We start from the raw sequence: 276,948 nt of genomic DNA on the forward strand, positions 1-276,948 counted from the left end.
CTGAGGAGTGTGGGAGCAATCATCTGAAACTTTCAAGAAGCAAACGTTGTTGTCAACTTCAGTTTAAATAAAACCTTGGGGTTCTTAGGCAGGTCTGATGTGGGAACCTGAACTCCACATCTTTTTTTTTCACTCACATACTTATTTGTTATTTTCCACCCAATTCCATCTTCTTTGTGATTCTCCTGGTTCTCTATCACAGTCTTAGGAAGGTTGCCTCAGTTCCAAACAGCTGGACTCCACACTTATAACTGCCTGGTGAACTTGATGCTGCTGGCCTTCCTCGTGGGACACAGGCTTCTTAAGTTATGGTGCATGGGCTCTGGAGCTCACGGACTCAGTAGTTGTGATGCAAGGGTCTTAGCTGCGGCATGTGGGATCTTAGTTCCCCTGACCAGGGATCAAACCCGAGCTCCCTGCATTGGTAGCGTGGAGTCTTATCCCCTGGATCACCAGGGAAGTCCTACTAGACTTTTGTTAGAAGAAATATTTGTGAGTTACAGCTTGACAGTACCCCCTAGTTTCTGCTTGTCACCAGCTGGGAGGAAAAACGGTAACAGTTTCTCCTTAAGCGAAGTCACTCAGTTGTGTCCAACCCTTTGGGACCCCATGGACTGTAGCCTACCAGGCTCCTCTGTCCATGGGATTTTCCAGGCAATAGTACTAGAGTGGATTGCCATTTCCTTCTCCAGCGGATCTTCCCGACCCAGGGATCGAACCCAGGTCTCCTGCATTGTAGACAGACACTTTACCATCTGAGCCCCCAGGGAAGTCTTTGCGAGTCCATGGAATTCTCCAGGCCAGGAATACTGGAGTTGGGTAGCCATTCCCTTCTCCAGGGGATCTTCCCAACCCAGGGATTGAACCCAGGTCTCCCTCACTGAAGGTGGATTCTTTACCAGGTGAGCCACAAGAGAAGCCCAAGAATACTGGAGTGGGTAGCCTATCCCTTCTCCAGGGGAACTTCCCGATCCAGGAATCGAACCATGGGCTCCTGCATTGCAGGCGGATTCTTTACCAATTGAACTATCAGGGAAGCTGTCAGAGGTCCAATGATTCCAAGATGAACTGTACTTCTAGTAATTCTGAGAGGGAAGGAGGCAAGTCTGAGATACTCAACATTTATGGCATAGAAAAGGGCAGAATTACAAATGGAATCAGGCTGGGACTTCCCTGGTGGTCCAGTGGTTAAGATCTTGCACTTCCACTGCAGAGGGTGTGGGTTTGATCCTTGGTCAGGGAACTAAAATCCCACAAGCCTTGCAGGTGAATTTAAAAAAAAAACACAAAAACAAATGGAATCAGGTTTTATATTTTGTAACTATAGTGATAGCCACAGGCAGAGGAGTAAATAGAAAGATGTCTTTAGGCAGAAAAACAGGTTGGTCACGGCTCTTCCCAAGGTCTGGCCTCATCACCTCTCCTCTGGGGCCTCCTTGCAGCCAGGTCCTCTCACCTCAGCTCTCTGCACTTGCCGCTCCCACCGCCCAGAACAACCTTTGCATGCGCGTGTGCTTAGTCGCTCAGCCAGGCCCGACTCTGCGACCCCACGGACTGAAGCCCGCCAGGATCCTCTGTTCATGGGATTCTCCAGGCAAGAATACTGGAGTGGGTGGCCACTCCCTTCTCCAGGGGATCTTCCCGACCCAGGGATCAAACCCGGGTCTCCTGCATTGCGGGTGGATTCTTTTACCACCTGCGCCACCAGAGAAGCCCAGAACCACTTTTACTATTCTGTTATCTGTTTCATCCCTCTCACACTTCAGATCTCAGCCAGTCAGGTCTTCAGGCTCTAGGCCAGGAGCTCCAGGCGGGAGCTGGCCTCCCCATGTGCACTCTGGGAGCTCTCAGATCCTCAGTGGAGGCTTATGACTGTGACTGGTCAGCCCTGGCTTCCCCATGTCCAGCACAGGACTCACAGAGCGCAGGGGTGTTCTCTCAAGAACTGAATTGCACCCATCCACCTGCAAAAGTCATGCTGAAGCCCTAAGACTTGGTACCTCGGAATGTAAATATGTTTATAGATAAGCCTTAAAAGAGGCAGTTAAGGGGTTTCCCTGGTGGTCCAGTGGTTGAGAATCCGCCTGCCAATGCAGGGGACACAGGTTCAATCCCTGCTTTGGGAAGATCCCACACACCATGAGGCAACTAAGCCCCTGAAACACAACTACTGAGCCAGTGCTCCAGATCCCTCCAGCCACAACTGCTGAGGCCTGCACGTCCCAGAGCCCATGCTCTGCAACCAAGAGAATCCTGCACACTGAAACTAGAGTAGCTCTTCTGTGCAGCGGCAGACACAGCGCAGCCAAAAATAAACCAACAAATAAACTTTTGAAAAAAGAGACAGTTAAGGTAAACTGAAGTCCTATGAGTGGGCCCTAATCTCTTATGACTGGAGTCCTTATAAGTAGAGATTAGGACACACACAGAGGGAGGGGATGACAGGGAAGAAGATGGCCGTCTACAAGTCAAGGAGAGAGATCTCAGAAGAAATCAACCCTGCCGATACTTTCATCCTGGATTCTGCCTCCAGAACTGTGGGAAAATTAATTTCTGTTGGTTAAGTATCCCAGTGTGAGATACTTTCCTATGGCAGCCTTGGCTGACGGATAATACACACTCCATAAATAATATTCCCACAATGCCCTGGTTTTTCTTTTTTTGCCATCACAGCATTTACTAAAAAGTGAAGAGCTGGGACTTGGCTGGTGGTCCATTGGCTAAGACTCCACACTCCCAATGCAGGAGGTCTGGGTATGACCCCTGGTCAAGGAACTAGATCTCACACGTCACGATCACGAGTTCTCATGCTGGGACTTCCCTGGAGGTCTAGTGGTTAAGAATCTGCCTGCCAATGCAGGGGATGTGAGTTCGATGCCTGGTCATGGCTTGTGGGGTCTCAGCTCCCCAACCAGGGGGAGCTAAGATTCCACAGGCCATGGGGTAACTAACTAAGCTCATGTACCACAACTACAGAAGTCCAGGTACTGTCAGATCCCACACAGCCCTCCCAAAAGATCCCACACGCTGCAACACAGAACTGGCACAGCCAAATATTCTCTCTCCTTCTCCGCTAAGATCTCACTGTTCAGGAGTCCCCTGGTGGTCTAGCGGTTGGGACTCGGTGCCTGCACTGCTGTGGCCTGGGTTCAATTGCTGGTCAGGGAACTGAGATCCCACAGGCCATGCAGCAAAAAAAAAAAAAAAAAAAAACACCAAAAAGGTGAAATTAAAAAAGAGGGTGAAATAAAATCCTACTGTTCTAGTCAAGGTGTGTGTCTGGGGATCAAGAATTGGGGGAATGGGCAGATATGGAGTCTCTCCCTACCCCCAGGTATCAGTATTTAATCCTTTACCCCAGATATTCCATTCCCCTTGCAACAGATTGCTTCAGGGATAGACGTGTCCTGCTTTCAGCCAGGAAAAGAAAAGGTGGCTACTTGTAGATGAGGCCTTTGAAGGTTGGGATGTGATATTTTGAGCCATGGCAGCCATCCTGGGATCATGAGAGGCAAAACCCACCTAAACTGGCAAAATAGAAGATGGACTAAAAGACCAGTATCTTTGCAACTTCCCTGGTGGTCCACTGGTCAAAAATCTGCCTTCAAATGCAAGGCACGTGGGTTCAGTTCCTGGTCGGGGAACTAGGGTCCCATGTACTGCACTCTGGCCTGCACACTGCAGCTACTGAGCCCCTGGGCCACAGGAGAAGCCTATGGGCCCCAGTGAGAGATCCCACATGTCACAAGTAGGACCGGATGCAACAAAACATTTAAAAAAAAAACAGAAAAAACAAAGACAGTATTTAATGTTGAGCTCCTGACTTCCAAACTTCTCACGGAGTGAGACAAACTTGTCCTGGTGCTGGCATGGCTGTGAGGGAAACTAACGCTCACTTACATTGTTTGTGGGAGTGCTGCTGAGCACAAGCCTTCACAGAGGGAATCTGGATATATCTGGATGTATTCAAATTAGATAGTCTCTTTAACCCAGGAAACCTACCCCCGGAAATTTGTTCTTACAGACACAACAGTGAGAAAATGATGGCAAACCTGTCATTCCCTGCTGTACAAGTTTAACAGAAAGCTGGGCATAACTCAAGGTCTATTCAAGGTGTTAAATAAACAGGACAGTCACACCATAGAGGAATCTGCAGCTGTTATCAGAACAAGGAAGGCTTCTGGACACGTATTTGAATTATCCTAAGATATATGTGGTAAAAAGAGCTATGCCTGAACTTCCCTGGTCGTCCACTGGTTAAGAATTCAGCTGCCAATGTGGGGGACACAGGTCGATCCCTGGTGTGTGAAGATTCCACACGCCACAGGGCAACTGGGTCCGAGAGCAGCAACCACCAAAGTCTATGTGTCCTAGAGTCTGGGCTCCACAACAAAAGTCGCTGCAATGAGAAGCGCAAGCAACGCAACTGGAGAGCACCCTCTGATTGCCCTAACTAGAGAAAAGCACAGTAAGGAACACCCAGCCGCAGCTGAAACATAAATAAGACAATTTATTTTAAAAACAGCTATGCAGACTATCTAAGGTATACTTTGTTTTCATTTGTTTAAAAAATGGAACCTCAGTTACAATGTATCCGTATATATACCTGTAACATGCCAAGGTACCTCCAGAAGGGCCTAAGAGGCACCTGCTATAGTCCAGATGTTTGTATAGCCCCCAAAAGACTCAGGCTGAAATCCTAACCCCCAAAGATGGTCTTAGGTGTAAGGAGGACACCTTACACCTTGGGAGGGGACAAGGTCACATGGGTGGAGCTCTCTAATGGGTGGGATTAGTGCCCTCATAAAAGGGACCCTGCAGAGATTCCTCACCCCTTCACGTGAGAACCCAGGGAGACGGCAGTCTGTGATCTGGATGAGGGCCTTCCCCGAAGCCAACTGGGTTGGTACCCTGATCTTGGATTTCCGGCCTCTAGAACTGTTAAATGAAGTATCTATTGTTTATAAAGCACCCAGCCTGTGGTGTTTTGTTACAACAGGCCACAAAGGACTGAGACACCCCATTAAGTCGACCAGGGTGTTGGGGGGTAGTATGGAAGGGGAGCTTCTCAGTGTGGTATGTGGTGGGACCCTCAGTCACTTCAGTTGTGTCCAACTGCTTGTGACCTTATAGACTGTAGCCCACCAGGCTCTTCTGTCTACAGGATTCTCCAGGCAAGAACACTGGTGTGGGTTGCCATACCCTCTTCCAGGGGATCTTCCCGACCCAGGGATCGAATCTGTGTCTCTTATGTGGTCTTCATTGGCAGGCGGGTTCTTTACCACTAGTGCCACTGGGAAGCCCTTAGCTTCTCAGCGTACTGGTTCCTAATTCTGCATCAAACAAATCTACCAGGCATTTAAAAAATCTAATTAAATCAACCAATACCCATCCTGTTTAGGTTCCAGAAGTCAGTGACTGGGTCCAGACGCAGACAGAACATACTTCTATCCCAAAGTAGAATCCCCACACTTAGCTTTCCTTGAAGAATTTTAATCACGAACTGAGGGGGGACGGGTGATGGGGGACAGGTAAATGGGGTCCAGGCTGGCTCCTAGAGGACAGTGGCTGACTCCAGGCCCCGCTCCTGGAAGTACCGATGGGGAAGGCGGAGGCAGGTTTGGGGGCTTTCACTGAAGTAGGACTTGATCTTCCCAGGCCCCTCCTGATCCCCAGTCTCTGAGTCCTCCCTGTGGGAGAGAGGCGGTGACTCCAACTTCTGGGGGATTGGTCCTCCCAGGCAGGGCGGAGCCCTGGCTTCTCACCCTCGCTTCCAGACACCTACCACTTCACGTCTTCTGCCTCAGTCTCCAGGATGCTCTGGGCTGTGCGCCAGCTGAAGCGGACAAACTGGGGAAAGCCGAACACAGGGTCCACATGCTTCCTCAACCAGGCTTTCGTCTTGGGATCTGGGGGCAGGGTAGGGTGGACAGTGGGAGAGCCCTGCCGTGATGTCTCAGCTTCTCAGCTTGGCATCTGAGAGCCCACCACCTCATCTCAGACCTCTTCCTGAGTACCCGAGGGACTCATCACTGTCTGAGACATCTTCCTGTCTCCAGACCCTTGCACAGGCTGTTCTCACAGATCCTCTGCCTGAGAACAGGTGCTCAAGGTGAAGTTCAGGGAGACTGCCTCTGGGTCATCTCGCTTACCTCCCCAGGGACAACAGGCACTGAACCAGCATTTGTGGAACATTAGGTTAACACCCATTTTCCCCATGCAACCACCAACTTAGTGGGCACAGGGAGGTCCCTGCTTGCTTTGCTCATGGCTAAATCCCCAGGGCTTGGCTCTGCAAGGCACATACGAGGTGCCCAGTAAGCAATGAACACTGCCCAAACTGTGTTTGGCCTAGACTTGGTTTTCCTCCCTTTGGCCTCACCTAAGTCCAGTCCCAGACTTGCTAGGTTGTCCCACCCAACTGCCAAAGGGTTCCTGGTACCCAGGCACTGAATCATTGCCTCTGGCCTTGTGTGTCTTCAGCAGAGTTTACTGGGGATAGGGCACAGTCATTTCCACCTTACAACCAGGAGACTGAGCCTCCTAATGAAGAGAAACAATGAATTCAAGCTGGGATCACTGGACAGGAACTGGTACCCCTCACTCTGCCCCTTAGGTCCACCATAAGCCTCTGTGCTTCACTGGAGCTCCAGAGAGACAGCCGGGAGGGAGGGAGGGAGGGAGGGAGAAGGGAAGAGGGGCCTGCCAGCTGGAATACAGCGCTACCACACATAAGCAGGTGGCCCCCCTATCTGAGCCTCAGCCTCTTCTGCTGCAGAGTAGGCTGAGAGGAACAACTTAGAAAACCTCAGAAGCATGCCAAGCCCACCTTGTTAGTTTACTGTGGCTGCCATCTGCTCACCATTAGGGTAGCCTGAGCCATAATCAGTGTCCAGGTCCTGCAGTTTCTCCACAAACTTCCAGTTCTTCACGGCCTGGTCTCGGGCCACCTGTGGGCAAAACAGGCACTTGGGATCTCCAACAGGCACCGTGAAGCAGCCACGCCTGCCTCCTTGCCCAGGGGGATGCTGGGAGCTGGCCATGGCCAGTGCGGGCCTAACCTTGGCACAGATACTGGCAGCACTGACCACGGGGTAGAGGGCATCTGCCTTGGCCTTGACTGTCACCTCAATGCCAGGAAAACGCTGCTGCAGCCGTTCCTGGTATGTCTCTGGGAGCCCCACGGTGTCCACAAACACCTGCCGTGGTGAGAGAAATGTACTCAGTCAACAAACACCCAGAAAAAACAACTGTGCCGATGGCCCAGCTTCATGGTCCTGCATCTGCTGCTCCCACTGCCTGGAATATTCTTCTCTCAGCTCATGACCAGGCCCAGGCTGCATCCAGATCTCAGCTCAAACATCACCTCCCAAAGAGGCTTTCCCTGATCACACTATATCCATTCTACATTTACTGAGCACCTACTGCATGCCACGGGCTGCTCTAGGTGTTGGAGACACAGCAGTGAACACGCCAGAGTAGACACTCTGGTGAGGACCACAGACAGAGAAGATAAATAATAAAGGATGGGGGAGATTGAGAAGAGGTTATAATTTTCAACAGTTCAGGGGTATTTTAGGAAAAGTCACTCTGATGTGGTGACATTTTAATAAAGGCCTGAAGGAAATGAGGGAATGAGCCATGGGGAGATCAGAGAAAGAGTGTTCTAGGCAGAGGGAAGAGCCAGTGCAAAGGTCCTGAGGCCGGACCATGCCAAGTACTCTGGACAGCAGTAGAGACCACATGACTGGAACAGAAATGGGGTCAGAAAAGGAACAGGACAAGGGATCGCCATAGCTGTTATTATTCTCAAAACTACCTTTATTATGTGCTTACCAGCTGCCCATCCATCTCCCCTGACTTGGTCATGAACCCCTGAGGGTAGGGTCCTTGTCTGTCTGTTTTCAGCACTGTATAGGCAGCTCCATATTCTTTGTGTAGGCAAAGGTCCTTGTTTGTCTCCAAGGCATTGCACAGAGTCCTAGACCTGAGCCACCTCCTCAGCAAGGCCTCTTATTACACTCCCTATCTCAAGTGTACTTGCCCTTCTGATTCTCTCAAAACAGTCTGTTCTTTGCCTCAGAGCACTGGCTGCAATGCCAACTTCTATTTCTCTCTGGTGATTTAATCTCATTTCTCCGCTTGCTTGTGAGTTTTCCTAATTCCCACGGTGCTCAGAAAATTAAATGTCAAGATTTACATTCCAAAAATATAAATGACTGTCTGCTGGTAGGGGAGGGGGCTGGGGGAGAATGGAGGCAAACATGTGGGATTCGTTCTAGACACTGAACTGTTAGGATAGAGACAGAGATTAGATGGGGGTGAGGCTGGGGGCTCCACAATGGTCCTCAGTGGAGCACACATTTGGGGTGGAAGAAACAGTTGGGGGAACTTCCCTAGTAGTCCAGTGGTTAAGACTCCATGCTTCCAAAGCAGGGGTGGGTGTGGGTTCAATCCCTGGTGGGGGAATGAAGATCCCATATGCCATGCAGTGTGGCCAAAAAAAAAAAAGACAATACAATACAATAAAAACAGTAGGACATCAGCAGCAGTAACACACGTTTCTGATATTCTAGGTATGTTTGATGCAGAGTCACCCACTGCACTTCTACACTGCTATTTTATCCTGAGAGGATTAAATGGGGGCAATCCAACAGTTAGCTCACCTGGGCCACGTTCACACCCTGGTCCAACGCAAACTGCACTAGCCCTGTGGCTGTATCATGAGAGAGGGCGTTCAGGTTGTATTTGACCCTGTGGTGGAGGACAGAACCGAGTCAACTTCGTTCCAGCCACCCATCCTTTCCAACCCACTCTGGTTGCCCCTCCTTCCGGCCCCCTCCCCCACCCTCCGGGACCCCTCACCGCCCAAGCATGCTGGTAGAGATGAGGTTTGGAGACAGCACGTCCAGTGCCCAGCCCACAAAGTCCCCGTCCTCCTCCATTTTCGCAAAAAGCCTGTCCCGCTCGCTCTCCGACAGAGTCTTTGAGTCTGGGAGGAGGGTTGGGAGAGAAGGGGAGGGGCTGGATCCCGCAGTTCCTGCTTTTCCCCTCCAGCCTGCACCCACCAGTGCCCATGCCCAGGAACCCCCTCCCTAGACGCACCTCAGTGCTCACCTGCCACTTTTAAGGCCTCCAGATCCTCCAGGCGGGACAGAGGACAATAGCAGATAGCATAGACCATGGGGCCTGCGGAAGAGGGAGTCCAGTGAGCCCGTGAAAGCCGCCACCTCTAGTCCATCATCACCGCTTTTTTTTCGGTGCCATCACCAATGCCATCGCCATCACCGCTATCACCCCCCTTCCCGAGGCTGGTGCAACCCCAGCTCCGGTTCCACTGCAACTTGCATTCCCCTTATCATGCCCCTCCCCCACCCAGCCCTGGGGGGCGCACCCAGCACCGGGCCCCGGCCCGCTTCATCGACGCCCAGGACGCAGGGCTCTTTGAGGCACACAGGAGGCACAGGCGAACTCAGGCGACAGCGGCCCGTATTGTCTCTTTCCAGCTCGCTGAGATCCATGCCGCCTCGGCCGCCGCCACCAGCCGTAGTAAGGAAGTCTGCAAGGAAAGGTCTCCCCGGGCGTTTTCCGCGGGCTCCGCAACAGTGCCAGCTCTCGACCTATCGGCACACAGGACACGCCCCCAACACGCCAGCCGCCGTTGACGTTTGCGCAGCCTTCGCCGACGCCGCTGCCGTGCGGCTTCCTGGGAATTGTAGTTTCCGAGGCTGACAAGCGAGCTCCGCGCTTGGGGAACCGGGTGGGCGGTGTCGCTTTCCAAGCTCCGCCCCGGTGTCTCTGGAGCTCCTCCCGCTGCGGCTAGTGGGCAGACAAGGGGAAATAGAGGGGGAGACTTGAAGGACTCGACCTCATCAAAGCTTGTGCTGTACTTAGTCGCTCAGTCGTATCCGACTCTTTGCGACCTTTTGGACTGTAGGCTCTTCTGTCCATGGGATTCTCCAGGCAAGAATACTGGAGTGGGTTGCCACGCCCTCCTCCAGGGGATCTTCCCAACCCAGGGATCGAACCCAAGTCTCCCGCATTGCAGGAGGATTCTTTACCGTCTGAGCCACGTGGGAAGCCCCGTCAAAGCCCAGAAGGTCAAATACCACTAGACTCCGAGAATTCGGTGTCCGCATCACCGAGTTCCCGGCCTTCATCTGGTTTCAGGCCCTCCTGTGTTCGAGGTCCCTGGAGCGCCACACAGTCTAAGCCCCCTATAGTAGGAATTCTGGCTCCCACTGGACTCAAACCTTCGGACTTGGAACCCCCAACTCCCTCGTAGCTCACCGGAAGCGCCTCCCCCCTACCCCCGCCCGCTTCGTATCCTCTCTTTGGGCTAATCCTCCTCTACCCCTGAACAGAGATCCCAGACTTCTCCAGAATCCGGCTTAGAGTCTTCGTCCATCAAGCAGGCTCCCTCCCCCTGCCAAACTCAGGGTTCAAGCCCTCGCCCCCTTCTCTGCTCTTTTCCCTTTTTCTCACGTCTTAGCGAGGAGCACGCCTCCTAGATTTGTTCCAACGAATGCATCTCTTTCTATTTTCTGCTTTCATCAGGGCTCACGCCCTCAGCTTGTGGGTTTCTGTTCCTCCGTCTCCGTTTTCCCCTTCCCCACCCCCACCGTCTATCTTCCTTTCTCCTCGGATATCAGCGGGTCTCACATCTCCTAACTCAGCTCTCCTTTCCCACGCTCTGCTCAAGCCCCAGATTTAGTGTTCCTTTTCCCGATGCCCGCCTCGTGCCCGCGCTCCCACGTTCAGCCCTTCCTCTCTCTCCTCCCATCCTGGGGACTCAGGGCCCCGACAAGCCAGCCCGCCGAGGGTGCGTGTGGGGGGGCGGGGGAGGGGCGCCTCCTCCACGCCCGCTGCTCACCCGGGCTCAGAGCCTCCAGTCGCAGTCGTTCGGCTCGCAGGATGAACAGTCCCGTTGCCGGCAGGGTCGCACCTGCACCAGATTCTCGCGGTCCATGAACACCGGACCCGGCGACGTGCCCACCACCTCGCGGCTGCGCTCCTGCTTGCCCAGGTCGCAGAAACAGCGCCACTTTCCCCAAGGGCCAAGGACAGAGTCTTCCAATTCTAGGGATGGAGAGCCAGGTAGAGGGGGAACCTATATCCCCGCATTCTAAGGAGGGCGGAGGAGAAAGATACTAACAAATAACAGTTCCAGACTCCGGGAGATGGTGAAGAACAGGGAAGCCTGGCGAACTGCCGCCCATGGGTTCGCAAGGAGTCGGACACGACTGAGCGACTGAACAACAGCATATTCGCTCAGCTGTGTTTCTCTGCCACCTAGCCCGACACAGATGATCTCTAATCTTCCCATTAGTCCCAGGTGGGGAAACTGAGACCTAAGAAGAGCAACCCACCTTTCCAAGCTCACACATCTGGTGAGCGGCCCAGATGGGCTGCAAAATGACACGTCCCATCTGTGCCTGCCTGTCCAGTTGGGGGTGTGGTACAACACACTTGGTGGCCACCGTCTGAAGGTGACTCCTCTCTACAAGGCTGTGATCACAAGCCGGTCCAACAAGTCCAGTGTCACCTGACCAGCAGCATTACCAGGTGGCAAATTAAAGGACATAATTAGCATAATGAAGGTACTTAAAGCCCCTGGCTATGCATGGGAATACAAAAACAATTATCTTGACCACTTTTAAAGCAGCTGCATTTATCAGACGCCCTTTACAACTGTTCTTTTACAGACTCTTCCCTATGGCCCTAGCTGACAGGTCTTAGCTCAAGTCTGGGGCTCAGAAAGTCCTGACACCTCATGCCCTCATGAAGCCTCTGCCAGACAACACTGGCCTCTTTCCATTTCTCTTTCCATCTTGGCACTTGCTGTTCTGACTCACTGGCACGCTCCTCCCCTTACATTTTCGCATTTGGGGCTTTTTGCTTGTTATTCTGGCTGCACTGGTTACCTATCTTCAGCCAGGAGGCCTTCTCTGACTTTGGAAGTTTCCATGCGCCCTGCCTTCTCTATCTCTGCCTTTCTCAGCACTTATCCATGAATTTATGGACACGTCTGCATTGGTATTTATTGCCTGTCCACTCCCCTCTCCCTGTGTATACTGCTTAAAGACATTATCTTAACTTACATATGAGAAAACTAAGCCAAAGTAACCAGCCCAAGAGGTACCCCCAGGGCTCAGCAAGGCAGAAATTTGAAGTCCCTGGAGGAGGGTCTATCTGCAGCCAGATGGTGAGGTGGGGGCAAATGAGGCCCCTTTCTGCACTGTCATATCCGGGGCCTGCAGTTACCTTTCTCCTGATGCTGCAGCCGCAGCTGCTCCCAGGTGTCCCCTTCGCCCTGCTGGCCGAAGTACTGGTAGTCGGGGGAGACCTGGGAAGGGGTCACCAGCAGCAGGAGCATCAGAGACGGCAGTAGTAGTGCCGCCCGGCTCCGGGCCATGCCGGACTCCAACCGACCCCGGCGCGCTCCAAAGAGAAGGCCCCGCGCATCACCCCCCGCAGTCTGGTGTAGTGGTCTGGGCCGGAGACTGCGCGTCTCCCCCCGCCACTCGCGGGCGCGTGGTCGCGGCCGGCTCTGCTTCCCCTCCCCTGCGCTTCCTGCAGTGGACCCGACCGCTCCGTAAGTCCGCCCACCTCCCCGTGCCCTAGGCGTCTTGGTTCGGGCCGACTATAAAAGGCGCCGCTGGTCTGGGCTGGCTTGGCCCTGCGAAATCAAGTCCGTGCATCCGAGAGTCCGTGCGTCTCGCCCTTACCCACGCAGGTATGGACACCGAGAGTGCATCGCGCTGCGGGATGGGCCCCCTTGGAGCAGCTCAGGCCCAATCCAGACCTCAGCGCCGGCCGCCTTTGTTTTCCGCCCGCCGTAGCGGCTGCCTTTGTCCTTGCGGGAGTGGGAGTGGGGGTGGGGGGCGGGAAACCGAGGCCAGAACCTTGGAGTACCGGCCGCATCCCCATGCTTCCCGTCCCCAACTCGCGACATCTTCTGGGCGGGTGGGCTTGCGCGATCGCGCTACGGCCGACACGCTAGCTGGGGACCGGGCGGCCGCAGCCCGGCCGCCCTAGCTGTCCAGGTGGGCGGGTCTCCTAAAGTCTCCCGGCCGCGCCGACCTGGTCCCGGACAGGGTGCGGGGCAGGGCCGCAAGTGTCTCCGTCGCTCTGACTCGGTAACTCGGCCGGATATGCAGCGTGACCTTGGGAAGTGAAGACAAAGGGTCGTCCAGAGCACACTGACCCGGCGTGGGTGGGGCGGGGGGGGCCTCTCAGCTTTCAGTCATGGCCTGCGGCAAGGCGCACCTCGGAAAGCCCGCCCCGGAATTCCAGGCCACCGCGGTGGTGGATGGCGCCTTCAAGGAGGTGAAGCTTTCCGACTACAAAGGTGAGGGCCTAGATGGGGGCCGCGGTGGGGGCGGGGCACAAGCCTTAGAGGGCCCGAGCCCCAACTTCTCGTCTCTTCCCACCCCTTTCCCCAGGGAAGTACGTGGTCCTCTTTTTCTACCCGCTGGACTTTACCTTTGTGTGCCCCACGGAGATCGTAGCTTTCAGCGACCGTGCTGAGGAGTTCCACAAGCTGAACTGCGAGGTGCTGGGCGTCTCCGTCGACTCTCAGTTCACCCACCTGGCTTGGTAGGAATGGAGATCACCAGCAAGGAGGGAGGGTACAACTAAACCTACACCTCTCTAGGGCCCCAGCTGTGTGTTCTCCTGGTCAGTGGGCAACCTCTGCGTATGCCTTTCCCAGCAAGAAAATAATGGAGAGGGTGATTCCCAAGTCCTTCAGGATGATGGCAGTAATTAGCCTTTGGAAAGCAGTTTCTGTGGCATAGGGCGTTGATAAATGTTTTATCTCAGTTAAGGCAATGCAGCCTCCCTCCCAAGAACTATTTGAGCCAGATGGAAACTCCAGTTTAAGAGTTCGAAAGAGGACTTCAGGGCAGGTTCTCTGCCTCCCATTGCTGCTGCACACGTGAAGTTACTTTGCTAGAGTATTAACTTAGTCTTCCCAGTTGTGGGAAGCAGCCTCTGCAGCCACTTCAGGGTGGGGTGGGTGGGGCTCCCTGAGACTTGCTTTCAGGCTGCTTATCTCTCACCTCCAGCACCCCCTTCTCCAGCCCTCATCGCACCCAGGCCCTTATCACAGGGTAAGGACCCTGCTGCACCAGCCATCCTGAGGTCCCAACCTTCTCTCCCCCGCCCCCAGGATCAACACTCCCCGGAAGGAGGGAGGCTTGGGCCCACTGAACATCCCCCTGCTGGCTGATGTAACCAGAAAGTTGTCCAGTGATTATGGCGTGCTGAAGGAAGATGAGGGGGTCGCCTACAGGTACTGTGGGAACCTCGGGAAGCCCCCATCCTTAGGGTGAGGGGACCACTCTCACCCTGTGGCTAGCAGGGAGTCTGCTCCCTCCCTGGGTCCTGACAGTGGGCGCCGCGGCTCCTCACTGTGAACTCCGATATCTCAGGGGCCTCTTTGTCATCGACGGCAAGGGTGTCCTTCGCCAGGTCACCGTCAATGACTTGCCTGTGGGACGCTCCGTGGATGAGGCTCTGAGGCTGGTCCAGGCTTTCCAGTACACAGATGAGCATGGGGAAGGTGAGCAGACACACCCATTCACATGTGTCCACATGTGGGTTCATACGCAGCCCCTGGGTCATGCACACATATGTTCATGGTCTGCTGTATTGCTTGTGTGGAGTGGATGTGAGGGCCCCAGAGAAGATTCAGCTCAAGGTCTGCAAGAAATTTCTAGTCCGGTTGGGGAGATACTACCCCAATATAAGGGCAGACAACTGGGGAGGTAACAGAACTCCATAGAAGATATTTGAGAAGGCCTGTACCAAGGCAGGCAGGCTTGAATGTTAATTGGATCAGAGTTATCTTCTCCTGTGAAGGCCACTGGCCCTCGAAGTCCACTGGGACGGGGGCTAAGAGAGAAAGATATAATTAAAGGAGTCGGAAAGAAATTAAAATATCAGCCAGGGAATTTGCTGGCTGTCCAGTGGTTTCCAAACTTTTACTGCTAAGGGCCCAAGTTCAGTCCCTGATCAGGGAACTAAGATTCCATAAGGCACATGGCATGACCAAAAAATAAAATAGGGACTTCCCTGGCAGTCCAGTGGTTGAAACTTCCACTATAAAGGACACAGGTTCAAATCCCTGGTCGGAAAACTAAGATCCCACATGCCTTGAGGTACAGCCCCCGAAAAATGTCAGACAGTCCTGCAGCTGAGCATGGAGGGCTTCTTTCATCATGTGGCATGGTCTTAGGCCTGGAGCACTTGGCTCTAGGCCTTTTCTTCTGCAACTCATGCTCTTGCGCCTCTCTTTGTCCCCTCACTACCGTTCTCCCTTGAACATGCACTCAAGCCTCTCCTGTGCATCCCTGTTTTTCCACAGTCTGCCCTGCCGGCTGGACACCAGGCAGTGACACAATCAAGCCCAATGTGGACGACAGCAAGGAATATTTCTCCAAACACAACTAGGCTGGCAGATGGTGGCAAGCCTGGGCTCTTGGCCTGCCTCTGTGCCCCTACCTGTGTGTTCTGTACTGACCCAGGAAATGTCAGACCTGCTCCTTCAGACTCCACAGTCCATGACCACAGAGGGTTAGGCCAAGTCCTTCTCAAGCTCCCAGCTGCGAGCTGGTGAATGGTGACCCCCTCCTTGGAGCCCACATAACTGGGAACAGGCCTATAGGTGACTAATAAAGTATTAGGGACAGATCTAAGTCTTGTGTTTGTGTGGTTTGTCCTGGTGTGGTACCACCCGCGGCTGCTTTCTCCAGGCTGAGGCCTGGGAAACTGACATTCTGGTTACCAATCTCCGCCACAAGGTGGCAGTCTTGCCTCATGCTCACTGCTTTCTTTCTCTGTGGCCTGAAGGGAAGGTGGTTGGCACTGTTGCCCCTTGCAGGGAGCAAGTCACAGGCTGCCTTATCACCTGAAACCTGGCCAGGCAGGGCAGCGCCCACACCTTAACAGCAGCCAGCCTGGGTTAAAAAGCCGCTTAGGAGCTGTGGTCTTCCCTGGGTCTTTTCAATAGCAAAACGGGAATAAAGACGACCAATGGGAATGAAGACAATGCATGTTAAAAGAGATAAGTATGTGAAGATCAGGATTCTATTAATGGTTAATAGGACCAGGTTCCAGGGACTGGAAGAAGGTGGGGACCCAATCCTGAAAGTAGAACCAAGAGGGGGATGAGGTACATGCATAGTTCCTGCTGCAAGTTCTGTACCACCAGAGGTTGGAAAGTCTATGTCTTTCCCCTGAAATGGAAGGGTGAGGGTTAGACAAGAAGGCAGGTATTAGGAGCAACATAGTGTTCTAAGGTGCAAAGTTTGATGCTGTACTTTTTCAGGCAAGTGGTGTTGCCATTCTTAGCCCTCATTTCCTTCCACAGGACTGACATGCTCATTTAATCCATAGACTCATTATTAAATTAAGCTTCCCTTGTGGCTTAGTAAAGAATTTGCCTACAATGCAGGAGTTGCAGGTTCAATCCCTGAGTCAAGAGGATCCCCTGGAGGAGGAAATGGCAACCCACTCCAGTATTCTTGGCCTGGAAAATCCCATGGTCAGAGGAACCTGGCAGGCTACAGTCCATGGGGTCACTTAAGAGTCAGACACAGCTTAGTGACTAAACCACCACCACCATTAGTAGTACTCCCGCCTAATGCCCTCCAAAGTCACTCATCTCAGCCTTGGAGTTTTTATTCTATTGTTTTTAAATTTTTAAATTATTTTGACTGCACTAAGCCTTCATTGCTGAGTGTTGGCTTTCTCTAGTCACAGTGAGTGGGGGCTGCTCTAGCTGCAGGGCAGGGGCTTCTCTGAAGCAGGGGCCCTGGAGCGCTGGCTTCAGCAGTTGTGGCATACCACACTGGCTTAGTTGCTTCGCAGCATGTGGAATCTTCCCAAACCAGGAATCAAACTCAAGTCCCCTGCACCAGCAGGCGGATTCTTGGCCACTGGATCACGAGGGAAGTCCTTGGCCTTGGAATTTTATCTATACCCCTCCACAAGGCCCTACATGGCCTTCCCTGACCTCATCTCCACCTCGGTGTGTTCACTCCACTGAAGCATAGTGGCTTCTTGGTGTTCTTTAACAGGCTGATCTTGTTCTGGCCACAGAAACGTTGCATATACTATTCTCTCTGGCAGAACTCTGTTACTGAGGATTTTCTCAGGGGTCAGCTGAAAAATCGCCTCATTAAAGTTCCGTGTTCCCAATTCATTCTCCAAAGCAGCTCACCTCCCCTGCTCCATCACGACCATTGTGACCAGTTTTTTTTCTTTCTTTTTTTCTCTCTTCCTGGCACTAACCACCATCTCCAAATCATGTTTGCTTGTTTATAGTCTGTCTGCCCTGGTCTAGCTAGTGACTCCAGGACCGGGTCGTTCAGTATTTTATAAACAAATTAATGGAGCGTTTGTTCTACGGCACCTAGGTCCTGTGGCCTGGTTTCTCGGTCTGTGTTTTTCTCTGCTGTTCTGGGGGCTTCCAGCTCCGAAGCCTGCCAGATCCCCATCGGGGCTCGCCAGCCGCCCTCCCACCCGTCCTAGCTGCGGGGGAGGCAGCCCCGTGCGAGGGCGGCGGCGGCGCCCGGCGGCCCGAGCAGCCGCCCCGGCAGGACCAGACCTGGCAGTCGCCCCGCTCCCGGCCTGGCACCCGGGAGGGGAAACTGGCAGGCGGGCACCGCCCTTCCTGGCGGGGGTGGGGAGGGGATCGCGGTGGCAACGACGCTCAGGCAACTGCATCCCCCCGCCCGGGTCAGGTCAAATGCAGCGGGCGTGGGCTGGGCAGGACCCAGGGGCCAGCCCGATGGGGGAAACTCTGGGGTAGCTCTTGGGGCTCTGGAGCGCGGCCCGCCCACCGCGGACGCTCTGGACCCAGGCCTGGGGCTTTCCGGGCCTCGGTAGCCGCCAGCCTGGGAAAATCCCGGCCCCCTTCCCGGCGCCGCAGCCCTGCCCGGCAGAGCGGGGGAGGGGATTCCCGGAATCTGCCCGGAGACCGCCGTCGCGTCACTGGGCAGAATCAGCCCATGTTTGGACAGCGCTTCCGCAGCGTCAGCGGGGAAAGCCCCGGCGCGCGCGGCTGGGAGGTGCCGCGCCTGCGCGCTGAGCGTTTTGCCCAAGGCATCCTGTCCCCTGGCCCTGGGGGCGGGGGGGGGGGGAAGGGTGGCTGGACTGTGTACACACCCTGGACCTTCCAATCCGGGAGATCAGGAGACGCCAGAAGGGTTGGACACCCGGCTGAGGGTGCAAGATGCCTGAACAGAACTGGCGAGGTTGACACAGTTACAGGAGCAAGCCACAAACAGCCGTGGGGTGGGGGCTGCCCAGTACTCCCCTCCCTCCCCCCTGGCCGGCTTGAAAAAAAGACAACAGAAATTAATAAAGAACTTTTTTTTTTACTTAAATAGATTCAATAAAAAGTAAGGACAATAAACGAACTCACACATAAACACAGCTTAAAATAACTCCTTTAGAAACCGACTGCGTGTTTCTTCTCCACAGTACGGTGCAGAGGGGGGAGGGCAGGGGGCGGGGGTCCCCTCCCCAGTATCCCCGAGGGCTAGAGTACCGGGCGGCGGGGCCAGCTCCGCCGCAATCGCCCCCTCCTCCCCTCCCTGTTAAATACACAAATATATTATATTCAATATGAATTGAGTTCTGCAGGAAAAAAATAAAAAAAAATAGTGGAAGGGGGGCTTGTAAACGTTGAGGTGGAAGGACTGGGCGCAGAGCGGGCGGGCAGGAGTCCAGTGTGGTTAGTTGCGCCCTCAGGCCCCGGGGCCAGTGCCCACCGCCTGCCCCCTCGCCCCATGGGAGGCGTGCGCCCAGCCGTCCAGGTTGGGGAAATGTCCGTACGGGGGATAAGGGGGCGCTCAGAAGGCGTGTCCCTTGACCCCAAGCAGCAGTTGGCAGCCGTTGCTGACGTGGGTCATGACCTTCTGTTTGAGCTGGGCCACCTGCTCCCGGAGGAGGCCGGCAGTGTTGGACAGCCCCGCGTTCTCGGCCTTGAGCGTCTTCACCTTGTCCTCCAGGCGCGCGATGCGCTCCAGCTTCCGCTTCCGGCACTTGGTGGCCGCCAGCCGGTTTCGCAGCCGCTTGCGCTCTACTTTGATGCGCTCCTGGTCTTCCATGTTGATGGGGGACACCGGCGGCGTGGCATCGCGGCTGCGCGCCTCAGGCACGGTCTGCGGTTCCTCCTTGAAGGCGGAGGCGCCACGGCCCAGGCCCAGCTGCGCCGGGTGGCCGCCGGCGAAGGGCGGCGCGTGTGGGAGGTAGCTGATGGTGGCCGTCGGGTACGAGCTCCCTGTCCCGACGGCGGCCCCGGCTCCTCCGGAGGGCGCAGAGGCCGGAGAATAGCTGCTGAGGTTGGTGTAGACTGGAGGAGGCTCCGGGCCGGCGTAGACGCCCCCGGGCCCGGCTGGGGGGCCCCCGCTGGTGCCCAGGGACACGTTGGGGGGCGTCACGTGGTTCATCTTGTGCAGGTCGTCCAGCGCTTTTACAAAGCCGTCGGCGAAGCCTTCCTGCTCCTCAGTGACGCCGCCCCCTGCGCCCCCCGCACCTCCACCGCTGCCACCCCCGCGGGGGTAAAAGTACTGTCCCGGGGGCGTGGGCGTCGTCGTGATCACGCCGTTGCTGTTGGGGACGATCAGGCGCTCCAGCTCCGATGAGGCGAGCTTGAGTGACGCGCCTGTGTCCGAACCCTGGCTAGAAAAGTAGCTGCCTCCGCCGTTGCCCTCTGGGCCAGGACCCCGCGCACCAGGTGCTTTGAGATTTCGGTAGGGGTCGGCCAGGTTGAGCGCCAGGCTGGGTTTCAGGAGTTTGTAGTCGTGTAGAGAGAGGCCGCCCGGGGTCCGGCCGTATCCCGCTGTTCCGTATGATTCGTCGTGGTAGAAGGGCTGTTCCATTTTAGTGCACATCCGGGCGGCCCGGGCGGTCTGAGGGGGTCCCTACGGGGCCGCCCCGGGCCTCGCTGCAGCTAGCCGCGCGCAGTCCGCGGCTGTGCCTGTATCGGGTGTCTGGACGAACGTTCCTGAGGGCTGGCACTGGTCGGGAGAGGCCGGTCGGAGGCTGTGCGAGGAAGCTGTGCGGCTTCTCGAGCCCCTTTGCCCCTCTCTAGCGCGCTCGTTTTCTTGGTGTCGCTTCTCCCTTGCTCCCTGCTCCCTGCTGGCTCCGGTGCTGGCTTGGCCGTGCTCAAGGTCCCGGCCGCTCCGCCAGAGCCACAAGCCTTTATACCGCGGTTGTCAGCCACGGAAGTGCGCTCTGATTGGCTGTCACCGGAGCCAGGCCCCCGCACCCCCCTTCTGGAGCGTGGGGAAGGGGAGGAGGCGGCTCGCGTCATTGTCAGGAAGCGCGTGTCCTTGTAAACAGCGGCCACGGGCTGGGTGGCTCGGAGCGCCTGCAGGGGGAGGGGCCAGAGGACCCTAGGGTGCGTGAGGAAGGGGTTGCTGGGGCGATCCGAGGCACACCGGGAGAGGTTTCGGGGAGGGTGATGATTTCCCTGGAGTACGCGATAAGGGATACGAGAAATTGGTACTGAGCAAGTGTGTGCGTGTTGGGGGGAGGGGGTGGTCCCGGGATGCACGCGGAAAGGCCTGAGTGATCTGGAGTCTTTCAGAGGTGCTGGAGGGCTGAGAATACACTGAGAGACCCCGCAAAGGAGAGACAGCAAGGTAGATGGGGAAGCGGGGGAGGAGACATCTGACTCAGAAACTGAGTGGGGGTCCTGGGTACAGGATGGTTGAGGGACTGGAATTTTCCCGGGAGGAGCTGAACCCAGGTGAAATAAGGAGGAGAGATCAAAAGTGTACCCGGGAGAGTTTGGAGGGTCCACTATGCAAAAAATGAGTCGGGGTCCTGGAGCCCACCGGAGAGAGACAGAGTCCCCGACAAGCGGGAAGGGGAAGGCATTGAGAGAAACTAGAAACGCATAAAGTGAGTGAGGGTCCTGGGGTACACTGAGGCAAGGAAAATACGTGCGGTAGAAGATTGTCAGAGGTTGGGGGTCACTGGGGTCATCTGCGAAGCCTCAATGAAGGATAGAATTAGAAGGGTCGAGGCACCCTTTCAGAACTGAGATGATATTGAGAGGGTCCCCGGTTGAGACCTGAGAGAAGGAGGGGTCTTTGAGGATCCTGGGGACCTTCCATGATCGGCTCCCCTCTCGTGGGTGCCTGTATACTCCCCACCCCAAAGCCCTCCCCTAGTGACCCTGAGGTTGACCGGCACCGTGTCGGCTCCCAGTGCCTAGACCCAGCCCGACGGCTGGGGCGCGGTCGCCCAACCCCACTCCTTCCTTAGAAACAGGCTGGGGAAAGAGCGCCGCGGCAGGAAGTGTGGCAACAGCCCCGGGGGACGGAGCCCGGCCCTGCCTCCGTCACTCGAATCCTACGGGACTAGGCACCCCGCCCTGTGTCCGGCGGGGTTCAGCGCCTCGGAAGAGGAACCTGAGCAGGCGACCCCCGAGGAAGCCAGGGGCGCTGAATAAGCCCAGCTGCCGAGGTCTCCAGTCACCGATCCCCACCCCAGTAATGGTTCAGTCCTCGGAGCCCGCAGGCAATGGCGGAGGCTGGCGGTCCCGGACGATTCCACTAGCCCGAGGAAGGGGGACCCACTGGGGAGCGGGGCCTGGTTGCCATGGCAACAGGCGGGAGTCCGCTGGCCGGACTGGGGGCGGGGCGGCCCCCGGAGTCTCGCCCCGACGCCCATATAAGGGCACAGGAAGGGGTGGGTCTAGCGCTGTCCCGGGGCCGAGGGCCCCGGTATCTGCCAGGTCCCAGGGCACGCCCGGGCCCCTGGACGGCTAGTCCCGACCAGCCCCGGCCGCCGCCCCCGGGGCCCCCACGGCCGCCTGGCCCGGCCCCACCCAGCCGCTCTGAGGCCGCGTCCTGCCAGGCCCTGCCTGGCCCGACCCAGCCTGGCAGGTCCCCGCCTGCCCGCGGGCCTGGTTCGGACTTCGCCCCCAGCCCGACGGCGAAGAGGGGGTGGGCCAATGCCTCCAGGCGACCCCGGCGCCTGGGCGGGCTGACGCGGCTGCCTCTTACCTCGAGCTGGGTGCCCTTACTTTCTGCCAGGAGGTCTGGCACATACATCCGCAAGGGCTGCGGTGCCCTCTCCTTCATTCATGTGGGTGAGGGGCCCGACTCCTGTTTTAGTATGGGGACTCCTCACCATCCAGAATACCTAAAGGGGGATCCATTCCCTCACCCTAGGTGTCTCCCTCATCTGAGGGAACCCCTCCAGAGCCCCTTCCCCAGGAATAATTGAAGGTTTAGATGGCGAGGCTTCGATTTAGACTAAAAGTGGCACTTCCAAGCAGATAGGATACCAGCCACTAGAACCAAAGTCTCTCAGAAAGTGAAGCCTCTATCTTTGGGGAGCTAGATTGAAGTTTCTTTAGGGCAGAGAAAGGCTGGGGGAGAGGAGCTAGCCAGCCTTTACAGGTCAAGCACAGAGTTCACCAAGTGTGGAGGAGAGAAGTAAAAGGAAAGAAGGCAAAAGAGAAACTGAGCTCTGCGGGGGCTGGGGAAGTCCAGCAGAGCAATGGCGCGTTGGGGAGGAAGGTCCCATGAGAAGCTGGGGGTGTCCCTATCTTTGGAGGGTCCTTGTGACCCCTGGGTACCCCCTCCCCTCCTCCCTTGCTTGAACTGCTCCCCTCCCCCGCCCTAGGCTCAAGGGAGATTCCAGTGGCCGCTGAGTCTGGCAGGCACGCTGCCAGGTCTGTGTCTCCCGCCCATGCTAATAACTGCAGCTGACATCTGGCTGGGCCCTGCGGGGGTGCAGCGGGCAGCGTTGGGGGGCTGGGCAGGTCTGACCAGAGGGCAGCATCTCAGGAAGCCAACCTGCAGGTCCCACGGGCCAGGAGGCCACAGTGAGTCAGCCCTGACCAGTGCTGAGGCTGGCCATGCCAGGGGAGTCCTGGAGAGAGGTGAGACTGTCCCAATGAGGGTAGAGATGGAGGCCAAGGACCCAGCAAGGAAAAATGGATGTATGGGGGTGGGGGTTAGGGCAGGGAGAGCTGCAGGGTTGGAGTCATGCAGACAGACAGCACGACTCAGAGACACTTAAGACAAGCAGACAGAGAAATAATTACTATTTTAATAGCTAACACTTATATGGCTCTTCCCAGGAGAAGGAAATGGCAACCCACTCCAGTATTCTTGCCTGGAGAATTCCATGGACAGAGGAGCCTGGCCCAAAGAATCAGATACCACTGAGTGATTAACACACACACACATATAGCTCTTACCATAGGCCAGGCACTCTTCTAAGTGGTTTACATAGAATAACTCATTGCCTGCTTCCAAAAACCCAGTGAAATGTATGCTATTTGCTATTAGCCCCCTTTAAGAGACCAGGCACAGCAAGATAAGAACTTGCCTCGTGTCCCATAGCTCAAAGCCCTGGGGTTGACCTAAAACCTGAGCTGTCTGGCTCCAGAGTGTTAGCCAATTTTGTGTAGATAATCACAATCACAGAGGCATATATGCAGTACCAACTGCATGCTAAGCTCTGCAAGCCCTTTCATAAAGGGTCTCCTTTATGGGGGTTGGGGACAGGACAGAGGGGTGCTGGTGTGTTTGGGGGCAAGACCAGTATGCTCTCTGCACGAGTGTTTGAGCAGGGGGTGGGGATTGGGCCAGGAGGGAGGGCGGGGGCCCAGCTGAGCTGGTACAGCCGGTTCCAGGCCCCTGCCAGTCTCACCCTTGTGGCCTGGGCACCACCCCCTCATGCCGCCCCACTGGCGCCAAGGCCAGTCCCATGAGGAGGGTGTGAGGAAAGCCCCCTCCTCTATCTGTGCTGAGTGCCCAGACTAGCAGCTGGGTACTGCCCAGGCCATGGGCTTCAAACAAGCATCTAGCTAAGGAGACTGTGCCCAGGCTTTCCTCATGCCCAGGAGCCCGGGACCTGGGGGACTGGATAAGGAGGAAGTTTACCCACCCCCACCCATGGGTCTCTCTGGGGCTTTTGGCCTTGGCAGGAGGGACTTCTCCTTCTTATAAATAGCCTGGTGACCCCCCCTCCACCCTGGCCCCACTGGCCGGCAGGGCCCTCACCAGGAAACTGGGCTGGGGGCTGCCTGTGAGTCAGCTAGTGGGCAGGCCAGGGCGAGAACCCGCAAGTCATAGCACCCAGGCTCCCTTGTCCCTGCCCCTGGGTGTGGACAGGCAGCTGGCAGGAAGAGGCTGAGAATCACCGAGGCCCTCCCCCAGGAACCCCTAGCTTGCCAGCCACATCCCTCCCTCACCTCTGTGGTTTGGGGGTCCCTATCCCTCTCCTGGGGAGGAAGTGGCTCGGTTTTCTTGGAAGCAGGAAGGAGAGTCTGTCCTCAGGCTGACTAAGCTGGGCATGAGGGGAGTTTCCCACAAGACTGTTTCGGGTCCCGCCCCCCCGCCCCCCCGCACTGTTGGAGAGGTCTTGGGGGGCCTGAGCATGGCTGAGATCCCGGGTGCCCCATTTATAGCGGATGTGCTGAGAAAACAGGCCCACACCCCACCAGGGACCTAGGCTGCTGAGCTGGGCCTCCTAGGGGAAGTGACAAAGAACAGTCTGGGAGGGAGGTGGGGGGAGGTGTTTGGAGAGAGTAAGCGCCAGGATCTCTGGGTGGGGGCAGAGAAGGGCTGGCCAGCCCAGAACCCCAGAGTACCTCATCATGGTCCAGGGGCGCGCGTGTGTCTGGCTGTCTGTGGGTTTGTGTGTGGCTGGCCTGTCAGGGCGTGTGAGAGTGTGTGTGAAGCCTGTCTTCTCAAGGCATGTGTCTGTGTGCTGGCCCAACCCTGCAGGGGTGTGTAGGGCCTGTCTGCTTTGGACGGGGGGGAGTGTGTCTGTGTGTATGTGTACGGTCTATATGACATGTTGTATTGTGGCTGGCCTGTATACAAGAGTCTAGGGTGTACTGGAGTTGTTACTGCTCATCTATTCGTGTCTGGTCTGTACGTGTATGTGTGTCTGTGTGTGAGGTCCATGGCTTGCCTGTGTGAGGTCTGTGTGTGACGTCCGTGGCTGGTGTGTGTCTGTGACTCTCTGTGTTTGTGTCCATGTGGGCTCTGTGGCTGGTGTGTATGTGTGCATGTGTTAGCCAACAGGTTCTGTCAGGGTGTCCTTGGGCCAGCGTGTTAATGAATGACAGACTGAGGCCTGTCCATGCTTCTCTGGGTTGGGTGTGACTATCTGGCCAGACCATGTGTGTGAATATGTCAGTCTGTCCACTTTCATATGCCCAGTCTGTCAGAGGGTCTGACGTGAGTGTTATCAGTGAGGTAGAGTGTGTCTATAAGGCCGATTTCTGGTGTCTTCAGAGCTTGTCTGAGTATGTATGCAACTGTGTGTGTGCTGTGGGGCGGTGGCGGCTGGGGCTGTCTGTCATGGTCTGTATGTGTCCCTCCTGTCCTTCTCTCCATACGTTTATGATTGTCTCTTTCTCCTCTGAGTTATCTTTTTGAATCGATCTTGCTAGTGTGTATGCCTTTGTGGCCTTCTCCGGTGTGTCAGGATCTAACACTGTGTCTGAACATATCTTGTGCGCCTCTTGGGGCACTTGCACTGAAAGTGACCGTCCCTTATCTCTGAGCCTATCCACATGCCTGTGTTGCCCACTTGGGTCTGTGTGTCCGTCCTGCCTGTTTCTGGCCTGTCACATTGTCTCAGGGTGCCTGTGGACATGCGACTGTCTGCCAGGCTGTGCACTTCTCACCTGAACGTCAGTATCCTTGTGTTTGTGCCTGTCAGTGTGTCCGTCTTGCCTGTACGCTGAGTTCACTTATCTGTGTTACCTTTACGCTTCTGGCCTGTCGGTATCTTCACGTGTTTGGCAGCATTTCGGTCTTCCTCTTTGGCCTGCCCTGTCACCTTTGACAGCCGTCTTTACCCAGATTTGTGTCTGACCCTGTCAGTGTCCCCGTTTGGCAATCTGTCTGTGGCCAGGGTTACAGGAGTTTTGTGTGTGTAGACTGGCTTTCTCTCGGGGTGACTGTGTATGTGTATGCTCCTTGCCGCCCCTCCAAGTCTGGCTGCTCTGGGCCGTGTTTACTCTGCCCCCAGCCGACTGCTGTCCTGCCCGGGGAGGGGCTGACTCTCCCGTCTGTCCAGCCAGGAGTCCACAGGATGTTCCCGAGACGCTGTCTCCGCCGACATCCCCTCCCTTGGGCCACCCTCGGGTCAGGACCCAGGCGTCCACGACAGTGGGGGTGGGGCCACAGCTTATGTGGGGGGGGGCATGTCAGGGCCCCGGAATGAGGGTGGGGGGTGGGGTGGGGAGGCGACGGGCCCAACAGGTTCCGCCTCATTCCTGCCCCGCCTCTCACTTCCTGGGTGCCTGCCCCGGGCAGGGGGTGGACGGAAGGGATGAACCCTATGGCCTCAGAGCGCCTGGGTGGGGCATGGACTGCCCCACATGGACTCAGTTCTGCTGGGCACCCAGCACCCAGGCCTGGGAGACAGGAGGAGCCTGGGTCCTTTTTCGGACCAAGCTCCCTTCTCTGCTCCTGTGCCCAGCTCTGGAAACAAAGTGTCCCATCTATTATTCAGCTAATCTCACAATGCCACAATAAACTGCTCAAAATTATCCCCCATTTTCAGATGGGGAAACTTGAGAACCAGAGAGCAATGAGGGCAGAGGCAGGATTTGAACCCAACTCTGTACATGCCACCCAAGACCCCCCCAGTCAGCTCACCAACAGCCTTCCCTCCCCTCTCTAAAAATGGTACGTGTGGGGAGTATGAACCCAGGCCCCCACGAGGCCCGGCTCAAGGGGGCGCCTGGCTCGCTCTGAGTCAAAAGGGGCCCCTGGATGAAATGAATAAGAAAACGGCTTTAACCGTTTCATCGCCAACGGGCTCTGCCAAAACTTCCTGTGGGCTTGAGGGGGAGGGGCTGGGGACTTGGTTCCCGGAGGGTTTTGAGGGGGTAGATACTGCCAATTCAGGGGTGGGGGAAAACGCCTCTAGTGACCTTGATGAGAGATGGCTAAGGCAAAACACTAGACACCGACCCTCGCAGGAGGGAGAGCCCGCCCTTCGAGCTTCAGGTCCCCAGTACTGGGTTCTCAGCCCCCACTGCCTGGAAGGGGGTCTCAGAGTCCACAGCCCCCTCCCCAAGGGCTTGAGTCACGCAAGGGGAAAAGCCGCGAGAGGTGAGTCACGGGGTGGAGAAGGGGAGCGAGGTCTGCTGTGGCCAGGGGACCCTCAAGCTGACCTGAGTCACGCACGCCCCGGGCTCGCTGACCCCAGCCCCTCCCCCGGAGACTAGGAGCGGGAAGCCCATTATCGGTGGACTGTGGAATTAAAGGAAGAGCTGGGACGGGGGAGGAAGCACGCGCCCAGCCGCGCGGGAAGCTCCGGTTCCCATGGTAACTGGAGGGGGGGTCTGTCAGCTCGATGGCGGGGTTCCTCCCTTGTCAGGGACGGTCCCCGAGCACTGGGGAAGCCCCCGTGTGCTCTGTCGAGGGGCCACAAGTTTCAGGTCAGGCAGGAAGGGGTTAACGGCCCTGCGTCCCGCCCCACCACCCCTGCCATGGTTTCACCCGCGCCCAACAGTCCCGGGCAGGGTGGGGCTGCGCCCAGCGCTCCCCCACGCGCCCAACCCCCGCGGCTGCCCACGCACGCACGCACGCACACACGCACGCACGCACGCAGCTAGCCTATTTCCACCCTCTCCCCGCGCTCGCAGGCACGACCGCGTTGGGCTCCACGCAGGCAGCGACCGGCGTCGTGCCTCACGTCACGCACGACGCACGCGCCCCCGCAGCGCAGGGAGCAGGGCCCAGCGGGGCCCAGAGCAGCAGAGCTCGGGGGTTTTTGACACCCCCGGAGCCTGTCACTGCCTCTGCCTCTGCCTCCGCTAAGTACGCTGTCTTGTGTGACTTTGACACCTCCCCACAAGGTCACAAACTCTGGATCTACAGGGGCACACGGACACAAGATAAACCTGCCACACGTTGGCACAAACCTTCACTAATCCAGCCAGCCCCGCAGCGAATACGGGCAGGGTCACACTGTCACACACCGTTTGTGGTAGGGACACAGACAGGGCCATCTTCATACACAGGTGACATATACAGACACTGCTATAAAGCCACACCAACAACACAAAGTAAGACGCAAACAGATAAAGTCTTGGACCTCAGGAATCCAGTTGTCAAGCAGCCACTCCCCTCACATGGAGACTGTAGAGTCACAGACACATTGTGGGGACAGACTCGATGGTTATACTGTCCGCGTACATCACAGGGCCCAGAAAGTAAGACAAACCCACAAGGCTGCATACAGGGACACCAGATTGTCTTGGGGACATGGGCAAACCAAGGCCACCCATGACAGCCTCATGCTATCACAGGAAAACACATGACATAAAGTAGGACACGGTCACAGAAACAAAGGCATACTGAAGTACTGATTATCAGTCATTCACTACTTACACGAAGAGTGACAGGGATATAGACTCAAAGGGTTTCCCTGGTAGCTCAGTCGGTAAAGAATCTGCCTGCAGTGCAGAGACCCCAGTTCGATCGGATTCCTGGGTCAGGAAGATCCCCAACAGAAGGAAATGGCAACTCACTCCAGTATTCTTGCCTGGAAAATCCTATGGACAGAGGAACTTGGCGGACAGTCCATGGGGGTCCCAAGAGCCCCACATAACTTAGCCACTAAACCAGCACTAAGGTCCCATAAAGAAAAACACGTGCCCTAGTCCCTGACAGCACACCCCTCCTCCAAAAAAACCCCACCAAATCACACACACATAGCCTGTTGTGTAAATTCCCAGGGCCTCAAGACTCACCAAGACACAGGTCAAGGTATACACAGGCCTGTGCACACACAATCACAGACCCACCATTTCTTCATCTACATAGATATGAACACATTTCACATGGACTCAGAGATAAATACACAGACACCAGGAGGGGAGGGGGTCAGGATGGGAGTCCTGGCAGAATGTCAACGTCTGCAGTGTAGAAAACATGCCAGAGTCCCTCATGATATGGGGTGGGGCATGGTGTCCACCCTGAGGCTGTGATCACTTTCCGAGGGGAGCAGCACCATCTCCAAAAGTGTGAGCTTAAGGGTCCCCATCCCAGCTCTCATGATTGGGTCTCTGCCCAGATGTGAAGGCCAGAGGGGGCGGGCGGGGGTCCAGCTGTGGCCACAGGGAGGGGTTGACTCACCCGCTTCCCAGCAGTACAGCCCAGGCTGGGCCCAGCTGTTCCTGGAAACAGAGGGGAAAGGAGGGGGTGGGGTCCCCAAACAGGCTGGGGGCTGCTGGCCCAGACCAGCATCTCTGTTCTTAATGGAGGCCTTCAGATCATTCCCCAATCTTTGGGGCTCTCTCCATCAAAATGGAGGCTTGAATCTTTTCCCCAAATAAAAGATCCCTGCTTCAGAATGAAGGTTTGTAACCGGTCGCCTTGGAGGGCACACGGATGCCTTCAACAGCGGGGTTCCCTGTGTCCCATTATTAGGGATTGCTGCTCTTCACCACCGTAGGGAACTCCTTCTCCCCTCCAACATGAGATTCCTTGCCGCCCCAAATGGAGGGTTGTGACTCCTTCAAAGTGAGGGTACCCAGACCGTCCTTTAAATCTGGGGACTTTGAGGTCCCTGAATATCTATAACGCCTATAATATCACGGCAACGTTAAAACAATTCAAGTCCATGCTCCAGATATTTAGATCCCTCCTAAACATAAAGATCCCTGCGGGTCTGGCAAATATTGGGGACCCCACTCCCTAATATTTGTCGGTCCCAACACATCCCCCGACATTGGGTGACTACATCCTCTCACAAATATTCCCAGCCTTGTCACAGCCGTGGTTCCGGCTCACCTTCCATTTCTGCCGGGTGGCAGCCCGCCCGACTCCCTTCTCCCCCCCGTTTCTCCCTATTGGTAGCACCCTCTCCCTGACGGGTGCGGGATAGAGAATAAATGGCAGTTGTTCTCACGCCCGCCGGAAGAAGCCCAGTCCGGAAGCCCGCACTGCCGGCCCTTGTCCCCTTCCTCCCTACTCCTTCCCTCGGCTCTGCTCCCAGGGGATGGAGATTGAAAACGACTCGGGAAGGGGATGTGGGTGTGTAGACGAGCCTTCAAGGTCCCTGCGTGTGTGCGGTCGCGCGTATGAGTGGGCTGTAAGCTGGAGTCTGTGCTAGAGTGATTGTGTTCCTGCGATACTGCGGGAAGGCGGAATGCAGGGAGGGGGTGTTAAGAGGGAAGCTGTTATCATCCTCCCCAAACTGCTGGGGTCGGGCGGGGCGCGGGTAGGGGTCGCCAGAACCAGACTCTAGGCTGCAGGGAGCAGCTCTCCTCCTTTCAGACCTAGACCCACCCCCAAAGCAGAGCCCGCCCCTCCCTCTGGGTACAGCTAATAACCTCTAATTACCACTCATTACCTCTCCCGCCCCGCGGGGGAGGGACTGCAGGGGAACTCAGGCGTCAGAGGACGCCGGCCGGGGCTTTACCCGCCTCCCAGCCCCCTAAGCCGGATCCGCCCAGAACCTCTTTCCTCGCCTGCGCACCGGGAATTACGAGAGCCCTTGCTACCTAGAGTCGTGGAGATTCCAACCAACTATATATTTAAATATCTTAGCGCAGACCTGCATTCTGTAGGCACTCCATAAATAGTGACTGCGAGTTTATTGTTACGTAGTACAGTTAGCACTTTCCTTTTAAGCCTTCTTCACTGCCCAGGGGTCTCAGAGTAGCCTGTCGTTTCCCCTCTAGGCTGCGTTCCTGCGGTCCGGGCGCCCCCTGGTGGGCCGAGGCGACCAGGCCGGCCCGGTAATGGGTTCTGCGGCGCAGGGCTCAGAGAGGGGAAAGGGCTGGGAAAGCTGAGTGAAGGACGGATCCAGGGTAGGCAAATATGTCTGTTCACTACCCAGAACTAGCTATCCTGCCCTTGACTTAGGACCCGAATCCCCTTGTCTACCCTTGGTCAAGAGTATCAAATCCCCTCCACTGGGAAGAAACTTTAGTGTTCCCTAAGTCCATAGAATATGTTATGGCCTGCCCTTCTCCCGCGCAAAGGCTCCGATCATAATGTGGTTAGACAGCAGAATTTCTTTCAGCTGAAGGGAAGGGACGTGAATGCGCCTGTATAACAGGGTGGGGCAATTCCACCTCGGTTGAAGAAAGACGGCGAGGTCTCCACTACCTCAAAAAGAGCTCGGGGAGGAAAAGGGGCGAGGCCACCCTTGGGATGCGCAAGGTTGGCCCAGACTGACCCCTAGCGGCAGTACAGGCGCCCAAACGGCTTCCCGGATCCAACATGGCGGGTCTGAAGGCCTGAGCTGGAGCCTGGAGGAGATCACGTGTCTGGGGCGGGGCCTGCGCCTAGGGGGCGGGGCGGCGCTCTAGGCCGAGCGGGAGGTCGGGGCTGCTGGCGCTCGCTGTTGGCTGATCTGGACGCCGCTGCGGCGGCGGGGCTGCACGGCCGGGGTCGAATCCGATCGGGAGCCATGAGCATGGACAAGGCCGAACTATGCGGGTCTCTGCTCACCTGGGTAGGTCGGGGGCGGGGCCAGGGACAGGTGTACGCCAACTTGGCTCTGTCCACCCCCTCCGTCCTGGGGCTGGGAGGAGGGGGTCGTCGGCCTGCTAGGTAGTTGGACTCTGGCCTGAGCACCTGCCCCGTCACGTGGCAGTTTTGCTGGAAAGAACAGGTGAGGCCACGCCCCTTTGTGGCTGGGTCTTGTAGAGGGGAGGGCCCAGGTGAGCTGGCCTGGTCACGTGGTGCCTATGGGGACCAGGTGACTTGTGATTCTGCCCTCGCTTGGTTGCGCGGAGTTTGTTGGGCAGCGGTAGAGTGAGGCCACGCCCCCTCTGGTCGGTCCAGGTGAGCAGAGGCCACACCCCCACGGAGCTGGCTTGCTGGAGCAATTGGCCAGCAACTTCCGCCCAACCTTGTGAGGGTCCTGCTGACCGGAAAAATCTGCGAGAGGGGCGTGGTTCCTTGGTCCCCGCCCCTGATTCTGCTTGTTGTACTTTCCTCTCTTTCCTCAGCTGCAGACGTTCAATGTCCCGCCCCCCTGTAGCAGCCCCCAGGACCTGAGCAGTGGCCTGGCAGTAGCCTTTGTGCTGAACCAGATGTGAGTGAGGCTGAGAGGGAGGGTCCCAAAGGAGTCCTCCAGCAGCTCATCCCACCTTCTCACCCCCAGAGACCCTTCCTGGTTCAACGAAGCGTGGCTCCAGGGCATTTCAGAGGACCCAGGTCCCAACCGGAGGCTGAAGGTGACAGGTGGTCTCAGGAATGGGGGACAGACTGGTGAAGAGTTGATCAGGGACCGGCCAGTTAGACATATCCTGGGTGATGGACAGGAAGAGGGACAGATGTATGGGGACCAGCTAACTATGTATTTGTTCATTAGTTCTTGTATTAAGCAGGCCTGGGTGTGCAGCAAGGAGTAACACAGACAAAAAACTGCATACACAAGCATTAACATTGACTTCCAATAGCAGTTAGCTCTATGAAGCCAATGAAAGCTTGGTCGTGAGAGACAGCCAACTGAGAGTGGGTGGGTGGTTACTCTAGACGGGCTGATCTCCAATGTGAGATTCGGAGGAATGGGATTCCAGACCCCAGGAACAGCAAATGGAAAGGCTGTTGGGAATAAACTTGGTGTGATCGAGGAGTGGATGGCAGGGAGGTTAGAACAGAAAGCAGGGGTGTAGGAATGGTAGATGAGGTCATCAGGGACCTGGCAGGCTGGAGCAGCGAGGTAGATTCTATTTTAAGCTGTGTAAAGTCAAGAAAGGATTTTAGTAGAGGAAAGACACAAACCTGGCTGGGGCTTTGAAAAGCTCCCCCTGGCTGTTTGTAGAGGAATGGAGGGGAAGCAGCAAGACTGGAAGCTGTTGTAACCATTCACGTGAAAGATGATGATGGTTAGGGTCAAAGGGTGGTGGGGCAGGTGGTGAGAAGTGACTGGATCTCTGGGACATGTAAGTAATATGGGCAGGTGGAGAAGAAGAGCAGGCAGTCAGACAGGTCAGTGCTAGGAGGGCGGACATTCAGACAGAGAATGGGACCAAACAGGATGAGACGACCAAGGATTAGGAGGTGAGGCAGAGTAGAAGAGGATGAGCTAGACAGGTTCAGGGTGGGGTCTGCCTGGCCCCTTCTGGGGGGCTTTCAGACCCTGGACACAACTCCTTTCCCTCCCCAGGTCAGCAATCTGAAGGCGATTTTACAGAGCCTAGTGGAGTACTCCCAGGATGTGAGTAACTGTAAAGGGACTTAGTAGGTTAGGTTGGGAGGAGGTCGGGGGAAATCCTTGAGCCCCTGATACCTCTTCATCCCCCCATCCCCAGGTCCTGGGGCATCCCATTTTGGAGCAGCACCTTCCAGATGTGAGCCTCATTGGCGAGTTCTCAGACCCAGAAGAGCTTGGCAAGCTGCTTCAGCTGGTTCTGGGCTGTGCCATCAGTTGCGAGAAAAAGCAGGGTATGGGAGGTTAGAGGTGGTCCCTAATGGGAAGACCGGAGAAAACCCTCATTGCCCCTCCGACCCTCGCCTCAGTCTCCCCCACCTTGACCCTCAGAGCACATCCAGAGAATCATGACGCTAGAGGAATCCGTTCAGCATGTGGTGATGGAAGCCATCCAGGAGGTAGGTGGGGGTGCCCACTGCAGCAAGGAGCTTGAGGGGAGGGGGCATTTCTAGGGCAGAGGCAGCTGGGCACAGGCTCTGCCCTGGTGAGGCCTGGGCTCTGTGTGGAACTCAGTTGGCCAGATTTCTCCGTCTCATGTGTCTGCCAGCTCCTCCCAGCTCGAAGTCACAACCTACCATGCTAAAAGGGCCAGGCCTCGGGAATTCTCAGGTGGTCCCGTAGTTAGGAGTGAATGCCTCCACTGCCATGGCCTGGGTTCAGTTCCTTCTCTGGATCTAGGATCCTTCACTACTTTGCAGTGAAGCTGGGGGCTGGGGGGAGAAAGGACCAGGACTCCCTGTTTGTTGGACACATGGGGCAGCCTCTGGACTGGGGTTGTTCTGAAAGACGAGGATTCTTAGGCTGGATTGTAGAAACTTCGGAGGCTGCCCTCAGAGGCGCCAGCTCATCTCAGTGTTCTCCCACTGCCCTCTCCCCTTCCTCCAGCTCATGACCAAAGACACCTCTGACTCCCTGTCACCAGAGACATATGGGAACTTTGATAGCCAGGTAAGGGGTGGGGACCTTGTTAAAGTCCGCCCCTATTACTGATTTTCCAGGGCTGCCTAAGGAGGAGGGGCTTGACCTTAAGCCTCTAAACCACTCCCATCCCCCAGGATCCTAGTCTCTTGCCAGGTCCCCAGGGCTCACAAGTTGCCTTTCCTCCAGTCCCCTCAGGTCCCAGCTCTCTGTTAGACCCTGAGGGTTTGTCAGCTCCCTCCGCTCTGTCCCTGGAGATCCCAGTCTGCCTTTCCGCATCTTCCTCCCCGGATCCCTGAGTTTTTTGCTTCTCCCCGTCCCTCCACTCCTCTCATCAGTCCCGCAGGTACTACTTCCTGAGTGAGGAGGCTGATGAGGGGGAAGAGCTGCGGCAGCGCTGTTTGGATCTGGAGCGGCAGGTGGGGCCGAGATGGGGGTTCTCAGGTGCTCCCAGGGTAGGGTTGCCTGCACAGCCTCCCCTCCCAGCTCCAGCTTATCTGTATGCCCTGCCTGCCCGCAGCTGGTTCTCCTGTCAGAGGAGAAGCAGAGCCTGGCTCAGGAAAATTCACTTCTAAGGGAGCGGGTGGGCAGGCCCGAGGATGAGGGCGCCAGTGGCCTCACTGCCAAGAAGCTGCTGCTGCTGCAGACCCAGTTGGAGCAGCTGCAGGAAGAGAACTTCAGGTATGGCCAGGCGGGGTCAGGGGCCTGGGGCAGGTACAGTCGCTTCATGTGACGCTTCTGCCATTCCCCAGGCTGGAGAGCGGCAGGGAGGACGAGCGCATGCGCTGCATGGAGCTGGAGCGGGAGGTTGCAGAGCTGCAGCAGCGGAACCAAGCGCTGACCAGCCTGGCCCAGGAGGCGCAGGCTCTGAAGGATGAGATGGACGAGCTTCGGTGAGTGGCAGGTCCCCACTGCCAGACTGCCCCTCTGACGTCACTGCACCTCTGTAACCCCCAAATTCCTAGTGAGCCCTCACAATGCCCCATAGACTCTAAAGTACTGTCCTGAACACTGCAACACTGTCCTGGAACCCATCATGTCCTCTGGAGAACACCAAAGTCCCTGGATCCATGGTGGCCCCCCAGGACCCCACGATGCAATAACTTTGCCCTTGGTGACACCTCTGACCCCCCATCACATGACTGTCCCTTCTCATGATGCCACAGCATCCCTGAAACCACAAAGTGCATTGTGGGCCCTCATAGTACCCACCCCTGAACCTCAGTGTGCCTTCTGTAGCCTCAAAGAGCTCCCTTGTGATCCCTATGACACCTCTGTATATGTTAAAAGTTCCTAGTGAGCCCCTACCATATCTTCAAGAATCCCATATTGCTGTGCCTCAAAGATCCCCCATGACCCCTCCACGGCCCCTGCACCCACAATGCCCTTATTGACCCCACAGGCATCTCATGAGCCCAGAGTGTCCAAGGAGGCTCCTCAGACGCTCTGGGCCCCATCATTCCTTCTGTAACCCCAGTCATTTTGTGTCTCCCAGAAAACCCCTGATTTTGGTCTTGGGGTAATCATTGATGTTTGGGGCTTCCCAGGCGGCTCAGTGGTAAAGAATCTGCCTGCCAATGTAGGAGACACATGAGATGTGGGTTCCATCCCTAGGTCGGGAAGATCCCCTGGAGAAGGAAATGGCAACCCACTCCAGTATTCCTGCCTAGAAAAATTGCATGGACAGAGGAGCCATGGGGTCCCAAAGAGTCAGACACGACTGAGCCACCGAGCACAAACACAACCATTGATGTTTAGGTCTTTCTTTATGCTCCCTAATGATCCCCCAACATCACTAGGCCCCGCTGACCCCTGACCTTCGTGAACCAAATGCCCAAGGCTGACCTGACACCATCCCCTGCCCTGAGGGCCTCACATCCAAGCTGAACCCTTGCAGACCCAAGCAGACCCCCACCTCCTCTTCCCACTTGCCCCGGCCCCCAGGCAGTCCTCCGAGCGCGCCGGGCAGCTGGAAGCCACGCTGAACAGCTGCAGGCGCCGCCTGGGCGAGCTGCGGGAGCTTCGGCGGCAGGTGCGGCAGCTGGAGGAGTGCAACGCAGGCCACGCCGAGCGCACACGACAGCTGGAGGAAGAACTGCGCCGGGCCGGATCCCTGCGTGCCCAGCTAGAGGCGCAGCGGCGACAGGTGCGGGTGGGAGCCTGGACCCGGACTAGGGTGGGGGCTCCTCTCGGCTGGCTACTGACTTTGGCCTACCCTCAGCAAAGTGCTGAGCCCTTCCACCCAGAGCGCGCCCCCTCGTTTAGGTAGAGGCCACACCCTCTAGACAGGACAGCTCTGCTCTAGCTTTGCAAGCCCCGCCTTTTCACTTAAGCCCCTCCTCTTCCAAGTTATTTTTCTGCTGGTCCCTCTGGCCCCGCCCTTTCACCTTGTACTCAGTCCCTGTCCCTCCCTCCCACCCTGTAGTCCTCTCCCCTCGCCTCTGTTCAGGTTCAGGAACTGCAGGGCCAACGGCAAGAGGAGGCCATGAAGGCTGAGAAATGGCTATTTGAGTGCCACAATCTGGAGGAAAAGTATGAGTCGGTGACAAAGGAAAAGGAGGTGAGGCTGAGGTCCTACTGCCCAAGCCCCACACTGCCCATCAAGGCAAAGCCCATTTCCTAGGAGGCTGATCCTGCCTCGAGTGGCCTGTTGCACCCTGTCCCTCCAGCGCCTGTTGGCAGAGCGGGACTCCCTGCGGGAGGCCAATGAAGAGCTGCGCTGCGCCCAGATGCAGCCTCGGGGGCTGGCCCAGGCCGGTGAGTTGGAGGTTCATCCCAGGGCCTGGGAGAGCGCTGACGTGGAGCCTTACCTGGCCACCTGTGCTGTTAGGGCAAGCAGAAAAGGCAGTGCCCAGGGCTTGTCTAGTTTGGGGTCGTAGAGCGAGGCCATGCTGGAGGGAGTCTCAAGTGGAGAGAGGTGACGTGGGCCAATGGAAAGCAGCAAGAGCTGTCCTTCGGGGCTCTAAGGGGGTGAGCAAAGGCAAACTCAGGCCAAATATCATGGCTCCCTTTCAAGCTGAGTGTGGCGTTTGTGTCAAGTCAGGCATTGGCCAAACTTGAGTCCCCAAAGATGCTTCATCCAAGGATCCTGGGGATGGGGACAGGAACTGTGGCACCACCTGAAGACTTTTCTCACATTCTCCAGACCCCTCACTGGATCCCACCTCACCGGCTGTGGGAAACTTAGCAGCCGAGATCCTACCTGCAGAGCTCAGGTATCCAGGGGTCAGTCACTCAAAGCTCTGGTCCCACTGGAGCCTGCCAGTTCCCACCCTCAACCCCATCCCCAAAGCAGGTACTTAGCACTAGCCAGATCTGCTCAGCTTGGTTCCGAAGTCCTAGCCGAGCTTTTTTTTCCCCGACCCTATGGACTGTAGTCCACCAGGCTTCTCCATCTATGGAATTCTCCAGGCAAGAATACTGGAATTGGTTGCCATTCCCTTCTCCAGGGGAATCTTCCTGACCCAGGGATCCAACCCATTGCAAGCAGATTCTTTACCATCTGAGCCACCAGGGAAGTCCTTTATGCTCACCCACTTCTAATTCTGCTTTTACCTGGCCGGGACTCTAGCCCTGTTGGTGGCTCACCTCACCTCTTTGGGATCCACCCTCAGTGCACCATTTAGGTCCAACTCATTTGTCTCCACTGCCCAGGCAAAAATTCTTTGCCCAGCGCCGCCCACATCAGGTTCTGCCCCCAGGACACAGCCCTGTTCTCAGTGTATTCCCTGCTGGGACCAGTGTCCTGTATCCTGCCCACATGAACTCCCAGTCCAGCTTTCCTCTTTGCAGTGTTTTCCTTTTCCGGAGCCCCATCTCAGTGTTCTAACCCTCTTGTGTAGCCCTGCCCTTCCCCGAATCCACCCCTAGACTGTACTCATGGCTCCGCCCACTTCGTGCCACCCCACCAGCGCTCCACCCACCCACTCCTAGGCTCAGTCCCGGGTATTCTAACCCTACCCCAGGGTCTGACTGGGCCTTTTCCCTGGGCTCTGTCCCTCTCCCGCCCCGTCCGCCCAGTTTCCCTCCCGGAGCCCTGTAGGCCTGAGTGGTGACCCATCTCCAGCCCTGCTTACTCCTTCCCGGTCCGCAGGGAAACACTCCTGCGACTTCAATTGGAGAACAAGCGCCTGTGCCAGCAGGAGGCGGCCGACAGGGAACGGCAGGAGGAGCTGCAGCGCCACCTGGAGGAGGCCAACCGTGCGCGCCACGGCCTGGAGACGCAGCACCGGTGAGGACCCACCCTGCGGAGGGGGGCCTCCCCCTTAAGCTTGGAGGGGGAGTGAGGGAGGGCGCAGGCACTGAGCGGGGCCCCCACCTCCGCAGGCTGAACCAGCAGCAGCTGTCAGAGCTGAGGGCCCAGGTGGAGGACCTTCAGAAGGCCCTGCAGGAGCAGGGGGGCAAGACTGAGGACGTGAGTGCCCACCTCCTCCCTGCCTGGCCCTCTCCTGTGCCCACCACTAACCCTCCTCTCTCTCCCCTCTGCTGCCTGATGCCCCGTGAAGTCCATAGTAAGTACCTTGGGCTCAGAGTGCCACTCCTGACCCTCTCCCTCCAAGAAGGTTGGGATCTCTGGACACCTCATCCCCACACTCACCCAGCGCCTCTTCTCTCCTCCAGTCAATCCTGCTGAAGAGGAAGTTGGAGGAACATCTGTGAGTCCGGTGGGGGGAAAGATTGGGGCAAAGTTGTAGGGGATGGATCTGGTGTCCATGGGGAGTTGTTCTATGAGGCCAGGGGGTCAGCTGACACTCAGACTAAAGTGTCAGCTCACCTGGGGTCTTAGAGACCAAAGGAAGGTGTGTGGACTATTTTGGGGGAACAATTGGGAGTCACTCAGGGAATTTCAGCAAGGTTGTGTGACAAAGTCACACACCTTTTTTGCATTGCTAAAAAAAATAAGCCTTTTTTTTTTTTCATTTTTGAAAATACAGCTCAGCTTGTGGGACCTTAGTTCCCCAACCAAGGATAAAACCTGGGCCCACAGCTGTGAAAGCTCCAAGTCCTAACCACTGGACCGCTAGGGAATTCCCAAAAAATAAAGTTCTTTATTAAAAAGAACCTTCTTAAAGAAAGAAAGAAAGAAACTATTTTAGATAGCTATCACAATTATAATTTAAAAACCAAAAGGTAAACCAAGTTATACAGAAATAAAGGGTAAACATCTCAGGCTTCCCTCATTAACTCAGTTTCTGCCCCATTCCACCCCCATTTCTATTAGTTCATTATGGAAATTTTTCTAGAATTTTTAAAGCAAATTCAAATGAATATGAATATAGATTTTTACTCTTATTCCTCATTTACAGAAAAGGTAGTATAATATGTATACTTTGCTTTCCCTACTTAACCAGTTAACTGGGGAAATTTCTTTGTATGAATAGATAAAGGGAGACCTTATTATTCATTTCTTGATATAACAGTCTTTGTCAGCTGGGGTTCCATGGGGAAACTGGACCTTACAGAAAATGATTTTCATGACTATTCTCTCAGTTCTGCCAAGACTGGAATGTACCTAATGCCAACCTAGAGCACAGAAAGCTATTTCCTTATAGAGGATGAATACCTGGAGGCATTAGGGCTTAATTCTGTAGAATTCTGGTCTAGAAGGGCTGGCATATAGCATTTTTTTGGTAATATTGTAATTGATTTAGTTCATTCTTTCTAGGCATTTGCAATTTCAATCTGTGCAACAAAGTAAAATCTTACATATGTATCATTTTGCTTGTGTGCAAATATATCACACACACACAAAAAGGAATGGGTGGCTCCCAGGACATATGGGCTTGTAATTTTAGTAGATATAGCCAAAGGTTCACTAGTAGATGTTATAGCACGTTCCAAGTCCATGATACATGATATTAGTCTCACTTACAGGGATCTTTGGGGTTTTGCCCCAGGTGGCAGAATGCAAACTATTAGCTTGTATTTCCTTTCATTAGAAGAGATTTGCATTCTAGAGAGATCCCTGGCTGCTGGGTGGAGAATGGAACTGAGGAGTTGAGAGTAGAAGGCTGGCAAGGGATGGTGCCTGGACCAGCATGTGGGCTGTGGAATGGAGAGAAGTGGACAGATAGGGGAGGGAGGGCTGGTTCAGGGGCCGCCTGATAAGGGTCATGGAGGGTTGTGGCTCTGATGGCTGAAGAGATGGTGGTGCCGGGACATATAGCCCCCAGGCTTGGAGTCAGGCGGAGAGGTCTGCAGGAACACTTCTGGGAAGCAGAGAAACGGGCCGGGAACTGAGGCTGCCTCTGGTTCCCCACCTGCAGGCAGAAGCTGCATGAAGCAGACCTGGAGCTGCAGCGGAAGCGCGAGTACATTGAGGAACTGGAGCCCCCCGCCGACAGCAGCAGTGAGGGGGCGCGGCTCAGTGGCCTGGATGGGTGGGGGGAGCCCCCAAGCTCAGCACAGAGCTTAGGGCCCACCTTGTCCCCCCAGCAGCCCGGCGTATCGAGGAGCTTCAGCACAGCCTGCAAAAGAAGGACGGGGACTTACGGGCCATGGAAGAGCGCTACCGCCGCTATGTGGACAGGGCGCGTGCGGTGAGGATGCTGGGCACCCTTCTGGCCTCCTGCCCTGGCCACTGCTGCCCGCCTGGTGACTCTCTGCCTCCTGGCCCCATGCCTATCCTACTGCATCATGCCACGGACTTCTGCATCATGGCCGGTGAGGCCAAGGTCACCTTGACTGTGGCTTTCCCCAACCCTAGGTCATACAGACCCTGGAACCCAAGCAGCAGCCACCTGGGGGGGCTCCCCTAGATCTCCACGCCCTGAGGACACAGCTCCGGGAGCGGGACGTCGGAATTCGGCACCTGGAGGTGGGTGTCCTAACCCCTTCTCACTGCCCCCAGTATATCCAGTCCCTTGACTGTTCCCTCCTTAGCAGATGGACTTTGACAAGAGTCGAAGTCAGCGGGAGCAGGAAGAAAAGCTGCTCATCAGTGCCTGGTACAATATGGTGAGTGCACCATCACCTGCGTGAAGTACTGGAAGCTTGGGGGGTGCTGGTGTCCTGGAGGCTCATCTGACCCCGGTTACGCCTCTCCCTCCCTCCAGGGCATGGCTCTGCAGCAGCGAGCTGGGGAAGAGCGGGCCCCTGCCCATGCCCAGTCGTTCCTGGCACAGCAGCGGCTGGCCACCAACGCTCGCCGTGGACCCCTGGGACGCCTAGCAACCCTGAACATGCGCCCTGCTGACAAGCACTGATGGATCTCAGGATCCTGCCACCTGCCCAGCTTAATCCACCCTGGGCCCAGAATTATGCCTCACTTGGTTGCTTGAGAACCTTGAAGTCACAGTCTCTGCCCCTTTCTCTTCCAGCTGGGACAAGAGTGTAGGAGGCAGGTGGGAGGCAGGAATGGGCCTACCCTTTTAGCAATGTGATTCTTATTCTTGATTTTCTCTCTGGGGTTAGTGAGCTGCCAGGGGATAGAGTGATTTTATATTTGAGAAGAAAAATAATAAAGACTTTTAATCTGACCTGGCTGGACTCTGTGGCACTGAGGGCAGGGGGAGATGGTGGGCAAGGGGCTAAGATCATTGCTTTTAAGAAAAGCCTGGCTTATGTTCTTTGTTGTTGTTTTTGGCTGAGCTGGGTCTTCATTTTGGCACAGGCTTTCTTTAGTTGCAGCGAGTGGGAGCTATTTTTGTTGTGGAGCACAGGCTCTAGGGTGTGTGGGCTCAGTAGTTGTGGCCCAGGGGCTTAGTTGCTCTGCAGTATGAGATCTTAGTTCCTCAACTAGGGATCAAACCCAAGTCTCCTGAATTGCAAGGCAGATTCTTAACCACTGGACCACGAGGGAAGTCCACCTTAGCTTTTATTCTAAGTGAAGTGGGAAACAGAGATGGTTCTGAGCAAAGGAGGCATGTGACCTGATTCAAGCGTTCATAGGCTCCTTTTGGTCCTGTGGGAGGAACAGACTGTGGAGGTGTTAGGGTCAGAGCTGAGAGACCGAGTCACTATCCATGTGGGTGGTTGGATGATAGTCAGGGCTCTGGCCAGAGTGGGAATCCTAAAGGAATGGGAAATGGTTGGATTCTGGATACAACTGGAAGATTAAGTTGATGGGATTTGCTACTGGGTTGATAAGGAGAAGGGATGAAAGAGAAAGAAAGAAACTGGGGACTCCCCTGGCAGTCCAGTGGTTAACACTGTGCTTCCACTACTGGGGGCCTGGGTTTGATCCCTGGTTGGGGAACTAAGACACCACTTGTAGCTCTGTGTGGCCAAAACATATATATATATATATATATATATTTTTTTTTTTTTTTTTTTTTTTAAAGGGACTTCTCTAGTGGTCCAGTGGTTAAGAATCCACCTTGCAATTCATGAAACACAGGTTGGATTCCTGGTTAGGGTACTAAGATGCCACATGCTGTAGAGGAACTAAGCCTGCACCAAACCAAAAGATCCTGCATGACCCAAGGAAGATCTCGTGTGCCACAACTAAAATCCAATGCAGCCACATAAATAAAAAGTTTTTTTTAACAAATAAATTAATTAAAAAAAAAAGAAATTGAAGATGACTCCCAGGTTATGTCCTCAGGAAGAACAAAGCTGATAGAAGATGAACAAGTGGCAAGTCGACAGGGAACTGGTTTGGGGAGCATGTTATGTTCAAGGTGCCTATGAGATCCATACATAGAGATGTTGAGTAGACAGGTGGCTCTCTGCATCTAGAGTGTGGGAAGGGACCCTGACTGGACTTCCAAATTCAGGAGTCATCTACATACAATTGATGTAAGACCTAGAACATTGAAGAGGCAGAGGGGTCACTTGCAGAAGCAAGGCTGGCAGGAGAATTCCCTGGCGGTTCTGTGGTTAGGACTTCTCACTCCATTGCAACGGGTCCAGATTTAATCCTTGACTGGGGAACTAGGATCCCTGCAACTAAGCTGCAGGGCGTGGCCAAAAATAAATAAAAGGTTGGGGGGAGAAAGCATGGTCCTGGGACCTGTGAATCCTATACTGATAAACTGAATGGGGCCATTTCAGAGAGCAGAATTTGGAAGTAGACAGGACATCATCAAATAATCCTTAAAGCTTACCTAGCATAATGCCTGTCAGGAGTTGGGTTTTTAGAAAAAAGAAAAAAAAAAAAAACCTACAATTTTATTGAGCACCTATTATGTACCAAACATTTTTAAAGCCGCTTTCATTTCATCCACACAGCTCAGGAGATGGGCACTCACTTATATGTCCAGTCTAAAGAAAGAAGAAAGGCAGGTCGCAGAGATAAAAGCTTCTCACGCAGCGGCCAGCGGCGGGAAGTAGAGCTGGTAGAAAGGCCCAGCTGTTCAAAGAAGCTGGAAGGATATCCCGGCCTCAGTGCAGCCCTCGGCCCACAGGAGGCGCTCCAACGCTCTGTGCCAAACGTAAAGTTGGGGCGCAGGCAGGTAAGAAGGGGGCTGGCCGAGTCCACACGCGGCTTATGCAGACCCAAACTGCTGCAGGCAGGCTTGTTTCCCTGTCCTTGGGAATTCAGGGTCCAAAGGTCTTAGGCTAGACTCTCCTCCTCCTCGCCAATGGGGCTGGGCAGCCAGGGCGGAGCCGGCCCCCGGGTCCCAGGCAACGGCACTACGGTGAAGGGCTCAGCCGGCGCCCTGGGAGCGGGGACAGGGGCAGGCGACTCGGGGCCGGTGGGGGCCTCAGACTCCGGCTCCGGCTGGCCTAAGTCGAGCAGCGGGCCTTCGCAGCCACATTCCGGGACCGCGCCGTCGGGAGCGCCCGCGCACGCGCAGCTAGCAGCCATGGATTCCTCCGACACGCAGCTGTTCTTGCGGCGCAGCAAGGGCACGCGCCGGGCCAGCAGGCCACCTGTGCCCATGCTCGCGCCCACTGGCAGGAGGCGCTGCAGGAAGTCACCGTGTGGTTCGTTCGGCGGCGCGTCCAAGCCGTCCTGACGCTGGAACTGCATGTCCTCCTTGGCCAGCCTGCAGGAGAGACAGAGGGTCAGCGCTGCCGCCTCTCCTGTCTTCATCAACAGATATGAGACCGAGGCACGCTACTTTTCGTGCCTCCACCCAACTCATTGTTACACTTCCCCCAGAAGTCGTGGCTTAACCCCCAGAGCCTGGCCTTATCCTCTGGCTCTGGCTCTGAGCAAACTTAGGCCTTAAAAGGCTTAGTTGGGGCTCTGCCTCGTGTTGCTTCTGGTCTGCCCAATCCTCATAGACTGTAGCCTTTAGTGTCCCGGCCCCAGATCTTGACCCGGATCCCTGACACCTCATCCTAGTTCTATTGACTGTAGCTTTTAGCTCCGAATCTCCAGGGTGTAGCCTTTAGCCCCATTCTGGTCACCCACCGCCCCTTCAATTAGACACAGCCCGCAGTCAGAGGATGAGATGCGTCCAGAGGACGAGATGGTTGGATGGCATCACCAACTCAGTGAGTTTGAGCATGAGTGGGACATGAGTTTGAGCAAACTCCAGGAGATGGTGAAGGACAAGGAAGCCTGTTGTGCTGCAGTTCATGGGGTCCGTAAGAGTTGGACAATACTGAGCGACTGAACGACAACACAGTTATGAGTCCCCACCCAAGAGGCCCTGTCCACCCCCACTGGCTCACGTGATGTCGAAGGTAGAGCCCTGGAAGGAGGGTTGCTGCAGCAGGAAGGCAGTGGCCGCGGTGTAGGGAGCGCGAGCCTCAGCTGCGTCCCAGTACAGGTCCTTCTCCAGCATGGCCAGGTCATCATACATCTCGTCTACAGCCAGCATTGACACCTGCGGGCGAGGATATGCAGGGAAGAGTGAGGCATGGAAAAGCTCTGGCACCACAGGGTGGACCCCTCAGATGGGTAGGAAGGTGGCTATCAAAGAAGGATGGTTCAGGAGTGACGTGTGGAAGTCTTGGCAGGGCTGGGGCCAGGGTCCCTTTAGGAGCCTAGGGATGGTCTCAACTGAGAGAATCTCACCTGGAAGCATCGGTCGATCAAAAAGTTGGTCTCAAAATCATCGTCGTCCTCTCCGAAGGGGTTGATGAGCTGCTCAGCTACCTGGGTGGGGAGAGGGGAGGTAAGCAGGGCCCTGAGAACCCCTGCCCACTACGCTCCTGTAGTCCTGGCCTTGGGACCCCCACCCACCTTGAGCCAACCAGCATAGAAGAAGAACTGCAGCAGGGTGAAGATTGGCACGCACAGGTCCAGGTCATGGTCTTTGTAGCCCTGTGCTGGGTCCAGGAACTGGCGGCCGATGAGGCAAGCCAGGAAGTAGCTGTACACAGCAATCGTCACCACCTGGGTGAGGGACAGAACGGGGTTCCAGTCAGGTCTTGAAAGTCATGGAGAGACCAGAGCTAGGACCACTAGTCACTGTGACAGAGTCTCAGCTAGTCCTTAGTTTTTCCTTGAGACCAATGCTCCAGAGCCTCTGACACAGGATATAAAAAGGCAGAACCAGGTTACCTGGGTGTAGACAAGGGGCACGCTAATCCAGTCATAGTGGAAGAGCATCCCACACTTGCTCCGAAACACATTCAGCTCCTGGTGGGGCAAATATAGGTCATGAGGGGGCTGAAATGTGAGCTCACACATGGGGATTAACTAGGCGGGTTACCTGGAATGGAGGTGAGTGGTCACCTAGTGGGAGGCGGGCATGTGCTTCCAGGGACTAGAGAGTATTTAGTGGTGAGTGTGTACCTGGGGGCATTATTCACCTAGAAACCGCCCCATAGAGATACGTGTACACCTTGAGGCTCTAGATAAGGGTGTTTGGAATCCGCCCTGTGAAAGGCACGCGGCAAGTTACGATATGACACAACCTCAGGGTGGGTGGGGTACAATTTTTTTTTTTTTTTTAGTGAATGACCACCTGGATAACCCACCTCCAGCAGCAGCTTAAAGGCGCCGTTGTCGCGGATGCGGCCCTCGCGCCGAGCCTGCGCCGCCAGGTTGCAGAACCAGACGCAAGGCACCCAGTACTTGTTGTAGGATGAGTTTAGGTTCTCGAACTTCTTGCGCTCCTCGCGGGTCATAAAACCTGCGCGGGCGAGGTCGGGAGTTATCTGCCCCGCCCCTTCCCTGCCCCGCCGCCTGCATCCCGTTTTGGCCAGAGACTCACCTGCTTCCACCACGTGATCTATGGTGGGGAAGCGCTTGAAGACCGCGGTGCTGACCGAGCGCAGGATAAGCACCCCGGAGAGCCCTGCGTAGCGCATGAGCGTGCGTCGGTAGAGGCGGCCGCGCTCATCGCGTCCGTGCACTGTGCCGACCACGACGCACATGAGCGCGTCTGTCAGGGGCATGGATAGGTACTGGTTCCACCAACGGTGCACCACCAGCGTCACGTAGAAGCCTGCGGGAGAGCCGGGGATAGGGGAGAGGGGTTCAGTTGGGAAACTAGGGTCAGGGGGTTGGGAGCCCAGATCAAGGGAAGAGGAGCCGACCTGGGTCTTGCATCAGGACCACGGGGTAACTGGACACCCAGACCATGTGAGGCCACGTGGGCTGGGAACCTGGGGATCTAGCCCTGAGGTTAGAGGTTGGTGCAGGCTGAATCACCCTGGCTGCTTGGATGTCATCTGGGATGGGAGACTAGGATCTCTGTATAGAGGTGAAGGACTTCCCTGGTGGCTCAGACGGTAAAGTGTCTGCCTACAGTGCAGGAGACCCGGGTCCAATCCCTGGGTCGGGAAGATCTCCTGGAGAAGGAAATGGCAACCCACTCCAGTATTCCTGCCTGGAAAATCCCATGGACAGAGGAGCCTGGTAGGCTATAGTCCATGGGGTCGCAAAGAGTTGCACACGACTGAGCGACTTCACTCACTCATAGAAGTGAAGGAGGGCTTCCCAGGTGCCGCTAGTGGTAAAGAATCCGCCTGCCAATTGGATCCCTGGGTGGGGAAGATCTCCAGGAGTAGGAAATGGCTATCCATTTCAGTATTCTCGCCTGGAAAATCCCATGGACAGAGGAGCCTCGTGGGGTACCGTCCGAGGGATCGTAAGAGTCGGACACGACTGAGCACACACGTGGAGGTGAAGACATGGAGCCCACAGGTAAGCTGTCACCAAGGCCATAGGGAGCCCCTGAGCCAGGGGTGTGTGAAGGGGTTGGGCACATGACAGGGTCTAAATTAGGAAACCTAGGGCAAGCTGGTCACCCCATCCTTATGGGCCCAGAATGGTGGGAGGAAGGCTGATATTATGCGAAATCATTGAGGACCGGGAGCCGGGACTTGTCAGAGAGATGCCCCTCAGGATGGACTTGAAATGAGGGAGTCCTATGAGATCTTTGGAGGGGGTCCCTGGGATGGCTCGGATGATAAAGAATTTGCCTGCAGTGCAAGAGACCTGGGTTTGATCCCTGGGTCTGGAAGGTCCTTCAGAGAAGAGAATAGCAACCCACTCCAATATTCTTGCCTGGAGAATTCCATGGTCAGAGGAGCCTGGTGGGCTATAGTCCATGGGGTCTCAAAGTGTCAGACATGACTGAGTGGCCAACACACACTGGGGATCAGAACATGTGAGGGGAGGCATTGGTAAGCCCATGCAGACACAGATGGGAGTCCCTGAGGTGACCAGGGATAAGCTTGTAGATGACACGGAGCTCTCTCATGGGGGAACTTCAGGGGATACACTGATTAGGTGACCTCCAAGGTCCTGGGAATCGATGCCATACCTGGCGTAAAGGATGCAGAAATGGGGATGTGCGGGGATGGCTTTGAGGAAGGGTCTCAGAAAGCAGGAATGGCTATGGTTTTCTCGGGATGAAGAGAATGGGAAACTCCGGAGCGCGAACCCACCCAGCACGAAGGAGACCGGGATGAGACTGGCGTACCGGTCGCAGTAAAGGACGAGCTTTTCGAAGTAGCGTTTCTGCTCTTCGGTCAGCACGAAGCTGCGAGGGAGAGGGGCACCGGGTCACCGGCGAGACCCCTTCCGCAGCAGCCGGTCTCTCTTCCCGCACCCACTCCGGGGCCACCCTGGAGCCCCTCCCCAGACCTCCCTCAGGCACGGCACTCCCCATCCCCTCCCCACCCTACCCACCCCCGGGGCCGCCTCACCGATAGGCGGCACTCAGCGCCATGTAGAGTCCGAGGAAACAGAGCAGCTCGCGCCACAGAAGTTTATAGATGCTCCCGCGCCACAGCAGCAGCAGCTTCGAGAAGCCGCCGAAGCGCGCGTTCGCCACGCGCGCCGTGTACGTGACGGTCATCGCGGGGCCCGGGCCTGTCGAGCCAAAGGAGAGGGGGCGCTGGATCGGACCTAGGCTTGGGGGCCGAGGAGTGGGGGGCCGGGCCGGGGCCGGGCTGGAGGCTATGGGCGGGGGTGGAGAGGTGCGGGCCCGGCTCAACTCTGCGCGCTGTTCCGCGCCCGACCACCTTACCAGCTCTTGGGTTCCGGCTCTTGATTGGGTTCCCGTCTCCTCCCACCTGCTCTGCCCTACCCTAGCCCCCAGCCCTCCTCTCCAAGGCCCCCTCTTTCAAGTCACTCCCTTCCTTGGACTCCCGGTCCCAGCGTCTTGTATAGACCTTCCCTGGCCCTCTCCGTCTATCCCCCACCCTCAAGACCCTTAGGTTTTATCCCTCTCAGATCCCATACCCTTTACCTGGACGCCATCTACACTTTCCTCTGCTCCCAGAGTCCCGAACCCTTTAGTTTCTAAGTTCCCAGGGCTCCAACTGAGTTTCGTTCCCAATTCTCTTCCCTCAAGTTCCACTTCGACCTTTCCTCTCCTCCTCCCCTAACCCAGTCTGGGCCCATTCTCCGCCCTGCGCTTTCTTTTGAAGTCCTCCAAAGCCTGGCCCCCAAGCCTCCTGGCCCCCAGGCCCCTTCCCACAGTTCCCCTGGCCTCAGACTGGCTCCCTCTGCTGCACAGCAGCCCCAGTCTATCCCCCTCCCACTTAATCGCCCTGGCTCTGCTCCCTCCCCCTGGCCCTGGATCCACCTGGACATTTCCTGTGTCCATTCCTTGCTCACCTTCCACACCCTACCCTGAGGATTCAGATAGATTGTCCCTCGCAGACCAACTTGTCCTCAGGGTTCCCAGTTCCCCCAGGCCTGGGTCCTGCTCACCTGATGGCTGGTTCAGGGACACTTGGGACAAGGACAGGATGGGCTGGGCGGGTGGCTTCAGTGTTGGGTGGGGCTTAAGCCAGATTCTGTGAGGGAGGGGGCTGGGGAGTGGACTTGGGTGGCCCTTCCCTGGCCCTCCCCCCCCCGTCAGTTGCACAGTTACAGCCTAAGAACTTTGTTTGAAGTCTCCTCCGTTTGTTACCTGGGGCGGAGGGTGGAGAATTCACCCTGACCTCCCTAGCCCCTCCCTGTCCTGTCTCCCAGTCAGTCAGTAACTGGCAGGTCCCAGAAACTTTAGCCCTAGAGCTGGAGGAGGGGGCAGGAACCCTGTCTTTACCCGACCCAGTTGTACACACACTGCTCGGTGAGGCTGGGTCACTTGAAACTCACCTGTAAATTAACCATAAAGATGCACATGGAAACATACCATAGATCCAGACACAAATTCAACTTTCCTCAACACAGCCTCCCACAATCACCATGCCCCAGAAAGAAGTTACACAGTCACAGAGATTTCCAGAGTCACACAAGAGAAACTTAGCCGTACCCCACCCCCACTAACATGCAGATATAAAGCCAATGGACCCTAACCCAAATCCACCAGGTTCTCAGCTCCCAGGCACCCACACAGTGCTCCAAACAGCCACCCAGGAACACAGGGCAGAGACCCAAGCACTGAATTCCTTCATAACTGTACTAGGTAATAAAGACACACAAGGTCACACAACCAGCCAAGTGCAGACCACAGCCCAACCCCAGAACACCATCACAAAGGTGACCATCACACAGAGGGAGGTAGCCTACATTTATTCCTGATCTCCCCCATACAAAAACACACCTGTGACCACATGAGTTTGAGCATGCTCTGGGAGTTGGTGATGGACAGGGAAGTCTGGCATGTGGTAGTCCATGGGGTCTCAAAGAGTCGGACATGACCAAGGGACTGAACTGAACTGACCACACATCAGATGTAGGCGCACTAGCCCTCAACACAGCAGCCTACAGTTCTGGGATCAGATCTATGTCTGGTGGTCCCTTAGATTTGCCCATGTTGCAAAGACACATTTGTGCAACACTGACCCCTCCTAACAGTCCCACAGACCCAGAGGGTCACATCCAGGAGTCAAGCCATTATCCCTCATGAAATTCACCTGCATTTATTTGTACATCAATCCATAAGACACACCCTCCCCAACACCCCCTCACTTTGGGTGGTGACAGGCAGGCTCGTACACACACCCTGGGTTGCAGTCACTTTCGTCATTGTCATGAACACACAAGCTTAGGGACACAAAACTTTGTCCCCACACTTGGCACAGATACAGGACACATGTTCTCCCTTCAGAGGCACACCTACACAGGGGGCACTCTAGCCTGGCACAGACAGCCCTCCATCCTCAACTTTGAATGCATAGTCCAGTGTGGGAGGGGCAGAGGCTCAGGGCTCCAGCTCCAAGAGGGGCATCCTGGAGTGCCCCTGACTCTCCAGTCCACCCTAGCTACAGAAGTGCATATAGCTCCACTCAACCCCACCCTGAGGTCTGGCCAGCCAGAACGCTGTGTTCCTAACCCAGCAGGTGTCTGCCCCACCCGGGGTAATTAGGAACCAGCCCGGACTGTCTGTCCTCGGACCCATGCCTCCGCTGTCCAGCTGCTGGACAGCTCATAAAAGAGGGTGAGGGGTGATGCTGCTAGCTAAGGCAACTGGGGAGGGGACAGGCTTCAGGTTGATGGGCTCCATACTCAACCTGGCTTCCCTTGTAGCTCAGCTGGTAAAGAATCCACCTGCAATGCAGGAGACCTGGGTTCAATCTCTGGGTTGGGAAGACCCCCTGAAGAAGAGAAAGGCTACCCACTCCAGGATTCTGGCCTAGAGAATTCCACGGACTATACAGTCCGTGGGATCGCAGTTGGACATGACTGAGTGAATTTCACTTCATTTCATACCTGACCTGAGGCCCCTATTTCCTTGGCTGTATCCTTACACACAGCTACCAGCACAGCCTCCCCCCCCCCCCCACTCCCCCACCCCCGTGCTCATCTCCAGTCCTCCAGCTCTCAGTATCCCCACACACTTTTGACTGCTGGACCCCTGCTGGGGCGGAGGCAGGTTGCCCAGGCTAGTTCACATGCTTACTAATTGTAACAGCGAATATTAACAAACACTCCTTGGCAGGTACATGCCTGGGGCTGTTGTAAAGGCGTTACCTATTTCATCTCTTTGTGTCTTTACACGCAGGAAATGTGAACTTGGTGACTTTGTTATTCCCGCTAAACTGAGGCCCAGATGACAGACAGCCCTTTCATGACACACCTGGGATTTGAATCCCGAGCAGTTTGGTTAGGTTATAAGCACTTCCCTGACATGGACCTGCCTATACTGGGTGGTGTACAACCCGACGGAGTTGCGGGGGGGACACGTCTAGGCTCGTGGCTGGGTTCCCCTTACACATGCACACCCTGGCACACCTAGATCCTGGATGTGCACTGTCTAAACACTACTTCCTGACTCATGTGTGTCCCCAAGCACCCCCTTTTTGCCCCCACCCACATTTAGCTCCAGCTTGGAACTTGCAAATGCCTAAGATCACGCCAGTCCTGGGTCTCTCAAGCAGGGTATGACAATGACTGTCCAGGGAGTGGCAGAGGGAAGCGTGAAGGGGAGAAGGCGGACTGTTAGGTGTCTTTCAGGCTGGTGTGCTGACCCTTCCAAGGTCAGGTGAATTTGTGCCAGGGCCCTATGAATGGCCCCCTTCTGTTTCCATTTTAGGAATAGGGGACTGGTGCTCAAACTGCAGGAAACATGCTAGAGGCCACTGAGACTGCTCTGGGGGCACGATGGGACTTCAGGCCCCTCTAGCCTGAGTTTTTTGTCATCTTGTCCCCTGAACTGCCCCCCTGCTGCAGTCCTCTGCTGGGACAGGCTGATGGCACGCCATTCCATAGAATAGGAATTGGTTGTGGGGGGGAGGTGGGTGGAGACTGTTAATCCCCAGTCTGGCAAGCCCAGCCTCTGCCCAGGGCGCCCACTAATTCCCAAACCAAACAGCAGGCAGTGCTGGGCCCGCTGCCGGCCTAATCCGCTCCCCGCCAGCCTGGGGCTGGCCAAGGGGCCTCTTAGTTCCCACGCTCTGAGCCCTGAAGGACGTGGGCAGATGCAACTTCTTCTATTCCAGGCTTCACAGACCAGAAAGACACCCTGACCCACAAAGACCAAGAAAACAGCACCCCTTTACCAAAGAACCCTCCTTCCAAAATTGCCACAATAAACATGCATCTCTATTAGATCTCTGTTGTGACAGTGCCTCTCTGGATGTGACATCTTTGTGCAGTGTACCATCTGTACAACCATACATGAAGGTACTAAGCCCCAACCCCTACCTCATATCAATATCCACAGAAGTTTAAGATCATTTTATTGAGGGAGGAGAGGTGGGGAGAGGTGGGGGTGCAGCTATAGCTCCCCCAGCCCCACCAGGGGGAAAAGACCCCCTCCCCGCCTCCCATCCCCCAAGTGGTTCCCCTGCATTAGAGGGGGAACTTTGTGCAAACTCTGCCCCGGTGGGTGGCGGGTGGGTGTGAAATGGCAGCTGGGGCTGGTGGAGGTGCTACTGCGCACTGGGGGGCTTGTAGGGCTCCAGGAGGAGAGAGGAGAAGGTGTTGACCTTGTCTGCTCCCCGAACCTCATGGGGCAGCAGCGGCAGCTTCACAATGTGGAAGTCTTCGTATAGGTCCTCCATCTGTGGCGGGGGCAGAAGGCAGCAGTCAGGGGGCCCCAGGGCAGGGACAGGATGTGGTCGGTGTAAAGGGTCAGGCTGGGGGTGGTCTCAGGGTCAGGGAGAGAATATGAGCAAGGACTTTACAGGGTCATGGGTGGGAGTGGCGCCAGTGAGGTCAGAGATCCCGGGCCTGGACCTCCCACTCCCCAGGATCAGAGATACCCAGGCCAGCTAGTCTACAAAGGCCAGAATCAGGTCTGAAGCAGGAGGTGAAGGGCAGGGGATTAGGCAGATGAACAGAGAGTGAGATGGAGCAAAAGTTCAGAGAACACAGTAAAAGAGCAGCTGGGCTGGCTGGGCTAGGCCAGACCGCAGCTTCTGGGGGTCAAAGTGTGAGACTTGGCGGGAGGGTGGGTGTGCGCACCTGATCCAGGTACTTGGCTTGGATCTTGTGGCGGGCCTCACACATCTTACAGGGCTTCTCGGGATCAGGGAAGACGAGCTGGTTGACGATGATATTGTGCGTGTCAATCTTGCACTTGGCCAGCTCCTGGATCAGCCGTTCGGTTTCATACAGGGACAGGAACTCCGCGATACACACACAGATGAAGGTTGTCTGCTCCTGTGGGAGGCAAGAGAAGACAGGGAGGGGCAGGTCTCAGCCCTGTCCCCTGGTTCCCGGAGCCTCTCACTGCCCACCTGGACCTGAACTCACAGGGTCCTTGAACTGCTCGCTGACAGAGCGGATGACAGGCAGCGTTTCTTCCAGCTTGGAGGCCAGCTGGTCTGCGTTCATGTCGCCGAGGCCCAGCATGTTGCACATCTATGGGGATGGGAGAGGGCTCACTGTTTACCTGGTGCCCATTACACTCCCTGGGTCCAGCTCACTAGACACTTGGTTGGGGAGGGCAGGGCGGGTTGGGGGAGATGGGAGGAAACAAATCCCAACACCTCCCAGTGGTTTAAGATGTGGGCCCTTGAGCAGATCATACGGGTCCATCCCCAGCTCTGCCCACTTTTGTGGGACCATGGCCAGGTTAGTGCCTCGGTTTCTCCATGTGTAGAGCTGCTGTCCTATACAACACACTGTCACACACTCAGAAGGGTGCTTGGCACACAGGAAATGCTCCACAAATTCTACTACCTGAGGGGGGTTTCCCTGATGGCTCAGTGGTTAAGAATCCACCTGCCAAAGTGGGAGACATGGGTTCGATCCCTGATCCCGGAAGATCCCACATGCTGAGGAGCAACTAAGCCCGGGTGCTGCAACTACCAAAGCCCCAGCACCTAGAGACTGTGCTCTGAAACAAGAGAAGCCACTGCAGCGAGAAGCCCAGGCACTGCAACTAGAGCGTAACCTCCACTTGCTGTAATTAGAGAAAAGCCTTCGCAGAAACGGAGACCCAAAGGAACCACCCATAGAAAAAAAAAAGTTACTACCTGAGAGTCAAGTCCCCACCAGGGGACCACCCATAACCAGGGAGGTGGGAGTGGTGTGCAGAAGCGTGGGGTCATTAGGGTTGTCATGTCGTGCTAATAACAACCCGTGGTGGGGGTACCCGCACGCTCTCCATTTGACAGACACGGCCCAGAGAGGGAACTGACTTGAGGTCACAGAGCAGTATCACACCAGAGCGCAGTGCATTTGAACCTGGGCCACCTGGCTCTGGATACAGTAAGTCCCCTACATAGAAACCTTCCAGTTGTGAACTTTTGAAGATACAAACATACATCTGGTTTCAGCCAGAAGCCAGAACTTGCGCTATTAACGTCAGGCGCGACTGAAACTGCAGCTTGCCCTCTGTCTCCTATTGCTGACGATCCTTCAGCTCTACCACCTCTAACCTCCTCTCCCTCCTCCAGTCAGTAACTCTTCTTGCCTGATCTGTATGCCAACTGTTGTACTGCACTAGTGTACTTTTTAAGGTACTGTCCTGTGAGTTTAAAAATGTTTTATTTTTTGTTATTTGTGCAAGAAGTATTATAAACCCAGTACAGTATGGTATGGGATTCCCTGGGGGCTCAGTGGCAAAGAACCCGCCTGCTGATGCAGGAGACTCAGGTTCGACCCCTGGGTTGGGAAGATCCCCTGGTGAAGGAAACGACAACCAACTCCCGAATTCTTGCCTGGGAAATCCCATGGACAGAGGAGCCTGGTGGGCTACAGTTCATGGGGTCACAAAAAAGTCAGAAGCGACTGAGCCGCTAAACAACAACAGTACAGCGCAGAACTACAAAGACAATCACGTTCTTCGGGCACCCAGGATAACTCTGCTGAACTTACGGACAAACTGGACTTACAAACTTTATCTCAGAATGGGACTCATTCATATGTAATGGACTTACTGTATGTGGTTTCAAGCTCTGTCTGGGGCACGCAAGAGGTGGAGGCAGGGACACCGAGGTGGAGGAGGGCGAACAGTGAAGACCCAAGCCCCCCACTGGGAAGCGCTGACTGAGAGGGCACGTGGTAAAGGCCTTTGTTACGGTGTGACTGGGAGCCCTGTTCTGACTCAGGGGATTCCTGGCTGCCCAGGGGCCCTGCCTGCCTGTGAGATGAAGGGGCTGATCTGGTTCTTGATCTGCATGAGGCGGCCAAGCCCCCGCTCGACGATGGTGGGGAAGTTGAGCAGCCTCAGCGTGTGGCCTGTGGGCGCCGTGTCGAACACCACCACGGAGAAGTTCATGCCCTTCACCAGCCTGCAGGGAGAAGAGGGTCAGGCCCGCTTTGCCCTTTCTTCTGCCCCCAGCCCCAGGCAGCACCCAGTACCCCTGGCCGTGCCTGACCTCATCACCTCTGCGTAGCTCATGGCCTCATCGATGCCTGGGAATGCGCTCATAGCTTCTTGCATCATCTTTTTGCCCATGCTCAGCATGTTGTCCTCTTCAAAGAACTCGTCCGGCAGTTCCGCCACGCCCAGGCTGGGGTCAATCTCCTTCGGGCCGAGGGGGTCAAGATTCAGGCTGCTGTGGCTGGGGCCTTGGCACCGAGGCACAGAACCTGAGGGAGCCTGGGGGGCGCCTGAGCACAGCCCATCATTGGATCACAGCTGAGGAGACCCCCGAGGTGCCACGGCCCCTCCCTTAGGCGCTTCGGGTATTCAGCGACCGCAGATTGTCAAACAAGCAGATGGAAGATCTTCGACTGTCCTCAAGCCAGAGCCCACTGCAAGGCCTTTTCTTTTTATCTGGCCACATCATGCAGTGTGTGGGATCTGAGTTCCCTGAATAGGGATCGAACCCGTGCCGCCTGCAGTGGAAGCATGGAGTCTTAACCACTGGACTGCTGGAGAAGTCCCTGCAGGGACTTTTCACTGGCTGTTCCCCTACCCAGCCCAGGACCTCTTCCAGATCAGTCCTGTAACATGAGTCTTCCTTGAATGCCCGAGCTAACAGTGCAGCCCTAGACCCGCAGCCCTCTTTTCCTTTCTCCTTAACATCTGGCCTCCTGAAGATCCCCTGGAGAAGGAAACAGCAATCCACTCCAGTATTCTTGCCTGGGAAATCCCATGGAGAGAGGAGCCTGGCGTGCTACAGTCCACGGGGCCATAAAGGAGTCGGACACAACTTAGCAACTAAGCACACACGCACATGGTGTCTACTTATCATGTCTATCACCTGTCTCCACACCACAGTGCCAGCCCCATGAGGGTAGGGGTTTTGATTGTTTTGTTCACTGTGGTGTCCCCAATACCTGGGAAGTGTGTGGCACAGAGTAGGTCCTCAACTTGGATGTAGGATCCATGAAAGGATAACCAAGCCTGGGGTCCCTGGCCTGTCCTGCACTCAATGCCTATCTTCTGCCTGCGTTACCTCTTTTTTTTCTTCTTTTTCTTTTTTATAATAATTTTATTTATTTTTGGCAATGCTGAGTTTTTCTTTGCTGCAAGGACTTTTCTCTAATTGTGGTGTGCAGGCTTCTCATCGTGGTGGCTTCTCTTTTTGTGGAGCACAAGCTCTAGGGCTCTGGGGCTTCAGTAGTTGTAGCACCCAGGCTCTAGAGCACAGGTTCAATGGCTGCGGCACATGGGCTTAGTTGCTCTTCGGCACATGGGATCTTCCTGCATCAGGGGGGATTGAACCCGTGTCTCCAGCATTGCAGGTGGATTCTTTACCCCTGAGCCGCCAGGGAAGCCCCTACCTCTTCTTTTTGACTTCATGGTTTCTGTGGTGAATCCCTCAACTCCCTGGACTCAGAGATCACTTCCCTATGGGGAGCTCGTCCGCATATCACCCCCCACAGTCACACCCTTGATGGGTTATTCCTAGCCACTGGCCCACTCTTTGACCCTAGCTCTCTCAACTCCTGTTATTCTAGATCTCTCTGGGCCACCTCATCCTCACCCCTCTGCCCCCTTGTTCACTGTCGGTGTTCCTCTTGGCTGGCACCCTTATCCAGCCCAGTCTCCAGAGAATGCCTCTGCATACACACCCTCTTTTCCCTCTACAGTTGGCAAAAGCCCCATTCTCATTATTTGCAGCTCGCTGGCATGGCTGCACCAAGGTAAACATCCAAGGAACACGCCTGACAAACAGCTTCACCTTGCTCCCCACTGCTGATTGCAAATCTCCAATGGGCATTTGACAAGCCAGACAGTCCACCAGTGGGAGTATTAATGCCACATCTCCTTCCTCCTCAAACACCTTCTTTCCCAAGTGGCCCACAGTCTCTGCTGGGGCTTGTGCCTCAGTGAGAAAGTGAAGCCACTGGCCACCAACACCCTCATTTCACCCTAGAAAATGCCCCAGTCCTTCCTTCCAAGTCCCTGGTCCTGGCACCACAGCCCAAGTCCTGGGTCTGTGCACTGGAGCAAGCAGTTGCCCACCTGAGTCCCTTCCTCGGCTGGCATCCTTATTCCCTCCTGTAGCATCACTTGTCCCTTCCAGTTGAAGCTTTTTTTTTTTTTTTTTTTTTGGCCACACTGATCAGCTTCTGGGACCTTAGTTCCCAAATCAGGGGTTGAACCTGATCCTCAGTAAAGAGAGACCCCAGAGTTCTAACCACTGGACTGCCAGAGAATTCTCTGAAGCATTCGCATCAGCAAACACAGGTGCTCTTAAAATCTCCTTTCTCAGAAAAGCCTTCCTTAACTCTCATTCCCATTCCCCTCCAGAGATGGCCACGCTCATTTCTCTGCTCCCATCATGGTGATCCCTGTCTCCACTGTGGTTCACCCACTCCAGGCAGGCTTTTGCGCCCATTCCCAGGGTGATCTGCTTAAAACGGATGTGCCTGCCAGAGCCAACAATCTTTCTGCCCAAGTCCCTTTGTCCTCCTCGAGTTTAGGAGCCCATACTATCCTGCTTCCCTCCCACCTCACCTGGGGCTCCTCCTTGGCCTCTTTCACTGATTCTTCCTCTTCCCCTGCTGGACCCTAAATGTTGATATGCCCCTAGAGTTGTTTCTGAGCCTCTCTATTCTCTCACTCTTTCCTCCATTCACACAGCTTTAAATAAATATCACTCTTGGGACAATGACTCTCAATGCCAACCTCTTCCTCTAGGCTCATATAACTAAGCCACTGCTCTGATGTCTCCATTTGGATGACCAATGGGCACCTTGGTCTCACTAAGCCAAATAAAATTCCCCATTTTTGCCTTCTACACCTGCTCCTCTCCCAGTCTTCTCCATCTCAGTTGCCCAGGGAGTCAACTAAGAGATGTACTGAATTCATTTCTTTTCCTCATGCATTATAACCAAGCAGTCAAATTGCTTTAATTCCAAAATACATCCCAGGGATTTCCCTGGTGGTCCAGTGGTTAAGAATCTGCCTTCCAATGCAGGGGATGCAGACGCAATCCCCGGTCAGGGAACTAAGATCCCAGTGCCATGGGGCAACTAACCCCACATACTGCGACAGAAGCCCCTGTGTACGACAATGAAGACCCATCGAAGCCAAACTAATGAAAATAAATCCCAAATTTTACCACTTTCACCTCCCTCCCCACCAAGTTTTGGCTGCCACCATTTCTAGCCTGGGCACTGTCCCAGCTCTCTTTGCTTCCATTCTTGACTTTATAGTCCAATCTCTCCATGAAAGCTACAGGGAACTTTTTGAAAAATGATGTGTCCCATGACACTATTCTGCTTAAAACAAACAGGTTCCCATTAAACTTGGAATCAGGGACTTTCCTAGTGGTCCAGTGCCTAAGACTCCACCCTCCCAATGCAGGGGACCTGTATTCAACACCTGGTTGGGAAACTAGATCCCACATGCTGCAACTAAAGATTCTGTGTACTGCAACTAAGACCCAGCACTAAGGTGCAGAGCAACCAAATACATAATAAAAATAAATACAAAAATATATATAAATTTGGAAACAAAGCTTTACTCCCAGTGGCCTGCTAGGTCCTATTATTGATGTCTCCCTCCCCTCCCCTTGCTCACTCCAGCTACTCTGGTTTCCTTTCTGATCCACAAACGTCTCTCACCCAGTCCCCTATGGGTATGCTGAAGAGGAGAAAGTGGAAAGACAAGAGGCTGGAGAACCTGCAGGACCTGGTAGCTAATGGTGGGTGTTCACAGGAAAGGCCTGAAGGTGCCTTTGACAGAGTTGGGGGGTGGGGCGTGGGGTAGGCCTGAGCCCTATTGCACTCACCATGGCAAAGAGGTTGTCATAGCCTTTGACCTTGGTAGGCACCTTGGAGAACTTCTGGTCAAATGCATCGGAGATGTTGTGGGCTGGGTCGGTGGAGATGATTAGAACACTCTCCCGCCCCTTGGACAGCTGGACTGCTAGGCTGCAGCTGGGCAAAAGAAAGGTCAAAAGGTTGGGGGGGGGGTGAAGAGTCAGGCTCTGCTCCCTAGGTCTGCAAGGGGGAGATGAAGGGTCGCAGGAGCAGGGGACCTGGATCAGTAAGGGCCTTGAGAGAAGAGTATGGAGGACTGTGGGATCAGGCCTCAATCTCTGCAGTGGGACCCTCTCAGATCTCACCTACTGAACCTTCCACCTGGCTAAAGTGGTAAGATTCGGCTAAGTTTGTCAGTCTGGTGTGATGCCTGCTTCTTCGCTGGCACAGAGTGGCATCACGATCCGGCTGTCCAGTCAGCACAGCCTGACCCTGTGTCCGCTCCCTCAACGCTAAGCTAAGGGGTCCTTTGCACCTCTTGCTAAACTCGGTGGTTCGGTCCATTTGTCCAGGGTGATCTGCCCGGGGGATCCCTCCTCCTCCTCCCAGCTGACTGGGATAGCCTGATCATGTGCTCTCCCTCCCGCCTTCCACCCCCACGTGGGCAGAGAACGACAAGGTCCACCAGATTAGGATAGTTCGCTCAGGTGCCCCTCCCCTTCTCTGGGCACACTCTGGTACAGTCTACCTGATGGGGACATCTAAGTGCTCTCCCGGACCCCGTGCGCTGGATTCAACGTGGTTCAGCCCTTGAGCCCCAACAGGGATGGTCCAGTTCAGAGGGTGCCCGGCCGGCTTTCAGGAGGTATCTTCCACTTGCTCCAGATAACTTCTGGAGAGTACAATCCAGAAGACCCCGCCCCAGCCCTCTCGCCCGGCTGGTGCTGGAAGACCCGGTCTTTCGCCTCCCCTTCACCCTGTGGTACATCCCACCCGTTTTCCCGGCCCCCACCGCAGCCTCTTTACCTGCAGGTCGTCTTGCCAACTCCACCTTTGCCCCCAACGAAGATCCACTTAAGGCTGCGCTGCTCGATGATGTTGCTAAGCGTGGGCTCCAGCGGCTCCACATCAGGGGCATCCTCGAACTCCTCTGCCTCAACCCCCCACCCGGCCACCCCTGCCGCCATCTTGGAACCGGCTCACGTGATCAAGAGGAGCGCACCATGCAAAGCACCTGCAGGGGAAATTTCCTATCATATCCCCATCAAGGCTAGAAGGTTGAACTGATTTTCTCATAGCTTAACTTCTAGGAGCTAATAGAAGCTATATGTCCAATGTCTTCCCTTCCAAGCTTCATCATGTCAGCCTCTTGTCTACATTTTCTTCAAAGCGTCCCCCTGTCTAATTAATGCATTGGTACATCCCAGGATACTCCCCTTTACTGATTGGCCTTTAAGTCTAGCAGCACTCCTCTCATTGGCTACATCTTTTCTTACTTTCACCAATCACTCTCACGTCCCGGTAGCACCAACCTTCCCTTAGCAACCGACCAAACACCCATTCCATACCCTTTTCAAGAAGTTAGTTCCGAGGTCCACCCTGACCTGACTCCATAGGCTCAACTTCTTGTCGATCATTTCCCGCCCCTATTCTCCGAACTAGGTCCCAGCACCCCTCAGGTCCGTCTCTTCTGTTATTCAATTGGCTGGGAGCCATCGGGCTCCTGACGCAAACCAATCACAGACGAACCGATTAGTTTGCTGGAGACAGTTTCGGCGCTGCGAGTGGGTTAGAGAGAGAATTACTCCAGTTGGGGGCGAGGTCCGCAGATCCTTGTCCAGTGAGCCCTGAGCTCCTTTGCGGGCTTGCATCCTTGTTGTAGAAGGCACCCGATTCCCCAAAACCTGCTTCCACTTTACCCCAGGTTCGAAGGGAAACTTCAGTTCAGCCAATTCTGTTTGAAACTCTGCCCTGGGCAGGAATACATGCTTGGTCGCAGGCCCTTTTGAGGACACTATACCTTAGTTGGAGGCTCCAACCTAGAACTATCCGTGGCTTCATTTCGGTACTCTAGCACATAAAGAACTTCACAATCACTTTTCACTTTCATGCATTGGAGAAGGAAATGGCAACCCACTCCAGTGTTCTTGCGTGGAGAATCTCAGGGATGGGGGAGACTGGTGGGCTTCCGTCTATGCGGTCGCACAGAGTCGGACACAACTGAAGCGACTTAGCAGCAGCAGCACATAAAGTAATACCTTGATTTGCAGATATGAACCTCTCAGCTCCTTGGAGTGAGCTGTGTCTCTATTTCCAAATGAAAGCTCCATCCCAGAGATAGGTACCTAATCCAGAGACACCCCCATTTCTGTTCTCGGGGACCAGGCTAGATATGCCCTCTGGCTAGTTTTAGTTAGGGACCCAGGTTCCGAGGTTATCAGCTGAGCACACAGCCAAGCAACGTCTCTCCCCTCACTGAGATTATCCCTGGTGTCAGAAGGAGATTCTAGCCCCGAAAAGCTAGTACACCACCGAGTCCCACGCGGGAACCGCACTCCGAGAGCCAGCTACACACTCAGAACCAAACAATAGTCTCATTCCGGAAGAGACCATCTTTGCGTAACGCCAGCAGGAGCCTAGCAGGGTTATGATGTTCCGCCGGACCCGGCAGGGCGGGCCGGGGCAGCTGGTTGAGGGCGCGCAGCGTCAGGCCTTATTCCTCATTCGCCCCGCCCCTCATGCCCCGCCCCCACTGCGGTCGTCTAAGCACCAGACTGGTCTTCCCGGCATGCATTGCCCGGGACCAGGCTTCTCGGGCGCCAAGCGCGGGGCCGGGAGCGGCCTTCCCGGAGTCCTTTGCGCGGCACCTGGTGACAAAATGGCTGCCCGAGGGAGACGGGCGGAGCCTCCTGGTCGGGAGGCGCCGGGCCCTGCGGGTGGCGGCGGCGGCGGCGGAAGCCGATGGGCTGAGTCCGGGCCCGGGACGTCGCCCGAGAGCGGCGATGATGAAGTGTCGGGCGCGGGTTCGAGCCCAGTGTCGGGCGGCGTGAACTTGTTCGCCAACGACGGCAGCTTCCTGGAGCTGTTCAAGCGGAAGATGGAGGAGGAGCAGCGGCAGCGGCAGGAGGAGCCGCCCCCGGGCCCGCAGCGACCCGATCAGCCAGCCACCGCTGCCGCCGCGGGTCCCGGGGATCCGAAGAGGAAGGGCGGTCCGGGCCCCACGCTCAGCTTCGTAAGGAGCCGCGGGGGTGGGGGCGGGCGCCAGGGTCTTCCTTGGCCTGGGGAATCGGGACCGAGAAAGGGGATCGGGATCCACGTCCACCCTCCGATTCCGATCAGGGGGCCGTCTGGGTCATCCGCTGAGGATTCAGAACCTGGATTCCCTACAAGAGAGGTCTGGGGGCGGAGATGGGGACCCCAGGAGTCTGCCCGCAGGAACTGGGAGCTGGGGGGGGGATTCCATTGGAAACAGCGTTCCGAGGATCGGGAGACCAGGGTACTAGAATTCCTGTTTGAGTGGTACCCACCCGAACTTTGGATTTGGGGACCATCTCCCACTATGAGAATGGGTGTCATATTCAAGTCTGGAGTCTGAGCTGTGTGAATGAAAGACTCAGACTGCTTACTGTGTGACCTAGGAGATTTGCTTGAGTTCCATGATTTTCCTTCGTCCGGTGTCCATTTATTGAGCACCTTACCTTGTGCTGGGCACTGTGCTAGGTGATGGATATGCTGTGCTGAACATGACAGGCATCACTGCTCTCCCGGAGCATCTGAGATGGCCTAACCTCATTTTCCCTGCTTGCAAAAATGGGCATCTTCTTATGTGATTACCATTGGGCAAGCCTTATAGGAAGGGCTAAACCAATGGTTCTCAACTGGGGATGATTTCCACCTACCCCATCTCCACACTTGACGAAGTCTGGGGACATCTGTGGTCATCAGGACGGACATTCATGAGCAGAGGGCAGAGCTGCTGCTCAACATCCAGAAACAGAACAATTCTCTCCTCCCCCTCTCCAGCAAACATGATCCTGTTCAAAATGTCATTAGTGCCTAAGATTGAGAAACTCTAGGCTAAAAAAAGGGCACCTATATTGATTGTCAACCCTGAGCTGGCTTTGTCTCGTGTTGAGAGCAAGTTCCTGTGGTGTGGAGAAAAAAAGTGTTGACTTAAGAGTAATGGACTTGGGTGGGGGTGCGTCAAGTTTCTTCATCTGTCAAAAAAGCGTGAGAATAGTCTCAGCAGCTCAGGTCACTTAACACCTGGTTGAGGGCTAGGGACAGGATGTCTGTAAAGCCTGTCACAGCCCTTGGTGCACAAGAAGCCCTCAGTTCGTGGGAGAAAATAGAGGACCGGGAAAGTTCAGGCTAAATCTTACATTTGAAGAATGGGAAGTGACCGGGCCTGGGCTGGTGTGAGAACTGGGTGGCAGCCGAGTGCCCCCCTGTGAATGAGAGTAGCAGTAGTTGTCACTGCCTTTTCCGTTTGGTCATCGGGGCGGGGGGGGTGCATTTGCGGGAGTGCCCTCAAAGAGGCCAGGCCAGGTTAGGTGTCAGGGAACAGCATCAGGCGGTGGCTAAGATTGCTGCTCCCTGGACTCAACATACCTGACCCTGAATCTAGCTCCACTGTCTGCTGTCAGCATGATCCAGGGGACAGGCTTCTCCTTTTCAAAGGTGTTTCCTCATCTGTCCAATGGGGACGGTTATGACCTTCATCTTAAGGTAACTGAAAGTTGAAGGAGATGATACGTCCAAAGCCACTTGGCACAGGGCTTAGTATACAGTAAGTGCTCAATAAAGGGAGCAGTTGCTGCCTGTGTGGTCTGTACTAGGGGATAGTGAGGACAGAGCTCATCCCCCTCATGTGGGGATTCTTCTCTCTCCCTGGGAAGACAGCTGGGGGGCCCAGGACTGCTTGGGCATCATGGGCCCAGGGCAGGTGCTGAGTCGCGTGTGCTCCTCTCTGATTGCTGCGCAGGTCGGCCGGCTGGTGGAGCTGGGCGCGGCGTCGGGACGGGCCACCGGGCCGGGCTAGGAAGGTGTAGTGGGCCTCAGCACCGCCAAGGGCGGGCCCCGGCTCCTGTAACCGTTGCAGTCTTCTGTCCCTTCACCCAGGTGGGCAAGCGCAGAGGCGGGAACAAACTAGCCCTCAAGACGGGAATAGTAGCCAAGAAGCAGAAGACGGAGGATGAGGTGAGCAGACCGGTTGTGGCAGGGACTGCCTCTGTTGCCTTTTCCTTCTAGCCTCAGCGCCTGGCCGAGGTGCCCCATCCCTCCCTTTTCAGTATCTGGCCCTTGGATGGATGTACTGGGTGGGGGAGGAGGGCTTTCAACCCAGCTCCTAGATAACTTGCCTCTGCTTATCTTTGTCTCAGACCCAATACGCTGTGGGTGGGTCAGCTGTCTCAGGACAGTCCTGACCCTGGTTCCTGGCATCCCCTTCCCAACCCCCTGTGTATCCCTCCTCCCCCCCAACAGGTATTAACAAGTAAAGGTGATGCATGGGCCAAGTACATGGCAGAGGTGAAAAAGTACAAAGCCCACCAGTGCGGTGATGATGATAAAACGCGGCCCCTGGTGAAATGACCCCCCTCCCTGCCTGCCCACGGCCTGGGACTCTCTGCGATGTACATAACTATTTAATGCAGTGGCAGCGCGGCAGCCTTTCCCCCCAAGGACTTATACACAGAAGGAAACCGAGATGCTTCCCGCAGCTGCGGATGATTCTCCAGGACTCTTTTTTACCTTGAGCACTTGCCTCCTGAGACTTCGTAGAACAGTGTTTTACTGTCCCCTCTCCTCCCTCCCCCTGGCTCTTTCTGTCTTCCTTTTCTCACCCCCCCTCCCACCCTTTAGCCATCACTTCTGGGAAGTAAAGAACATGACTTAGTGCTGGAGTTGTGTGCTTGGTTTGCCTTTTTTGCTCTCTCCAACTTAAGCCCTTCCCTCTTGGCTGGTTGCACACCTACCAAAGGCTGGGTCTGCCCCAGTGATGTGGGGGTATCGGGGATAATGGGGGTGCAACCCCTCCTGGGGTTGAACTCTCCTCAGGATTCACGCCTGAGACATACACCCCACGCCCTGCTGCTGCTCTTGTTCAGTGTCTGCACAGTCCCATCTGGGCTGGGCCAAAGCTGTCAGTTCAGATCCGAAGACAAGGAGCACCTACTGGGTGCCTGGGTTTTTCTACGCCCTGTGGCCACCGCAGTGAACAAAACAGACCACGTGTGCTTCCTGCCTTTGTGGAAGGAAACAGACACAGATTAAAAGGGGAACCCATTTGGGGAGATGACTGCAAAGAAGTACAGGAGAGAGGCTGTAGGGAGACATCTGATCAGAGTCCTGAGGGAGGTGAGGAAGCCTGTCTGTGGGGTAATGAACAGCCAGTATACAGACAGGGAGGGTGCCTGGCCTTTACAGGGAGCTTTGAGGAGGCCACTCTGAAAGGAACTGGCTGAGTGAGAAGCCTGGGTGTGTTATATGCAGAGTCTTGTGTGCTAGGGTGAGAATTTGGGACTTTATTAGTAAGAAGAAACCTTTGAGGGGCTGTGGTAAGGAGCAGCATGGTATGTTTTATATCTTAACAGGATCCCTCTGGCTGAAAGGGTCTGGGCAGAACCTGGGAGATGGAGACCAGGCTGTGATCAGGCAAGAGGAGCTAATGGGGTGTTGGCAGTGGAGGAAGTAAAGAGGACCAGGATCTGGGTTCCAGTGGGGTTGGTCTGTCCTGCCAGTGACTTGTAGCCCTTCCAGGGAAGGTGTGTTTTTTTATATGATCAGGAGAAAGAATGCAAAAGGGCTTGTTTGTCCCACCTTGCAGAACAGGACAACTGCTATACTAGGGGACAAGATGTCCTGAAGGAAGCCTGGTGCCCCTAGTCCCCTACTAGTGTTCCTTGTAATTCTGTGTCTTCCTGGCCCCATTGCTCATCCTATTTGGAGCTGAAGGCTACCTGGGTGCCTGCTCTCCGTGGAGCCAACCAAGGTGTTAAGATGACTGTGCCTCCTAACTCAAATCTATTATGGAGCAACATCGAAGCATCCTAGCTGTGGGGCCATCTCCCAGGCCTTCCCAGGCATGAATGCTGAGCCTCTTGGCACTCGTGCCCATCCTATGGCCAGGCTCCAGGCCCTCTCCTATTAGGGGAGCATCATGATTCCAAGGACCATGGTGGTCACCACATGCCTGGGACCTGTAGAGGCAGAAGGATGAAGGCTGAGTTAGCACCTGTCCATGGGGCCTCCCAGGTGGCCCAGTGGTGAAGAACCTGCCTGCCAACGTGGCAGACACAGGAGAGGTGGGTTCCATCCCTAGGTCGGGAAGATTCCTTGGAGGAGAACATGGCAACCCGATCCAGTATTCTTGCTTGGGAAATCCCATGGATAGAAGAGCCTGGTGGTCTACAGTCCACGGGGTCGCAAAGAGACACAACTGAGCGACCCCCCCCCCCCGCCCCCAACACACGCACACAGCTTCACACTGCAAGATTCAGACTGGGGGGGTGGGTGGTGGGGAATTGCAAGTATCAACACAGTCCAAATTCCCTGTCCTCCTAGTGGAGCTAACATTGTGGTTGTGGGAGAAACAAGAAACAAAAAACACACAACACCATTATACATTCTATGCAGGGGCCGGGGGGCAGTATGAAAGAGGATCTGTGATGGGGGGCGGGGGGGGAAGATGGCAACTGTAAACTGGTCAAGAATGGTCACACCATCTGTTGCAAGTCCTGAAAGAGGTGGGACAGGCAGTGAGGATGGTCCTTGGAAGAGTGTTGCAGGCTTGAGGAACAGCAAGTGCAAAGACTGAGCTGAATCATGCCCAGCTTGAAGAGTGAGCAAATACACTTTGAAACAGGTGACATGCCTCCTTACTTCTTGCTAACACACAGTAAGGCTTGTCTGGTTTATTTCCCACATGGGGCGAAAGGTCTCCTTTCATGATGCTGAGCTGGCCCAGGTGTGATGTTAGCCTTGGAGATGTAGTATGGGGGAGGGGATATAGGAAGCTCATGGAGCCATCTCTACCTCCTCCTCCTTCAAAGCCACAACAGCCGCTGGATCTTTAAAAAGAAAGAAGTGGGAGAAGTAGGTCGCCCCTGCAGCAGCTCCCTCTATTCTGGAGTGTCAGCACTTCCTTTCACTGAGCTCACCTGCCCTGACCTGGGAAAAGTGAAGAGGGCGGAGAATCAAATTCAGGTTTTGGTGAGTCACACAGTCCCAGTTTCAAACTTTTCTGGTGTCTGTTAGCTGTGTGATCTTGGGTAAGTTATTTAGCCTTTCTGTGGTTCAGGTTATTCATCTATAAAATAAGGATAACATACTGAAACATCTAGAGTGAAGTTCTAAAGTAAAGAACAATGCTCATATAGTCAACATTAACCTTGACATTCAAACGGGCTGTTGTTTCTCAAGATGGAGCAGTTGCTTTGTGTCTGGCGACCTTGTTTGAGAAATATCTTGAAATGTGGGTGCAGTGTGATGTGCTCAGGCAGGGAGGCTGTTGTTAACTGAGATGTGTTTGTCTCTTATCTCAGATTCCTGTTTGGGCTCCAGTTTTTTGAGTTTCTTTTGCACTGAGCTCTTCTAGTTGAAGTTTGCTGTGTACAGGGCTGTCGTGAGAATACCATTTATACACTGAAAGGCAGTAGGTGCATAAGAAGTCAGGGGGCTTTTGTTTTGTTTTGTTTTTTCCTTTCCGATTTTTCGATTCAGTACTGAAACCCACCATCTGGGGAAGAGAAAAAGACCCGTGATCATATGAGGGCCGATACTGTGGATCATACTGGCAGCAACGCTCACATTCTTCTTCCAGGACTCCTCCCCACAAAGCCTGCGCAGAGCCGCTGGAAACTTGACGTATCAAAAGTAGGGGGAGGGGCATTTTCTTGGAGGTCCAGTGGTTAACACTCCGCACTTCCACTGCAGGGGGCACAGGATGAATCCCTGGTCAGAGAGCTAAGACTCCCCGATGCCACACTCCGCGGGCAAAAAAAAAAAAAGGAAAGAAAGTAAAAAGGGGGGGCGTGAGCATTAACAAATTCTCTCCTGCATCTCCAACTCGCTTCCTACCCGACTCTTTCTGAGGCAACCCCTAACCCTGAACAGAAAACTGATTTGCACCCTCTCCCTCAACCTCGTTCGTCCTGCTCAACACACAAATCCAGAAAGTCTCTAGACCATTCAGGTTTGAGTCGCAGCCAGAGTTCGTAAGCTCGGCGACGCCTGCGCAAGGCAGGATGGGATTCGTAGTTCTAGGCCCTCAGGTCGCACGAGGGAAGACCATTGCGCATGTGTTGGCGGCTTTCGGCGCGTGTCTCTCAAACCCGGTTCCTGTTCAGCGGAGCCGGGTGAGGTGGGACTCGTCTGCTTCTTTAGGATCCTGACTCTTGGAGTGGAGTGTGGCTTCAACTGACTCGTCCCAAATCCTGGCGGCCTCGGTTTTCGTCAAGAGAGGCCTTAGGTATCTATTTTTCATGAATGAACGGAGCCAGGACTGACTTTGCCAAGGGCAAGTGGACTGAGAAATCTGTCTCCTTCCAGTCTGGGGCTAGAGTTAACCTGTGCCTCCCCGCAGGCCAAAACGGCCTTCAAGGCAGGACTGGGATGTCCTTTGGGATTAGAGCCCTAGTTGACTCGGTAAATATTGATTTAGGGAGGGTCCAAATGCAGTAAAAGGACCACCTTGAACCTCGGGGAGTAAAAACCACGTTTTGAGGAACAATTTACTGTAGGTTTTGTAATGCTTAACTTGGATTATCTCTAACCCAGCAATCTAGTCTTGTATCTGTTCGACAAATGGAGAAACTAAAGTTGGAGTGGCAGAAGGTCGCCCACCTTTTTCGTCAGCAGGGTGGAGACGTGGATGGGGGTGGGGTGGGAGAGGAGAGAACCGGGACTCTCCTGCTCCTGGAAAAGAGGTGCCCTACTTTGTCCTCAGATGGTGCAAGAATCACGGAATGTCTTTTTTTTTTTTTTTTCCCATCTTCCTGTCCTTAAATTTCCTGAATTGTTTCACCTCATTCTGATTCAGGTAGAGAAAGGAGTTAGGTCTTTTGCTCTAGTCTTTATTATTTCACTTCGTTTAAAATTTTATGTCCTCGTAGGGTACCTTATATATTTGTCAAACAGCAATGTAAATAACCCAAAATATGGCAGAGGCTTCTTTAGGAGCCCAGCCAGTCTCAGGCACTCCCTTTGTTTGGCTTTCCCTCCTTTGTCTATGGGGTATAAAGCCCACCCTAGGCTCTGTCCCCTCAACTCTTTGGTCGCACAGTACTTCTGCTACGTACTCTCAAAATGGGGGAGGAAGGCACAGTTCAGTTATTGGGGGTGGGTGGGTGACAAAGTGAAGATGGTTCTGGCTAAGGGGAGTTATACCTAAAAGTCCCGCGCGCCACCAAACTCCTGTTTGCAGCAAAGAGCTCCTGTCAAGCCAGCGAGCGAGGCTGAAAAAACGAGACGGTGGGAGGACCAGCTGGCCAGAGAGGCCTAGAGGGCCGCCGGCTCTTTGGTCACGTGACCCGACCTCGGCGGGGTCTAGGTCTCCCTGGTGCCAGGCCACGTGCGACCGCTGCTTTTCGCAATTGGGTCATTTAGGCCTATTTGAACGGCGTACGGAAGCCGCCGCGGTTCATATACAGCCGCGTTTTCTTTTTCTTTCTTTCTTTCTTTCTTTTTTTTTTTTTTTTTTTATTACTCCCTCTCTTTGGCTCCCTCCTTCCGCGCGAGTCTCAGGAGAAGCCGCAGCTTAAGGCCTCGCTGCTGCCGCCCGAGGCCGGGTAAGTGAGCCTCACCCGGACCCCGACCGGCTTGGCCCTGGCTTTCGTCGACCCCCGCCGGGCTCCGGGCCTGCGCTGCGCGCGGCCCGGGCGTCGGGGCCGCGCCTGACCGGGAAAGGCCGAGAACCTAGTTGGGCCCAATTGGAGAGGCAGCGAGAATGGGCCGGGGCGGGGGATGGGGAAACTAAGCCTGGCTTAGGGGGTGGGGCCTCGGAGCCGGGCCAGGTCCGGGTGCCGCGAAAATTGGGCCACTGGGGCTGCTGGGGTCGGGCTGGAGGGGCTCTGATTGGGGAAGTGTATGGGGACTGCTTAGGGCCTGATTAGGGGACGTCGCGAGGATCGGGTGTGTGTGGGGGTCTGTTTCGGAGGGGCTTGGTTGGGTCTGACTGTGGGAGGCCGCGTTGAAAAGTTGGGGGCGGCGGTTTTGGGCCCTGATAGGGAGGGGCGTGAGACTTCGGCCTAGAGGGCTTTGCTGGCTCTGACTGCGAGGCGTAGCTGGGTGCATTTGGGGGAAATGCCTCGGGGGTATTTGGCCAGGCCTAACGAGGGAGCTGCAGGGCTCGGACGAAGACGTTTTACGGCTAGAGGTGGTGGGGGGCTTGGTACAACTTGATTATGGGAAGCAGTAGTGATCCATCAGTGGGAGTTAGTGCTGACTGGGGCGTGGGGTTGTTGGAACTGTGTGGGGGGAGGCTTGGCCAGACCTGATTGGGGAAGCGACAGGGACTCGTCCAGGGGGCTTCTGTTGCCGAATAGGCAGGCCTTCGCTGACTCTCATTTGGAGAGGCATCGGGGACCTGTCTGCCGACTGCTCTGGGTCTGATTAGGGGAATCGCTGGACTGCGTGCCGGCACGGGAAAGACCACAGGGGCTGGGGCGCTGTTGTGTTCTGGGGCAGGGCTCCTGAATGGGGAGGTGGCTGGGTCCTCGCCGAGCAGCCTCGAGGGAAGTGGAAGCCTTAGGGCCCGCAGCCGAGCGCGGCGGCATGGGCCGAGGTGGGACGAAGGCCCGGCGTTGGGTGGGATGAGGATTCTCCGGGTCCCGCCGCCGCCTCGCATGGCCTCCTTCCACATACCCCGCCCGCGCTCCCGAGCCCGCGACTGCGTGGCCGTGGATGGCGCAGCTGGCGGGGACCCCGCACTTGGGCGGGCGTGGATCGGCGGCCTCCGCCTGTCCGCCGAGGACGCTCCAGTCCTGCTACCGCCGCCGCCGCCATCACCTCAGCGGGGGCTCAGCCTGGGACTGCCACAGAGCCTCCGAGATCCGGTGCTGATCCCGGCCCCTACCCCCGCAGTTCGCCTTGCGCCATGGACTGGCAGCCAGACGAGCAAGGCCTCCAGCAGGTCCTTCAGCTGCTCAAAGACTCGCAGTCGCCTAACACAGCCACGCAACGCATCGTGCAGGATGTATCCTTCCTTCCGGGTCTGGGGGGACCGGGCCAAACAAGTGCATCTCCCGGAGAGGAAGGGGTCGAATCTCTAGTTCCCAGACTCTTTCTGCTGAGGCAGGAGCGAACTTCGGCAAACAATTAAGGATTAGAATTCTTGGGTCCCTTTCCCAGCAGAGAGGGAGACACTTTTTGCTGGTGCTTGGCTTTAGGTTCGTGAGTAAAATTTCCTTTTTTCAGTTGGACGTTTAAAATACTCTTAAACTTTTAATCTATATATGTATACCGTAAGCAAGTTTCACTTAAAAGTGTGAGGTCCCTTTAAGAAAAAAAGTATGCCCTGTTAAATTGCTAGTGAGCAGAGCTGAGTAGCGGAGAAGGCAATGGCACCCCACTCCAGCACTCTTGCCTGGAAAATGCCATGGACAGAAGAGCATGGTGGGCCGCAGTCCATGGGGTCGCTAAGAGTCGGACACGACTGAGCGACTTCACTTTCACTTTTCACTTTCTTGCGTTGAAGAAGGAAATGGCAACCCATTCCAGTGTTCTTGCCTGGAGAATCCCAGGGATGGGGGGGCCTCATGGGCTGCCGTCTATGGGGTCGCACAGAGTCGGACACGACTGAAGCGACTTAGCAGCAGTAGCACAGCTGAGTAGCCTCTGCTAATTTTCAGATAGAGCAGAGTTTGTTCACCCTCTCCTGCTCTGGCCAGATCTTCAGGAGTGGTGGGAAGCTGAGGCATTTTCCCCTATCTGCTGTATGAATCTCATGTGTCTGAAATGCTTCCTTACTCTGGGCATGGGGGTTAACACGTGGGGTCCCAGGAGCTGGCTGCCCAATCCCAGCAGTCAGGTTATATGGCAGTAAGAGTGGGAGTCCCACCCCGGGAGGGCCCCTGTCTGCCAAGACCCTTAACAATCTCGCAGAAACTCAAACAACTGAACCAGTTTCCTGACTTCAACAACTACCTGATATTCGTCCTGACGAGACTCAAGTCGGAAGGTATGTCCTTGGCGCCCCTCCAGCCAAGGCCGACCCCACTTTCTCCCCTGTGGTCTCCTGAGCCCCAGCCCTCTTCCCACAGATGAGCCGACTCGCTCTCTCAGTGGTCTCATCCTCAAGAACAACGTGAAGGCACATTACCAGAGCTTTCCACCGCCTGTGGCCGACTTCATCAAACAGGAATGTCTCAACAACATCGGCGACGCCTCCTCGCTCATCCGGGCCACCATAGGTGAGAGAGAGCTCAGTGGCAGTTAGTGTCTGATGATTCTCTGAGCTGGCACTCTTGGCCAAGAACCTTCTCAATATGTTAATGATGTTGATTCACTGAATGTTCCAGCACCATCAGTTGGTGGTGCTGTTACTGCTCTCATTTTACAGATGAGGAAACTGAGGCACATAGATGTGAAGAGTCTTTGTCTGGCCAGTAACAGAGCTCAGAAGTGACCAAATCAGGTCCATGCTCTGAACCACTCTCTCCTGAAACAGCTGTTCTTACTTCTTAGGCAGTCACTCAGCATCCAGCATTTTCTGTTAGCTCCAAGGATATAGCAGACTAAAATATAAGGGCTCTCTGCTAACTCACCAATGATAACTTCGGAGAAATGTGGGTTAGGTTTGTGTTAGAATCTTCCTGTCTCCAAAAGACTGCCTGAGGAAGTTATAGGAGGAGGACTAAGAACTTTCAAGCAATTTTACCTTAAGCCTTTTCACTACTGATAAACACCAGCCCTACTATTTGTTCCCAACTTACTTTCTACTCCCCCCCCCCACCCCCGTCAGATTTGCTGATATGTAATTTTTATTTCATTAGTAATTCATTAATTTTAACTAATTAATAAGTTCCCTTACCAGTGATTGAACCTATGCCCTTAGCAATGAAAATGTGATTCTAACCACCACTAGATAGCCAGGGAATTCCTGAGATATAATTGACATATAATTGAAAACTTTAAAATTTAATTCTATATCAACTTTAAATATTACTTTAAAGTGGAAATTGTTTATAACTATTTACAACAAGACAGTGATTAGGATTCTTACTACAGGGTTCTGGAGTTCAATCCCTGGTCAGGAGCCTTAGGATCCTGCAAACTATGCAGCATGGCAATAAAAAGGGTGGGAAGGGGAGACAGATTTGCTTGCTCTGTACAGCAGGGTAGACTTCCCTGGTGGCTCAGATAGTCTGGGGAGATGCAGGTTTGATTCCTGGGTCGGAAAGATCCCCTGGAGAAGGGAATGGCAGTCCACTCCAATATTCTTCCCTGGAGAATTACATAGACAGAGGAGCCTCATGAACTACACAGAGTCAGAGATAACTGAGCCTTGGACATTTTCACTTTCAAAGGGAAGGTAGCCTTAATCATAAATGCAATGAAGACAAAAAGATAGTATTAAAAATTTGAGCTAGCTACTAGACCTGCTGGAAGTGTTGATCTTGGGGCCTGTTGTCTTTGTTCAAAGTGACCCTTAGCCTTCTCTGAGGCCACCAGGAGGAATTGGACTTACCAAACTCATTCTCGGCACCAGTTTCTGCTCTTAAGTACTTCAGTTAAATCACTGAAGCCTCCCAAGCACCCTAAGCTTGTGGGATCTTCATTTCCCAACGGGGAGTTGAACCCCGGGCAGTGAAATTGTGGAATCTAACTACTGGACTGCCAGGGAAGTCCCAGGAGGGTGGTGTTCCTTATTCCCATTGAGTCATAGAGCCCTTAGGTAATGTGGCCAAGGTTACACAGACAGGGATGGGCCTGGGGACTCCATTGCCAGTCTGCCCACTGCAGGGAATGCCTTTCCCAGCAGACATGTGAACCAGGGTCATCTGGCATGTTGGCGATGGCAGCTTCCCCCACCTTGGGAAACTCTGCTACCTCTTGGCTCTAAATATACTATCTCTGCACTGACATCACCCATATTCAGCTCAATTGCCAGACTGCTCCAGAGTCTGTGCACTTTACATGCCTACTGCAGGTCGCACTTGGGTCTCTAATAAGCAGGACATGGTCCTCCCTGAGGCCGCCGTGGCCCTGCACGACATGCCTCCTCCCCCTCCTAGCCCTCATCTCTTGCCACTCTCCCCATCATCCTCTGCTCAGCCCCGCTGGCTCCTTACCATCTTGTCTTGGAGCACACCAATTCTGTGCATGACCCTGGACTTCTTATACCTGCAGATCCCTCTGCCTGAGTTGTTCTTTCCCCAGGGACCTAGATGGCTTCTCCCACACCTCCTCAGGTCTTTGCTCAGATAGCAAGGTGTCACCCAACAAAGCCTTCTTGAGCCACTGAATTAAAAACTGTTACATTCACCCTGAGTCCTTGCTAACTATTTTCTCAGTTCCATTTCCTCCCTCAGCTCTTGGCATCTTGCCTCCCAGGACTTTTACTGATTTATCTTTATTCCAGGCAGCCTCCCTCACTAGAGAGATCCGCTCCTAAAGGCAGGTATTTTGTGTTTAGTTCTGTGCTGTATCAGGGCCTGAGACAGGCCTGGCATACAGAAAAACAAAAAGAATCTCAAAAATGTGTAGGGGACTTCCCTGGCAGTCCAGTGGTTAAGACTCTGTGCTTCCAATGCAGGGGGCAGGGGTTTGATTCCTGGTCTGGGAACTAGGATCCTACATGCCACGTGACTAAAAAAAAAAAAAGAAAAAAGTGTGTGTAGGGCTTACAGCATGTGTGCTGGTGGAATGATCGCACAACAGGAGGGCCGGGGCGCCAGGCAGGCCTGCACCTAGCCTGAGGCAGCCTCCTTTCCTGGCCGCCCCAGGCATTCTCATCACCACCATCGCTTCCAAGGGTGAGCTGCAGATGTGGCCCGAGCTGCTGCCCCAGCTGTGCAACCTTCTCAACTCGGAGGATTACAATACTTGTGAGGTAGGCGACCAGCCGTGGCCTGCCTGCCTAAGCGGGAACTGGGCTCCGGCTGGGACTCCTCCCCATGTGTCTGCTGCTTTCCACTCAGGGAGCCTTCGGAGCCCTGCAGAAGATCTGTGAGGACTCGTCCGAACTGCTGGACAGCGATGCCCTCAACAGGCCCCTCAACATCATGATCCCCAAGTTCCTTCAGTTCTTTAAGCACTGTAGCCCCAAGATCCGGTGGGTGGGGGTCTGCAGGGGGTTGGGAGGGGGCAGGATGGGTGGGGTTGGGGGTGACCCATGTGCTGACCCACTCCCTGCCAGGTCCCATGCCATCGCCTGTGTGAATCAGTTCATCATGGACCGGGCCCAGGCGCTGATGGATAACATTGACACCTTCATCGAGGTAGGCCATGGGCTGGGGAGTGTAGGGGGAAGGCTGAGGGCCCAGCTGCAGCTGACCCCGGCTCCCCTGCAGCATTTGTTTGCCCTGGCTGTGGACGATGACCCTGAGGTGCGGAAGAACGTGTGCCGTGCACTAGTGATGCTGCTGGAAGTGCGGATTGACAGGCTCATCCCCCACATGCATAGCATCATCCAGGTACACCTGCCCAAGGGCAGCCCGTGCGGGTGCTGTGGGGTGGGAGGCTTGTGGGGCGCCACCCCTCACCGGGCCTGGCCTTAGTCTTTTCTCCTACTCCACCCCAGTACATGCTGCAGAGGACTCAGGACCACGATGAGAACGTGGCCCTTGAGGCCTGTGAGTTCTGGCTGACGCTGGCCGAGCAGCCCATCTGCAAGGAAGTCCTGGCCTCCCACTTGGTCCAGTGAGTGCTGCTCCTGCCCTCTGTCCACCCCAGACTCCACCCCTCTGTCTTCCCTTCTGTGCTAGCCTGTGCCAATCAATTGTCTTGGTTTGCTTTTATTCCTGTGTGCGTTTATTTTGCAAATGGTAGGTATGTAGCTTTAATGGATTAAAAATTAGGTTAAGTTATAGGTGGAAAAGATGAAATCAACAGAGAGGGACTTCCCTGGTGGTCCAGTGGTTAAAATTCCTTGCTCCCAATGCAGGAGGCCCACGTTTAGGTCCCTAGTCAGGGAACTAGATCCCACATGCCTCAACTAAAAATCCCTCATGTCACAGTGAAGATCCTGTGTGCTCCAACTAAGACCTGGCACAGCCAGAGGGGGAAAAAAGGCAGCAGAGGCTTCAGGCATAGCTGGATCCAGGTGCTCAAAGGATGTGAACAGCAGACCATCTGGGCTCAGATCTACTTCCTCTGTGTCTACTTTGTTCTCAGGCACAGCCTGCCCTCATGGTAGTACTTTCTGCAGCCTTCTAGCTTGGGAACCTCAGAGTAAAGACAGTCTCTCTTTACATTACTCTTTTATAGTGTCTCTGTAGAAGTTCTAAGGCTGATCCTCTTTGATCAACTTGAATCACTTGTCTGTCCCCGACTCAGTGAAGTCTCTAGTCAAAATCTCTGATCAAAAAAAAAAAAAAAAAAAATCTGATCCTGAGGTGCATGGGTTCCAGCGGAGTTGGGGAGGCTGCCCTGCCTGTTAGCTCCCCAACCTGGCCCCATGCCAGGAAGTGCCTGGTGACAGGGCAGGGCCATGTATCACTGCTTTATGGCACGTTAGGGATCAGGCTTCCCTGGTGGCTCAGTGGTAAAGAACCTGCCTACCAGTGCAGGAGACAGGTGTGATCCCTTGGTCAGGAAGATTCCCTGGAGAAGGAAATGGCAACCCAGTATAGTGTTTTTCCCTGGAGAATCCCATGAACAGAGGAGCCTGATGGGCTATAGTCCATGGGGTTCCAAAAGAGTTGGACAGGATTTAGCGACTAAACATCAAGGGGTCAGGCACTATTCCAAGCTTCTCAGAGTGTGTGGGGGTCTGGAATTCACTGAGTGGCCAGGGGTCTGGATCAAGAGCATTCCTGTAGAGCTAGGAGTAGTGTCAGCTCTGACCCAGTCACAGTGGCTGAGACTCGGTTCGGAATAGTATCCACTAAGAGAAATTAATGGATGCAGGACAAATGGAATTGGCATGTACAGTCTACCCCTCGGCTCCTTGATGCTCCTGCCTGCAACTCTTCTCCACTTCCCTCTTCCCCAGGCTGTAAGCTGTCTCTAGGGCCCCTGCATCCTGATTAACAGCCTCTCTTCCAACAGGCTGATCCCCATCCTGGTAAAAGGGATGAAGTACTCGGAAATCGACATCATCCTGCTGAAGGTTAGCTAGGGCTGACCACCAGTCACTGGCAGGGTGAAGGAAGGCTGGGGCGCTGGGGGCCTCTAGGGTTCTCAGCCATCTGCCTGACTCCACAGGGGGATGTTGAGGAGGACGAGGCTGTCCCTGACAGTGAACAGGACATCAAGCCACGTTTCCACAAGTCACGCACGGTGACGCTGCCCCATGAGGCCGAGCGGCCTGACGGCTCAGAGGACGCGGAGGACGATGATGACGATGACGCTTTGTCCGACTGGAATCTGAGTGAGTGGCCTGGCCTGCAGTATGAAGTGAGGAGTAGGGGACAGCAGGCCCTGGGCTCCCTCTCAGAGGGAGGGAGCCTATGCAGAGCAAATCACAAAGATTCAAATCACAACCTTGGATCCCAGGGGTCACAGAAAGGAGGGCTGGTGGCCTGCCCCATGTGCTTCCCTGAGCCCGCCCCCCGATTTCCCCTCCCGCCCCAGGGAAGTGCTCGGCGGCTGCACTGGATGTCCTGGCCAACGTCTTCCGGGAGGAACTGCTGCCCCACTTGCTCCCCCTGCTCAAGGACCTCCTCTTCCACCCCGAGTGGGTGGTCAAGGAGTCAGGCATCCTGGTGCTGGGTGCCATTGCTGAGGGTAAGTGACCCTCCAGCCTGACTGTGTGTGACCTCTGAGCCTTATGCTGGTGTGAGATGGGGCTGGGCCAGGGAGGGCTGGTGAGGGTGAGGCTATCCCCAGGTTCTCTCCAGTGGCCTGCTCAGCCCACTCCAAGCAGCTCTGGGATTTGAATCTTCCCCTCAGCCCAAGATCAGGCTTCCCAGTGGTAAAGAATCCACCTGTCAATGCCAGATACGCAGGCATGATCCATGGGTTGGGAAGATCCCTTGGAGGAGGAAATGGCAACTCACTCCAGTATTCTTGCCTGGGAAATCCTATGGACAGAGGAGCCTGGCGGGCTATAGACCATGGGGTCACAAAGAGTCGGACAAGACTTAGTGACTAAACAACCACCACCTCAGCCCAAAGGCCTGAAAGGGACCCCCAAATGCAAGTCCTTTCCTTAATTCTCAAAGAAAGGCAGTTCCATGAGGTCTTAAGCATAGTTCAGCAACAGTAATAACAGGCAGCCCTGTCCTGTGGGCTTAGTGCCACCCGAGGAGGTAGGTTTCTTGAAACTCAGCTGCAAAGAGAATTACACCACTTCTCTTGTCACCTGGGATGAAGCTGGGCTTCAGACCTGCTCTGACTGCGAGGCTGGCCTGCCAGGATCAGAAGTGTGCAGAGGTGGTGTTTCCTTCACTTTTCTGGCTCCCTTTGTCCTGACGGTGTGCACAGGGTGAATTACCAGAGGGCTTTCCAGATCTGTGATAGCAGACACACACAACTACCTCAGCACCCAGGTCTGCTGGAACATGTGAAGTGTTGTTCATTTTAATGGGAAAGATCTCAAGGAATTGACCCTGAACTGGTGAAAATAGATCTCAGGGCTGGGACGGTCAAGGGGTATGCTGTGATCTGCAGTGAAAAGAGAGACAGACACATTCAGAATTTTTGTTTTTTAGAAAGGGAAGATGAAAAGTAAGAAAAAAGTCACAGACATCTAAGAAAGGTTTCAAAAGAAAGGTGCTTCCTGTCCATCTGGGTTGCTGCTGCCCATACAGGCTGAGTTAACTCTGCAGCCCAACCATCTATGAACTAGTGAGCAGGTAGCTTCCCAGGTGTCTCAGTGGTAGGGAATCCACCTTCAGTGCAGGAGATGGAAGAGACGTGGGTTTGATCCCTGGGTTGGGAAGATCCCCTGAAGGAAGAAATGGCTACCCACTACAGTATTCTTGCCTAGAGAATCCAATGGATAGAGCCTGTTAGGCTACAATCCATGGGGTCGCGAGGCGTTGAACACGACTGAGCACACACATAGAGTAACCAGATGGCAGCACAAGCCCTGGGATGGGGTGGGGCTGATGGAAAGGGAAGTATTTACTTATGTATTTTGGCTGTGCTGGGTCTTTGTTGCTGCGAAGGCTTTCTGTAGTTGCGAGCAGAGCCTACGCATTGACGCAGGGGCCTCTCATTGAGGTGCTTCTTTTGTTGCGGTGCACAGGCTCTAGGGTGCATGGGCTTCAGTAGTTGTGGCACGTGGGCTTAGTTGCTCCACGAGACATGTGGGATCTTGTCAGACCAGGGATCAAACCCGCATCTTCTGCATTGGCAGGCAGATTCTTAGCCACTGGACCACCAAGGAAGTCTGATGCCATTTCCCATCCCCACCCTGCCTTTCACTGACTCTGTGCCTTTGAGACAGTTACTAACCTCCATGCCTCAGTTTCCCCCTCTGCCCAGAAGGGTGGATGTGGCCTGGCCCAGTTGGCTCAGCCTTGCCTCTGTGCCCGGTCCTTTCAGGCTGCATGCAGGGCATGGTGCCCTACCTGCCCGAGCTGATCCCGCACCTCATCCAGTGCCTGTCGGACAAGAAGGCCCTGGTCCGCTCCATCGCCTGCTGGACCCTGAGCCGCTATGCCCACTGGGTGGTTAGCCAGCCCCCCGACATGCACCTGAAGCCTCTGATGACGGAGCTGCTCAAGCGAATCCTGGATGGCAACAAGAGGGTACAGGAGGCGGCCTGCAGGTGACCCTCGACCCCTGGCCCCACAGACCTCACCTCACCTGCCCCACTGGCTGCCCTCCGGGAAGTGATGATACTTGACTCCTGACAGTGCTCTGATTTCTCACTGTATTCGTACTGGCTGATCCCGAGTGTCCCCTTCCTGAACCCCACCCAGAGCCCAGTCCCACCGGTGGCGGCCCACTGAACACTTCTGCCCCTTCCAGTGCCTTCGCCACCCTGGAGGAGGAGGCCTGCACGGAGCTGGTGCCTTACCTCAGCTACATCCTAGACACCCTCGTCTTTGCCTTCGGCAAATACCAGCACAAGAATCTGCTCATCCTCTACGACGCCATTGGCACCCTGGCTGACTCTGTGGGCCACCACCTCAACCAGCCGGTGAGACCCCACAGCAGCTCCTTCCTCCTGATCCCCCCTGTCCCCCTCCCTGGCATCCAGTGACCTGGTGGCGACCCTTGTCGCACGCCAGGGACGTGGCCATGACCTCGACAGGCAGGCAGACAGACCCGGCCCCTGCCCTCGCCCTGCTCCCAGTCTAGTAGGGGAGACAGACAGTTATGAGACAGCGTGGTAAGTGCTGGGCGAGGGGAGCTCAGGGGCCCGTGGGAAGCAGGAAGCACCAGCGCAGGGGTGGGGCTCAGGATGGGTGAGAAGGGAGTGAACTAGAAGGGCCTGGAGGTCTGGCTACTTGGTGAGGACCCCAGGAGCCAAAGAAATGCACCTAGACCTCATGGTTCAAACAATGAGCGCCTCTTGAGTCAGAGGGAGTCATGTTGGTTCCCAGGCCGCCACCTGTATCCAGGGATCCCCAACTTCCTGCTCCCTCTCCAGGAATACATCCAGAAGCTGATGCCTCCGCTGATTCAGAAGTGGAACGAGCTCAAAGATGAAGACAAGGACCTCTTCCCCCTGCTGGAGGTGAGTCCGCCTCAGGCCCTCTCCCGTGGCCTGTCCATTCACCCAAGCTCACCTCTCCTGCCCTTCTCTCTGCCAGTGCCTGTCATCAGTAGCCACTGCCCTGCAGAGCGGCTTCCTGCCCTACTGCGAGCCGGTCTACCAGCGCTGCGTCACCCTGGTGCAGAAGACGCTGGCCCAGGCCATGGTGAGCAGCCCGCTGCCATCACCCCTCCATCCGGCCCTCTGCTGCTGCCCCAGCCTGAGCTCACTCCCCTCACCCTGCCTTCCCCCTTCTGTGCCCAGATGTACACCCAGCACCCTGAGCAGTATGAGGCTCCTGACAAGGACTTCATGATTGTGGCACTAGACCTACTCAGTGGCCTGGCTGAGGGCCTGGGTGGACACGTGGAGCAGCTGGTCGCCCGTAGCAACATCATGACACTGCTGTTTCAATGCATGCAGGTGGGTGGACCCCTCGCAGGCCTCTCAGTGGACAGTGGTGACCCCCAGCAGCCTTTGTGGGCTCCCTGGGCTGGACTTAGGGCCTTGGTTATGCCCCAAGGATATTAGAAGGGACTTGTTAAAAGAGCTGGTGATTATTTTAGAAAGTGATTCAAATGAGACTTGAGTAAAATCTCATTGAAAAAGTTAACAGAGTAGAAAATTAAAAAGTAGAAAATAGGAAATGTGAAAGCACAAGTGCCTCCAGCATCACTTCCCCACCCCCAGCGTGTCAGTATGGGGAGCAGTTCTAAGTGGTACCCTGCACAGGGCACTCATTCATGTGCCCCTGAGTCCTGGATCTTCAGATGGGCCTGCAGCCTTGGTGCTAGGAAGAGGCAGTGTCAGCTCATGCTCTAAGAACTGTGCCCCTAGCTGGGTGGGGGAAGGGGAGCCCTGCCACACTGACCCTCCTCTGACCCCCAGGACTCGATGCCTGAGGTCCGGCAGAGCTCCTTCGCCCTCCTGGGAGACCTCACCAAAGCCTGCTTCATCCATGTCAAGCCCTGTATCGGTACGACACTCATTACGTCCCCACCCATGACCCCAACCCTGGCCTCAAGTGATGGAGAAGATGACCTGGGAGTACTGTGACCGAACTGGGATGTATTCGTACTGTCTGATGGGGCCTACCCCTCGGGTTTCCAGAGGCTTCACCCTGGCTGGCCCCCCTGCTCAGCACCCCTCTTTCTCCCCACTAGCTGAGTTCATGCCCATCCTGGGCACCAACCTGAACCCCGAGTTCATCTCTGTCTGCAACAATGCCACCTGGGCCATTGGTGAGATCTGCATGCAGATGGGTAAGTGCCCATAGGTGGGCAGGTCCTTTCCCTTCCTGTTGGCTTGTTCCCAGCCTGGTGGCAGGACCCTGATCAACAGGTTCCCTCTAGAGCAGGGGTCTCCAGCTTCTGGCATCTAATGCCTAATGATCTGAGGTGGAGCTGCTGTAATAATAATAGAAGTAAAGTGCACAGTAAATGTAATGTACTTGAATCACCCTGAAACCATCCCATTCCAGTCCCTGGAAAAATTGTCTTCCATGAAACCAGTCCCTGGTAATCAAAAAGGTTGGGGACCACTGCTCTTGAGTACCCTAGTGCCCCTTGAGGCAGGTGCCAATTGGCCAGGGATAAGGCGACACCTCTGAACATTTTCATCTGAGATGGGGACAGATGGCTGAAAGACCATGTGTAACTGGCTTCTCCAAAGAGGCACAGGGACAGGAGGCCGGTTTTTATTGGACTCACCATCACCTCCTTCCTCTCCAGGCAATTGACTGAAAGCCCCACTGGGATTCGTTGGGAGACTTTCTCTGAAGGTTCCCCTGGCCCTGCCTACCCCTTGGGGAGATTGGGTGGTGTAGTCTCACCCTGGTGTCCAGCAGTGACTCCAGGGAGGCTTCTGGTGTTAGGCAGGTGCGGGTCTGTGTCTGGTTGGCCATGGATCCTGGACTGCAGACATCTAGAGATGGCTGTTTGCTCGCTCACTGGTCGGCCGGTGTCTGGATGCAGCTAGGGTCGGTGTGGGTGCTGTGGGCCATGCAGGGCTCCGACTCTTCTGTTCTCTAGGGGCAGAGATGCAGCCCTATGTGCAGATGGTCCTCAACAATCTGGTGGAGATCATCAACCGGCCCAACACGCCCAAGACACTACTGGAAAACACAGGTGGGCACCAGGCCTGAGCCACTGGCCGTCTCCCGGGGGTGGGGCTTCCCAGCCAGGAGGGTAGCTGACAAAGATATCTTGGGAAAGAACCAGGGATGGTAACGGGAATAGGGCAATGGGTGGAGGCCTGGGAAGGATGTTGGCCTAAGGGCAGACCTAGGAGAGACCCAAGTTGGATGGGGAGCAGACCCTGACTGGGTCAAGCTTGGGGACCCAAGCAGCTGGCAGGAGCTGTTCCCTTGGGGCCCGTGGGGTGGGGCTGGCGCCTTGTGCTGGAGGCCCCGCCACGTACCCGGGCCGCTCGGGGTTGCAGGTCGCCTGACGAGTCCCTCTGCCATTCCAGCCATCACCATCGGCCGCCTGGGCTACGTGTGCCCGCAGGAGGTGGCCCCCATGCTGCAGCAGTTCATCCGGCCTTGGTGTGTGCCTCCCCGGGTGGGGCCCCACCCCATCCCTCACCAGTACCCACCCAGCCCTGCCCTGCCCAGCCATGGATACCCGATCCAGCCCCACCGAGCCCTGACCTCCTGCTTCCCTCAGCCCAGCCCCACCACCCACTGACCTGCCGCCGCTCCCCAGTGTCCCCCATAGATGTCCTCGGTGCCCCAGCCCCAGGGGCTGATTCCCCTCCGCTTACCTCCCCCCGCCAAACCAGGTGCACGTCCCTCAGGAACATCAGGGACAACGAGGAGAAGGACTCGGCCTTCCGTGGGATCTGCATGATGATAGGCGTCAACCCCGGGGGCGTCGTGCAGGTTGGGGCAGCTGGGCTCGGAGGGAAGGCGCTGGGGCTGGGCTTGGACGGACCCTCACACGGGATCCGTCACGTTTCAGGACTTTATTTTCTTCTGCGATGCCGTAGCCTCCTGGGTGAGCCCGAAGGATGACCTTCGGGACATGTTTTATAAGGTGAGGCCCCACAGCTGGGCCCTAATCTAGTCTTGGGAGGTGGCGGGTGGGGAGAGACTGAGATCACCCTCCTCTTGCCCTGCTTGGGGCGCCCCTCACCCCACCTCCCTCACCGCAGATCCTCCATGGCTTCAAAGACCAAGTGGGGGAGGAAAACTGGCAGCAGTTCTCGGAGCAGTTCCCGCCACTGCTGAAGGAGAGGCTAGCCGCCTTCTACGGGGTCTAGACGAGCATCGCGACTGCCAGGTATGGGGCCCGTGTTCACAGAGGGCTGGTGCTGTCACAGGAGCCCTGATGGCTCAGGCCCTAACGCCCTCTTCTCCCCACAGGTTTCTGTCTGCGTCGTCGTCAGAGGGGTTGCTGGGGAGCGTGCTGCGTCCAGAAGTCGCTGTGCCCTGGTCGAGGGGGGTTAGGGAGGAGTTAGCGGGACCCAAATCCAGACGCCTTCCCCGTCCATCTACCTGCCATGGCTGGCTGGAGGTTGGTCAGAGGGTGGGCAGGTGGGTGGGGCCTCCACGCTCATCCTAGAAACGGGAGGGGGGTGGGACTTCTTGGCAGCAAGGACCCCTTGCTCTAATTGGGGTCACCTCAGGCAGCCTACTTGGGCCAGCCACGTGGGAGGGAGGCATCAACACGGCCGACCAAATCCGGCTTAGGATGAGGCAAGGGAAAAGCAGGCGGGGAGGGGGGTCCTTGTAGAGACACGTACACTCACATGTACACACATGGCTACACGCATGTGCGGGTGCTGTCGCCAGCCAGGCTGGGCCAGCCGCCCCACCATTTCCCCGACTGCATGGAGACAGTAGAATTAGTGAACCCCTGAGTTAACTCGTAAGGCCTTCCGTGTAACCTGCATCTAGAGTTTAAGAAGCTTCTGCTGTTTTGCCGGAATTGGCAGTGATTAGGGAGGGCTGGGTGGGTTGGGGACCTCCACGGGGACCCTGGGGTGGGGGTGAGGGGAAGAGGATGGCCACCTTGGGGCCACTCAGTCAGCACGCGCACGCTTTGGACCTGCTCCGCACACTTCTTGCCAGCTCTGTGGCAGCCTCGGCCAGTGTGTCCCCCTTCCTTCTCCTATCCCAGCCAGAAAAGTTGGGACCACCAAAGTGGCCAGGGCTGGCCAGAGGTCACCTTTTTCTCCCTCCCCTGAGCCCCAGTGACTTACGAAGATGCTGGGCTGGATGGAACCTTTTCCACTGAAGAGAGCTGGGAGCAGCCAGAGCTGCTGACACCTACCCCGCTATAAGCAAGTCCGTTTCAAAGGCAGTTCATTTCTCTGCTTCTAAGAGCACTCTTTCAGGCCTGACTTTTAACACAAGGGCCAGGCTAGGGCATTTAATTGATGGTGACAGAAGACAAAGGTTTAGGCTTTGCCAGCCAGAAAGAAACTGAAGACTTGGAGGAAGGGAAGGGTGGTATACTCCCTTACCGCCTCTGGCCCTGGGACTTCCTGACCGCAGTTCCCAGCAAGCCATAAGACCCCACCAGACTAGGACAGTGACACTTGTGGGATTGTTTGGGGATTCCTTCACAGTGGGAGAAGCTCCCCTAAGGTGGAGGGATGGTTACTTCCCATTTGGCCTAGAAACTGAAACCAAGCCTTGCAACCCCCTTACTGGGGTTTTCTTTTCTCTTTTCCCTGCTTTCTATTTCTTTGGGGGCCTCTTTGCGATTTGCGATTTGCTGGGGTGGGGGTTGACTGGATTCCTGCATCCTGGGGCCTGCTCCATCCATCCCTCTGGGGCCCTGCCAGAGGGGCACTGGTGCACATTCCATAAACCCAGCTGGTTCCCCGCTGTGAAACTCCAGCAGGTCTCTGGAAGCCATTTGTAAAAAAAGAAAAGAAAAAAAAAATAACCATTTAATTTTCTGGTAATTCCAGTGCTTTGGAGAATCCTCTGCTGGGTCTTGGGGTGTGTGGATTGGCTGCCTGATGGGATTGGTAACCCCTTCTCATCCAAGATGGGGGGCCTGCTTCTAGTTCTTCTCTTTTTTTTTAAGAAGACTATTTAATTTTTTAATTTATTTTGGTTGATTTTTGCACAACGAAGTTTCAGCTTCTCAACCTTTTTCCCCTGCCCAGGGCTGCAGACCCTGACTGGCCTCGATCTGCAGTCCCTCTCGTTCCCACATCTCCCCTTCCCCTCATCCTTTTCTTCCTGCGGGCTCCAGGGTCTGTCCATTTGTTACTGTGCTGTGCTGGGGACTGGCGCCAAGGTGCCGTGAGATTCCACTTGTGTAGAACTTTGTTGAGTAAAGATCAGTTTCTTGTGAAATCCTTGGTCTCCATCTGGCCTCTTGTGTCCTTGGGTTTTGGCAGTAAAGAAGACATGTAGAGGGGGTCCTGGAAAGTTTTAGAAATGGGATGTACAGGAATCAGGTCAGGAAATAACTGGGGGAGTGGGGAAGTAAGATTAAACATTAAATGTGGTAACATACCACCTCATGGGAAGAGTTGACTCATTGGAAAAGACTGATGCTGGGAGGGATTGGGGGCAGGAGGTGAAGGGGACGACTGGATGGTATCACTGACTCGATGGACGTGAATCTGAGTGAACTCTGGGAGTTGGTGATGGACAGGGAGGCCTGGCGTGCTGCGATTCATGGGGTTGCAGAGTCGGACACGACTGAGCAACTGAACTGAACACATGCAACAGTCTCTGGGACATAATTACAGTCTGGGAGCTCACTAGAACCTGAGCTCACTACAGCACAGATTCAAAATCACCATTGGCTAAACACTAAACTGAGTGGCAAGGAGCAAGACCTTGCAGCACTCTTCGGCTGGTTTCACGACTCTGGATTTGTAGAATGCTCAGCCCAACGTCAAGGCTGTGGGACCCAGGAAAACATGCGCAACAGTTAAAGGCAAATAAAAAACTCTTATCTGGGAATGCAGAGGCCTCAGGATTAAATCTTGCAACCTCTGTACAACCCAACGATCACCTGCATCAACCTGGAAGAAATTTTAAAGTGCTGACATGACCAATTTTCATTCAACAAGTGTGTGCATTTTAGTGAGAAGGAATAAAGCTAACCAGTCAAACAGCGGTATGTCCCATAGAGAAAATATAGTAGGGGGAGGGGAGAAAGTACGTTTTGGAAAATGATCAGTCTTACAGTACTCTGGGTACTTAGGGTTCTCTGCTAAGGTGACTGAGCAAAGAGCCACGTGGATACTAGAAGAGGGAACGGGCTAGTGCTGCTTAGAGTTTGTGAGGTAACACTACCTGGCTCAAAAGAGGCTATCGGTAAATGAAATGCTGTTTTCATCAGTAGGATTTTAGGTAGTTCAGTTAACTTTCACCGAGGGCTCTGCAGTGTGTTTCTGGGTCGCTAAGAAAAGACAGGAATCACTAGCATGCCTAGACTTCGAACCAGGAAAGGAAATTTATTTCTGAGGTTCCGTGTCTGTGAGAAACCAGAGTCCAATGGCTCTGCATCAGCAACATCAGACATGCTAGTTCAATAAACGCAGGGATCGGGATTTTCTAGTCCTAGGCCGACGAAGCTAAAGAACTAGACCTTAGACCTTTCTGAGGAGCCCGCATCCAGCACGCGGCCCATTTCCACACGGGTTGCTGGTTCCGGCTGGCGCCTAACGTCATCAGGCAGCGCCGGAAGTGCCCTCGTGCTGCCTAGGAGACAGGACGCGCGGGCTCTGAGGCTGACACGGCAGGGCCAGCCGCGCCCACCCGTCGCCATGGAGCTACCTCCAGGGCCGCGCGACGATCCCCACACCTGGGACGATGACTCGGACCCGGAGCTGGAGCCTGACCCCGACGCGCAGGCCGAGGCTTACGTGGCCCGTGTGCTCAGTCCTCCGAAACTCGGGCTGGCACCTCCACGAGCCCCTCCTTTGCCCGCGCCTACGGTGTCCCTTGGCGCTCTGGAACCGCGGGCCGCGTCCAAGGGCTCGACTGTGGCGGTTCCGGGCCTGCTGAGCCTACCCCCGGAGCTGCTTCTCGAGATCTGCGCCTACCTCGACGCGCGCCTCGTGCTCCATGTCCTGCCACGCGTTTGCCACGCGCTGCGCGACCTCGTGCGTGACCGTGTCACCTGGAGGCTACGCGCGCAGCGCCGCGTACGGGCGCCCTACCCAGTGGTGGAAGGTGCGCGCGCCCGGGGGTCGCCTGCCCAAGTCAGGCCTGGGGCGAGGGGGAAGGGGTCCAGGGTGTCGTGAGCACAGCCACTGGAGAAAACTCCCTGGCTGTCCTGGCCCAGGGTGGCTAAGGTAGTTACTGGTAGTACCAAAGCCCCTGACCTCTGCGTGGACCATGAGGCAGATACTTGGGATCCTGAGGCTATAGAAATCTACCTGGACAGTTATCCAGTTAGGGACCCCAGTTAGGGTCCCTGAACTCAAGATCCAATGATTCTCAGGCTGGGGGTTGCCACAGCGACTTAAAGTCTCAGGCTGTCAGAATCTGCTTGGTGCTCAAAGTAAGACCAAGAATCCCCAGGTTCTGGGTGTAGATGCTAAGGCAGCAACTGGTGATGTCAAAATCCCTTACCCCTAGAGTCTTGGCCTAGGTGAAGGTGAGACAGGGACACAGGTCCAGAGCCAACAACCCTTGAACCTAAGCTATGGTTTAGAGGTTGGGATCCCTGATACCAGCAGTCACAGACCCTCAAGTTCAGGGTCTAACTTGTGGTCTCAGACAGGGCTGGTGGTCATTCCTTCTGCCGCCAAAGTCTTTGGTCCCTAGAGGATAATGCAGGCTGGTGATCTTGAATTAATGGGACTTTACTGAACAGCTTGATTAAAATATAGATGTTTGGGTCAAGGGCTTGGGTTTTGCGCCTTGACAAGGGTCCCAGGTTTGGGATACTGATTTTGGGAAACACTTCCATGGGTCTGGTTCAGGTGGCCGAAACAGAAAGGGTTGGTTATGTAGTCCTAACTCTTGTGCCCAGCCTAAGGGTTAGGGAGGGTGAAGCTGAGGTTGGACCACAGCCAGGGGTGAGGCAGGACCTTAACATCCTGAGGTTGGAGAATGAGGCCTGGGAAGGTGATCCTGGGGCTCCAGTTACCCAATTTCTGGAAACGGTAAGGAGCAGCCTTAGACGTGCATGGCAGGTGGGTGGGCTGGTGGTCCCGAAGCTAGAGCCTGGGCTTCCTTGGGTGGGGTAAGGGATCCAAGTGGGATTCTCTCCAAGTCTTCTGCTCCCCAGAAGCCAGTGGTGAGCTTGGACAGCTGGAGTGGGTGGCAGGGTTCCTGCCCACTGGGGACCCTGGTATTGCATCCCACAGAGGAGGACTTTGACTGGCCGACAGCCTGCATTGAGTTGGAGCAGCACCTGTCACGCTGGGCAGAGGATGGGCGCAGGGCTGAGTACTTCTGCCTGGCCGATGGGCACTTTGCTTCCATTGACTCGGTGCTGCTGCTTCAGGTGAGACAGGGGTTGGTGGAGGGCCCTGCAGTGGGGGTCCAGGGTGACCCCAACCACACCACCTCACTCCTCTCCCAGGGTGGAACACTCTGCCTGTCTGGCTCCCGAGATCGCAATGTCAACCTGTGGGACCTGCAGCAGCTGGGGGTGGAGCCCAGCCGGGTTCTGGTCAAGACCCTGGGGACCCAGAAGAATAGCACTCACAAGGTGAGGGGATAGGAGATCAGGCAAAGGTAGGAGCTAGGAGGCCTGGGTAGGACACTGTGGCTGAGGGCATGGGTTTTGGCACCAGAACTTTTTGGTTATTCTGGGTCTTCATTGCTGCACTCTGGGCTTTTTCTAGTTGTGACGAGCAGGGGCTACTCTTTGTTGAAGTGCTCGGGCTTCTCACTGCGGTGGCTTGAGAAGGTGCCGGCTTGTTGTGGGGCACAGGCTCTAGGTGAAAGCAGGTTTATTTAGTAGTTGCAGCACATGGGCTCAGTAGTTGCAGTGTGAGACTTTAGGGCGCATGGGCTTCAGTAGTTGTGGTGCATGGGTTTAGTTGCTCCTTGACATGTGGAATCTTCCCAGACCAGGGATTGAGCCTTGTGTCCCTTGCATTCATAGGGGGATTTCTATCCACTGTGCCCCCAGGAAAGTCCCAGACCTCATAGATTTCAATCTTGGTCTGCTATTGTTTGTGTGACCTTGGGTAAAGTCAAAGTCATATATGACTTCTCTGGGCCTCACTTACTGCTTCTGTCCAGTGTCAATTAGAATGAGGTTGAATGAGGTGACTGTGCATTAAGAGCTTCACTCAGGCTCAAATAGAGTAGGTGCTCAGATGTCAGGTTTACAGATACGTGGAATCTAGTTCCCTGACCAGGGATCAAACCCAGGCCGCCTGCATTGGGAGCCTTAGACATTGGACCACCACAGAATTTCTGTGGAGGTCCTATTCTTAATCACATTGTTATGTGGCCTCAAACCTGTGCTGGTGCTGAGGCTCTGCAGTACCTGATTTAGGAACATTATTAGGTGGGGGTGTACATGTTTTGGGCTTCCCTGGTAGCTCAGCAATAAAGAATCTGCCTGCAATGCAGGAGCCATGGGTTCGATCCTTGGGTCTGGAAGATCCCCTGGAGAAAGAATGGCAATCCATTCAGTATTCTTGCCTGGAGAATTCCATGGACAGAGGAGCCTGGTAGGCTACAGTTCACGGGATTGCAAAGAGTTGGACATGATTTAGCAACTAAACCACAACAACAACATGCAGGTCTTCGGTTCTGAAGTCAGACCCGCAGACCTGAGCTCTAATCTCTCCTCAGTGCTGACGCACTCTGGGTGCTGTGAAATGGGGAAGATCACAGGACATGGGTCTGGTCCCACAGGGCTGGGTGTGGTCACTGGCAGCGCTGGACCACCGAGTGTGCTCCGGTTCCTGGGACAGCACAGTGAAGCTCTGGGACATGGCGGCTGACGGGCAGCAGTTTGGCGAGATAAAGTGTGAGGGGACCTGGGCAGGGGGGCCTGGGTGGGCAGGGCTCTGTCTGGCCCCTGCCCCAGCTCTGTGATGTGTGTGTCCCCAGGGGCAAGGCAGCTGTTCTGTGCCTGTCCTACCGGCCAGATATCCTGGTGACTGGCACCTACGACAAGAAGGTGACCGTCTACGATCCCAGAGGTGAGCCCTGGGGCCTAGGTGGGGAGAGCAGGGCTGCCTGGGGTCTCCAGGGTCATTTTGGGAAAAGAAACACTTGGTCCCCACAGTCTGACTGGGGTAACAATTACACAACCAGAGGCTGGCCACTCCAAGTGGCCTGTGTTGTGCTGGGGGCCACAAAGGTGACTGCTGCATGGGATACTAGGGGCAGAGGAAGCCCTGTCTCCATGTGGGATGGGGTGATGGACTGGAGGGCCCCCAGAGGAAGCCACAGAGGATGGAGATCCGGGGTCCAGGGGGGCCTCCAAGGGGCTCTGATGTCGCCCTCCTCCCTGGCCCCTCACCTGCAAAGTTGGTCCAGCCCTGCTGAAGAGCCGGCGGCTGCATTCCAGCGCCGTGCTGGCACTGCTGGCAGACGACCGGCACATCATCTCAGGCAGCGAGGACCACACGCTTGTGGTGTTCGACCGCCGGGCCAACAGCGTCCTGCAGCGGCTACAGGTGGGCCATCCCCCGGGGGCCCCGAGGGCCAGGGCTGCGTGGAGTGGCCTGGACTGGCCTGAGCCACTCCATCCCCTGTCCCTCCTGCAGCTGGACTCCTACCTGCTCTGCATGTCCTACCAGGAACCTCAGCTCTGGGCCGGTGATAACCAGGGCCTACTGCACGTCTTTGCCAACCGCAGTGGCTGCTTCCAGCTTGTCCGGGTCTGCCGAGGCCCTCGCCCCTGCCCGACTCTCCCTGGGCTGCCTCCCTGCCTCTTAACCCCTGGGGGGGGGCAGGGGGGCACTGGCCTAGGGAGAGCCACACCTGAGTGTCACCTGTCCCTCCCTCCCCCAGTCCTTTGACGTGGGCCACAGGTCTCAGATCACGGGGATCAAGCACTCCCTGGGGACCCTGTACACCACGTCCACCGACAAGACCATCCGGGTGAGGGCCCAGGACGATGCCTCTTCTCTACCCACCCTCACCTGCCAGGGACACGTCCCATGACCTTTGCCCACTGCCCCTCACCAGGTACACGTGCCCACAGATCCACCAAGGACCATCTGCACTCGAAGCCACCACAATGTGCTGAATGGGGTAAGGCCCTGTCCCACACGCCCCCCGCTACCGCCCACCGAGAGCACCCCTGACTCCTCCTGTCCCTGTCCTCACAGATCTGTGCCGAGGGCAACCTGGTGGTGGCCGCCTCCGGGGGCCTGTCGCTGGAGGTCTGGAGGCTGCAGGCCTGAGCAGGTGGATATGGATGTGTGTCTGCCTGCCGGCAGGCGGGGCCGTGACCTCTGTTCTCGGGGGCGGGGACCTTCCCCCATGCTGGTGCTGTCTCTGCTCTGCCCCACAAGCCTATGGGACAAGAAGTCCTGGCCATGGCCGTGTGGGGTCCCTGGGCTGGGCCCCACGCCAGGGGAGGTGAGCTATGTGTTCCGGCCTACACAAGGTGGGCGGGTCCCCACCCTCAGGCTCTGTTTTTGTTATGATTTGGATGGTGGCTCTGCTGTAAGAGCAAAGGAGAAATAAACCTGCTGTACTGGTGCTCCGGCCTGGACTGTGAGCCTGGTGTCACCTGAGGGCTGTCCCTCCCTGCCTGGGGCCAGGGTACCAGAGGTGGGTGTGTGTCTGTGAGATGGGGCCTGAAAGCCTGGACGACAGCCACTGCTGTGTGTGTGTGTTTGTGTGTGGGGGTTGTTCTGGGTGCGCCTGTGCCTGCCCGGGTGCATTTCAGGGATCATGTGTGCCCGAATGTCCCCAGGGAGGCCAGTCAGGCTGTATATGTGGTTTGCTCTTGTTTAGTTGCTCAGTCAGGTCCGACTGTTTGCGACCCCATGGACTGTAGCCCTGCAGGCTCCTCTGTCTATGGGATTTCCCAGGCAAGAATACTGGAGTGGGTTGCTATTTCCTTCTTCAGGGGATCTTCCCGACCCAGGGATCGAGACCGCGTCTCCTGTGCTTTCTGTGAGGGAGAGGGAGACACTTGAGAAGAGGCACTTGTCTGTATGATGGTACCTGCATGTGTGAACTGTGTGTGTGTGTGTGTGTGGCATGCGCTGATATGTAGATCGGGACTCTAACCCTGGGTGTTTGCCCAGTGGGACCGGGCATACTACCCGCTGGGCCATGGGGAGGCGGGCAGTCAGGGAGGGGTAGGTGAGGGAGGGGCATGCTCCTCCATTCAGGGTCCAGGGTGTGCCTCTGTGGTGGTGACCCTGGCGTGGGCGAGGAGGGAGGCTGGGCCAGGCACACCCCACACCTGGCCCCTACAAACCCAAAGTCCACCATGGAAGCCTGGCCAAGCCATGCCCTGAGGAGCACTCACTTCATCTTTATTGAGGCCCCTGGGTGGTCCAGGCTACAGGGTTCACAGGATGGCGCAGGGCTTCTTTTCCTTGAAGGGGTTGATGGCGGCCGGGATGCCCACGAGAAAGGGGTCACTCTTGGCCTGCTCTGTGCAGAACTGCAGCAGGTCGGCAGCTGCCTTGGATACCTGCAGACCAGCCCGGTTAGCCTGACCTGGGCTGGGCCGTCCACTTGCCCTGCTCACTCAGATGCGCCCGCCTCACCCTGGTCCTCACCTTCATGCGGTCAATGCCCGCCTCCATCCGCAGCTGCTCCACAGCCCGGCGGGCTTGCCCAATGTCACTGCCAATGGTCACCTTGCTGGACATCTGAGGGAGGGTGAGCAGAGCCACAGGCAGCAGGCTGCACCCCAAACCCCAAGCTCCTGCCTCCTCCTATGTCCCTGGTGCCTGAGGCATGGGGGTGGCTGCTCCCCAACCCGTCAGGACCATGTACCTCAGCTGAAGACTCCGGCTGACTCCTGGCTGCTCGGTCCTCCTCCTGCGGCCCCACTCTGGAGCCCTCCCCAAGCCCAGCCTCTCCAACACCTCCTACCCCCATAATGCCTGCAGAGACTTTGAAGCCAGGACACTCACGGAGTGAAATGTCACCAGCAGCAACAGCAGCTGCCGAGGCCAAAGGGGTCCCTGCCCCAGGAGGCCCAGTGGCTGCTCTGTCATGTGTCACCTTTACTGGGGGAGTGTAGGGGCCCTGGGCTCTTACAGATCTGTTTGACCCCCTGCTAACTGGCTCCTTCTCTGACGTGAGGAGGCACAGCGTGAACCCTGGTTCAGGCGCAGCCCTGCCTCTCCTGTGTCTGTCTATACTCATGACCCAGGGTCCTTATCCACAGATGACTCAATTCATCACTTATACTGATGGCTTCCCCTGTGTCCCAGCCCCTTCCCTGACCTCTGACCCACATGAGGACCTTCCTCCCTCGGTCCGTCACCCCCACCTCTCAGTTGTCTCTCACCTAACCTGGCCAAAGTTGGACTCTGGATCCTCTCTCCCAACCCCAAACCTCCCCCAAATTCACCACCATCCACCCAACTGCCCTGGTTCCAATCTTTAACTCCTTCATTCCTTTCTTCCAGTATTCCCACATTTAATCCTTCATCAAGAGCTGTCAGAACAAGTTTCTTTGTTTTTAATTAATAATTTTTTATTGGAATAGTTGATTTACAATGCTGGGTCACTTTCTGCGCAGCGAAGTGAATCAGTTATACATACACATATATCCACCTTTTTTTTTTTTTTTAACATTCTCTTCCCATATAGGTCATTACAGGGTATTGAACAGAGCTCACCGTGCTGTTTACAGATGAACTTTCAAATTAGGTTGTCAGACTGGTCACTTCTCCCCACCCGGTTGGTAACATTGGGGTCCTGTCCCCCATCTCAGTTTGCCTGGACCAGTGCAGTTGTTTGGTCTCCCCTGCCCTGCACACCCTGACCCCATTCTACTCCAGTAAGTCAGTCAGTGGGATCTGTTAAATAAATCACATTACAACATGGATGAAACTTGACGACATTCTGCTAAGTGAGATAAGCCAGTCACAAAATGACAGCTAATACATGATTCCCCTTATGTGAGATAGTAGTCAAATCCCAGAAAGCAGAATGCCAGTTGCTGAGGAGAAAGGGGCATGGGGAGTTGTGTTTAATAGGTACGAAGTTTCAGTTTGGGAAGATCAAAGAGTTCTTGAGATGAATGGAGGTGATGGTTGTATAACAATGTAAAGGTACTTAATGCTTCTGAACTGTGGACTTAAGCATGGTTACAGTGGGGGACTTCCCTGTGGTCCAGTGGCTAAGACTCCACATTCCCAATGCAGGGGGCCTGGGTTCAATCCCACGGAACTAGAACCCTCGAGCCATGACTAAGATACAACATGCTGCAAGTAAGACCCAGTGCAGTCAAATAAGTATCTTTTAAAGAAGAGACAGACTACAGAGCTTTCTCTCTTAAAAAAAAAAAAAAAAAGTTACAATGTTAATTTCATGTTATGTGTATTCTACCACAGTTTTAGAAATTGGAAAAAATAAATCAGTCTTTCATTTTAAAAACTCTCCTATGGTTTCCCAGCCCGAGAATAAAACCCACCCTCCTTACCACAGCCCACAGGGCCCTGCCTGGTCTGGCACCTTCTGTCCTCTCTGAATCCTTTTCAACCCCTCCTTCATTCTTCACGGATCACCCTGACGTCTTTGTGTGTGTTTCATCTATTTTTGCTGAGATCCCAATGTGTGCCCAGCACTGCACAGAGTGAAGAGAACAGCAGCGAAACCAGACAAGATCCTGCCTTCACAGAACTGTTGTTCTAGTCAGGAAGGGATGAACAACAGCAAACAGAATATAACGTGTACTGTGAAAAATAAAAGCAAGGTAAGAGCAAGAGTGGGTGGTCAGGGCAGGCCTCTTGGAGGAGGTAACATTTGGATTGAGGCCCAGAGGAGGAGGAGCTGGGGAAGCAGGTGTTCCAGGCAGAGAGAGCAGCAAGTGCACTGGCGCTTGGTCAGGAAAGAGCTTGTTGGGTTCTAGAACAGTCAGATCAGTGGAGCTGGAGAAAAGTGAGTGGGGACAAGTGGTAGGGGATGAGGGTAGGTAAGTCAGTGCCTTCTTAGGCCACAAGGAAGAGCCCGAGTATTACTCTTACTGGGAAGCCACAATAAGAGGGTTTTTCTACAAAAAATTATTTATTATTTTTGGCTGTGCTGGGATATTTCTACCTCATTGCTACCCGGCCTCAGGGTACTCTTCATTGTGGTGTGCAGGCTTCTCATTTTGGTGGCTTCTCTTCTTGCAACGCATGGGCTCTAGGGCACGTGGGTTTCAGTAGTTGCGGCTCTCAGGCTCTAGAGCACAGGCTCAATAATTGTGGTACATGGGCTTAGTTGCTCGGAGGCATGTGGCATCTTTCCGACCCAGGTGTCAAACCCGTGTCTCCTGCATTGGCAGATGAATTCTTTACCACTGAGCCACCAGGGAAACACACAGTATATAGCGCAGACTCCATAAATTGTAGAGTGAGTGATTACAGGGATCTCACCGGACTAAACCCTATGCATGGTTAGGAGGACCCATGAGATTATAGACCCCACCCTCCAGCATCTCACAGGCTCGCTAGAGGGAAAGAGATGTCAGCCATGGATCCCACAGGAGATCCCTTACCCAGAGGAAAGTCAAGGAAGATTTCTCAGAGGATATGGCAGCTCAGCTGCCAGAGAAGACCAGGGGTTATGCCGCATATGGAGGCTCCAGAGACTCGCAAGACACGAACAGCGATCACGGTTCCATTTGACGAGAGACTCTCCGAGGCAGAAACTGTCTGATAACTCCAGGTGATTCGAATTCCGTCTAACGGCAACGTCTGAGAAACCATTCTCTCTTTGAGAGGGTATACACGAACCGGCAAGCTCCACGCAACGCGGTGGGTTTCCAGCAGGCGGCAGTAAAAGTAAAAATCATTCATCGGCGGCCGGGAACGCACGGAATAGAAATAATGGGTCCTCGCGGCTTCCGTATTACGGACTGTACAAGACAAGATGGCCGCGCCCTGGATTCCGGGCGCGGCGAGTCACGTGATTACACAACTTCCGGCACTCCCCAAGTGTTCCCCAGGCCTTGAGTCTCCTGCAGAAGTGCGTGCCGGGGCCTAGCGCAGTTCGAGGCCGCCAGAGGGCTGGCCTGGGGCGGCTCTGACTTGAGAGTGCAGCTGCAGGACCATGGAGGGTCCCCCTGAGAGGGAGGCGCCCGCGGCCGCGCTGGCCGCCGTGCTGAAGCACAGTTCGGCACTGCCTTTCGAGAGCGCGCAGGTCCGGGGCTACGACTTCAACCGCGGCGTGGACTACCGCGCACTGCTAGAGGCTTTCAGCACCACTGGTTTCCAAGCCACCAACTTCGGGCGCGCGGTACAGCAAGTAAACGCCATGGTGAGGCCTGGGTGAGACTTCCGGGGCTGAGGGGGAGTGGCCTCCAGTAGCACCCTGCGGTAGCTGGGGGCGGGACTTCTCTGGGAGGTGTGTTCTTCGTCCAATAGTGGGAGAGAGTATGGGGCCCGGGAGTTTCTGTTCTGGGGAGTGGTTGGGACTGATTCTGGGGCGGGGCGGGGAGCGGGCGTTATAGATAATAGGTGAAAGTATTGTGGAAGGGGCGGAGCCTGGGCTAGAAAGTCCATTTGAGCGAAGAATTGGAGGAGGACCCTTACACCCGCCCGGACCTGAGCCTGAGTTTGCATTTCCCCGTGGGGAGAGGGGTCGGGCCTGAAAAAGTGATGCTCTCGGATTCCTGAAAAGGGGCAAAGCCTAAGCATGTGACCTGAGACTTGGGCTGTGAACAGGGCAGAGCCTACACAAGGGTGTTCCTTCCCCTGTTCCAGGTAGAAGTGGTTCTCTGTCCTTGAATGGGCAGATCCTGGGCGGGGAGTCTGACACCAAAACCCACCGCGGGTCCTTGGGGTGGAATTTGGGGCCAGAGGTTAACTCAGCTCTGCCCATACCTAGATAGAGAAGAAACTCGAGCCTCTATCCGAGGATGAAGACCAACATGCAGACCTGACCCAGAGCCGACGCCCACTCACCGGCTGCACCATTTTTCTGGGCTACACATCCAACCTCATCAGTTCAGGCATCCGTGAGACTATCCGTTACCTCGTGCAGCACAACATGGTGGGACCTGGTGGGGGTGTGGCCTTGGGCTCCCCGCGTCTTAATGGGCAATAAGGTTACTGGTCATTTAAGTGAGATAGGGAGATATGGGTTAGTTTTGTTTTGCAGCAGAGGTCCCCACAGGGGTCACTGGATGAGAGTTGGGAGTTAGGAGTTCTGCTTGGAATAACTTCACTGCCTTGTGGCTGCAGGTGGACGTCTTGGTGACCACAGCTGGGGGTGTGGAGGAGGATTTCATCAAGTGCTTGGCGCCCACATACCTGGGCGAGTTCAGCCTCAGGGGGAAGGAGCTACGTGAGAACGGCATCAACCGGTGGGTAGGTGGGGGCTGAATGGTGCTGAGTAAGGGAGGCAGGCTGAGGGTCCTGGGCCCTGATGCCCATACATCTTCTGTCCCCAGGATTGGAAACCTGCTGGTGCCCAATGACAATTACTGCAAGTTTGAGGATTGGTTGATGCCCATTCTGGACCAGATGGTGCTGGAGCAGAACACAGAGGTGAGGCTGGAGCAACCTGGGGCTGGGGGAGGGTGCGTTTGCTGATGGCATGGTGGGTGTCAGGGGAGGCGCCGCTGCCTGAAGCCAATGTCTCCTCCTAGGGTGTGAAGTGGACACCTTCCAAGATGATCGCCCGGCTTGGCAAGGAGATAAACAACCCGGAGTCTGTGTATTACTGGGCCCAGAAGGTGAGGGACTGGCGGGGGCAAAGATGCCAGGTTTTTGGCATGTGTTGTTTCACTTTCACAGCCACCTGGGTAGTTGGTACTAGTCTCCTCATCCCTGCTCCTACATAAGGAGCCTCAGAAAGAGAAGTTAGGCAGTTTGTCTGAGGTCCTACAGCTATTGACTGTGGATCTGGTATTCTGGCTCTACTCCTAGACTGCTGGGAAGCAGTTGGAAAATACTTAGCAGCTCCTATGGGGACTCTTGGAAGGCTCCATGCTCCTCAGAGGCTCTGGGGTCTAGCAATCAGAAAAACAAGAACTATCATTCTTCATGTGCCAGGCCCAAGTGAAGTTAAGCACCCTGCCCAGAATCAGGCAAAGAAGAGGAAATGCCTGCAGGCTGCCCCTACAGGGGTTAGATCCGGCCCGCCTCCTGTCTTGCTCTTTTCTAGAACCACATTCCTGTGTTGAGCCCGGCACTCACAGATGGCTCGCTGGGTGACATGATCTTCTTCCACTCCTATAAGAACCCAGGCCTGGTCCTGGACATTGTTGAGGGTAAGATGTTGGGGCCCCGGAGGAGCAAGGGAGGAGGGCTGCCTGGGCCTGCAGTGGCCTGACTCAGCCCTCTCTCCCAGACCTCAGGCTCATCAACACACAGGCCATCTTCGCCAAGCGCACGGGGATGATCATCCTGGGTGGTGGCATGGTCAAGCACCACATCGCCAACGCCAACCTCATGGTGAGCAGGGATGCAGGCTGTGCGGCCCCTAGTGAGGGGTGGCACTTGTGCCTGCTGTGCAGACAGGCCTGTGTACTAGGCCCATGCCGTGTGCTGGGAAACAGTTGTGGACTAGACAGGCCAAGATCCCTGCCCTCCTGGAACTGATGTTCTAGTGGGGGAGATGAACAGCAAACCAGTGACAAGGTGACACGTACATCAGGTGGCAGTACTGGCTACAAAGAAAAATCAGGGATGACGACAAGAGGGCAGGAGAAAGGCATGCTATTCAGAAAAGGGAATGCTTCCTGGGAAGTGTGACCTGTGAGCAGAGGTTTTTCAGAGGCTGCTCCCATGAACCATGTGGTTATCTTAGGGAGTGGACATGAGATGAGTTTCTGGCAAGACTGGCCAGTGCAAAGGTTCTGAGGTGCCTGATGTAGGCACATCTTGGAGGCCAGTGAAGGGGAGAGTGAGAGGAGGTGAGGCCAGAAGTGACAGGCACAAAGTGCAAGGCCTTGAGGGCCACTCAGGTGCTCACAGGTACCCTCTGGCTGTGTGGGGAACAAACAGTGGGACTGGGGTGGGGAGTACAGAAAGGGAAGAGGTGCGGAGGTCTTCTCTAGAGTTGGTGGCAGATGTGGGTGGGCTCTTGGTACCTAGGAGGTGAGTCTGGAGCAAAGCCGCCCACTGCCCAGCACCCCATGACACCCCCACTTGGCCCAGGTGTTGACATGGAGCCCTTCCCTTGGAGTGAAGACCACCAAGGGCTTCCTGTATCTGGGACACATACAGTGCCTTTAGCTGTAGTGTCCTGCCCTGGACTCTGTCTGGCTGACCAGCCCATTCTGTCCCTCTCCACAGCGGAATGGTGCTGACTATGCTGTCTACATCAACACTGCCCAGGAGTTTGATGGCTCTGACTCAGGCGCCCGGCCGGATGAAGCTGTCTCATGGGGCAAGATCCGGATGGATGCACAGCCTGTCAAGGTGAGGGTCAGCCAGCCAGCTGGAGCACAGGGTCTCCTAGGCTGCAGCTGTGGATCCCCTGGCTCAACTGGGTTCCCTTCATAGGTCTATGCTGACGCCTCCTTGGTTTTCCCGCTGCTTGTGGCTGAAACCTTTGCCCAGAAGGTAGATGCCTTCACGCCCGAGAAGAATGAGGACTGAACACTGGACGGTGCAGCCCCAGGGAGGCCTCGCCCCCTCCTCTATTTATTAGTTTGCAGACCCAGCCCCTCTCCACTCCTTGGTCAGCAGCGTGTCTAGAATAAATGATCTCAGTGGTCCTCCTTAGGCTGTGTCTCTGTCCTTGGCAGTGGGTCCCCTGGCTTCAGCCTGGGGCACCTTCAGCCTCGTAGGTCTCTTCCCGCCAGCACTGGATGCTGCCCCCCATGGCAGTCAGCAGGCAGGGCTCCATGGGGTGGTAGGCCAGCGACTGCACCACACCAGGACCTACAGGCAGGGCCAGCGCCAGGGCACCCTGTGGAGTGAGGGGGTTGGCAGGGGTCATCAGTGTGTCTCCCTCCTCTTGGCCACCTCTCCCCTGGTTTCCATTATAATGCTTCTCAGACATTGCAAACTTAATCAGTCCCAAATTGAGCCCGTCAGTCAGTTGTCCTTCCAGGTGCTCAGGTCAGACACCTTGGATCTTCCTCTTACATCTCAAATCCTTTTGTCAGGAAATCCTCTTGGCTCTGCCTTTAGACTGTGCCGGGATTGCCATCTGGGCTCCACCAGCCCACCTGAAAGCCTCAATTACTACCTCAATTATTACCTTGCAGTCAAGTCTCAACATATCAGGTTCCTCTCTCCACCTGCAAAATAACCTTTCACGTGCCCTCCCTTGCAGGATGACTGCCAGTCTACTGGACCCTTGAGAAGTAGGCAAAACGTTGGTGCCTTCTGAGTTCCCAAAGGGAGAGCTGGCTCCTCAACTCTCCAGGGCCCTCCAGTTCCTTCATCCTCTAAGGGGCTTACTTCTGTAGCCAAGCCCCAGCCCTGACCCCATGAAGCCTGGCTGGTCAGTTCCCATTCTGACACTCCCACCAGGCTGAGACACATCAGGACAGAGCTTACAGGGCTCGAGGCGGGAAACCATGGGGATGCTCAGACATGGCTCAGATTTCCTGAACAACTACAGCCCCATTTCACCTGGGGTGAGACGCCACCATCAGCCCCCTTCCCTGAGGGTCAGTCCCAGTGGCCCCAGCTGACCTGGATCCTGCTGCCACCACTGCCATCCAGAGCACTTCCATTTCCTGACTGATGCGTGGGCGCCACACCTCCAAGCTTTGGCATGTGCTGTGCCCTTTGCCAGGACTGCCCTTGTTCATTCTCTCATTCCCTCTAGCCCCTAGTTCTAACAGAACACTCCCCTCCCCCTTTTCAGGCCTGAGAGTGACTCAGGTAAGGACAGGGCAGGCACCCCAGTGTGGAGTGGGGGTGGGGAGGCTCACTTCCACCAGGTCCCAGAAGAACACCTTCCCGTCCTCAGAGCAGCTGACCACATGTGTGTCACGCTCGCTCAGGCAGCAGTCCAGCTTATACTCCTTGTTCTTATGGCCCGTGTACCTGGGGGTGAGTGGAGTCAGAACGTGGGTTACGGGCGGGCTTTACTGGGAGTGGGAGCGGGGCCCCACGCCCCAGAGGACTCACTCGCCTAGCAGCTCCCCCGTGTCCTTGTCCAGAAGCCGCAAGGTGGAGTCTAGGCTGGACACCAGGGTGCACTGGCCATCCCGGCTGAAGCAGATGCAGGTGATGGGGCCTGGGGGGAAGGGAGGGCAGGCATGTCAGGCTGGGTCCCCGGGGCTGTCCCCACCTTCCCTGTCTGCCCCCCAGCACCAGCCACACTCACTGCCCACGTAGTCTGAGAAGAGCTGCCCCATCCTCAGGTCATAGCGCCTCACCCGGCCGTCTACGGAACTGCAAGACAGGGTGGCTGCGGCTGCAGGGGCCAGTAGGTGGAGGGCGCCAGCTTTGGGGTCCCTGTACCCTCTTCACCTGGCCAGGGCCCTGAGGGCAAGGCTAGCACCTGTCCTTCCCAGTACCCTTCACTGTCACGTCATGCTTAGGATCGGCCACGGAAAACATACACTGAAGTGAACTCAAGAGTGGAATTCTGGGACTTCCCAGGTGGTCCAGTGGCTAAGACTCTGAGTTCTCAATGCAGGAGGCCTGGGTTCAATCCCTGGTCAGGGAACTCCATCCAACATGCTGCAACTAAGACCCAATGCAGCCAAATAAGTAAATTAAAAATAAGTATTAAAAAAAAAGTGGAATTCTGAGGCAATGGCTTTAAGACTCAGACCCAAGGGCCAATCAAGTCCCATTCCATCTATTTCTGCTTTCTACTGAGCTCCCTCTCTGGGCCAGACCCTGTGCAGAGACTTGGAACACAGCTGCTACCAAGACAGGAGCACTTGCTGCCAACGTGGAACCTCACTGACTGAGGGGCATCAGCTCCCAGGAGGTGACATTGGAATTGAGACTTGAGGCTGAGAAAGGAGCCAACCATGTTCAGTTCAAGGGGGGATGTGTGGGAACTGGGTGGGCTGACAAGCCAAGCAGTCCAAACACCCCAAGTGGTGGGATTAGCACTCCTGCAGGTTGTGGCAACACTTGGGCAGCCCTGCATGGGAATTTTTTTTAAATTGTCTCCTGCAGCTAGACTGTCAAATCTATGTAGGCAGGGGTTTTCCTTGTTTTTCTGTCTTGTTCACTGCTGTATGCCCACTGACTAAAAATGGGACCTGTAGGAGGTACTCAGACACACTCTAAGTAGTATAGGAATGGTCCAGGTGGAGAAAGGGCAATTGCATGTTGGTCCCAGAGTGGAAGCATGTGTGGCATATTTAACAGAAATTAGCTGCAATACTTTGGTCACCTGATGCCAAGAGCCGACTCATTGGAAAAGACCCTGATGCTGGGAAAGACTGAGGGCAAGAGAAGGGTGCGACAGAGAATGAGATGGTTGGATGGCATCACTGACTCAACGGACATGAGTTTGAGCAAACTCCAGAAGATAGTGAAGGACAGGGAAGCCTGGAGTGCTACAGTGCATGGGGTCGAAAAGAGTTGGACATGACTTAGCGTCTGAACAACAACCACATAAAAGCTGAGAGCACAACAGAGACCAGACCATGCAGGGCCTTATGAGCACAATGAGGAGAGTAGATTTTTAAATCTAAGTACAGAGACCGCTCTGAACCTCAGTGGCACCTGGTGAGCGACAAGGTCCTGGTCCCACTCACCCTGCGAGGACCTCATGGTCTGACACCTTCACGCTGGATATACCATCTCTGGCTTCGTCCAGGGTCTGTATTGGCTCAGGTTTCCGAGAGCGACAGTCCCAGCAGCGGATGGTGGAATCGATAGAGCCTGTAAGGCCAGCATGAAGGTGGATCAGGTTTAGGGGGCAGAGACAGTCTCCTGGGCCCACCTAACAAGGCCTTGGACTCACCAGACAGGATAACTGTGGCCTCTTCATTAAACTGCACTGTGTTCACCTTCTGCGAAACAGGAACTGCCACTTAGAGGATGAGGACAAAAGCAAGGTTCCCAGTGCAAGTTAAAGCAAAGGAAAAAGGTTAAGGGTAGGGGAGATCAAAGAGTTGGGGGGAACTGCAAGGATGGGGCTTGATGAAGCGGGGGCCATGGGGAAGGATACTTGCGCTGTATTGCGGGGGGGGGGGAGAGAGCGGATCCCTGTTACCACCCACATGCAAATCAGTTAATGAGACCCCTTCTTGCTTGCACTCACCCCCGCGTGGCCCCGGAATTTCCGCACGACTTGCCCTGACGCCACATCCCACAGCACCACCGCCTTGTCCCCACCTCCAGAGCAAAGACTGCTGTTATCAAAGGAGCTAGAAGGCAGAGCATAGAAAATTTAGCATCTGCTTCTGTTCCTGGCCTCAGCGCCCCGATCCCGCCTTGGCCCCCCGGCTCACCCAGCCGCGTCCAGCACCTCGTAGCCGTGGCCGCTGTACGTCCGCAGTAACGTCCCCCGTAGCGGGTTCCACAGCTTCAGGGTCTTGTCGCTGCCGCAAGTTAGACAGTAATTGCCATCCACTGGGGAACACCAGGCGGGGTTACTGGGCCGCCGACCTTAGGAGGCGGGAGGAGGACTCGGAAAGAAGATCAGGGCGCTCACCATTAAATCGCACAGCTCGAACCGCCCCCTGCCCGCAGTCCAACGTCTTCAACCGTTTCTGCGGCAGCTCGGGGCCCCGCGGTTTGGGCTCAGGGAAAGCCATCCCTCGGCTTTCCCTTCCTCGCCACCTCACACGCACCGGCACGGAAGCATTCCTTGCCCTGGGAGGGTGTAACCTTATTATTGTCCTCCATAGTCTACTTCCTACTTCTCACTTCCGGGTTCTACATTTAGGCTCTTTGGAGATAGTGTTGGAAACACTGAAACTTGTCTCCAGCTTCCCAGTTTCTTTCCCCACTTCTGGTCTTCTAGGAGCATTTTTGGCTTCTCCGAATTCTCTGTCCCCTGGCTGGGGGTAGTTCCGGTAACCGTCGATAGGAACGGAAGCGCGAGGGCTGAGAGTGTTACTCTAAAAACTTTCCTGTGTTTCCAAGCTGGAAGCTGCCGGAAGCTGCGATTCCCGCAGCGGAAGAGGCGCGACTTCTGACTCGCTATGTCCGCGAACAGTATGTCGGACCCACGGAGGCCCAACAAAGTGCTGAGGTGAGGCTCCTAGTTGTCATGGTGTTAAAAAAAAGAAAAAGATTCAGCTGTAAACTTGAATGATATAATTGGCTTTACCAAATGAATCATAAATTGGACAACATCCCATCTAGCAAGTAGAGGGAAGCGCTAAAGAGCTACAGAAACGAAAAGGTTATTTAAAGGCAGGACAAGGAAGTCATAAACAGAAAAAAGGATGATTTCAGATTATATTAGTTTCCTTTTGGGGAGAAAAGGGTCTTATTAGGTGGAGGTTACCTCATTTTCCTTTTGAAGGATGAAGAGGGGAGAGAACCTAAGTGACTGCCTCATTGGTGCTGACCAGAAAATTCGTGACTGACCGATTAAGACTGCATTTCTGGAGGAAGTTGAAGCTTCTATTAGGTTAGATATTAAGCCCCGATTTGGTAGCTTGGCCAAGTACAAATTTTTGGACCTGTGGTATTCTTTTTAACAATCCTCCCTGTCTTCCCCCCTCCCCCCTCCCAATCAGAGTCTCTCTAACTGAGAGATGTGATCAAAACTTAAGGCATGAGCGCCACTCTCAGCTGCTACTCTGAGGTTCTCTTAGTTTTTGTTGTTCTTTTGCATGCTATCCATAGTTAACCCCTGTGATAGTCACAGGTCCTTGCTGGCTTCAGGTTCACAGTCTCTGAGTTGGTTATTCTCTTGTTATTTTTCTGATGTTCTAGTCATAGGGAGATCTTTTGCTTGATGATTAGTGGCTGTGATTATGCATTTAAAGCTTCTGGGAGAATACAGTGCCTTCAGTTCAGTTGCTCAGTCGTGTCCAACTCTTTGTGACCTCATGGGTTGCAACACACCAGGCGTCCCTGTCCATCACCAACTCCCAGAGCTTGCTCAAACTCACATCCATCCAGTCGGTGATGTCATCCAACTATTTCATCTTCTGTCCTCCCCTTCTCCTCCCGCCTTCAGTCTTTCTTACCATCAGGGTCTTGTCCAGTGAGTCAGTTCTTTGCATCAGGTGGCCAAAGTATTGGAGTTTCAGCTTTAGCACCAGTCCTTCCAGTGAATATTCAGGACTGATTTCCTTTAGGATGGACTGGTTGGATCTCCTTACAGTCCAAGGGGCTCTCAAGAGTCTTCTCCAACACCAGAGTTCAAAAGCATTAGTTCTTTGGCTCTCAGCTTTCTTTATGGGCCAACTCTCACATCCATACATGATTACTGGAAAAACCATAGCTTTGACTAGAAGTAAACCATTAATTTGCTGGACCTCTGTTGAAAAAGTAATGTCTCTGCTTTTTAATATGCTGCCTAATGCAGTGCATTAGGGAGATTATTATGATTATAATAAGCAGGATAATTAGCAAAGTTTGGAGTGCACTTTGGAGCCATGCTCTCCAGGATTAAAACCAGGCAAAATCAAATACATGAAAGGAAGTTCCCACTGGGACTTCCCTGGTGGTGCGCTGGTTAGGGCTTGGTGCTACCAGTGCAGTGAGCAGGGGTTTAATCCCTGGTTTAGAAAAGAAAAAATTGCCCTTGAAGGAGTTACCTTCTTACGCCAGCTGGCTTGCTCAGTGATCTTATGTAATTGAGTTTCAGCTTCCCCAGAAGGAGTAATCCAGTGTAGCAGCTGGTGTTGACCACAGCATAGACGCTCCTTGCTCACCTAAAAGATAAACAAAGACTGTGTGTTAGTTGCTCAGTTGTGTCTGACTCTTTGTGACCCCATGGTCTGTCCATGGAATTCTTGAGGCAAGAATACTGGAATGGGTTGCCATTCTCTTCTCCAGGGGATCTTCCCGACCCGGGAATTGAACTGGGTCTCCTGCATTGCAGGCAGATTCTTTACTGTCTGAGCTACCAGGTAAGCCTCTAATTAAGGGCTGTTCTGTTATAAAAGAACAACTTTGGCCAGAGAATCTAAGGATCTTTCCTGGGCTGATGGCCTTGCCAAAGGACACAAATCCTGAGTCACGAAATCCTCATCACTCTTTTTAACTTCATGATGTAAATCCAGGGGACTTGACCAATGAGGTGTCTTAGTTCCCTTGTGGAAAGTTAGGAGCCCAGTTCAGTAACCTAAGGGGCATTGCCCTCTGTGCACTGGCTGTCTAGGCATTCAGAGGCTGAAGGAGAATGATAACCATTATGGACAAAGACAGACACTATGGGGGCACAGACCATTTCCGTTAGTGGGGTACTGTTAATGGATTCATTCACAAGGATTACTGCATTTACCCATTCAAGCCAGATATCAGTCAGGTTTTCAGCACATTTGGGAATAGATTCTCCCAGCCTGAAATATAAAGTGTTGCTCCGAACACCTTGCAAAGATAGGTGCAGTTGGTGAGAGCTCTTAGTGAGTGGGGGCAGATCTGATCTAGATTATCATGAGAATGTGGGGTGCAAGTGCAGTGAGATTTACCAGTTAATTGTGTCTAATTGAGTATGTATGGTTATAATGGGAGAAAGGAAAAAACAAGGTATAGGTTGTTCTGGCTGTGAAAGTAGAATTGCATAAGAAATTTTAAGGGGGTTTGATTGTAGTTTCCTGTGACATTGAGAATAGAAGGAAAAGCTGGTCACAAGGAGGACCAGGAGGTCTCTAGCATCATGGATAGATTGGAGTTTTTTTGTTTTTGTTTTTGACTGTGCAGTGTGGCATGCGAGATCTTAGTTTCCCAGCCAGAGATCGAATCCACTGCTCCTCGCAGTGGTAGCACAGAGTCTTAACCACTGGACTGCCAGGGAAGTCTCAGACTGGAATATTTATTTATTTATTTATTTGTGGCTGTGCTGGGTCTTTGTTGCTGTGTGGGCTTTTCTCTAGTTGCCGCAAGTGGGGGCTCCTCTTGGTTGCAGTGCGAGGGCTCTTCATTGCAGTGACTTTTCCTGTTGCGAAGCACAGGCTCTAGGCATGCGGACTTCAGTAGTTGGGGCTCCTGGGCTCTAGAGCCCAGGCTTATTAATTGTGGTCCACGGGCTTAGCTGCTCTGTGGCGTGTGCAGATCTTCCTGGATCAGGGATTGGACCTGTGTGCCCCGCATTGGCAGGTGGATTCTTTACTACTGAGCCACCAGGGAAGCCCCCAGATTGGAATATTTAATAGCAAATCCAGCGGTCTAAAAGCTTACTTTCCTCAGCAATGGCCTGGGAGATAAGCGTGAGAACATCATCTTTGCAGGTGAAAACCAGAGTAAAAAAAGAAAAAGGAGGAAGGGTTTCAGTCTAGTTAATGTATGGTCTTGATCCGATGTCTGGGACAGAAGCAGTCCACCTTGACGCCAACTATTCTGTTCCTCGTCAGTTTGACAGAGGTCTCCAGCATCTGTTTAGGACTGAATGTCTGGCGGAGCTTTCCTTAGCTGTGGGATGTGTACCCAAGGCTCAGTGTCTTCTTGTTTCACAGTCTTTGTCAGTGGTCAGGAGCACTTGGTAAGGTCCCTTCCCATGGGGCTTGAGGGCTGTCTTCCTCTGATGATGTTTTCAGAATACCCACTCAGCAGGCTCCAGTCTGTTACCAACAGGATCCTTTGAGTTTGGATCTGGCAGGGCTTCTTAAACCTGTTAATGATAGCATAAGACATGAAAGACTTATAGTAGCTGGTCCTATTAACGTTAGATAGCAAGGGATCAGCAGAAAGTTGTACATCAATGGACATTGGTCTACTGGTGACTGTTCCATGTGGAGTGAGTGTGTGTTTTCAGAGAGGGTACTGGGAACAGTTGGCATGGCCAGAGGCAATACCTTAGACCAAGGGAGTTCAGTAGTTGAAGCAGTTTAGAGGTTTTCGAGGATTCCATTAGTTCTTTCTACCTTGCCTGATAAGTGAAAAGGAGAGTGATAATTCCAAGGAGCCTGCAGGGTTTTCATGAAGGCTTGTACGATTTGCCCAGTGAAGTGGGTGCCTCAGTTCCTGAAGATTGTGGAAGGTAGACCTCGAGTTGGAACCACATCTTCTAACAGTTTCCTTGCCGTTGTGAGGGCATTAGCCTTGGGGCAAGGGAAGACTTCAGCCCATTAGGAAAGCATGTGTAGAGTGACAAGATAACCCATACTGGGTGGCGGTTGGATAAAGTCCAGCAGTAAGTGCTCAGAAGGTCCGGGGTAGGGGGAGGTCTGAGGCCTCTGGGAAAACAGATAGTTTTTCCAGGATTACAGACCTGACAGGTCAGACATTGGTGGTAAACTGCTTTTGTGATCTTCTCTCCCCACCCATGTCTATTCGTCATTTGAGTCATCTTAAAATGCACTATGATGGGTGAAGGAATGCAAAAACTGGAAAATGAGATTTGTCAGGGAGCTGGGAAGAACCACGTGGCCATCTTGGGTTTCCCATAGCCCTGAATGTTTATCTAATTTACAACCATTGTTTGCCCATCTTAATTTCTCTGTTCAGGAACAGACTGATGTTACAAAGGCATCAAGATGGCCAGGGTCTAGCAATGAGAGGTCATGTTTTGCTGAGGCAGAATGGTCTTCATCCGTCTGTGCCATAATATTTATTTATTTTTTCTGCTCTATAAGCCAGATCTTAGTTCCCCAACCAGGGATTGAACCCGGTCACCACAGGGAAAGTGCCGAGTCTTAACCACTGGGCCGCCAGGGAATTCTCAGTGCCATGATATTTATAGATTCCGTTGCTATCTTTGCATGAAACGTAACGAGGGCATTTCCTGAACTCTGGTTCAGTCCTTTTAGTGTGAGTCTCAATTTTAATGACAGGTAATTTCTCACCTTCAGAAAGTAAGACAGTAGTTTACTTGTTGCCTTTAAAAAAATTTTTTTTTTAATTTATCTTTTTGGCTGCCCTGGATCTTCCTTGCTGCGCACAGGCTTTCTCTAGTGCCGTGAGCAGAGGCTGCTCTCTAGCTGCTGTGCTCAGGTTCTTACTGTGGTGGCTTCTCTTGTTGCGGAGCACAGCCTCTAGAGTGTGGGCTTAGAGTTGTGGTGCACGGGCTTAGTTGCCCCATAGCATGTGGGATCGCCCAGGACCAGGGGTCCAACCCATGTTGCCTGCATTGGCAGGTGGATTCTTAACTGCTGGATCATGAGGGAAGTCCCTGTTGCCCATTTTTGATGGGGGCCTGAGAGGACTTCAGAAAACCCCTTTGTTTCCATAACATCTCCAAATCATGGATGATCCTGTAGGCATACCGATTCTTGGTAAAAATATTAACAAGCCCTCTGTTAAGGGCTTGTTGGGCCACTTTGATTTATGGGAAGTTTCCTTTTCAAGTAATTCATAATGGTTAGTAATAGCATAATCAGTTTGGGAACAAGGTGTCCCTTTTCCATTTCGAGTATGGCCCATCAGCAGATAAGATTATATCAGGATGTTCTTACCTGACAGTTAAGGGGCTCATCTTTGTCAGTAGGGGTAGTGATGTAGCAAGTTAAAGGCGTTGCAACATTTAGCATGTTGCGTAAGTGGAGGAAGCAAAAGGATCTCATAGAAGGTTCATATGCTGGCAGAGAAATGTTGAGTCAGTTCAGAGTTAAGAAGACCGGTTTTTTGTTTGTTTGCCTTTTTAATACATTTGGGAGACCAGGAGATGCCCCCTCTGCATATATTTATTTATTTACTTACTTATTTGGCTACTTCAAGTCTTAGTTGCAGCCTACAGGATCTTTTAGTTTTGGCATGTGGGATCTAGTTCCTTGATCAAGGATTGAACCCAGGCTGCTTGCAGTGGGCCCACAGAGTCGTACTGGATCACCAGAGAAGTCCCAAGAGTTAAGAAGACTTTGGACAGCGTGCTGCTGCTGCTAAGTCACTTCAGTCGTGTCCGACTCTGTGTGACCCCATAGATGGCAGCCCACCAGGCTCCCCCGTCCCTGGGATTCTCCAGGCAAGAACACTGGAGTGGGTTGCCATTTCCTTCTCCAATGCATGAAAGTGAAAAGTGAAAGGGAAGTCGCTCAGTCGTGTCCGACTCTTCGCGACCCCATGGACCGCAGCCTACCAGGCTCCTCTGTCCATGAGATTTTCCAGGCAAGAGTACTGGAGTGCGGTGCCATCGCCTTCTCCGTTGGACTGCATGAAGAGTCTATAAATAAATGCTGTTACCTCAAATTAGATCTGCTGAAGCTTTTACTAACTTTGTAGTTGCAACTGTAACCCAAGACAGTTGGTATAGGCACTGGCAACTGAATCCAGTTAAATGCTGTGATAAGAAACAGGCTGTGTTTATTGCTACGCTCTTGTGTGAGCATTCCCAGGGCTTGGTTATTTCTTTCATGCACAATAAAGTGAAAGGTCTTGAATAATTAGGTAGGTCTAGGGTGGGTGGTTTTTATAGCACTTTTTTTACTCTTCAGAAAAGCCTACTTATGTTTATCTTCCCTAGAAAGGGGCTCAGGGACTAGAAGTTTAGTAAGGTCATTGGATGGGGAAATGAATAGAGAAAAATTAGGAGCCCATAGTCTACAGTAGCCAATCAAGCCTAGAAATCCACATAGCTGTCACTTAGTTGTAGGCCTAGGAAATTCTTGGATTAGCCTAATCCTTGTTGGAGATAGCTGGGTTCCTTCAGCACTAGGTAATGAACGTTATCTACAGATAATTGTTAATTTTCCCTTGGAGAGTTTATGTTCCTTTTGTCAACTGAAATAATAACCAACCTATAATAAGAATTTTATCTAAGCCAAACAGAGGCCTATGGCCCAGGAAACACAGATTCAAAAGCACTTGAATTGTGTTTTGCTGGACTGCAGTATGGCAGAGGGCCTATTCAGGCAAAAACTGCAGTTACATGACTTGTTTGTCAAGAATTATAATTGGAACCTCCCTGGTGGTCCAGTGGTTAAGACTGTGCTTACACTGTAGGGGGCATGGGTTCTATCCCTGGTCAGGGAAGTTCTGCATGCCTGCAGGTATGGTCTAAAAAAAAAGGAATATAATTAGAGCTGGCAAGATATAAGGGTGCTTGTTAAGCAAGGATTCATTGGTGTCTGAAATGACTGTGTAGTTACAAGGGGAGATGTTGAGACCATAAGGTTGCAGTTAGCAGCTGCTAGCAGATACTGTCTTGAGAATAGCTGGTGGCGTGGTTCAGTTTGATTCAGTTCAGAAAATTCAAGTCCTCACTGATGCATTAACGTGGCCACCTGGCTCCATTTGGATGCCTGAAGCACAGTTCTATCTTGTCCGAACAAAGACCAAACATCAGATACAGTGGGTACATTGCTTCAGGGCTTCAAGAGACAGCTTAGCACATATACAGTAAGATAGCATGAACTTAGGTCAGGGAAGAGAACCTCATATTCAAAGGAATTGGTACGTTGGTATTGTGGGGATAAGGTGAAAGAACATTTATCCCCTCTTCAAAGTGGACATTTTACACGGTCTGATAACTGCATTTTTTTTGGGGGGGGGGTCTGTTTAACAGTTAAAGCAGATGTCTATCTGAGAAGCCACAAGACTGTCTGTTCTAATGAGCATAAAGTTTAAGCCCAGTCATGTCTTAGCTAGGATGACTTCTCCATACCACAGTATGTGAAAAGTTCTTCCATCACTTTTCAGCAGATAAATGGAATCTTTTATGGATGCCTCTTTGGTTACTGAGCACAGCAAGCAGTCATCCACCTGTTGTGAAAGAGCTCATTTCCTGGGGACTGGTGGGTTCTTACATCTTGACGGAGCACTTGGGAGAAATCAGTGAACCCCTGAGGCACGAGTGTCCAGGCTTACTGCTGATTGTTCCAAGTTAAGGCAGATGGACTTTCACCTGTTGGAATCTATAGGGATACTGCAAAAGGCTGAAAAAGATCCACAATAGTGTTTTGGGCCTGCTGGAATTTATGACAAAATGGTGTTCCAGGTTTGGGCCAACTGGGAAGGGGGAAATAACTTTGCTAATAACCCTTGAGTCCTGGTTGTTGTTTAGTTACTCAGTCTGGTCCAACTCCTTGTGACCCCATGGACTGTAGCTTGCTAGACTTCTCTGTCCATGGGGTTTCCCAGGCAAGAGTGCTGGAGTGGGTTGCCATTGCCTTCCCGACCCAGGGATTGAACCTGGGTCTCCTGCATTGCAGGTGAATTTTTTACTGCTGAGCCTGCAGAAGCTCCTGAGGGAAGGGATACATCAGGAGATTGGGACTGACACATACACACTGCTATATATAAAACAGATAACTAAGAAGGACCTACTGTATAGCCCAGGAAATTCTACTCAGTGCTCTGTAAAGACCTATATGGGAAAAGAATCGAAAGAAGAGTGGATATATGAACGTGTATAACTGATTCACTTTGCTGTACACCTGAAATAACACAGCATTGTAAATCAACTATAGTCCCTATAAAAATTAAAAAAAAAAAAGAAAACAAAAGAAACCTTACGCTGGGGCTGGAGTGGGGGGAAGCTCTTAAGTTATGGACAAATCACCATCCTCACCCACTAGGTTTCCAGACTGGCAGGATTTGCACGTTATGGTGGCTACTATAGGGCGTGCCTAATTACCCCTGGGACTTTAGGTCTTCTGTTGTGGGTGTGCGGCTTTGTGTGGCTTTAGGCTTCAGGGGATATTGATGTAATTGAGGGAGAGGTTTAGTTATGTGTCTCTGAATCTTTATAAGCTCTGTATTTTTTATTCTTCCAATGTCAATATTAGAAATAACGCACAGAAGATTTCTCTGGTGGTCCAGGATTTCGAGTCCTGGTCCAGGAAGATTCTGAATGCCACAGGGCAGCTAAGCCTGTGCACCACAACTATCGAGCTGGAGCTGTAGAGCCTGCGCTCTGCAACAAGAGAAGCCACCGAAACTAGAGAGTAGTCTTGCTGCAGCTAGAGAAAGCCCGTGCGCAGCAGTGAAGATCTGGTGCAGCCCAAAAGAAAGAAAGAACCCAGAGATTTTGAGATACCTCAATTAAATTCAGGGGCTTTTGTTGGAATTCTTCCTCCTGTCTGTCAAGGACAGATTGTAAGAACATAAAAGATCTGGTTCACGTTGGTCAGGAAATTTCAAGGGGAAGTCCCCATTGGAAACAAAATGTCTTAGCCCTTTTAACTTAGAAAGGAGAGCTCTACCTAAATAGATTGACTGGGGCTATGTCACATAGTGAAAAAAAAAAATGTTTTTCAGTCAGAAGTCCCAGAGTCATTTGTATTGGTTGAGGTAGAAATTCTCTCTGAACTTTTGTTAGATTCTTCCAGTTAGGAAACCTCTTTTACACTCTGAGGCAGTTGTCATCCTAAGGGAATGGAGTGAAAACAGCTCCAGACTGCACGGAGATCAAACCAGTCAATCCCAAAGGAGATCAACCCTGAATTCATTGGAAGGACTGTTGCTGAAGCTCCATTCCTTTGGCCACCTGATGCAAAGAGCCAACTCATTGGAAAAGTTGAAGGCAAAAGAAGGGGGTGGCAGAGGATGAGATGGTTAGATAGCATCACCGACTCAATGGACATGGATTTGAGTAAACTGGGTCATAGTGAAGGACAAGTGAGGCTGGTATGCTGCAGTCCGTGAGGTCACAAGGAGTCAGACACGACTTAGTGACTGAACAACACCATCTCAGGAAAACACCTGAGCGTCTTAGCACATAGCTTGGCTGTGAGGGACCAAAGAAAGGCCTACAATCTTGAGAATTCCTGCTGAAGAGGGAACAAGCGGTGTGAGGCAGGTGCATTCAGAGATAAGGTCTGACAGAGTCACAGAACTGAAAACAACAACAAGTATCACCGAGAATTTGGCAAGGTTTCCCATTAGATTTAATTTTATTTTCCCCTTGAGTGTCTGTCTACAATGCGGGAGACCAGGGTTTAATCCCTGGTTTGGGAAGATCTCCTGGAGAAGGAAATGGCAATCCAGTCCAGTACTATTGTGGGGAAAATCCCATGGACAGAGGAGCCTGGTAGGGTACAGTCCATGGGGTCGCAAAGAGTCGGACCCGACTGAGCGACTTCACTTTGGCTGTTTTAGGGGATTACAGATAAGTGCTTACCAGAGAATCCCTCGGAATACTGAGGAGATAGATATGGGGGCACTCGAGTTGAAGAATTTGCATAAGACCTTTGAGGACAATCTTTTTTCCAGTGTCCCAGTTGATTACATTCAAGACATTGGTCCTTGGGCCAGCGTTTTGTGGGTGGACCCCTCAGAGGGCATTATTTTAGCTCTCTGGTCTTGGAGCTATTGTAACTGTAAGACCAACAACTTGGAGAATTTTTGCTTGTGGTCTTACTCTAAGGTCGTTTCAAAGTGCTCAGCTGTGGTCATTGGCTCCATCAGCCTGGTGGTCTCCTATCCTCTCTTCTGTGTTTTTATCCACAGGAGATATTCTGTGAGCAAACGGGCCACTAGAGCCGGTTAGGTGACTATCACATGGAACCGAAACACCATAGGAGGAGGGCTTCCAAGCAAGCGTGTCTTAAAGTCGGTCAGATTCATCTTTCTTTGTTTTGCATGTTTGAGTAACAGACCAGTCAGTAGGGGTAGGGAAGATTCTAGGAACGGTTTATAAAAGGTCTGTTGCTTTTTAAAAAAAGTTTTATTTATTTATGGTTGTGTTGGGTCTTCGTTGCTTTGTGCAGGCTTTCACTAATTGCAGTGAGCAGGGGCTACTCTTTGCAGACTTCTCGTTGCAGTGGGCTTCCCTTGTTGCGGAGCACAGGCTCTTAGGCATATGGGCTTCAGTAGTTGCAGCACGCAGGCTTGGTGCTCAGAGGTTGTGGTACACAGGCTTAGTTGCTCCCCAGCACGTGGAATCTTCCCAGACCAGAGATGGCACCCATGTTCTTTGCATTGATGGGTGGGTTCTTACCCACTGCGCCGTCAGGGAAGTACAGTTGCTGTTTCGCAAGCTTTGTCTGGTTGAGGATTTTTTTTTTTGCTGTGCCCCACGGAATGCAGGCTCTTAGTTCGCCAACCAGGGATAGAACCCGAGACCCCTGCAGTGGAAGCTTGGAGACTTAAACCACTGGACCCCCAGGGAAGTCCTGAAACCCTCACTTTCAAGGGCAGTCTTGTCTCAGGGAAGCCTTCCCCACGACACCCATTGTAATTCTAGGTTGTTTTTAGTCATACTTTGCCATTTTTGTAGATATTTACAGCTTCTGAGATTACAGTTCTTGGTCATAAAAATAAGCAGGTGTGCCAACGGGTAGACTCATTAAAGGACATGGTGGGGTCAGAGATGCTCCCATCTCTCTTGGCTGGCCTTTATCTACACAAATGAAGACAGACAGACATGAATACTGTAACACTCCAGTCATAACCAGTTACTGTGGCCTGGCCAAGAAAAAGGCCCTGTGCACACCATCACTGACTGCCTACGTGGAACCTGGGCCTGGAGAAAGGCTTGAACCAGGAGTGGACCCTACATGGGCACTGTGGACTGATACCAAACAACTGGGGAACTGCAGACCAAACTGCCAGCACGTCCCAACAAGGAATCTGGGAACAGAACCAAGGGCCTGCGGTTTCCAGCCAAATGAGGAACTGTAGTCAGAACCACCAGCAGCTCCCAGCATGGAACTAGTGATTCCAGACAAATGAGGAACTGGCCAGAAAGCCAATTAGGTCGGGAGCATGACACAGAGAGCAGAGCTCAGAACTGAGAGGAACTTACCCATGGCCTCCAGATCCAGCGAGAAAGACAGTGAACTCAGAAGGGGATTCACGGGTACCCCTCCTTGTGTTCCTTGTCCCTGAATGTCAGAGGTTCACTTTGGATCCTGTTGCTGCTACCAAACCTCTTGAAAAACAAAATTCACCTGAGTAAATTCTAAAGGTCTAATTGGCTTTACTGAAGGATTCATGAATCTGGCAACATCTCGTCTAACAAGTAGAGGGGAGCATTAAAGGGCTATAGAAACAGAAAGGTTTTTAAAGGTAGAACAGGGAAGTCATAAACAGAAAAAAGGATGACTACAATGTCAGAGACTATGTTTCTGGAGGAGGCTGATGCTCCTTTCAGGCTAGGTAGTAAGCCCCAGTTTAGTGGCACGGCCTAGCATAAATGACTCCGTTTTGGACCTGTGGTTTTATTTTTAACAATGGGGATGGGTCTCAGATGGTGGGTTGGAGGTCCAGGGAAGCATCTGCCCACCCTAGGGGCAGAAGTCGAATGCCTCTGACCCTGAGCCTGCCGCAGGTACAAGCCCCCACCGAGCGAGTGTAACCCAGCCCTGGATGATCCGACACCAGACTACATGAACCTGCTCGGCATGATCTTCAGCATGTGCGGCCTCATGCTCAAGGTGGGCAGGGCTGGGGTAATGATAAGTGGAGAAAATCAGAGCTGTTGTGAAGCCAGAGGTCCGGGTCAGGGTGGGCACATTGGACGTTGGTCTGAGGCTTTAAGGCAACTTGGTGGGGTCCTTAGGGTGATGGGGGATGTTAAGGACCAGGCTTCTTAGGCTTGAGGGAACATGGTCAGAGATGCAGTTCAGGGATTAGGACCAGAACTTGGGTACCTAGAGTTAACTTTGGGAGGCTGAGACAGAGGGACTCCTGGGGATCAAGGCTGGAGCTGCACCAGGTGAAACTGGGATTGGAACTGGTGGGGGAATGGCTCACTGGGGTGCCTCTCACTGACCTAACCCTGCCCGTCCACCCCCCTCTTCCAGCTGAAGTGGTGCGCTTGGGTTGCTGTCTACTGCTCCTTCATCAGCTTTGCCAACTCCCGGAGCTCTGAGGACACGAAGCAGATGATGAGTAGCTTCATGTGAGGCTGGGTCTGGGGAGGGAGGGACTCCTGGGGGAGGGGAGGGAGCCCCCCCCCCCGACCCCCTCCCCGCCCCCCAGCCTCTCCATCCTGGACTGACACCTCTCTCCTATCTCAGGCTATCCATCTCTGCTGTGGTGATGTCATATCTGCAGAACCCTCAGCCCATGACGCCCCCCTGGTGATGTCAGCCTAGAGGGGTCACGTCTTGGGCCTCTCTAGCCACCTTGCCCTAGGCCTCACCCGTGGCTGCTCAGCCTCCTGCCATCAGCTGCAGTGCTGGGCTTCCCTGGGCGAGGCAGTCTCTGGGTCTGCAGCTGGACGGAGGGAACCTGGCCCTGACCCTGGGATCTCACGGCTGCTGGAGCAGAGAGAGGAATCCCCTCGGCCTAACCGTCCACCCCACCTTCTTTTCCTACCCTGCCTGCTCCCAGGGGAGACGCTGTCCATGTTTCTAGGTGTACCCACTCATTTTCTTGTTGAAACCCGTTAATAAAGTTTTGCATTCTGGCTGTTCTCTGCGACCCCTCTCTCCTGTGCATGGTGGCTGTTTGTCCTAATAGAGGGAAGGGCTCCACCTTCCCACTCTGTCAGGCCTGGGGTGGGGCCCCAGTCTGGAGCCTTTTGGTTAGTTCATTTGCTTATTTCGCAAGACTCATGCCTTAAGCCAGCTGCCAGAGACTAAACAGTGATCTCTGTCCTCTGACAACGCAGAAGATAGCTCTGCTGATCTCAGGAATCTGGGCTTTGGTTTTCTCAAATGTGTGAGGGTAATGTCAGGACATCGGATGGACTGGTAGGGACTGGGGAAGGTAGGCAGTTCTCCCCTTACCTGTCAGGTTCTCACTGCTCACCAGAGGACACTGGTATCTCTTGAACAAGGCTGGGGGTCTCCCCTCCCCAGCACTGTAAGGGTAATTCCTTTATTTAACGTCTCAATCCATAGGACGAAACAGCCCCCATTAACCTCAGCTCCTAGCCAAGCTAGGTCCTTTGCAAACCGTAGCCCTGAAGGTCGATGGAATACCCTAGAATCCTAGGCAATACCTCCAAGGCAAACTCAGCATCCGCGGGAAAACCTGAGACTTATGCGTCGGTGGTGGGGAGGGGGACACTATAGGGCACTCCGGTCACACAGAGGCCACAAGACCCTAAAGGCTTCACTGGCCAAAGCAGCACCCTGAGGATGTGACGCGCCAGTGCCTTCCTTCGCTGCTAGAGCCCCCAGCTGTACCCAGAGCTACCGCGTTGGTCTCGTGATGGACCTGGTCACGCCTCGGGCACGCCCCCGCCTGTGCCCATTGGCCAAGTCGGGTTCTGGAGGCGGAGCATTTACCCGGCCTCGGCCTGGCCGGAGAACCCCCGGAGGCGGAGGCCGAGGCGGCGGCGGCTGCAGAGCCATGGCTGGTGACGCGCGGCCTTCAGGGGTTCGCGCCGGCGGCTGCTGGGGCGCGGTAGAATCACGGACGAGTTTCCGCGCGCCGCGGCCACCGCTCCCGCCTCTCTCCTTCCTCTTCGTGTTGTTCCTAGCGGCGCCCTGCGCTTGGGCGGCGGGATACAAGGTGAGCGCGGCCCGCTAGCGGAAATGTACAAGAGCCATAGTGAAGCTTCCAGTAGAATCCGGAGGTGTGGGTGGGTCTGTTTTGTGGGTGCCCAGTGAGTGGTTGCTAATATGACAGTGTGATCTGGTTCATCCTTTGTGTTACTGAGAAGACTGGCTGTGTTAGTCTGAGAACGGAGCTGTCTGTGTCTGTCTCTTGCGTCTGTGGGTTGGCTTACCTGGACTTTGCAAGCATTCACATGAGCGGGCTGTAAGTGTGATGGGGACTGGTTGAGAGTTGGAAGTCAGCTGCCTGAAGTTCTAACCTGGCTTCTCCACTTGCTGGCTGTGTGACCTTGGCCAAGTCACTTCACTTCTCTGATCCTCTGTATGCTCATCTGAAAACTGGAGATAATGTTGCCCTCAGGTCCCAGGGTGGCTGCTTGGTATTAACAAATTATTGATAAACATTAGCTACTACTAGTATTTCCCCAGGGCATGCACAAGAGGTGCTCTGAGAAGTTCTGTCAATTGGGAAGTACATCTATGGCACAACTATGTGTGTCCTTCTTGGGGGAGCCCATCCCCACCTTAGTCACTTGCTTCTAGATCAAAACTTGCCTTATATCCTCCCAACTCCCCACTGCAGCCTGCCTCTTAACCTTGGGGTTACTGACAGAGTGAGGTGTGTTTGGGGTCCCTGTGCAGACATGCCCAAAGGTGAAGCCAGACATGCTGAATGTACACCTGGTGCCTCACACACACGATGATGTCGGCTGGCTCAAGACGGTGGACCAGTACTTTTACGGCAGTGAGTAGAGGAGGGTGGGGAGTGACCCCTGGGACTCCCATGGTCCCGCAGAGCCCTTCAAATTGCTTTTCAGGCCTGGACAATCAGGGTGGGGCAACACCCAGCTTGGGCTCCTGTGTCTAAGAATGTTTCCCTTGGCTTGCTGATTCCTGATTGCCTGACCCCTGTGCCCACAGTCTACAATAACATCCAGCAGGCGGGCGTACAGTACATCCTAGACTCCGTCATCTCTTCCTTGCTGGCGGATCCCACCCGCCGCTTCATCTATGTGGAAATTGCCTTCTTCTCGCGTTGGTGGCACCAGCAGACAGATGCAACACAGAAAATCGTGCGGGACCTGGTGCGCCAGGGTGAGCCTCCCCTCAGGAAGTGAAAAGAGGAAGCCCAGCCCAGCTGCTATCTCTAGCACCCTGGCTTCTGAGATTTTATCATGCCATGTGCAGCCTCTATGTGGCTGCACCTGCCTGGAATTTCCCTTTTTTGGAGAACAACTAAACATCCTGTAAGACCCCACCTCCAGTGAATCCTCTAGAAAGCCTGCTGTACAAGGGGGCCTTCTGTTCCATAGCTCACTTACACTGGCCTGAGAGTGACCCCTGACCCTTCTTCTCCTCTCAGGCCTGGTCATTTAGGCAGGTCTTCTCGTCCCTGGCATCACCAACCCTGGCCCCACTCCTGGCCTTGACAACTGACTCGGACTTTGCCCCTCCCGGCACAGGACGCCTAGAGTTTGCCAACGGTGGCTGGGTGATGAACGATGAGGCGACCACCCACTACGGAGCCATCATCGACCAGATGACACTCGGGCTGCGCTTCCTGGAGGAGACGTTCGGCAGCGACGGGCGCCCCCGTGTGGCCTGGCACATCGACCCATTCGGCCACTCTCGGGAGCAAGCCTCACTGTTCGCTCAGGTTTTCAGATCTCTTGGGCCCGCCCCTTTATTCTTTCTGACTCCTCCTCTGTCATCCAAGTCCCGCCCCTTTCTGCAAGTTCACCGGAACCCGGCCCTACCCCTGGCCCTCTCGCTGCTTAAGACCCTGCCTCTTGGGTGACCTGTGAATTCCATTCTTTTTTTGCTCTGGCCTTGGCTCTGCTCTGTCCTAGCCTAGGTTGACCCTCATCACCTATCCCCATACACCCCGGCCTCCCTTGTCCAGCTGAGTCTTCCCCCTCCCCTGATTCCACCCAGTTTGTTCTGATCCTGGCTCTTGGCCAAGCTGGGTGGCTGGTTAGGGCCTGCCTGCGGTTTTTCAGCCGGCTTCATTACCTGTGCCATGACCATCCTCCTTCCCTTGCTAGGCTGCGGAAGGGGGAATGGCTCCTAGACCTGGGGAAGGTGGAGGTGGGTTGTAGCGTTGGATTTGCTCTCTCCCGGCGCTCCTGCAGGGCTTCTGACCTTCCCCAACCTTTGAAGTGAACTGGAGGGCCTCCCTGGTCTTTGGCTTGGTTTTTCTCCCTGTGCTTGTGAGGTTGGTGGTTGGTGATGAGAGGACTGGTCCCTTACTCCTCCTGCCCTCTCTTGTTCTCCCAACCCGCTCGTCATCCTGCCCCATCTCCAGATGGGTTTTGACGGCTTCTTCTTTGGACGCCTGGATTATCAAGACAAGAAAGTGCGGGAAACGGCGTTGCAGATGGAGCAGGTGTGGCGGGCCAGCGCCAGCCTGAAGCCTCCCACCGCCGACCTCTTCACCAGTAAGGTGGCAGAGTGGAAAGAGGGCCGCCCCCGTGCTCAGAAGGGCCCTGGGCTTGATTTATAGTCTGCTATCATTGTCTTAAAATTCTTAGTAGTTTATGAACATGGGCCCACCATTTGCAGTTTGCACTGGGCTTGGCAAATTCTGAAATCCATCCCTGGTGAGGCCTGGTAGGTCTAGGGGCCATGACCACCCCCTGAGCCTAATGTGGTCCGCAGGTGTGCTCCCCAACATGTACAGCCCGCCAGAAGGTCTGTGCTGGGACATGCTGTGTGCCGACAAGCCCTTTGTGGAGGACGTGCGCAGCCCAGAGTACAACGCAAAGGAGCTGGTCCATCACTTCCTGAAGTTGGCCACTGACCAGGTAACCGGGTGTCCAGAACCTATGCCTCTAGTGTACACGCACTGGGCCCTTCCATCGGCCCAGACAGTCCCCAACGTTTCCTCACCTTCACTGGGGGAAGGTAAAATTCCATTCACCATCACCATACCTTGTTCCTGGATTTGTGTGCATTTCTGATTAGAAAGGTGGACCCCTTCGCCAGAGCACATCCCCACCATGTTTGCTAGACAGCATGGCACAGGACCTCAGTACCCATGTCTGGGTGGTAGGCCCAAGAGAATTCCTCAACCGCTTGTGGCTCTTTTTCTGTGTGTCCCTCCGCTCCCATGTGACACACTTCCACCCCTACCCCTCATGCTTCTGTGCGCTCACATTCTTTTTATTTTTTTAAAAATAATTTTATTCATTTATTTTTGGCTGTTCTGGGTCTTCGTTGCTGTGCGGACATTTTTCTAGTTTCGGCAAGTGGGGGCTACTCTCTAGTTGTGATACTTGGGCTTCTCATTTCGGCGGCTTCTGTTGTTGTGGAGCATGGGCTCTAAGGCTCTTGAGCTTCAGTAGTTGCAGCTCCCAGGCTCTAGAGCACAGGCTCAATAGTTGTGGTGCAGGGCTTAGTTGCTCTGAGGCATGTGGGTTCTTCCCAGATCAGGGATCAAACCCATGTCTCCTGCATTGGCAGGCAGAGTCTTTACCACTGAGCCACCAGGGAAGCCCTGTGCATTCACATTCTTGACTACATATATACCAAGACACAGCTGTCCACAGGGGTGGCCCAGGACACCCTAGCCTGAGGATACCCCCATCTTGCTTGCAGGGCAAGCTCTACCGTACCAAACACACTGTGATGACCATGGGCTCAGACTTCCAGTACGAGAATGCCAACATGTGGTTCAAAAATCTTGACAAGCTCATCCAGTTGGTCAATGCCCAGGTGAGTGTGCCTGCCCCGTGGGCACCTGTATTTGTATCCCAGGGCCTTGGGTCACATACATTATCTATAGGTGGTATCTTAGTTTTTTATATTTTAATAAGCTATCACAAACTTAGTGGCTTAAAACAACAGCAAGCATATTACCTTACAATTCTGTAGGTCACAAGTCTGACATGGGTCTCACTGGGCTAAAATCAAGATGTCAGCAGGGCTGTGTTCTGCTGGAAGCTCTAGGGGAAAGTCTCCTTGCCTCATCCAGCTTCTAGAGGCTGTCCACATTCCTTGGTTCATGGCATCCTCCTCCATCTTCAAAGCCAGCAAGGTAGCAGCTGTCTGCCTCTGTTATCATATCTTTTTTTCTCACTCTCACTTCTTTATTCTTCCTCTTCCACTTTAAGATATCTTTGTGATTACATTGGGCCCGCTAGATAATCCAGGATAATGTTTTAAAGTTGGCTGATTAACAGCCTTAATTCTGCAGTTTTAATTCGCTTTTACCATGTAACCTAACAGTCACAGGTTCTGGGGAGCAGGACGTGGACATCTTTGGGTGGCCATTATTCTGCCTACCAAGGAGGTGTTGTGGCCCCTGTAAATGGCCTGTGGCAGTGTGGGCAGGCAGTCCCTCTCCCGTTAGCACAGAACCTCATCTCCCCTGTCCCACCACTTCCATCCCCAGAATTGTCTACTGGCACCATCTTTAATGTCTTCACTTTTTACCACCTGCTGCACTGCTGTTTCACCAAAAACAGTTCTCAGCTATGTCACCAAAGGCCTTCCAGACGACATTTCCCAGTCCTCCCCAAGCCCCTGGTCTCTGAGGAGCTTTCAACATCTTGACCACTTCCTCCTGCAAATACCTATGTTCCTAGCCACCGGGAGTTCATAGTGTCATACTTGGTTTTTCTCCTGCTTACTCGTTCACACACTTCATTAACATCTTCATTACTGGAGATGAAGTTCCTTTGTTCAAAGCCTGGCTTTTCCACTTACTGACTCTGTGACCTTGAATAATGTTTTTCAGCACGCAGTGCCTCAATTTTCTTATCTAGGAAATGGGCACAGTGGTGGTTCCCACCTGATAGGGCTATTTTCTTTTTAAAAAAATTTTTATTGGAGTAGAGTTGATTTATAATGTTGTGTTAATTTCAGGTATACAGCAAAGTGAGTCAGTTTTACATATACATATCCACATTTAAAAATTTTTTTATTTTTGAGGCAAGGAATACAGCTTTATTCAGAAAGCCATCTGACTGAGAAGATGGCAGACAAATGTCTCGAAATAACCTTCTTGTCAAGGGCTGGATGCCAGTGTCTTTCATAGAGTCAGAGAGAGAAGCAATAAGGAACTAAAGTCAAAGGCAGAATAGAGAGGGAGTAGCAGTATATCCACTCTGTCTTAGATTCTTTTCCCATATAGGTCACTACAGAGTATTGAGTAGAGTTCCCGGTGCTATACAGTAGGTCCTTATTAGTTATCTATTTTACTTACAGTAGCTATGATGAAAGTTTAATGAGCTTGCATAGACCAATAGAACAGCGCCAGGTAAATAATAAGTGTTAGGATTGTTTATTATTATTACTTAGGGCGGAAAAACTTCTGTTTCTTCTTTAAGACACCAGTTGCAATGTCTTTTTCTCCAGGAAGCCTTCACTAGGCCCTAGCTGGAGAGCTTGCTTTTTCCTCTGGGCTCACAGGAGTGCCCACAAATATCTGTGATGTTACATCTAGACTGAATGTAGTCAACTGACCAGTCTCTCTCCTCTGCCCTTGGCTATGAATTCCATGAGGGCAGGGCTGGCTGCTGGTTATAGATTGTGTCCACAATCTTGAGCATATTAAGGAATTGTTTGTTGAGTGAACATTGTGTGTAAATGTGTATATGAGTGTTTGTTCAGCGATGTATTAATAGAAATGTGTTTGCATATAAAGTCATGAAGTCCTGTGCATTTCCCTCATTCACTCAAAAGTTTATTTTTTAAATTGAAGTGTAGTTGATTTACAGGGCTTCCCAGGTGGCAGGCTAGTGGTAAAGAATCCACCTGCCAATGCAGGAGACGTAAGAGACATGGGTTCTATACCTGGGTCGGGAAAGATCCCTTGGAGGAGGACATGGCAACCCACTCTAGTATTCTTGCTCAGAGAATCCCATGGACAGAGGAGCCTGGTGCGCTACAGTCCATAGGATCAGAAAGAGTTGGACATGAGTGAAGTGACTTAGCAAGCACATATTGATTTACAATATTGTGTTAGCTTCACGTATACAGCAAAATGATTCAGTTATATCTATATATTGTTTCAGATTATTTTCTGCTATAGGTTATTATAAGACACTAAATACAGTAAATCCTTGTTGCTTATCTATTATATGTATAGTTTGTATCTGATAATCCCATACTCCTAGTTTATCCCTTCCCCCCTTCCTTTCCTGTTAGGTAAACATAAATTTGTTTTCTATACCTTTAAGGCTGTTTTCTATATAGATTCCCTTGTATTATTTTTTAGAGTCCACATATAAGTGATATCATATGGTATCTGTCTTTCTCTGACTTACTTCACTAAGTATAATGTTCTCTAGGTCATTCAAGTGTTTACTGAGCACCTACTGGGTACAAGGCACTGGGGACACAACTTGAGCAGAACAAACATCCTTTAACTCATGGAGGTCACCTTGTTCCTCTACCTCCCTCAGTTGAAAGTGAGCCTTCATTCATTATAACAGTTGTGTCATTTGGCAATAATCTTGCAGTGCTGATAAATTATTATTCCTCCCCTAGAATGTCATATATTTCATTTCTCCATGCAAGTTTTAAGTAATAAAATTGGAATTATTGAAGGTTTAGTAAAATCTCAGGTTTATTCTTGCCTCCCTGAATTTCTTTCCAGGCCAGGCTGGTAATTAGCTTCGGCCAACATTCATTTTCACACTTAGCCGTTGGCTTGTACTCTAACTGTGTATTTAAAAAAAGAGAGAAACTTTGAACCAACCGGATGCATGAATGTGTGTGCCTGTGTTTGTGTGCATGTGCACACCTGTGGCCCACCCTGGAAGGGCTCCTGAGGGCTCACATAGGCACACCTCCCCTCAGCAACAGGCCAACGGGAGCCGCGTCAATGTTCTCTACTCCACTCCGGCCTGTTACCTCTGGGAGCTGAACAAGGCCAAACTCAACTGGTATTTCGGGGGACTGGGGAGCCTCGGGGGGTTGGCATGCCCTGTGCGTCATGGCCCTGCCCCTAGTGTCTCTGCTGCTGCAGGTCAGTGAAAAAGGATGACTTCTTCCCCTATGCTGATGGCCCCCACATGTTCTGGACCGGTTACTTTTCCAGCCGGCCTGCCCTCAAACGCTACGAGCGCCTCAGCTATAATTTCCTGCAGGTAGGTGGACGCCAGGCTCCAGGGGCTGGCCCAGGGGTCCTGACAGGACTGGTGCCCCAATATACCACCTGCTCCACAGGTGTGCAACCAGCTGGAGGCGCTGGCGGGTCCGGCAGCCAACGTGGGACCCTATGGCTCCGGGGACAGTGCACCCCTCAGTAGGTGTCCGGCGGGCGAGGGGACAGCAGGGTGGGACTAAGCTGGACTTCGGACTTCTGCTGCCCCTTGCTTGAAGCCTTTAAGAAGCCAGCCTGTCCACGCAAGACTTTTCGCGTGTCCTTGGGGTCTGGGCCGAGAGTCCTGCGGAGACCTCACTCAGGCTCACCGTCTGCCTACAGATGAGGCAATGGCGGTGCTCCAGCACCACGATGCAGTCAGTGGTACCTCCCGGCAGCACGTGGCTGACGACTATGCCCGCCAGCTTTCAGAAGGCTGGAGGCCTTGTCAGGTGCGAGGGTGGAGCCTGGGGGAGGCGGAGACAGGAAGGGACGGCCTGGAAACGGGGTAGGGTGGGGGCGGACCTAGGAAGGGGCGTGGTCGAAAAACCCACAGAGTGGCCGCCAGAAGGGCTCGTGGGGCGGGGCTTGTGGGAGGAGGGACTGAGAGAGGCAGGGGCGGGGCTGAGAGCGGGATCGCAAGGAGAACGGCCGGGGCGTCCAGAGTGGACCTTTTGCTTTACACGCCTCCCCAGGTTCTCATGAGCAATGCGCTGGCGCATCTCAGCGGCTTGAAGGAGGACTTCGCTTTTTGTCGCAAGCTCAACATCAGCATTTGTCCGCTCACCCAGACAGCAGAGAGAGTGAGCAGGCCTGGAGCGGGAGAGGCGGGGCCGGGGGCAGATCCCGTGGGTGGTGGGTGGAACGAGAACCAGAGAAACCTCTGGGCCGGGTGAAAAAGAGGAGGGGCTGATGGGCTCAGCTGGTTACTGAGCACTCGGGGGCAAGATATTTGAGGGCTCAGTGAAGCTGGGGCAGGACGGGGACCAATGCACCACTTGGAGGCTTGACTCACCCAGGGACCTTGCTGCACACGTGGGTGGGTTTGTAGAAGGCCTGTTGTGACCCGTGTCTGCTCTGAACATCCCACCCCAGTTCCAGGTGATCGTTTATAACCCCCTAGGGCGGAAAGTGGACTGGATGGTGCGGCTACCTGTCAGCAAACACGTCTACCTCGTGAGGGACCCCGGTGGCAAAACTGTGCCCAGCGATGTGAGCCCATTTCCACAAATATTCCTTCCTGTATAGCACACTTGATGAATACCTACCCCCTTGGAAACCTCCTGCCATGGGCATTTCTCCTTTACCCCCATGGACATTTCCCCTGAGATTATCTCCCTCCACGTGGGATGTCTTCTCCCACGGACCCCTCCCTTTCAGGGATATTTCCTCCTCCGTGAATATCATCTGCCCATTACTGTCTCTTCCTCTAAATACTTTTCCCCTCTGCCTCTTTAAATCATACCCCCTTGGGAACATTTCCCCCCCCCCCCCCCGCCCCTTGCCTACCAGTATCTCCCCCTTGTGAATCTCCCTGTGAAAAAATTTCCTGTTTATGAATATTCTCCTCATCCTGAGGACCTCTCCCTCCTAACCACTTCTTCCCTCCAGAATCTGTTTTTCCCTCCTTCTCCTGTCTCAAGAGTCTCTTTCCACACTTACTCCCTCACTTCTCCCACCTCCTACAGTAGGTCCACTCTCCTAGTAGATTTCCCAGCTTCTGAATCTTGGAATCTTTTTCTCTTTCTTTTGGCCATGCACCTGGCAAGATCTTAGTTCCCCCACCAGGGATCAAACTCGTGTCCCCTGCAGTGGATGTGGAGTCCAACCACTGGACTGCCAGGGAATTCCCTCTTTGCAATCTTTAACTCAGCATTTCTGACACTCCCACCCTGCCTGACAGTTGTGACTCCTTAACCTCCTCATGTTTGTGTGGTGTGGCTTCATGCATGTCCTCCCAGCTTCTTGACTTGGTTTCCTTCCTCCCTTACCTGAGGTGGTGACCATTCCCAGCTCAGACAGTCAGGAGCTGCTTTTCTCAGCCTTAGTGCCTGCCCTGGGCTTCAGCATCTACTCAGTATCCCAGATGCCTGACCAAAGCCCTCAGAATTCCTGGTCCCGTGACTTGGTCATCCAGAATGAGGTGAGACCCTATTCAGACCCCGTTCCGTTTCTGGGTGAGTTTTGAGACGTGGCAGTAAGCCACACAGACTGTGGGTCAGTGGGTCTGAAGTTTATGGCCTCGAGTCATCAGGCCTCCATTGTATGTTCTCAGTGTCCTCTCTTGGGGCTCTTATGAGGACCCTTGGGTGACATTTGATAGAAATGTCAGAGCTGATGGAGGTAGGGGTTTGCAAATTCAGTGAGGCATGTCAGAGACATGGAGGAGGTAGCTGTGTGGCCACTGGGGGTAAGAGAGATCCAGGCAGGCAGGGAGCACCTTCAATTGGAAGGGTGTTGGGTGTTCAGGGAACACTCTCTGTGACTGAAGCCAGGTGTGGGGGATGGGGGGAGGTGACAAGTCAGATCGTGTGGGCCTTAAGGGCCGGCAGAGGGGAGAACTCTTTTGCTGTGAAGGAATCACAGGAGAAACGGTTGCATTAAGGCTGTTGTAGGTCCTAGCATTAGCCTTTGTGGGTCCCTCCTTCCATAGAAAAATGCTAAAAATTATATTTCATGATAGTATGAATATGAATAGTAACCATGAGACTTCGACCTGATGTATTCATTATTACTTCATTCAAGTTTTCTTCTGATCCTAAAAGAAACTGAGATTTATACATTTCCATGGGCCCTAAAAATCTTGGGTCCTGGCCTTGTGGTTCCTCTTTCAGTTGCACAAGCAGCCTGGGTCCCAAGCAGATGGGGAAGGAAAGGCCATGGAGGCGGGGAGAAGTGGTCAGATTAAGGATAAGGTAGAAAATGGAGCTGTTAGAATTTGCTAACAGTGATGCAGAATGAGAGAGAGAGAGGAGGGAAGGGTGGGTGGATCTTATTTTCCCCACCCGGGATTGAACACTCTCCCTCTACCATGCAAGTTGGGAGTCTAAATCATCCGTCTGCCAGGGAATTCCCACTTTGCAGTCTTTAATTCAGCATTTCAGAAACGTGATCCTTCCTGCCCAACACCAGTGTTTGCTCCTGAGCCCTGGGAAGAGCCATTAGCTGAAGTGATGGTCATTAATGCCTGTCCACCCTTTTCTGCCCAGTACCTCCGGGCTAGGTTTGACCCTGACACAGGGCTCTTGATGGAGTTGGAGAACTTGGAGCAGAATCTCTTGCTGCCTGTTCGCCAAGCCTTCTATTGGTGAGAGAGGACCACGAGGTTGGGGGGGGGGCGTGGTGTGAGCAGAGCTGAGGTCCCTTGTCTGACTCTCACCTGCCCTGGCCCCAGGTACAACGCCAGTACAGGTAACAATCTAAGCTCCCAGGCCTCCGGCGCCTACATCTTCAGACCCAACCGGAACAAACCACTGTTCGTGAGCCGCTGGGCTCAGACCCACCTTGTGAAGGTCAGGGGGCCAAGAGTGGGCACTTGGGGACAGGGCGTGTGGGGTGGGGTGCATGTGGAGGGTAATGTGCCTTATGAGGGGTGGTGGGGAGGATTTACATCTCCAATAGATAAGAAGGCTAAGAGCAGAGGGGAATACTTGAGGATTTTCATACAGGGTTGATAGTCATAGCTGGTTGTATGACAGTTATGCCATGGAGGCCTATAGAAAGGCATTTCACATCTGTCGTGGGGATCAAGATTGTACTTAGCTTTGAAACTGGTGGTAGGCTGTTCCTGTTTGGCCCCTGAATGTGCAGAGTCAGGTGTAACTGCCTGAAAATTTCATCAGGGATCTGTGATAGGAAGGGATTTTATCTAGGGTGATTTGAGGGTTCACTCTTGGATAGGGCTTGGGTGATTCTCACTTAGAATGGATATCTGAGGGTGCATCTAGTTGGAATCAGGGGCTCATGCTTGCAGGTTTCCTGAGGCATCTCACTGATGTTTCCTCTTAGGGAGGGAGTGGGGCAGGTGATGGCAAGTCTCATATGAGTGAATACCCGCATACCTGGGTCACTGTGTTAGGATACAGTTTTGCCTGTTGTAACAGTTACTCAAATAACCATGCCTAAAACAAGATGGAAGTTTCTTTTCATCTAATAGAAAGTCTAGGCAGGTGGGATGATCCAATAATCATCTAGGTCCCTTCTATCTAATTTTTTATTATTTTGGCTGAGCTGCACATGGCATGTGGGATATTAGTTCCCCAACCAGAGATTGAACCTGTGCCCCCTGCAGCGGAAGTACAGAGTCTTAACCTCTGAACTGCCAGCAAAGTCCTCCTTTCTAACTTACTGCTCTGCCTTCTGTACATTCACCTTCCACTTCATGGCCTAAGATGGCTGCTCAAGCTCCAGCCATCACATTTACATTTGAGCCAGTGGAAGAGAGGAAGGGGCAAGGAAGTTTGTTCGTAACACTTTGATCAGTTTCCAGTAGGCAAACATGGTCACACAGCTACTGCAAGCCTCATGGAGGACTGAAAGATACAGTCTATTCCAGGAAGCCATGTGCAAATTCTACTCTAAGGAGGGGAGATAGGGTAATGGTGGGGCTTCCCAGGTGGCGCTAGTGGTAAGAACCCACCTGCCAATGCAGGAAACATAAGAGATGTGGGTTTGATCCCTGGGTTGGGAAGATCCCCTGGAGGAGGGCATGGCTACCCACTCCAGTATTCTTGCCTAGAGAATCCCATGGACAGAGGAGCCTAGTGGGCTATAGTCCGTAGGGTTGCAAAGAGTTTATATACAACTGAAACGACTTAGCACACATACACGGACAGCAAGAATGTATACCAAACTCAAAAAAAACTTACATGGCAATGACTGAAGTATAAAGTGTGGGCATCATACCTAGGCAGGTAGGGAAGGTGGGTCGGGCTCCGAAGCTATTAGTGGGGTTGACCCTGACGTAGGCCCTTGTGATCTTCACAGCTGGGGTGGACATTTGCAGGGCTCACCTCTGCTCAGGTGCACGCTTACACCTGCTCCCACTCCCATGTGCCCACAGGCATCCTTGGTGCAGGAAGTACACCAGAACTTCTCAGCCTGGTGTTCCCAGGTGATTCGCCTGTATCCCAGACAACGGCACCTGGAGCTGGAGTGGACAGTGGGGCCAATACCTGTGGGGTGAGCAGGGTTGGGGGCTGGGGGAAGGGTAAAGTGAGGTTAAAGTGAAGCTCACCACCTTGCCATCCCATCGGGTATAGAGACGGCTGGGGGAAGGAGGTCATCAGTCGCTTTGACACTGGATTGGCGACAGGTGGACTCTTCTACACTGACAGCAATGGCCGGGAGATCCTGGAGAGGAGGTGGAGAAACTGGGGGCATCGAGGGGTGGTCTGTGGTATGCTGGGGCCCAGGGCGGTGAGGGGGCATCTGCTGATCCTAATGACTGTGGGAGGGAGAGGATGAAGGAGGAGTGGGTGAGTGGGGGGAGGGGAGCCAGACTCCAGGCCTGATCAAATCCCACCCCACCCCAGGCGGGATTATAGACCTACCTGGAAGCTGAACCAGACTGAACCCGTGGCTGGAAATTACTATCCAGTCAACAGCCGCATTTACATCACGGTACCCATCCCCCTCCCTGCTCCCCACTTCTTCCTGACACCCCTGTACAGAGTGGAGTTCACCTGTTCTTGACATCTCCCAACTGTCCTCAGCAGTCTCCACCATCCCTGTGGGGTCTGCCTGGGAGCCGGGGCTGGCCAGCAGTGCAGCCCCTCACTCACCCTTTACCCCCCAGGATGGGAACATGCAGCTGACTGTGCTGACTGACCGGTCCCAGGGGGGCAGTAGCCTGACAGATGGCTCCTTGGAACTCATGGTTAGTGGCCTGAGCCCCCATCTAAGTCAGGGTCCTTCCACCAGTTCCCTTCCTGCCCTCTACAGCACCTTGAAGCCAGTTTCTTTTGCTAGGTGCACCCCTGTTTGTGGTCCCCGCTAAGCTGAACTCTCCATTCCTCTGTGAGACATTCACTACGTGCTTTTATCCAATCCCTACCCAGATCTCCCCTCCAGGCCCTGATTTGCCCTATGCCTGCCCTCATTAGATCCTTACCGCCCTCTGCCCTAGCCCGTCGTTAGGTCGGATCCCCACGTTTACGTGGGATCCCCTACGTTCCCTTCGTCCTCATCTGTTCCCCCCAATATTCTTTTTTCCCCTTGAAATCCCCACATACTTTCACCCGGTTTCCGGGCCAGAAATTGGCTACAGGAACCCTCTCTCTCTATCACTCTCCCCGAAGGTGCACCGAAGGCTGCTGAAGGACGATGAACGCGGAGTTGGGGAGCCGCTGAACAGTGAGGGGTCGGGGCTTTGGGTGCGAGGACGTCACCTTGTGCTGTTGGATAAGAAGGGGACTGCGGCCGCCAGCCACCGGTTACAGGCGGAGATGGAGGTCCTGGCCCCGCAGGTGGTGCTGGCTCCAGGTGGCGGGGCGCGGTATCGCCTCGAGAGAGCCCCACGCACGCAGGTGAGGAGCTGCGGGGCTGGCAGAAAGAGGACCCTAAGGAAGCCTGCGGAGGGAGGGGCGGGGTTGAGGGCGGGTTTTTCTAGGTTTAACTGAGACCTACCTCGCCAGTTCCTACTCGTCCTGGGGAAGACATAAGCGAATCATGTTCGCTTAGCTCAGCGCGGTCACCCCAGCAGTCTCGGCCCAACCCTCTCACACACTCACTTTCTCCGACAACGTCTCTCTCCCGGCTTCAGCCCAGTCCTAACTCGGTCAGGGAAGAGAACCGTTCTGCCGCTAACCCGGCACCGCCCGGTCCCCTCATTGGCTCGGTCTTCCCAGTCCTGGCTGAGCCCCGCCTCCTGAGCGCGGCCAAGGCCCGCCCCTCCGTGCTGAATCTCCGTCTCCTGAAGCCTCAGCCCCGCCCCTCCCAGCTCAGCCCCGCCCCACCACGCGCTTTCCTTCAGTTCTCAGGGCTCCGCCGGGAGCTGCCACCCTCAGTACGTCTGCTCACATTGGCCCGCTGGGGCCGGGAGACGCTGCTGCTGCGCTTAGAGCACCAGTTCGCCGTAGGGGAGGACTCGGGCCGCAACTTGAGCTCCCCGGTGACCCTGGACTTGACGGTGAGTACAGAGGTGGGAAGGCGACTGGGAAGAGGAGGGAGGGGGAACCCCGCTTTGTCTCAACTCATCCGGGCCCCTTCACTGCCCGCAGAACTTGTTCTCTGCCTTCACCATCACCCACCTGCGGGAGACCACGCTGGCGGCCAACCAGTTCCTGGCCTACGCCTCCAGGCTCCAGTGGACAACAGACACGGGTAGGAGCCTGCCCGGAGCGGGGATGGGAGGGTGGGAGGCAGTGTGGGAGGTGCGAGAATGTTGACCAGGTCCAGGTATAGAGCTTGGAGGGTCTGAGTCAGTCGGTGTTCAGATTTAGGTAAGGGAGTGATGTGGCTTGACTGTCCTTGGGGGTGGGACTTGTGGGTGTGAGGACAGTGCCCAGACACTGGGGAAAGATTTGAGCGTCTGGGGGTGGTATTTAGGCTCTGGGAAACAGTTGAAGGGTCTGGGAGTGAGGGCCTGGGGAAAGATTTAAGGCGGTATGTTTGTGTTCAGGGGAGGGCGCACAGAGGATGTTAAGGAGGAGGAAGTCTGCATCCCTCACTTCTCCCCTCCACCTCCCCAGGCCCCACACCCCATCCTTCTCCTTCCCGTCTGGTCTCCGCCACCATCACGCTGCATCCCATGGAAATCCGTACCTTCTTGGCTTCGGTCCAATGGGAAGAGGACGGCTAGACCCACTGGATACAAAATTCCCCGCTGCGAGCCTGAGTTCTCTCTTCTCCGGGGGCGGAGCTAACTCTCCCGCTTCTCCTGTTGCTGTCGCTACCACCAGTGAAAGCCATTAAAATGTCACTACCAAGACTCAAGTCAAGGTGTGACTGAGTGTGGGTTTCCTTTTTTTTTTTGAGGGCAATGGAATTTATGATCCAGAAAGGTCAGCAGGGGCTTCCCAGGTGGCACAGTCGTAAGAATCTGTCTGCCAATGCAGGAGACATGGGTTCGATCCTGGGTCGGGAAGATCCCTGGAGTAGGAAATGGTAACCTGCTCTAGTAGTCTTCTCTGGAAAATTCCATGGACAGAGGACCCCAGCTGGATACAGTCCATGGGGTCACAAAGAGTTGGACATGACTGAGTGACTAAACACAAAAACACGAGGTCAGCAAGTCCTAGCTGACCCTTGACCCGAGTCCTTTCGGGAAGGCCATTTGCTGGCCTGAATTTTCAGACCATAGTCAACACAGTTCACATCCCAGCCCACCCATCACTCCATCCTCCACTCCGGCTTCACTCTTCCATCCCCTAGGGCTGTGACATAGCTGTGTCTTTGTTTATTTTTCATTTTTTCCGCCCCTTGTGCCTTGTGGGGTCTTAGTTCCCAGATCAGGGATTGAACCCCAGGGCCATGGCAGTGAGAGCGCTGTCCTAACCACTGGACTGCCAAGGAGATCCCTGGCACAGCTGTTTTGACAAGCCACTGAGGACAGGTTTGTATTGACTTGTCCTGGGCCCAGAAAGCCAGACATACCCTGCAGGCCTCCCAAACTCTACCTTGGGGCCCTGAAGGTGGGGAATCTCAGAGGTCCTTGGCGGGGCGGGGTGTGAAAGAAGAATCAGAGGCAGGTTCCAAAGCTAGGCCTTGGACAGGTGGGCTGGAGACGAGGGCCTCCCAGGAGACAGGCAGAGAGCCTGGCATGCCCTGGTTCTGGTGTTCTGGAATATTCTGGAGTCTGTTTCAGAGGAAGGAGACCTGAGGCTTAGAATTGAAAGGAAGTCAGTACAGCTTTGTGTGGATCCCTTGAAGGCGGTCTGGAGGCTGGGAAGGCATTGCCATGCCCACTTGCAGCCCACATAGAGACCAGTGTTTGGATGCTTAGGCCCCTGATTGTCAGATGTGCCTCCAGAAGGTATGTCTACAACCTCCTTGGGCGGGTAACAGGCATGGACCTGGGCCAGCTTGGAGCCCCTGGGCAGATAACAGATGGGATCTGGGTGCCAGATGCACCTCTTGAAAAGTTTTCCAAGTCTCCCTGTAGACAGATAAACCAGAGAGGCCCCAGGAGGGCATCCAAGTCTAATTGCCATCCTGTATGTGGTCCAATCACTGGGTGTACCATCTCCAGATGGATGTACCTTCTCCAGACTTTTTTTTTCTTTTTTCTTTTTTTTAGTTTGGCTGTTCCAGGTCTTATTTGCAACTTGCAGGATCTTTATTATTATTATTAAGTATTTTAAAAATTATTTATTTTTGGCTCTGCTGTGTCTTCACTGCTTTGTGCGGGCTTTCTCTAGCTGAGGTGTGAGGACTACTGTTCGTTTCAGTGCAGGGGCTTCTTTGGTGGCTTCTCTTGTTGTGGAGCACGGGCTCTAGAACGCGTGGGCTTCACTAGTTGCAGCATCGGGCTCAGTAGTTGTGGCACACGTGTTTAGTTGCCCCGTGGCATGTGATATCTTCCTGAACTAGGGATCAAACTCATGTTCTCTGTATTGGCAGGTGGATTCTTATCCACTGTGCCACCAGGGGAGTCTGTGGAGGATCTTTAGTTGTGGCATGTGAACTCCCAGTTGAGGTATGTGGGATCCACTTCCCTGACCAAGGATCAAAACGGGACCCCCTGTGTTGGTAGCACAGAGCCCTACCCATTGGATCACCAGGGAGGTTCATGTTTCCCAGACTTGAATTCCCCTGGATTGAATCCAGGGCCATAACAGTGAAAGCGCCAAGTCCTAATCACTGGGCCATCAGGGAATAGCCATCCCCAGGATTTTTAAAGTTTCCTTCCAGGAGAGGAAGAGCTGGCCAGCACAGTCTGGGGGCATGTGCCCCAGGGCTATCTGCTGTCCTGCATCAGGCCCTATCATAAGAAGCGCCCATCAAAACTGCTTGTAAGTATTCCTCTGGAGGCAGGGATCCATCTGGGCCAGGGTGTTTGCCCCAGGGATAGCATTTCGTGTCTGATTATCCATTTGCCTTCTAAAAATGTATCTAAATCCAGGGCGACCTGGATCCAGGGAGACCCATGGGGGTCACCCTGGGTCCTTCCTCAGTCCTGCCTAGAGCCCAATCACTGATGCATTCCTGCAAACCTCCCCAAGGTGTCCTTGGTGGTGGGGACAGGCACATGCTAGCCAGAGAGGCTCAGGATGGGCGTCTGGGCCAGGCTGTGGTTCTGCATGGGTCCTGGTATTGGACTCATGGCACCTGGTGGTGCCTCCTGAAAACATATCCATTCAAAGAGGCAACAACCTGGGCTTCCCTGGTGGGTCAGTGATGAAGAATCTGCCTGCCAATGCAGGAGACATGGGTTTGATCCCTGGTTTAGGAAGATCCCACATGCCGAGGAGCAGTCCCAACTACTGAGCCTGCGTGCTGCAACTACTGAGCCCGCGTGCCGGTGCTCCACAGCAAGAGAAGCCTGCGCACTGCAGCTGGAGAGCAGCCCCTGCTTGCCACAACTAGAGAAAAGCCTGCAAGGCAATGAAGACCCAGCAGAGCCCAAGAAATGAATAAAAATTAAAAAAGAAAATAGAGGCAATGGCCTGCCCTGAACATTCTAGCCCATGGTCATGGGCTCATGGGCTTTGGTCTCGGTCATTGAGACCACTTCCTGAAAAGTTTATGTGACCTTTCGTGGAGGCGAAGGCCTGGACCAGACGGAGGCCCAAGGGCACAGCAACCCAGCTGCTGTCCAGTGTGGGTCCCTGTTGGCAGAAACCTACCCCTGCAACATTTCTAAGTCCTGATCTAGTGTGAACAGGCTCCAGGCTAGTCAGGGAGTTCTGGGTGGGGGCCTTGGCATACCAGTGGTTGTGTGTGGGACCCGATCTTAGGAGGTGCCCAGCCAAAATGTGTCTAGTCCTCTCTGGTGGTGTAGACTGGACTGGATGACCCATGTGTTCTGTGGAGTGGGACCACTGCGCCCTGGTCATTGCATCCTTCCCTCCTGAGCAAGGGCATAGACCCAGAGAGGCTGGGTGAGGGTGCACCAGCCCGTGGTGGTTCTGTGTGGGTGCCAACCTTCAAGATTGCCTTTTGAAAAGATCTCTAAGTCTTCCTCACTAGACTGGGGCCAACCCAGGCTGTATAGGAATGCCCATGGCCTGTCTGGGGCCTGGACCAACCAGGGAGGGTGCCGGACCCACTTGAGGCCTGGTCACTGGAGTGTGTGCATGCTCAGTCGTGTCTGACTCTTTTGTGACCCCGTGGACTGTAGCCCACCAGGCTCTTCTGTCCATGGGACTTACCAGGCAAGAATACTGGAGTGGATTGCCATTTCCTTCTCCTTTCAATTCTAGGTCCTCCTCTTGGCGCCAGGATCTTCCCGACCCAGGGACTGAACCTGGGTCTCCTGCATTGGAGGCAGACGCTTTACCGCTTGAGCCACCGGGGAAGTCCTGAATGAAGGCCACTGGCTTCGGCTTTGAGGGCTCCCACTATCACTTGCAGATACCTGTGTGGCCCAGTTGCTGGAGGCACTCTCCACAGCCCCCCTCCATTTTTCTAAATCATCCTCTGGAGGAGACAGCTGATCCTAGCCATCAGGGAGGCCCCAGGAGGACATTCTGGGCCTAGCCAAGGTCACTGATGGGCCATGTTCACCACATGTGTTTCCAATTCCTCCTCTGGAGAGAGGCAGGGACCAGGAGGGCTAGGGACCACCTTGGTGGGTGTCCAGGGTTTGGGGGAACTCCTGTGTGGGGTTGGGTCACCAGGGGTGCCCCCCTAAATATTTTTAAGCCCTCCTGAGAAGGGGAGACAGAACTGAGGTGGTCTGGGAGGCCCTGGAGAAAGCTGAGTCACAGGTTTGTCATAGCTTTCCTTCCAAGGGGCAAGCGTCTTTGAACTTCATGGCTGCAGTCACTGTCTGCAGTGATTTTGGAGCCCAGGAAAATAAAATCTGTCACTGGTTTCATGTTTTTCCTTTCTATTTGCCCGTGAGGCGAGAGACCACATGCCATGGTCTTAGATTTTTTTAGTACGGGGATGCCTCCTCAAAAATGACTAAACCCCCCTTTGGTGGTGATCAGTCTCGGCCGTCTAAGGAGTTCCATGGATGGTGTCCCAGTCCCACCAGGTCATCCTCGGGCTGCTGAGCTGAGGTACACTGTTCCAGTGAGACCCAGGAGAGGTGATATCTAGGGTGCAGGTCTGTCCAGGTTGCGCTGGTTGTCGGGCGCCACCTGGCGGCCATTTTTATATCGTCCCGGGAGCTTGGCTGAAGTGGGATGAATACCTAGCCCAAGGGCGAGTTCCATGAGGCCGCCTGCGCAGTTATACGAACCGTCTCTGACTCCGAACAAGGGCTCCTCTGAGTCTGTCACTGCAGTATAAAGGAGAGGGGCACCTGGGAACTGCATGGGCAAGGTGACTGGCGCACGGTTGTCCCCATCACCAGGGAGGACCGACTTGAGGCTTTTCAGGTGACCAGGATTTGGGAGCCCTGGGCTTGGCCGCATTCCCACCCTGGTGCTGGATTGTTGGGAGCGCCTGCTGAGAATTTTCTAGGTCCTCCTCTTGGCGCCAGGATCGCGCAGGGCACTGTTGCTGGATGTGCGTCCAGAAAATTTTCCCTCTTGAGGAGGGACCTGGGAGGCGGAGATAGGGCACCCAGTGTCCAACTGGAGTCGACCCCATGGACTGCAGCGGCCAGGCTCCTCTGTTCATGGGATTTTCCAGGCAAGAGTACTGGAGTGGAGTGCCTATTCTTGGACACTCCCCCCAAACCTTTGCAAGCCTCCTTCCAGTGGCAGAGACCATTCCAGGTCAACCAGGAGATGCTTGATCATCTGAAGTAGCAGTTGAAATCATTTCCAATTCGTCCTGGGGTGAGGGTGTAGCCCTGGCCCCCAGAAGGTCAAGGAGGTTCCAATAATTTTCCCTGGGGACTTCATTTCCATGTAAGCTTTCCAAAAACTTTCTTTTTAAAATAATTAATTTATTTGGCTACACCAGGGTCTTAGTTGTGGGAGGCAGATCTTTTTTAGTTGTGGCACGCAAAATGTTGTTTTTAAAATTAATTTTTATTACAGTAGCATGCGGAATGTTTCGTTGAGCCATGCAAACCCTTAGTTGTGGTATATGGGATCTAGTTCCCTGACCAGGGATTGAACGCAGCCTCCAGCATTGGGAGTGTGGAGTCTTAGCCACTGAACCACCAGGGAGGTGATAGCATATGGTGAACAATATCAGATTCATGATCTCTGAAGAAGATTTAGCTTTGGGACTAGGGACCAGGCTTGATCAATCAAGAGCTTTTGTGTAGCAGAGTTTTATTAAAGTATAAAAAGGGGCAGAGAAAGCTTCTGACATAGACATCAGAAGGGGGATGGAAGGCTTCTGATACAGACATCAGAAGGGGGAAGGAGAGTGCCCCACTAGCTAGCTAGTCTTATCAAGGCCTTATATATTTTTACCAGACCCACTCCCACAATAGACATCTTAAATTAACAAGATTAGAGCTAACAATAGAAAGGTCTTACCAGACCCACTCCCACAACAAGATAATCTTATTATTTTAAGATAACAAGATTAGTCAGAAGGGTCTTGTTAAGGAGATACATGTCCTCAGCAAGATACATCATTATATTGACTAAGACAAAACAATGTAGAAAAAGTTTGCCCTTTTCTCCTCCTTGAGAGCCCTGGACCCCATTCTCCTCCTTGGGGACCCCAGACTAATCAACCTACCTAAGAATTGACTCTTTCAGAAGTTCCACCAAAGTTTCTAAGTCTCCCTCAGAAGGCTGAGTCTTCAGGGGGCTGCAACAGAGGAATGGGGCGGGGGTGGGGGTGGGGTGGTTCCTGGCAGGCAACTGTCCTCAGTGAGACCCAAACATCTTGAAAGTGTTTTCTGAGGGCAGGAAGGCCCTGGGTCAGCTTCCTACACCAGAACTACAGTCACATGTGTGTCCTGTTTGTTGAATCCGCCACCTGAAACATTTTCAAAGTTTCTCTGTAGTAACTAGTCATCGAGCTGTAGAGGCCCTCCAGCTGCTGTAGCAGAGTGCCCGGGTCCTGTCCACAGCTCAGGTCAGGCCTGGTAGTTAGGGGACATTCCTCCAAACATTTCTAAGTTCCCCTCCCCAGGCTGTGATCAGCTCTGACTGGCCCTGGAGGCCGGAGAGACCATCCTTGTCCTGGCTATGAGCTCATGTAGTTCCAGTTGTCATATTTGTCCCTTGAAAATGTTTCCAATTCCCCTCAAGAAGGGGTCACCATGGGACTTCTCTGGCAGTCCAGTGGTTAAGAGTCTGCACTTGCCCTCCAAGGAGCGTGAGTTCTTTCCCTGGTTGGGGAACTAAGATCTCAGATGTCCTATCAGTTCAGTTCAGTTCAGTCACTCAGTCATGTCCGACTTTTTGCGACCCCATGAATCGCAGCACGCCAGGCCTCCCTGTCCATCACCAACTCCTGGAGTTCACTCAGACTCACGTCCATTGAGTCAGTGATGCCCTCTAGCCATCTCATCCTCTGTTGTCCCCTTCTCCTCCTGCCCTTAATCCCTCCCAGCATCAGAGTCTTTTCCAATGAGTCAACACTTTGCATGAGGTGGCCAAAGTACTGGAGTTTCAGCTTTAGCATCATTCCTTCCAAAGAAATCCCAGGGCTGATCTCCTTCAGAATGGACTGGTTGGATCTCCTTGCAGTCCAAGGGACTCTCAAGAGTCTTCTCCAACACCACAGTTCAAAAGCATCAATTCTTCAGTGCTCAGTTTTCTTCACAGTCCAACTCTCACATCCATACATGACCACAGGAAAAACCATAGCCTTGACTAGACGGACCTTAGTCGGCAAAGTAATGTCTCTGCTTTTGAATATGCTATCTAGGTTGGTCATAACTTTTCTTCCAAGGAGTAAGCGTCTTTTAATTTCATGGCTGCAGTCACCATCTGCAGTGATTTTGGAGCTCCCCAAAATAAAGTCTGACACTGTCTCCCCATCTATTTCCCATGAAGTGATGGGACTGGGTGCCATAATCTTTGTTTTCTGAATGTTGAGCTTAAAGCCAACTTTTTCACTCTCCTCTTTCACTTTCATCAAGAGGCTTTTTAGTTCCTCTTCACTTTCTGCCATAAGGGTGTGGTGTGGCCAAAAAAAGAAAAAGCAAAAAAAACCTGCCTGGTATTATTATAACAACACTTTGTAAGTCCACTTTTTATTTCCTACATGATTTATGAGACTAATACATTAAAAATTAGTGTAGGTTTGACAGGAAACAACAAAATTCTGTAAAGCAATTAAAAAATAAATAAAAACAAATAAAAATAAAAGTTAGTGTAGAAGCCAATGTTATTGTAGCTTTGGTTTGTAACACCTTGTATTTTCTATATAATTTTAAAAACTAATAAATTTTTAAAATTATTAGTTTATATTTTTGGACACAAAGTATATAAAGATATAATTTGGGGACGCAGACAAATGAAAGAATTAGGGATAGAAATATAAGGAAGAGTTTTTGCATGTTATTAAACTGGCGTAAATTCAAATTAGCATCATAACATAAAGATTTAAATGTAATCTCCATGGTAACTACAAAAAATAACTATAGAATATACACAAAAGGCAATGAGGGAGGGGCTTAAACATTTCACTACAAACAACAACAAAAAACTAAACACATAGGAAGACAGTAATGCATTAAATGTGGGACAAGACACCTATAAGGTGTATAGAAGACAAATAGCAAAATGACAACAGTAAGCCCCATCTTATTCGTCAGCCTTAAAAGAGTAAGGGAATTCTGATATATGCTGCACAGTGGATCAACCTTGAGGATATTATGCTAAGTGAAAGAAGCCAGTAACAAAAGGACAAATACTGTATGATTTCACTTACATGAGGTACTTAGAATAGTCAGAATCATACAGATAAAAGGTAGCATGGGTATTGCCAAAGGCGGAGGAAGCGGGAAATGGAGAGTTCCTGGTTATAATGGATATAGAATTTCAGGTTTGCAAGATGAACAGTTCTGTACATAGATAGGTGGTGATGGTTTTACAACAATGTAAATGGACTTAAAAGCACTGAAATGTTACTTAACCACAATAAAAAAGTTATTTTAAAGAATCAGTTATTGACACATGCTACAGCATGACTGCCCCTTAAGATCTGATGCTAAGTGATTTGTTGATCACAAAGACCACATTATATAATTCCATTCACATAAAAATCCAGAATAGGGAAATCTTTAGAAACAGAAAGTGTATTAGCAATTGCCTGGGGCTGGGACTTCGAGGAGGAAGGTGGGAAGTTAGGAAAGGGAAAGGGAAAGGGAAGCCGCTCAGTCATGTCCGACTCCTCGCGACCCTGTGGACTGCAGCCTACCAGGCTCCTCCATCCATGGGATTTTCCAGGCAAGAGTACTGGAGTGGGGTGCCATTGCCTTCTCCGATGAATGAGTCTACCTATTTGTAAAAATGTGACTGATGAAAACAGTGCAATCACTAGGTTATCAGACTGTGCGAGTTCAGTTGTCAAGAGGGAGCAACTCGAAGGACATCACACAATCTATAAACCAGCTGGAAGGAGCCATCCAGACTTCGCCCTGCCGAACCCCTTCTGGGCGATGATTAGACAAGTCCTCATAGATGATACACTGTGTGCAGAAGCGCTGATCAGAATCAGGTTTGGCATGGTACACAACTGTATTGATGGTTTGAGTCACGTCACTGTCTGGCTTGGGCTTTCTAATGAGGATCTGGCCCCCACTGGCAGTGACAAGCTTAATAAGGTTGTCCTTTGGATGGTGTTTGAAGGTTCTCCAAATAGAAGTAACATCCATCAAACAGCTTTGGCAACAGCTGTTCTCTGTTGAGCCTGCTTTTCTGTGGTCCTTCAGGAATTTCATACTTGTCTTCCTGTTCACATTCTTTGCTTCGTAGACATGCTTTCACCCATTCAAATTTTAGGATCCAGCATCCACTGAGAATTCCAAGCATACATTTCAGGGTGCTTTGAACTGTATCACCAGGAACAATGACATGAGTTACTGTACTGTCAAACTCAGCACATTTTTTAGCCTTAAAAATCGTGATAGCTAAAGAGAAGAGGATTTTCTTAAAGGTGATGACACTGTTCTAAAATTGACAGTGGTGATGATTACATGTATCTGTGAATATGCTAAACCACTGAATTGTAAACTTTAAAGGAGTCTATTGTGTTTTATATATATATATATATATATATATATATATTTATATATATATGTATGTAATGATGCTTCCCTGGTGGCTCAGAGGATAAAGCGTCTGCCTGCAATGCAGGAGACCTGGGTTCGATCCCTGGGTTGGGAAGATCCCCTGGAGAAGGAAATGGCAACTCACTCCAGTATTCTTGCCTGGAGAATCCCGTGGACAGAGAGCCTAGCGGGCTACAGTCCACGGGGTCGCAAAGAGTCGGACACAACTGAGCGACTTCACACACATATATATAATATCTCAATAAAGTTCTTTTTTAAAAAATTAACAATATTTATTTGGCTGCTCCAGGTCTTAGTTACGGCATATAGGATCTAGTTCCCTGACCAGAGATAGAACCTGGGCCCCCTGGATTGGAAGCTCAGAATCTTAGCCACTGGAACACCACGGAAGTCCCTCAATAAAGCTGTTTAAACAAATAAATGCATTAGTTTTAATCCAATCTTTTAAACATATTGAGAGTTTTCAGGTATATCCCACATTTACATAACCTTGACTTTATATCAATAAAAATAAGAAATTCAATTGCCCTAGGGATATGATAGCTACTTGCATTTCAAAGTTCTCTAGGGAAACACTAAAACACGGAGGTAAACTTCCTTCCAGTGTAAAATGTGAGAGCTTTATTGAACAAATCTCAGTTTGTGGTTGGTCTTAGAAGAGTGCCTATGCTCAGGCTAGGCCTTTGTTCAGACTTTCCACCAGGGCCAATTTCATTAAAGGCCATGGTTATCTTCATCTAAAGTAACAAATATGTGGGAGTAGGGAAGGAATGGGTGGAAGCCTCAGCGCTGTCAGCAGTCAAAGATGCAAATGGAGCCAGACTATACTACATTTGGTCATTTAAAGAATATTTTATTTGGCGGTGCCTGGTCTTAGTTGTTGCACAGGTTCTTCGACCTTCCTTCTGGCACGCGGTATATTTAGTTGCCGCATGCAAAGTCTTCACAAGGGTCACAGTTCCACGTGTGGTCTCAAAGCATTATCCCAAGACCCTGACTCTTGCAGGACATCACGCTGTCCTGTTCTAACCTGACTTGGATTGGGTGTTCCTCCTTCTGAACAAGGGTGTTCCTCCTTCTGAAAACTGACGCTGAAATTTCCTGGTGCACACCCGTTTCTTGCTTTCAGAAGAAGCTGCAGTGACCGATCAGGCGGTGAGGTTCAGTTCAGTTCAGTCAGTCGCTCAGTCGTGTCCGACTCTGCGACCCCATGAATCGCAGCACGCCAGGCCTCCCTGTCCATCACCAACTCCCGGAGTTCATTCAGACTCACGTCCATCGAGTCGGTGATGCCATCCAGCCATCTCATCCTCTGTCGTCCCCTTCTCCTCCTGCCCTTAATCCCTCCCAGCATCAGAGTCTTTTCCAATGAGTCAACTCTTCGCATGAGGTGGCCACAGTACTGGAGTTTCAGCTTACCTACTTACAAACAGCATTGGCGGGAACATATGGGCCCACAGATGCTCCGGCGCGAAGGGGCGGAGCCTTAAGAAACGTCCAATTAGGGGCGCCTCTGGGGAAGGCGGGTGGGAGGACGCTCCGTAACGTAAGCGGTGTGGCCGCCCCTCACGCCATGCTCCGGGGGCCTGGCGTCGCCTTCGACCGCGAGGGCCCCCGGTGGCTCTGTCGCTACGTTTGTCGCGCTGTGACCTACACCAGTCGTGGGACCGGACGTGGGGGCCCTAGTGACGACTCTAGAGGGACGCCGGAAGCCGCAAAATGGTGAATACGCGAGACAAGAGCTGGACGTAACTGGCCATGGCTGGACCCGGCCCTTCCCGCCGTCAGTTCGAGCTTGCGGAGCCGAGTCGGCGGGGGCGCCGCCCGGACCTCAGTCCTGTGTGGTTCACAGCGTGGTGCTTGGGCTGGCAGCTGGTACCCCGAGCGTCTGGCCCAGTCACGGCACCCGGCAGCATTGCCTCCAGGACTGGAGCCTCTCTGTGCCCGCAGCCTGCCTGTTGTCTGCCCCATATCATGCCGTGACCACGGGGAAGGTCAACAAAGGACAGTCTGGACTCAGTCACCGAGGGTTCGTGCGTGGGAGGCGCTGTGGTCTCCGGGGCGGTGGGGAGGGGGTTGGTGTCCACAGTCCTGTTTTCTCCTGCGTTTTCCAAATGTTTGGGAAGCAGGGCTCAAATTCATGCCCCTACCCCCCCACCCCTCGGGCGCCCGGGTCTAGCTCTTCCCAGGGCTGGAAATAAATGCCTGAATGTCCTTAAGGTCTTTGTCTCCCAGGTGCTCACTGTGAAGATAGTTACTAGTTTTCCATTTTCTTTTAATTGCTTTAATGAGCTCTTGACAGTAATGTATCACCTTTAAGTAATGCTGGTTCATACATGCCTTCATCTAAGCACGTGGATTGCCCAGTGATTATTTCAAAAGGAGACAATTGATGTTTTACCCAAAAGAGTGGACCTAAGTTTGAGAGGAACCAAAGGGAGAGCTTTTGGCCATGAAAGTCTGTGAGAGTTTTGACAATTGAGTTTTTTTTTTTGATGGTATTGTTAGTTCTTTCCACCAGTCCTGAAGTTTGGGGAATATAAGTACTCTGAACATGCTGGATCATTGGCCAAATATTAGAAATGGATTTAATTATTTGTTAGGTGAAGTGAGTTCTTCAGTCACTATGCAACTCAGAAGGGATCCCTCAAACAGGAAATATTTTTTCCAGTAGCAGTTTCTGTGTGTGTGCGCTCAGTTGCTCAGTTGTGTCCAGCTCTTTGTGACCCTGTGGACTGTAGTCTGCCAGGCTCCTCTGTCCTTGGGATTGTCAAGGCAAGAATACTGGAGTGGGTTGCTCAGGGATAGAACTCGCAGCTTCTGCATTGTAGATGGATTCTTTACTGCTGAGCCAGCAGGGAAGCCCCTGATAACAGTTCATCGTCTGTTTAATCTGTTGCTCTTGTTCAGGGAAGAGCTTCAATCACTGTGAAGACACAGATCATTACCAAAATATATTTGTGTCCTTAAGATGGTGGCATTTGGACAAAGTCCAATTGCTGTAACTCAAGAGGTCTTTAGCAAGGGGAAGGTGACCTTGTGACTCATGGAGTGGTTTTCTGAGATTATACTTAGGGCAACTAGTGCATTGAGTATGTGTCCTGTGGGCTACCATAGGGACGGGCTTCCACATACACTGTTTCCCCCATAAAATTATTATTTTTTTTTGTGAGGGAAATAAAGTTTATTAGAGTGGGAGATGCTGTTAGAACAGCGGGCCAGCTCAAGGGAGAACCAACCTGTGATAGTTTCCCCCATGAAATTATTTATTCAGGAGCCAAATGGGCCAGGGAAGATACATGCGAGAGTAAGAGTAACTGAGCCCCTATAGGCGCTACAAGTCTCTTACTTGGTCTAAGCCATACTTGTGAGGTGGGATCAAAGAATCAGCCTTTCTTTTTCTATATTTAGTTTTCATCTCTGGTACTAAGTTTTTTTTTATTTAAAATTTTCTAATTTTTGTTTGTTTTTATGTTTTGGCTGCACTGGGTCTTCATTGCTGCCTTCGGAGTTTCTCTAGTTGCTCTAGCAGAGGCTACTGTCTAATTGCAGTGCACAGGCTTCTCATTGTGATGGCTCCTCTTGTGGAGCACGGGCTCGTGGTGTGTGGGCTCAGGAGTTACGTGCACAGGCTTAGTTGCCCCACAGCGTGTGGGATCTCCAGGATCAGGGATCAGACCCATGTCCCCAGCATTGGCAGGTGGATTCTTTACCACTGGGCCACCAGGGAAGTCCCTGGTACTGAGTTGTGAGCCTGTAGAAGTTTCTTAACAGTTACACTGGGAGTTAGGTTTGAGCAGCAGACATTCTTGCAGCTAGACAGAAATAGAACTTAAAGCACCTCCTTTAGCAGCTGTGTCAGTGAATTCCCTTTAGCCTCTATTGAATCAAATTTGAAATGTCCAGGTATTTTAATAATTTCTAGTTTAGGTAATTGTATACAGTCTAATAAAATTCTGACACTAGCTTCTCATTCTTTATGGGTTGGCCTGAGGAAGTAAGAAGTACCCTTCTCTTTCAGAGGATTCCAAAATCAAGAGCTACTCCTAAAGCAGAGTAGCTGTCAATGTAAATACTTGCTACTTAATCCTTAGCTAGCTGGCAAGCTCTGTTATAGAGCAATTAATGCAGCCTGTTGTGCCAACTTTGAGCTTGGTAAATAAGAGCTTTCAATTATGTCCACCATGGATATTATTGCATATCAGCTAGATAATGTCCCTGTACATCCTTTAAGTAAAATCCATCTGTTAAAGAAAATTAAGTTAGCAGTATCAATAGGGATTTCTTGTTAAGTCATCTTGTAAGAAGGTAATGAGTTAGCATAATACAGTCATGGTCATTAACATCCTGGGTTGCTGGAAGTAAAGTTGCATGGTCAAGATTACAACATCGAGCCATAATAATATTAGGTAAAGAAAGCAACCATACCTCGTGAGAGGAAGTTGACTCACAGAATAATGCCAAGTGTGATGAGAATTCAAGAGGTTCAGCTGAGTGGAGACAGTCAAAAGAGATGCCATCCTAAGTTCTTCACTAGCTTTGCACAAGCAGTCACTGAAATGACTCCCCCCTAAAGAGTGGGAGGCCTTTTACTACTGAAGCTAGCTGCTGACTATAATATCCTGTGGGTTGATGCTAGTCACCGTGGTCAGAGTTAACATCCCTAGAGTGTTTCCCTTATCTTCATGCCCAGAAAAGATAAAAATGGTAACTTATAGTTCAGTTCAGTTCAGTCACTCAGTTGTGTCTCTTTGCGATCGCATGAATCACAGCATGCCAGGCCTCCCTGTCCATCACCAACTCCTGGAGTTCACTCAAACTCAAGTCCATCGAGTCGGTGATGCCATCCAGCCATCCCATCCTCTGTCATCCCCTTCTCCTCCCACCTTCAATTTTTCCCAGCATCAGGGTCTTTTCAAATGAGTCAGTTCTTTGCATCAGGTGGCCAAAGTATTGGAGTTTCAGCTTCAACATCAGTCCTTCCAATGAATATTCAGGACTGATCTCCTTCAGAATGGACTGGTTGGATCTCCTTGCAGTCCAAGGGACTCTCAAGAATCTTCTCCAACACCACAGTTCAAAAGCATCAATTCTTCAGCGCTCAGCTTTCTTCACAGTCCAACTCTCACATCCATACATGACTACAGGAAAAACCATAGCCTTGACTAGATGGACCCTTGTTGGCAAAGTAATGTCTCTGCTTCTTAATATGCTGTCTAGGTTGGTCATAACTTTCCTTCCAAGGACTAAGCATCTTTTAATTTCATGGTCGCAGTCACCATCTGCAGTGATTTTGCAGCTCCCCAAAATAAAGTCTCACTGTTTCCATTGTTTCCCCATCTATTTGCCATGAAGTGGTGGGACCGGATGCCATGATCTTAGTTTTCTGAATGTTGAGCTTTAAGCCAACTTTTTTACTGTTCTCTTTCACTTTCATCAAGAGGCTCTTTTTTTTTTTTTTTCAATTTGTTTCAATTGTTTATTAACCAGATTACAAAAATAATCCTGGTAGATACCTTAGTTCATCCTTCTAATAAGCCTGTTGATCTGGTCTTCCCTGTTGCCAGCATCTCCACCTTCTACAAAATGGGTGGTCTTTTTCTTCATTCCACCTCGTGGAGAAGACAATTTAAAGGGCCACAGGAAGTTGTTTGCTTCTTTGAAACGTTTTTCAACGGTATAGATCTCATGAATCAGATCCTCCATGCAGATGATTCCATATTTCCCAAGAGATCGAGCAATTAATGCATTGTCTGTCAGGGCAATTCACTTTTTGTTGATTTTGCCATAACCAAGCTTGTAGATCAATTCATTTACAGACTTTAGATTTGGGTACCCCCATGCAATGTATGGCTCCACAATTCTCAGCATATTAATTGATGCCTTGTTGAGCTTCACAAAGGTGCCGTTGAAGATCTGCCGGAGGCAAGGGAGCTGCAGCACCTTTTGAACCTTTGGGCTCACACCGTTGATATCTCTGATCCTGATGACAAACGCCAATTTGGGTTCCGCAGGTACATAGAAGTTGCCAGCTTTTCGTGCCATCCTAGCCATTTGAATTTCAGTTCTGTACATCTGCCTGTATTCCTTGTGGTAATGCTTAGCTTTTTCATAGATAAGATTCCTCCTTGCCTTTCGAAGCATCTTTTGGGCAAACTTCTTTCTCAGTCACTTGATCTTAAGCTCTGTGAAATTCTTCCGCTTTTTCTTAAGGGTTTCTGGCACAGCAGGAACCTTCTTTTTCTTCTCTTCTGCACCCTCCATGGTTCCAGCCAGGAAAGAGCCATCAAGAGGCTCTCTAGTTCTTCAATTTCTGCCATAAGGGTGGTGTCATCTGCATATCTGAGGTTACTGATATTTCTCCAGGCAGTCTTGATTCCAGCTTGTGCTTCTTCCAGCCCAGCGTTTCTCATGATGTACTCTGCATAGAAGTTAAATAAGCAGGGTGACAATATACAGCCTTGGTGTACTCCTTTCCCAATTTGGAACCAGTCTGTTGTTCCATGTCCAGTTCTAACTGTTGCTTCCTGACCTGCATAGAGATTTTTCAAGAGGCAGGTCAGGCAGTCTGGTATTCCTATCTCGTTCAGAATTTTCCACAGTTTATTGTGATCCACAGAGTCAAAGGCTTTGGTATAGTCAATCAAGCAGAAATAGATGTTTTTCTGGAATTCTCTTGCTTTTTTTGATGATCCGGTGGATGTTGGCAATTTGATCTCTGGTTCCTCTGCCTTTTCTAAATCCAGCTTGAACATCTGGAAGTTCAGGGTTCACATACGATTGAAGCCTGGCTTGGAGAATTTTGAGCATTACTTTACTAGCATGTGAGATGAGTGCAATTGTGTGGTAGTTTGAGCATTCTTTGGCATTGCCTTTCTTTGGGATTGGAGTGAAAGCTGACCTTTTCCAGTCCTATAGCTACTTCTGAGTTTTCCAAATTTGCTGGCATATTGAGTGCAGCCCTATCACAGCATCATCTTTTAGGATTTGAAATAGCTCAATTGGAATTCCATTCCCTCCACTAGCTTTGTTGGTAGTGATGTTTCCTAAGGCCTACTTGGCTTTGCGTTCCAGGATGTCTGGCTCTAGGTGAGTGATCATAGCACTGTGATCATCTGGGTCATGAAGATCTTTTTGTACAGTTCTTCGGTATATTCTTGCCACCTCTTAATATCTTCTGCTTCTGTTAGGTCCATACCTTTTCTGTCCTTTATTGAGCCCATCTTTGCATGAAATATTCCCTTGGTATCTCTAATTTTCTTGAAGAGATCTCTAGTCTTTCCCACTCTATTGTTTTCCTCTATTTCTTTGCACTGATCACTGAGGAAGGCTTTCTAATTTCTCCTTGCTAGTCTTTGGAACTCTGCATTCAAATGGGTGTATCTTTCCTTTTCTCCTTTGCTTTTCACCTCTCTTCTTTTCACAGCTACTTGTAAAGTCTCCTCAGACAGCCATTTTGCTTTTTTGCATTTCTTTTCCATGGGGATGGTCTTGATCCCTGTCTCCTGTACAGTGTCACAAGCCTCCATTCATAGTTCATCAGGCACTCTGTCTATCAGATCTAATCCCTTGAATCTATTTCTCACTTCCTTATAATCATAAGGGATTTGATTTAGGTCATACCTGGATGGTCTAGTGGTTTTCCCTACTTTCTTCAATTGAAATCTGAATTTGGCAATAAGGAGTTCATGATCTGAGCCACAGTCAGCTCCCATTCTTGTTTTTGTGGACTGTATAGAGCTTCTACATATTTGGCTGCAAAGAATATAATCAATCTGATTTCAGTATTGACCATCTAGTGATGTCCATGTGTAGAGTCTTCTCTTGTGCTATTGGAAGAGTGTGTTTACTATGACCAGTGTGTTCTCTTGGAAAAACTCTATTAGCCTTTGCCTTGCTTCATTCTGTACTCCAAGGCCAAATTTGCTTGTTATTCCAGGTGTTTCTTGACTTCCTACTTTTGCATCCCAGTCCCCTATAATGAAAAGGACATCTTTTTAGGGTGTTAGTTCTAGAAAGTCTTATAGGTCTTCATAGAACCGTTCAACTTCAGCTTCTTCAGCATTACTGGTCGGGGCATAGACTTGAATTACCATGATATTGAATGGTTTGCCTTGGAAATGAACAGAGATCATTCTGTCATTTCTGAGATTGCATCCAAGTACTGCATTTCGGACTCTTCTGTTGACTGTGATGGCTACTCCATTTCTTGTAAGGGATTCTTGCCCACAATAGTAGATATAATGGTCATCTGAGTATAATTCACCCATTCCAGTCCATTTTAGTTCACTGATTCCTAAAATGTCAATGTTCACTCTTGCCATCTCCTGTTTGACCCCTTCCAGTTTGCCTTGATTCATGGACCCAACACTCCAGGTTCCTATGCTTTATTGCTCTTTACAGCATCAGACTACTTCCATCACCAGTCATATCCACACTTGGGTGTTGTTTTTGCTTTGGCTCCCTCTCTTCATTCTTTCTGGAGTTATTTCTCCACTGATCTCCAGCAGCATATTGCACACCTACCGACCTGGGGAGTTAATCTTTCAGTGTCCTATCTTTTGCCTTTTCACACTGTTCATGGGATTCCCAAGGCAAGAATACTGAAGTGGTTTTCCATCCCCTTCTCCAGTGGACCACATTCTGTCAGACCTCTCCACCATGACCCGTCTGTCTTGGGTGGCCCTACACGGCATGGCTTATAGTTTCATTGAGTTAGACAAGCCTGTGGTCCATATGATCAGATTGGTTAGTTTTCTGTGATTGTGGTTTTCAGTCTGTCTGCCCTTTGATGGAGAAGGATGAGGCTTATGGAAGCTTCCTGATGGGAGAGACTGACTGAGGGGGAAACTGGGTCTTGTTCTGATGGGCAGGGCCATGGTCAGTAAACCTTTAATCCAATTTTCTGTTGATGGGTGGAGCTGTGTTCCCTCCCTGCTGTTTACCTGGGGCCAAACTGGTGGACAGAGAAGGTGATGGCACCCCACTCCAGTACTCTTGCCTGGAAAATCCCATGGATGGAGGAGCCTGGAAGGCTGAAGTCCATGGGGTCGCTGAGGGTTGGAGATGACTGAGCGACTTCACTTTCACTTTTCACTGTCATGCATTGGAGAAGGAAATGGCAACCCACTCCAGTGTTCTTGCCTGGAGAATCCCATGGACGGGGGAGCCTGGTGGGCTGCCGTCTATGGGGTCGCACAGAGTTGGACACGACTGAAGTGACTTAGCAGCAGTAGCAGCAGCACACTGGTGGAGGTAGTGAAGATAATGGTGACTCTTCAAAAGATCCTGTGCAAGTACCGCTACACTCAGTACCCGAACCCTGCAGCAGGCCACCACCGACCCATGCCTCCGCTGGAGACGTGGATGCCCCCGGGCAGGTCTGGGTCAGTCTCTTGTGGGGTCACTGCTCCTTTCTCCTGGGTCCTGGTGCACATAATGTTCCCTTTGTGCCCTCCAAGAGTCTATTTCCCAGTCCTGTGTAAGTTCTGGTAGTTCTGCTGCTGCTGCTGCTAAGTCGCTTCAGTCGTTTCTGACTGTTGACCCCATAGATGGCAGCCCACCAGGCTCCCCCGTCCCTGGGATTCTCCAGGCAAGAACACTGGAGTGGGTTGCCATTTCCTTCTCCAGTGCATGAAAGTGAAAAGTGAAAGTGAAGTCGCTCAGTCATATCCAACTCTTAGCAACCGCATGGACTGCAGCCTACCAGGCTCCCCTGTCCACGGGAGTTTCCAGGCAAGAGTGCTGGAGTGGGTTGCCATTGCCTTCTCCTCTGGCAGCTTTTTGGTGGGGTTAATGGCGACCTCCTCCAAGAGGGCTTATGCCATACCCAGGTCTGCTGCCCCCAGAGCTCCTGTCCCTGAGGCAGTCCACTGCTGACCGGTACCTCCACAGGAGATGCTCACACACAGTTCTGTCTCAGTCTCTGTGGGGTCCCTGGGTCCTGGTGTGCACAAGGTTTGTTTGAGCCCTCTGAGCATCTCTGGTGGGATGCCCTCCTACCGTCTTGCTGGGACTTCTCCTTTGTCCTTGGATGTGGGGTATCTCCTCATCGCTGCCCCAGCACCATGCAGGTGTTAGACTTTAGACGTTAGTTCAAGTCTAACTGGTCCATTAGACTTTAGTAACACATAGAGGAATTGGGGCAGGAGGGACAAATTAGATATCCAATTCCTGCAATATGCAGTCAGACCTGGAAATTGTCTCATCTGTTTTTTTTTTTTTTTTTTCTAAATGAAAAAAAAGAAGTTATATTTGGCTGTGCTGAGTCTTCGCTGCTGTGTGCAGGCTTTTTCGAGTTGCAGTTAGTGGGGGCTACTCTCTAGTTGTGGCGCCAGGGCTTCTCATTGCAATGGCTGCTCTTATTGCAGGACCAAGAATCAAACCTCTGTCCCCTACAATGGTAGGCAGATTCTGAACCACTGAACCACCAGGGAAGTCCCTCTTAGCTGCTGCTTTGTTCTGGGAAGCAAGAAAGCCAGGATTTCCTTTTTTTTGAGAGTCAGTTAACAGTTCTTCTTTGGACACCTTATGTCCCTTAGAGGCTGACTCTTGTAAGAGATGCAGTTTCTCTGTTCAGTTCTACACCACAACATCAAATCATCTACATATTCAGTTAAAACAATCATTAGGAAAGTGTCCATCAGCCCAATCAGCTTTAAGTATTTGAGAAAAATAAGTAGGGCTTTCAGTATATCCTTGTGGCATCTAGGTGTTTGGATGGTCTCCCTATGTAAAGTCCAAAAGACGTTGGCTTTTCTTTTACACCAGAATACTAAAGAACGCACTGCATAGGGCTCTTACTGCAAAATAACAGGTGTCTGCTGGAATGGCTGAGAGTAAGGCGTGAGGATTAGGAACCACAGGGTGGTGAGGAATCACAGTGTTATTTATAGCTCTCATGTCCTGTTGCATTTGACTTTCTTGCCAGCAAAATGGGGGTACTGCAAGGACTAGTCTGAGGAATCGTAAGTTCATTCTCAAGGAATTTCCAAATAACAAGAATGCCTCTGGTCTGAATAGGTTTTGTCGGGACTTCCCCGGTGGCTAAGCCTGCACTCACAGTGTAAGGGGCCCAGGTTCCACCCCTGGTCAGGGAACTAGATTTCTGTATGTCTAAATGAAGACCCAGTGCAGGCAAGTAAATAAATATTTAGGAAAAAAACTAAATAGTTATTGCCAAATACTGGGTAGAGGCTTGGGATTGTCAGTAATTGTTGTTGTTATTTTTCAGTTGCTTTTTATTTATTTTTGGTTCTGCTGAGCAGCATGTGAGACCCTAGTTCCCCCACCAGGCATCAAACTCGTGCCCCCTGAAGTGAAAGTAAGGCGCCCTAACCACTGGACCGCCAGGGAAGCCCCATCAGTAATTATTCTAACTGAAGTGGCTGACTTGATTTTTCCGAATTCTGAGGAGGACAATGACCATAATTCCTCAGGCACTTGTAACTGAGTCGTCCATTTCCCCTTATCTGTCTGAGCTTATGTTTTCCCAGCCATCAGTTTCTTGGTCATTATGTTCTGGTCTTCATTGAAGTTTTCTAACTCTAAAATCACTTCACCCTTCAGGCAGTATGGGCATTACATACCTCTAAGAGGGCTCATCCTATCAAATGAATTGGAGTGCATTTCACCAAAAGGAACACGTGTCTTCCTGAGATAGTTTTAACTGGAATATTATTGTTTCTGATTTTAAAACTCGCATAGGTAAATTAGAAACACCTGTCATTTGAATTGACTGTTGACTCTGAGGGAGAGGGCAGAGAATAAGGGTAGGGCTGAGAATGGATAAGGTTGCCCCCATGTCTACAAGGGCCTTAGAATTTAGAAGTTGCCCCTCTGAATGTTATTTCGGTTTCCCCTGAGGTGTTTGTGAGGAGAGGGAATACCTTCTTATAGTCCTGAGAACACCCCTGTTCCTTATTAAAATCATCATGTCCTCAATCTAATTTAAATCTGTGGCAGTCTTTTAAAATTTAATTTTATTTTTGGCCTTGCCACACAGTATGTGGGATCTTAGTTCCCTGACCAAGAATTGAACCCTGAGCCCCCTGCATTGGAAGCTTGGAGTCTTAACCACTGGACTTCCAGGGAAGTTGCACATGGCAGTCTCTCTTAAAATGTCCAGGTTTTCTGCATTAAAAACAGATGTGATTCTTTTAAAAAAAAATATAAATTTATTTATTTTAGTTGGGGGCTAATTACTTTACAATATTGTAGTTGTTTTGCCATACATTGACATGGATCCACCACGGGTATACATGTGTTCCCCATCCTGAACCCCCCTCCCATCTCCCTCCCCATTCCATCCCTCTGGGTCATCCCAGTGCATCAGCCCCCAGCATCCTGTCTCATGCATCGACCTGGACTGGTGATCCATTTCATATATGATAATATACATGTTTCAGTGCTAGTCTCCCAAATAATCCCACCCTCTCCCTCTCCCACAGAGTCCAAAAGACTGTTTCATACATCTGTGTCTCTTTTGCTGTCTCGCATATAGGGTTATCGTTACCATCTTTCTAAATTCCATATATATGCGTTAGTATACTGTATTGGTGTTTTTCTTTCTGGCTTACTTCACTCTGTATAATAGGCTCCAGTTTCATCCTCCTCATTAGAACTGATTCAAATGCATTCTTTTTAATGGCTGAGTAATATTCCATTGTGTATATGTACCACAGCTTTCTTATCCATTCATCTGCTGATGGACATCTAGGTTGCTTCCATGTCCTGGCTATTATAAACAGTGCTGTGATGAACATTGGGGTACACGTGTCTCTTTCAATTCTGGTTTCCTCGGTGTGTATGCCCAGCAGTGGGATTGCTGGGTCATAAGGCAGTTCTATTTCCAGTTTTTTAAGGAATCTCCACACTGTTCTCCATAGTGGCTGTATTAGTTTGCATTCCCACCAACAGTGTAAGAGGGTTCCCTTTTCTCCACACCCTCTCCTGCATTTATTGCTTGTAGACTTTTGGATAGCAACCATTCTAACCGGTGTGAAATGGTACCTCACTGTGGTTTTGATTTGGATTTCTCTGATAATGAGTGATGTTGAACATCTTTTCATGTGTTTGTTAGCCATCTGTATGTCTTCTTTGGAGAAATGTCTGTTTAGTTCTTTGGCCCATTTTTTGATTGTTTATTTTTTTGGAATTGAGCTGCAGGAGTTGCTTGTATATTTTTGAGATTAATTCTTTGTCAGTTGCTTCGTTTGCTATTATTTTCTCCCATCTGAAGGCTGTCTTTTCACCTTGTTTATAGTTTCCTCCATTGTGCAAAAGCTTTTAAGTTTAATTATGTCCTGTTTGTTTATTTTTGCTTTTATTTCCAATACTCTGGGAGGTGGTCATAGAGGATCCTGCTGTGATTTATGTCGGAGAGTGTTTTGCCTATGTTTTCCTCTAGGAGTTTTATAGTTTCTGGTCTTATGTTTAGATCTTTAATCCATTTTGAGTTTATTTTTGGGCATGATGTTAGAAAGTTTTCTAGTTTCATTCTTTTACAAGTGGTTGACCAGTTTTCCCAGCACCACTTGTTAAAGAGATTGTCTTTAATCCATTGTATATTCTTGCCTCCTTTGTTGAAGATAAGGTGTCCATAGGTGCGTGGATTTATCTCTGGGCTTTCTATTTTGTTCCATTGATCTATATTTCTGTCTTTGTGCAGTACCATACTGTCTTGATGACTGTGGCTTTGTAGTAGAGCCTGAAGTCAGGCAGCTTGTTTCCTCCAGTTCCATTCTTCTTTCTCAAGATTGCTTTGGCTATTCAAGGTTTTTTGTATTTCCACACAAATTGTGAAATTATTTGTTCTAGTTCTCTGAAAAATCCTGTTGGTAGCTTGATAGGGATTGCATTGAGTCTATAGATTGCTTTGGGTAGTATACTCATTTTCACTATATTGAGTCTTCCAATCCACGAACATGGTATATCTCTCCATCTATTTGTGTCCTCTTTGATTACTTTCATCAGTATTTTATAGTTTTCTATATATAGGTCTTTTGTTTCTTTAGGTAGATATATTCCTAAATATTTTATTCTTTTCATTGCAATGGTGTATGGGATTGTTTCCTTAATTTCTCTGTTTTCTCATTGTTAGTGTATAGGAATGCAAGGGATTTCTGTGTGTTAATTTTATATCCTGCAACTTTACTATATTCATTGATTAGCTCTAGTAATTTTCTGGTGGAGTCTTTAGGGTTTTCTATGTAGAGGATCATGTCATCTGCAAACAGTGAGTTTTACTTCTTTTCCAATCTGGATTCCTTTTATTTCTTTTTCTACTTTGATTGCTGTGGCCAAAACTTCCAAAACTATGTTGAATAGTAGTGGTGAGAGTGGGCACCCTTGTCTTCTTCCTGACTTTAGGGGAAATGCTTTCAATTTTTCACCATTGAGGATAATGTTTTCTGTGGTTTTGTCATATATAGCTTTTATTTTGTTGAGGTATGTTCCTTCTATTCCTGCTTTCTGGAGGGTTTTTATCATAAATGGATGTTGAATTTTGTCAAAGTCTTTCTCTGCATCTGTTGAGATAATCACATGGTTTTTATCTTTCAGTTTGTTAATGTGGTGTATTACGTTGATTGATTTGTGGATATTGAAGAATCTTTGCATCCCCAGGATAAAGCCCACTTGGTCATGGTGTATGAGCTTTTAAATATGTTGTTGGATTCTGTTTGCTAGAATTTTGTTAAGGACTTTTGCATCTATGTTCATCAGTGATATTGGCCTGTAGTTTTCTTTTTTTGTGGCATCTTTGTCTGGTTTTGGTATTAGGGTGATGGTGGCCTCATAAAATGAGTTTGGAAGTTTACCTTCCTCTGCAATTTTCTGGAGGAGTTTGAGTAGGATAGATGTTAGCTCTTCTCAAAATTTTTGGTAGAATTCAGCTGTGAAACTGTCTGGTCCTGGGCTTTTGTTTGCTGGAAGATTTCTGATTACAGTTTCAATTTCCGTGCGTGTGATGGGTCTGTTAAGATTTTCTATTTCTTCCTGTTTCAGTTTTGGAAAGCTGTGCTTTTCTAAGAATTTGTCCATTTCTTCCAAGTTGTCCATTTTATTGGCATACAATTGCTGATAGTAGTCTCTTATGACCCTTTGTATTTCTGTGTTGTCTGTTGTGATCTCTCCATTTTCATTTCTAATTTTGTTGATTTGATTTTTTCTCCCTTTGTTTCTTGATGAGTCTGGCTAATGGTTTGTCAATTTTATTTATCTTCTCAAAGAACCAGCTTTTGGCTTTGTTGATTTTTGCTATGGTCTCTTTTGTCTCTTTTGCATTTATTTTTGCCCTAATTTTTAAGATTTGTTTCCTTCTACTAACCCTAGGGTTCTTCATTTCTTCTTTTTCTAGTTGCTTTAGATGTAGAGTTATGTTATTTATTTGACCTTTTTCTTGTTTCTTGAGGTAAGCCTTTATTGCTATGAACCTTCCCCTTAGCACTGCTTTTACAGTGCCCCATAGGTTTTGGGTTGTTGTGGTTTCATTTTCATTTGTTTCTATGCATATTTTGATTTCTTTTTTGGTTTCTTCTGTGATTTGTTGGTTATTCAGCAGCGTGTTGTTCAGCCTCCATATGTTGGAATTTTTAATAGTTTTTCTCCTGTAATTGACATCTAATCTTACTGCATTGTGGTCAGAAAAGATGCTTGGAATGATTTCAATGTTTTTGAGATGTGGTTCTTTTCAAAACGGACTGAAATTTGGGCCGGGTGGTTTCAATGGGCCAATGAACTGTTGTTCATAATGTGGCAGCTTTCTTTTTCTCCTTTCTGTAAGGTTTTGAAGAGTTGGTCGCCAGTAGTGACAAACACATTAGAAAGCAGAGTAGGCTAATCAAGTTCATATCTTTTAAACAGTCATGCCTATTCTTCATCTAATCCTTCTTTAAAAGGAAATAGTGTTAAAGAAAAAAAAAAAAAAAAAGAGTGCAGTACTGGATCTTTCCAGTACTGTCTTTCCAGAAAACTGTCTGGAGCTATGCTAGAGTGTTGCTTGCAATGTCTTTTCAAATCTTTTGAAATAATCAAAAATAGTCTCTTGACATCTTAACTATCTAGGAGCCCCTTTATCCAAAGCATAGAATGGTTCATCCTGTTTTTCTCATCCCCAGTATCCTTTAGTGAGTGACTACAGTAGGTTGTGACTTAATCCTTTGTATGACTGGAAGATGAGGGACATGCTTCTATAATAGCTAAAGCAGATGTACGATGTACGTTTGACAGGCTATAAGACAGAGTGTTTTTAAAATTAGTTTTGGCTGTGCTGGTCTTCATTGCTGCACGTGGACTCTCTCTAGTTGTGGCAAGCAGGGGCTTCTCTGTTGCGTGGCTTTGCTTGTTGCAGAGCACGGGCGGTACAGTGTGGGCTCAGTAGTTGAGGTGTATACACTGAGTTGTCCCGTGGCATGTGGGATCTTCCTGATCAGGGATTGAGCTTCTGTCCCCTGCATTGGCAGAAAGATTCTTAACCACTGGACCACCAGGGAAGTCCAAGACAGAGTATTTTAGTTAGCATAAAGTTCAAGATAAATCATGTATGCCCTAATGACTTCCCTATACCTCATTATGTGAAAATTTCTTCCGTCAGAGGGTGTGAAATGATGAGTACATGTAACTTATGTTACAATGAGTGATATTGGCATATAATTAAAGGTAAGGGGTGATTATCAGGGTGATGGTTGAAAGCTGGAGGAGAGCAGTAGGAGAAAGCCCTGCAGAGTGAGTGGTTCTCTTGTCAGGGGCTCCAGGGGTTAACTGATTAAGAGGCAGGTACCTCCTGGGGAAGCAGCAGTTTCCATTAATTTTCAGAATGGTGCAGATAGTAGTAATCTTTTCCAGACCACCCCCTCCATGCCTTTTTAGAAGAGCCCAGTGTTGCATATTTTAATAAATTAATTGAACACAACAAAAATGTTGGAACACTGAAGGCAGTAGGAATATGTTGGTGAGTTCTTGCCTTTTGGCTTCAGAAATCTGGTGGCCACAGATGAGTAATATGCCTATACAAACATCTGCCATGGCCAGAGCATAATGAGTAGCTCCTGCAAAAGGTGTGAGGGGGTCCTAAAAAGTCTACTTGCCATCAGCTCTAGGGACCCCCACCCCTAGTTTGGGAAGTAAGCCCATCAATTTTATTGCCAGTGGAGTTTTAAAATGTGGAATAAGGTGCATTTGTTGGTAAGTTCACCAACACAGAGGGGGTCCCAGCATTCTATCTAGGCCCTTAGGGCAGAGGACTCTCCATGTCTTTTATGTTTTATGAATGTCCTGTTCAGTTCAGTTCAGTCACTTAGTCGTGTCCGACTCTTTGCTACCCCATGGACTGCAGCACGCCAGGTCTCCCTGTCCATCACCAACTCCCAGAGTTTACTCAAATTCAAGTCGATTGAGTTGGTGATGCCATCCAACCATCTCATCCTCGGTTGTCCCCTTCTCCTCCCATCTTCAATCTTTCCCAGCATCAAGGTCTTTTCAAATGAGTCAGTTCTTCGCATCAGGTGGCCAAAGTATTGGAGTTTCAGCTTCAACATCAGTCCTTCCAATGAATATTCAGGACTGATTTCCTTTAGGATGGACTGGTTGGATCTCCTTGCAGTCCAAGGGACTCTCAAGAGTCTTCTCCAACACCACAGTTCAAAAGCATCAATTCTTCAGCGCTCAGCTTTCTTTACAGTCCAACTCTCACATCCATACATGTGAAAAACCGTAGCTTTGACTACATGGACCTTGTTGGCAAAGTAATGCCTCTGCTTTTAAATATGCTATCTAGATTGGTCATAAGTTTTCTTCCAAGGAGTAAGCGTCTTTTAATTTCGTGGCTGCAGTTACCATCTGCAGTGATTTTGGAGCCCCCCAAATAAAGTCTGTCACTGTTTCCATTGTTTCCCCATCTATTTGCCATGAAGTGATGGGACTGGATGCCGTGATCTTAGTTTTCTGAACGTTGAGCTTTAAGTCAACTTTTTCACTCTCGTCTTTCACTTTCATTAAGAGGCTCTTTAGTTCTTTGCTTTCTGCCTTAAGGGTGGTGTCATCTGCATATCTGAGATTATTGATATTTCTCCAGGCAATCTTGATTCCAGCTTGTGCTTCATCCAGCCCAGTGTTTCTCATGATGTACCCTGCCTATGTTAAATAAGCAGGGTGACAATATACAGCCTTGACGTACTCCTTTCCCAATTTGTATCCAGTCTGTTGTTCCACGTTGTTCTAACTGTTGTTTCCTGAACTGCATACAGATTTCTCAGGAGGCAGGTCAGGTGATCTGCTATTCCCATCTCTTTAAGAATTTTCCAGTTTGTGGTGATCCACACAAAGCCTTTGGCATAGTCAATAAAGCAGAAATAGATGTTTTTCTGGAACTCTTTTGTGTTTTTGATAATGCAACAGATGTTGGCAATTTGATCTCTAGTTCCTCTGCCTTTTCTAAATCCAGCTTGAAATCTGGACGTTCATGGTTCACGTACTATTGAAGCCTGGCTTGAAGAATTTTGAGCATTACTTTACTAGCATGTGAGATGAGTGCAATTGTGTGGTAGTTTGAGCATTCTTTGGCATTGCCTTTCTTTGGGATTGGAATGAAAACTGACCTTTTCCAGTTCTGTGGCCACTGCTGAGTTTTCCAGATTTGCTGGCATATTTGGGCCAAGGTCATATATAGCATCAGGTCTGAGATGTAGGTATGGGTCTCAGAAACTCAAGTCAGTTTCTTGTGTACTGAAATGAGCCTCTGAAGCTTTGAGGATTTTTTATGTGCATGGATGTTTGTGACCTGAACTTATGTTTGGGTAATTGTGAAGCAAGATGTTATGAGTTCTTTATTCCTAAAGGGGTGACCTTGGATAAGAAGTTGTTCTTGGTGGTGGGACCAGACAGCTAGACCATTGGCAGTGGCCTAATGATATGCAATAAAAGGTGCAGGTATGCTTGACTTACAAGACAGATCCTGTGAGCCCTCTCACTTCTCTCCAATTGTGTATAGGCAGAGGGCAGGTGCAGCCTTAGAGGGTGCTTCCTAATTAAGGTGGGTTGCAAGAAAGGCCTGTTGGGGGCTAAGTCCTTTCTCTTCAGGTCTTTAATTCTTCATTCTGTTAAGTATGATTACTATCACATGCAATAAAGCCTCATTGTTACTATTGCATGCAGTAAAAATTTTAACTATGGCAAAAATGAAGATGAACCATGTCTCTATAGGAAACCATTACTGTTAATCCCAGGAATGCAGGACTGTCAATATTGCCCCCTACTTTTTACATCTGCACCCAAGCAATTCCTCAGTGTTTAAGATGCAAGATGGTGGAAATAAATGATCTGTGATGACCTCCTCACTTTTGAGGCCCCAGCCCTCCACAGACACACATTCCCAGTGTCCTTATTATCCTATAGCATTGTTTACTTAAAAAAATTATTTTTGGTTGTGCTGGGTCTTTGTTGCTGCACACAGGCTTTCTCTAGTTGCAACGAGGGGTGACTACTCTTCGTTGTGGTGCCACCGGCTCTAGACGTGCCAGTTTCAGTAGTTGTGGCACCAGGTGTTAGTTACTCTGAGACATGTGGAATCTTCTGGACCAGGGATTGAACCCACATCCTCTTCACTGGCAGGCAGATTCTTATCCATTATACCACCATGTTAAGTCTGCATTGTTTACTTTCTTCACAGCCCTAATTTTCATTTATAAACCCAGACTGTGCTATTAACCATCTCTTTCCCCCCAGAAATTTGAGTACCACAATTTCAAGAACTTGTTTCATGCCCATATGTCTGGAGTGTACAGCACCCTATATATGCTAAATTGTGTATGTTTTGAGCCTACAGTGCCTAGTAGAAGAGTGATGCTGAAAAATGAGCATCAAGAGCATGGTTTCTGAGCAAGAAAGCCCTGCTTGGACTAGTAACCGTGTCTTTATCCCTTGTTAGGTTTGTGTTCTTGACAGTTTATCAAAACTCATAAAGCCTCAGTTGAGTTGAAATTTCGAAAAGGAGATAATACCTAACACAAGTCCAAATCCTATAAGACAACTTTTTGGACAATCTCGTACCTATACAACCCTATTATCATTTATGCTTTGTGGCCATCCTTATTATGATTTGTTCCACCCTATTTGAATACAAGTGTGAATCTGGTAGTTTTTTTAAAGTTAAATTTTATTTTCTTATTGGAGTATAGTTGCTTTACAGTGTTGTCTTAGCTGCTGCAGTACAGTGAAATGAATCAGCTATAAGTATACATGTATGCCCTCCAACCTGGCAGTTTTTGGCAAGAAGGCACTAACAAAAAAGATTGAAAACTTTTAATTAAGAACAAATGAGAAATCCATTTCATGACAAAAATTGTACTATGGAAAAATAAAATCTGCCTAAAGAAAAATATACATGGTTTAATACTGAGTCAAAATGTTTAACGATTAACCTGAAAAAAAAAAAAAAAACCAAGTTGATGTAAAAATCCACAATTACAATGGGATGTTTCAATATATCCTAATATTTGTTAGTATAGAAGTTTTTTGAAAGAGTTAATAAAACAGTTCTTAAGAAAAATCTACAGAAGCATTAGACCTAAAAAACATACAAAAAAAGAAACATCGTTTTCAGTCACATACAATTAAACATAACTGAAAATGTACTGAGGAATTATGTTCAACTGAGTAATTGGAAATAGCCACAATGTATCTGATAAGAGGAAGGTGCTGATTCTCACATGGAAGGACTGGGTCACAGATATCACTGAGCAGTGCAGTAGAAGAACACACAGCAGGATCATGTGTTCCTTTTGATTGCGCCATCATAGCTACTGTTGTGGAATCAGGAGCACTCGGTCACTAGCAGGATCAACAGAACCAAGTGTTTACTACAAAAATTAGACCTTCTACAAATACAATATAGAGAAGAGGGGAGTCAGTGCATCACAAAACTTTTCCAGCCACAACAGTCTTAAATTTGTTGCCTAGTGGACACATGAGCACTTACAGAAGAATCCAAACTGTGGTGGATCTTTGTTGTGGAATAGGTCTGAGAAAGTGGTAGTCATGTAGGTGGGGGGAACCAGGATACTCTGGACTGGCTGGGCCGAGAATTAGGAAAATGGGCTGGAACCAGGTACATGTGAAATTCCTATGTGGGTCAAAAACTAAGGCCTTCTTCACTTTGCCTTCCAGATGTCATGCAAGGGAGGCTAGTGTTGAATTCTATCATGGAACCCTAAAAAGAACAGGTTCTAGAAAATGTAGGTCACTGCATATTACTCATGTTGACAGAACACACTCCAACAGACCATTTCCAATTCTATGTTTTATGGTCTTGTCACAGGTCTCTCTTCTTTTCACAAATATAAAGACTTACTGGTCTGTTATTACAAAAATAAATAAAAGTTTAAATGTTAACAGCATGACATTTCTAGCTACTTTTTAATCTCATAAACTTGAAGCCCTGTGAGAGGAGAAACCACATCAGTTATGTTCACTGTTGTATTCACAGCACAGGCACATAGTAGGTGCTGAATATGAATGGAGGGATGGTAATGCCACTAGTTGACTTCAGAGATATATAATTATTCTAACTGTATTATGGATAAAAGAGATCCTAAATGGTGATATCAGAATATTGTAGGAGGATTTTTTTTTTATTTTGGTAGGAGGATTTTTAATGTGCTCTTCGGGGGGCAGAAATGTCACTACACTGCAAAGGTGTTGTAGTTATAAATTTAAATCTAAAATAACCAAACTCACAAACAATGTAAAGCTGCTTCATTTAAGTATGCAGGTGATGTTAACATGGGTCTCTTCTTTTAATGTAAAGCCTATTACCCAAATCACAGTCAGATGGAATGCCAGAGTTGAGAGAAAAGGTATAACTAAGTCAAATAAGATTATATGCTATGATAAACTCTGCATACTTACACTTTATGCCAACTATTTATTAGCAAGGGAAATGGAAAAAGGCTCTTTTGACAAAAGTTTTTCTAACGAAAGAAGAATATTTACAGTGGGTAAGAAATATCCAGTACCTGCTACAGGAAGCCAATAGGAAAATCCCAACAACTACCAGTGTCATTTATTCCATGACCCCTTTACTTACAGAACAATTTAAAAATTATATATTTTGGCACATTATATAATGTTGGCACACTACATTTTACTCCAGTTCACCCATGGTGCCAACAGATTTCAAAATGGAAAGACAAAAATTCTATAAGCTAGTTTAAGGAGAAAAATACTACCCACTAAGCTTGCTAAGTACTATTGCTTAAAGAGTTCTTACAGAATTGTTTCAACTCAGTCTTCATTTGCAAAGTTAACAAGTAGAATCCGTAACTAAAGGCTGAGTTTCAGAATAAGCCACTAATAAAGAGGATATATTTTTAACTTTTAAAACATTTCTTTCGTGTAAATATTCTGGAGTACTATTATATGTGAATTAATCCACATCAGGCTTTCCCATGTTATTTACACTTTACAGCATTTCTCTCCAGTAGTTTTAACATGACTTTGAATGTGTTTGTTAAGCTAGAGAACTCTGCTGTATTTATTAGTTATAATTTATCTAGTGTGCATTCTCATGACATGTTTATGTAAGGATGTGGGCCAATTGAAGGCTTTCCCACAGTGCTTACATTCAAGGAGTTTCTCTCCAGTGTGAATTCTCTCATGACTTCTGTATGAACTGGGTCGACTAAAGGCTTTCCCACAGTCTTTACATTTATATGGTTTCTCACCAGTGTGCACTCTCAAGTGACCTCGAAAGGTTGTGCGGTAAATGAATGCCTTCCCACATTCCTTACATTCATAGGGTTTCTCTCCAGTGTGAGTTCTTTCATGTACTTGAACATAACTGGAACAACTGAAGGCTTTACCACATATTTTACAATCATAGGGTTTCTCTCCTGTATGAGTTCTTTCATGTATTCGAAATGAACTAGGACAATTAAATGCTTTCCCACATTCCGTACATTTATAAGGTCCATCTCCAGTGTGTGTCATCATATGTCTTCGAAAGCTTGTGAGAGAAACGAATGCTTTTCCACATTTCTCACATTTATAGGGTTTCTCCCCAGTGTGAGTTCTTTCATGTATTTGCAAACCTAGAGGAGAACTGAAGGTTTTTCCACACTGCTTACATTCATAGGGTTTCTCTGCAGTGTGAGTCCGCTCATGTCTTCGAAAGGAAGTGGGACAGCTGAGGGCTTTACCACACTGCTTACATATATATGGTTTCTCGCCAGTGTGAGTTCTCACGTGGACTTGAAAAGTGGTGAGCCAATGGAAGGCTTTTCCACATTCCTTACATTGATAAGGTTTCTCTCCAGTGTGAGTTCTTTCATGTGTTCGAAATGAACTGGAACAACTGAAGGCTCTACCACATTGTTTACATTCATAGGGTTTTTCTCCAGTGTGAGATCTTTCGTGTATTCTGTATGAACTGGGACAATTGAATGCTTTCCCACAGTCCTTACATTTATAAGGTCCAACTCCAGTATGTGTTATCATGTGTCTTTGAAAACTTCCAAGAGAAATAAAAGCTTTTCCACATTCCTTACAATCATAAGGTTTCTCTCCAGTATGAGTTCTCTCATGTTTTCGAAGAGAACTGGGACAACTGAAGGCTTTACTACACTTTTTACATTCATAGGGTTTTTCTCCAGTATGAGTCCTTTCATGGCTTCGAAAGGAACTCGGACAACTGAGGGCTTTACCACACTGCTTACATTCATAGGGTTTCTCTCCCGTGTGAGTTCTTTCATGTGTTTGAAAGGTTTGATGGTATCGAAAGGCTTTTCCACACTGTTTACACTGATAGGGTTTCTCTCCAGTGTGAGTTCGTTCATGTTTTCGAACAGATTGACGATATCTAAAGGATTTCCCACATTCCTTACATTTATAGGATTTTTCTATACCATGATTACTTTCATGTTTTTGGAAAGGCTGGAGATAACTGAAGGCTTTCCCACATACTCTACATTTATAAGGCTTCCTTCCATATTCCTGATACTTGGATGGTTTGGGTGCAGTGTGAGATCTCAGGTGCCTATTAAGGGATGAACGACTCATGAAGACTTTTCCACACACACTGCATTCCCATGGTTTAGTAGAATTTTTCGTGTTCAGATTAAGATTTGGAATAAGGCTGCTGTTTTCTCCACATTGACTACTTTCTTTACTTTCACAGAGTCTCTGTAACGTATGACATCTGTTAAAAAAAGAAATCAGAAACACACTGATTTAATAATGAATACTAGTATTACATTTTTACCATTTACAAGCAAAGTGTAGGGTTTTATGCACTATATAGTTTTTAAAAGTGAATATAGTGAATGCTCTGTAAGAAGCTCAACCATTGCTATTATCATAGTGATATTTATATATTCAGTCTCTGAACATGTTTCAAAGTAAGCTATTTGGGAAACAACATGACAAAAGAAAACATTTTTCATTAAAATTTTCTGACAAATAAGTTTGAAACCGGGCCCTTTTGTTTCATGACATGAGATTCCCATATGGGACACAGCTTCCCATTTTAAGTGCAACTCACCTCAGATTTCTTTCCTGTATTCTGTACTGATCTTCAGTGTTATGGTCCTCCCATTTATCCCCTAAAATGCAGACCCCAAAAGATCAGTAAATTATAGGAAAATTATTACTTCACAGATCTATGATGACCTCAAACTATGATTTATTTATCAAAGAATTCCCTTTCCCCATTCCAAATCTGTGAACAAAATTGATGGGCAGGAACCACTTGTTCTCTAAGTGAAGGAATGTCATCATCCTTACTTATTAAGGCCAGGTTACTCAAAGTTTCCCGCATCACATCTCTGTAGAGTTTCTTCTGTGAAGGCCCCAGCAGAGCCCACTCCTCCAGGGTGAAGTTCACAGCCACATCCTCAAAGGCCACTGGGTCCTAAAACATCACAAATATGTGTACAGGAAGATGGGTGAGATGGACAGTACTGGGAATCTGTAGTCCATCCATAAGCTTACATGTGCTGCTGTTATGAAACTTATTCTGTGACCTAATAATCAAAATTCTTACTCTCTACCACTTCCTCACAAACTTAACAGCATCATGAACACATACATGAAAATTATTTCTAAATTTGTGCTATGATCACTTAAGTCTTATTATTCTTTAATGGTAGGGTCCAGAGTATGCTGGAGCAATGTGAACTCCAAATGAAAGAAATATTTCCATTTTAAGACTGTCAGTTCTGCCAGAGAAAAACTCACCTCCTTTAATACCCACCATATCACACAGTACTCCATTAAGCACAGGGTCACATGTGCATGAGGTTTTAATGGACAAAAACAGTGAAGAACTGGAAGTTTTTTCTTCTACTCCCATCATCAAACATGAGAGGCCAAGAGTCCTATGTAAATCCAGCTTATTGTTAGGCCCAGCTGGCCATACTGTCCTGAAGTAATCCAGGCTACTAGAAGCAGTCAGATGCAGGGGACTTGCCTGGTGGTCCAGTGGCTAAGATGTCACACTCCTGATTCAGGGGATGGGTTCAGTCACTGGTCAAGGAACTAGATCCCACATGCCACAACTAAAGATCCCATGTGCTACAACAAAGACCCAGCACAGCCAAAATTAAAAAAAAAAAAAATAGTAGTAGTGATCAGATAATGAAAATAATCTTGTGGGAATGTATTAACTTTTACTTACTTGACAGAGATTCAGTTATTCCTTTTTATTTCACAGTCCTATTTCATGGGACTAGGAAGCTATTCTGAAGTTAGTGCTCAGGCATGAGAGAAGGCATGGCAACTTAGACAAAATCTATATTTATGGGCTTCAGAGGAGCTTCACACCATCTTTACCACATCCTTGTGGATACACTGCGAAGATGCCAGAAGAGCCTTTTCTGGCAAAATCATAACAATGTACCCTGGACCTTGAGGAAATGAATAATTGCAATTTGCAAGGGAGTCTGCTGAAGACCACAAAGGCTTGATGGTGAATGTGCCTGTCATTATAAAATACAAAGGGTTCAGTAGTGCTTTCCTCTAAAAGAACATAAAGCTTCCCTTCTCCAGTTATAGGAGGCAGTGATTCTCAACCAGCCACTCACTCAAGAGGCAGCCTCCCCACTGCTCTCATTTCCATGGCCTCCTGTGGTACACAGGAAAGTAACAGCTGAGCCTCTGGGCAGAGGAATCTCTCAGCCACGTAATTTCTCTAAACGCTGGTCTCTGTAAAGGTCACCACTAACCAACCTACTGATGATATCCACACGGATGGGAGAGAGAGAAGATTCCCACGCAGTCATTACAATGGTAGGATTTCTTCATTCAGTTATGGAACAGAACAAGAAATCCCCATTTCTTGTTATTCTCACAGGAACTGATGGTCTTAAATGGAAACACTTCTTTAATTCATGTAGCATTTCTCTCAAGGTGCCCTGGACCCTACCATTATAGAACAGTAAGACTTTCAGTGATCATAGAAGAAATGCTGAAATAATTTTCACGTGTTTATGTTGTTGTTAAACCTGTAAGGAAGTAACCACCTCTTGCTTGGGTCAGCTCTAATTACTCTTTCTATAGTGGGTCTACAGTGCTTGCTCCTAATGGTGTCCTATTACAAAGTGTGCACAAGAGTCACATTAGCAGGCCTGGGAGGGCTGATTCTTGGGAACGCCTGCTCACAGTGTTTGTCCTTCGTTGGTTATCTGAGAACTGGGATTTATAAGTGATTCGGTCAACCTAGGGCTTCCCTGGTGGCTCAGACAGTAAAGAATCTACCTGCAATGCAAGAGACCTGGGTTTGATCCCTGGGTTGGGAAGATCCCTTAGAGAAGGGAGTGACGACCCACTCCAGTATTCTTGCCTGGAGAATTCCATGGACAGAGGAGCCTGGCAGGCTACAGTCCATGGGGGTCTCAAAGAGTCAGACACAACTGAGCGACTAATACTTTCACTTCATTTTCCACCAACCTAACTGGTAAGAATGGCTTGGTGTGTCTCAACTGTTTATAGTACATCACAAATTCTCTTCATTCTCAGTGTCTGAATTTTGTTATGCTCAGCAGAGGGTACTTATGTGATCTGCACCACCCCCGCCCCGACCAAATCACTTGGGTATTGTTTCTAGTGAGCTAGTATTTTACACGTATCGTCACAACCTGCTGCTTGTAGGACTGAACCCCTCCTATGTAATTACACCAGGAAAGAATATCTAGAAGCTTGCATCTGGCTTCTTTAAGAACACATTTAATTAGGTACTAAAAAAGAATGAATGAGGTATTTAATAGTCTTCATGGAAAAATTTTATTTTTGTTGGAAAACAGTAAAGGAGATAGATGAAAATACGAAAGATGTTCTTGATGTTGCTGCTGCTGCTAAGTTGCTTCAGTTGTGTCTGACTCTGTGCGACCCCATAGATGGCAGCCCACCAGGCTCCCACGTCCATGGGATTCTCCAGGCAAGAACACTGGAGTGGGTTGCCATTTCCTTCTCCAATGCATGAAAGTGAAAAGTGAAAGAGAAGTTGCTCAGTCGTGTCTGACTCTTCGAGACCCCATGGACTGCAGCCCACCAGGCTCCTCCACCCATGGGATTTTCCAGGCAAGAGTACTGGAGTGGCTTGCCATTGCCTTCTCCAATAAAGCATTTTGTACATTCTTTTTTGGAATATATGTGATGATTTTAAAAAAAAGGAATTAATGAAGTTTGGAGAAGAACATAATTTTACTGTGTTTGCCCTGTGATGTGGCAATCTGAGTTTTAACTCAGATTCTGGCAGCACAAACTGCGAACAAGACAGAGGTCTATTTTGAAAGAATTGTTACATAATCTCACTCTTGCATTTACTTTTAAAAAATAAAAGGGTGGGGCTTCCCTGGTGGCTCAGTAAAGAATCTGCCTTCTAGTGCAGGAGACACAGATCCCTAACCTGGGAAGAGCCCACATGCTGCAGAGCAACCAAGCCTGTGTACGACAACTATTGAGCTGATGCTCTAGAACCCACGTACTGCAGCTACTGAAGCCTACATGCCCTAGAGCCCACACTCCACAAGAGAAGCCACTACAATGAGAGGTGTACGCACTGACAATGAAGAGTAGTTGCCCTCTTCTCATAACTAGAGAAAGCCCGCAGGCAGCAAGGAAGAGCCAGCTCAGTCAAAAACAGATTATCTGTGTATTTAATAAACAAATATAAAAGGTGACATGAACTGGTATGGAAAGATGTGAAGGACTTTTCAATAGAATAATTAAGTAGTGTTACACTATAAAAACCACATTCCCTCTTCTGTAAGTCTTACAGTCTCCTGCACAAGCATGTGGCCCACATCTAAGATTTGACTCAGATGTCTAGACTGATGACATGTACTCAATAGCAAGAGAGTATGACACTTCTTATTTTTATAATGGAAGTGTCTGGGGAGGGGAGGGTGGGCTTCTCAAGCATGGGAAATGCCTTCAGAGAGCAAGATAAGGCGCCTGGCCTGTTTTTTTTTTTTTAAAATTGAGATTAGAGGGTAGGCTAGGGTGAGAGTTTGCATACTCTCGGGCAGAAACTACCATGGACTTGCTTGCCAGCACCAAAGGCAGGAACCCTCAGGTTTTCTTAGTATTTGGTCAGATGTGGGGCACCCACAGTGGAATAAGGAGGGATAAAAGTACAAAGCTGTCAGCAGACAAGGATGGACATGTACACACTGCTATATTTAAAATGGAAAACCAACAAGGACCTACTGTATAGCACAGGGAACTCTGCTCGATGTTCTGTGTGTGGCAGCCTGGATGGGAGGAGTCTGGGTGAGAACAGATACATGTTTGTGTATGGCTGAGTCTCTTTGCTGTTCATCTGAAACTATCACAACAGTGTTTGTTAATCGGCTATACTCCAATGTAAAATAAAATGTTAAAAAAAAATTGAGGTCAGAGACTTCCGGTTCCTGTTCGGTTGTGTAAGGAGTTTAGAAGCTAGCACTTAGCACCCTCACAAGATAATAACCAACTAACTAAATACCAACAACTCTTCTTAGACCCAGAACCATCAGAGAATTTAGGTAATGGGGACACTGCTGTCTCCAAAATCAGCGAGACAAAAAAGCAGCCATTTAAAAATATGCCCAGGGTATTCCTGCTCCCCAAATGTGAGAGTAGAGGATAAAAGAGCTTGTGACAGTGACAGGTCTTTTCCCCCTCCTTACATCAAATATGTGGCATCTCTTAACACTAGCGCTCCAACTTTATGTCATCAAAATATGTGTCCACCCATTCAGGTCAATACTAACGCTCCCTGGAGTTAGCATTAGACTTCACAGATTGAACACTCACTGCCACAAGACTGTCCCCATTTAAGCTGCTGGCCACAAACAAGGCTCCTGGGCTACTGACATTTCTACCCAGCTGCCTGTACATTCACAGATCCCCTTGACACTCCCTCAGGTTTGCTAATTTACTGGAATAATTCTGAGAACTCAGGAGGACACTTGGCTTACTATGGTTGGTTTATGATAAAGGATACAACTTAGGAACAGCCAAATTTAGAAGAGATGCATAGGGAAAAATGTGGAACACAGGATGAGGGGGTGGGGTCAAGGAAACAAAAGCAAAAGTTAACTAATGGGACCTAATCAAACTTACCATTGACAAACCATTGAGAAAATGAAAAGACAACGTACTGAATTAGAAAGATATCTGCAAACGTTAATGTCTGATCAGTTCAGTTCAGTTCAGTTGCTCAGTCATGTCCGACTCTTTGTGACCCCATGAATTGCAGCACGCCAGGCCTCCCTGTCCATCACCAACTCCCGGAGTTCACTCAGACTCACATCCATCGAGTCAGTGATGCCATCTAGCCATCTCATCCTCTGTCGTCCCCGTCTCCTCCTGCCCTTAATCCCTCCCAACATCAGAGTCTTTTCCAATGAGTCAACTCTTCGCATGAGGTGGCCAGAGTACTGGAGTTTCAGCTTTAGCATCATTCCTTCCAAAGAAATCCCAGGGCTGATCTTCAGAATGGACTGGTTGGATCTTCTTGCAGTCCAAGGGACTCTCAAGAGTCTTCTCCAACACCACAGTTCAAAAGCATCAATTTTTCGGTGCTCAGCTTTCTTCACAGTCCAACTCTCATATTCATACATGACCACTGGAAAAAACATAGCCTTGACTAGATGGATCTTTGTTGGCAAGCAATGTCTCTGCTTTTGAATATGCTATCTAGGTTGGTCATAACTTTTCTTCCAAGGAGTGTCTTTTAATTTCATGGCTGCAGTCACCATCTGCAGTGATTTTGGAGCCCCCCCAAAATAAATTCTGACACTGTTTTCACTGTTTCCCCATCTATTTCCCATGAAGTGATGGGACCAGATGCCACAATCTTCGTTTTCTGAATGTTGAGCTTTAAGCCAACTTTTTCACTCTCCTCTTTCACTTTCATCAAGAGGCTTTTTAGTTCCTCTTCACTTTCTGCCATAAGGGGTTAATATCCAAAATACAGAAACAACTCATACAACTCCCAGAAAAAAAAATAACTTGATTAAAAACTAGCAAAAGGGGGACTTCCCATGTGGTCCAGTGGTTAAGACTGTGCACTTCCAACACAGGTTATTGCACAGGTTCAATCCCTAGTTGGGGAACTAAAATCCTACGTGCTGTATGGCGCAGCCAAAAAAAAAAAAAAAAAAACTTTTAAAATGTGCAAAATACCCGAGTAGATATTTTTCCAAAGATGGCACAGAGATGATAAACTGGCATATGGAAAGATGCTCAACATCACTAATCACTGGAGAAATGCAAATCAAGACAATGAGAGATCCCATCACACCTGTCAGAATGGATACCATTAAGACCACAGATAACAAACATTAGTGAGGATGTGGAGAAAAGGGAACCCTTGTATACTCTTAGTAGCAAAATTAGTGCCAACTAATAGGGAAAACAGTGCTGAGGTTTCTCAATAAACTTAAAACTACTGTTGTTGTTTAGTCACTAAGTCATGTCCGACTCTTTGCGACCCCATGGACTGTAGCCCGCCAGGCTCCACTGCCATGGCATTTCCCAGGCAAGAATCCTGGAATGGGTTGCCATTTTCTTCTCCTGGGGATCTTCCCAACCCAGGGATTGAACCTGCATCTCCTGCACTGGCAGGTGGATTCTTCACCACTGAGCCACCGGGGAAGCCCAAGAACTACCAAATGATCCAGCAATTCCAAGCCTGGGTATATGTCTGAAGAAAATGAAAACACTTTCAAAAAGATACACACTCCCCAGTGTTCATAGCAGCCTTATCTAAAACAGCCAAGATATGGCGGCAACCTAAATGTCATCCATCAACCCATTAATGGATAAGGATGTGGTATATACATACACTGGAATACTTCTTGACAATAAAAAAGAATGCAATTCTGCTATTTACAACAACATGGGTAGATGGAGGGCACTAAGTCAGTCGGACTGAGAAAAACAGATACTGCATGATTTCACTTACAGATGAAATCTAAAGGAAACAAATGAAAATAACGAACCAGAAACAGCCTCACAGATAGAACAAATTAGCAGTTACCAGTGGGGATGGGAAGTGGGGAGAGGAGACAAGGGTAGGAGGTTAAGAGGTACAAATGTATAAAATAAATAAGCTACAACGTTAAGGTTAGCAAATGTAAGCTTTTATGTATAGAATGGATAAACAACAAGCTCCTACTATAAAGCACAGGCAACTATATTCAATATCCCTGTGATAAACCATAATGGAAGAGATATTAAAAATATGTAAGTGAATCACTTTGTTATACAGTAGTAACTACAACATTATAAGTTAACTATACTTCAATTTAAAAAAAAATACTGGGGGAAAAAAAACAGGAGAAAATCTAGGTGACCTTGAGTTTTTTTGGTGACCTTAAGTTTGGTGATGAGTTTTTTGATTTAACACAACAAAAGAGGGATTGATGAAAGAAAAAAAATGAGTAAACTGACATCATTAAAATGACAACTTTCTCCATGAAAGACAGGGTTAAGAGACTGAAAACAAGCTACAGACTGGGAGAAAAATCTCTACAAACCACTTATCTGATAAAAGACCAGCATCCATCCAAAATATCTAAACAACTCTTAAAACTCAACAGTAAGACAGACCACACAATTAAAAATGGACAAAATATCAGAACACACCCCTCACCAAGACACATAGATGGTAAGCAAGCATAAGAAAAGATGCTCATGTCTCATGTCAGCTCAGTTCAGTCAGTTCAGTCGCTCAGTCGTGTCCGACTCTTTGCGACCCCATGAATCGCAGCATGCCAGGCCTCCCTGTCCATCACCAACTCCCGGAGTTCACTCAGACTCACATCCATCGAGTCAGTGATGCCATCCAGCCATCTTATCCTCGGTCATCCCTTTCTCCTCCTGCCCCCAATCCCTCCCAGCATCAGAATCTTTCCAATGAGTCAACTCTTCTCATGAGGTGGCCAAAGTACTGGAGCTTCAGCTTTAGCATCATTCCTTCCAAAGAAATCCCAGGGCTGATCTCCTTCAGAATGGACTGGTTGGATCTCCTTGCAGTCCAAGGAACTCTCAAGAGTCTTCTCCAACACCACAGTTCAAAAGCCATCAATTCCTCGGCGCTCAGACTTCTTCACAGTCCAACTCTCACATCCATACATGCTCACAGGAAAAACCATAGCCTTGACTAGACGGACCTTAGTCGGCAAAGTAATGTCTCTGCTTTTGAATATGCTATCTAGGTTGGTCATTACTTTTCTTCCAAGGAGTAAGCGTCTTTTAATTTCATGGCTGCAGTCACCATCTGCAGTGATTTTGGAGCCCCCCCAAAAGAAATTCTGACACTGTTTCCACTGTTCCCCATCTATTTCCCATGAAGTGATGGGACCAGATGCCATGATCTTCGTTTTCTGAATGTTGAGCTTTAAGCCAACTTTTTCACCCTCCTCGTTCACTTTCATCAAGAGGCTTTTAGTTCCTCTTCACTTTCTGCCATAAGGGTGGTGTTATCTGCATATCTGAGGTTATTGATATTTCTCCCAGCAATCTTGATTCCAGCTTGTGTTTGTTCCAGTTCAGCGTTTCTCATGATGTACTCTGCATATAAGTTAAATAAGCAGGGTGACAATACACAGCCTTGATGTACTCCTTTTCCTATTTGGAACTAGTCTGTTGTTCCATGTCCGTATCTAACTGTTGCTTCCTGACCTGCATACAGATTTCTCAGGAGGCGGGTCAGGTGCTCTGGGATTCCCGTCTCTCTCGGAATTTCCACAGTTGATTGTGATCCACACAATCAGAGGCTTTGGCATATGTCATTAGATTACAAATAAAAGAAGAAGAATATCATTTCTAGAAACTTGCTACAAAATCCTAAAATTAAAAAGAACAGAGAATAAGCATTAAAGGATGGAGAAGATGTGGAGTGACAGGAACCCTCACTCACTGCTGGTGGCAATGGAAAACAGTATGCCTGCATGGGAAAATGGGCAGTTTCTTACAATACTTAACTGTATAATCCAGCAACCAGGCTCCTTTGTAGTTTACCGAATCAGTTGAAAACTTACCATCACAGAGGCTTCCCTGGTGGCTCAGGGGTAAAGAATCTGTCTGCCAATGCAGGAGACAAGGGTTCGATCCCCAGTGTGGGAGGATCCCACATGTTGCAGAGCAACTGGACCCATGTACCACAACTACTGAGCCTGTGCTTTAGGACCTGGGAACCACATGCAGCCTCTGTGTCCTAAAGCCCAGGCTACGCCACAGGAGAAGCTACCACCACAAGAAGTCTGCACACAGCAACTAGAAGTGGCCCCTGCTCTCCATTAGAGAAAAGCTGGTGAAGCAAGGAAGCCCCAGTACAGCCAAAAAAAAAAAAAAAAAAAAATCCACCCAAAACATCTTCATTCATAAAACTTTTTTATAAAAGGTTTACTCATGATTGCCAAGACTTACAGGTAAACAAGAAATTCTCCAACAGGTGAATGGAAAAATAATCAATGGAACATCAATATAATGCAATGTTATTCACTGTTAAAAGGAAACGAGGTATCAAACCAAAAACAGAGAACCGTAAAATCATATTGTTAAGTGAAAGCAGCCAACATGATAAGGCTACATACTGTATTATTCCAACCACAGTTCTGGAAAGGGAAAAAGCCATGGGACAATGAAAAATCTCTGTCTGCAGGGATTTGGGGGTAGGACGGAGGCATGAATCAATGAATAGGGGGGGCACAGGGGACTTTCAGGGCCCGAAAGTATAATACATGACACGGACATGACAGAAACAAGCTCACTTGACGTTGCCAAAGCCCACAGACTGTCTAAACAAGGGTCAACGTTGTCCTAACTGTGGACTATAACGTATCAGCATTGGTTCAACGAATTTAACAAATGTACCACAAAAATACAAGATATAAAACACGGCAAAACCAAGTGATGGCAGAGAGGTTAAGTGTGACCTTTCTGTACTTTGTAACCAGGCTTTCTATAAACCTAAAACTGCTGTAGAGAAAGGTAACATCTATCAGGGAAAAAAAAGATGAAGTAAAAAAGGCATTAATATTCATCTCAGATGACTGAGAAAGGGCATCTTCGTTCAGTTGATTTGAAGTTACTTCAGTCACTATGGCACTCTTATAAAGGCCTGCACCCTGCAGACAGAGAATTAAAACCCCACTGAATACCGTGTTCCAATGGATGTGCTCTGATGTGGGTAAGAGTGTCCTGGGGAGGCCTCAGTATATATACAGACAAGTGTTACCTTGATATATATCGGGGATACCTGTTAGGCAAGAGATTCCCAGAATTCTTTTATCACACACTCTTAGACGACTGCCCAGGGGTCTCTAAACACATGCTCTCCAAGCCAACTGCTGGTCAGGGCTAAGACGACAGGCTGATGTTGGGTCCACTGTGGACCCTTGAGTACCCTCCTTTAGCAGGATGTCCAACTAAGGGGTGAAAACCTGGATCATGTATGAATGTGGAGATGTTGTTCTGAAGTCTGTGAACTCCCCTTGCTCGTCACTCAGGGAATCCTAAGGAGCCCACAGGGAGCCTAGGGGTCTGAGAAGGGGTGATGACCTTTAGCATCTGGCAAGGGGCCTCCACCCCTCCTGCAGCTAGGTTATGGTGGGGGTCCAAAGGTCAACTGTATCTTGTCTTAGGGGGTCCCCACAGCTGTGCTGAGCTCTTGGGGTGCTGTTTACAGGGTTCCAAATCCTAATGGGAATCTGGATGGGAGGTCCCATTTTCAGGGCTATCTGTTTTCAGCACAGCTCCGTCAAGAGACGTAACTGCAGCTCGAATGGCCTACAGTGCAAGGCCAGGGCAGGACCTTGGTTAGAAGCCTGTGGACAGCTTCAGGCCTGACGGGAACCTCCAGAGGCAGGAGTGGAGGTCCCTGAAGCCTCTTCTGTGACTCAGGGTCTGATGGCACGGAGGGGAGTGCCTGTCATTTGGCAGTTTTACCAGAGTCCACAGCCTTTTTTTTTTTTTTTTGCAGGAGCTATTCCAGGTGGGCCATTTTACAAGTAATAGCTTAAATGAGCTGAAATATATTTCAACATTTTTTATGTTCTGATGTCCTCAGAAGAGATGTCATTAATGTCACATCACTCATGCTCATGGCACATGGTGGTGCAGGTCAGACCCTGACTGCAGAGACCATGTGCTGTGGCAATGGTGCTGAGGTTCTCTGAGGGTGACCAGGTAAAGGTGAAGGCCAAGTGTGCTAAGAGGCTGCTGAAATAGACACTGAACAGAAATGACTTAGCCAAATCTGTGAGGGCAGGATATTTAGCAGCTGCTGAGTGGATGGAGTCAGTCATTTCCAAAATGATGGGGGCTAGGAATTGGGGCTTATTTGGTGAAATGACAGCCTCAGGGTTGCCATAATCCAATGTGAGACGTCATTCATTCTTTCCAGGTTTGTGAATAGACCAAATATGCCAATTAAAAGGAGGGGTTAATCACTTCCTCATTAAACAGTTTGTATAATGGTTTTCCATCCTTCAAAACCCTATTTACATTGGGCCATATTAAGTAATTAGCAATAAAGGTCAGTGGGGTTCCATTTATCAATATAACTTTCCAGTGGCAGAAACTAAATTAAAATTTCATTTATGATTCACTGGATCAGATCTTCCTTCCTCTAAAGCAGCACTGAAATGGCTTCAGAAAGGAGCCTTGTCTGGGTGTTCATTGTGGTTGGAGGTTGGGACTGAGACAAAAATTCTTGCCCAAAGCCAGGAGCTTGTGTGGCTAGAATCTCCTGTCATCTCTAGAGCGGAGGACTCAGACTTCTTATCAGCTTGGGGCACAAAGGGAAAAGGAAGGTGTTAAAAAGAAACAGCAGACCCCTAAAGGAAAGCTATGACAAACCCAGACAGTGTATTAAAAAGCAGAGACATCACTTTGCCAAAAAAGGTCTGTATAGTCAAGCTCTATGGCTTTTCCAGTAGTATGGATGTGAGAATTGGGTCACAAAGAAGGCTGAGCATCAAATAATCTCCCCCAGGAATGTCATCTTAAACCAGTCTGAGCTTATTTTTGCTTTTAATTTGCTGGCCAGCGCCAGTGAGGTAATCAGCCATATAGGTTTTTATTATCCCTCAAAGCAAGATAATTCACTCTTTCCATATCCTTTTGGCCTTCTACCCATCTAAGCCTTCCATTTGGACACCTTTCCATTCCCTAGATGGGATGCTGTCTGATTCAATCACTTAATAAAACCAATTAAACCTTTAACATTTATTCAATTGTATTTTTGTCATTTAACAGATCAGTGGGGCTTAAACTGAAACAAACACCAAAAAAAAAATGTCTGACTACTCATGACAAAGGTGGGAAAGAAAAATATGCATTTGCAACTGCTTCTTTTTTGATAAACACCAAATCAAGATGCTTAAGAAATGGACTTCCCTGGTGGTCCAGTGGTTAAAACTCTGCCTTCCAGCACAAGGGGTGTGGGTTCAATCAGTGGGGGAACTAAGATCCCACATGCCACACAGTGTGGCCAGAAATTAAACTTGTGAAGAAAAAAAATTTCACTAAAGCCTTAAAATGATCTACACTGGTTATTTGGGAGCAGCTGAAGCAAGACCACCTGAGGGGCCAGGATGCCGTGGCATGAGTCTACCTTTGACAGTCTTATCTTACAGATTTTTGCTAACCTTCCCATGATGATTTAAAATTAGCTGAGTAATATGCATATACCATATCTTTATATTTAATAGCCTTTATTTTAATTAACTTACTTTTGCTTTGAACTTTTTAAGTTTAGTAGTTTTTACTTATCTATAGAGGAAACCCTTCTAAGATTTACTCCTTTAAATGCTAACCCTTATAAAAGTTTAAACCATAAAAAATGAGAAGTTTCAAATCTCCTTTTAACAAAAATAACAAGGGGGCATCATAGCTTCTTATAGCTCACTCTGGGGGCTTTTTCAGAAATAAGTAATGCATGAGGAATTTGCACAGGTAATGCATGAGGAATTTGCATGTAATCCATTAAATATACTAGGATTTTCAGCGATTTTACGTACATTTTGAATACTTTTCCTTATGAATTCATTTGCTTCAGCAGTACTGTAACACTTAAAATTTCAAAGTTCTCTAAGGACAGCACATACAAAAAACTGACCTACAAATGTAGAAGCCACCTAAGAACTCAAATACACCCATCTCGTATCTTGAGGATCTCTTGCCTACAAGGAAGGAATATTCTGTTTAGTTCCAGAGTTTTTTGTCTTATTCCCACTGTCTCTCTGTTAACATACACTGAAAGCTTGAGAATCGATCACACATATCTCAGGGCCAAAAAATCAAAACATGAAACAAGCAATGTAACAAATTCAATGAAGTCTTTAAAAATGGTCCACATCAAAAAAATGTTTAAAAAACCCTGCAACATTCAATATATAAATGTATACAAGGAAAGAAATGCAAATATTTGAATCAGTGAGATTAGCAGCCTATTTCCCTATAATTCAGAAGAAACTCAGATTCCCAGGCTTGAGGTCCAGATCTCCCACTGTGGGAATACAACCCCTGGAGTGTGTCAGAGCTGACTCATTAGGAAAGACTGTGATGCTGGGAAAGACTGAAGGTAGGAGGAGAAGGGGATGGCAGAGGATGAGATGGTTGGATGGCATCACCGACCCGATGGACATGAGTTTGAGCAAGCTCCGGGAGATGGTGAAGGAGGGAAGCCTGGCATGCTGCAGTCCATGGGGTCACAAAGAGTCAGACACGACTGAGTGACTAAACTGAGAGCGTGCCAGTGATGAGGGTCAGCCACCTGAACAGCCAGAGAAATGAACTCTGGAGGCTCCAACAAATGCTCCCTCTCCAGGCTTCAATCCTTACATGTGAGAAAACTCTTCACCAGATTCAATGTAAAGTTTTAACTTAAATGAATTTGCCAATTCATAAACTCTTGTCCAAGGAGACACAATTTCTGACCTCCACAGACTTTCTCAACACACTCAAATCACTCTAAGTAGTTCGTACATACAGTTACAGTGCAAAGTTCAACCTGGTAATCAACAGTTAGGGTCTCAGGGTGTCACTCTGTATCCCCCACCGTCACAAGTGCATCCCCACCTTACCAGGGCTGTATCTTCTCTCACTATAAACGCTCCTTCCATGGTTGGTGAGAGCAGGTAGGACACTTGCAGGGGAAGGCTCCCCAGACAGAACAACTGGTCCTCTGAGTACTTCCCTTTGCAGGCTCAAGGGGGCCTTAGCTAAGAGCTAAGAGCCCATAGGTCTGGGCTTCCCACTGTCATTGCCATGAACTCCATTGATATTTTAAATGACACATCCCCAGTGTTTGAATAAGCCAACAGAACCATTCAACCCAGTATTTATGTATAAAGAAGGGAGGAAAACTGTAAGGCATTTTTTCTATTTTAAGAACAAAACACAAATATCTATTCCTTTCAGAAAGTAAATGTCAGCCAATTATCATTTCCATGGCAAGAAACTGTAAATAATAATTGAAGATAAGAAAAAAAAAAGATTTTGAATGTTACTTAGTCAGTTATGTGACAAAAAAAGAAAAAATGTAACTAATGGAATGGTATAATGGAATATTTTTTTCTGAAATTCACCTCTTTCTTCCCCTTTGGAAATATTTTATATTCTCTTTCAAGATCTATTGACTAAATACATTTACAGTTACTAAAGATGGAGACTTAGGCCGTCCCTGGTGGTCCAGTGGCTAGGACTGCGCTCTCACTGCAGGGGACCCAGGTTCAATCCTTGGTCGGGTTCAATCGTTGGTTGGATCTAGTGGGAACTAGATCCCACATGCCTCAACTAGGACCCATACAGCTAAAAAAAAAAAAAAGGCTTAAAAGTGAATAAGGTCACAAACTCAGGGAGGGACAAGGCTGACCTGGAACTATGATGAAAAGGCCGATCACCCAGGAGTCTCCCAAGAGGAACCTCCACCCAAAGGGCTTAAACAAAATAGGATGTCTGTGGCTGGGAAAGCTTGTGGGGCGGAGTAAGAAGGGGACGGCACAAGACTTAAATACAGTGTAGTTCCCGGTGGTTAATTTCTGGTTTCTTCTCACGGAAAACATACACAGACAAAAAACCTAAACTTTAAAGAGTCATTCATGGCTCTGTGGATTAATAATAAACAATTTAAAATACTGCGTAGCCTGAAATGCACCACGGAGGGCAAGTAGTTAATAATGAAGCTAAGAACTGAAAAGGGGAAGATGGCGTTTGGGAATATCGGGAAAAGATCTGGAAATTTAGGCATTTGTTTCCTGCCCTGGGAAGAGCTGGAGTAGGGAGACAGGGTCGTGGATTTGTGACACTGTTCTTCTTCATACATTTGAAAAGTGAGGGGAAATAAGAGTTCCCCCACCCCGGGGAGAAAGGAGGGACCCCATAGACCGCTGCTCCTCTCATGCAGGGACCCCGAATACTGAGTCACGATTGTCCCGTTACAACCCTCTCCGTGGACACCACACAACCTGGAGCAGACATAGCCGCAGCGGTGAGCAGAGAGGCCGCTCCGGGTCCCAACTGCCCGCTGAGTCCGTGCACTGCGTGCCGCGCTCGGGGTGGGTGGTCTTGGGTCCACGGGTCCGAAGTTGACCACGGGGAGGCCCGGGTCCCACCACGGCCAGTTCCAGCAGGTCCCTCAGCCCTAGTCTTCCAACACCCGGCTCCCCCAGCTCACCATTTTTTGGTTTCTTGGCTTCCCAGTCATCCACTCCACGACTGCCGCGGCAAGCGCAGGTCACACTGACAGAGGATGCCGCGGAGCCACGGGAGCCTTTTAAGGACACGGAGAGGGGGATCTGCTGCGCTGCAGGAGCGAATGGGAACCAGCACGCAGTCCACGCCACCCACGCCCGACACTGGAGCGTCGCCTACAGGCGCTCACACGTACGTAACCGGCGACTCTCCCGATTGGACAGCTCGCAAGGCCCCGCCCTGCCGTGCCTGAGTGACAGCAGGCCGGAGGTCACGTCTTTGCTCGGACCTTGACCTGGCAGGGAGGCCGGAACTGTCCCCTCCATGGTCACTGCATTGAACCAGATGGCCGCGAGGCCCTCACGGAACTGTGACACTTCTTCCCCAAAACGGACACTAAGAAGTGCCCTCACCATGTGTAATAATGAGTCTCGCCCCACTTTTGATCTTTGACCATTTGCTGTGAGAGACCCATTCTTCCCTACCTACCCTCCCTCGTTTGAAAGACTGAAAAGGCCCCTCACCCTACCCCATCCTCGGGGGCACTTGGCTCAAGTGGGAGGGTGAACCCCACAATCCTAGACCAGCCATGAAGCTTCAGGGCATGTGTGAAACACAGACCGAGAAACCACTGGAAGACTTTTCAATGTAATTTCTTTCATACTTATTCGTTGAAAGGTCAAAGGAGGCAAAACTGAGAGAAAATTGCAGTGAAAAATAAAAAATGGTGAAGGTATGAAGAATAAACAGAGAATCACAATTGCCATCATGTAAGGGGCAGGTTGGTGATGAATGAGGCATGGGAAGGTTGGAGTCCCTCTCACCAATGCCCACAGGTCATTTATTAATTTTCATGAAGATTCCCAGGATGTTTCAATTATCACTAAATCTAGCCAGGAAACCTTTTGCATATTCTTTTCTAAATATATTTGCTGATAATTTGTTTTTTATTGAAGGATAATTGCTTTACATGCTGATACAAATTTTAAGTAGTAATTAAGGTTGGCAACAAGCAAAATTTGTATGTTAGTTTGTCCTGTACAGTGGCAATCTGAGTTTTCACTCATGGCTTTGGCAACAACAATCAGTAAGAAGCCAAGTGTCAACTAAGAAAGGATGGGTTCCCTGAACTCATCGTCATATGTAGTTTTTATAAACAAAGGGTATTGCTATGGAAAGATCTGGAGGATTTATCAATAGAACAAATAAGTACAGTTTATTAAAGTATATATTGGAGAAGAAAATGGCACCCCACTCCAGTATTCTTGCCTGGAGAATTCCATGGACAGAGAAGCCTGGCAGGCTACAGCTCATGGGGTTGCAAGACTCAGACACAACTTAGGGACTAAACAACAATATTACAGTATATATAAATACCAAGTTACTTTCTCTATAACCTACAGAGAAAGGCAGAATGTGGACCTCCACCCAAGGGTTGGTTGAATAGTGGAGAGGACTTTGGCCTGTTTTTTTTAAGCTGTGGTTAGGGGCGTAGGCTATGGTGGCAGATCCCATATAGCCTTTCTTATCACCTTGTACAGATTTGGGGCACAAAGGGAAGAAGGGGTAAGACTTTAAAGTTGTCATCAGTCACATAATAGGAAATATATATGTCTCTGACCCTTGTTCCTGGCACAGGGCTCCTAAAACCCTTGTAAATTCCTAAGGGAGGGATTTCCCTGGTGGTCCAGTGGCTAAGACTCCCCACACCAAATGCAGGGGGCCTGATTTGATCCCTGGTCAGAGAACTAGATCCTGCATACTGCAACTAAGACCCAGTACAGCCAAATAAATATTTTTTTTTAACAATTCCTAAGGGATAAGAGCACTAGGACCATCTCTCATTCTATTGAAGTGACTCTGGTTGGGCTCCTGGGTGAGGGGCCAGTCACCGGAAAGACCAAGTCGTGATCACAAGCTTGGAATTTTCAGCCCAACACCCTCATCCTCCAGAAAGGGAGAGGGGCTGAAAATGAAGTTAACAATTAATCATGCCTACATGAGGAAGCCTCCATAAAATCCCAGTGGTATGGGGGGATTCAGAGGGCTTCCAGGTTGGTGGTCCATGTACAGGGAGGGTGATGCACCCCAGCTCCAAGGGACTCTCTCAGACTTCACCCTATGTATCACTTATCATATCCTTTAATAAACTGGTAAATGCATAAATAATTTCAGTGTGTCTCTGAGTTCTGTGAGCTGCTCTTGCAAACAGAACCCAAGAAGGGGCCTGTGAGAACTTCTGATTTGTAGCCATGTCAGACAGAAGTTGTGAGTAATCTGGGGACCTTGTGATTGGCATCTGAAATTGTGTGTAGGGGGCAGTGCTGACAGTTTTGTGAGACTTAGCTCTTAACCTGTAGAATCTGATGCTGTCCCAGGGCAGATAGTGTTAGGATTGAGTTAAGTTGTAGGACACCCCACTGGTGTCACAGAGAATTACTTATTGTGGGGGCAAAACCTTCACATATTTGGTGACTGGAAGTATCAGGACTGAAGAGTTCTGGGTAAAAGTAAAAGAGATGCCCAGGTAGGAAGAACTGGGTTTTTTCCACTCAGGAAGAAGATATCAGCAGTTAAACATTAAAAAATGGAGTTAGAGACCTCGGATCAGCAGATAAGGAGCTTAAAAGGTTAAGCTGAGAGGTCGGTCCCATCCTCAACAAACAGACTTTTTATAAAAAGCAAAGAAACTTAAAAATCAATGACTCTTCTTTAATCTATCAAAGGACTGAGGTCACAGGGTGAAGTACTGTCTCCAAAATTGGAAAGAGACTGAAAAATAGCCATTTTGAAATATGCCTACAATATTCTGCTCTTCTTAACAAGTCTTGTCCTCAAAAGAATGTTTCTTAGAGAATGAATTTATAGTTGCTGGGGGAAAAAACAGGGAGAAGGGATAGTTAGGGAGTTTAGGATGGATCTATACACACTTCTATATTTAAAATTGGTAACCAATGAGGACCTGCTGTATAGCACAAGGAACTCTGCTCAGTGTTATGTGGCAGCCTGGATGGGAGGGGAGTTTGAGTGATAATGGATACATGTACACATATGGGTGAGTCCCTTTGCTGTTCACCTAAAACAATCACAACATTGTTACTCAGTTATACCCCAATACAAAATTAAAAAAAAAAAGAATTTATGTCATTAGAGGCTAACCAACTGGGATCCTACCAGTGCCAGAGGGCAGTGCTATGGAGGGAGGCAAAGAGTCAACTGGACTCTCCACTAGTCTTTCTGCTGACCTCTCAGCAAACACATGGTATGTTTTCTAAAACAACTCCAATTCTCCAACACCAACTGGGTGTCCTGCAGTGCAATTCAAGTCTGCCACAAACTAACCAGAATTAACATCAGATTCCACAGTTTATGGGTTGAATCCTATGACTGTACCCACCGTCAGATGCCAGCTGCAAAGTGGGCAGGGGCCGGGCTAAACACATTTCTGCCTGACCCACCACAGATTTAGAGGTTCCCTGGACAACATCTCATCTTTGTTAATTGTCTAGAGCAGCTATCAGAATGAAGACAAGCACTACTTATTATTACCAGTTTATTTGATTTTTAAAAACTTTTTATTTTGTATTGGGGTTGTTGTTTAGTCACTAAATCATGTCTGACCCTTTTGTGACCCCAAGGACTGCAGCCTGCCAGGTTCCTCTGTCCATGGGATCTGCCAGGCAAGAATACTGGAGTGGGCTGCCTTCTCCTTCTCCAGGGGATCTTCCTGACCTAGGGATTGGACCTGTGTCCATTGGCAGGTGGGCTCTCAGTGGAGCCAGCTGGGAAGCCCCTCTATTGGTGTATTTATGTTTGAGACATGCGTGTGTGCTCCATCATTCCTGACTCTCTTATCAGGAACAGCCAGGTGGAAAGGGTGCCCAGGGCAAAGTGGCTGGGGTAGGGGTGGCAGGGAGCTTCCATGTTATCTACACACATGACAGGTTCCTGGCTCACTGATGGGTTCACCAAGTCAGATCTCTCTGAATCCTGAGCTTTAGGGGTTTCCATAGAGTTTTCTTATGTCGACAACTGGAGAAGGACTCAATCTCCAGCACCTCCTTCCTCTCTGGAGTCTGGGAACTGGGCTGAAAGTTCTGCCTGGTCACCTGGTGACCAAATCCCTACCCTGAAGCCATCCAGGGGCTTGGAAACAGTTGCCTCATTACAACATAAGATGCTCTTATCACTGATAGAGGTGGTATGGTTAGATAGCCTCACTGACTCAACGGATATGGATTTGAGCAAACTCCCAGAGGTAGTGGAGGACTGGAGCCTGGTGTGCCACAGTCCATGGGGTCACAAAGAGTCGGAAACGACTTAGCGACTAAAAACAACATCACTGGTATCACTCAGAGTCCAAGGGCCTTGGGAAATATTTGCTAAGAACTGTGGACAAAGACCAAACATTTTTCTTATCACACCAGAGAAGGGCAGAGCCCAGGGACACAGGCTCATTAAAATACTGAGACCAGATCATGGGATGATAAAACTTTCCTCTTAGCCATAATGAACCACTACATCAGAAGACATATGTTTAATCACAGTAGGGAACTTGGAAACAATGGTATGTTCCAGAACTTATTTAGAAGTCTCTAAAGGGCTGCAATGCAGGAAACCTGAGTTCAATCTCTTAGCTGAGAAGATCCCCTGGAGGAGGGCGTTGCAACCTACTCTGGTATTCTTGCCTGGAGAATCCCATGGACAGAGGAGCCTGGTGGGCTACAGTTCCTGGGGTTGCAGAGTCAGACACAACTGAGCGACTAACACAGTACCCCCAAGGCAGATAGGGGAGACAAAAGCAAGGACAGCTGAGGCTATTTTACCTCTGACCGCAACAACAAATAGTCAACAAAACTTAAGTTTAGTCAAATAAACATCAAACCTGACATTAAAGGCCTATTTACCTCAGTTCCTTTTCACAGTACAACCTGTCCAGTATCTGCCAAAAAAAATTCAAAGGTACAAGAAAAAATTAAAAAAACGCATCTTCAGGAGATAATTTAGACAGCTCTTTATAGGAAAATGCCCTCAGCAGGACGTCCCTTTCCTTGCCATTTCAGCAAAGCTATAATGGAACTAACTTTTAAATGAGGCACCTCCATGCCCTATTCATCTCCCGCCCAAGCACACCTTTCCAGTATTTAACCACACAAAACCTTGACTAGTTTGTCAGTTCTTTCTGTAAATCAAAGAAGCAGGTCGAGAGGGAGGAGATGTATGTATACTTATAGCTGACTCGTGTTGCTCAGCAGAAACCAACACAACATTGTAAAGCAATTATCCTCCAATTAAAGATAAATTTTTAAAAAAGTAGAAATGAATAAATAGAATAAGAAGTTAACAGAGGACCATATATCATCCCTAGATTCCCCTTCAGGAACCTCACAAACAAACTATGTGGCCAAATTGTGTGATTTATGTCTAGAAGAAGAACACAAGTCAGCAAGACAGCATGTAGTGGGGAAAAGGGACAACTCTGATCCCCAACTGTTGCAGAGAAAAGCCAACTCTGACTCTATGATGGAAATGGTTTCTTTGACTTGCTTTTCCTTGCTGTTGTTACTATAATCATACATAATGGCCTGCTTCAAAGGACCCTGCCCCTTTGTATGCGTGTGTTAGTCGCTCAGTTGTGGCTGATGCTTTGTGACCCAATGGACTGTAGCCCACCAGAATCCTCTGTCCATGGGATTCTCCAGGCAAGAATACTGGAGTTGATTGCTATTTCCTCCTCCAGGGGATCTTCCAGACCCAGAGACTGAACCCAGGTCTCCCACATTGTAGAAGGATTCTCTACCAACTGAGCTACCAGGAAGTTCGACTGTTAAACTATAGTGCTTGTGTTTAGCTAACAGGTATATAATCTCGGCCCACCTGTGAATGGCTACAATAAAAAGAAAAGATTAACATACCCCTTCCAAATGCTAGACCTTCCTGGAGATGCTTTGCAAGACTTGTTCAGTCGCTCAGTCGTGTCTGACTCTTTGCAACCCCATGGACTGCAACACACCAGGGTTCTCTGTCTTTCACCATCTCTCAGAGCTTGCTCACACTCATGTCTATTGAGACGGTGATGCCATCCAACCATCTCATCCTCTGTCATGCCCTTCTCCTTCTGCCCTCAATCCTTCCCAGCATCAGAGTCTTTTCCAGTGACTCAGCTCTTTGCATCAGGTGGCCAAAGTATTGGAGATTCTGCTTCAGCATCAGTCCTTCTGATGGACACTCAGGACTGATCTCTTTAGGATGGACTGGTTGGATCTCCTTGCAGTCCAAGGGACTCTCAAGAGTCTTCTCCAATACCACAGTTCAAAAGCATCAATTCTTCAGTGCTCAGCTTTCTTTATGGTCCAACTCACATCCATCCATGACTGCTGGAAAAACCATAGCTTTGACTATATAGACCTTTGTTGGTAAAGTAATGTCTCTGCTTTTTAATATGCTGTCTAGGTTGGTCATAGCTTTTCTTCCAAGAAACAAGTGTCTTTTAATTTCATGGCAGCAGTTACCATCTGCAGTGATTTTGGAGCTCCCCCCACCCAAATAAAGTCTGTCACTGTTTCCATTGTGTCTCCATCTATTTGCCATGAAGTGCTGGGACTGAATGCGTGATCTCAGTTTTTTGAATGTTGAGTTTTAAGCCAATTTTGTCACCCTTCTCTTTCACTTTAATCAAGAGGCTCTTTAGTTCCTCTTCACTTTCTGCCATAAGGGTGGTGTTATCTGCATATCTGAGGTTATTGATATTTCTCCTGGCAATCTTGATTCCAGCTTGTGCTTCATCCCGTCCAGTATTTCGTATGATGTACTCTGTAAATAAGTTGAATACAGTCTTAACATACTCCTTTCCCAATTTGGAACCAGTCCATTTTTCCATGTCTGGTTCTAACTGTTGTTTTTTGACCTGCATACAGTTTTCTCAGGAGGCATGTCAAGTGGTCTGGTATTCCCATCTCTTTCAGAATTTTCCACAGTTTATTGTGATCCACACAGTCAAAGGCTTTGGCATAGTCAATAAAGCAGAAATAGATGTCTTTCTGGAACGCTCTTGCTTTTCCATGATCCAGCGGATGTTGGCAATTTGATCTCTGGTTCCTCTGCCTTTTCTAAAACCAGCTTGATCATCTGGAAGTTCACAGTTCACAGTTCACATATTGCTGAAGCCTGGCTTGGAGAATTTTGAGCATTACTTTACTAGTGTGTGAGATGAGTGTAATTGTGCGGTGATTTGAGCATTCTTTGGCATTACTTTTCTTTGGGATTGGAATGAAAATTGACATTTTCCAGTCCTGTGGCCACTGCTGAGTTTTCCAAATTTGCTGGCATATTGAGTGCAGCACTTTCACAGCTGCAGGGAACATCAACAAAAGACATAGACTTCCCTCGTAGCTCAGTCGGTAAAGAGTCTGCCTGCAATTCAGAAGACTCTGGTTCGATTCCTGGGTCAGGAAGATCCGTTGGAGAAGGAAATGGCAACCCACTCCAAAATTCTTGCCTGGAGAATCCCACGGACAGAGGAGCCTGGCAGGCTACAGTCCATGAGGTTGCAAGAAAAGACATAATATATGCATCATGGAAATCCCGTAAGGAGAAGAGAGGGAGAATAGCAGAAAGCTTATTTAAAGAAATAACTATTGGGACTTCCCTGGTGGTCCAGCGGTTAAGAACTCTGAGCTCCCCACGCAAGGGCCCTGGTTCGATTGCTGGTCAGGGAACTAGATCCTGCATGCCGAAGCTAAAGAGCCTATATGCTAACTAAAGATCCCACAAACCGCAGCTAGGACCTAGCACAGCCAAAAGAAAAAGTATTACAAATTTTTTTTAAAAGATTAAAGAAATTATATAATCACCTTAATAGATGCAGAAATAGAATTTGACAAAATTTAACATCCTTTCATGATAAAAACTCAACATATTAGGTACAGAATGAATACACTTCAACATGATAAAAGTCACACATGACAAGCCTACAAGTAACATTGAACTGAATGGTGAAAAGTGACCTCTTCCAAAACTATGGTACCTAGAAAGAGATTGGAGGAGGGGAGGAAGCCTTTTCCTACAGGAAGGCTGAGCCAGAGGCTCAGGGTTGGCTTCATTGTATTTCAAGAGGGTCTTATTATCAGGGGCTTCCCTGGAGGTTTAGTGGTGAAGAATCTGCCTGCCAATGCAGGGGACACGGGTTTGATCCCTGGTCCTAGAAGATCCCATGTGCCACGGAGCAGCTAAGCCCATGCTCCTCAATACTGAGCCTGCGCTCTAGAAACTACGCTCTGCAACAAGAGAAGCCACCACAATGGAAGCCCATGCACCATAAGAGAGAGTAGCCCCTGCTCGCTGCAACCAGAGAAAAGCCTGCCCAGCAACAAAGACCCAGCATAGCCCCAAATAAACTCCATTAAAATAAAAAAGAATATGTTGCCTTCCAAACATCAAAACAACCTAGGAGTTGCTGTGGGTGTAGGGAGGGACAATTGTTATTTTTTTCATAGTGTCGGGGAGGAAGGAGCCCCTTGTTTATTTACCATATAATTTTCAGGAATTTAACCAAGGGGTCAGGGCCTTACTTATGGATGGGCTAATGACCCATGCACTTTTCATGAGCAACTTTTTTCGGTATCTGCAATGTCCTGAATGTCAGATGAACTTCCTCAGAGGAGAATGTCATCAATGTCATGTCATACCTGTGCTCTTGGAGCCAAGAGGATGCAGCTCACATCCTGACTGCAGAGACCGTGTGCAGGGGCAGCGGTGCTGAGGTTCCCAAAGCTAACCAGGTCAAGGTGTATCACGTCCCTTCAGAGGTGAGGGCCAAGTGCAGCAAAGAAGCTGTTGAAATAGGCATCAAACACAACAAATTTATCTGAATCTGTGAGAGCAGGGTATCTGCCAGCTGTTGACGGGATGGAGTCGGTAATTTCCACAATGTTGGGGACTGAGTACAAAGGTTCATTTGGTGTGACCACAACCTCAAGTGTTCAGTAATCCACTGTCAGGTGTCATTCAGTCTGTTTAGATTTAAGAACAGGCCAAATTCAGCTGTGAAAAAGAGAAGTACAGGGAGTAATCACCTCTTTGCTAAATAATTTTTGTGGGGACTTCCTTGGTGGCCCAGTGGTTAAGAATCTGTGTTTCCACTTCAGGGGGCACAGGTTCAATCCCTGGGTGAGGAACTAACATCCTAGGTGCTATATGGTGCAGCCAAAAAAAATTCTTTTTTGGTAATGGTCTTCAATCCATCAAGGCCCTGTTTAATTTTCATTGGCCCATGTTATGTGATTTAGGCTTCCTCGATGGCTCAGTGGGGAAAGAATCTCCCTGCAAAGGAGATAAAGGAGACTCAGGTTTGATCCCTGGGTTGGGAAGATCCCCTGCAAAAAGAAATGGCAACGCATTCTAGTATTCTTGCCTGAAAAATCCCGTGTACAGAAGAGCCTGGCAGGCTACAGTCCATGGGGTCACAAAGAGTTGGATACAACGGAGCATGAGCACAATAATGCAATTTACCTAGGGGGGTAGACTGTGGGGTCCTATTTTGTCAAGCCAATTTGGAATTAGCAAAAAGTATTTAGGCCCCTGCCAGCTGGGGTGCTCTAGGTGCCACGCGGAGACCCTCTGCACCCGTGCGAACATGGCGCTGCGCGCGGTGCGGAGCGTGTGGGCTGCGGTCGGCAGCCTGCGCGCCATCTCGGCACCCAGCGCGCCCTGCTCGCTGCGGCCCTGGGGACTGAGAGCGGGTGCCGTCCGGGCGCTGGGTGCCGTCCGGGCGCTGCGCACCGGCCCTACTCTGCTGTCGGTGCGGAAATTCACAGAAAAACACGAATGGGTAACAACAGAAAATGGTGTTGGAACAGTGGGAATCAGCAATTTTGCACAGGAAGCTTTGGGAGATGTTGTTTACTGTAGTCTGCCTGAAGTTGGGACAAAGTTGAACAAACGAGGAGTTTGGTGCTTTGGAAGGTGTGAAAGCTGCTAGTGAACTCTGTTCTCCTCTATCAGGAGAAGTAACTGAAATTAATAAAGCTCTAGCAGAAAATCCAGGACTTGTCAACAAGTCGTGTTATGAAGATGGTTGGCTGATCAAGATGACATTCAGTAACCCTTCAGAACTAGATGAACTAATGAGTGAAGAAGCATATGAGAAATACATAAAATCTATTGAGGAGTGAAAATGGAACCCCTAAATAAACTACTTTGAAACAACTTAATCTAGCATAGTTGTCTTAAATTAGTGGTGGATAGATATTTAAAAAGCAACTTTTAGCAAAAGAAACTACTTGTAACAATGTTTCCTGAAGAAAATACCGCTTAACTTTCTAATGACTTCAGATAAACTGTGCATCTTTTCCACAGCATCCTGTGATTTTTAGGCTAGGCTCCAGTTATAATATTCAGAATTCCTGAAATTATCTCTGGTAAAACTAATTACAAAAATTATGTAATTCAAGGATAACATGGTTATCTTACACCTTATATGACACTGTAACTTGCTTACAGCTATCCTTGGATTTGGGTCAAAATTATCTTCCCACTAGAAATAACTGCCAGTGGAGAAAAGTTTGTTAGTTGTATAGTGTCCAATGAAGAATATTACTATCTTAATTTTGCAATATACTGTGTTTGCTGGTGCTATTTTTATACAGTGAAGTAACAGCCTTGCAGGAGAATAAACAATTTAATAATATTCAACTTCTTAAAAAAAAAAGTATTTAACTTTAATTTGTGAATCATTGGTCCAGAGCTTTCCTGTTCACTATAGAATACTTTAGGAAAATTGATCCTATGACCATGGGAGAATTTAGGCAAGAAAAGAGTTGGCTGACAATCATTAAAGAAAGATATGCCTATTCAGTAATTCCTCTAAGATTATGGGAAGTTCCTTGCTTAAGTTTGTTGATGTTGTTTAGTCGCTCAGTTGTGTCTGACTCTTTTTAGACCCCATGGACTGTAGCCTGCCAGCTCCTCTGTCCATGGAATTTTCCAGGCAAGAATACTAGAGTGGCTTGCCATTTCCCTCTCCAGGAGATCTTCCCAACAGGAATTGAGCCGCAATCTCCTGCACTGGCAGGCGGATTCTCTACCACTGAGCCACCAAGGAAAGCCCTGCTTTAAGTTTACTGGGATTCTAATATAATTGGAAACCCAGCACTGATTATTTGCATGAAGGTTTGTGAATCAATGCAACACAGCAGATGACCAAATTAATTCAGAAGCTCTGCTGTAGGGGCCCAGAAACCCAAAAGTACCCCTTTATCATTTGGGTTGTTTAAAGTCTTTTAGTGTATTTTAGACTTCCAGTTGGGGCCAATTGTGGACCCTTGTTTCTGTATTTTTCGTTTGTTTCCTCTCTCCTGTCCATCCCTGTGTTGTTTTTTCAGTCACTGAACATATTCCAGGGGAGAGAGTGACCTCTCCACTGTGGTATTTATAAGATTTTCCCTCCTGAGGGCCTCACGTATGTGCCAGCAGGAATAGGGGGCTTGTTCATGACAACTGTTGCTGTGTTGTTTAAAGTAAGTTTAAACTAACCCGAGGTTTAAAGTCAGTCTGAACTAACCCCTTGGCTGTGCTACAGCATGTTGTCCCTGTAACTCTGAGGGTCAGGAGCTTTGCTGCAGTAGAGGCAGGGGCAGAGAAACTTAAGAGGAGCTTAAGCGTGCTCATGAGCCCTCTGTGTTAGGGGAGTATGGTTTTAGCCTGCCAACTACTGTCTGCTGTCTCCCCCCACCCCCGCTCTTCTCTCTCTCTTTCTCAAATTTTTGGCCACATTGGTACTAGTGATAAAGACCCCCCCCCCCTGCCAATGCAGGAGATGCAAGAGACAGGGTTCAGTCCCTGGGTTGGGAAGATCCCCTGAAGGAGGGCATGGCAACCCACTCCAGTATTCTTGCCTGGAGAATCCCATGGACGGGGAGCCTGGTGGGCTACAGTCCACAGTGTCCCAAAGAGTCAGACACGACTGAAGCAACTTAGCATGGTCCCGCATGTGGGATCTTAGTTCCCCAACCAGGGATTGATCCTGCACCCGCTGCAGTGGAAGCTGGGAGTCTCAACCACTGGACCACTTGGGAAGTCCCTGTCTTTTCAGATGACTGTTCTTTCAGGAGCAACACTCCTTGAAACCACCTCCTGCACAGCACAAAGTCCCTCTCTGCCACCCCTCACTGGGGTATATCAGGGCCAGCCAACCCTGCCTCTGTCACAGCTTCACTCTAACACAGTTAGATCCCGGCAAAGATATTGACCCAGGACTAATTCATTAAGAGCCCAATTCCATACTTTGTTGTTTAGTCGCTAAGTCGTGTCCAACTCTTTTGCAACCGCCATTTCCATGGGATTTCCCAGGCAAGGATACTGGACTTGGTTGCCATTTCCTTCTTCAGGGGAGCGTCCCAACCCAGGATCAAACCCAAGTCTCCTGCATTGGCAGGTGGGTTCTGGAAGCCACCAGGGAAGCCCAATGACATACTACTGCTCCCCAAAGCCAAGGAATTGAAACCGCCACTCTCCTCTGCTGAACCTGGAACTGAGGCCTGGTGGGGTCAACAACAGAACACAGGGCAGTACAGCGGCCAGCACAAGCTCACCAGCGCCGAGCAGCCCACAGCACCAGCTGCCAACAAAACGCAGGGCAGGTGAGCAAGGCAGGGCAGGAGAAGACAGACCCCCAGGGGTGCGTCATGCCTGGCCAGGCTGCTCATGGTGCCAACTGGCATCGTCACCTCCAGGGGTCTGGTTCCCACGATGAGACTGATGCTGGTGTGTCATGCAAACACACACACTCAAGGTAGCAAAAAGTCTATGACCGGGACTTCCCTGGTGGTCCAGTGGTTAAGACTCTGCCCCCAGTGCAGGAGCACAGGTTTGATCCATGGTCAGGGAACTAAGATCCCGCATGCCACATGGTGAAGCCAAAAAAAAACCCCAAAACCACATATAAAGAAAGCTGGATTTTCCTGATGGTCTAGTGGTTAAGAATCCTCCTGCCAATGCAGAGGGCATGGGTTCCATCCCTGATTTGGGAAGATTCCATAGGACCACAGGACCACAGATACTGAGCCCATGACCTCTAGAGCCTGTGCTCTGCCACAAGAGAAGCCACCGCAACGAGAAGCCTGTGCACAGCAACTAGAGAGTAGCCCCCACTTGCTACAACTAGAGAAAGCCTGCATGCAGCAATGAAGACCCAGTGTAGCTGAAAGTAAATAAATATTTAAAAAGCCTATAACCCACATAATTGAGGTCTTAGGGGGTAGGTACGGCTGCCCTTTCAAGTAGCGCTGAAATGGCTTCAGCAAGCAAGGGAAGAGGGCCTGGCCTGGGTTTTGATCACGGCTAGCGGGTGTTAGAGAAAAAACTATTCAATGACAGAAACAAGATAAAGCAGATTTCATCCAGAACCGTTGGGACAGGTATGGAGACTGCTGGGCTGAGATTTCACAGCAGGTGAGAAATGAGACTGCGCTCAGCTCTGAACACAGCATGTCGAAGTGGGAAACCATGGCCAGGGAGCAAGGTTCGGGGTCAGTGGATAGAAATTTACTTGAAGAAAAAACAGGGATATGTGGGTCTGGATACACTGACCTCACAGGATTTTTACTGAAGTCAGGTCATGGTGAGCACACATCACCTGAGGGGCAGTGGTGGGGCACAGGAACCCAGTTGGACACAGAAAATGATCAGATATGAGGAACTGGGGAGCTCTGGGTTAACTGACTTATTAGTGGGGTTTCTGGACTTGCTAAGGAACTACTTATTAGCTAAAACTGGATTTCACAACGAACTACACAGATAGGCCCAGGGTAAGGTTCAGGGTCAGAATACTCTTTGGTCAAGCAAAGAATCTTGGGGTGGGGTCAGGACAAAGGTTCTGCACACATACAGGGGCTTGTACGGCTGGAGCGTGAAGCTAATGCCAGAGGACTACAGACTTTGTCATCAGCTTGTTCAGGGGTGGACACAGCAGGAAGAGAGGGGGTAAGGTGTAAGTTGTCAGCAAACCTCAAAGAAATGTGGAGTCTGCAGAGACACAGAGAACAGACCTGTGTTTGCCAAGAGGGAGGGGCTGTGGGGGAAAAAAGGACTGGGTGTCTGGGATTAGCAGATGCAAACTATTATACATAGCAGTGGTCCCCAACCTTTTTGGCACCAGAGACTGATTTTGTGGGAGACAATTGTTCCATGCACTGGGGTGGTGGTGAGGGGATGGTTTGGGGATAACTCAGGCCAGTACATTTTTTGTACACTTTTCTATTATTACTACATCAGCTTCACCTCAGATCATCAGGCCCAGAGATTGGGGACCCCTGATATATAGAATAGCTAAACAATGAAGTTCTACTATATTAACACAGGGAAATATATTCAGTATCCTGGGGTAAACCATAGTGAAAAAGAATATATATATATATATATATAAACGAGTCACTTCGCTGTACAGCAGAAATTAACATTGTAAATCAACTATATTTCAAAAAAATTTTAAAAATATGGAGTCTGACCACTCATTACAAGGACAAACATGGCTATGAAAACTATGCATTCACAATGGCTCATTTTTATGTAAAGAAACACTAATAGGAAGCTCAAGAAATGATCAGAACTGTGTATCTGCAGTGGCTGGAGTAACAGAGCTGGAGGGGGCCAGGACAGGTGGGCAGTTACTTTGCTTACGTTAGGCTTTGTATCTTGCAGGTTTATTGAAAATAAGCAGAGAAAAATATATTCACCATGTTTTACTATTTCATAAGTGAGGTCGCTCAGTCGTGTCCGACTCTTCGTGACCCCATGGACTGTAGCCCACCAGGCTCCTCCGTCCATGGGATTCTCCAGGCAAGAATACTGGAGTGGGTTGCCATTTCCTTCTCCAGGGGATCTTCCCGACCCAGGGATCGAACCCAGGTCTCCCGCATTGCAGGTGGACGCTTTAACCACTGAGCCACCAGGGAAGACCCACTGGAGTGGGTAGCTGTTCCCTATTTCATAACCTGTCTTTAATTTTAACTTTTGTATCAAACCAGTCAATCCTAAAGGAGATCAACCCTGAATATTCATTGGAAGGAGTGTTGCTGAAGCTGAACTTCCAATACTTTGGCCACCTGATGCAAAGAGCTGACTCACTGGAAAAGATCCTGATGCTGGGAAAGACTGAGGGCAAAAGGAGAAGAGGGCAGCAGAGGATGAACTGGTGAGATAGCCTCACTAACAGGAAGCTCAAGAAATGATCAGAACTGTGTATCTGCATGAGCAAACTCTGGGAGATGGTGAAGGACAGGGAAGCCAGGTGTGCTACAGTACATGGGGTCAGAAAAAGTCAGACACAACTTAGGGACTAAACAACAACAATACATAGGAAACCACAGCTGCTCCTTTAAACACGAATGGCTACAAAAGTATAAACCATACAGAATGAAAATTCCCACATCTTTGCTAACTAAAAGGTTAAGATGCATCCCAGTTTGCACTTTCTCTGTATCTCATATCAAGGAGGGGGGAGAAGTATTTTCAGGAATAAACACAACATTATAATGCAACAAGGGTTTGGGTTTAGTTCTTTAAACACAGTAGAATTTTCAAAGACTGATGTAAGCTTTTGTTTAAAATTTACTTTTAAGTAAAAGATAATAGCTTTACTATATTGTATTGGTTTCTGCCATACAGCAACATGAATCAATCCTAGGTATATAAATGTCCTCTCCTTCTTTAGCCTCTCTCCCTGTCGTAAGCTTTGATTAGCTGTCCTCACATCAGTGAAGATAGAAATTCCATGGGTTTAGCTTTTTTTTCCTTTGGCTACACTGCATGGCTTGTGGGACCTTAGTTCCCCAAGCAGGGACTGAACTCCTGCCTGGGCAGTGAAAGCTCATAACCACTGGACCACCAGGGAGTCCCCTGCTATAGCCTTTTAAATTTTAATATACTCTTAAGTATTAGTCACTCAGTCGGGTCCAACCCTTTGTGACCCCATGGACTGTAGCCCGCCAGGTTCCTCTGTCCATGGAGTTCTCCAGCCAAGAATACTGGAGTGGCTGGCCATTTCCTTCTCTAGGGGACCTTCCCAACCCAGGGATTGAACCCAGGTCTCCTGCATTGTAGGCAGACTCTTTATTGACTGAGCCATCAGGAAATCCTGCAATATACTCTAAAGATGTGTACAAACACTGACGTAAAAGAAAACGCATACCTGAAAATGTAAGCACATTCATCTCACATCTTGAGCTTCTCTTCCCTAAAAGGAACAAAGATTCTATTTAGTTCCACAACTGTCTTGCCTTACTGACATCATCTCTCTCAATCAACTCTGATTTTTTAAAGCCCCAGAAACTAAAAATGTTATTTCCCACCCAGGGAATTAATTACAAAGTGTTAAAGGAAGTTAGAGCCAAAGGACTGCACTGTTTAATGGATAGAAGAATCCAAAGGAAAAAACCCACAAACACTGAAATCAGCACAGATAAGCAGCCTGAGTCCTATAGGACAGACGGAGCCATACTCAGAAAATTTAATACATGCCAGGCTCTCCTGGTGGAGAAGGCAATGGCAACCCACTCCAGTACTCTCGCCTGGAAAATCCCATGGATGGAGGAGCCTGGTAGGCTGCAGTCCATGGGGTCGCCAAGAGTTGGACGCGACTCAGGCACCTTAGCAGCAGCAGCAGCAGGCTCTCCTGGGGGGCTTCCCAGGTGGCATGGGTGATAAAGAACCTGCCTGCCAATGCAGGTGACATTAGAGACTCAGGTTCAATCCCTGGGTCCGGAAGATCCCCTGAAGGAGGGCATGGCAATCCACTCCAGTATTCTTGCCTAGAGCATGGACAGAGGAGCATGGCAGGCTACAGTCCAGAGTTGCAAAGAGTCAGACACAATTGAAACGACTGAGCAAGCATGCACGCAGGTTCTCCTGATTAAGACAGAACTGCTCGACCAGGTCAGTCCCTGGTGAAGGAGGGTGGGGGCACTGGAGCAGCCACAGGAATGAACCCTGGGAGCACCACATGCCCTACTCTCCTTAGGGAATATAGGGACCACTCCCTTTCTCAGGCATCTGTTCCCCCAGTGAGAAAACTCAGCAGAATTCAATTTAAGGTTCTGACTCAAATGAACTGCAATTTGTGACCCCCTAACCCCAAATCACTGCAGATGGTGATCGCAGCCATGAAATTAAAAGACACTTACTCCTTGGAAGAAAAGTTATGAGCAACCTAGATAGTATATTCAAAAGCAGAGACATTACTTTGCCGACTAAGGTCTGTCTAGTCAAGGCTATGGTTTTTCCAGTAGTCATGTATGGATGTGAGAGTTGGACTGTGAAGAAAGCTGAGCGCTGAAGAATTGGTGCTTTTGAACTGTGGTGTTGGAGAAGACTCTTGAGAGTCCCTTGGACTGCAAGGAGATCCAACCAGTCCATTCTGAAGGAGCTCAACCCTGGGATTTCTTTGGAGGAATGATGCTAAAGCTGAAACTCCAGTACTCTGGCCACCTCATGTGAAGAGTTGACTCATTGGAAAAGACTTTGAGGCTGGGAGGGATTGGGGGCAGGAGAAGGGGACGACAGAGGATGAGATGGCTGGATGGCATCACTGACTCAATGGACATGAGTCTGGGTGAACTCTGGGAGTTGGTGATGGACAGGGAGGCCTGGCATGCTGCGATTCATGGGGTCGCAAAGAGTTGGACACGACTGAGCGACTGAACTGAACTGAACCCAGGACATGGGGCTTCCCAGGTGGCTCAGTAGTAAAGAATCTGCCTGCTAATACAGGAGATGTAGGAGACTCAGGTTCGATCCCTGGGTTGGGAAGATCGCATGGAGGACAAAATGGCAACCCACTTCAGTATTCTTGCCAGGAGAATCCCATGGACAGAGGAGCCTGGTGGGCTACAGTCCATGGGGTTGCAAAGAGTCAGACGTGACTGAGTTGCTGAGCACGCATGCAGGAACCCAACCCAGGACTCAGAACTCCTGACTGTCACAAACTTTCTCAATGTAGACAAATTACATTCTCGGCACAGCTACACTGTGAATGCAAAACTCCAACCTACGACTCGAAACAGCTCTGGAGGGACCATGTTAACAACTTCAAAAGGAGTTTGAAGGAGTCACCACATCCTCTCTCCCCATAGACCCCTTGCACCATGTGCACTTGTATCCCAAGCTTTCCAGGGCTCTGTTGTTTCTCTCAGCTTAAGGGCTCCTTCCATTGAGGGTGTGAGCTGTGATTCCAGCAAAATCACACAAACCTGGTGTTTATGTAGAAAGGAGGGAAGAAAATTATATTCTTCTAGGTCAACAAGGAACCCATAAGTATCTACTACTCTCGAAAAATGTGAATTATTATTTCCATGGCAAGAAATTGTTTTATAAACACGTAATTGGGGAAAGGATAAATTAGGAGTTTGGGATTAAAATATACACACTTCTATATATAAAACAGATAATCAACAAGGGCCTACTGTAGAACATGGGGAACTATACTCAATTTTGATAACTCATAATGGAAAAAGATCTGAAAAAGAATATATATACATGTATATATGTATATATATATACTGCATATATGCATATACATGCATGTATATATATGACTGAATCACTTTGCTATATACCTGAAACACATTGTAAATCAACTCTATTTCAATAATCTTATTCTCTGAAATATATTACCTTATTTTTATTAATTTGTATTGGAGTATAATTGCTTTCCAATATTGGGTTAGTTTCAACTGTACAGCACGGTGAATCAGTTATACAAATACACATATCCTCTCTTTTTTAGATTTCCTTCCCATTTGGGGTGCCACAGAGTACTGAGGAGAGTTCCCTGTGCCATTCAGTAGGCTCTCATCAGTCATTTTACACATAGGAGTGTAAAGATGTCAACCCCATCTCCCAATTCATCCCTCAACTCATTTCAGTTGTACTTGAACACCTCAAGCCTAAGCCCTGGAATTGCATTTGAACCCTCTCAAAAAACACCCCAAAACTGCAAAAACAGACTTCAGAAAATTACTACACCTGTTCCGGGGAGGAAGAAAAAGAGAAACAAGAATTTTTAATACAACCAATGTAGCAGAAAACCATTTTCTTTTTTCTGAAGTTCACCTATTCCTTGCCTCTCTGGAAATATTTTATACTATCTTTCAATCTCCACTAGTTACATAAATTTTAATTTTTTGAAGAACTGAGGCTCAGGTAAATGAATAAATCTTTCCAGGGTGACAGACCAGGGGAGGGGTAGTGCTGACAGGCAAGAATACCCAGGAACATTTCCAAAGGGGAAAATCCACCGAAAAGACTTCCCATAGGACGTTTGCACCCAGGAGAGATCCTGGGAGGAGAAGCACAAGGATTTCATACAACGTGGTTCCAGGTGGTTATCCTCAGCTTTCCTCTCATGGAAAATATACACAGCAAATATAAATGTTTAAAAGCGAGCCACCCGCAACTCTGCAGAGAAAGAATAGACAGTTAAAATATGATGTCTGTTTGAAATACACCACGAAGGACGAATAGTTGATAAAGATGCTGTGAACTGAAGACAGAGAGTTGGCTTTAGGAATGTGAGAGGGATCTTGGAAATTTAGAGATTTACTGCCAGTCGTAGGAAGAGTTAATCTGGGGAGACAGAGTTCAGGATTTGAAACCCTGCTCTTTAACACTCAGGAGAAAACGGGTCCCCCTTAGGTAGAAAGGAACTGGAGAATCCCATAGACCAAAACTCCTCCCACGCACAAGCCACGGAGAACAAATCTCGATGGTCCCCTGATGACCCTCCCCGGGGTCACCACACATTCTGGAGGAGACGTGGGGCTGTGCGGGCAAAGCTGCCCAGAGAGGCTCCGGGCTTAAAGTTACCGCCTGCAGGGGCTGAACGGGAAGCTCGAGGTCCAGGCTGCCGGCCCCACCCCCACGCTGGGACCCGGAGTGGAAGGAGGTTGAGAGGTGCCCCCAGGTGGACTCGAAGCAACAAACCCCGGAGTGGACCGCACGGGGAGGCGGTCCCGCTAGGGCCGACTGTGTCTCATCATCCCTGTCCCGCCTCCCTGTACCGAGACACCTCGCCCAGCACACTCACCACTTCACACCTTCTGGGGTTCTCCAGAGACATTCCTTAGACTCACGCGGCCTCTGCAGCTCACAGCGGTAATGAAGCTGCAACGAACTAACCTGAGCTGCTTCAACGCTGGTGAAACTCCACACAGAGCGTGCTAGGAGCCATCACAGGGTCTGCGGGACGTGGCCCCACCCACCTTCCCCTGCTGCACTTCTGATTGGACAGTTTGCAAGCACAGCTCCCTTTTTCCTGAGTAATAATTGGTCCAGAGGCCACGTGGCTGAGCAGAATCAGCTTCTGCAGGTGGGTGGAAACCTACCCGCCTCCAGGGACTTTTGTTTTTAAACCACTCTTGTTACTTGTCCTAGAGGGACAGTGGCAACTTCCTCAGATACTTCAGAACATGGGGACACAGGTGTGCACAAGGAATTCCAGAGTCAGATTCCAGAAGAACCGACGTTCTTGTCCAAAAAAAAGAGCAGGCCAACTGGAAAAAGAGGGTCTGAGGTGCTCCATCGGGAAAATAGTTCGCACAGATTGCGGAGCCACTGATGATACTAGGACACTCGATTTCAAACACACTGAAAAATATCCTCACTATGTGTAATAAACCTTCTGGCTTCATTTTTATCTTTGTTGACAGCGTCGAGGCGTACACTCATCCCTTCCCCCCCCCCCCCCCCCCGCCTCCATACATGTGGTATTTTAGCTTAAGAATCCCATGGCCTCCCAAGCACTTGTCCGGTGGGAAGTTTGAACCCTGCAGCCCTGGCCTGGGAATATGGACTCTTCTCCCATCAATCAGAACTTGTGCGACGTGTTAAATAATATTCTCAAGTATACATGTTACGTGAGAAGGAAATTTTAGTTTCGTATGATCCATGGGGTCGCTAAGAGTCAGACACAACTGAGCAACTTCACTTTCACTTTTCACTTTCATGCATTGGAGAAGGAAATGGCAACCCACTCCAGTGTTCTTGCCTGGAGAATCCCAGGGAGGAGGGAGCCTGGTGGGCTGCCATCTATGGGGTCGCACAGAGTCAGACACGACTGAAGCGACTTAGCAGTAGCAGCAGCAGCAGTAGGTGCCTAGAGATTTTGAAATGTAAACGGCTATGATATCCCAAAGGCAATTCAGTTACTATTGTCACCAATATAACAAGAAACAATAAAAAGTTTTGGAAATGTACCATACACTTGAAAACTTTTGATATACTTAACATACTGGTTCAAAACTTCTAATGAATTTATCTGAATAGCTTTATGAGGTAAAATACACATACATTTCTTGCAAGACTCTGATGCTGGGAAAGATTGAGCACAAAAGGATAAGAGGGTGACAGAGGATGAGATGGTTGGATGGCATTACCGACTCAAAGGATGTGAGTTTGAGCAAACTCTGGGACATAGTGAAGGACAGGGAAGCCAGGTGTCCTGCAATCCATGGGGTCACAAAGAATCAGACACCACTGAGGGACGAAATAACAATAACCACTAAAGGGATGTTGCCTACAAATATAATATATACACAAGGGCCCATCTTTGGGAACCCTGCCTTCACCTGTAAGGAGCATTAAACTAAAATACCTTGTTTAGCTACAGAAAACATCCTGATCAGGACAAGTTAATCACTAAAGGGATGTTGCCTATAAAGCTTAAATTATATGTAATGGCTCATCGCTGGTAACCCTGGGTTCTGTAATGAGCGTTAAGCTAAAATATCTATTTAGCTTACAGAAAACATCCTGATCAGGGTCACCTGTGAATGACTGCAGGAAGGAAGAAATTAACACATCCCCTTCAGAGTCTAATCAGAACCAGAAAATGTTTGACTTCAACCCTTTTAGTATAAAAGCAGGTTGAATTCTAAGTGAGAGAAGATAGTTCTTTGGGACACTGATCTGCCGTCTTCTCAGTCATCTGGCTTTCTGAATAAAGTTGCTATTCCTTGCTCCAACAACTTGTCTCTTGATTTCTTGGCCTGTCATGGAGCGAGCAGTATAAGCTTTGAGTTGACAACAACGACTTTTCTCTGCTTCTCGGGAGCACTTCCAACATCACTAGTGGCACTTCCTATGGATCCTGCGGTGTTAAGCAAGGTTTACAGTATTGCACTGAGTACAATGAAAAAGACTCAAGAACCACCACAGAACACTTTATACTGCCATACGAAATTTACTGGAGAGACACAAACTGCTCAAGTGATGATTAGCATCACATGATATTTTATGGGTACTTGCACATCTTGAGCTCACCACAAGAACAACAGGAAGTGGCTACAAAGTTATTACAGTAAGACTTCCCTGGTGGTCCAGTGGTTAGGTGTCTGCCTGCCAATGCAGGAGTCACATATTCGATCCTTGGTCCCACAGCTACTGAAGCCTGCGCTCTAGAGTCTGGGTTCCGCAACAAGAGAAGCTACCACAAAGAAAAACCTGTGTACTGCAACTAGAGAGTAGCCTCCGCTCACCACAACTAGAAGTTGGCAGGCACCAACGAAGACCCAACACAGGCCCCCCAAAATTTATTACAATACTAGAGTATATACAATTTTAGTTATGATTTGATAATACGTTTATACTTTTCTCAGCTGTGAATGGTGCCATGTATGGTCCACGTGTATGTGAGATTTGATAAGTTTTAACTTTTTATAATAGATACATGTATATTTCATGGTAGCTAACGACGAAATAGACTAGTATCTACATTTAATACATTCACAACATAGCTAGCTTTTCCTAAATTTTTTCAGTATTTCTGGGCTACAAGGTTTATCTGCAAGTTTTTTTCAAATTGTTGTAAATCTCCAAAGTTTTTTACAGTATAGTCTTTGGAAAAAATCTGCACACAAGTGGACATGTGCAGTTCAAACACATGTTGTTTGAGGGTGAATTATACTTTCTATAAGTCTACTGAGATGATCATGCCATTTTTGCTTTCTACTGTATTAATACATTTTATTGCTTAAGTTGAATTTGAGGTATTAACCTACCCTAGCATCACAGCAGCATCCCTGAAGGGCTTCTTAGGTGGCTCAGTGGTAGAGAATCTGCCTGACAATGCAGGAGACACAGGAGATGCAGGTTTGATCCCTGGGTTGGGAAAGCCTCCCAGAAGAGGACATGGCAACCCACTCCAGCATTCTTGCCTGAAGAATTTTGTGGACAGAGGAGCCTGGTGGGCAGCAGCATCCCTGAAGTAAATCTAACTTAATCGTGCTGTGGTTAAAGATGCTGGACTGTATTTTTTAGTATTGTTGATTTTTGGATGGTATCCATTTTTATATGGAAAATTGGTTTCTTGATTTTTTTGGCAATATCTTTGTCTGGTTTTAGAATCAGAGTAGTACTGGTCCTATAGAATGAGTCTGAATGAGTGTGAGAATGAGTGTTGATTCTACTTAGGGGGAGGGTTTCTGAAAAATCATTAAAACTTTGAATGTTTTGAGGAATTCTGTGGTGAAGCCATTTTGGTCTGGGTTTTCCTTTTGAGCAGTTTTTTTGTTAGTAATTCAACCACATCACTTGTTACACTTACAATCAGAAAATCCTTTTTTTTTTTTTTCTTATTTTCTGTAGAATGTATTATTTTTTAGAGATTTGTCCATTTCATCTAGGTTATCTAATTTGTTGTGGTATTGTTGTTCATTGAATTCCTTTATAATGTTTTTGTTTTTTTGGTTGCAATGCAAGGCATCTGAGATCCTTGTTCCCTGACCAGGGATCAAGCCCTTGACCCCTGCAGTGGAAGTACAGAGTCCTAACCACTGGAATTCCCCTAAATTTCTTTATAATCCTTTTTATTGCTATAAGGTTGGTGCAATAGTCTCTGTCTCTGATTTTAGGAATTTGAGTCTTCTCACTGTCTATCAGTCTAGCTAAAGGTTTGTCAATTTTATTGACTTTATTTTCAAACAACCCACTTTTGATTTTATTGATTTTCTGTATGCTGTTTCTATTCTCTATTTTCTGCTCTATCTTTTTTATTTCCTTCACCTCCTTGGGAGTGGTGGTGTTGGTTGCCCATCCTTTCAAGTATGATAAGGTTCCCGGTAGGATTATTGATTTGAGATCTTTTAGCACTTCTCTGTGGATTTCTTTGACACACGGGGCAGTGTTCTGTAGTCACCTGAGGTGTGTACTTACAGTGTTTCACACGTCTTTTATTTTCATGCCGATATTTTGCCTACTTGTGTATATAATATTGAAGTGAGATACTGGAGTCTCCAATTACTGTTTTTCCCTTCATTTCTCTTTTGCTTCATTTATTTTGGCAAAGTTTCAATAAGTTATGAGAGAACACAGACCTAGCAAGACAGAAGGACAAGACACTGATCCAGTCAAGAGACCATACACTTGATGCTAATGTTTCAACATCCCTCGGCTTCCCTGGTGGCTCAGATGGTAAAGAATCTGCCTGCAATGTGGGAGACCTGGGTTCGATCCCTGGGTTGGGAAGATTCCCTGGAGGAGGGCATGCAACACACTCCAGTATTCTTGCCTGGAGAATCCCCATGGACAGAGGAGCCTGGTAGGCTACAGTCCATGGGGTTGCAAACAGTTGGACACGACTGAGCGACTAAGCACACACACACACATATTGCTGGGCACTTTAGAGCCAAGGTACCCCATTAGCACAAATAATCAAGGCACTGTAGGACTTGAATACAGCAGCATGAGATAAACAAGTTCTTGCAGACCTGATGATAATATTTTTGTGGGAAAAGACACATGGTTATGAAATGGTAAAGCTTTGGCTTATAGATGGAAATGAAGGCTTTGATGGAAATTAAAATAACAATTCCATGTTCAAGGTCAGGAGGGGCGGTGGTGAGGAGATACCCCTCGTCCAAGGTAAGCAGCAGCAGCTACGTTTTGCTGGAGCAGCCATGAAGAGATACCCCACACCCAAGGTAAGAGAAACCCAAGTAAGATGGTAGGTGTTGCAAGAGGGCATCAGAGGGCAGACACAATGAAACCATACTCACAGAAAACTAGTCAGTCTAATCACACTAGGACCACAGCCTTGTCTAACTCAATGAAACTAAGCCATGCCCATGGGGCCACCCAAGATGGGCGGGTCATGGTGGAGAGGTCGGACAGAATGTGGTCCACTGGAGAAGGGAATGGAGAACCACTTCAGTATTCTTGCCTTGAGAACCCCATGAATAGTATGAAAACACAGAATGATCGAATACTGAAAGAGGAACTCCCCAGGTCAGTAGGTGTCCAACATGCTACTGGAGATCAGTGGAGAAATAACTCCAGAAAGAATGAAGGGATGGAGCCAAACCAAAAACAATACCCAGTTGTGGATGTGACTGGTGATAAAAGCAAGGTCCGATGCTGTAAAGAGCAATATTGCATAGGAACCTGGAATGTCAGGTCTATGAATCAAGGCAAATGGGACGTGGTCAAACAGGAGATGGCAAGAGTGAACATCGACATTCTAGGAATCAGCGAACTAAAATGGACTGGAACGGGTGAATTTAACTCAGATGACCATTATATCTACTACTGCGGGCAGGAATCCCTTAGAAGAAATGGAGTAGCCATCATGGTCAACTGAAGACTCTGAAATGCAGTACTTGGATGCAGTCTCAAAAATGACGGAATGATCTCTGTTTCCAAGGCAAACCATTCAATATCACAGTAATCCAAGTCTATGCTCTAACCAGTAACGCTGAAGAAGCTGAAGTTGAACAGTTCTATGAAGACCTACAAGACCTTTTAGAACTAACACCCAAAAAAGATGTCCTTTTCATTATAGGGGACTGGAATGCAAAAGTAGGAAGTCAACACCTGGAGTAACAGCAAATTTGGCCTTGGAATATGGAAGGAAGCAGGGCAAAGACTAATAGAGTTTTGCCAAGAAAATGCACTGGTTATAGCAAACACCCTCTTCCAACAACACAAGAGAAGACTCTACACATGGACATCACCAGATGGCCAAAACCAAAATCAGATTGATTATATTCTTTGCAGCCAAAGATGGAGAAGCTCTACACAGTCAACAAAACCAAGACCAGGAGCTGACTGTGGCTCAGATCATGAACTCCTTATTGCCAAATTCAGGCTTAAATTGAAGAAAGTAGAGAAAACCGCTAGACTATTCAAGTATGACCTAAATCAAATCCCTTATTATACGGTGGAAGTGAGAAATTGATTTAAGGGACTAGATCTGATAGAGTGCCTGATGAATTACGGATGGAGATTCATGACATTGTACAGGAGACAGGGATCAAGACCATCTCCATGGAAAAGAAATGCAAAAAACAAAATGGCTGTCTGGGGAGGCCTTACAAATAGCTGTGAAAAGAAGAGAGGCGAAAAGCAAAGGAGAAAAGGAAAGGTACAAGCATCTGAATGCAGAATTCCAAAAAATATCAAGAAGAGATAAGAAAGCCTTCTTCAGCGATCAGTGCAAAGAAATAGAGGAAAAGAACAGAATGAGAAAGACTAGAGATCACTTCAAGAAAATTAGAGATACCAAGGGAACATTTCATGCAAAGATGGGCTCAATAAAGGACAGAAATGGTATGGACCTAACAGAAGCAGAAGATATGAAGAAGAGGTGGCAAGAATACACAGAAGAACTGTACAAAAAGATCTTCACAACCCGGATAATCATGATGGTGTGATCACTCATCTAGAGCCAGACATCCTGGAATGTGAAGTCAAGTGGGCCTTAGAAAGCATCACTACGAACAAAGCTAGTGGAGGTGATGGAATTCCAGTGGAGCTATTTCAAATCCTGAAAGATGACGCTGTGAATGTGCTGCACTCAATATGCCAGCAAATTTGGAAAACTCCGTAGTGGCCACAGGACTGGAAAAGGTCAGTTTTCATTCCAAGCCCAAAGAGGGGCAATGCCAAAGAACGCTTAAATCACCGCACAATTGCACTCATCTCACATGCTAGTAAAGTAATGCTCAAAATTCTCCAAGCCAGGCCTCAGCAATATGTGAACTGTGAACTTCCAGATGTTCAAGCTGGATTTAGAAAAGGCAGAGGAACCAGAGATCAAATTGCCAACGTTGGCTGGATCATGGAAAAATCGAGTGTTCCAGAAAACATCTTTTTCTGCTTTATTGACTATGCCAAAGCCTTTGACTGTGTGGATCACAATAAACTGTGGAAAATTCTGAGAGAGATGGGAATACCAGACCACCTGACCTGCCTCTTGAGAAACCTATACGCAGATCAGGAAGCAACAGTTAGAACTGCACATGGAACAGCACACTGGTTCCAAATAGGAAAAGGAGTACGTCAAGGCTGTATATTGTCACCCTGCTTATTTAACTTATATGCAGAGTACATCAAGAGAAACTCTGGGCTGGAAGAAGCACAAGCTGGAATCAAGATTGCTGGGAGAAATATCAATCACCTCAGATATGCAGATGACACCACCCTTATGGCAGAAAGTGAGGAGGAACTCAAAAGCCTCTTGATGAAAGTGAAAGAGGACAGTGAAAAAGCTGGCTTAAAGCTCAACATTCAGAAAATGAAGATCATGGTATCTGGTCCCATCACTTCATGGGAAATAGATGGGGAAACAGTGGAAACAGTGTCAGACTTTATTTTTTTGGGCTCCAAAATCACCGCAGATGGTGACTGCAACCATGAAATTAAAAGACGCTTACTCCTAGAAAGAAAAGTTATGACCAACCTTGATAGCATGTTGAAAAGCAGAGACATTACTTTGCCAACAAACGTCCATCTAGTCAAGGCTATGGTTTTTCCAGTGGTCATGTATGGATGTGAGAGTTGGACTGTGAAGAAAGCTGAGCGCCAAAGAATTGATACTTTTGAACTGTGGTGTTGGAGAAGACTCTTGAGAGTCACTTGGACTGCAAGGAGATCCAACCAGTCCATTCTGAAGGAGATCAGCCCTGGAATTTCTCTGGAAGGAATGATGATAAAGCTGAAACTCCAGTACTTTGGCCACCTGCTGCGAAGAGTTGACTCACTTGAAAAGACTCTGATGCTGGGAGGGATTGGGGGCAGGAGGAGAACGGGACAACAGAGGATGAGATGGCTGGATGGCATCATTGACTCGATGGAGTGAGTCTGAGTGAACTCCGGGAGTTGGTGATGGACAGGGAGGCCTGGTGTGCTGCGATTCATGGGGTTGCAGAGTCGGACATGACTGAGCGACTGAACGGAACTGAAAATAATAATGTGAGATAATAGGGAAACTGGGGTGTATATATCTTTTCCTGAGGATAGGTGCCTCAGTGAATGGTGATGTCATTATTGATCACTGAATTTCTACGATGTAATACATCTTAATACTTTTTCAGGAACTCCTTGGCTGTGTAAGTAAATGTTTAGTCACCAAGTCGTGTCCATTCTTGCAACCTCATGGACTGTGGGCCACCAGCCTCCTCTGTCCAAGGGATTTTTCAGGCAAGAATACTGGAGTGGATTGCATCTCCTTCCCCAGGGGAACTTCTTGACCCAGGGATCGAATCTGCATCTCCTAATTGGCAGGCAGATTCTTTACCACTGAGACACCTGGGAGGCTGTGTCAGTAAATAGGTTTCATCATTATAGAACTTCTGCTTTCCTATAATTAACAGTAAAGATTCCCTGTAAAGAGAAAGATACCGACATGGTTCCTCTTCATTTTTGCAATTGTTAAACATTTTGTATATAGAATGTGTGCTCATGAGTTTGGACATTGTTGGACATTGGCTCTTGGCACTTCCTAGTGATCTGGGCCATGCTGTTTGTGGTGGTTTTATTTTTAACCACCTCATTTGAGGGGGTTTTAATTTACCTTTAACTTTTTAAGATTGTTACACCATTTGGTGCTTTCATTTTGTGACTTAACACACCAATTAACAATGTTTACCTTATTAAAGCATGGAGTTCCTCTTTTTTAGGGAAATACATTCACCTGCACTGTTGAAACCCATCCTGAGTTTATTCTATGAGTAGAGTGATGACTACTCAAGTCTGTTGTGATTTCTCAGTGGAAACATGAAAAAAAAAAAAAAAAGTGGATGTTTAGAGGAGCCTGGTGGGCTGCCGTCTATGGGGTCACACAGAGTCGGACATGACTGAAGCGACTTAGCAGCAGCAGAGGCAGTCATACAAGGAATAATTGAGGTGAGCTGTAGAGAGAGGGTATTACTTTGGGTAATATCCTAATTTAGTATAAAAGGAGAAATGAGAACTTTTGTGTCTTTTTATTGCAGAGTGGTTGGAAGTCTTGTGCCTCAGTGACTCATTGGCCTGTTTTACTATTCAAGGTTTCATTTCCATATGCTTAGACTTCCAGCATCTGTTGTGTAAGAGTAGGAGACAAAAGTAATAGCTGTAAGTTTTTATGAAGTTTTATAAATATATATAACGCTTTTATACTTATTTATAGATAGTTAGAGAAAAAAGAAAATAACACAATTTGTATGCTAGGAGAATATTAAACTCTCCTGAACTTCAAGTTTTCAACTTTTTTCCCCACCACTCTGAGATTCTTTCTAGGAAGAGCTGAAGGACTGGGGAAGAAGGACACAACAGGCCTTTTTTACAACCCTGTCTGAACACCCACTAGGGCTGCACCTCTCCTCGTTTTATCACTTAACTAGGAGTGAAGTGAGAGGGCTCCCAGGTTTGTCTCTGAGTCTAAGTCAGCTTCCTCAAACAGATCTTTGGACATACTGCGGTTCTGAAACCAAAAGGTGTATCTAAAGTGGAATTTGCTGGGGGCATCCTCATTCAAGTGCATCACCATCAGTTCCCTCCATGGCTATCCACAAACCATTTCCAAGCCATCGTTTCTCAAATCAGGCCTACTTAGGCCTGCTTACTTCGAAACATCTTTAGAAACCAATGCATATTCCACTCTGAAAAACTGACCTGAGGTAACACCAGGGGCAGAGAGTGACAGACACTTTGATCAGAACCCATGTCATGGGCATATCCCATTGACCACAGAGACCACAGGCACTGCATGTTTATCAGACCCACTTGCTTGCTTATTTATGCAATATTTTGAAAGGGGACACAAATAGCTCTTTCTTTTTTTAAAAGTTTTATTTAAATATTCATTTGGCTGCATCAGGTCTTAGCTGCAGCATGTACATATCTCAGAAAATGGATGTCGAACAGTTAATAGTGGTTTTGAGGATACTTGACTGGAAGGAAAAAATGTACAAAATGGGCTGGAAGATAGTATACCTGAAGCTCCTATGATTTGGCTCTCTTTAAATATGATGACTGTGAAATCTGACTAATACCTTCCTTGTTTCTGCCTTCCAAATCTCTGGCAAGTCACACTATTGGTGGACTCTAACAGGGAACCATAAAGAGGATGAGTTCTGGAAAATCTAATCCCTAACATTACCTACAGAGAGTCTAGCTTTAGATTTTGTTGCCCCACCATAAGCCTCTCTTCTTTTTTATTTATTTACTTGGCTGCATTAGGTTGTAGCTGGAGCATAGGGGATCTTCATTGCATTATGTGGGATCTTTCATTGAGGCACACAGGCTCAGTTGCTCCGTGGCATGTTCCCTGAGCAGGGATCAAACCCAGGTCCCCTGCATTGCAAGGAAGATTCTTAACTACTGAACCACCAGGGAAGTTCCTAGGCCACTCTTCTTAATTCCAAGTCTATTCACCAAATTATAGTCAGAAGGAAGAACAAAGCAAGACATAAATATGAAAATAATTATTCACATAGAAACTATATTCATTGATAAGTGAGGCATACACAAATATTTACTGAACAGTTTATTAGTATAGAAAATGTTAAAAGGCTCTTGTACTCTTCACTCCAACAAAAGAGCTTGGTAAGAAAGATAAATAGATATACTGGACTAGAGATATCTGAGAACTGCCACAAGGCTGTTGCTGCTAAGTCACTTCAGTCGTGTCCGACTCCATGTGACCCCATAGACAGCAGCCCACCAGGCTCCCCCGTCCATGGGATTCTCCAGGCAAGAACACTGGAGTGGGTTGCCATTTCCTTCTCCAATGCAGGAAAGTGAAAAGTGAAAGTGAAGTCGCTCAGTCGTGTCCGACTCTTAGCGACCCCATGGACTACAGCCCAGCAGGCTCCTCCGCCCATGAGATTTTCCAGGCAAGAGTACTGGAGTGGGGTGCCATTGCCACAAGGCTGTTAGGAAAATCCAAATACCAAACTGTCATTCCTCAGTGGCCCCTTAACACAGAGCAAATCAAACATTATAAAACAATTTTCACCTAATTGCATTATTAGAAATTTACTTTGATTCACCTACGATCCAACTGGCTTCAAAAAGCAAAGAGAAAATATAACTGATTTAAAGAAAAAGCTCTATTAATTTTATGTACCACTGTGGAAACATGACTTACAGAGTCATCTCCCCTCATATTCATTTCTGAGAGTAATTACTAGAAATTCACTGTCCAATAGTGCACTTTAAGAAAGAGGATTGATAAACACAATGTATTTCCAACTTTAATAACAACTTTTTCTTCTGAAGGATTACACATAGATTAATTTTCATCAAGCTTTCTCATATTACTTATACTTCTTTCCAATGTGAGTTTTTACATGTAAAGATGTGGGCTCATTGAAATCTTTCCAAAACTGTTTAACTCAGTTTTTGTCCAGTGAGCCCTTTCATTCTTTTGGAATTGGAATGACTGAAAGTTTTCTGACTTTTTTTTACATTATAGAGTATCTTTCCAGTGTGCACTCTCTTCAAATGGTTTGTGACAAATGAAGGCTTTACCATACTCCCTCCACTCTGATCTTTTTCAAGTCATCAAAAATAAATAAAAACCTCTGGTAACATCTGAAGGCTTTTCCATATCCTTTACAGTCACAAGGTTTCTCTTCAGTATGAATTCTTTCATGCATTTCTAAGAAGGTATAATTTTTGCAGGATTTCCCACATTGTTTACAAGGTTTCTCTTCTACGGGAATCCTTTCATGTGTTTGCAAACTTTGAAAATATCTTAAAGTTTTCCTATCTTGTTTACACTGATAGGCTTTCTCTCCAGTGTGGCTTCTTTAACATTTTCAAAGTGAAGTTGGTTGACTAAAGGCTTCTCTGTATTCCTTATTCATAAAATTTCTTCTCAGTGTGAATTCGTTTGTGCTTTTGGAAGGAAGTGTAATATCTGAAAGCTCTACCACACTGTGAGCATTCGTAGGGTTTCTCTCCAGTGTGCAGCCTCATGTGTACTCTCAAGGTTTGGTGATGGGAGAGGGCTTTCCCACATTCTTTGCATTTGTAGGGCTTCTCTCCAGTGTGAGTTCTTCCATGTGATTGTAAGGAATTGTAATGACTGAAGGCTTTACCACATTGTTTGCATTCGAAGGGTTTCCCTCCAGTATGAATTCGTTTGTGTTTGTGAAAGGAAGGGTAATATCTGAAGGCTTTACCACACTGTTTACATTCATAGGGTTTCTCTCCAGTGTGCAGCCGCATGTGTATTTTTAAGGTTTGCTGATGGGAGAGGGTTTTCCCACATTCCTTGCATTCATAGGGCTTCTCTCCAGTATGAGTTCTTCTGTGTGACTGTAAGGAATTGTAGTAATTGAAAGCTTTACCACATTGTTCACATTCATAGGGTTTCTCTCCAGTGTGAATCCGTTGATGTATTCGAAAGGAACTAGGAGAAATGAAGGCTCTCTCACATTCCTGACATTTATAAGGGCCATCGCCAGTGTGAGTGATCATGTGTGCTCGAAGGCTTGAGAGACCTCTGAAGGTTCTCCCACATGCCTTACATTCATAAGGCTTTTCCCCAGTATGAATTCTTTCATGTTTCCGAAAAGAACTAGGACAACTGAAGGCTTTACCACACTGCTTACATTCATAGGGTTTCTCACCAGTGTGAGTCCTTTGATGTGTTCTAAAAGTATGATAATATCTAAGGAATTTTCCACATTGCTTACACTGATAGGGTTTCTTTTCACTGTGGGTTGTTTCATGTGTTCGCAATGAAGAGGAACAATTAAAAGCTTTCCCACATTTCTTACATGTATATGAAGCATTTCCAGTGTGTGTTACCATGTGTCTTCGAAACCCTGTGCTCCACATGAAGGCCTCCCCACATTCCTTACATTCATAGGGTTTTTCTCCTGTGTGGATTCTTTCATGTGCTTGAAAGGATGCACGGGAATGGAATGCTTTCCCACATTCCTCACATTTATATTTTTTCTCTCGATTGTGATTTTTCTCATGGGTCTCTAAAAATTGGAGATACCCAAAGGCTTTACCACATTCTTTACATCTATATGGCTTCTCTCCATATTTCTGATACTCAGGTGGTTTACGTTCAGTGTGATAACTCATATGTCTCTTAAGGGATGAATGACGTGTAAACACTTTTCCACATACACTGCATTCACGTGGTTTCATTCTATTAGTTTTCTTGTTCAGACTGAGGTTTGGAATAATGCTGAAGTTTTCTCCACACTGACTACCCTCTTTACTTTCACAGAGTCTTTCTACTACATGACTTCTGTGGAAACAAACAAACAAACAAGGAGTACATTATTAATGAGTTCTTTATTAACAATTTTATATTTAGTAGGACATTTGAAGTACATTTTTATCACTTATAGCAATAGTGGAGGTTTTATGCCTTGTCTGAATGGTTTCAAGTTTAATATAAGAAATGCTCTTGCAATCATCAAAACAGTGACAATTCACATAGAGAATTTATTTAAAGTGTTGAACTATTTTGTAAACACTGAACATCTATGTCACATAAGTAATTTTGGTGAAAATTTTCCAATAACTAAATTTGGAGCACTAGTTATTTCCTCCTTTTAAAATTGTATAACATAACGGAATACTCACATGAGGTACTATATTATATTGTGGGTATGACTTACCTTAATTTTCTCCCCTGACTTTTGTACTGATCTTCAATGTCATGATCTTCCCATTTTTCTCCTAAATTGCAGATCAAGGAAAATGATTCCAAAATATTATTAGTTATAGAAAAATGACTAGATTCTATATCCATTGTTGGCTGTGACCTTGCCTAGTTTTATTTAGCAACATCCTGCATTTCCACATTTAATATCTTGGAACAATAAGCAAGAAACACTTGTTGTTACTAATTAACAAAATAAAGGCAAGTTGTCATCCTCACCTATTGAGACCAGGTTCCTCAAGGTTTCCCGCATCACATCTCTATAGAGCTTCTTTTGTGAAGGATCCAGGAAAGCCCATTCTTCCAGGGTGAAGTTCACAGCCACATCCTCAAAGGTCACTGAGTCCTAAAGCATCCCAAATGTGTGTATAGGAGGATGTGTGAGACTAACAGCCCTGGACATCTATACACCATTTATATGAAGACTCATTTTACGTATGAGTCTGTCACCTCTCTGACTTGATTACGAGAAACTTACTCTCTGTCCACACTTACTTCCTTATAAGTTTAACAGCATCATGAAAACATGCAAATTATTTATACAGTTTGTTGTGATCGTATCAGATATTATTTCTGTCTCATCGCAGGGTCCACACATGTTGGGAAACGACAGAAATGCTACACACATGAAACAAATATTATCATTTTAAGATCATGGATTCCTTGTGAGGAAAACTCTTCCCTCTCCCTTACTACCCACTATTTACAGCACTCCAAGAGGCAGAGGGTGAAATTTACATAAGATTTTACTAAGTAAAAACATGGTGAAGAACCAGAAACTTTTACTTCTATGCCTATCACCAAACATGAGTGTCCAGGACAAATAGAAATCCAGCTTTCAATAAGATCCAACTGGCTATTTAGTCCTTAAGTTCCAGGTTTTTAGAAATAGTACAGTGATGTAGCTGGTGGAATGAAAATAGCCCGACTACCAGGCTGTATTGCTTTTAACTTGTGTTATATTTACCACAGGCTCAGCTCTCCCTTTCTCTCTCTGATTTTATGGACTTGAAAGTTACTTGGTATTTACAGCTCAGATACCAGGAAGAAGATGTCACAACTTAGACCACAAATTCCCTATACTCATGCACCCTGGGGCTGCTCAGAGGCACACAAAGTCACACAAAGTGGGATAATATGCCAGAAGCACTCTTTATGGCAGAACCAGAACACTGTGCCCTGTGCTTTGCTGATCTTGAGTAACAGGTAAAGAGCTGCAGACTGCAAGAGTATTCATTGAAAATCACAATGGATTCATGGTAATTTGACCTTAAAATATAATGAAGGATTCAGCAGTGCTTTCCTCCAAACAACCATAAAATCTGTTTTCAAACTGCAGGAAGAAGTGGTTTCAAAACCAGCCATTCTAGAGGCTGTTCTTCCAAGTTCTCTAATTCCCAAACTCCTATCTGGTCTACAGAAGTATGATGGCTTGACCACTGAACATATGAATCCCTTCGCTGATGACAGCACACAGTGCCAATAGCGTATGAAAGGGTTTACTTCCCATAATTGAGGTCTCCGGGGAAAGTAAGGCCTGCTTCTCCAGCAGTCAGGAAATGCCTTAAGAGACAAAGGAGCTTGGGTTTTTTAAAATATTTGGGGGTGGATTTGGGTTCACACACAAGAACAGGATCTTATGAAGGCTTAACGTCTTGTTACTGCCAATAGAAAGGAGCACCACGGCACTCTTACAACTATGTAGAGGTGTGGGTCAAAGAGAAATGAGAGGAAGGGCCCTGCATACATTCCCTTCTCTCTGAGGAATCTGGATTTTTTCTCTGGTGCACGTAAGGCAGACTCTTCTTGAGATCAGTATGGATTTTAAACACTGGTGAGTCTGAAAGGACCACAGGTTTTTCTGCAGCTTTTTTTCTAGCATTTGCCAGCCCCGTGCCTGAACTGACTTGAATACTCTCTCCCTGTGCCATTTCCCCTCCCACTTCCACTGCCCCTGTATGAACAGAGTTTTGTAATTCTAGCTGTTGTATTTTGTGGACCTGTTATTTTTGTTTTTCTGTGAAGCACAAATATTAGATGTGGGAGGTATAGGAGACTCCACTGCTCCTGGTCACTCCCTTTATAGCCAGCCATCACTGTCTTGTTTCTTGTAACTCAAGTTAGATTTTGGTCTCTTGCTCCACTGCAAAAAACAAAAACAAAAACAAAAGCACACACACACACACACACACACACACACACGAGATGGGACAGGAGGAAAGACCTCACAGCTAGATCTGCTGGGTTTGAGGAATGATTTTCTTTCTTCCCCATGAAGACAAAAAAGCTTTTTCCACTGGTACATTTAAAGCTCCCCCAACAATAGGGAGGTACAAATTTTGGACAAGTGCCACTGCAACACGGAATGCTCAGAGAACCTGAACTTTTAAACTCTAGAGGGCTACACGTGACTGTTGGCCACTGCTGGGTCTGTCTGGTATTTCAAAGGAATACTGGGTACTGAAAATAGGAACTGCAGGGGTAAACTTATTAAACCCATTAAACCTATGGGGGGGAAAAAAAAAAGAAATGGGTAGGGGGAATGAGGCTTTAAAGTTAATAGCAGTCCACCATAAAAAATGGGAGTTAGAGAACTCTGGTTTTGGGTCTGGTATTTAAGGAACTTGGGGGACTTCCCTGGTGGTCCAGTGGTTAAGAATTCACTTTGCAGTGCAGGGGACGCAGATTGGATCACTGCCCAGTGTCTAAGATCCCACATGTCTTGAAGCAACTAAGCCTGTGTGCCACAACTGAGCCCAGGCGCCATAACCAGAGGGAGTCCAAGCACTGCAACAAAAGATCCTGCATGACACGACAAAGATTCTGTGTGCCATGACTGAGATCTGAGGTTACCTAAATAAATAAATATTTTAAAGCACTTGGATGCCATTCCCAACTTCATAGAAAAAACTTGAAAACATTTGAAATCAATAACTCTTCTTAGATCTGTCAGAGCATTGATGTCACAGGAAAACCACTGTTTCCAAAATTGAGAAAGAGAAAATAAAGATACAAGGCCTGGGGACTTCCTTGGTGGTCCAGTGGTTGGGAATCCACTTTGCAATGCAGGGGTTCAAGAGCTGGATCCCTGGTCGGGAACTAGGATCCTACATGCTTCAGGGCAGCTAAGCCATGCACAGCAGCTGGAGGGCCCACTTGCCACAACTACTGAAGTCCGCCCACTATGTAGCCTGAGGGCCACAATTAGCCTGTGTGCCACACCTGGAGAATTTGTGTGCTGAAGCAATGGATCCCAACTAAGACCCAATGGGGCCAAAACCAAACAAATATTTTTAAAAAGTCATTGATGGCAAACCACAAATGCAGAAGTTCAGAAGACACTCTGTAAAGAGTCTGGCTGCCAGTACAGGAGACTCCAGTTTGATCCCTGATCTGGGAAGATCCCACATGCCTTGTAGCAACTCAGCCCATGCACCACAACTATTAAACCTGTGTACCAGAGCCCAAGAACTGCAACTACTGAGCCTACAAGCCACAAGCACTGAAGTCCAGGCACTCCGGAGTCTGTGCTCTGTGACAAGAGAAACCCCCGCTTGCCACAACTAGAGAAAGCCTGCACAGCAACAAAGACCCAGCACAGCCAAAAATAAATAAATAAAAATAAAATTATAAAAAAAGAAAATGCACACCCAAGTATTTCATATTGAAACTGAAGAAAGAGTCTATTGAAAAAGAAACACCTTAGTTTACACAGATTTTTAAAAATTTACTTTTAAGTATAGTTGATTTACAATGTTGTGTTAATTTCTGCTGTATAGCAAAGTGAATCAGTTATACACATACATTCCTTTCCATATTCCTTTCCATTCTGGTTGATTGGAAAGTGAAAGTTGCTCAATCATGTCCGACTCTTTGCAACCGCATGGACTATAGAGTCCATGGAATTCTCTAGGCCAGAATACTGGAGTGGGTAGCCTTTCCCTTCTCCAGGGGATTTTCCCAACCCAGGGACCAAACCCAGGTCTCCCACATTGCAGGCGGATTCTTTACCAGCTGAGCCACAATGGTTGATTACAGGATACTGAATACAGTTCGTTGTGCTATAGAGTAGGATCTTGCTGTTTGCCGATTCTATATATAATAGCTTGCATCTGCTAATCCCTAACTCCCAATTCATCTGTCTCCACTTTCTCTCCCCCTTAGCCATCACAAGTCTGTTCTCTGTATCCATGACTCTGTTTCTGTTTCATAGATAAGTTCATTTGTGTCATATTTTAGATTCCACATATAAGTGATATCATATGATATTTGTCTTTTTTCTTTCTGACTTAGTTTCAGTTCAGTTCAGTTCAGTCACTCAGTCGTGTCCGACTCTTTGTGACCCCATGAACCACAGCACGCCAGGCCTCCCTGTCCATCACCAACTCCCGGAGTCCACCCACACCCATGTCTATCAAGTCGATGATGCCAACCAACCATCTCATCTTCTGTTGTCCCCTTCTCCTGCCTTCAATCTTTCCCAGCATCAGGGTCTTTTCCAATGAGTCAGCTCTTTGTATCAGGTGGCCAAAGTACTGGAGTTTCAGCTTCAACATCAGTCCTTCCAATGAACATCCAGGACTGATCTCCTTTAGGATTCACTCGCTGGATTTCCTTGCAGTCCAAGGGACTCTCAAGTCTTCTCCAACACCACAGTTCAAAAGCACCAATTCTTTGGTGCTCAGCTTTCTTTATAGTCCAACTCTCACATCCATACATGACCACTGGAAAAACCATAGCCTTGACTAGATGGACCTTTGTTGGCAAAATAATGTCTCTGTTTTTTAATATGCTATCTAGGTTGGTCATAACTTTCCTTCCCAGGAGTAAGCGTCTTTTAATTTCATTGCTGCAATCGCCATCTGCAGTGATTTTGGAGCCCAGAAAAATAAAGTCAGCCACTGTTTCCCCATTTATCTGCCATGAAGTGATGGGACCGGATGCCATGATCTTAGTTTTCTGAATGTTGAGCTTTAAGCCAACTTTTTCACTCTGCTCTTTCACTTTCATCAAGAGGCTCTTTAGTTCTTCTTCACTTTCTGCCATAAGGGTGGTGTCATCTGCATATCTGAGGTGATTGATATTTCTCCCGGCAATCTTGATTCCAGCTTGTGCTTCCTCCAGCCCAGCGTTTCTCATGATGTACACTGCATATAAGTTAAATAAGCAGGGTGACAATATACAGCCTTGATGTACTCCTTTTCCTATTTGGAACCAGTGTGCTGTTCCATGTCCAGTTCTAACTGCTGCTTCCTGACCTGCATACAGGTTTGTCAAGAGGCAGGTCAGGTGGTCTGGTATTCCCATCTCTTTCAGAATTTTCCACAGTTTATTGTGATCCACACAGTCAAAGGCTTTGGCATAGCAAATAAGGCAGAAAGAGATGTTTTTCTGGAACTCTCTTGCTTTTTCGATGATCCATCGAAACTTACATAGATGACTTCCTTTACTCAGTATGATAACCTCTAGGTCCATCCATGTTGCTGCAAATAGCATTATTTATTCTTTCTTTATGACTGAATAATATTGCATTGTGTGTGTATATATACATAATGTCCATTCATTTGTATATGGACATTTGTTTCCACATCTTGGCTATTGTGAATAGTATTGCTATGAACATAGGGGTGCATGTATCTTTTCTATTTATAGTTTTGTTTGGTTATATGCTCAGGATTTGGATTGGTTGCTCATATAACAACTCTATTGCTAGTGTTTTTGAGGAACCTCCATACTGTTTTCCATAGAGGCTGCACCAATTTACATTCCTAGCAACAGCGGAGGAGGGTTCCCAGTTCTCCACATCCTCTCTAGCACTTTTTATTTGTAGTCTCTTTAACAATGGTCATTCTGACTGGTATGAGGTGGTACCTAATTGTAGTTTTGATTTGCACAGAGAAAAAAAGATTTGAATTAAATCAGACATGTTTTCAGAAACCATGCAAGGAAGAAGAGAGTGGATTCAAATTCTATACAGGCATACTTCATTTTACTGTGTTTCACTGTAGTTTGTGGAAACCCTACATTGCCAGATGATGGTTAACATTTTTTAGTAATCAAGTTTTTAAACTGAGCTATACAAATTGCTTTTTAGATATAATGCTGCTGCTGCTGCTAAGTCACTTCAGTCATGTCCGACTCTGTGCGATCCCATAGATGGCAGCCCACCAGGCTCCCCCGTCCCTGGGATTCTCCAGGCAAGAACACTGGAGTGGGTTGCTATTTCCTTCTCCAGTGCGTGAAAGTGAAGTCGCTCAGTCATGTCCGACCCTTAGCGACCCCATGGACTGCAGCCTACCAGGCTCCTCCATCCATGGGATTTTCCAGGCAAGAGTACTGGAGTGGGTTGCCACTGCCTTCTCCGATATAATGCTACTGCATACTTAATAGGCTATGATATAGTAGAAACATAACTTTTATATGCACTGGGAAACCAAATAATAAGTGTGACTTACTTTATTGCAGTGGTCCTGAACAGAACCCTCAATTTGAGGTCTCCTTGTATTTCAAGTTTTGAAAGAAAAAAACACTCTTCTAATTTTCAAACCCCAAAGGTAATCCTTTGAAAATATTAATTTAATAAAATGATAAACAGCCAGTCAAGACAATGAATAAAGAAAACAGAAATTACTAACATCAGAAATAAAAGGAGAAATCAGCATGAAAAAGGATTTGACACCAACCAACATCCATTTATGATAACAAACAATGCTATTTGCTGAGCAAGTTTAACAAATCTACCACAGTCAAATAAGAAATAAAAAACAATATAGTGCAAACTGTGGATGCAGAGGGGTTATGTATACTTTCTGATACATTTCTCTATGCTTCCTAATCAATTTTCCTATACACTAAAACTGCCCTAAAAAAACTGAAGTGTACTAGAAAAAAAAAAAAAAGATGAAGACAAACTCATTATCCCTGATGAGTGACCGATGACTGAAACAGGAAACCTTTCATCCAACTGATTTGCATTTATTCAATAAGGCGGCATGGTGTTCCATGAGCTTAAGACCAGTAAGAGAGGTGAAACTTCCACTGAATGCCCTGTTGGACAGAACTGCACAGCATATTCTGAGAAGCGCCATGGTTACTATCAACATCTCTAGAACTCTAATGTGGATGAGAAGTGTCCTGGCAAGACCGTGAATAGTGGACCTAGTACATGTACCGGAGAAGGCAATGGCACCCCACTCCAGTACTCTTGCCTGGAAAATCCCATGGATGGAGGAGCCTGGTGGGCTGCAGTCCATGGGGTCGCTAAGAGTCGGACACGACTGAGCGACTTCACTTTCACTTTTCACTTTCATGCACTGGAGAAGGAAATGGCAACCCACTCCAGTGTTCTTGCCTGGAGAATCCCAGGGACGGGGGAGCCTGGTGGGCTGCCATCTATGGGGTCGCACAGAGTCGGACACGACTGAAGTGACTTAGCAGCAGCAGCAGCAGCAGCAGCAGCAGTAGTACATGTACAGAAGAGTGTTACCTTGTGACTTCCCTGGTGGTCCAGTGGTTAAGCATCTGCCGAGCAATGTGTGGGACATGAGTTCAATTCCTGGTCATGGAACTAAGATTCCACACACCTACTGAGCCCACACATCGCAAAGAAAGATCCTACCTGATGCAATGAAGATACCATGTGCTGCAACTAAGACCCGATATAGCCCCAAACAAATATATATATATATTAAAGTATTGCCTTGATTTGTATTTTGGGTTATCTATTGAGTCCAGAGGTTCTTAAAGTTCTTTTACTACAAAGGGGGCAACTCTTAGACAACTGTCCAAGAATCTATGAATACAAGTAGATAAGGCCAGTTTCGGGCCAGTATCAAGATAAGCGCCTGATGTTTGGGTAGCTGTGTGACCCTGGGGTTTGGATTTTTAATCAGGGATATCACAAATAAGGGATGAAGAGCAGCAATTGTCTTCTGAACTTGTCCTGCAGGAATGTATATTGTCTTCCTTACAGTCATGCATACATCCCCAAACTGTGCCTTCAATTAACCCCAGGTAAGACTCCATCTGGGAGAATGGGGACCTTTCCCAACACTGCAGCAACTTTTAAGGGAATGAGCAGACGAGGCCTCCTTCTGCAGGAGACTCAGGTGAGGACAGATGTGACACCATCATGTCACATGGAGGTGTTGGTAAGCATGCTGACCCGATGGGGTGCTGTTTCCAAGGTCACAGCCATAATGAGCAGCTCAGCAGAGAATCACATGCTCAGTGCTTGCTGCTGCTGCTAAGTCGCTTCAGTCGTGTCCAATTCTGTGCGACCCCATAGATGGTAGCCCACCAGGCTCCTCGGTCCCTGGGATTCTCCACGCAAGAACACCAGAGTGGGTTGCCATTTCCTTCTCCAACGCATGAAAGCGAAAAGTGAAAGTGAAGTCACTCAGTCGTGTCCGACTCTTAGTGATCCCATGGACTGCAGCCTACCCGGCTTCTCTGTCCACGGGATCCTCCAGGCAAGAGTACTGGAGTGGGGTGCCATTTCCTCCTCCTGCTCAGTGCTTATGTTCTCGAAAAACGCAAGTCTGAGTGCCTGATGCATAGTGAGGCCAAACAATACTAAAACACTGGAGTTTGGAACAGAGAAAAGTTTATTACAGAGCTATGCAAAGAGATGGGTGGCTCAAGAACCCCAAACTTACTAAAAGCTTTCAGCAAAGCCCTTTTATAAGAAAGGTGAGGGAGAGGCATGATTAGTTGTTGCAAACTTCTTGGTGTCAGATCCTTTGTTCCTGAAGTTAGGTCACGATCAGGCAACAATCTTCTTGTAAATCTCTACCAAATGAATGTTATTCTTTCTTCTGACAAGAAAGAGCAAGGTCCCAAGGCAAAGCTTTCACCCTCTGGGGTCCTGGTCCTGGCTAAGAGGAGGTAGATCTCAGTTGGCAGCTTTGGGCCAGGTTCCCAGACTGCCCGGATGTCATCACTGAGGGAGCCAGGCACAGAACCCAATGGCCCTCAGGCTGCCCCAAATAAGGGGGAGACAAGGTCCCACAGACTGTGACCCAGGCAGACTGCCGCTGCTACTATTAGGTCACAGAGGCTAGGAGGTGGGAGAGGTTCACTGCTGCCTCAAGGCCTGGGCCAAGACTAGCTTTAGTGAGTGGCTTTAGTGAGGGCTCTGGAGCCCCACCAGATAGATTCATGGGACTAGATCTGATAGACAAAGTGTCTAAAGAACTACGGATGGAGGTTCATAACACTGAACAAGAGGTGGTGATCAAAACCATTGCCAAAAAAAGAAATGCAAGAAGGCAAAATGGTTGTTGGAGGAGGCCTTACAAATATCTGAGAAAAAGAGAGAAGCAAAAGGCAAAGGAGAAAAAGAAAGATATATCCATCTGAATGTAGATTTCCAAAGGATAGCAGAGATAAGAAAGCCTTCCTAAGTGAACAATGCAAAGAAACAGAGGAAAACAATAATGGAAAAGACTAGAGATCTCTTCAAGAAAATAGAGAACAAGGGAATATTTCATGCAAAGATGGGCACAATAAAGGACAGAAACGGTATGGACCTAACAGAAGCAGAAGATATTAGGAAGAGGTGGCAAGAATACACAGAACTATACAAAAAAGAACTTAATGACTCTGATAACCACGATGGAGTGATCACTTACCTACAGCCAGACATCTTGGAGTGTGAAGCCAAGTGGACTTTAGGAAGCATCACTATGAACAAAGCTGGTGGAATTGATGGAATTCCAGGTGAGCTATTTCAAACCCTAAAATGTGATGCTGTGAAAGCGTGGCACTCAATATGCCAGCAAATTTGGCGAACTCAGCAGTGGCCACAGGACTGGAAAAGGTCAGTTTTCATTCCAACACCAAAGAAGGGCAATGCCAAAGAATGTTCAAACTACTGCACAACTGTACTCATTTCACATGCTAGCAAAATAATGCTCAAAATTCTCCTAGTTAGGCTTTAACAGTATGTGAAGCAAGAACTTTCAGATGTTCAAGCTGGATTTAGAAAAGGCAGAGGAACCAGCACTCAAATTGTCGACATCTGTTGTTTTATAGAAAAAGAATTCCAGAAAAACATCTGGTTCATTGACTATGCTAAAGCCTTAGTCTGTGCGGATCACAACAATCTGTGGAAAATTCTTAAGGAGATGGGAATACCAGACCATGTTACCTGCCTCCTGAGAAACCTGTATGCAGGTCAAGAAGCAACAGTTAGAACCAGACATGGAAAAATGGACTGGTTCAAAACTGGGAAAGGAATATGTCAAGGCTGTATATTGTCACCCTGCTTATTTAACTTACATGCAGAGTACACCAAGCCAGGGGAGATGAAGCACAAGCTGGAATCAAGATTGCCGGGAGAAATATCAATAACTTCAGATATGCAGATGACACCAACTTTATGGTAGGAAGCGAAGAGGAACTAAAGAGGCTCTTGATGAAGGTGAAAGAGAAGAGTGAAAAAGCTGGCTTAAAATTCAACATTCAAAAAACTACAATCACGGAATCCAGTCCCATTACTTCATGGCAAAAAATGGGTAAACAATCAAAACAGTAACAGACTTTATTTTTTTTGGCTCCAAAATCAATGCAGATGGTGACTTCAGCCATGAAATTAAAAGACTCTTGCTCCTTGGAAAAAGAACTATGACAAATCTAGACAGTGTATTAAAAAGCAGAGACATTACTTTGCCAACAAAAGTGCGTCTAGTCAAAGCTATGGTTTTTCCAGTGGTCATGTATGGAGGTGAGAGCTGGACCACAAAGAAGGCTGAGCACCAAAGAATTGATGCTTTTGAACTGTGGTGTTGGAGAAGACTCTTGAGAGTCCCTTGAACTGCAAGCAGATCCAACTAGTCCATCCTAAGGAAATCAGTCCTGAATATTCACTGGAAGGACTGATGCTGAAGCTGAAACTCCAATACTTTGGCCACCTGATGCGAAGAACCAACTCGTTAGAAAAGACCCTGATGCTGGGAAAGATTGAAGGCAGGAGAAGTGGATGACAGAGGATGAGATGGTTGGATGGCTGTAGTTGGACATGACTGAGTGACTGAACAACAGTTGGAGCCCCACAGGACACAGCCTCCAGCCTGTTCCCTGGGCCCCAGCTCACCTGTTGGCCCAAGGCCCAGTGAGCTGAAGGGCTTCCAGGAGAAGGCCAGGATCCACCTCTTACCTCACTCTCCATCTGATGACCACCATACCACAGACAGATGGCTGAATTCCTTCTCTAAGTTAGTTGCTGAGTCACATTCGACTCTCTGACTCCATGGACAGTAGCCCACCAGGCCCTTCTGTCCATGGAATTCTTCAGGCAAGAATACTGGGTGAGTAGCCATTCCCTTCTCCAGGGGATCTTCCTCAGCCAGGGATCCAACTCAGGTCTCCGTCATTGCAGGTAGATTCTTTACTATCTGAGTCACCAGGGAAGCCTGAATTCCTTCCCTGCTGCTGCTAAGTCACTTCAGTCGTGTTCGACTCTGTGTGACCCCATAGACGGCAGCCCACCAGGCTCCCCCGTCCATGGGATTCTCTAGGCAAGAACACTGGAGTGGGTTGCCATTTCCTTCTCTAATGCAGGAAAGTGAAAAGTGAAAGTGAAGTCGCTCAGTCGTGTCCGACTCTTTGCGACCCCATGAACTTCAGCCTACCAGGCTCCTCCATCCATGGGATTTTCCTGCTCAGTTACTGGTCACCACTGCAGAGGGCCCTGCCCACAAGTAACAAACTGTCAATAAGGGAATTCCTTCCCTCAGTTCAGTTCAGTCGCTCAGTCGTGTCTGACTCTTTGCAACCCCAGGAATTGCAGCACGCCAGGTCTACCTGTCCATCACCAACTCCCGGAGTTCACGCAAACTCATATCCATCGAGTCGGTGATGCCATCCAGCCATCTCATCCTCTGTCATCCCCCTTTCCTCCTGCCCCCAATCCCTCCCAGCATCAGAATCTTTTCCAATGAGTCAACTCTTCGCAGCAGGTGGCCAAAGTACTGGAGTTTCAGCTTTAGCATCATTCCTTCCAAAGAACACCCAGGGCTGATCTCCTTTAGAATGGACTGGTTGGATCTCCTTGCAGTCCAAGTGACTCTCAAGAGTCTTCTCCAACACCACAGTTCAAAAGTATCAATTCTTTGGCGCTCAGCTTTCTTCACAGTCCAACTCTCACATCCATACGTGACCACTGGAAACACCATAGCCTTGACTAGACGGACCTTTGTTGGCAAAGTAATGTCTCTGCTTTTGAATATGCTATCTAAGTTGGTCATAACTTTCCTTCCCAGGAAAGTCACCATCTGCAGTGATTTTGGAGCCCCCCAAAATTCCTTCCCTAGTGGTCCCTTGACAGTTTGTTACTTGTGGGCAGGGCCCTCTGCAGTGCTGACCAATGACTGAGCAGGACTACTAATGTTACTCATCCACAATTGGTTGCTGGTAGGCGAGGCCCACTGAGGTACCAACCAAATGCTGAGCAACATGTTGCCTGGTAACAGGGTGAGCAGAAATGACAAGCGCAGCAATGGCTGTGTGCTAAGGGCTGTGCGCTAAGGGCTATGCTCACTGCATTCTATTACACTTGTGAGAGTCTCAGTTTTCAAGAGAACCTAGTACATGGTGATAATTGCCCTTCTAAGGCAGTTCTTTGCACCAGAAGACTATAGACAGCTTAAGGCCATCATGGGTCACTGTAGGAGGCATAAGAGGAAGCCATTGTATCCTCTATACTGAGGGAGACTCCAAGGGAACTAACAGGAGTCCCTGTTGTATGGTCATTTAAACACAGTCCAGAGCCTTCTGTAGCAGGGGTGCTCTCAAGGTGGGGGGAAATTTCCAAGTAATAATAAAAATGGGCTCAAGTAAAATTCCTAAATAAGGAATATGTTGTCTCCCCAACACCAAAACAACCTAGTAGGCCTTGTGGGTGCTGAGAACGACTACAAATATTTCTTCACATTGTAAAGGAGGGAGCAGTTGATTACTGAAAAACATACAGAAACTTGACTAAGGGTCTCACATTGCATTGGTTAACGGCCCATACACTTTCTGCAAGATCCTTTTTTCCATATTTGTGTATTCTGAATGAAAATGAAATGAATGTGCTCAGAGGAAGATGTCCTTAGTGTGATGTCATACCTGTGTTCCTGAAGCAAAGTGCATGCAGTTCAAATCTTCCTGCAGAGACTGTGGGATGGCAAGACCGCTGAGGTTCTCTGAGGGTAACCAGATAAAGATGTCCCTTCAGAGGGGAAGGCCTCTGCAGCTGAGAGAATGTTGAAATAGATACTCAACAGAACAGACTTACCAAGTCTGTGAGAGCAAGATGTTTACTGAGTGGATGAAGTAAGTAATTTCCACAATGATAGGGGCTAGGAATAGGGGCTAATCTGATGTAACCACAGCTCAAGGTTGTTGTAATCCACTATGAGGTATCATTCATTCTTTCCAGGTTTAAGGACAGATCAAATAAGGCTATTAAAGGAGAAAATTGGGGGCTATCACTTCTCCCTTAATATGTTTCTTTATAATGTTTTCCAATATAATTCAATGTCGTGGTCCATGTGCGGGTTGGAAAAGAATTTTCAGACATGAGGCAGAATGAGAAGGAAATGAAGTTTATTAGAGTGGGAGGTGCTGTTAGAACAGCAGGCCAGCTCAAGGGAGAACCAACGTTGAACAGGAGTCCTTAGTATACTTTTATACCCAGGGTACAAGGGGTGGGATAGGGGTCATTTGCTGATTGGATGAGGTACGTATTCTGGGTGGGGTAAGAGTAAGGCAAATAACTTCTCCCTGTGAGGTAGGAGGGAAAACAGGTTATATTGCTCAGGAGGACCTGAAATCCGTTAATAGTTACAACATGGAGGAGGGAAGGACAATAAGCAACTGGCTTTTCTGTTCCTGCATTCCAAGACCCTCCTTAGTTTTATTTGCTCTTTCGTCCTTGGATTACCACATTCAAGGCCCTGTTTAAAACTTTAAATCAGGCCATATTAATGAATTTAACTGTTGGGTAATGTTTGTGGACTCTTATTTTGTCTTGCCAATTTGGAAGTAGAAGACAATTTAATTTTACTTAATGAATCATGGGTTCAGAGCTTCCCTGCTCACTATGGGATATTTTGGGACAATGAGTGATACAACCATGAGAAATTTAGGCAAGAAGAGAGTTCTGCTGCTGAAGGCAAAGTATACCTATTTGTCCTTTATACTCTATTCAGTCATTCCCCTCAGATGATGAGGTAAACTGCTTAAATATGGAGAAGGCAATGGCACCCCACTCCAGTACTCTTGCCTGGAAAGTCTATGGATGGAGGAGCCTAGTGGGCTGCAGTCCATGGGGTTGCTGAGAGTTGGACATGACTCAGTGACTTCACTTTCAGTTTTCACTTTCATGCATTGGAGAAGGAAATGGCAACCTACTCCAGTGTTCTTGCCTGGAGAATCCCAGGGACGGCGGAGCCTGGTGGGCTGCCGTCTACGGGGTCGCACAGAGTCGGACACGACTGAAGCGACTTAGCAGCATTACAGGAGATGTTAATATTAATTTAAATTCATATTACAGAGGACCAAAAGTCAGGCATGCCCCTCCTATCTTTTTGCTATGGAAATTCTTCCAGCATATTTTGGATTTACAATTGAATGAAACTGTAGTCCTTTCTTTCAGTACCTTTCTTCTCTGGTTCTCTCCCTCCAGTCTTTCTCTGTTTTGCATTTTAGGTCACTGGATATACTCTGAGGGAGAGAGTGTCCTTTCTACCCTAACATTGATAATTTTTTTCCTCTAGAGAGCCTCACACCAGTGCCATCAGGGTCAGAGGCCTCCTTCATGACAACTGATTACGTTATAGAAATTAAGTACCCTAGGCTTAGATTGGTTTAAATTAACCCCTTTTCTGTGCCACAGTGAGGCTATAGGTGTTGCCCACCTAACTCAGAAGGTCAGTATCTTTGTTGCAGGTGCTTCTAGCAGGTGCAGAAACAGCAGAGGTACTGAAGGGTCCTGTGAGCCCTCTGGTATTAGGAATGGACTCAGCCTGCCACCTACTGGCTGCCTTTACTCTCTCTTCTCTTTCTCTCTGAAATAATCTTTTCAGAGTGATCATCTGAGGGGTTTACCTCATTCACAGGATATAATCAGCCAAGTAACCCCCAAAGATCCCTCCCCTCCAAGGTCTGGGTGAACCCAGCCTCGGTCACACCTACACTAAAACACAGACAGGTTCCATCCAAGCCATGGACTAAGGATCACTAGGAGGGTCCCATCCTCATTCTGCTCCCACAGGACAAGGAATTAACACACACTGTCAACTTGGTGTCCTCTGTAAATAGAACCCAGGTTTGGTGGGGGTCAATAATGCCACACAGGGCAGCACAGGGCACAAGCAACCGGCAGCTCACAGAGCAGGAGCCCCCAGGCTTTCTTATCAGCCTGTCCAGGTAAGACGTACTAGGGGAAATGGGAGTGGTGAGGCTTATCTTTCAGTACTAGTCAAACATCAAGTATGTGGAACCTGACTACTCATTACAAGAATCAAACCCAGGTAAGAAAAACATGCATCTGCACTGGCTTGTTTCCACTTAAAGAAACATCGACAGGATGATCAAGAAGTAATTATAACTGGGTATTTGTGCATGGGTGGAGTAAGAGCACAGGAGTGGAGGAGGACATGCGGGCTAGGAGTCCTAAGCTAGTTTCCCATTTTAGAAATATTTTTAACCTTCACATGCATTATTTAAAATCAGGAGAGAAACTGATATACATCTTATTTTCCTATGCTTATCACTATTTTAAATTGAGTTTTGCTTTTTAAAATTAATCTTCATTTTTCTACATAGGAAACCACTCCAAGATTTAATCCTTTAAATGTTAACAGATATAAAACTGCACACCATAAAAGATTTACAAATCCCCTTCTAACTAAAAGGATAAGAACATTATAGTTTGTCCCTCCACTAAATTTCATACTAGGGATATTTTCAGGAATAAGTGGCATAATATAAAATATTAGGGGTTTGGAATTAAACCCAGAAACAGACTTAAAAGATGTATATAAGCTTTAAAGTGTTTTCTTTATATCAACAAAAATATAAATTCAATGGCTTTTCCCTCACATTCATTAAAACAAGAATTCATTTGCTTTAGGAATAGCATGGCCTTCTAAATGTCTAGGGACAGGAGGGCATTATGCTAAGTGAAGTAAGTCAGACAGAGAAAGATAAATACTTTATGACATCACTTACATGTGGAATCTAAGAAACACAACAAACTAGTGAATATTACAAAAAAGAAGCAGACTCACAGATACAGAAAAAAAACTAGTGGTTATGGGGTTGATGGGGGCAATGCAAGCGTAGGGAACTGGGAGTCACAAACAATTTGGTTGTAAGACAGTGTACAGGGATATATCATACATCATGGGGAATATAGCCAGTATTTTGTAGTAACTGTAAATGGAGTATAACCTTTAAAAATTGTATAATAATTTTTTTAATGGAAAAAACATTTGAGCACTTAAACACACCCATCTCATACTGAGGCTCTCTTTGCCTTAATGGAGCAAAATTCTAGTTGGTTTCAGAATTTTCTTGCTTTACTCACATCGTATCTCTCAAGTAACTTACACATTAAAATCCCCAAAGCTAATGGAAACTAGAATCAAAGGACTGCAACATTTAGCTAAGAAAGAAACATACATTTGAAATGACTGATTTTGAGATTCAAGTATTTATGTGAAAATTTAACAATTTTTGAAAAGTGCTTGGAAATTGAATTGGCTTATTAAACTTCCTTACGGCAGAACTGTAGTTTTTTGTGCACTGGAACTCTACCCGGCTTCGGATCAATCCCAGAACAAAGGAGGACCACCTCTCTCTCTCACACACACACATACAACCTCCCTGATGCAATAAACCTGGAGAACTTGCAGGAGGAAAAGGAGAAATGGTAAAGTTCTTTTTAAACTTTTTGTTTTCTATTGGGGTATAAGCTGATTAACAATTTGTGATAGTTTCAGGTGAACAGTGAAGGGACTCAGCCATACATATACATGTATCCATCAGGAGAAATTATATAGTTTAAAAAACATACTAGGAACTTCCCTGGCAGTCCAGTGGTTAAGACTCCACACTTCCAATGCAGGGGGTATGGGTTTGATCCCTAGTCTAGGAACTAAGATACCCCATGCCATGTGGTGTGGCCAAATAATTAATTTAAAAAAGGACATATTAATTTTATAAAGTAATTTATTCTGCTATAAATCACCATTAAAAAAACTTAATTAAAAATTATTTATTTTAATTGGAGGCTAATTACAATATTGTAGTGGTTTTTGCCATGAATCAGCCATGGGTGCACATATGTTCTCCATCCAGAAACCCCCCTCCCACCTCCCTTCCCATCCCATCTCCTAGGGTCATCCCAGTGCACCAGCCCTGAGCACCCTGTCTCATGCATTGAACCTGGACCAGCGATCCACTTCACATATGATAATATACATGTTTCAATGCTACCCTCTCAAATCATCCCACTCTCGCCTTCTCTCACAGAGTCCAAAAGACTGTTCTTTATATGTGTGTCTCTTTTGCTGTCTCTCATATAGAGTCAAAAAAACAGTGTTTTAATTTGGTATACTGACTATAGAGTCAAAAAAACCAGTGTTTTAATTTGGTATACACAACATTTTTGGATTAAAAATTGTCATGAAAGTAATTTTTTAAAAAAACAAAGAGAAAATACTGGTATCAAAACACATAAGGAATGGCACCTCACTCCAGTACTCTTGCCTGGAAAATCCCATGGATGGAGGAGCCTGGCGGGCTGCAGTCCATGGGGTTGCTAGAGTGGGACACGACTGAGTGACTTCACTTTCACTTTTCACTCTCATGCATTGGAGAAGGAAATGGCAACCCACTCCAGTGTTCTTGCCTGGAGAATCCCAGGGATGGGGGAGCCTGGTGAGCTGCTGTCTATGGGGTCGCACAGAGTCGGACACGACTGATGTGACTTGGCAGCAGCAGCAGCAGCCTTCTTGCTACAGTTCAGAAGAAAAATACACTTTCAGAAAGATGACCAAATTCCCAGACTTGGGGTCTAAGATATAGTTCTTAGAGCAGGTTAGTCACTGGAGAAGAAGGGTAGGGACAGTTGAGGAGCCACAAGAATGAATTCTAGGCTGTACATGCTCTCCCAGGTCCCAAAAACAGGGAAGCACAGACTCTACTAGGTTCTAGCCTCACAGCTGAGGAAACTCTATGTCTGATTCAGTTTAAGATTCTGACCCAAACTCATAAACCCTTTGTCCGCAACACAGAAGACATGATAATAACGGCCTCTTTCAATGTGCATAAATTACACAGTGTACCTACACTGCGAACGCAAAACTGAAGTTCCGAGTTTTGCGTCCACAGTGTCCGACTCTTTTGTGACCCCATGGACTGTAGACTGCCAGGCTCCTCTGTCTATGGGATTCTCCAGGCAAGAATACTGGAGTGGGTTGCCATTTCCTTCTCCAGGGGCTCTTCCCAATTCAGGGATTGAACTTGCACAGGAAAGTTTTAGGCCTCCAACCTCAGAAATGAAATCAGTCCCCACCACTGTGTGCAGTTGCATCCTCAGCTTTCCAGGGCTCTGTAGCATCTCTCAGTATAAAGTCTCCTTCCATTGCGGGTGCGAACACATAAGACACCTGCCGGGGCGGGGAGTGGGAGTTGCTTCCCCAAAAGAATAACTGGATCTGCAGATCATTTTCTTTACAGGAGGAGCCTTGGCATGGATCACTGACTATAGGCCTCTGCTCTGCACTGGAGTATCTTTGGAACATGCTTGATGTTTCAATGGACACAAACTTAGTGTTTGAACAATCCAGCAACACAATTTAAACCTATCATTTATGTGGAAAGGAGGAAAGAAAATTGTAGGGCATTTTCACTAGTTCAACCAGAAAACCTGAAATATTTACTCCTTTCAGGAAAAAAAAAAGATGTCAGTCGGTGATTATTTCTACAGTGAGAAATAGGTTTGTAAATAATCACACCTGAACACTTGGTCTGGACATCTAAGCAGATACCACACAACCAGAGAATTTCATCTGAAATCACCTAAAAGTAAAGAATAGTCCTGAGGAACTTACTACACATGCTTCAGGGGAGAAAAAAACAGCAGAACAAAATTTTTTAAATGAAATGTAATCCTGGAATTTTTTACCCCTAAAATTCACCTCTTTTGCCTCTTGGGAAATATGTTATACTATCTTTTAAGCTGTATTGATTAAATGCATTTTACTCTGATTGAAAAAATGGCATTTAAATATGTGAATAAATCTTTTAAAGGTGACAATCTTTAAATCTTTAAAGTAGGGCTATCCCTGACAGGACACATGACCCAGGAAAGTTTTAAAAGGAACTTCCACACATTAGATGTCTGTGCCCAGGAAAGAGTCTGGGAGGAGAGGCACCAAACTGTTGAACAAAGTAGTTTCAAGTGGTAATTTTTTGCTTTCTTCTAGTGGAAAACATCCACAGACAAAAAAATGGAAAAAAGAGCCATCTAACGCTCTGGGAGGAAAATGATAAACAGTTAAAACACTGCGTCTGTTTGAAATGCACCACGGAGGACAAATAGTTGATAATGATACTGTGAATCTGAGAGGGAATTTGGCCTTGGGGAGGCAGGGTGAACTCCGAAAATTTAGGGAACTCACTGCCAGCCCTAGGAAAAGCTAAGCTTGAGCGGACAGGGGCGTAGACTTGCGACTCTTGGTACTCAAATAACTGGAAAACAAGAGAAAACGGGTGCCCCCTGGGAAGAAGTCAGGGACTGGGGACCCCACACACCAGAGCTCTTCCCACGCACGAACTACGCAGACCGAGTCACGAGGGTCCCCTGACAATCCTTCTCGGGGGTCACAACACAGTCTGGGGAGGACGCGGGGCTGCGGGGTCGGAGCCGAAGTCGGGGCGCGCAGTGACTGTACAGGACGCCCGGGGTCCTGGCTGCCGGCCCCGCCCCCACGCGACCGGACGGAGGAGACTGAGGTCCGAGCAACGCCCCTCGGGTCCGCAGGCTCCGGGGTTGACAGCGGGGAGGCCCGACACAACCACAGCTGGTTCGGATCCACTCCAACCAACGCCTCCTCCCCTCTCGCTCCAACTCTGCACCCGGATAAAGCACACTCACCATTTCTAGGTTTCCTGGGTCTCCCTGAGTCCTTCCTATGACTCCCACAGCAGGTCACAACAAGACAGACTCTGAGGCAGTGCCGCTAGCGTCTCTGAGAGGTGGGAAGCCGGATCACTAGCCGAGCCAGAGGGAGTGAAAACGGAGCCGGAGCGGTGCGTCGCCCCACCTACCTGCCCAAGCGGCGCCCCTGATTGGACAGCTCTCAAAGCTGCACCTCCTAGTACTTGAGTGACAGCTGGACAGAAGGACTTGTGTCTCTAGGGAACTAGCTTCCTCGGCCAACCCCCCAAGAGGCGCCCAGACCCGCGCTGAGGGCAGTGGGTGGAGCAGAAAACTGACCCAGCCCGACGCGGTTACTTGGAAACAAGTTTTTGCAAGCCTGGAGCGGCCTATCTCGTATTCGCCCAGCTCTTTGTGCACACGTGAGGGCGGGGAATTTCTCATTGAGTTTCCAAAAACAGAGCATGTGCATCCCCTACCAGTATACCTGGTACACCAGTACGCCTGGTACACCTACCAGTAAACCTACTCACATGACTGCTCCTTCCTCTATATCTTAGAGCCTAGGCACTGAGTTGCCCCAGGCTACTGATTGTTCTACTCTTTTGATCAGAATATCTCCACTTGCACACTTCATCAAAGGGGTGTTGAGGGGTGTATGCCTCTGCTGGTTTCCTTGACAACTGATGAGCCAATTTGAGGTCAATTTTTCTCTATAGCTGGTTATTCCCACCCAATTTAATGTATAACTTTTCCTGCCTGACATCTGACCCTTTTGCTTCAGATGTGTAAGATAAGTATTGATGCCTCTGTCACTGAATCTAGACTCTTTCTTTGGTCTTGGCAATTATTGAGCTTGCGAACCTGCAGGGTGCAGTCCAACACCCCAACACAGGGCCACACTGTAACAAAAGGGTCTTATTGTTGCAGAGAGAAGCCAGTTCTGACTCCATGTTGGAACTGGTTTTTTTTTGACGTGCTTTTTGTTGCTTTTATAATTACAACCATACAGAATAGCCTGCCTCAGAGGACCCTGCACCTCTACCTGTTAAACTAAAGGATCTTAGTTTTTATGTCTTAGAGACATAATCTGACCCTCCCTACCTGTGAATAATTACAACAAAAAGAAGAGTTTAACACACTCTTCCAAAGGCTGGCCCTTCCTGGAGATGTTTTACTGAAGACCCTTCTTACTTTACTTCCTTATTACATCTCCCTCTTGTTCTGCCTTTTGACTTTAATTCCTCATTGCTTCTCTCTGTCTGACTCTATAAAAGAACCTGGCATCCAGATCCTGGACAAGATACTTTCAGACATTAGTCTGCTATCTTCTTGGTCAGCCAGCTTTCCCAATAAAGTCATATTCCTTGCCTGAACACCTTGTCTCTCAGATTCATTGGCCTGTCATGTGGCAAGCAGAGCAAGCTTGGACTCTGTAACATTATGTCCTCTAGGGGTCAAGGTGTTAAGGGTGAATTTCAGGTATTTTCTTGATCACCAAAGCAGAGAGCTTTAAGTAAAGTGAAATTTTATTTAAGCAAGAGGAAGAGCAGGTAGGCATGTGAGGAGCTGCTGTTCTGGGTTTCTTTTGAAGCTGGTTATGAGAGGCATATAAATGAAGGGATGGACTATGTCAGGCGAGTGTATGCTCCTCGGTTCCGTCTCGTCACAACAAAGATTTGGAGTGACGGACATTAAAGCCCTTGGCGCGTCATAGCTCTCAGGTCTTGGACAAACCATGTTATAGCTCTTAGATAAATCAGTGTTACAGCTCTATTTTATTTAGAAGATAGCAGGAGAATCCACCCTCGAAGCGTGAGGGCATGCCAACCCAAAGATGTGAAGAGAAGAGAGTGGAGGAGTGCGCCAACGAGTTGGGGGGTGGGGGTGGGGGTGGGGAGAGAAAACGCGTTGGCTCCTCCTTTTATGTTTTCTCCTCCCCCTGGGCCTGCCCTATGTAAATTGGGTTAGCCAGGAGTGCTGTTTGTTCTACCTGAGGTCCTCACTCCAGTCCTGGGACCTTCCTTTGTTCTATTTCTGAGGGCTTTTCCCTTCCTTGTCTTTTAGCCACCTCCATTTTGGACTCCTGTTTCCTATTCTAACTACCTAACAGACTATTAAGCAGCAGCAGCAACAGACTATTTACTGGGGAAGGAGGAGTTTGGGGGTCCTCTTCCTTGATTTTCATCCCAGCTCCACTGTCTCGAGGAGAAGAGGGATTTTCATCCTCATTAACTTAGATCAGAAGTGTCTGAGTGTTGCAGAAACAGTACTCGAGAAACCAAACACCGCACTCGGAGAGTCAGAACTCAGGTTTATTATGCCAACGGGCCCAGAGGAGTTAACACTCTAAGCTTTGAGCCCTGAACAAAGAGGTTACAGAGTTCTTATAGACAGACTATAGTGGGCAACACTAGTTGCTAATAGGCTGGTTTAAACTAAGGTGTTTCGCGTGAGTGGGAACAGCAGTCAAGATGGGGAGGGGGATGCATGATTAAGCAGGTTTGCAGGGGCTGGGCAATTGCAAAGAGCAGGACAAGGGTGAGATAAGCTCCAGTTCCTAGTATTCTAAGTGCCCACTTTCTGAGACTACATGACCTATGTGACCCAGACTTTGCAAGGGGCAAGCTGAGTTACAGAGGCAGAGTGAGCAGGTTATGCAAAATTTTAGCTTTTCCTCTTCATGGGGGCTTCCCTGGTGGCTCAGTGGCAAAGAAAATCCACCTGCCAATGTAGGGGACATGGGTTTAATCTGTGGTACTGTTGCAGGAAGGGGAATCCCTTCCAGGGCCTGAGAGTGGGCTCTTGTCTAACACTTGGAAATGTAATCGTCCATGGAGACATTCATGTTGACAAAGCAAGAGACTTTATTGGGAAAGGGCACCCAAGTGGAGAGCATAAGGGAATCCAGGAGGACTGCTCTGCCACTGGCTCATGGTCTCAGGTATGGTATGGAATTAGTTTCCAGGTTGTCTTTGGCCAACCACTCTGACTCAGGGTCCTTACTGGCAGCGCACTCATTGCTTAGCCAAGATGGTTGCCAGCAAGAATAATTCTGGGAGGTGGAAGGACGTGTGGTGTTTCCTTTTGACCTTTCCCATACTCTTCTGATTGGTGGTGGCTTACTAGATCTGTATTCCTTCCCAGGACCTTCTGTCATAACATAACTCACGTAAATGGTTACTACGTAACCAGTACCTGGCCAGGTTGGGTGGTTTCAGTCAGGGTGCTTCCCCTAAAAGCCCGGGAAGACCCACATGCTATGGGACCACTAAGCCTAAGAGAAACTACTGCAGTGAGAAACCCACGCACTGCAACTAGAGAGTGGCCCCTGCTCACTGCAGCAAGAGAAAGCACAAGCATGTGCACAGCAATGAAGACTCAGCGTAGCCAAAAATAAGTAAATCTTTTTAAAAAAACTTTTATTCGGGGGGCGGGGACAGAATCACTGGACTATGTAAGTCAGATGAGGTTCTTGGTTTTTATTCCTCACCTTTGGTCTGATCAAAAACCTGAAGGGTCAGTGTGTTGTCTCACTGCTCGTTTCCCAATCAGATAAGGTTTAGGCAAATTAGTTTTTCTTGAGGAATGGCCTAAGTTGCGGAGAAGGGAATGCTTTGTGTGTATATCAGAATGTACCCCCCACACACCATTTCTGGCATGGAACGGGAGGTCATTGTTCCCACTCTTCACAGTGAGAAACTGCTTGGGCTCCTGTAGGAAAAATTAATAAATCTGGAGGGGCTCCAGAAGACTGGCTCCTCGTAGAGCTTTTAAATGTCAAGTTAATCTGTACTGTGTATCCAGCAAGTCTTTTATCATACTTTATGTGTTCCTAGAAGTTGCTGGCTCCCATGGCTTCTGCTTCCAGTAATTTGCTATAGTCAACTAACTCTTTTGTTTGGAGGGAATTGGTTTACCATATAACCTCAAATATCTTATGGAGAGAATTCCCTGGTGGTCCAGTGGTTAGAGTCCAATGGTTAGGCTCCACACTTCCACTGCTGGGGCCACAGGTTCTATCCCTATTTGGGGAACTAAGACTCTGTATGTGAACAGCATGGCAAAATAAATAAAAAACATTAGAGCCACGAGGTGGTTATGGATTACATGCACTTATAGCCAAATTTAATACCGTTAGATCTCAGGCATAAGTATGTGGTCAGAAAGCCCAGTAGGTATATTGCCCTTAGCAGTGAAATGAGCCTCTGCAGATTGACGTTAATATGTGAAGAGTAAGAGTGGCATTAACTTGTACTTGTATATCACAGGCTTCCCTGATGGCTCAGTGGGTAAAGAATCTGCCTGCAATGCAGGAGACACAGGTTTTATCCCTAGGTTGGGAAGATGCCCTGGAGGAGGAAGATGGTAACCCATTCCAGTATTCTTGCCTGAAAAACCTCATAGACAGAGGAGCCTGGTGGGCTACAATCCATGGGGTTGCAAAGAGTCGAACATGACTGAGCAACTAAGTATACTGTAAGGCAAGTTAACTTTATAGAGTTCTTTATGCCTTAGGAGGAAACCTTGAATAAAGAGTTTTTGTTATTGGTGGAATCAGACAGGTATATTGTGGGCAATAGCCAAAGGATCTGTAACAGTGGAATTGATGCTTTTGAACTGTGGTGCTGGAGAAGACTTTTGAGAGTCCCTTGGACTGCAAAGAGATCAAACCAGTCAATTCTAAAAGAAATCATTCCTGAATGTTCATTAGAAGGACTGTTGCTGAAGCTCCAGTACTTTGGCCACCTGATGCGAAGAGCCAACTCATTAGAAAAGACCCCGATGCTGGGAAAGATTGAAGGCAGGAGAAGGGGATGATAGAGGATGAGATGGCTGGATGGCATCACCGACTCAATGGACATGAGTTTGAGCAAGCTCTGGGAGATGGTAAAGGACAGGGAAGCCTGGCATGATGCAGTCCATGGGGTCACAAAGAGTTAGACATGACAGCAACTGAACTGAATGACTGATGTGTTTGTTTAGCTGTGCTGAATATTAGTTGTGGCATGTGGGATCTAGCTGTTTGACTAGGGATTAAACCCAGGTCCCCAGCATTGAGAGCACAGAGTCTTACCACTGGACCACCAGGGAAGTCCTGAGTTTGATTCTTGGCAAGGAAATTCTCTGCTAGCATGATTGATTAGTTTGACTAATCCATGTGATTCCTGGGTCGTCTGTCATCCCAGAAGGCCTGTTTGCTCTAGAGACAAAATGCAGCATCTTTGCAGTGGACCCCATCAGGTGCAGTGGCAGCACACTGTATATAAGGTATGTGAACACTCTGGTCAGCTGTGTGATCCCAAGTGACTTCCAAAATCGCCAATGTGTCTAGAAAAGAAATGACCTACTCCAGAACAGATAGCATCCATCATAGGAGAGGTCAACACACTTCCTCCTCTAGGTGGGATATACCAGAAGCACTGTGTTTGGCTCTATTCTATAAATACCAATATATATTCAAAGAGAAGGCCTCTAGTTAGAAAGCTTGAGAGATCCTGCATTTATGACCCAATGCCAAATGGAAAGCTGACTTTAAGGGATCATCAACTCAGACACTGGGAAGTGGAAGGTACTCCATTACAAATAAACTCAGTTCCCAGCAGTGGCATCAGTAACTGTGTTCACTAACAGCTGAGAATAGTTTCTGGCATAAGAATGCTTTAAATAGTACTTCTCTGCTGGCTTGGTTGTAAAGAATCTGTCTGCCTCCAATTCAGGCGATGGGTTCGACCCCTGATCCAGGAAGATCCTATATGCTGCAGAGCAACTAAGCCCATGCGTTACAATTATTGAGCCTGTGTTCCAGAGCCTGGAAACCACAACTACTGAAGCCTGTGCATTGTAGAGCCCAGGCTCTGAAACAAGAGAAGCCCCTGCAATGAGAAGCTGGTGCAACACAATTACAGTAGGCCCCTGCTCGCTGCAACTAGAGAAAGCCTGCATGCAGCAGCAACGACCCAGCATAGCCAAAAAGAATTTAAAAAAACATAGCCACAAAAACGGAGTTTTCCTCAGGGTGGAAAACAACAGGGAAAGAAAGAGCTGCTATAACTGGGAGGACATGGGTCCCCCAGAGGGAGCCACAGCTCAACAGCTCTGCCTTAACCACGGCCTCCCCTCCCTCCCTCAGGTGGGCAGGAGTCCCTGTCCCCCATCCGTTTTCCCTGTAGGTGTCACCAAGAATCTGTAAGTTGCTTCAGGTGTGAGAAGACGGCTCATTCAGGACTCCCTCCCTCCCCATTATCTTTCTAGTTTCCACACACTAGACCAGTCTGAGGAGCTCCCTGGGACCAGGCAGTGGAGGAGCAGCCTGATGCCCTGACCACCCAGTGTCTTGCTCTAGCATTGGGAAGCCACCCTTGTCCTTGTCCCAAAGTTCTTGTCCTTTGCTTTGATGTCACATGATAGGAATAGGGTCCCAAAGCCCATGTCATTTCTTCCCCAACATCATTTCCTGGTGTCTGCAGGATCCTGCTTCTTGCAGGTCGGGGAAGAGGGCTCCAGGGCTGGCCAGGAACGTCTCCTGAAGGAAAGTGGGAGCTTCTGATTCTAAGGCCCTGGTCCAGGTCTCTCTCCCAAACCCCAACCCTAAGGGTCAGGCCTTGGGCCAAATCTGCCATGGTAGGGGTAGGGGTGCGGTTCTGCCAAACTTTTCTGACTAAACAAGCAATAAAAGGTTCTAGGCTGACACTGTTTTGAGGACCCTTTCTGCTCTCCTTTGGGTCTCCTTGTCTCCAGGTGCAGGAAGAACCAGAGCCACATGCCTTCCTCTCAGGCTTGTCCACATGTCCTGAGGGACTCATGACCAGAGCCCAGGATGGCCTGGTGGGAGGGTTTCTGCTGCTTCTGCATGAAGCCTGGCTCCACAGGCCTCATTCTCACTAGAACCCTGCAGTTCCTTGCTAGAAATGCTGCACCCCGCCCCCCACTTACCCCCTCCTCCCTTTTCTGCAGAGGCAAATAAGTCTAAGCAGGGTTCATCCATGTGCATCAGAGCCAGCCTGAAGTCATTATGTGCTCTCTGGTCTCCAGTGTCAGTGTGTTAGGGGCAAGAGATGATTGCAAAACTTGCTCCTTAGGGGTATCAGGCCAGACTCAACTTTGGAGGAGGGCAAGATTGAGAGGGAGCCAGTTCACCACAGGATCTGTTTCAGGGTTTCCTACCAGCCCTTCCTGTTTGAGGCTAGTTTTTGGTAATCAATAGGCCACCAGGTCTGGTAATGCCAGTTCAATCTAGTGTCTGCCTGCTGGTAATTAAAGCCAAACCCCAGGGTGGTTGGCTGGAAGGTCCAAGGTGTTTTGGAGCTGATGAATGGGGCTGAGGTCTAAGGGGTCCTGGAGTTAATGCTAGATCACTGGTGGGTAGAGCCAGATCCTGGAGTCTTTCACTGTTGTAAGCTGGGGGTCTCAAAGCTGGTGTCAGCCCACTGGTGGACAGGGCTTACTTCTGTCACAGATGGCTACAAGGCCTGTGTGTGTTAGTCACTCATTTGTGTCCGACTTTGTGACCCCATGGACTGTAGCCCACCTTGCTCCTCTGTCCATGGAATTCTCCAGGCAAAAACACCGAAATGGGTTGTCATTCCCTTCTCCAGGGTATTTTGAAAACACAGAAGATCAAACCCGGGTCTTCCACATTGCAGGTGTATTTCTTACTGTCTGAGCCACTGGGGAAGCCCCAAATGGTCTAGGGGATCCCAAAGCTGATATTGCCCCATTGGTAATTGGGGTTGGGCCCCAACAACTGGCTGTGGTGCTACAGGGGCCCCAGGACAACTGGGGGCTCAAAATGTCTTCAGGCAGCTGGTCATATGGTGCATGAGGCTGTGACCTTGCCTGGTTAGCTGCCTGGCTTGAGGCATCCCAATACTGGTGCCAACAGGCTGATGAGTAGCACAGGTCTCTCACACTAATAAACTAGAAGGACCAGCACCAGTGTCCTTGTGGTAGAATGAGCTTCTTAAAATGGCTGTAATCAGTGGTTGTGTCCCAAGGATAAGCATCAGTTGCCTCCTGTTTCTCCAGGAGTCTCCAAGATTAGCAGGTGGGTCAGACTTATGCCCCTTTCAAATTACTGCTTTTTCCCTGAGCATGTGAGATTTTATGAGCAACCCTTAAGATTGAGTATTTCCTACAGCCCCCTTACTCTCCTGTAAGTAAGCCCTGCAGTCTTCAAAGCCAAATGTTTGGGGGGCTCATCTATCCAGTGCAGGACACCTAGGCTTGGGAGTAAGATGGGGGCAGGGGTTAGACCCCCTTGCTCCTTGGGACAACTTCTGCAGTTATAACTGTCCTCCTGTTGTGGGTCATGGTCTTGACTATAACTTTTATCTACCCTTCCTACTGGCCTCACTGTGGGTCCTTCTTCTAGTGTTCAGATCTTTCTCATCAATAGTTGCTTGGCAAATAGTTGTAATTTTGGTATCCCTATAGGAGAAGGTGAGCTCAGGGTCTTCCTACTCTACCATCTTGGACTCTTCAGTTTTGAGGATATTCTTGACTGGCAGAGTAAAAAATGAGGAAAGTAGGCTTGAAGCAAATGCCTGCAAAGGCCCTATGCTTCTTGTCTCTTTTCATACACGTGGCTCCAAATCTACCTAATACTATTTCACTTTCGCATTTCAAGTTACCTGTCTATTCAGGTTTGGTGAATTCTAACATGGGACCATAAAAGCAACAGAATCTAGAAACTGTAGTTCACGTTACTCACATTGACAAAACAGTTAAAAAGAGTCATCTCCAGCTCTAGATTTTATTGTCATCATGCAGGTCTCTCAATATTCCAGAGCCCAAATCCTAGCCAGAAGGAATGACAAATAAAGGACAAAAGATGAAAAGAATAATTCCTCACGAGACTACATGAGGAACTCTGCATATTTACAAATACTCTTTATTACATTTCCCAACTCTTTATTACATTTCTGTTAGGAAGGAAATGCAATAAAACTCTTAAGCCAATGAAAAATTTGAATATAATGTAAAAGGGATATTGAGTACTTGCCATAAGAAACAAACAAGTACCAAAATGCCACTTTTTAGTGTTCCCTTTTTTACACAAAAATTACAAAATTATTTAAAAATCAAACCTACTTGCATATTAGAAATACAGTTCAAATCACCTATGGATCAGAGTCTTAACAGTAAAAATAAAAAAAAATTAATGATAAAAGGTTAAATTACTTATTAAACTTAGGAATGACAGCCTAAAGAGTATCTACAGAATTATTTTACCTCAATATTTACTTGCAAAAGTAAGTAGAACCCCATACTTCAGAGAATAAGAGTATGCCACTGATAGGAAAATATATGTTTAAAGTTTATAACATTTCCTCCATATTGTAACTTTGAGAGCACTCTACATGAGTCTGCAGAGGCTTACACATATTACTTACATTAACATGAGTTTTTTCCAGTGCAGTTTTCATATGACTATAAAGATATTTTACTTTTCATTTCAGTTATATGTTATCTATCCAGTGTACATTCTTACATGGTTTTAAGAATGTAAGGCAAATGAAGGTTTCCATATATTGTTTACATTTAACAGAATTCTGTCTAGAGTGAGTTCTTTCCCATGAATATGAGAGAAAATTGTGCATCATCTTGCATCCTTAAAATGTCATGTGACAAAGGTATTCCAATATTCCTTACGTTCAGTTTCTGAGTTCTTTCATGCATAACAGGAATTGCTGAAGGCTTTACCATATATATATTTTTTTTGCATTCAAAGGAGTTCTCTACAGTGTGAATTCCTTTCTGTATTCAGAATGAACTGAGACAACTGAAAGTTCTACATTTCTTACATTCGTAAGCCTACTTTCCATTACGAGTGTTCTCAAGGTTTTGAACAGATCTGGGACCATCGAGGGCTCTCCTATAATTTTTACATTCACGTGGTTTCTTACCACTGTGAGTTCTGATTTCATAATGAACGGAAAAAATTGAGGGCTTTCCTACATTTCTTACATTATCCAGTGTGCTTCACCACGTCTTGAAAATTTGGTGATAGAACTAAAGGCTTTCCCACTTTCTTACATTCATAGGGTTACTCTCCAATATAAGTTCTTTCATGGTTTCGTAAAGAATGAATGCGACTGAAGGCTTTACTACAATTCTTACATTCATACGGTTTCTCTCCAGTGTGTGTTCTTTCATGGTTTTGTAATGAACTGGGACAACTGAAGGCTTTCCCACATTTCTTACACAAATAACCTCTGACTCTAGTGTGCTTTATCATGTGTAAATGAAATTTTGAGGGGAAAATGAAGGCTTTCCCACATTCCTTACATTCATAGAGTTTCTCTCCACTGAGTTCTTTCATAACTTCGAAGGGAATATCAAATAAGTGATGGCTTTACACTGTTAGGATAGTTTACACTGATAGGATTTCTCCCCAGTATGATTCCTTTCATGTTTTTACAAGAAATTGGGATAACTAATGGCTTTACCACATTCCTTACATATATGAGGTTTCTCTCCAGTATGAGTTCTTTCATGTTTTTTAAGGGACCTAGGAGTACTGAAGGCTTTATAACAGTCCTTATATTCAAAGGGTTTTTCTACACTGTGAATCCTTTCATGACTTTGAAAGTAACTGGAAGAATAAAAGACTTTCCCCACACTCCTTATATTTATAAGGTCTGTCTCCAGTGTGCTTCATTACATGTCTTTGAAATTTGGTGAGAAAACTCAAGGCTTTTCCACATTCCTTATATTCATAAGGTTTCTCTCCAGTATGACTTCGTTCATGTTTTTGACAGGAATTTGGACTACTGAAGGCTTTACAACATTTTTTACATCCATAGGGCTTTTCTCCAATGGTCTCCTTTCATGGCTTTGAAAGGATCTGGAACAACTGAAGGCTTTACTACACTGCTTACACTTAGAGGGTTTCTCTCCACTATGACTTTTTTCATGTCGGCAAATGGAAGTAGGCCAATTGAAAGTTTTCCCACATTGTTTACATTTATAAGGCTTCTCTCCTGTGTGAGTCCTTATATCTATTTGAAATGAACTGGGAGTAATGAATGCTTTCTCACATTCTTTACATTTATAAGGTCCATCTCCGGAGTGACTTATCATGTCTGCTCTAGGGCTTGAAAGAAAAATAAAGCCTTTCCCACACTCCTTATATTCGTAAGTTTTCTCTCCAGTATGATTTCTTTCATGTTTTCGAAGATAACTGGAATAACTGAATGCTTTACTACACATTTTACATGTATAGAATTTCTTTCTACTGTGATTTCCTTCATGGTTTTGCAGTCCTACAGGAGAAATAAAAGCTTTAAGAAATTGCTTACATTCATAGGGTTTCTCTCCTATGTGAGTCCTTTCATGTATTTGAAAAGTTTGAAGATATCTAAATATCAATAACCTCAGATATGCAGATGACACCACCCTTATGGCAGAAAGTGAAGAGGAACTAAAAAGCCTCTTGATGAAAGTGAAAGAGGAGGGTGAAAAAGTTGGCTTAAAGCTCAACATTCAGAAAACGAAGATCATGGCATCTGGTCCCATCACTTCATGGGAAATAGATGGGAAACAGTGGAAACAGTGTCAGACTTTATTTTGGGGGGCTCCAAAATCACTGCAGATGGTGACTGCAGCCATGAAATTAAAAGACGCTTACTCCTTGGAAGAAAAGTTATGACCAACCTAGATAGTATATTCAAAAGCAGAGACATTACTTTGCCAACTAAGGTCCATCTAGTCAAGGCTATGGTTTTTCCTGTGGTCATGTATGGATGTGAGAGTTGGACTGTGAAGAAGGCTGAGTGCTGAAGAATTGATGCTTTTGAACTGTGGTGTTGGAGAAGACTCTTGAGAGTCCCTTGGACTGCAAGGAGAACCAACCAGTCCATTCTGACGGAGATCAGCCCTGGGTGTTCTTTGTAAGGAATGATGCTAAAGCTGAAACTCCAGTACTTTGGCCACCTCATGCAAAGAGTTGACTCATTGGAAAAGACCTTGATGCTGGGAGGGATTGGGGGCAGGAGGAGAAGGGGATGACAGAGGATGAGATGGCTAGATGGCATCACTGACTCAATGGACGTGAGTCTGAGTGAACTCCAGGAGATGGTGATGGACAGGGAGGCCTGGCATGCTGCAATTCATGGGGTCGCAAAGAGTCGGACACGACTGAGGACTGAACTGACTGAACTGAAGGAACTCAAATAATGGAAAGCTTTACCACATTGCTTACATTCATAGGGCTTCTCTGCCCTGTGAATTCTTTCATTTTTTAAAATACTTTCAGGACTTTTACAGGCTTTTCCACATTGTTTACATTGATATGGTTTCTCTACATTGTGATTCCATTCATGCTTTTGACGATCACAGGGAAAAATGAATTCTTTCTCACATTTCTGACATTGGAAAGGTAAATCACCAGTGTGTTACCATGTGTCTTCGAAAAGTTACTTTACACATGAAGGTGTTCTCACATTCTTTACGTTCATAAGGTTTCTATCTAGTGTTAGTTCTTTTGTGCTCTTGGAAGTAGTTTTGATATGGAAAAATTTTTCCACATTGTAAACATTCATAGGGTTTCTTTCCAGTGTGACTCCTTTCATGTATTTTAAGAGAATTGAAATTAATGAATGCTCTCTTACATTCCTTACATTTATAAAGGCCATCTCCAGTGTGTGTTACCATGTGTTTCTAGAGGCTTTCCTTAAATCTGAAGGCTTTCCCACATTGTATGCACTTATATTGTTTTTGTATTTGAAGAGCGCTAGCACAAGTTGATACTTTAGAACATATTTTACATACATATTGTGTCTCTCCTGTGTGAACTCTTTTGTGTGCCTTTAAGGAACTCAAATTATTGAAGGTTTCCCCACACTGGTTACATTCATAGGGTTTCCCTCCCCTATGAATTCTTTCATGTACTGTAACATTTTCAGGACTTTTAAAGGCTTTTCCACAGTGCTTATCTTGATAGAGTTTCTCTCTATTGTGTTTCCTTTCAAGACTTCTAAGCCAACTGGGAGTAAGGAATGCCTTCTCATACTTCTGACATTTATAAGGTAAATCTCCAGTGTGTGTTAACATGTGATTCCGGTAAGTTATTCTCCACAAGAAGGCTTTCCCACATTCCTTACATTCATAGAGTTTCTCCCCTGTGTGAGTTCTTTTGTGCTGTTGCAAAGAGTTTTTATATAAAAAAACTATTCCACATTGTAAACATTCATAGAGTTTCTCTCCAGTGTGACTCCTTTCATGTGATATGAGAGCACTGGGAGAAAATAATGCTTTCCCACATTCTTTGCATTTACATACCTTCTCAGGGTACTTTCAATGTTCTCTTGATTTGTCTTCAATGTGAGATTTCATGTATCTAGTAAGGGATGAACCACTCATGAAGGTATTTTCATATGCACTGCATTCCCACGGTTTTAAATCAGGAGTTTTCCCCCTTATTTTGAGAGTTGTAATAAGATTGAAGTTTTCTCCAAAGAAACTAATGTCTTTACTTTCACAGAGTTTCTCTATCATTGGCCTTCTGTAAATTATAAGAACAACATTCTAAATACCTTTATTATTTTTCATTTTTGTATTTATTATGATTTATAGGAATAGTGAGGTTTTCTATCTTGTGTGAATTGTAACAAGTTGAATATACAGAATGCCTTCCAACAGAATTTAAACCTTTCTGTTAAAAAGTGATATTGAGGGCTTCCCTGGTGGCTTAGTGGTAAAGAATCCACCTGCCAACGTTGGAGACATGGGGTCAATCCCGGGTCTTGGAAGATTCCATATGCTGTGGAGAAACTAAGCTCTTGTACCACACCTATTGAGCCTAAACTCTATGGCCTGAGACCAAAAGTACTGAAGCCCAAACTCTACAACAAGAAATACATAAATAATAAAATTAAAAAAATTTATATTCAAATATAGAGTTTATAAATATGAACTGTAAACAAATTACATTGGAAACATGCAACATCTCTTCCATATTTAAGAAAACATTTTGGAGAGACATTTTCAAGAATAAATAAATTTGAAGATGGGGCTATTTCTTTTCTTTGATTCCCATAAAATTTTCATTATACACCAATATTTGGACATGAGACATGCCGGGTATCATGAATATGGCTCACCTTAATTTTTGCCCATGGTTTTTCTCCTGTTCATCAATGTCATGATCTGGCTGTTTTGCCACTGAAATGCAGAACCAGAAAAAAATATGACTGAGAGTACTAGAAATTAAAGAAAAATTCACTGGATTTTAGGTCCATGATGAATTCTGACCCTGCCCAGTTTCTATTTCTTTCTTTCTTTCTTTTTTTTTTTTCTGCCATGTTGTGCAGCTTGTGGGATATACTTCCTGAACCAGGGATTGAACCCAGGCCAGAGAGGTGAAAGAGTCAAGCCCTAACTTTTGGACTGGAGGAGAACTGCCCTTTCTTCCCTCATAGTTTCTCTACCAGTGTATTGTCTTTCCACACTCCACATCTTTGAACACTATAGACAGGTAAGAAACACTTCTCTAATAGATCAATGAAGGGAATTTTGTCATTCTTACCTACTGACGCCAAATTCCTGATACTTTCCAACATCATGTCTCTATGGAGTTTCTTCTGTGAGGAATCCAGTAAAAGCCACTCCTCCCAGGTGAAATTCACAGCCACATCCTCAAAGGCCAATGAGTCCTAAAACATCCAAAATATGTGCACAGTGAGATGCAAGAGACTGACACACTAGACATTTATACTCCATTTGTAAATATTATGCAGCTTACGTGTGATTCTGTTCTTTAACAAGAGTTATGCTATGACTTGATCATGAGAAACTTACACTCCACACTTCCTCAATAATGGTATAGCATCAGGAAGAAATGAAATTGTTTACACATCATTTCTATGATCACAGTATTACTTATATCACAATCATGGCCAACCCAGAGAATATAGGGAGATGACAGAAATCCTTTACAAATGAAACAAATACAATTTCAGGAACACTGATTTCCTGTGGAAAAATTCTTTCATCTTCTTCCTTATGGTATACATTTTACACTACCCCATGGGGCAGATGATCAACATTGCATAGGGTTTCAATGAATAAAAACCCAGTAAAAAAACTGGAAAGCCTTTTCTAGTTGTACAACCTAACATCAGAGGCCAGGTGACCAGTATAACTCAAATTTGACCCAAGCCCAGCTGTCCACACTGTCCCAGTGTCCTCCAAGTCTTTTGGAAAAAAAAAAATCACCTGTACCTGTCTGAATATAAATATTCTGCTGAAGAAACACTGCCTTTAAGTTGGTTGATAATAATCACAGAATCTGCTTTTCTCTTCTCTCTACATAAAACTTGATGCAGATAGCAAGTGATTTCAACCTTAGAACTCAGAGATGAAGAATCACTCATTATGTTAGACCACAAAGTTTACTCTACCCAAGTGTCTCTGGGCACTTTGAGCCAAACTTTAAACACACAGTGCAGTTACACACCAGACTCTTTGTCATCACACACTAACAGTATATCCTGGGCCTTACTGCCTTCAAGCACAGGTTAAGAGCTACAGTTACATCAATGTTCATAATACTTTGAGGATGAATTTTCCTGTGATCATAAAATATGTGAAGGTATCATCATTGGCTTCCTCCAAAAGAACATAAGGCTTCTATCTTGCAATTTCAAGAACAAGTGTTTCGCCAGTAGCCACTATAACCCTAGAGACGTGTAAATCTAGTCTGTGATTTGTGAATTTAAATGTTGTGATTCTCCATCTCACAAGAAGAGAAAGAAAAACTTGAAATGAAGGAGTTATCCCACAACCATCAGAGCATGACTCAATGGTCAAGCTGGAGTCCTAATACTAGGAAGAGAAAAGAAAGAGTTTAAAAATATTCCTCAAATATTTTGCTCTAAAGACATGTACGCCCCAAACACCTGTTTCACTAGAGTCTAACACAAAGACTAAAAATATAAAAAAACACAGAACAAAATATTCATGAAACCTGACATGACATGACATTTTATTAATGGGATATTTCAGGTACAGCTAGTGAAAATAACTAAATGAAAAGAGAAACATAAATCAAAAGCACTGAGGTTTTCCTAACATTAATGACAGACAACACCTGTCCAAGAAACCCAGTGAACAAAAAATCAAAACTCCTAAAATGGAGACCAGTGCATGTTATATCCAAAAGGAGAAAAAAACAAAGGCAAAGAGAATATATTATAAAAAGCCAGAGGTAAACTTTTACGTACAGGAAAAGACTACAATCAGATTGGACTTCTTTCCGGGACAAACATAAACTAAAACAAGAATCAAGTTGACTGAAATATTTAATAATTTCATGTTAAAAAAAAAAACTTCCTAGAATTTTGTTAGCAAGCACAGTTAGGAAAAATTTAGGATACAAAGCCATTTTGAGGAAAAAATTGAGAGAATTAGTCATTAATATAACAAGTTTGAAAGATACCTTTGAAAATTCATTAGAAATGGGTATTCGCTGGTGGTCAGTGGTTGAGAATCCACCTGCCAATGCAGTGGACATGAGCTTGACCCCTGCTTTAGGAAGAGCCCACATGCAAAGTGGCAACTAAGCCAATGGGCCACAAGTACTGACTCTGCTCTCTAGAGCCCTAGAGCCAGAACTACTGAGACAGCATACCGCTACCACTGAAGCTCTTGCCCATAGAATCGATGCTCCACAAGAAAAGGCATCCCAATGAGACAACTGCTCACCGCAACTAGAGACTGGCTCTCTCTTACTGAAACTAGAGAAAGCCTGTGTGAAGCAAGGAAGACCCAGGGCAGCCAAAAATAAATAAATAAATAAATTAATAATAAATAAATCTTTAAGAAAAAATTCATCAAAAAGAATATAAATTATGCCGGTGGACTGACTAAAAGCGGCATTCTTGTTGTTCAGTTGCTCAGTCTTTTCTGACTCTTTGTGGTCCTATGGACTGCAGCATGCCTGGCGCCTCTGTCCTTCACTATCTCCTAGAGTTTGCTCAGATTCAATGATAAACATGTAGTCATTATGACTGCAAGGGAAGAAAGAAATAACTAATATGAGGAAGACACACAGGGGAAATGAAAATTTAAAGGATTTAGTAATATCAGGCATCCGTTTATCATCACAAACAAGAAATAGAGGCAACTTCTATTTCCTAAGAAAGAACATGTTCCTGAACTCTGTAGGTAGATTCAAATAGTGATTCTGTGGCATATAACTATCTCTGTGAAACATTTGAAAGATACTCCAACAACAGATAACTCTTGGTTAAGGAGACATACTCAGAGTGTTCCCTGGTAGCCTCGTGCTTAAGAATCTGCCTTGCAATGCAAGGGATGCAGGTAAGAACCCTGCTCCAGGAATTGAAGTCCTGCACATCCCGGGGCAACCAAGCCTGCCTGCTTTAGAGCCCCTGTTCCATAACAAGAGAGGCTGATGTGCCTGAACTACAGAAAAGTGTAAAGATGATGAGAATAATAATAATAATCTGGAAAATAAAAAATTGAAACTTCAGAAACAATGGGGCAAGACTTATCCTAATATTGGAAGAAAATCAGTATCTTCCTAGAGAGCCACATTGAAGTTGGACAAAGAAAAGGAAAGGCAATTCAAATGAAAATATACGTTTTTTAACAAATAGTGCAAGAATTAATAGATATTCACAAACACATAAATAAAATGAATTTTGACACAGGACTACATATTTTACCAGAAAAACCCTCAAAATCATCACAGATCTAAATGTACAGTACAGAAGGAAGAAACTCCTGCAAATTTCACAGAAGGAAATTAAGTCACCTTGGCTTTGATGATTAATTTTCAAACAACAAACACAAGGCCTATAAAAGAAAATAAGTATAATTTCACTTTATTAATAGAAAATGCCTCCTCTGAGAAAGAGAATGTTAAGAGAATGATAAGCCAAGTCACAGGATAGGAGAAAATATTTGCAAATCACTTATGTGATAAATGGGGCATTCTTGTAGCTCAGCTGAAAAAGAGTCCATCTGCAATGCAGGAGACCCTGGTTCGATTCCTGGGTTGGGAAGATTCCCTGGAGAATAGATAGGCTACTCATTCCAGTATTCTGGCCTGGAGAATCCCCATGGACAGAGGAGCCTGATGGGCTACAGTCCACAGAGTCACAAAGAGTCAGACACGACTGGGCAATTAAGCTCAATACCACACATATGATAAATGACTAGTATTCAAAATAGCCCCACAACTATGAAAACTCAACAGTAAGAAGATAAAATAATCCAATTAACAATGGGCAAATGATCTCAACAGTTGACCAAAAAACATATACAGAAGGGAAATAGGAAATATGAAAACAAGCTGAACATCAAATGTCGATTGGAAACTGCAAATAAAACAATAAACTGTCACTACACACTCATGACTAACAAGAAAAATACTCAGAATACCCAATTAGATGTGAAGATCATCCTCATTCTCTGCTGTTGTTGTTTAGTCGCTAGGTGGCGACTGTGAGTCCCACTCTCCGTAACCCCATGGACTATAATGAACTATTCCAGGCTCCATAGGGGTGCTCCAGGCAAGAATACTGGAGTGTTTTGCCATTTCCTTCTTCGTGGAATCTTCCCAGAGCAAGGATCCAACTGGAGGCTCCTGAATTGGCAAGGGAATTTACTGCTGAGGAAAATGGAATTTGATACCCCTATCAAGGAAGACAGCAGCATTCTTTGAAAACAAAATATACTGTTACCTTACTAAGTATCTTAAGACCCAGCTATACCACTCCTTGTTATTTGTTGAAATGAGGACAACTCTTGTAGTCACACAAAAGTCATACACAAATAGTTGTATGGGGCCCAGGGAGCAGAAGTTAACAGGTAAGCAACAAATCTGGCAAGAGTCAAATAATCAGTGGTACATCCATACAATCAAATAATGTTCACTAATGAAAAGGAATGAAGTGTTAATATCAAACTATGAAAACATACAAAGGAAACTTGTATTAAAACTGTATTGCAACCTGAAAGGAGACAATGTGAAAAGGCTAGAAAATGTATGATTCTAAGTGTTAGGTAGGTAGAATACGGAAAAGGAGTCCAAAATGGCAGTGGCTAAAAGACAAGGAAGGGAAAAGCCCGCAAAAATAGAACAAAAGAAGTTTCGAGGACCAGAGTGAGAACCTCGGGTAAAACAAACAACACTCCCATCTGGCCCAATTTACATAAGACAGGCCCAGGGAGAGATAAATATATAAAAAGAGGAATATGCCAGCAAATTTGGAAAACTCAGCAGTGGCCACAGGACTGGGAAAGGTCAGTTTTCATTCCAATCCCAAAGAAAGGCAATGCCAAAGAATGCTCAAACTACCACACAATTGCACTCATCGCACATGCTAGTAAAGTAATGCTCAAAATTCTCCAAGCCAGGCTTCAGCAATACGTGAACCGTGAACTTTCAGATGTTCAAGCTGGTTTTAGAAAAGGCAGAGGAACCAGAGATCAAATGGCCAACATCCGCTGGATCATGGAAAAAGCAAGAGAGTTCCAGAAAACATCTATTTCTGCTTTATTGACTATGCCAAAGCCTTTGACTGTGTGGATCACAATCAACTGTGGAAAATTCTGAAAGAGATGGGAATACAGACCACCTGACCTGCCTCTTGAGAAATCTGTATGCAGATCAGGAAGCAACAGTTAGAACTGGACATGGAACAACAGACTGGTTCCAAATAGGAAAAGGAGTATGTCAAGGCTGTATATTGTCACCCTGCTTATTTAACTTCTATGCAGAGTACATCATGAGAAACGCTGGACTGGAAGAAACACAAGCTGGAATCAAGATTGCCGGGAGAAATAGCAATCACCTCAGATATGCAGATGACACCACCCTTATGGCAGAAAGTGAAGAGGAGCTGAAAAGCCTCTTGATGAAAGTGAAAGAGGAGAGTGAAAAAGTTGGCTTAAAGCTCAACATTCAGAAAACGAAGATCATGGCATCCGGTCCCATCACTTCATGGGAAATAGATGGGAAACAGTGGAAACAGTGTCAGACTTTATTTTGGGGGGGGCTCAAAAATCACTGCAGATGGTGACTGCAGCCATGAAATTAAAAGACACTTACTCCTTGGAAGAAAAGTTATGAGCAACCTAGATAGTATATTCAAAAGCAGGGACATTACTTTGCCGACTAAGGTGTGTCTAGTCAAGGCTATGGTTTTTCCTGTGGTCCATGTATGGATGTGAGAGTTGGACTGTAAAGAAGGCTGAGCGCTGAAGAATTGATGCTTTTGAACTGTGGTGTTGGAGAAGACTCTTGAGAGTCCCTTGGACTGCAAGGAGACCCAACCAGTCCATTCTGAAGGAGATGAGCCCTGGGATTTCTTTGGAAGGAATGATGCTAAAGCAGAAACTCCAGTACTTTGGCCACCTCATGAGAAGAGTTGACCCATTGGAAAAGACTTTGATGCTGGGAGGGATTGGGGGCAGGAGGAGAACGGGACGACAGAGGATGAGATGGCTGGATGGTATCACGGACTCGATGGACGTGAGTCTGAGTGAACTCCGGGAGATGGTGATGGACAGGAAGGCCTGGCGTGCTGCGATTCATGGGGTCGCAAAGAGTCGGACACGATTGAGCGACTGAAGTGAACTGAACTGAACTGGGACTGCCTCTGCTATCTTCTCCACATTCGTGATTCTTGTAAGGTACAGTTCGAGACGAGGCAATGAGAAAGGAAGACGACCTCAACAGAGACAGGTTACCTTTATTCAGTCAAGGAGAGGCGACTGTCGGTCTAACGACCAAGCTGAGCGCATGCGGGATCAGGGAGGTTTCATATTTAAGGCGAGGTTTGCGGAAGCGATATGGGAAGATTTAGTAAGGCGGGGAGTTCTGGGTAATCTTTAGCTGAGAGGGCAGTTTGCGGTTGAACAACAGTGGGGTCCAGGGCAGGGAGTTGAAAGTCTCGAGCTGATGCAATCTGCCGGGAGTATCGAGGTGAAACTTTTAAGTTCAGTTTTGTTTTCCCCGAAGTCAGGTGATCCAGCACAGGCCTTTGAAATCGTTATCTCCTTTTTCCAGGCCCAAGGACTCCTTCAATTCTGTTTCAAGATGGCGCAAGTATAGAGAGGAGGATGATCCAGGTCAGTCCTGCCTGGAACTTGAGCCTCTTGGGTCCTCTAGGGGCAAAGACTTGGTGCAAAACTGTGTGGCCAGGCATGGAACTGTGCCTCTTGTTAAGAAACGTGGAACTTATGGTGAACTCACCATCTGTAATAAAGGGACTGGCTCCATTTTCATCTTTGGTCTTCGACAGCGCTAGCCTTCCACCCATCTATGCCCTGTTGCCACTCAATGGATACTTAAGCTAAAGAATCCTAGAGCTTGTGGCTCTGGTAGGAAGTGGCTCTGGAAGTCAGCTTAAGGGCATGCGAGGACAAGTCTCAGTCAAGCCACAGGATGTGAGGAAGGTACATTAAGTGCTCAGGTGTACATTTAACACTGGAAGAAATTTTATTAGTTAATTAATTTATAATTTTTATTGGAATATAGCTGATCCACAATGCTGTGCTAACTTCAGTTGTCCAGTGAATTAGTCATGCTGGACAACTGAAGCTAGCACAGCATTGTGGATAAGCTCTTCTTAAATTTTTCTCCCATATAGACCATTACAGAGTACAGAGTAGAATTCCTTGGGCTACAAAGCAGGACCCCATCAGTCATCTATTCTATAGATAGTAGCATGTACACTTCCATCCCAGTGTCCCAATTTATTCCTCCTCCCTTATGCCTTGGTAATTACAAGTTTGCTCTGCACATCCCCGACCCTACCTCTGTCCTGCAAACAAGTTGATCCATGTGTCCTGGTCCGTGCATGGGTTGGAAAAGAATTTCCAGACATGAGGCAGAACGACAGAAGAATAAAATTTCTTAGAGTGGGAGATGCTATTAGAACAGCGAGCTGACTCGACTCAAGGGGGAGCCAAAAGCTTTTGAAGACTTTTGGCCAATTTTTACAGGGTTAGGATGCTATAGGGTGTATAGTAGGATGAGTATTTTACTTTATATGGGGTCAGGGAACTGACCGGTTTATATCCAGAGTCTTATGGCAACAGTTGCTATTGGGCTTGGTCAGTTCCAGAGATTTTTATCCTGTGACCGTGATATAGGGCTCTGCACCACCTGTAAGGGACATCATTTCTCAAGGAAGAGCCTATTCAGACTCTATGCTAGGTCTGCTGCTTTTCTTTTTCATTGTTTTTGTTATTAGTTTTGCTCAGAGGCTCTGTGATATCCAACTCTTTGAGACCCTGTGGACTTTAGCCCACCAGGCACCTCTGTCTGTGGAATTTTCTAGGCAAGAATACCGAAGTAGGTTGTCATTTTCTACTCCAGGGGATCTTCCTGACCCAGGGATCCAACTCACCCACATCTCTTGCCTCTCCTGCATTGGTACATGTGAAAGTGAAAGTCGCTCAGTCATGTCTGAATCTGTGACTCCATTGACTAAGTCCATGGCATTCTCCAGGCCAGAATACTAGAGTGCTTCAGTTCAGTTCAGTCGCTCAGTCGTGTCCGACTCTTTGCGACCCCATGAATTGCAGCACACCAGGCCTCCCTGTCCATCATCAACTCCTGGAGTTCACTCAGACTCACGTCCATTGAGTCAGTGATGCCATCCAGCCATCTCATCCTCGGTCGTCCCCTTCTCCTCCTGCCCCCAATCCCTCCCAGCATCAGAGTCTTTTCCAATGAGTCAACTCTTCTCATCAGGTGGCCAAAGTACTGGAGCTTCAGCTTTAGCATCATTCCTTCCAAAGAAATCCCAGGACTGATCTCCTTCAGAATGGACTGGTTGGATCTCCTTGCAGTCCAAGGGACTCTCAAGAGTCTTCTCCAACACCACAGTTCACAAGCATCAATCCCTTCTCCAGCGCATCTTCCCAACCCAGGAATCGAACCGGGGTCTCCTGCATTGCAGGCGGATTGTTTACCAGCTGAGCAGGAGGGAAGCCCCAGCTACCACGGAAACCCCAGGAAGCGAGCACAGGGAGCCGGGCAAGGGGCGCAGGGGCGACCAGCGGCAGCGGAACCCAACGAGGCGAGGAACGGGGAAAGCGATCACCAGGGGACCCCTGCCGACCGGTTCTGCCCTGGGCGAGGATGGTCTCCCTTAGTGCTCGGTCTACAAGGGACGCAGAGCGCCTCCACGACGGCGTGGAGGAACCAGGGTGCGAGCCTCGTGGCTGATCGACATTCCAGGCGGGGCGGGGAGCGGGGCCTGAGACACTGGCCCGGAGCTCCCGGAGCGGCCGAACCTCCCTCAGGTCCTCAGCCCGGGATCCACGCTATGGCGAGCACATCGGAGCTGAACGCGGAGATAGGTGCACGAGCAGGGCACGAGCGCTGCCCCTGGTTCAGCACGCAACGACGTCAGCGGACGGACGGCGACGACAGGCAACGGAGCGGGACCACGTTGGGCCAGGGGAGCAGACGCACCAGGGCGGGGCCCCAGAGATCAGTAGACAGGACTGACGGAGAGGGGCACCGACGGGGTGCTGCCACGCGGGCCTACTTCACAAAGACGCGGGGGCAGCAAAGAACCAGCCGTGGAGGTGGGTGGCCGCGCGCCATTGCGAGGGTCCCCAGGGCCTTCCAAAAGACCCGGAAGAGAGTCGGCCGCCAGGGCAGCAGAGGGATCTCACGGCCAGAGGCCTCCAGCACAGGGGCGGTCCCGCGACACCCAGGACGCCGAATGGTCTCCCCCGGGGCCACATTCCCTGGGCTCGCGCCCACCACCGCTAACACCCAGAGCCACAGCCGGCCTGGGCGAACACTCTCCCGCCGAGCACCGGGGCCCTTGTTGTAGCCACGCCTTCTGGGAAACAAACTCACTCAGAAGGACAACACAGATAGTGGAGTGCAGTTTATGACACGGGGGGCCCAAGGCAGTCTCCTCTTAGCCAAGGACCACGACCAGTGTTTGTGAAAACCTTATATACCCTAAGTGTACTTGCTCAAACCCACCTCCCCAAATTCCTTGAAACTAGTCTGGACAAGGTAAAAGATACGATCAAAGTTAACCCATGATTCATATGTCACAAGACTAGATAAATAGTGGATATTTATCAATAGGCCTGTGGTCATATCCCGGTAAACATAATGGAATTTACCACTTTGTTCTGTTACAGAGATAGTTAGCATATTCTTTTAGGCAAGGGAGAGTCCAGGTCCTGAGGCTCTTTTATCCAGGGGTTTGGTTTTCCATTGGTTTGCCATTTCTATAGACGCCTGGCACAAAGTTCAGAGTCCACTGGGAGGGTGACCATGCTGTAGCTTAATGTTCTACCCTAGCCTAAGATGGAGTGCAGCTCTGTCTGTTTCCTCCTTCACCCTCACGCACTACTCCGCCGGAGTCGCCACCCACGTGAGACGAGACAGGTTCGGTCCCAGACAGGGGAAGCGAGCGCGGGCGGTCACCAGTCCAGAACCGGGTGTGGGGTGCGGGGTCGGGGGTGAGGCCAGCAGCGATGGGGAGCGGCGGTCACCACACACAGCGAGGGCCGCGGGACAGGGTCGCATGCGCTGTCCAGGGACCAGAAAGGCCGAGACACGGACAGGCCACTAGGAAAACAAGCACGGGGTCCCACCGCCACACACAGGACGGCGGTCCCGCGACGTCTGAGGCGCCGGACGGCCCCGTCCACCCCCAGAGCCTCCTACGACCCGGCCCCACCACCCGGGCTGGCGTGCCACAGACCCACCGCGTGCAGCAGAGGGGCCCCGGCCACCTATCTCCTTGGTCTGTCCGCAGCAGATAGATCGTCATCTAGTCCGACCCACAGGCTCACGTCCTGGGGAAGAGCTCTCCAGCGAAGCAGCTCAGCCCGTGCCCGACACCGACACCGACACCGACACCGGTTGTGACTCGGATGGAGGGCAGGCGTGACAGGCTCCTCACGGCTGCTGGATTGGGGTGCTGCACCGGGAGTCCCCCTCCTCCTGGGCTCACCACGGGGATTGTCCGCGCGGATGTGACGCAAGCGCGGCCTCAACCTGCAGGGGGAGAGACGGGCCCAGCCGGACCCACCCAGACTCGGAGGTGGGAGGCGGGGGCTGCCACCTGCATTGTTAGGCAGATCCTTTACCGCCTGGCCACCTTTGTTATTATAATCCTATGTGAAGAACTGCCACAAAAAAAACAAAACAAAACAAAACAAAACTGCCTCAGGGAACCCTGCCCCTCACTGGAAGAGATTAACACCTCCCCTCCCTAATGGCAGAGACAGTACTTTGCTCAGTTCAGTTCAGTTCAGTCGCTCGGTCGTGTCCGACTCTTTGCGACCCCATGAGTCGCAGCAAGCCAGGCCTCCCTGTCCATCACCATCTCCTGGAGTTCACTCAGACTCACGTCCATCGAGTCTGTGATGCCATCCAGCCATCTCATCCTTGGTTGTCCCGTTCTCCTCCTGCCCCCAATCCCTCCCAGCATCAGAGTCTTTTCCAATGAGTCAACTCTTCTCATCAGGTGGCCAGAGTACTGGAGCTTCAGCTTTAGCATCATTCCTTCCAAAGAAATCCCAGGGCTCATCTCCTTCAGAATGGACTGGTTGGATCTCCTTGCAGTCCAAGGGACTCTCAAGAGTCTTCTCCAACACCACAGTTCAAAAGCATCAATTCTTCGGCGCTCAGCCTTCTTCACAGTCCAACTCTCACATCCATACATGACCACTGGAAAAACCACAGCCTTGACTAGACGGACCTTGGCCGGCAAAGTAATGTCTCTGCTTTTGAATATGCTATCTAGGTTGGTCACAAGTTTTCTTCCAAGGAGTAAGCGTCTTTTAATTTCATGGCTGCAGTCACCATCTGCAGTGATTTTGGAGCCCCCCAAAATAAAGTCTGACCCTGTTTCCACTGTTTCCCCATCTATTTCCCATGAAGTGATGGGACCGGATGCCATGATCTTTGTTTTCTGAATGTTGAGCTTTAAGCCAACTTTTTCACTCTCCTCTTTCAGTTCCATCAAGAGGCTTTTTAGTTCCTCTTCACTTTCTGCCATAAGGGTGGTGTCATCTGCATATCTGAGGTTATTGATATTTCTCCCGGCAATCTTGATTCCACCTTGTGTTTCTTCCAGCCCAGCGTTTCTCATGATGTACTCTGCATAGAAGTTAAATAAGCAGGGTGACAATATACAGCCTTGACATACTCCTTTTCCTATTTGGAACCAGTCTGTTGTTCCATGTCCAGTTCTAACTGTTGCTTCCTGATCTGCGTATAGGTTTCTCAAGAGGCAGGTCAGATGGTCTGGTACTCCCATCTGTTTCAGAATTTTCCACAGTTGATTGTGATCCATGCAGTCAAAGGCTTTGGCATAGTCAATGAAGCAGAAGTAGATGTTTTTCTGGAACTCTCTTGCTTTTTCCATGATCCAGCAGATGTTGGCAATTTGATCTCTGGTTCCTCTGCCTTTTCTAAAACCAGCTTGAACTTCATGGTTCGCATATTGCTGAAGCCTGGCTTGGAGAATTTTGAGCATTACTTTACTAGCATGTGAGATGAGTGCAATTGTGATAGTTTGAGCATTCTTTGGCATTGCCTTTCTTTGGAATTGAAATGAAAACTGACCTTTTCCAGTCCTGTGGCCACTGCGGAGTTTTCCAAATTTGCTGGCATATTGAGTGCAACACTTTCACAGCATCTTCTTTCAGGATTTGAAATAGCTCCACTGGAATTCCATCACCTTCACTAGCTTTGTTTGTAGTGATGCTTTCTACGACCCACTTGACTTCACATTCCAGGATGTCTGGCTCTAGATGAGTGATCACACCATCCTGATTATCTGGGTCGTGAAGATCTTTTTTGTACAGTTCTTCTGTGTAGTCTTGCCACCTCTTCTTCATATCTTCTGCTTCTGTTAGGTCCATACCATTTCTGTCCTTTATCGAGCCCATCTTTGCCTGAAATGTTCCCTTGGTATCTCTAATTTTCTTGAAGAGATCTCTAGTCTTTCTCTCTGTTCTTTTCCTCTATTTCTTTGCATTGATCGCTGAAGAAGGCTTTCTTATCTCTTCTTGATATTCTTTGGTACTCTGCATTCAGATGCTTATATCTTTCCTTTTCTCCTTTGCTTTTCACCTCTCTTCTTTTCACAGCTATTTCTAAGGCCTCCCCAGACAGCCATTTTGCTTTTTTTGCATTTCTTTTCCATGGGGATGGTCTTGATCCGTCTCCTGTACAATGTCACAAACCTCATTCCATAGTTCATCAGGCACTCTATCTATCAGATCTAGGCCCTTAAATCTATTTCTCACTTCCACTGTATAATCATAAGGAATATGATTCAGGTCATACCTGAATGGTCTAGTGGTTTTCCCTACTTTCTTCAATTTGAGTGTGAATTTGGTAATAAGGAGTTCATGATCTGAGCCACAGTCGGCTCCTGGTCTTGTTTTTGTTGACTGTATAGAGCTTCTCCATCTTTGGCTGCAAAGAATATAATCAGTCTGATTTTGGTGGTGATCATCTGGTGATGTCCATGCAGGCAGGTTTATTACTACACAAGTAATCATACTCTTATACTTCTTGTCTGCAAGTCTAAATCCTGGAATACCAAAACAAGTGTCCAAAAGAATTCATCATATTTACTCAGGGAATGAAAAGAGGTGACACAAAAATTCTTCACAGTGCAAAAATGTAATACTTCATATTTTTTTCCTGTGAAATTCACTTCTCTTACCTCTTGGCAAATATTGTATACAGTGTTTCAAGCTCTAGTAATTAAATACATCTTACAGTGTTGAATGAACTTAAATAAGTGAGTAAATCTTTTGAAGGGGACTAACGTAGGGACGGGCAGGGTAGATCATCAAGGAAAGTTTTTAAAAAAACCTCCACGAAAAGATTTCCTATGGAATACCTGTTTCCAGTAAAATATCGAGAGGAGAAACGATTCACACAACGTACTTCCACGGGGTTTTTCCTGGCTTTCAGGACAGGTAAGGTATCTGTGGAGTTCCCCGGTGGCTCAGATGGTAAAGCGTCTGCCTACAATGCGGGAGACCTGGGTTCGATCCCTGGGTCGGGAAGATTCCCTGCAGAAGGAAATGGCAACCAACTCCAGTACTCTTGCCTGGAAAATCCCATGGATGGAGGAGTTCGGTGCAGGCTACTGACCATGGGGTCGTAAAGAGTCGGGCACGACTGAACGATTTCACTTTCCACTAAGGTATCTACGGTTGCCCATCCCCCCCCCCCCCCGCCCCCATGCTGTGGAAAAATGCCATCCAGGACTCCGTGCAAATAGGATAAAAAATTAAAATATAGAGTTTCTTTGAAAAGCACCGCAGAGATGAACAGTTGATAGATAATTTGAATCGGAGAGGCGAAACTGATTTGAGGAATGAGGGGAGAGATCTGGACATTTAATTATTTATGGCCAGTCCTACAAAGGGCTTCTCCATGGCTAAGCGGTAAAGAATCTGCTTGGCAATGCAGGCGCTGCAGGTTTGGTCCCAATCTCGGAATATGCGCTGGTGAAGGAAATGGCATCCCACTTCTGTATTCCTGGATAGGAAATCCCATGGACAGAGGTGCCTGGCAGGCTGTTCATGAGGTCGCAAAGACTCAGACACGACTCAGTGACGAAATTACTGGGGTGGAAACCCCTATCTAGAATACCAACCCTCATTTAGAATAACAACTTTCTGCCTTCTGCCTCTGTTATCTTGCTTACACAGCTTTTGCTCACCACCTCCACTTCTGTACTGTTGCTTGCTCATGGCATCGGCTGGAATCTAAGCTGCCTGAGGAGGGGGTATCTGAGTTGCTTGAAAGAGAAAGTCCTTAAGACCTGGAGGTCTGTGCTGTATAAAAGATACCCAGAACAAAGTCCAGGCGCTCAGCCTCTGGAGGCGACTCCGCTGAGCCCGCACCGGTGCTGAATAAACTGCATCTTCCAGTGCCGCCGGTCTCTTTCTGCCGCCACGGTTTCTATAACACAACGACAACAAAGAGCTTCTAATGCGGGCTTCGATTTGAGATTCCTCTTCCCCAAATCTTTGGGAAAAGAGGAAACCAGGTGCCCGTGGCATAGAAAAGACAGCCTGGGACCCCTCAACCGACACCTAATCTCACTGCTGGACCTTCTGGAAAGAGTCTCGATTGTCTACCGAAAACTGTGAACGTGGTCAGGGCACAGTCTCGGGGAGAAGAGGGGCTGTGGGCGCAGAGCCGCCGGGAGAGGCTCTGGGGTGGAGGTTCCCGCGCGAAGTGACCAGACCGGACGACCGGGGTCCCGGCTGCCCGGCCAACATCCCTGCTGTGAGCCAGCCGGGACTGAGGTCCTAGCGGAGCCGGAGACCCTGGGTTTCCCAGACTCCGGGGATGGCCGCGGTGCTGGATCAAAAAGCGGCCGGTTTCCGCTAGTACCGATCAGTCCCTCTCCGGCGTCCGCAACCTGGGTCAGCATATTCACCATTTCGAGTTCCCGCCCAAGAACTCCAACGACCAATGCAGATTACACTGGTGAGACTAACCAGGCTACGGAATCAGGAAAGCCACCAGACCTTCTGCTCAGTGGGGAAAAAGGAGGTCCACGCCAGGGGGTGTTGCCCCGCCCACCTGCCTCAGAGGACTCCTGGTTGGACAAATTCCAATGCCCCGCCCCTCGCGCCTGAGTGACAACCTGTGGTAGGTGGGATGGGTCTTGTCCCTGCTCGGCACTTTTGCTGCTGCTGCTGCTAAGTCGTTTCAGTCGTTTCGACTCTGCAGCATATCATGCAGAGCCCACCAGGCTCCCCCGTCCCTGGGATTCTCCAGGCAAGAACACTGGAGTGGGTTGCCATTTCCTTCTCCAATGCATGAAAGTGAAACGTGAAAGTGAAGTCGCTCAGTCGTGTCCGACCTTTAGCGACCCCATGGACTGCAGCCTACCAGGCTCCTCCGTCCATGGGATTTTCCAGGCAAGAGTGCTCAAGTGGGGTGCCATCGCCTTCTCCCGGCACTTTTGCTAGGTTAAGACAGTTGTTTCCTGGCCTGAGATCGACTCTGCAGCTCTGCAGTAGTTTGTTTCTTTACAGTACTGAACTTTACTTCCATCATCAGTTACATCCACAACTGGCCGTTGTTTTTGCTTTGGCTTCATCTCTTCATTCTTTCTGGTGTTATTTCTCTACTCTTCTCCAGTAGCATATTGGGCATCTACCGACCTGGGGAGTTCCTCTTTCAGTGTCCTATCTTTCTGCCTTTTCATACTGTTCATGGGGTTCTCAAGGCAAAAATACTTAAATGGTTTGCCATTCCCTTCTCCAGTGGACCACGTTTTGCTTATTTAACTGATATGCAGAGTGTATCATTCGAAATACCAGGCTGGATGAAGCACAAACTGGAATCAAGATTGCCAGCAGACATATCAATAACCTCGCATATGCAGATGACACCACCCTTATGGCAGAAAGTGAAGAAGAACTAAAGAGACTCTTGATGAAAGTGAGAGAGGCGAGAGAAAAAGCTGGCTTAAAACCCAACCTTCATAAAACTAAGATAATGGCATCCAGTCCCACCACTTCATGGCAAATAGATGAGGAAACAATGGAAACAGTGACAGACTTTATTTCTGGGGGCTCTTAAAATCACTGCAGATGGTGACTGCAGCCATGAAATTAAAACATGCTTGCTCCTTGGAAGAAAAGCTATACCAACCTAGACAGAATATTAAAAAGCAGAGACATTACTTTGCCAACAAAGTTTCAAGCAAAGCTATAGTTTTTCCAGTAGTCATGTATGGATGTGAAAGTTGGGCTATAAGAAAGCTGAGCACCAAATAATTGATGCTTTTGAACTGTGGTGTTGGAGAAGACTCTTGAGGGTTCCTTGGACAGCAAGATCCAACCAGTCCATCCTAAAGGAAATCAGTCCTGAATGTTCATTGGAAGGACTGATGCTGAAGTTGAAACTCCAATACTTTGGCCACCTGAGGCAGAGTCAACTCATTGGGAAAGACCCTGATGCTGGGAAAAATTGAAGGCAGAAGGGGACAATAGAAGATGAGATGGCTGGATGGCATCACCAACTCGATGGACAATGAGTTTGATGAGCAAGCTCTGGGAGTTGGTGATGGACAGGAAGCCTGGCATGCTGCAGTCCATGCAGTTGCAAAGAATTGGAAAAGACTGAACTGAGTTGGTTTCTTCTAAGGAATTTATCCATTTCCTCTAACTTATCTTTAAAAATATAATTTATTTATTTATATCTGGCTGTGCTGGGTCCTTGTTGCTACACAGGCAGGGGCAACTCTCTAGTTGTGGTGTGCAGGCTCTCCTTGCAGTGGCTTCTCTCATTGCTGAGCAAGGGGTCTAGGGTACTTGGGCTTGGTAGTTGTGGCCCATGGGCTTAGTTGCTCCAAGGCATGTGGGATTTTTCTGGACCAGGGATTGAACCCATGTCTCCTGTATTGGCAGGTGAATTCTTCATCACTGAGCCATCAGGGAAGTCCTGTAATCACACACTTTTTTTTTTTTAAAACCCTATAGTTCTACTTTTTAAAAACATTTAATTGAAGGATAATTGCTTTACAGAATTTTGTTGTTTGCTGTCAAACCTCAACATGAATCAGCCATAGGTATACATATGTTCCCACCCTCTTGAACCTCCCTCTCATCTCCCTCCCCATCCCATCCCTCCAGGTTGATACAGACCTCCTGTCTGAGTTTCCTGAGACATACAGCAATTCCCATTGGCTATCTATTTTACATATGGTAACTGCACAACTGCACTCATCTCACACGCTAGTAAATGCTCAAAATTCTCCAAGGCAGGCTTCAGCAATACGCGAACTGTGAACTTCCAGATGTTCAAGCTGGTTTTAGAAAAGGCAGAGGAACTAGAGATCAAATTGCCAACATCTGCTGGATCATGGAAAAAGCAAGAGAGTTCCAGAAAAACATCTACTTCTGCTTTATTGACTGCATGGATCACAATCAACTGTGGAAAATTCTGAAACAGATGGGAATACAGACCACCTGACCTGCCTCTTGAGAAACCTATATGCAGGTCAGGAAGCAACAGTTAGAACTGGACATGAAACAACAGACTGGTTCCAAATAGGAAAAGGAGTATGTCAAGGCTGTATATTGTCACCCTGCTTATTTAACCTATATGCAGAGTATATCATGAGAAACGCTGGGCTGGAAGAAACACAAGGTGGAATCAAGATTGCCGGGAGAAATATCAATAACCTCACATATGCAGATGACACCACCCTTATGGCAGAAAGTGAAGAGGAACTAAAAAGCCTCTTGATGAAAGTGAAAGAGGAGAGTGAAAAAGTTGGCTTAAAGCTCAACATTCAGAAAACAAAGATCATGGCATCCGGTCCCATCACTTCATGGGAAATAGATGGGGAAACAGTGGAAACAGTGTCAGACTTTATTTTTTGGGGCTCCAAAATCACTGCAGATGGTGACTGCAGCCATGAAATTAAAAGACGCTTACTTCTTGGAAGGAAAGTTATGACCAATCTAGATAGCATATTCAAAAGCAGAGACATTACTTTGCCGACTAAGGTCCGTCTAGTCAAGGCTATGGTTTTTCCTGTGATCATGTATGGATGTGAGAGTTGGACTGTGAAGAAAGCTGAGCACCAAAGAATTGATGCTTTTGAACCGTGGTGTTGGAGAAGACTCTTGAGAGTCCCTTGGACTGCAAGGAGATCCAACCAGTCCATCCTAAGGGAGATCAGTCCTGGGTGTTCACTGGAAGGACTGATGCTAAAGCTGAAACTCCAGTACTTTGGCCACCTGATGAGAAGAGTTGACTCATTGGAAAAGACCCTGATGCTGGGAGGGATTGGGGGCAGGAGGAGAAGGGGACGACAGAGGATGAGATGGCTGGATGGCATCACCGACTCGATGGACATGAGTTTGAATGAACTCCGGGAGTTGGTGATGGACAGGGAGGCCTGGCGTTCTGTGATTCATGGGGTCGCAGAGTCGGACACGACTGAGCGACTGAACTGAACTGAATGTAAGTTTCCATGTTACTCTTAATAGAATTTACTTCACTCTAGAATCTGACTAGAGCTATCATCTTAGAGGTTGCAGGCAAGATGGCACTGAAACAACCTTTTTAACTTGTGCAGATAAGAAGAAATGAGGGACTTTCTTGGTGGTCCAGTGGCTGGGAATCTGCCTGCCAATGCAGAGGACACAGGTTCTGTCCCTGGTCGGGTAGGATTCCACTTGCCACAGGGCAACTGGGCCCATGTGTGACAAATACTGAAGCCCACGCACCCTAGAGCCTGTGCTCCACAACAAGAGAAAGCACCACAATGAGATGTGTGCACACCACAACTAGAGAGTAGCCCCAGCTCGCCGCAACTAGAGAAGGCCCAGGTGCAACAACAAAGACCCAGCACAGCCAATAAAAAAAAAGAGTAAGAAATTAGTTTCATGAGGAAAACTGTAACTAAAAGCAAGAAAATGACCCAAAGATAAAGTAGCTGACCTTGTACTCACAGGATAAAACTGACAAGACTGTATAAATGATTAAATGAGGAATAACGCACGGTTTTTCTCAATGGGTACTTTATTCTCTGAGGACATGAAAAACAAACTTGTTGGCTAATGAACAGTTCAGAATATCGGTATAATATCTGAAATGACAAAACCTGTTTCACAAAAAATTCGAACAGAAAATACAATAAAAAACACATTGAAGGTTTATGTTCAGCTACAAGTAACAGGAAACACCCACAGCCTTCCTGACAGAAGGAAGATGATTCTTCTTACAGGGAAACAATAAGAATGGCATTGTACAACGCACTAAAGAAGCAAAACGGACATGTAGGAGAGAAACAAAAATATAATCCAGGGAAGGGTGGAATCAGAGGACATTCCCAACCAGAAAACTCTGAAATACTTACCTTGTGGACACAGGAAGTCTAACAGAAAAAATTCAAACTGCTGGATCTTTGATGTGGAAGCTATGAAGACATTGGGGGAAACTATACATGTATAAAAATGGAAATCAAACACTGGTTGCTGGTGTTGATGATACTCTTCACTAAAAGTTCACGGAATTTGGAAAATAAGCTGGAAGATGCTGTCCTTGAAGCTCCTATGTAACTGTCTGTCTCCCAGGGTGGGGGCTCTAATATCTGAACAATGTCTTTTTTATATTTGCTTTTAAATTATACACAGGTGAGGTACTGGTGAATGCTAACAAGGAACCACAAAGAGGATAGATTTTAGAAAGTCTAGGTTCTAATATTATTCACAGGCAAGGTGTCTCTAACTTGACATCTTTAGGATTAAAACAAGTCTCATAGTCTATTCAGGCTTCCCAGGTGGTGCACTGGTAGAGTCCACCTGCCAATGTAGGAGATGCAAGAGACATGGGTTCAGTCTCTGGTTTGGAAAGATCCCCTGGAATCGGAAATAGCAACCCACTCCAGTATTCTTGCCTGGAAAAATTCCATGGACAGAGGAACCTGGTGGACTGCAATCCAAAGGGTCAAAAAGAGTCAGATATGACTGAGCACCCACGCATGCATGCAAGCAGTCTGTTCAATTAGTCAGAAATAGAAAAAACAAACAGGAAAAATCATAATTTACCTAGTAGCATTCCCTTTCACTTTTCACTTTCATGCATTGGAGAAGGAAATGGCAACCCACTCCAGTGTTCTTGACTGGAGAATCCCAGGCACGGGGGGGCCTGGTGGGCTGCTGTCTATGGGGTCACACAGAGTCGGACATGACTGAAGTGACTTAGCAACAATACTCTTTGACATCCTAGCCATACATAATATTAATTCCAAGTGATTAATAGAATGGAAATGGAAAAAGGCTCCTGTACTCACCACCACCAACTGGAGTGGGTTGCCATGCCCTCCTCCAGGGGATCATCCCAACCCAGGGATTGAACCCAGGTCTCCTGCATTGCAGGCGGATTCTTTACTGTCTGAGCCACCAAGAAAGCCCAAGAATACTGGAGTGGATAGCCTAACCCTTCTCCAGGGGATCTTCCTGACCCAGGAATTGAACAGGGGTCTCCTGCATTGCAGGCAGATTCTTTACAAGTTGAGCTACCATGGAAGCCCATAAAAAAGGGTACAATATATATAATAGGTTATATATCTAGGAACTGCCACACTGATACTGAGCCGGACCCTGTGGGGCTCCTGGGGACAAGGCTTTCCTGTGTCCATCTCTTTGATTACAGGAAACAGCCTTCACTCAGCTTCCATGAGCTTCCCTGAGTTCCAGTGGGCTGAGGCAAGCAGCTGTTAATCAGGGAAGGGAGGGAGTGCAAGACCAGGGATAAAGTCAAGAGCAGCCTTGGGACAAGGTTCTGATTCCCCATCAATGAACACACACAACACTATCTTTGAGCTATTTTTCAGACACTGAAACTCCCTCAGGTGGGAGAAGTTAATGATTAAGGAGGGCATACTGCCCACAAACAGGTAGACCCCAGACCAGTTGGACCTCAGGTTGATGATGCTGACTCCAACTTGCCTCACCACCCCAACCGTCAGAAGAATGTCCATGAAGTGAACCTCTTTGAACAATTACTATAAAACTTTCTCAGTCTCTTCCCCAAGTGGGAACACATGGTTTTGAGGGCATTAGCCCACTGTGGCCCCCTTTGCCTAGCAAAGAAACAAAGTTATCCTTTTCTATTACACCCAAAGAGGGGAAAAAAATCACTATCTGAGTAAAGGAAAAAATACTACCTTTAAACCTTATGTACTGTGGTTGAAAGATAACTTACGGAAATAACTGACATTAATATTCCTTTCTGAAATGAGTAGAAATCCACCATTTAAGATTAAACTTGAAGAAAGATCTTTAGTAAACACAACACATTTATAAATTTTAAAAACAATTCCTTTGGGACTTCCCCAGCAGTCCAGTGGTTAAGACAACGTGCCTCCACTGCAGGGGCATGGCTTCCATCACTGGTTGGGGAACTAAGATCCTATATGTCCCAAATTGAGGTCAAAAGAAAATAGTAATAAATAAAAATAAAACAACTCTTTCATGCTGAAGGTTTTCTGGAACATTAAGTATGGATTACTTTCCATCAATTTATCTCATGTTATTTACATTTACACATCTTCTCCATGGGAGTTTTTCCATATATGATACCAGCCAATTTAAGTATTTCTGAGGCTGTTTACAAACAAGGTTTTACCTAGTAAATCCTTTTATGGATCCAGAAACTAAGATCGGAAAAGCCTTTTCCACATTCTTCACGTTTTATATGATTTCCATCCAGTGTGTAGTCTCGTGGGTCTTTGAGACACAAACGGAAGATTTCTGACATTTCCATCAAATTGATAGGTTTCTGTCCACTGTGAATTCTTTCATGCATGTCAACATAAGTGGAAAAGAAGGTTTCCCTTTTATTTCCCATTCCCAAACATTCAAATTATCCCCCCTGTCAACTATGGGTCCTTCGATGTATTTTTAAAAATGATGGATACCGGTACCATTTACCACACTGGTCACATTGATATGGTTTCTCTCCAGTGTGACTCCTTTCATGTACTTTAAAAGAACTGGGATGAATGAATACTCTCTCACATTCTTTACATTTATAAGGTCCATCCCCAGTGTGCGTGATCATGTGTTTCTGAAGGGTTACATTCAATAAGAAGGCTTTACCACATTCCTTACACTTATATGGTTTTTCTCCAGTGTGGATTCTTTCATGATTTCGAAGTGACCAGGCAGTATTCAATACTTTAGAGCATGTTTTACATACAAATGGTGTCTCTCCCGTGTGATGTCTTTTGTGTGCCTGGAAGGACCTCAAGCGTTTGAAAGCTTTACCACACTGCTTACATTCATAAGGTTTTTCTCCCCTGTGAATCCTTTCATGTATTTCAATAGTTTCAGGACTTTCAAAGGTTTTTCCACATTCTGTACATTTATAGGGTTTATGTCCTTTGTGAGTGCTTTCGTGCATTCGTAGGTGACTGGGATAAATGAATGCTTTCTCACATTTCTGACACTTGTAAGGTAAATCTCCAGTGTGTGTTCCCATGTGTTTTCGAAAAGTTGTGTGCCACGCGAAGGCTTTGCCACATTCCTTACATTCATAGGGTTTCTCCCCTGTGTGACTCCTTTCATGGGTTTTCAGAGCACTAGGAAAAATGAATGCTATTCCACATTCTTTACATTTATACACCTTCTCACGGTACTTTCGGCGATCTCCTGATCTGTTTTCAATGTGACATTTCATGTGTCTAGTAAGGGATGAATGATACATGAAGACTTTCCCACATGCTCTGCATTCCCAGGGTTTTATATCACGAGTTCTCTTCACATTGGGAGTTGGAATAAGGTTGAAGCTTTCTTCAGAGGAATTAATGTCTTTCTTTTCAGAGTGTCTCTCTGCCTTGGGATTTCTGTAAATCATGAGAATACTACTAATGATTTTTTTCTTAATAACATTATATTTATTGTCTTCATTATGATTTATACGAATAGTGAGGTTTTCTATCTTGTGAGACTTGGTAGAAGTCAAATAAACTGAATGCTGTTAACAGGACTTTCCCTTTTCTATTAAAAAGTGATATTCGAATATAGGCTTTATGAATACTGACTGCACACAAACTGTATTTCAAACACAGAACATTTATATCACATTTAAGAAAATTTGAGGCAGACATTTTCTAAAAACAACTAGATTTGAAGATGGAGCTATTTATTTTGTTTGCTTCCTTTTAGGTTTTCGTAAGATTCTCACATGAGACATGCTTTGTACTGTACCTATGGCTCACCGTAATTTTCTCTCCTGGTTTTTGTCCTGATCTTCAATGTCATGATCTTCCTGTTTGGCTTCTGAAATGCAGACCCAGAAAAAAGATCCCAAAGTATTAGACATTATAGAATGTTATGCCCATGATGAACTCTGACACCACCCAGTTTCTTTTTTTTCTTTTCACCTCCCTGTACATCTTGTGGGATCTTAGTTTCTTGACCAGGGATTGAACCAGGGCCACGGCAGTGAAAGTGCTGATACTTAACCTCTGGACTCCCAGGGAATTCCTTTTTTTCCCCCTACTTTCTTTACCAGTGTCCTCCCTTTCCACATTCTACATCTCTGAACAGTACAGATGGATAAGAAACACTTGCTCTCTAATTGACAAAGCGAAGGAATTCTTCATTCTTACCTACTGAGACTATATTCCTGAAGTTTTCCCGCATCACATCTCTGTAGAGTTTCCTCTGTGAGGAATCCAGTAAAACCCATTCATCCAGGGTGAAGTTTACAGCCACGTCCTCAAAGGCCAAAGAGTCCTAAAACACCCACAATATGTACACAGTAAGATGCACGAGACAGCACTAGATACCCACATCCCATATATAGGAGGGTGATATACTAATTTGTTGTTTATAAAGAGTTATTCTATGACTTGATCACGAAAAACTTACTCTCCACATTTCCTCAATAATTTGACAGGATCATGAAGAAACGAAACCATTTACACTTCATTTCTGTGGTTACAGTGTCACTCATATCACGATCATAGCAGAGCCAGAGAACGTAGGGAAACATTAGAAATCCTATGCAGATGAAATAAATACCATTTTAGGAACCATTTAGTTCTTGCGAAAAAATTCTTTCATATTCTTCCTTATGGTCTACAATTTACAGTGCCCCATGGGGGTAGAGGATCCAGACTGCATGAGGTTTCAATGAATAAAAATGCAG

The 276,948-nt window shown here is 48.8% G+C and overlaps 18 protein-coding genes, 2 non-coding genes and 3 pseudogenes across 53 annotated transcripts in view; 11 read left to right on the forward strand and 12 right to left on the reverse strand.

Annotated features, from left to right (window-relative positions):
- Positions 1-5,477: 5,477 nt before the first annotated feature.
- On the reverse strand, positions 5,478-9,622 carry RNASEH2A (ribonuclease H2 subunit A). Its single transcript, XM_012177833.4, has 8 exons — positions 9,395-9,622; positions 9,118-9,189; positions 8,866-8,992; positions 8,667-8,754; positions 7,062-7,199; positions 6,863-6,950; positions 5,786-5,909; positions 5,478-5,690 (listed from the first exon to the last, which is right to left on the reverse strand). Exons 1-8 carry the CDS (start codon positions 9,519-9,521, stop codon positions 5,555-5,557), a joined length of 900 nt encoding a protein of 299 aa, XP_012033223.1. The 5' UTR covers positions 9,522-9,622; the 3' UTR covers positions 5,478-5,554.
- An 83-nt stretch (positions 9,623-9,705) lies between these two features.
- Positions 9,706-12,488, reverse strand: THSD8 (thrombospondin type 1 domain containing 8). The gene is made up of 3 exons (XM_042249877.2): positions 12,265-12,488; positions 10,874-11,079; positions 9,706-9,819 (listed from the first exon to the last, which is right to left on the reverse strand). The coding sequence occupies exons 1-2, from the start codon at positions 12,413-12,415 to the stop codon at positions 10,880-10,882; spliced, it is 351 nt and encodes a 116-aa protein (XP_042105811.1). The 5' UTR covers positions 12,416-12,488; the 3' UTR covers positions 9,706-9,819; positions 10,874-10,879.
- Positions 12,489-12,675: 187 nt separating this feature from the next.
- Positions 12,676-15,701, forward strand: PRDX2 (peroxiredoxin 2). 4 transcript variants are annotated; one of them, XM_027969177.2, is made up of 6 exons: positions 12,676-12,736; positions 13,098-13,351; positions 13,446-13,599; positions 14,174-14,296; positions 14,436-14,566; positions 15,371-15,701. In XM_027969177.2, exons 2-6 carry the CDS (start codon positions 13,249-13,251, stop codon positions 15,454-15,456), a joined length of 597 nt encoding a protein of 198 aa, XP_027824978.1. In that variant the 5' UTR covers positions 12,676-12,736; positions 13,098-13,248; the 3' UTR covers positions 15,457-15,701. The 4 variants fall into 4 exon arrangements, with proteins under 4 accessions (XP_027824978.1, XP_027824977.1, XP_012032954.1 ...); XM_027969176.2 differs by having other exon boundaries at positions 13,161-13,351; XM_012177564.3 differs by having other exon boundaries at positions 13,240-13,351.
- Positions 15,702-18,366: 2,665 nt separating this feature from the next.
- JUNB (JunB proto-oncogene, AP-1 transcription factor subunit) lies at positions 18,367-20,191 on the reverse strand. Its single transcript, XM_027969552.2, has one exon. It carries the CDS (start codon positions 19,905-19,907, stop codon positions 18,864-18,866), a length of 1,044 nt encoding a protein of 347 aa, XP_027825353.1. The 5' UTR covers positions 19,908-20,191; the 3' UTR covers positions 18,367-18,863.
- Positions 20,192-20,333: 142 nt separating this feature from the next.
- HOOK2 (hook microtubule tethering protein 2) lies at positions 20,334-41,582 on the forward strand. 7 transcript variants are annotated; one of them, XM_060415421.1, is made up of 22 exons: positions 20,334-22,915; positions 31,979-32,064; positions 32,134-32,206; positions 33,142-33,192; positions 33,287-33,419; positions 33,517-33,584; positions 34,072-34,134; positions 34,443-34,523; positions 34,625-34,785; positions 34,857-34,997; positions 36,049-36,250; positions 36,554-36,664; positions 36,774-36,861; positions 37,250-37,319; positions 38,198-38,335; positions 38,431-38,518; positions 38,725-38,759; positions 40,371-40,453; positions 40,540-40,643; positions 40,811-40,921; positions 40,987-41,061; positions 41,160-41,582. In XM_060415421.1, exons 1-22 carry the CDS (start codon positions 22,892-22,894, stop codon positions 41,307-41,309), a joined length of 2,136 nt encoding a protein of 711 aa, XP_060271404.1. In that variant the 5' UTR covers positions 20,334-22,891; the 3' UTR covers positions 41,310-41,582. The 7 variants fall into 7 exon arrangements, with proteins under 7 accessions (XP_060271404.1, XP_060271405.1, XP_027825357.2 ...); XM_060415422.1 differs by lacking the exon at positions 20,334-22,915 and adding an exon at positions 27,713-30,050; XM_027969556.2 differs by lacking the exon at positions 20,334-22,915 and adding an exon at positions 31,319-31,479.
- A 1,618-nt stretch (positions 41,583-43,200) lies between these two features.
- BEST2 (bestrophin 2) lies at positions 43,201-49,138 on the reverse strand. 3 transcript variants are annotated; one of them, XM_027970657.2, is made up of 10 exons: positions 49,019-49,138; positions 48,103-48,268; positions 47,842-47,936; positions 46,161-46,394; positions 45,925-46,079; positions 45,506-45,583; positions 45,185-45,337; positions 45,017-45,097; positions 44,671-44,825; positions 43,201-44,036 (listed from the first exon to the last, which is right to left on the reverse strand). In XM_027970657.2, the coding sequence occupies exons 2-10, from the start codon at positions 48,252-48,254 to the stop codon at positions 43,601-43,603; spliced, it is 1,539 nt and encodes a 512-aa protein (XP_027826458.1). In that variant the 5' UTR covers positions 48,255-48,268; positions 49,019-49,138; the 3' UTR covers positions 43,201-43,600. The 3 variants fall into 3 exon arrangements, with proteins under 3 accessions (XP_027826458.1, XP_042105805.1, XP_042105806.1); XM_042249871.2 differs by lacking the exon at positions 49,019-49,138 and adding an exon at positions 48,648-48,856; XM_042249872.2 differs by lacking the exon at positions 49,019-49,138 and having other exon boundaries at positions 47,877-47,936; positions 48,103-48,157.
- Positions 49,139-52,513: 3,375 nt separating this feature from the next.
- Positions 52,514-60,605, reverse strand: GET3 (guided entry of tail-anchored proteins factor 3, ATPase). The gene is made up of 7 exons (XM_004008492.5): positions 60,431-60,605; positions 59,434-59,581; positions 55,621-55,769; positions 55,383-55,533; positions 53,549-53,656; positions 53,258-53,455; positions 52,514-52,854 (listed from the first exon to the last, which is right to left on the reverse strand). The coding sequence occupies exons 1-7, from the start codon at positions 60,589-60,591 to the stop codon at positions 52,723-52,725; spliced, it is 1,047 nt and encodes a 348-aa protein (XP_004008541.1). The 5' UTR covers positions 60,592-60,605; the 3' UTR covers positions 52,514-52,722.
- A 1,671-nt stretch (positions 60,606-62,276) lies between these two features.
- On the forward strand, positions 62,277-65,307 carry TRIR (telomerase RNA component interacting RNase). Of its 2 annotated transcripts, XM_027969568.3 has the most exons (3): positions 62,277-62,636; positions 64,526-64,603; positions 64,889-65,307. In XM_027969568.3, exons 1-3 carry the CDS (start codon positions 62,283-62,285, stop codon positions 64,994-64,996), a joined length of 540 nt encoding a protein of 179 aa, XP_027825369.1. In that variant the 5' UTR covers positions 62,277-62,282; the 3' UTR covers positions 64,997-65,307. The 2 variants fall into 2 exon arrangements, with proteins under 2 accessions (XP_027825369.1, XP_042105810.1); XM_042249876.2 differs by lacking the exon at positions 64,889-65,307 and having other exon boundaries at positions 62,277-62,613; positions 64,526-64,602.
- A 3,425-nt stretch (positions 65,308-68,732) lies between these two features.
- Positions 68,733-86,529, forward strand: TNPO2 (transportin 2). Of its 14 annotated transcripts, none has more exons than XM_027969563.2 (26): positions 68,733-68,873; positions 70,148-70,191; positions 71,486-71,597; positions 72,506-72,581; positions 72,664-72,813; positions 75,349-75,455; positions 75,544-75,677; positions 75,762-75,843; positions 75,916-76,038; positions 76,146-76,264; positions 77,615-77,675; positions 77,771-77,936; positions 78,140-78,292; positions 80,057-80,282; positions 80,486-80,657; positions 81,111-81,197; positions 81,274-81,381; positions 81,480-81,638; positions 82,104-82,191; positions 82,379-82,477; positions 83,246-83,341; positions 83,655-83,760; positions 83,997-84,096; positions 84,176-84,250; positions 84,369-84,496; positions 84,580-86,529. In XM_027969563.2, the coding sequence occupies exons 3-25, from the start codon at positions 71,499-71,501 to the stop codon at positions 84,474-84,476; spliced, it is 2,694 nt and encodes an 897-aa protein (XP_027825364.1). In that variant the 5' UTR covers positions 68,733-68,873; positions 70,148-70,191; positions 71,486-71,498; the 3' UTR covers positions 84,477-84,496; positions 84,580-86,529. The 14 variants fall into 14 exon arrangements, 13 of the variants coding, with proteins under 13 accessions (XP_027825364.1, XP_060271399.1, XP_027825367.1 ...); XM_060415416.1 differs by having other exon boundaries at positions 83,685-83,760; XM_027969566.3 differs by lacking the exon at positions 70,148-70,191 and having other exon boundaries at positions 68,733-69,049.
- On the forward strand, positions 80,341-80,409 carry LOC114115090 (small nucleolar RNA SNORD41). The gene has a single exon (XR_003589588.1). It is a non-coding gene; the product is annotated as a small nucleolar RNA SNORD41 (small nucleolar RNA).
- Positions 82,232-82,307, forward strand: LOC132659917 (small nucleolar RNA ZL2). Its single transcript, XR_009600951.1, has one exon. It is a non-coding gene; the product is annotated as a small nucleolar RNA ZL2 (small nucleolar RNA).
- A 1,355-nt stretch (positions 86,530-87,884) lies between the features above and the next one.
- FBXW9 (F-box and WD repeat domain containing 9) lies at positions 87,885-92,821 on the forward strand. Of its 2 annotated transcripts, none has more exons than XM_027969569.3 (10): positions 87,885-88,365; positions 89,508-89,647; positions 89,726-89,854; positions 91,018-91,130; positions 91,216-91,307; positions 91,639-91,787; positions 91,878-91,991; positions 92,125-92,214; positions 92,302-92,367; positions 92,445-92,821. In XM_027969569.3, the coding sequence occupies exons 1-10, from the start codon at positions 87,957-87,959 to the stop codon at positions 92,517-92,519; spliced, it is 1,377 nt and encodes a 458-aa protein (XP_027825370.1). In that variant the 5' UTR covers positions 87,885-87,956; the 3' UTR covers positions 92,520-92,821. The 2 variants fall into 2 exon arrangements, with proteins under 2 accessions (XP_027825370.1, XP_042105807.1); XM_042249873.2 differs by having other exon boundaries at positions 88,143-88,365; positions 89,429-89,647.
- Positions 92,822-93,643: 822 nt separating this feature from the next.
- On the reverse strand, positions 93,644-93,950 carry GNG14 (G protein subunit gamma 14). The gene is made up of 2 exons (XM_027969570.2): positions 93,827-93,950; positions 93,644-93,795 (listed from the first exon to the last, which is right to left on the reverse strand). Exons 1-2 carry the CDS (start codon positions 93,948-93,950, stop codon positions 93,644-93,646), a joined length of 276 nt encoding a protein of 91 aa, XP_027825371.1.
- A 3,276-nt stretch (positions 93,951-97,226) lies between these two features.
- DHPS (deoxyhypusine synthase) lies at positions 97,227-100,973 on the forward strand. Of its 3 annotated transcripts, none has more exons than XM_004008496.5 (9): positions 97,227-97,557; positions 98,128-98,292; positions 98,484-98,605; positions 98,693-98,789; positions 98,891-98,977; positions 99,409-99,514; positions 99,595-99,698; positions 100,542-100,667; positions 100,752-100,973. In XM_004008496.5, the coding sequence occupies exons 1-9, from the start codon at positions 97,351-97,353 to the stop codon at positions 100,845-100,847; spliced, it is 1,110 nt and encodes a 369-aa protein (XP_004008545.1). In that variant the 5' UTR covers positions 97,227-97,350; the 3' UTR covers positions 100,848-100,973. The 3 variants fall into 3 exon arrangements, with proteins under 3 accessions (XP_004008545.1, XP_060271408.1, XP_042105808.1); XM_042249874.1 differs by lacking the exon at positions 97,227-97,557 and adding an exon at positions 97,800-98,003; XM_060415425.1 differs by lacking the exon at positions 98,128-98,292.
- Positions 100,859-104,977, reverse strand: WDR83 (WD repeat domain 83). Its single transcript, XM_004008498.5, has 9 exons — positions 104,833-104,977; positions 104,630-104,750; positions 104,440-104,545; positions 104,140-104,188; positions 103,931-104,057; positions 102,535-102,602; positions 102,336-102,444; positions 102,137-102,251; positions 100,859-101,160 (listed from the first exon to the last, which is right to left on the reverse strand). The coding sequence occupies exons 1-9, from the start codon at positions 104,933-104,935 to the stop codon at positions 101,011-101,013; spliced, it is 948 nt and encodes a 315-aa protein (XP_004008547.2). The 5' UTR covers positions 104,936-104,977; the 3' UTR covers positions 100,859-101,010.
- Positions 104,978-105,317: 340 nt separating this feature from the next.
- Positions 105,318-118,544, forward strand: WDR83OS (WD repeat domain 83 opposite strand). Its single transcript, XM_027969571.2, has 4 exons — positions 105,318-105,375; positions 117,448-117,553; positions 117,923-118,020; positions 118,139-118,544. The coding sequence occupies exons 1-4, from the start codon at positions 105,326-105,328 to the stop codon at positions 118,203-118,205; spliced, it is 321 nt and encodes a 106-aa protein (XP_027825372.1). The 5' UTR covers positions 105,318-105,325; the 3' UTR covers positions 118,206-118,544.
- Positions 118,545-119,264: 720 nt separating this feature from the next.
- On the forward strand, positions 119,265-134,651 carry MAN2B1 (mannosidase alpha class 2B member 1). Its single transcript, XM_027969572.2, has 24 exons — positions 119,265-119,582; positions 120,269-120,371; positions 120,548-120,721; positions 121,090-121,283; positions 121,932-122,064; positions 122,285-122,430; positions 123,224-123,340; positions 126,431-126,516; positions 126,600-126,720; positions 126,800-126,878; positions 127,059-127,168; positions 127,412-127,519; positions 127,812-127,928; positions 128,713-128,859; positions 129,926-130,023; positions 130,111-130,228; positions 131,779-131,897; positions 131,978-132,079; positions 132,251-132,338; positions 132,514-132,594; positions 133,016-133,243; positions 133,690-133,845; positions 133,937-134,039; positions 134,408-134,651. The coding sequence occupies exons 1-24, from the start codon at positions 119,280-119,282 to the stop codon at positions 134,515-134,517; spliced, it is 3,141 nt and encodes a 1,046-aa protein (XP_027825373.1). The 5' UTR covers positions 119,265-119,279; the 3' UTR covers positions 134,518-134,651.
- Positions 134,652-142,218: 7,567 nt separating this feature from the next.
- On the reverse strand, positions 142,219-145,557 carry LOC105610512 (BRCA1-associated RING domain protein 1-like; annotated as a pseudogene).
- A 3,876-nt stretch (positions 145,558-149,433) lies between these two features.
- Positions 149,434-150,267, reverse strand: LOC114114991 (large ribosomal subunit protein uL30-like; annotated as a pseudogene).
- Positions 150,268-164,265: 13,998 nt separating this feature from the next.
- Positions 164,266-204,392, reverse strand: LOC105610484 (zinc finger protein 791-like). 2 transcript variants are annotated; one of them, XM_042249878.2, is made up of 5 exons: positions 204,239-204,392; positions 192,849-192,993; positions 168,757-168,883; positions 168,515-168,575; positions 164,266-168,172 (listed from the first exon to the last, which is right to left on the reverse strand). In XM_042249878.2, the coding sequence occupies exons 3-5, from the start codon at positions 168,788-168,790 to the stop codon at positions 166,525-166,527; spliced, it is 1,743 nt and encodes a 580-aa protein (XP_042105812.1). In that variant the 5' UTR covers positions 168,791-168,883; positions 192,849-192,993; positions 204,239-204,392; the 3' UTR covers positions 164,266-166,524. The 2 variants fall into 2 exon arrangements, with proteins under 2 accessions (XP_042105812.1, XP_014951293.1); XM_015095807.3 differs by lacking the exons at positions 192,849-192,993; positions 204,239-204,392 and adding an exon at positions 184,145-184,327.
- Positions 193,784-194,372, forward strand: LOC101108223 (glycine cleavage system H protein, mitochondrial-like; annotated as a pseudogene).
- Positions 204,393-214,941: 10,549 nt separating the features above from the next.
- Positions 214,942-238,402, reverse strand: LOC101102642 (zinc finger protein 709). 5 transcript variants are annotated; one of them, XM_015095812.4, is made up of 4 exons: positions 238,257-238,402; positions 218,321-218,447; positions 218,058-218,118; positions 214,942-217,681 (listed from the first exon to the last, which is right to left on the reverse strand). In XM_015095812.4, the coding sequence occupies exons 1-4, from the start codon at positions 238,257-238,259 to the stop codon at positions 216,271-216,273; spliced, it is 1,602 nt and encodes a 533-aa protein (XP_014951298.1). In that variant the 5' UTR covers positions 238,260-238,402; the 3' UTR covers positions 214,942-216,270. The 5 variants fall into 5 exon arrangements, with proteins under 5 accessions (XP_014951298.1, XP_060271410.1, XP_042105813.1 ...); XM_060415427.1 differs by having other exon boundaries at positions 218,321-236,112; XM_042249879.2 differs by lacking the exon at positions 218,321-218,447.
- Positions 238,403-271,791: 33,389 nt separating this feature from the next.
- The window catches only part of LOC105610483 (zinc finger protein 709-like), a 12,555-nt gene continuing 7,398 nt past the window's right edge, over positions 271,792-276,948 (reverse strand). Inside the window, exons 2-5 of the mRNA XM_015095813.3 lie at positions 276,669-276,800; positions 276,407-276,533; positions 276,014-276,074; positions 271,792-275,638 (exon numbers count right to left, since the gene is read on the reverse strand). Coding sequence (XP_014951299.3) covers positions 274,669-275,638; positions 276,014-276,074; positions 276,407-276,533; positions 276,669-276,677 — 1,167 coding nt within the window. The 5' untranslated portion in view covers positions 276,678-276,800 and the 3' untranslated portion in view covers positions 271,792-274,668. The remainder of the gene's footprint in view (positions 275,639-276,013; positions 276,075-276,406; positions 276,534-276,668; positions 276,801-276,948) is intronic.

The sequence above is a fragment of the Ovis aries genome, chromosome 5 (assembly GCF_016772045.2).
Source record: "Ovis aries strain OAR_USU_Benz2616 breed Rambouillet chromosome 5, ARS-UI_Ramb_v3.0, whole genome shotgun sequence".
Lineage (NCBI taxonomy): Eukaryota > Metazoa > Chordata > Mammalia > Artiodactyla > Bovidae > Ovis > Ovis aries.

Bases quoted from the DNA above. Each gene is read 5' to 3' on its own strand.
- RNASEH2A (XM_012177833.4), bottom strand. From the start codon at position 9,521: ATGGATCTCAGCGAGCTGGAAAGAGACAATACGGGCCGCTGTCGCCTG. The intron at 8,755-8,865 runs GTGAGGGGTCCC...CCTCCACCACAG, and splicing joins TCTACCAGCATGCTTGGGCG to GGTCAAATACAACCTGAACG. The intron at 5,691-5,785 runs GTAGGTGTCTGG...TCTCTCCCACAG, and splicing joins GAGGCAGAAGACGTGAAGTG to GGAGGACTCAGAGACTGGGG.
- THSD8 (XM_042249877.2), bottom strand. From the start codon at position 12,415: ATGGCCCGGAGCCGGGCGGCACTACTACTGCCGTCTCTGATGCTCCTG. The intron at 11,080-12,264 runs GTAACTGCAGGC...CTCCATCCCTAG, and splicing joins GCTGCAGCATCAGGAGAAAG to AATTGGAAGACTCTGTCCTT.
- PRDX2 (XM_027969177.2), top strand. From the start codon at position 13,249: ATGGCCTGCGGCAAGGCGCACCTCGGAAAGCCCGCCCCGGAATTCCAG. The intron at 13,600-14,173 runs GTAGGAATGGAG...CCCCGCCCCCAG, and splicing joins CAGTTCACCCACCTGGCTTG to GATCAACACTCCCCGGAAGG. The intron at 14,567-15,370 runs GTGAGCAGACAC...GTTTTTCCACAG, and splicing joins CACAGATGAGCATGGGGAAG to TCTGCCCTGCCGGCTGGACA.
- JUNB (XM_027969552.2), bottom strand. From the start codon at position 19,907: ATGTGCACTAAAATGGAACAGCCCTTCTACCACGACGAATCATACGGA.
- HOOK2 (XM_027969556.2), top strand. From the start codon at position 31,435: ATGAGCATGGACAAGGCCGAACTATGCGGGTCTCTGCTCACCTGG. The intron at 32,207-33,141 runs GTGACAGGTGGT...TTCCCTCCCCAG, and splicing joins GTCCCAACCGGAGGCTGAAG to GTCAGCAATCTGAAGGCGAT. The intron at 33,193-33,286 runs GTGAGTAACTGT...CCCCATCCCCAG, and splicing joins TAGTGGAGTACTCCCAGGAT to GTCCTGGGGCATCCCATTTT.
- BEST2 (XM_027970657.2), bottom strand. From the start codon at position 48,254: ATGACCGTCACGTACACGGCGCGCGTGGCGAACGCGCGCTTCGGCGGC. The intron at 45,338-45,505 runs GTAACCTGGTTC...TCCCTCACCCAG, and splicing joins TGCCCCTTGTCTACACCCAG to GTGGTGACGATTGCTGTGTA. The intron at 45,098-45,184 runs GTGGGTGGGGGT...CTCCCCACCCAG, and splicing joins TCTATGCTGGTTGGCTCAAG to GTAGCTGAGCAGCTCATCAA.
- GET3 (XM_004008492.5), bottom strand. From the start codon at position 60,591: ATGGCGGCAGGGGTGGCCGGGTGGGGGGTTGAGGCAGAGGAGTTCGAG. The intron at 59,582-60,430 runs GTAAAGAGGCTG...TCTTTTGCCCAG, and splicing joins GTTGGCAAGACGACCTGCAG to CTGCAGCCTAGCAGTCCAGC. The intron at 55,770-59,433 runs GTGAGTGCAATA...CTCGGCCCGAAG, and splicing joins ATGACAACCTCTTTGCCATG to GAGATTGACCCCAGCCTGGG.
- TRIR (XM_027969568.3), top strand. From the start codon at position 62,283: ATGGCTGCCCGAGGGAGACGGGCGGAGCCTCCTGGTCGGGAGGCGCCG. The intron at 62,637-64,525 runs GTAAGGAGCCGC...CCCTTCACCCAG, and splicing joins CGGGCCCCACGCTCAGCTTC to GTGGGCAAGCGCAGAGGCGG. The intron at 64,604-64,888 runs GTGAGCAGACCG...CCCCCCCAACAG, and splicing joins AGCAGAAGACGGAGGATGAG to GTATTAACAAGTAAAGGTGA.
- TNPO2 (XM_027969567.3), top strand. From the start codon at position 71,499: ATGGACTGGCAGCCAGACGAGCAAGGCCTCCAGCAGGTCCTTCAGCTG. The intron at 75,456-75,543 runs GTAGGCGACCAG...CTTTCCACTCAG, and splicing joins AGGATTACAATACTTGTGAG to GGAGCCTTCGGAGCCCTGCA. The intron at 82,478-83,245 runs GTAAGTGCCCAT...TCTGTTCTCTAG, and splicing joins TGAGATCTGCATGCAGATGG to GGGCAGAGATGCAGCCCTAT.
- FBXW9 (XM_027969569.3), top strand. From the start codon at position 87,957: ATGGAGCTACCTCCAGGGCCGCGCGACGATCCCCACACCTGGGACGAT. The intron at 88,366-89,507 runs GTGCGCGCGCCC...TGCATCCCACAG, and splicing joins GCCCTACCCAGTGGTGGAAG to AGGAGGACTTTGACTGGCCG. The intron at 91,131-91,215 runs GTGTGAGGGGAC...GTGTGTCCCCAG, and splicing joins CAGCAGTTTGGCGAGATAAA to GGGCAAGGCAGCTGTTCTGT.
- GNG14 (XM_027969570.2), bottom strand. From the start codon at position 93,950: ATGTCCAGCAAGGTGACCATTGGCAGTGACATTGGGCAAGCCCGCCGG. The intron at 93,796-93,826 runs GTGAGCAGGGCA...GGCCCAGCCCAG, and splicing joins GGTGAGGCGGGCGCATCTGA to GTCAGGCTAACCGGGCTGGT.
- DHPS (XM_004008496.5), top strand. From the start codon at position 97,351: ATGGAGGGTCCCCCTGAGAGGGAGGCGCCCGCGGCCGCGCTGGCCGCC. The intron at 98,790-98,890 runs GTGAGGCTGGAG...GTCTCCTCCTAG, and splicing joins TGCTGGAGCAGAACACAGAG to GGTGTGAAGTGGACACCTTC. The intron at 98,978-99,408 runs GTGAGGGACTGG...GCTCTTTTCTAG, and splicing joins TGTATTACTGGGCCCAGAAG to AACCACATTCCTGTGTTGAG.
- WDR83 (XM_004008498.5), bottom strand. From the start codon at position 104,935: ATGGCTTTCCCTGAGCCCAAACCGCGGGGCCCCGAGCTGCCGCAGAAA. The intron at 104,546-104,629 runs GTGAGCCGGGGG...TCTGCCTTCTAG, and splicing joins GAGGTGCTGGACGCGGCTGG to CTCCTTTGATAACAGCAGTC. The intron at 101,161-102,136 runs GTGAGCCTCCCC...CTCACTCCACAG, and splicing joins TCTTCTGGGACCTGGTGGAA to GGTGCCCTGGCGCTGGCCCT.
- WDR83OS (XM_027969571.2), top strand. From the start codon at position 105,326: ATGTCCGCGAACAGTATGTCGGACCCACGGAGGCCCAACAAAGTGCTG. The intron at 117,554-117,922 runs GTGGGCAGGGCT...CCCCTCTTCCAG, and splicing joins TGTGCGGCCTCATGCTCAAG to CTGAAGTGGTGCGCTTGGGT. The intron at 118,021-118,138 runs GTGAGGCTGGGT...CTCCTATCTCAG, and splicing joins CAGATGATGAGTAGCTTCAT to GCTATCCATCTCTGCTGTGG.
- MAN2B1 (XM_027969572.2), top strand. From the start codon at position 119,280: ATGGACCTGGTCACGCCTCGGGCACGCCCCCGCCTGTGCCCATTGGCC. The intron at 130,024-130,110 runs GTGAGAGAGGAC...CCCTGGCCCCAG, and splicing joins GTTCGCCAAGCCTTCTATTG to GTACAACGCCAGTACAGGTA. The intron at 133,244-133,689 runs GTGAGGAGCTGC...GCTTTCCTTCAG, and splicing joins AGAGAGCCCCACGCACGCAG to TTCTCAGGGCTCCGCCGGGA.
- LOC105610484 (XM_015095807.3), bottom strand. From the start codon at position 184,174: ATGACTGGGAAGCCAAGAAACCAAAAAATG. The intron at 168,576-168,756 runs GTAAGGATGATG...TCTGCATTTTAG, and splicing joins GAGTAACCTGGCCTTAATAA to GGGATAAATGGGAGGACCAT. The intron at 168,173-168,514 runs GTGAGTTGCACT...TTTTTTTAACAG, and splicing joins ATACAGGAAAGAAATCTGAG to ATGTCATACGTTACAGAGAC.
- LOC101102642 (XM_015095812.4), bottom strand. The intron at 218,119-218,320 runs GTGAGGATGACA...TCTGCAATTTAG, and splicing joins GAGGAACCTGGTCTCAATAG to GAGAAAAATGGGAAGATCAT. The intron at 217,682-218,057 runs GTAAGTCATACC...TTGTTTCCACAG, and splicing joins AGTCAGGGGAGAAAATTAAG to AAGTCATGTAGTAGAAAGAC.